At 36.0% G+C, this 288,358-nt stretch overlaps 1 protein-coding gene across 1 annotated transcript; it reads right to left on the bottom strand.

The window, feature by feature from the left end:
• Positions 1–138,240: 138,240 nt before the first annotated feature.
• ANTXR2 (ANTXR cell adhesion molecule 2) lies at positions 138,241–279,425 on the bottom strand. The gene is made up of 17 exons (XM_004470820.4): positions 278,532–279,425; positions 277,760–277,831; positions 275,601–275,672; positions 264,880–264,961; positions 264,306–264,413; positions 264,093–264,161; positions 263,198–263,278; positions 244,987–245,047; positions 243,035–243,133; positions 242,187–242,256; positions 225,949–226,027; positions 212,453–212,548; positions 198,634–198,678; positions 197,703–197,795; positions 192,439–192,606; positions 190,674–190,754; positions 138,241–140,167 (listed from the first exon to the last, which is right to left on the bottom strand). Exons 1-17 carry the CDS (start codon positions 278,678–278,680, stop codon positions 140,129–140,131), a joined length of 1,464 nt encoding a protein of 487 aa, XP_004470877.1. The 5' UTR covers positions 278,681–279,425; the 3' UTR covers positions 138,241–140,128.
• Positions 279,426–288,358: the final 8,933 nt, after the last annotated feature.

The following is a 288,358-nucleotide window of genomic DNA, read 5'->3' as shown; positions in this document are numbered from 1 at the left end:
TTATCCATTCATCAGTTGATGAACATATAGGTTGTTTCCATTTTGGGCTATTATGAATAATGCTGCTATAAATACTTGTGCACAGTTTTGTGTGGATTTAAGTTTTCATTTCTTTTGGGTATATATCTAGGAGTAGAATTACTAGGTCATATTTTGACACTATATTTAACTGCTTGAGAAACTGTTAAAATGTTTTCTAAAGTGTCTGCACCATTTTAAATTCCCAGCAGCTGTGTATTAGGGCACTGATTTCTCCATATCTTTACTAATACTCGTTAATATCTGATGTCTTAATTACAGCTTTCCTAGTGTATATGAAGTAGTATCTCATTGTGGTTTTGATTTGCATTTCACTGATGACATTGCTGTTGAGCATTTTTTCTTATGCTTATTGGCCATTTTGTTTATCTTCTTTGGAGAAATGGCTATTCTTTTTACTATTTAGTTATAAGAGATTTTTCATATATTCTGAATACTATTAATAGATCCTTCTCAGAAATATGATTTGCAAAAATTTTCTCATTCTGTGGGCAGTCTTTTCATTTTTTGACAGTGTCTTTTGAAGCACAAAAGTTTTAATTTTGGTGAAGTCCAATTTATCTATTTTTTTCTTTTGTTGCACTATTTTGGTGTTGCTTCTAACAATCCACTGAAAAATATGATGTTATGAGGATTTACCCCTATGTTTCCTTCTAAGAACTTTATAATTTTAGCTCTTGCATTTAAGTTTTTGATCCATTTTTAGTTAATTTTATGTATATGGTGTGAAATATGAAAGTTTCATTTTGTTTGCCTGTGGCAGTTCAGTTTCCCCAGCACTATTTGTTGAAAGGACTCTATTTCTCCCATGAAGAAATCAGTTGACCATAGACATATGGGTTTATTTCTGGGTTTTCAGTTCTTTTCCACTGATCTGTATCTGTCCTTCAGTGCAGCAGTCTTGATTACTGTTGCTTTGTATTGAATTGAAATCACGAAGCATGAGTCCTCCAAATTTGTTTCCTTTTTTTTTCGAGATTGTTTGACTATAATTGATACCTTGCAATTCCATATGAATTTTAGAAGCAGCTTGTCAATTTCTGCAAAGAAGCCTGGTGGGATATTGATAAGAGATTGCATTGAATCTATAGATCAATTTAGAAACTAATATCATCTTAACAATATTAATTCTTTCATGGTATGAACATGAGATGTTTTCCCATTCATTTAGATCTTTAATTTATTTCAACAATAGTTGGTAGATTTCAGAATATATGTTTTTTGCTTCTTGTGTTAAATTTATTCTAAGTATTTTTTAGAATTCTATTTATCAGGTTGCTGAAGTTCCATTCCATGCCCAGTTTGTTGAGCGTTTTGATCTGAAAGGGTGTTGGATTTTCTGAATTTACTGAGATAATCCTGTGGATCTTTGTTTTTTATTTTCTATATTTTCTTTATGCCCACAGTCATCCTGGGATGACAATGGTTTTGGCAGAGCTATCTTTAACTTTTCCTCTAACAGCACCTGTTAAACTCCCTAATTATCAGCTGATTGCACTATTGTTTTCAACAAAGCCAAGGGTACCCAATCAAATTAGGACTTCTATGAAGGGATAACTCCTGTGATCAATACTTGAGATCTGTTCTAGTCCCAGGAGGATGTCTCCCAGCTGTCTCTTTCTCTGGCTCTCTTTGGCAATCTAGCTGGTTTAGAGCTTTGCCTATAATCACCAATGAATCTGCTAATCTCCTCCCAGGTGATGCTTACCACAACCCCCACTGTTTTGAGAGCACTTTTTCATTCTAATTTCTCTACTCTACTCTGCAAATGAAGTCATTTCTTTGGGGGGAAAAAATGGAGCTCTCAGTTGTACAGCTTGCTTCTTCCCCCAGGCAAAAATCTCTGAACCGATGCTCTCAGGCTGGCGGTGGGGTCCATGGCACAGATATCTCTACTATTTTAGGAGCTGAGCAAAGTGTAATGGGAGACAGTAGCCTCAAATTTTCTCAGTTTATATCTCACAGCATGGAACCTCTGTACCTTATGAGCCAGGACAACAGAGCGTCATGTGCAAAGTAGAGCCTCCATCTCATGAGTAAGGGCTGGGTGCAAGAATGGAGCTGCCAGCTCTCAGTTGTACTCATCTGGAATGCACCATGTAGCTGGGGGACAGGATATAAAATGCTGATATATTGCCCCTCCCAAAAAAACAGCCCTCCAACATGAGCCCTGTATTTTTGGCTGCAACAGTTTGGAGTTTCTTTCTTACTGAGATGGGAGGGGAAAGGAAGGAATGAGTCTTTGTTCAAATATCCCAGACTATTGCTGACTAAATATTTTTATTTAAACCATTTTCCCCATGGTTACTGGGGAGTGGGTCCACAGAACTCCTTACACTGGCATGCTGGAAGTGGATCCTCTGCATTGTCTTACCTGATCTTTGAAACTTGGAAATCTTTTTTAAAAATATCTGTGAATTGAATATTTGTCCTTATTTTACAGATAAGAATTTATTTTATTCAAAGTTGTACAACACTGGTGAGAGAGAATTTGAACAGTTTTTTGTAAAAATATAGGCTTTAAAGATCCTTTTCTTACTGTAACCAGATTTTGTCTAGGTTCTTGACTATGCTGCAAAAATAATTTCAAAAGCATGTTAGGTTAGTTAGGCCAGTAATTTATTAAGGAATGGCAAGAAGAGAAATGGAAGAAAATAACAGATCATGGGTCCTGGGTAGAGAGGAAGGGGTTGAAATGTGATAAAGCAGGCTGATTTACAGTCTACATTTTCCATCTTGGGAGTAGTGAATGACACATGGACTTCTTGCCAGGTTCCCGACTATTTGATTCCCCATCTTACTAACCTGCTTCATTCCCCCCTCAGAGAGTTTACACCATTATTTTTAAAGGGTTGCTGAAGGGGGATGGTCATCCTTCTGTAGCTACTTCCTGCTGGTTAGGGGCAGTAGACCCTACCCGTCAAGGTGTAAAATCCTCTGGCTGTTCTATCACAGTTGGAGGAAGATGGATGCCTTTCAAGCCGAATATTGTTCCTTCCTGGAGAAGGGGCAGAAAGCTTCTTCTTCCTATTCTTACAAAGATCTTAAAAAAGAAAAAAGAAAAAGAAAAAAAAAGAAAGTTCTGAGACTTTCCTGTCTAGGAGTTTCCCAGTTAGACCAGCTATCAAAAGGCCACTAAGTGATTAGAGATCAGTTCTAGTTAACAAGCCTCGATTACCTCACTAGCAAATGCATTTTCATTTTCACAGTTTTTAAGACATTCCAAAGCATTTTAACACAAACCTGTAATGAGAAATTCAGTAGTAGGAAGCAGGAAGATAAAAATGTGGGTAAAGCTTAATAATGAAGGGCACCCTGTTCTGTAACCCCCTGGGAAAGAGAACTCCCATGGCATCCGTCTTTGGCTCTGCCCCCCACAGCCTTCCCACCCCATCCCAGACCAGGGAGCTGGGGGTGGTCGATAGAAAGGCAGATCTGCAAAGGTGTGGACCCATGGGGAACCCTAAGCCCTGGAGCTGAGTCATTGTCACTGCCACTGAGATGAGAGGATGGGAGAAGGCAATGGCAGCCAGGCCTGAGGGCAGAGCTGAATGCTGCTAAAAGGGCTTGAAAAAGTGGCTTCACTGGGCCAGGAGCTCAGCCAGGGAAACTCTGTCTTGGCCGGGCCCTTCTTTGAGCCCCTGCCCTGTGTCCCAGCCCTCCCAGCTAGGGTTAGATCTCAGAAGCCTGGGTGTGTGGTGTGGACACAGAGAGTTCCTGTGCCCTGGCCTCTTCCCTTCTGGGATTATGTCTTATGGGGGCTCTCAGGCAAACCTGTTGAAAATGGATACCCAAAAGAGGGCACTGAGCAGGCTGTAGGCCACAGTTTCACTCACCAATGACCTCCTGACTGGCTCTCCAAATATGTAACTAGATTTTGTCTAGGTTCTTGACTGTGCTGCAGAAATGAATTTCAAAAGCAACATTAGTTAAGTCAGTAATTTACTAAGGAATGGTGAGAAGAAAAATGGGAGAAGTTAACAGATCATGGGTCCCAGGTAGAGAGGAAGGAGCTGAAAAGTGATAAAGTGGGCTGATTTACAGACTGCCATTTCCCATTGTAGGTTATGAATCCCCAGGTTTACTTGCATGTTGATCCAGGCAGGGATGAAGAAGGCAAAGTAGGCATCCAAAGGTGAGAGAGAGCGAGTTCAGCCTTTGTGCTTTCTTTTTAAACCATTAATTACTCCACTCCTTTGCTTATGGCAAGGGAGGAGTCCCAACTATTTGAGGTTTTGATTGATTGCCCCATCCACCAATCCCCCAGGAGGGCCGAATAATAAGGCCTCTAGAGAATATCCCGGCCTTCTCCTGGCTTCCAGAGGATATGCCATTCTGAATGGCAGAATCTTTTTGGGGGTTACTGAATGATACGTGGACTTCTTGCCAAGTTCCAGATCTACTGATTCCCTATCTTACTAGCCTTCTTCATTACTATATTGTACCAGCTAGGGAAATAATAAAGAGAAATGGTTACTTCAGAAGAGCACCATATCAATTCTTATTACTGATAATCTTAAATAACATATTTGAGATTTTGAGATTGGAAGCCTTTTAGAAGAGGTGCCATAGATTGCAAGTGCCTTGTGTTATTCACTATGTTTTGAATAGAGAGAGTACCTAGTCGAGATTACTTAACATATTGTTTCTGAATTAATACAGAAATAAATTATTAATGGGGGAAATTTTAATGGCTTTGTCTTTTCCATGTTTATATAAGTTGATGACAATTTTGAGATAAGATTTGACTACTTTGTATATTATAAAAGAAAATTCTGTGAGGAAAAACTGGAGGTAAAAGTTCTGAAAGATTTGACTATATGGGTAAAGATAAATCAAGTCCAAGCTAAATTAAATCATTAAGAGCATTCATAGGTTTTTTTAATCAACCTCTGACACTTCAAAACGGTGGTGAGCACACAAATAAGGAAGGAACCAGCATGTGAGGGTTTAAGCCTTGGCTGCATTTTACCCTCTTCAAATTTTCATTCAAATTTAATTATACTAGATTACAAAATTAAACAATGATTATTGTTTTCTTTAATGTATACTTTATTATTTCTGTTATATATTCAAAGTAATTATGGTATTTTTTAATATTTTTGATATTTTGAAAATATATTATGATATATAATTATCATAAATATTATAAAGAAAACTTTTGGTGCCAAGATTGTTGTATTCCTTTAAACCTTTATTTAAGTGGTATTTTAAGTAACAATTCCTATTAGTTGTGATAAACATGTTTGCATTTACCTTAAGGGTTTAATTATTTTTTACTGGTATTTTTTAAACTTTAGGATATATATTTTTTAAATTTCTAATGTAATGGGCTACACCCATTTGGCATTTTATGGTAGGTGGCATCCTACAATCTGATGGCAATTACCAAAACTGCAGGTATAATATCTAGGAGAGTGTTTATCCAAATATGATATTCAGACTATCTGCAAAAAAAAAATTCCAAAAGATCTCCTTTAAAAATGCAGAACCCTAAGATCTACCCCACACCTATCCAATCAGAATCTTTGACAGTGTAGTCCAGGAATCAATAATTTTTAGCATGAATTCCCTAGATGATTGTTATACACACTGATATTTGAGAACTGTGAATCAAATGATTCAAATCCCTAAGCAACCCTGAACATCTGGCCTATTACCCAAATACTAAATATTATAAAGGGATAAAGCAAAGAACTTCTGAAGAAAATACGGGCAGAGAGATGAAGGGGTAATAAAGGATGAAAATTTTCTTTGTCAGTGTTGAGAATTGATATGTAAAAGTCAAGCAGAATGAAAATGAATAATATTTCTCAGTTGGTATAAATAAATTACAATCCACAAATACAGTTAGCACCAAAAAAATTTTAGATGTGTATGAATAAGCATAATCATAGTCCTTCAATCAGTCTTGGCATATGATTTAGTAGTTTAAGTTTGATATTTCTGTTTTGACAGCAGATCTATAAAAGGAATGAAAGGCAAAGAAAATGATTTCTTCTTTTTTATGTTAGGTTTAATGGGTAATGGCATATTGAAGAACTAGGACTTCATCAAAGGTCATTTAAAACAAAGCACTAAAATTATTCACTTTTTATAGATACTAATTATATTTTCACTCATGCTTTTCAGTCTTTCAAAATGAAATTGCCTTTCAATTTCATGCCAAAACATCTTTACAAAAGTTGTTACAGATTATTTCCAATACCTTTTGCTCAGCCATTTGGCATCATCATTATTCAGGCAACAATGTTCATATGGTAATAGTTAAATTTGTTTTTCAGTAGGGCCCTCAGCCAAATTTTTCATTTCCAGCCTGTACATAATGAACTCTAAAAAGTGTTTTAATTATTTTATTTGAAAAAGGATATTTCTAATTCAATCAATATCATATATATCACTGCACTTTTTGTTCACTGAAGATGGGCATTAGCCTACAAATTCCTTTTGATCTTCTCAGAATAAGGGTAGTCAGGCAGAACTGGATTTGAATTGCAACTCTGCTTCTTCATTCTTACATGAAATTGGAAGATTGTTAACCTCTTTGAATCTCACTTTATTCATCTGTAAAATGAAGATACCTTACTTCGTAGGGTTGTCAGGATAAAATGAGTTGACTGAAATAATGTGCAGAGCACAATACTTGGCACCTAGAAATTGGCTCCAGTTGTTATTGCTGCCTAACAAATTACACCTACACTATGGGGTAATATTTTAGGGTAACATTTTAATTTGCCCCCATTTTGTAGGTTAGAAACTTGGGAAGGCCTCAGCTGGGCCGTTTACTCCAAGGTTTTCTCACATGGTTGCAGTCAAATGTTGACTGAGATGGTAGTCATCTGAAGGCTCAAATGGGATGGATGTTCAAAGTCGTGTGCATGCCTGCTACACTTGATGTTATCTGTCATCAAGTGACTGACTATTCACTAGAATATCTACTTGCGTGCTCCATAGCATGGTGCTTTAAGGCTGATCAGACATATCATATCAGCTACATTCTGTTGATTACAAAAGAGTTACTAAAACCAGCCTAGATTAAAGGAGAGGGAAGTTTAGACTCCAGTTCTTGATGCTAAGAAGATTAAATAACTTCTTTGAAAACTACTATATAATCCTATGATTTGATATCTGTATAGTACCTGTGAGAAAAATTAATATGTGCTAGGAAACATAACTAAGCAAGTCCAATATACTTCTGGCATAACAAAAAAGTAGTTTAACTTATAGTCTGAAGCATGTAGATATTAGGAGAATTCATTTACAGTTGTTAAATATTAAAATGTATTATTAAATATAGGTATATCTTTTAAGGGATAATTATTTTACTTTAAAAATAAGGGCTTAGTTATAGGAAGACATAACTAGAAGATATTTTAAGATCTCTAGCAACCTTAAGGTTGTATGAATCTACATTACACAAAGATAAGTAATAAACAAATAAACTGCAATTATGACTCTATTCGGATATTGGTTTCTGAAAGAGGAAACTAAAAATACTATCTAAGCATTCCTATCACATATCGTGAATGTTATTTTTTTTCAATTATTTTATTGTGTCATCACTATGATGTATTTTCTTAGATGAGTAAGCATGTGTTAAATTTAACCTTTTGTTTGTGCTCTGGTGTTCTAATACCTTAGTACTCCAAGGAATGCTCCACAGAATTTGTATCAACAAACTACACAGATTAAAAGCAGTGATATGTAAGTTTCTTGAGGACAAGAACTTCAGCAATGTAATAAGTTTCTACATAGGAACTTATCTAAAAACACTTGTCTCCAATGAGTTATAAATATGGTCTCTTAGATATGGAGAATTTCTACCTAGTCTTGTGTGCTATAACTTTACTTGCTTAATTTTTTTAATTGATTATAACTGGCCCAATAGTTTTATGTTACAGTAAGATACGTGAATGGTGTGTGCAAAGATTTCACCCATCTTCACTGTAAATTGGTAATGATTCTCTTGTTAGGTGGAAGCATAGTACAAGTCAATATTTGCTAATGCTTTAGTGTGAAATTTCAGAATATTTAAGTCATTTATTCATGCATAAAAATGAGCACATCCTCAACAGAAGTTACTATTACTCAAACTATTGAATTTCATATTTTTTCATCTAATCAATTTTTAATTAAAATTATACACCTACCCTTCAAAGTAAAGGCATACTCTTTACTCTTATTCCATACTTTTTATATAGTATTTTTTTTCTATTGGAAAGCTTTTTTTTCCTACTTTTCTGACAAAGTATCTCCTAATTTGTTTCTATTTTTATTTCAAAATCTAATTACACATCACCTCCAAGTAAAACTATGAATTATTTTTGCAAATTCTTTACTATACTAGAAATGCCCTCAATATTTATATTCACACATTTAGATACAGGTATAATAAAATCTATATTATAATTTACTGGGCTGTAAGAGAATTTTTTACTGTTGCTGTTTTCAAAATCTATATTTTACCTTGATTATATCTAGATCAAATTGCTGATTTTAATTTTATGAAATAAAATTAATTTAAGCTAAGACTTCCAAGTTATAAAGAACTGCATAGATTTGTGGTTATATTAGGCACATCTTTTGAGCTCTTCATATCTTCTCAGTTCTACTCTTACTGCCTTGTTTGGAGCTGCACTGAGAATGTCTTTGCTAACACCAATTTTAGCATATGTGAAGTTCATAACTATGGGGTCCTTCCTTGACTCATGTTGGTCAGAAGCTGAAAGATAAATTTTCATCCTTCAGTAAGCTGTTCAGAGTCATGTTTCATAAAGCTTATCAAAAGGGGTCGTGTAGGATTAAGCACCACTTATTCATAGGAGTGATCAACTCAGTAATCCATCTTTGCATTTGTTTTCCTTTCACTCTCTGATTCAATTCCATCCCTAGGATCACTGCTTGAATAAACTACCTTTGCTTCAAGTTCTTTGGAAGGAAGCAGACAAGAAATATTTTTCTTGAAATAACCTTCAGGAAAGATTTCACAGCTGGTCAATCACTGGCTAGACAATAAAATAACCCCACTGCAGGTGGCAAAATCCTGACAGGCAGTGTCCTTACATTCCTGAGAGTTTCACTTTCAGTGGGGTTTATGAGGTACATGTAGAAGTGTTGGATTCTGTTGAAGCTGTGGCTTATCAGAAGTGTTGAAGATTGAATTTTGTACCCCACAGGAAAATACGTTCAAATCTTAATACATATTGAACCCATTTGTAAATAGGACCTTTTGAAGATGTCATTATTAATTAAAGGCATGGTCAACTGAATAGGGGTGAGTATTAATCCATAAGACTGGAAGCATTGTAAAGAGAAGCCAGAAGATGAGAAGCCAGAAGCCAGAAGTCAGTAAAATCAGCATGAAGAGACCAAGGACATTGCCATGTGATAGAAGACTACCATCACTAGAATACTACTGGCTCCAGGAGAAAGCACAGCTTTGCTGCTATCTTGGTTTTGGACTTCTAGCTAATAAAATCTTTATATATATATATGTGTATATATATATGTATATTAATATTTTTTGTTTTATTATATAAATATTTATTTTACTGGTGTATTTTATTTTATATATTTCATTTGGTTAATTATCTTTAACATTAAAACCATTCTAAACATAATATAGGTTTTTGTGTGTTCCAGTAAAACTTATTTACAAGAAAATAAACATGAGTGCCAACTCCTGTTGTAGATCTTTTCAATACTTTAAAACACATTATCTAAGGACGTAGATGTGGCTCAACTAATAGAGCATCTACCTACTGTATAGGAAGTCCAGGGTTCATACCCAGGGCCTCCTGGCCCATGTGGTGAGCTGGCCCACATGCAGTGCTGCTGCATGCAAGGAGTGCTATGCCATGCAGAGGTGCCCCATGCACGAGGAGTGCACCCTGCAAGGAGAGCCGCCCAGCACAAAAAAAATGCAACCCTCCCAGGAGTGGCACCACACACACTGAGAGCTGATGCAGCAAGATGTTGCAATAAAAAGAGACACAGATTCCCAGTGCCACCTGACAAGAATGCAAGTGGACACAGAAGAACACACAGCAAATGGACACAGAGAGCAGACAACGGGGGGTGGGGGGTAAGGAAGGGAGAGAAATAAATAAAATAAATCTTTAAAAAAATAAAATGCATTATCTAGCACTAGAAACCTAACAGTTTTTTTTCATTTTTTTAACTTTTTAAATTGAAGTTTGGGTGGCAGACTTGGCCCAGTGGTTAGGACGTCCATCTACCACGTGGGAGGTCCACGGTTCAGGATCCGGGCCTCCTTGACCCGTGTGGAGCTGGCCCACGTGCAGTGCTGATGCGCACAAGGAGTGCCGTGCCACACAGGGGTGTCCCCCACGTAGGGGAGCCCCACACACAAGCAGTGCGCCCCATAAAGAGAGCCACCCAGCACAAAAGAAAGTGCTGCCTGTCCAGGAATGGTGCTGCACACACAGAGAGCTGACACAACAAGATGACGCAACTAAAAGAAACACAGATTCCCGTGCTGCTGACGACAACAGAAGCAGACAAAGACGACGCAGCAAATAGACACAGAGAACAGACAACCGGGGTGGGGGGGAAGGGGAGAGAAATAAATAAGTAAATAATAAAAATCTTTAAAAAAATAAAAAAATAAAAAATAAATTGAAGTTTATCATTCATATGTGAATGAACATTCATAAACAATAAATGTATAGTATAAGTTGTGAACTTACAAAACAAACATTCATATCATAATATAAGGCTCCCATACATTACCCGACCCAGAAAAACTTACATTGTTGTGAAATAATTGTTGCAAACTATGAAAGAGCATCATCAAAACATTATTCCTAACTATAGCCAATATCTTACATTTAATGTATTTTTCCCCCAACCCATACAGTTAATGGAACCCTGTATTAGTATTAAATACTTGTTAAAGTTCATGAAAGAATGTTCTCATGTTTCTTCTGTTAAGCACAGTCCATCATCCACCACTGAATTCCCTGTGTTACACAACCCCATGCTTTGTACAACCCATTCAAAGTGTACATTCATCACAAAGTTGTGCTGTCATGACTTCAGTCAATCTTAGAACATTTTCAATACTCCAAAAGGAAAATCCCATTCCCCCTCATACTGCCCTGTTGTACTTAGAATTGACATAATATCTTCTTAGTTATCACTGCACAAACATTACAATATTACTGTTAACTATAATACATAAATTACATTCATTGTAAGTTTCCCATATATCACCTTGGGCTGAACACTTTGTAAAGAAAGAACATTCTTATACAATTAACCACAATCTTGATTCACCACCAAAATCACTGGTATTTAACCCCTACATTATTCTCTAACTTCTTTCAATTGACATTTACATCCACAGACTACCCTTTCCAGCCACAATCACATTTATAAATCAGCAGTATTAGTTATAGTCACTGTAATGTATTACCATCAACTCTATTCATTTTCACATATTTATAAGGAAACTTATTAGAAATTCTACATACATTAAGCATCAGCTCCCATTCTCAACCCCCATTCAATTTCCTAGTAACCTATATTTTGAGTATACCTCTGTGAGTTTATTCATCATTTTAGTTCATATTAGTGAACCTATGCAATATTTGTCCGTGTCTGACTTATTTCAGTCCACATAATATCCTCAAGTTTCATCCATGTTGTCATATGCATCCCGATTTCATTTCTTCTTATAGCTGAGTAGTATTCCACTGTACGTATATACCACATTTTGTTTATCCACTCATTTGTTGATGGACACTTGGGTTGTTTCCATATTTTAGCAATTACAAATAATGCTGCTATGAATATCATTGTGCAAATGTCAGTTTGCATCCTTGCATTCAGTTTTTCTCATAATATATTCCCAGGAACAGTACTGGTGGATCATACAGCAGTTCTAAATTTAGTTTCTTGAGGAACCACCAAACTGTGTTCTACAAAGGCTGCACCACTCTACATTCCCAAAAACAGTGAAGAAGTGTTCCTATTTCTCTACATACTCTTCAACTCTTACAGTTTGCTGTTTTTGTAATAATGGCTATTCTTTTTTTAAATATATATATATTTTTAAAAGAGTACTTAGATTACATAAATCTTCCCACATTTTCCCACATTAACAACATCCTTCATTAGTGTGGTACAGTCCTTACAATTGATGAACACATTTTGGAGCATTGCCACTAAGCATGAATTATAGTTTACATTGTAGTTTATACTCTCACACAATTTTGTAGGTTAGGGCAAGATACATAAAGAATAATGGCCATTCCATAAGGTATGAAATGATATCTCAGTGTAGTTTTGATCGGCATTTCCCTAATAGCTAACAATGTTGAATATCTTTTTCTTTTTCTTTTTTTTTTTTTTCTTTTTTTTTTTTTATTGACTTTGTAATAATATTACATCAAAAATATATATGTGAGGTCCCATTCAACCCCGCTCCCCCACCCCCCCTCTCCCCCCCCCCCCCCAACAACACTCGTTCCCATCATCATGACACATCCATTGGATTTGGTAAGTACATCTTTGGGCACCTCTGCACCTCATAGTCAATGGTCCACATCATGGCCCATACTCTCCTCCATTCCATCCAGTGGGCCCTGTGAGGTTTTACAATGTCCGGTGATTGCCTCTGAAGCACCATCCAGGGCAGCTCCATGTCCCAAAGACACCTCCACCTCTCATCTCTTCCTGCCTTTCCCCATACCCATCGTCCTCTTTTTTAATATACTTTCTGGTAGTTTGTATTTGCTCTTTGGAGAACAGTATATTTGTCTTTTACCCATATTTCAATCGGGTTGCTTGTCTTTTTATCATTTGGTTGTATGATCTCTTTAAATAACATGAATATCAAACCCTTATCAGATATGTGGTTTCCAAGTATTTTCAGCCATTGAGTAGGCACCCTTTTTCACTTTTTTGAAAAAGTCTTTTGAAACACAAAAGTGTTTAAGTTTGAGGAGGTCCCATTTATCTATTTTTTCTTTCATTGCTCATACTTTGGGTGTAAGATTTGAGAAACCACTGCCTGCCACAAGATCTTGAAGATGTTTTTCTACATTTTCTTCTAGGGGTTTTATAATTGTAACTTTTAAATTTAGGATTTTGAGTTAATTTTTTAATAAAGTGTTAAAATAGTGATCCATTTTGAGTTAAATTTTGTATAAAGTAAAAAGGGGATCTCCTTCTTTCTTTTGGATATGGATATCCAGTTCTTCCAGCACCATTTGTTGAGTGGACTGTTATGGCCCAGCTGGTGGATTTGACAGCTTTTTCAAAAATCACTTTGCCATAAATTTGAGGATCTATTTCTGAATACTCAATTCTATTTCCTTGGTCAACATTTCTATCTTTATGTCAGTATCATGCTATTTTTACCACTGTAGCTAAGTAGTACACTTTGAAGTCAGGAAGTGAAAGTCCTCCAACTTCATTCTTCTTTTTAAAGATATTTTTGGCTGTTCAGGAGCTATTACCCTTCCAAACAAATTTGATAATTGGATTTTTCATTTCTGAAAAAAAAAAAGGTGTTGGAAGTTTTATTGGGATTGCATTGAATCTGTAGATAAATTTGGGTAGAATAGGCATCTTCAAAATATTCAGTCTTCCAGTCCATGAATTTGGAAAGTTCTTCCATTTATTTAGGTCTTCTTTCATTTTTTTTAGCAATGTCTTATAGTTTTATGATTATAAGTACTTTCTGTCCTTGGTTAAGTTTATTCATAAATATTTGATTATTTTAGTCTCTATTATAAATGGGATTTTTCCCCTACTTTCTCCTCAGATTGCTCATTAGTATATTAGTAGATAGAAATGCTACTGATTTTTTCATATTAATCTTGTGTCCTGCCACTTTGCTGAACTTGTCTATTAGTTCTTGGAGTTTTGTTGTGGATTTTTTTGGATTTTCTTGATGTAGGGTCTTGTCATCATCAAATAGTTAAAGTTTTAATTCTTCCTTTCCTATTTAGATATCGTTTTTTTTGCTTTTATATTTATTTTTTATATTTTTATTATCTTTTTTAAAGATACATAAATCACACAAAATGTTATGTTAAAAAATATAAGACATTCCCATATACCCCACTCTCCACATCCCCCACTCCTCCCACATCAACTATTTCTTTCATTAGTGTGGTACAGTTATTGCATTTGATGAATGTATTTTAGACCACTACTACACAGCATGGATTATAGTTTAGGTTGTACTTTACACTCTCTCCAGTCCATTCAGTGGGTTATGTCAGGATATATAATGTCCTGCATCTGTCCCTGCAATATTATTCAGGACAACTCCAAGTCCCCAAAATGCCCTCATTATCACACCTCTTTTTCCCTCTCCCTGCCTTCTTATATTTCTCTTTCTTGCATAATTGCTCTAGCTAGGATATCTAGCACATAATTGAATAACAGTGGTGATACTGAGCATCCTTGTCTTATTGCCAATGTCAGGGGAAAGCTTTCAGTGTTTCTCTATTAAGTACAATATTAGCTGTGGATTTTTTCATATATGCTCTTTATTATGTTGAGAAAACTTTGCTTCTATTCCTATCTTTCAGGTATTTTCATCAAGAAAGTACATTGGATTGTGTCAAATGCCTTTTCTGTGTCAAATGAAATGATAATGTGATTTTTCCTTCTCAATTTAGCAATGTGATAGATTACATTGATTTATTTCCTTGTGCTGAGCCACCCTTGCAAATATGGGATAAAATCCACTTGAGCATGATGTATAATTCTTTTAATGTGCTATTGGACTTGATTAGCAAGTACTTTGTTGATGATTTTTGTATCTATATTCATCAGAGAAATTGTCCTATACTTTTCTTTCTTTTCTTTCTTTCTTTCCCTTTCTTTCTTTCTTTGTTTCTTTGTTTCTTTCTTTCTTTCTTTCTCTTTCTTTCTTTCTTTTTCTTTCTTTCCTTCTTTCTTTCTTACTATTTTTAAATTTTTGTAGTCAATGGTTTATTGAGAAAATCCAACAGGAAGGGGTCTGAAGATGGGTAGAGACTTCAGTCCACAGTTGAGAACTTTAGCTATGGGATTTCTACAACTCCGCGAGGGTTGAGAGGAAGGACTAAGTGTAAAGGGTTAGTGTTGGGGACCAATAGAACTTTAGTTTGGGGATGGTCTGAGGGTTATTTTTAGGGGGGGTGGTATATGGTTTTGGAAACAGGATCTTTGTCCGGGTTAGTAGGCTCCTTCTGAGTAAACACCTGGTCACACTTGCACAATCGGGCAGATTAATAATAAACTTGGAATTTTTGCAAGTCATGGCTGTTATCCAGGCCTGGACTAGGGATGGGGACTAGTGCTGTCATTCTCAGGTTTTGGTTATAATAAAAAATAAAAGTAGGCCTTAGAGTGGGCAGCCATACTTGCGCATGAAGGGTGGAGGAAAGGGGATGTCGACTCATTCTGGCTGCTTCCTGCTGTCAGGGGTTATAGGGGGGTTTCCTTCTCATGCAGCTCAGCTGGTGGGGTCTTGTATTCTGAGGTGGATATTGATTGTTGCTCTCATAACAAGAAGGCCGTATTTACATATTTTTGGGTGGTTGTCTGAATTACCCAGTGGATAAATCTGGTGAGGAGCTGTAGGAGACAGGGGCCACACATGAGAAGGAGAAAAATAATTATTAGTGGGGTTATTAGGGGTGTTAATATAGCTTTGAAAGGTGAAGAAAAATATGATAGGAAAGAGGAGAACCAGGATTGGCTTCTGTAATTTTCATCTCTTGCTCTAATTTCAATGTTTTCCTTTAGGACTTTTAGGTTTTATTCTACTTGTCCAGTCTTATTTTTGTAGAAACAACATATTCCATTAATGATAGCAAATGTGCCTCTGGCTACAGCAGTAAGAACATCAGGGCCTCTTTGATTTTGAATGACTACTGAAGCTAGGCTATTGATTTCCTTTGTCGACTATTAATTGCTTGCACTGTTGCATTCTCGGATAGTTGTAGTTGTAAGGAGATATTTAACATAGCTCATTCCAGGAGAGGAATTCCAGAGGACCAGAAAAGGCTCAGGAAGATAGTATGCCCTATTCTGGGTTTTTCTAGGGTTGGGTTATCATGGGCATGGTAACTAAACTCTGGGCCACCCAAAAATTATCTTTATCTGCATTTGCATTTTGGGCAGAGTGAGATTTCAAGGAAGGAGCCAAGATTGGGGATTAAGCTGGAGGTGGCCATGTCTTGTGGTTGGAGGATTCTAGCATTGAGAGTTATAGATACAAATGTACAGGTTCCTCTCCAGATGACTGACAAAACTAAGTATGCTGAGTTACCCCAAAGGGAGGAAAATTCTGTTCCCACCAGGGTTAAAGCAGTGGAGGAACTAGAAGGGATAAAGTAAGCCCTGGGAGAACTAGGGACCTGAAACATTTGGCTACCACCACATACCACATTAACACACAGTGGAGAATAGTATGATTTGGATGGGATGTAAGTGAAATTGGTTTGGCATAAAAGATTTCTGAATAGAAAGGTAAAGAGGTTTTTTGGATTCTTTTTAGCTTTTGACCAGACAGAGTCATCTAGTCATCTGGATTGAATACTAATTCAAAATAGTTCTTTCTTTTGGTTAGAGCTACTGAAACAAAAGATGTCCTCACTATAGGTTTTGTGTGTGTGTGTGTGTGTGTGTTTTTTTTTTTTTTGCTAAATTTAGGAAGTTTTGTTTGGTTAATACCGCTGTCATCCCATATTTGTGTAGAACTGAGGTGTTTTCTAGTGATTTTTTAATTGGTTTGCCAAGTTAAGGAGGTTTTATTGAAAATTATAGTGTGATTACAAGAGTGAGAAGATATGTATTCCAAGTTAGTTGCATAGGATTGAGATGAGAAGGATTTAAAGCATAAGAAGGGTTAATCCATGAAGTGTGATTATTCCAATAGAATGTAAATTGTCTTCCTTTTGTGAATAATTTAAAGCCTGTCAGAGAATGAGGATATCTTCATATTCAGGCAAATATGCAGAGGGAATAGTAACCCAGCAGCCTCCAAAACCAGTGTATTGAGGAAGGATGCATATTAGGGTTTCAAGACTAAGAGGGAACACTAATAGGGAGATGGTTTCAGCAAATCCAGCAATTGGAGTGGTTGGTAACTGAAGCTATAGATTGGATAGTATATGTTAGGGGATGGTACAGGGTGGTCTGTAAAGTGAATATGGTGAGGCAGTGTATGAGGAGGGAGTATAAAAGATTCATCATTGAGGGAAAAGGAGAATAGAAGTGATAAAGGAGTAGAGCATGATTTCTTCAGGCTGGAAGTCAGAAAAATCTATCTGCAGTCAGAGATCCCAGATAATATCCAAATATTGGTTAAGGGTAATGACTTCTGTATCATCCAAGTAAGAAAGATATTCCAACACAATTCTACAGACGGTTTCAGTGTCATGAGACATGACTGTTGGGTTTCTTTAGGAGGTTCACAGAAATACTTATCTGAAGAGTTCAGTTGGTCAGCTGGTTCACGACGTCAGGGCTGGGGGTGGAGGAATCCTACAGATGTGGCACTGGTTTCAACCTCTAACCTTGATGATAACCCTCGGTTCGGACTTATAGATGGAGATGCAGGGACTTTTCCAACCTGGGACCCATCAGTCTTCTGTTGTTATTCGACAAACCAGAATGGCAAGATGGAATCTTGGGAGATGCCTGTGGGCCTAGAAGGTGGAGCCAATTTTCTTTTATTTTTGATATCTTTATCTGATTTTTGTATTAGGTTCATGTTGGCTTCATAGAATGAGTTTGGTAGCATTCTCTCCTGTCTATTTTTTTTGGAAATGTTTGAACAAGATTGGTATTAATTCTTCTTTGAATGATTAGTAGAATTTACCTGTGAAACCATCTGTCCATGGGCTTTTCATATTTGTGAGATTTTTGATGACTATTTCAATTGCTTCATTTGTGATTGGTTTATTGAGGTCCTCTATTTCTTCTAGGGTGAGTATAGGTTGCACATGTATTTCTAGGAATTTTTCCATTTCATGTACATTGTCTAGTTTGTTGGCATACAGTTGTTCATAGTATCCTCTTATGATCTCTTTTATTACTGTGGGGCCAGTAGTAATGGCTCCCTCTTATTTCTGATTTTATTTATTTATATCTTCTCTCTTTTTTTGGTCAGTCTTGCTAAGGGTTTGTCCATTTTGTTGATTTTGCAAAGAAACAAGATTTGGTTTTGTTAATTTATTGCTTTTGTTGTTGTTCTCTATTTCATTTATTTCTGCTTTAATTTTTATTTCTTTCCTTCTGCTTACTTTGGGATTAGTTTGCTGTTATTTTTCCTGTTCCTGCAGGTGGTAATTAGGTCATTGATTTTAGCTCTTTCTTCTTTTTTTTTTTTAGCATTTTATTTTTTATTTTTTATCTTTCTTTTTTTTTAAAGGATACATAGGTCACACAAAATGTTGCATTAAAAAAATGAGGTTCCCATATACCCCACTACCCACACCCCCCACTCCTCCCATATCAACAGCTTTCATTAGTGTGGTACAGTCATTGCATTTGATGAATACATTTTGGAACACTGCTACACAGCATGTATTATAGTTCATATTGTACTTTACACTTTCTTCCAGTCCATTCAGTGGGTTATGGCAAGATATATAATGTCCTGCATCTGTTCCTGCAATATCATTCAGGACAACTCCAACTCCCAAAAATGCCCCCACATCACACCTCTTCTTCCCTCATTCTGCCTTCAGCAACTCCCATTACCACTATCTGCACATCAGTGATATAATTTCTTGACTGCTAGAATCACAATGATTCTATAGTAGAATACCAGTAAATCCACTTTAATTCATATTTTATTTCTCCATCCTGAGGATCCTGGGATGGCGATGCCCACTCCATCTCTAAATTGAGAGGGAACTTAGATCCCACATGGCTGGCTGATGGATGCAATTCTCCTGCCTGCAGTTGTAGACTCTCAGTTCTTGGTGTGGTGGTTGACCATCCTCACCTCCTTGTTAGCTGACCTGGGTAAGTCCAACAAACTGGAAAGTAGGTGTTGAAACTCTGATGAGGCTCAGGACCCAGGTGGCACATGGACAGTCCAGAGATTCAAGTCTTCTGGGCATATGCCAACCCCAGCACCAAGTACAGGTTCACTAAAAGTGACAGAAGAGGCATGTGTAGAGAAGCCACATCTGAGTCCAACTTCATCACACTCAGGAACACAAATTCCAAAGTAGGACCCACTGAAAAGGCACTGAACTCTAGAGCTATCTGCCATGACCATAGGACCTGGGTGTCTCCATAGCCCTCAGGAGCATCACTACCTAGGGTTGTATCTACTTTTCCTGTCTCTGAGATCCTGCTGAGATGTGCATAAGTGCAACCCCTCTGATGACCTCCCAACTAATTTCAAAGTCTCTTAGCCATATAAACTCATTTGCCTTTACCATTTCCCCCTTTTATTCAAGGCCTTTTTCTAGTTGCATCACCAACCAGTGCTTGGTAGTAATCCCTTGGCACCAGAGACGCTCATCCCCGGGATTCATGCCCCATGCTGGGGGGAAGGTAATGCATTTATATGCTTAGTTTGGCTTAGAAAGTGTCCACATTTGAGCAACATGGAGGCTCTCAGGAGGTAACTCTTAGGCACCCTGCATCTTTTTTCTCTTGCACTTTCTTTTTTGGCCCACTGATTTAAGAACATCTTGTTTAATCTCCATATATATTTTAGTTTTCCCTTTATTCACCTACTGTTGATTTCCAACTTCATTCCATTATGATCAGAAATAGTGCTTTGTATGATTACAATCATTTTAAATTTATTGAGATTTGTTTTGTGATTCAACATATGGTCTATCCTGGAGAAGGATCCATAAGCCCTTGAGAAGAATGCATATCCTGCTTTTGGGGGTACAATATTCTAATATGTCTGTGAAATCTACTTCATTTGTTTTATTCAAGTTCTCTGTTTCTTAATTGATCCTTTCCCAGTTTTTCAATCCAAAACTGAGCATGTTGTCTTGAATCATTCAATTATTAATATAGAGACATCTATTTCTCTCTTCAGTTTTGCAAGTGTATGTCTCATGTATTTTTGGGCACCCTGGTTAGATGCATAAATAATATTGTTATTACTTCGTGGTTAATTGCTCCTTTTACTAATATATAATGTCCTTCTTCATCTCCTATAGCAATTTTGTATTTAAAGTCTATTTTGTCTAATATTAGTATCACTTTTGCTTTCAATCTATTTGTGTCCTTGCATGTAAGGTTAGTCTCTTGTAGATAGCATATAGATGTTGAATATTTTTATCCATTCTGCCAATCTGTGTCTTTTGTCAATCCATTAATATTTAACATTATTACTGTAAAGGTATTAATTACTTCATCCATTATATCTTTTTTTTAAAGACTTATTTTTTATTTATTTCTCTCCCATCTCCCACCCCCAGTTGTCTGCTCTCTGTGTCTATTCACTGTGTGTTCTTCCATGACCGCTTCTACCCTTATCAGCGGCACCGGGAATCTGTGTTTCTTTTTGTTGCATCATCTTGTTGTGTCAGCTCTCTGTGTGTGCGGCACCATTCTTGGGCAGACTGCACTTCCTTTCACACTGGGTGGCTCTCCTTATGAGGTGCACTCCTTCCATGTGGGGCTCACCTACGTGGGGGACACCACTGAGTGGCATGGCACTCCTTGTGCACATCAGCACTGCACATGGGCCAGCTCCACATGGGTCAAGGAGGCCCTGGGTTTGAACCATGGACCTCCCATGTGGTAGGCGGACACCTTATCCATTGGGCCAAGCCCGCTTCCCCCATTATATCTTTTGACATTCCTTTTATCTGTCTTACTAATATCTGTCTTTTTACCTTTGAATCTACCCTTCCTAATAATCTTCAATTCTACACTCTTCACCAGGCCTCTCTCTCCTGTCTTTGCCTTTCAGGTTGCCACACTACCTTTAGTATCTCTTGTAGATCAGTCTTCTGGTGACATACTCTTAGTTTTTGCTTATCTGTGAAGACTTTAAACTCACCACAGATATGAAGAACATTTTTGTAGGATAAAGAATTCTTGGCTGGCAGTTTTTCTCTTTCAGAACCTTTCATATATATCATACCACTGCTTTCTCATCTCCATGGTTTCTGATGAGCAATCAGTACTTTTTGAGCATCCCTTGTATGTGATGGATTGTTTACCCCTTTCTGCTTTTAGAATTCTCTCTTTATCTCTGACATTTGACATTTCTGAATAGTAGGTGTCTTGGAGTAGGTTTGTTTGTATTTATTCTGTATGGGGGGTGTAGTCCTTCTTAGATATTGCTATTTATGTCTGTCATAAGGGTTGAGAAATTTTCAGTCATTAATTCCTCAGAAAAATATTTTTTTCTGTCCCTTTTCCATTCACTTCTCCTTCTGGGACACCTATAATATATACATACATTTTGCATTGTCATTCAATTATTTGAAACCCTGTTCCATTTTTCCATTCTTTTCTCTTTTTTGTTTTTCTGTCTTTTCAAATTCATATGCTCTGTCCTCCAACTCAATTATTCTGTCCTCAATCAATTCAAATCTGCTATTATATGCCTCAAATGTATTTTTAATCTTTTCCATTGTATCTTTCATTCACATAAGATCTGTTACTTTTCCTTGCAAATTTCCAAATTCTTCTTTGTGTTCAACCAGTGTCTGCTTAATATCCTTAATTTCTTATCTATCTCATTGAATTTATTAAGGACATTTATTTGGATATCTGTGATTAGTTGTCTCAATTCCTGTGCTTCATCTGAAGATTTAATTTATTCCTCTGGCTGGGCCATATCTTCCTGTTTCTTAGTATGGCTTGTAATTTTTGCTGGTATCTCAGCATGATTTTTTATGTGTTTTTCTGTGCTCAGTTTCTTTCTTTAGCCAATGACTATCTTATTCATTGGCTTTTTGTCAAAGCTTCCTCTGGTCCTCCTCCATGAATGTTACTCTGTTCTGTTTGTTTTTGTACTTTCCTCTCTATATTTTTAATGTTCCTTTTGTCTTCTCTCACTGCTATTTCCTGGAGGACTAATTTTGGAAGAAGTGTCCCCCTGAGGACAACCTTCCCAGCTCTGGTTTCCCTGTCAAAACAGGTTCAGGGGACATATGAAGGGAGTGTAGATCAATTCCAATGTGCTCTGGAGAAGTGACCATAAAAGCCTCCAATCCTCTCTTTAAAGTCTCCCCAATCTAGGCTTTTCTAAAGTACCCAGCAGATAGCAATCTTTACCCAGTTATTTCCTGCTGCCCTAACATAATTCTGTACCTTGATTCTTGGAAGACTTAGTTACTGGTGGGGGCATGGCTGAGACTGAGGTTGCCAGCCTACCTAGGATGCAACTGTTGCACAGCTCCCAGTCCCTGCAACTGAGTTCTCTAATCAACTGCCACCCCATGTGCTGACCCTGCTTCCTGGTGGTAGAGGTGACTCCACCAGCACCATCTTGAGCAGACTGCTCTTGGTTTCTCTCCTTCTTGGGGGACTTTGGGGATGAGACTGCAGCAGCTGTTCAAGGTGGGCAAGGTGTCTGCCCACACTTCCCATGAGAGAGTGTGTGCTTCCAGGAGTACAGAATATGCAGCAGCCCTTCATGGTAGATACAGTGAATCTGCCCACTAGAGAGTATGCATTTCCCCTCCTACCAGAATATTCAGGTCAGGAAGTAGGTTTGGTACTTCTCACCATCACACCCAGTAACTCACTTTCAGAAAGTATTATTTCTATCACCATCATGTTAGACCAGAATGGAGATCCTATTTCCCATGTTGGGAAGCTTCCATGAGTGCCCTCTGTAATGGCTCACTATTCTTGAACTACCACCTAGACTCATCATATTGGATTCATCATGCCAGAGAATCAGAAAGCAAAGAGTTAACTGTACGGAGTATTATAATTTACCTTAATTACTATAGGGAGTTAGATTTGCTCCACACATTAAAGTCAAGGAGGAATATATGTGGAAAAGTGAACACTCATTATAATGTCTTTTAGTGCTTCTACATTCAGTGACATCTAAGAATGGGGAGTTGCAGCAACCACAGCCCAAAAGGCAAGGCAACTAAGTGTTCATATCTCTCAAGCTAGAACTCTGGCTTCATCCCACCAGGCATGGAACTAAATCTGTTACTGGGCACATAAAAGGAAAATTGAAAATAGACAGTGGAGGAGAGAGCTTTGAGACTAACTGCAGCAATTTTCATTCAACAAATCCTCTTTCATTCAGCCCTTGTAAGTTTGGTCACTACCTGGAAAGGGATTTTGTATTAGATAGGAAGGAATCAAAAAAACTGGGATGCATAAAAGGTTAACTGTAGCAGATACCTCTTGGGCTCTACCTTAAATCCTCTCTGCAATCTTTAGGCACTGCCTGGTGACCAGATTTTTGAAGGCTTCAACCAGCTTCCCACAGTTGCAACCTGAGAGCTTTAGCTTTGGGCCAAGTAACTCAATTTATACCTGGGTTTTCAGGGTTTTTAAAAAAAAATTGTTTTGCTTTTAATGCTGCTGCATGGGAAGTCTGCAAAAATCCATTCATTATTCAGAAGTGCAAGGGAGTAAGTAACTTGACCAATGGGAAACAGAAACTAAATTATAGATGTCCCCTGCCTTTTGATACCCATTAGGCCAGTTTTGAAATACATATAAGACTCCTCAGAGAGATTCACAGAATTGTGTACTAGTTGCTTTTGGTCAACTCAATAATTCATCCTTATATTGGCTTGTAAATGATGGGGGACATTTTTTTTTTTTGCTCCCCATGATCATTTTATGAATAAACTCCCTATACAGAAGATTTTGTCTCAGAATATGCCTGCAGAGGAAATCTAAGACAGATGATTATTAGAGAATCTAAAGCTGTGGCAAGCTAGAATGAAGTAACATCTGGGACATGAAAATGTTAACCACTTAGAGGCATTATATTTCTACATAGGGACTTTGAAACTTTACTTGTTTATTAGATTAGGACATTCTCCAATTCTATTCTATGTGAAACTTTCAGAAAACTATCCTATGGGGGACATTAAATTTCCATTCCATCTGATTCTGAGCCTAGAAATTATCTTCATTTCTAGTTCTGAAAATTCCAGCACATGATGTATTCAAATCTGGAAGGATTTCAACTTTGACACTCCCATTTATGTCATTGGGATGTGTACATGAAGATCCAAAGGCAATGTTTGGCTAACCTTTAAACAAAAGGAACTGTCCATGTACTACACATAGCTATTGATGCATGTCTTTTCTGATTTCAGAACACTTTCCTCTCATCTCTGAATATTTCACAGTAAAGCTTATGAATCTTGTGCCCTAAAACCTAGTAAACAAGAGATGAATTTAGGGTTCACAAACATCATTTTCAACCTCCTCTTCTTGGACATTTTATAAGCCTTCTACATGGGTATACAAATATTTCCAGACTTTCTTTGAATAAGAAAATTTCAGACTATATGTTGATATTGTAGACTTAAAGGATAGGAATATCATATATGATATATATATATGTTCCTCATTTGATTATGAGCAAACTTAAATCATTGAGATAATCATATTTTTTCACAATTCAAACATTATCATACCTAAAAATTAAACCTGGACATGTTATATATTTGATGACTTTTATAAACTTTCCCCAGATATGCATGATTTCCTTACCATGCAAAGTTAGAAGGTGCTGAAAATTTTGTACATTTTCAAATTAGACAGTAGTAATAACTACATAAAGTTAATAATAGAAGTATATGCTATTTGTCAAACATAAAATTTATGATTTAAAAAATAGTGTATTCTTGGTCCACTCAAAGACACACAAATTTAAATGAATAATGATGAGTAAAAGATTATAGCTAGCACTTATTGAGCACTTTCTACGTCCCAAGCATTTTGCTAAGTATTTATATACATTATTTCATTTACTTCTCAAACAAATTATCAAGTAGGTTCTGATATTATCTCCATTTTGTAGCTGTAATCTCTCAGGCACAGAGAGATTAAAACTTCCACAAGAATACCCAGCTGGTAAATCATGAAACAACAATGAAATTCACTCAAAGAACCAAAATAATGGTTAGCTCTGAAATATGCATTAATGATAGTATCTTTCTATTTAGAGGAATGAGATAAGATAAAGTGATAAAAACTAATACTTTCTATCAACATTTCTAAAGAGTCACTTCAGAAACAGATTTTTTTTTGAAAATGAGTCATAATGTATGCAGTGACAATGAACAATTGAAAGGACCTTTAAAATATGTACTTCAATTATTTATATACAGTGCACATTTCTGTGGGACTTTATGCCCTGCTGTTGTATCAAGAGCATCTGTTTGTAGGCTTTAGTAAACATGTCTGTCATCATATTACAAAATGCCAAAAAATGTATGAAACTTTTAGCATTGTTACAGATGTTTTCTGCCCTTAATGGGGTCACACCAATCTTAACATGCTTTTTTCTCTCCCTCCTCACTCTGCCATTGTATTTAATAAAAGTACCCTAAACTCCTTAAGTTTATTAAATAAAGGGTATTTCTGGACACTCTGTAGAATCTTTGGGGATTTTGCAGTCATCCTTTCCCAGCTGTTCCTTCTCCACCTGGCTGTGTTCCGAGGAGATGATGCAAGGCTGTGAATTGGGGTTGTGTTTGGAATCCAGCTGAGGGGAAAGCATGCTGGAAAGGTCACAGCATCATATAAACAAAGCTGTGACTCAACTGCTCTCCTGTAACATCGTTTAAGGTTTTACTCCATAGAGGAAAGAACAAAGACAAACAGCTCTAAACATGTTCTGCCCCAGATATGCTTCCCCATCATTTATGGAACACTAGGAGGTACCTTTGACATTTTTTTCCCATTCTTCTTAAGTGGATTCCATGAGCCTTATTTAAAATTATTTCACCACATTATGGGTCTTATTCTACTACAATCAGGGCAGATGAGAATTGTCTACTGAAGCCTCTTCCCTTTTAATATTTTCAGTCATTATTGTCTTTTTTTCTTTTCATTGGCTTTTGAATATCCTTTAGCTGTATTCATCTGATGTTAAAGTCTCAAAGTTTGTGCCACACCTAATTCTGATCTCCCATGATGGCTTAATATTCTAAATCTTATCCTAACCAAATTTACTTGGCTCTGTCTTTCCTTCTTTCTCTATCACCTCAGAATCTGTGGACTTTAATTGGTATAAAATTTCTCAAAAAGATAATATATTTTACTTTTGAAAAGACTGTATAGAGATAAACTATTATGGCAAAAGCAAAGCTAACAGAAAGAATTTAAAGTCACGTTTGATACAGAGAGGACTGTATCTGTGAATATGTAGAGTTTCTGTTGCCCCTCAGTCATCATTGCCTTCTCCCCTTGCGGTTATGTAATTATCTATTTTCATCATTCCTGGAGAAGACTGAAAATTTTTTTAAAATTCTTATGATGTGTTATTCTCTTTATGATGCACAGTCATCCTGTCGATTGCTTACAGAGTCTGTGTTTTGGAGAAATTCCCAGTATTTTGTAATCCAAATCTTAGCCCTTCCAATCCATTCCCATTTGGTCTCTGTCTCCTTAATTCAACCCTAGGCATAAGACTTTCTCCTTTTCTCTCTTTACTTAGAAGAAAACTAAGTAAGGGTAGATAAGAATGAAGAAATCACTAAAAAAGAGAACTAAGTTCTATGCCTTTCAAAATTCTTTTCTTTACTAAAAGCAATATATTAATTAATAATCTGGCTTACTCTCAGGGTGCATTCTGTATTAGCCAGAAATGATCAGCCACTTTTCAAAAAAGAAAATTTTAATCTTAGGAAAAAAATGTGTAGAACCTGGTATCTGAAAAAAAGAATGTTCATTTCCCAACTCTGCCATGTTTAGCTATGTGAGTTTGATCAAGTTAGGTACCTCTCTGAGTCTCAATTTAAAAAATTAAATTCTATAACATAATATATATGTATGTGTATATATATAATTATAATATATGTGTGTATATGTATACCTTCTAGAATATACTCAATTAAGAAAAACAGAAATTTAAAAAAGCAAGAGAAATCAAGGAAGTAAAAAATAAGCAATAAATAAGCAGCTAGAAGCGAAAGATATAAGTCATTAACATTGTTGGTGATGAAAGGCATGACCCATAGTGTGCACCCCTAAAAGGGATATCTCTAGATATCCCTAGATATCTCTAGAAAAAGAAACAGGTCTGCTCTTCTCTTGCATAATGTACAAAACCTTCCACAATCTAGTCTCTAGTCTCTCCAGCCTCTTCTCCCAAGGTTTTATTCTTCTGCCCGAAAGATGCATCATACCAAACTGCCTTGACTCCTTGAATTCTCCTGCTATAACATGTCTCATTACTGCTCATGAGCCATTCCCCCCACCTAGAAAGTATTTTCCATACCTTAATCTCCTGGAGAAACTATGAAACAAATTCTTTGTGAAGCCTTCCTTCCCTCTGCAACACACAAAAGCACATGTGCACACAAACACTCACCTGCCCATTCTTTCATTTGTGCCCATGCTATATACCAAAAAGGTAGCAAAAACCATATTAAACCCTTCTCTCAGTTTGCCAGGGCTGCTATAAGAAGTAACACACACTAGTTGACTGGTGTATGGTATTAATTGTCTCGTGGTTTGAAGGGGCTAGAAATCCAAAATCAAGGTCTCAACAGGCCATGCGTCCTTCTGGAATCTGTGGCAATCTGTTGCTAGTTTGTCACAATCTGTGGGGTTTTTGGCTTGTCTGTCTGTCTCTGTCATAGAGCAATCTGTCTCTTTGGTCTCCTGCTATGGCTTTCTCTAACTTCTGGCTTCTTCTGACTGACTGACTGAGTCCAAATTTCTCTGCCTTATAAAGACTTTAGCCATATGGATTAAAACCTGGTTCAATTAATCCTCATCTAAATAGTACCTTGATCCTATTCACAAATGATTCTGTACCTTAACCAACAATAACATCTTCAAAAGTCTTATTTACAAATTGTGTTCACACCTACTGGAACATAGATTAAGACCTGACTATGTCTTTAGTAGGGGACACAATTCAAGCCTCAACAAACCTGTATGGATTTCCATGAAAAACCTTCAGGAAATTTTTAAAATTAAAAACAAAACAAAACAAAGCAAAAACCCTCTTGAAATCATATGCAGAATTTTGCTGCTTTGTGCCTTTGCATATTTTTTTTCCTAAAGCTATGGTTGCAGCATTTGGTCATATTCTCCAAAGTTCTTTATACAAAAGAATGTAAAAATATTGTTTCACCATTAGGAAATAAATCAACACTATATTGAATATTATTCATATTGATTTGGTCTTATTAATTTCTGTGTTACTAGGTGTGACAGTTTGAATTTGGTAAATCCAAACAAAAGAAAAGAATATGTTTTTGAACTAATCCATTCCTGCAGGTGTGGGACTCTTTGATTGCATTAGATTTGGTTAAGTGACTTTGATTAGATCACTTGTGATGGACTATGTCAGTGAGGCCTGACTAACTGGAGCCCTGCTCTCTTACATAGAGAGAAATAAGACACACAGTAAAGGGAGCTCTGCCATTTTGACCCAGCCATGTGAGAGAGAGGACTCAAGGATTGCTAGTAGCTGAAGCTGAGGCATGAAGACCCCAAGAAGCTGGGCCCATGGAGCAGCTCAAGGCTGAAGAGACAAACCATATGCCTGATTGCCCATAGCTGAGCTCCTGGAAATGATGAACCTTGAGAGGAAAGCAGGGACCTCAGCATAGATCAGCTGCCATCTTACCTCACCACATGGCAGGATGCCAGGACCACCAGTAGCTGACTTTGGTGAGAGAGCATCTCCAATGGTGCCTTGATTTGGACATTTTCACAGACTTGAAACTGTAAGCTTTTAGCCCCAGTAAATTTCCCATTATAAAAGCCACCCCATTTCTGGTATTTTGCATCAGCAGACTTGCAGCAAACTAAGATATTAGCCTTTTTTTTTTTTTTTTGGAGATTTATTAGCCTTTGACACATACTAAATGTTCAAAAGGTATTTGATGGATGAACTAATGGCATTTGTTAAAAAACATTCTCAGAAAGTGGATAATTATGATCATGACACTGTGCAAGAGACATTCTTGAAACCAAGAAGTCCATCCTTGCCCAACTGATATATGATAAAGCTTGGTTAATGCAGTTTACAATTTGCTAATAATTAGAGCTTTTCTGCATACAAAATTAATTATAGCATAATAAAATCCAATAGCATTTGTTCTTAATTCTCCTCTGATCTGCATTCTGTTGTTTATTCTCATTTGTTCTGATAAGGTCCGTTGTCTCTAATGTTGCTTCATAAAGGCTAAGAAATAAATCAATGGTATTTAGCTTTCCTAACCATCTGGTCTGGCAAACATCCCAAAACTAATGTTTAAATCTGGGTGCAGTTCATGTGTTTTGTCTTGTCTTCAGGAACATCCCTGATGATAGGAAATGAGGGATAGGAATTGCCCTCAAATCTCACTGAGAAATTTGATCTTTTTATTAATATTGCATTATAAATAGTGTAGATTTTCATTATATGCTATATAGTTCAGTTTTCCAGCAAGGGTCATGACTTGTCCTTGGAAGCTTCCACTTGGGATATTTAATTTAATATTTTAGGGCAGTAGTCAGCAAAATTTCTTGTAAAGGGCCATATAGTAAATATTTTAGGTTATGCAAGTCATAGTCTAATTATTGAATTCTGCCTCTGTAGCTCATAAACAGCCACTGACAATATGTTAAAAATGGGCGTGGCTATATTGCAATAAATTTTATTTTATAAAACAGGCAGCAAGTCAGATTTTGATGACCCTTCTTGCAGAACTATGATTTTGGCAAATCTGTTAATGATATCACACTAATTTTCAAGTTCCTATTCCCACTGTGGAAGTTTACTAGTTGTGTGACTTAAAGGGAGCTATTTAATGTCTTTAAGACTCAATATCCTCATCTATTCATACAAACACTACCTTGCAGTGTTATTTTGAAGTGTGGGGACCATTGTTTGTCTGCTTAGTATCCTTACTTGTACTAATAGATGATGATGATTACATTCCATTAGAGTCCCTCTACTTGAATCTACTTGACCTTACAGCTTATATGTACAAAGTACTTACTACAAGAAGAAGTAAATGCTTTATAGTGATCATCCCATGTAATCCTTACAACAACTCTATGAGGTAAGCACTACTCTATCTCCATATTCCAGAAAAAGAAACTGAGGCATAACTATATTACCTAACCTTTCTACAGTCAACGAGCAAGTAAATTGCAGTCAGAATTTAAAGTGCTCAAGGTATAAATCTTAATTAGGCACAAGTAATTAATTAAAAATCACTGGGACTAAAGATAAAAAGGTGAATGACTCTAATAAGCTTTCCTAAGTTATTGTGGGAGGAGCATTTTTAAAAAATAACCAAAAATTCTTTAACACTTCTCCCATTCAGAGATGCAGTCTCTGTCCCCTCCCCTTAAATCTAGGAGAGTTTGTAACTGATTTGACCGGTAGAGTAAGATGAAAGTGAGCCTCTGTGACTTCCCAGGCTCAGTAAGAAATGTCTGTGAAGCTCTTCCTAGTTCTCTTGGAATGTCTTGTCTGGGAATGTGTACCACCACATAAGAAGTAAGACAACCCTAGGATAGGCTGTTGTAAGTACTCCAGCCGACTGTCCTAGTTGAGATCCTAGTCATCAGCCAACATGTAGATGAGCCATCATCTAGGTCCATCCCAACTAGATCTTTAGGTGCTGTAGCTCCAGTTCACATCTGACTGCTGTTGTATCAGAGACTCCAAACAAGACTACCTGGCCAATTCCTTTCAAAACTCCTGACATAAAAATATATAATCATGTGTCATGTGGAGAGAGACTTTTAACACCATCTGCTATACCCACATTCAATTGCTGTCAATACTTATATCTACAATATCTTTTCATCAATTACTCTCCATATTCACTGTCACTACACTAATTCCAGCTATCATCTTTTTTTTGGACAGATGCATAGGACTTTCATTTTTATTCATACCTCTATTTCTCCCCAGCATCATTTAATTGGGAATTAATTCTCCTAAAGCATATGTATGATGCTAAGATTCACTTATTAAAAGAGCAGCGATGGTTCCCTGTACAATTAAGAATATTTCTCTTTAAACCACATTTCTGAGGCTACATCAGGAAAGATCACAGTTTCTCCCTGTTTCTCCTGGACACTCATTCTCGAGATGACTGTCACTATTTAAGAAGTTCATGGTTCCCTATATAATTAAGAATTATGTTTAGAACCTCCAGGTTCTGACCCAGGACTGCTTTTCTCACCTTATCCTGCATTATTCCCTCCAAGCATTATCAGTCCCAATACTTACTTCCTGTAGTGGTGACTGCTGAAAATGAAGAATGTGAGAACCAGTGCTTGATGATCTAGTATATATGGATAGTGAGAGAGAAAAAGATTCAAAATTGATTTTGAGATTCCAAAGACAGAATCTCCTTACATATCCTCCCACATCTTCACTTCAGTTATTGACCTTGTTTCCTATTTTGATAAATAGAAACAATGAGAAGACAACTTCCATAAGCTCACATCACCACATCTAACCATCTATCTGCATCCTTGCCCCATATATTCTTTCTACCTTCTTGTCCCTTTGTACAACTGTTTGTGTTCCTTTCTTTTTTTTAAAGACTTATTTAATTTTTTCTCTCCCCTTCCCCCCCATTGTCTGCTCTTTGTGTCCATTAGCTGTGTGTTCTTCTGTGTCCGCGTGCATTCTTGTCATGCAGGACTGGGAAACTGTGTCGCTTTTTTGTTGCATCATCTTGCTGTGTCAGCTCTCCGTGTATGCAGTGCTACTCCTGGACAGGCTGTGCTTTCTTCATGCGGGGTGGCTCTCCTTGCGAGGTGCACTCCTTGCACGTGGGGCTCCTCTATGGGGGGGCACCCCTGCATGGCACAGCTGTCCTTGTGTGTGTGGGCCAGCTCACTACATGGGTCGGGAGTCCCTGGGTATAGAACCCTGGACCCTCTATATGTTAGGCAGATGATCTATCAGTTGAGCCACAACTTCTTTCCTGTGTTCCTTTCTAAGGTCACTTTTACAAGGGATTACATGGTCTCTTACTATTTAAGTCTCTGGCAGTTTTTTCTTCTCTCTTGTATCACCAATTTTCACTCTCTACTGAATATTTCATAAGAGTTTATATGCATACCATTATCACTTCTATCTTAAAATAAAGAATCCTTCTCTTGACTCCATGAACACTTATAGCTCCTGCTCCACTCTGGTTATCCTTTACAAGTTGTTTGTATTCACTTTTAAAAATGTTTCCTCTCCCTTGGTCTCTTGAATTCTCTTGCCACTACTGCTCTACTGAAACTGTTCTTCAGGGTCACCAATTACCTCCACATTGCTAAGCTCAATGGCTAATTCTCAATCCTCATCTCACATACTTATTATCATCAGTGCTTAATATTATACTATTAAAACTCTTTCTTCATCTGGCTACCAAGATCTCAAATTCTCCTGTTATTATCTACTTGAAAGTCCACTCCTTAACTTCACAACCACTGAACATTGGAGTGACCCAGAGTTCAATCCTCTGATTCCTTCTCTTTTCTCAATACGCACCATACTCTGGTGAATTCATCCAGGCTTTTGACTTTAAATATCCTCTAAATGATGAAAACTCCCAAATTTACAACTCATTCCAGTCACCCTCCTATACCTAGGCTAATGCCTAGTTGACACATAGATACATATACCTAGGCTAACGCCTAGTTGACATTTCCACTTTGATGCCTAATAGATATCTCAAATTTCTATTCAAAATCTGTTCACCTTTGCAAATCTACCAACAGTCAAAGTCTTCCCAATCTCAGTTAATAACAACTTCCTTCCCATATTTCAGCTAAAACTTGGAAGTTATATTATACTCTTCTTTCTGATCTCACATATGTATTATAGTTTCCAAGGCTGCTGAAGCAAATACAATAAAATGGGTCAGCTTAAACAATGGGAATTTATTAGTTTATAGTTCTGAGTCCAGGAAAATTTGCAATTCAAGGTGATTTCTCATAAAACTAGCTACAGATTTGCCATATGGCCCAGCAATTCCACTGCTGGGTATATATCCAATAGAACTGAAAACAAGGACACAAGCAGATCTATGCACACTAGTGTTCATAGCAGCACTATTCACTATTGTCAAAAGATGGACTCAACCCAAATGCCCATCAACAGATGAATGGATAAATAAAATGTGGTATATACATACAATGGAATACTACTCAGCTATAACAAGGAATACAGTACAAACACATGTGTTAACATGGATGAATCCTGAGGACCTTATGTTGAGTGACGCAAGTCAGACATTGAAGGACAAATACTTCATGATCTGACTGATATGAAATAAGTAAACCAAGCTGTCTCAGAAAGGTATAGACTGGATGATAGGCTTAAAGGAACTTGGGGGTAGAGGAAGGTTGTGAGCTGACACCTACATGGGTGAAATCTATAATAAGCTGGAGGTAAGTATTTGTACAGGGAAGGGAAAAGATGGGGGCATAGGGATACCTTTGGGTGGGGCTTTGTGGGCTTGAGGGGGTCTAGGGATGAGAGGATGGGTCAGATAGCCCAAGAAATTGGGGGGAGGATTGGGGAACATTTGTACCCCAAGAAATTGGGGAGATTGTCAGGTATGTGGTTGCAACTATAATGTTGAGAAAACTCTTTAGAAAATATAATAAGGAAGGTTACCTGTTTAAGATGCTTAAAGGGGGGTGGGCATCTGACACAGGGCAGGCTTCTAGGGAGTGTGTGAGTGCTCATTTTTGTCATAGTGGGTTATATTATTGGGTGGAGACCCATAAAATGAGTGTGAATGTGTACCCACACCCTAGGAAGGACTGATGTTCTCAAACAGAGGGAATTGTGTCTCTTGAGAGAATTGGTGGCTCCCAATGGGTTAGGGCAGTCGAATATGTCAAGCCCTCAACATTGTTGCAAGTATCTGTGAATATAGTCCTTCAAGTAATGAAGATTGATCGTCACTGTGGGCCCTGAGGGGAGGGGAAGAGAGGTATTGAATAGATGGAATCAGTGTAACTGTGGGGCAATGGAAGTGTTCCACAAGATCATGCAATGATGGATATACGACATGTTAAATTACACCAAAAATGTATAAATGTCTATAGGCTAAAATGTAAACCATAATGTAAAATATAAGATAAATAAAAATTTAGAAAATTATATAGTCTAAAATATAAACCATAATGTAAACCAAAATTGAACCATGTTTGGATGCTATGTTTCATATCTGTACATCAACTGCAGCAAATATAATATGAACATGTAAAAAAGATCATCGCTGGTGAAGGTGCAAAGTGTTTGATGTTGGATATGTGGGAGTACCCTATATTGTATATGTGAATTACTATGATCTAAAACTTTTGTGAAGACAAACTTAATAAATAGAAAAAAAGAAAGAAAAGTTGTAGACACTGAAGAAGAAATGGAAGAAATTGCCTTGCCACTATACATACAGGGAAACACCTATTGCAGGGATGAAAGGCAAAACATCAAAAAGAAAACTTTTTCATTTTTTCATTTTTTTGATACCCCAATTTATTTTTACTTTATTCAGTTTTTCTAAATTAGTATGTATTCTATATCTAACCTTTAAACCCATCACTATATTCCATTTTACTATTAATGGAACTTGGCAATATATTAGTCTTCATTTTTGAAGAAGTTTTGGACCACAGAGAGGTTCAACTATTGCAGGGAAGGAACACTGGTGCGGGGTGTTATTGATGGGGGGTACATGGTTGAAGGGGAGTTCTCCAGGGTCTGTATACAGGGTACATAAAAATGTTTGGATATTTTCATAATAATTACAGTTAAAAATGACAACTGAGGGAGTACTGAGTTCCTAGCCAGGGGAGCTCTATCACGTTCCCCAATGAACAGCAACAATCCCCCAAGTGTAATGGCAAAGACCAATAAAGAAGGATGGTCCAACAATGAGCCCTTGATACTGATGACTATGCTTATGAGCCTGTGAGCCTGAAATATGAAGTAGGCCTAGAGCTGCAGGGTGCCTAAGAGTTACCTCCTGAGAGCCTCCATGTTGTTCAAATGTGGCCACTCTCTAAGCCAAACTCAACATTTAAATACATTACCTTCCCCCCAGCATGGGACATGACTCCCAGGGATGAGCCTCCCTGGTGCTGAGGGATTACTTCCAAGCACCAGCTGATGATGTAACTAGAAAAAGACCTTGAATAAAAGGGTTAACTCAAACCAGCAGAATATCTCAGCCTCCATGTAATATCAGGCATTAAAAACTGCTTTTTGACCTTGAATAAAAGGGGGAAATGGAAAGGACAAATGAGTTTATATGACTGTGAGTCTCCAAAATGAGTCAGGAGTTCATCAGAGGGGTCATGCTTACACACTCCTCAGCAGGGTCCCAGAGACAGTCAAAGTAGATATAACTTCAAGTACTGGTTCTCCTGAGAGTTACAGAGACCCACAAGTTCTTTGGTCATGGCAGATGGCTCTGGAGTTCAGTGCCATGTCAGTTGGACCTATTTTGGAGTTTATGTTCCTGAGTGTGATAGAGTTAGACTCAGCTGTGAGATTTCTACACATGCCTCTTCTGTCACTTTTACTGAACCTGTGTTTGGCACTGGGGTTGGTGTACACTCAGGACACTTGAATTGCTGGATTGTCCATGTGTCAGCCTGGCCCTGAGCCTCAGCAGACTTGCAACTCCTACCCTCTGGTTTATTGGACTTACCCCAGCCAGCTAACAAGGAGGTGAAGAAGGTCAATCACCACACAAGGGAGCCAAAAGTGCCTACAACTGCAAGCAGGAAAATTGCATCCATCATCCATGGGGAATCTAAGCCCCCTCTCAATACAGAGTTGGAGTAGACATAAACATTCCAGGACCCACAGGATGGAGGAATAGAGTATGGATTAGAGTGGATTTACTGATATTCTACTATGGAACTATTAAGATTAGTAATGAAAGAAATTGTTGCACTGATGTGGAGAAAGTGGCCATGGTAGCTGTTGAGGGTAGGGAGAGGGAAGAAGAGATATGATGTGGGGGTATTTTCAGGACTTGGAGTTGTCCTGTGTAGTACTGCAGGGACAGATGCTGGACATTGTATGTCCTGCCATGGCCCACTAGGTGGACTGGGGGAGAGTGTAAACTACAATGTAAACCATTATCCATGTGGTGCAGCAGTGCTCCAAAATGTATTCACCAAATGCAATGAATGTGCCACGATGATAAAAGAGGTTGTTGATGTGGGAGGAGTGGGGTGAGGGGGATGGGGGCTATATGGGGACTTCATATTTTTTAACATAACATTTAAAAAAAAATAAAAAGAGAGAAAAAAATGTGAATCAAAAAAAAAAGATCCATCCTGAATGAGTTGGGTCACACCTTAACTAAAGTAACCTCATCAAGCCATCCTACTTATATTGTGTTTAAACCCACTTAAATCTAATGGATTAGATTTAAGAAAATGTTCATCTGGGGAACATACAGATTTAAACCACCACAGTCTGTTAGCAAATCTTGTTGGTTCTGCCTTCTAAATATATCCATTATATCACTCGATCTTCCTGCATCCATCACTGTTACCCTTTACAATATCACTATTATCTCAGACTGGACTAGTACAATAGGTTCCTAACTGATATCTCTTCTTCCCCCATACTCTCCAGTCTATTTTCAACACGTTAGCCAAATCATGTTGTTTCTTCCCTCATAATTCTTTAACATCCCTTTAACATCAAAGCCAAAGGTCTATACGGCTCTCTACATCCTTGCACTGTTTTGGATTTTTTGTTTTTTTGTTTTATCTCACTTCATCTCCTGCTTTTCTGTCTCTTTGACTTGCTCTCTTCCAGGAATACTGGCATCCTTTAGTGTTCATGAATATAGTTACTCAGAGTTTTTCTTTTTCCTGTGCCTGGGATGCTTTCTCCCAGGACTATACAGCTCACTCTCTTAGCCTCTTCAGGCCTTTCTTGCAGTGCCATATTCTTAGTAATGTCTTCAGTGACTCCTTTTTTTATAACTGCAATTCACCTCTCTTCCCAATGGTTGGAATTAAAAAGTGGCCCAAGATGTGAGGCGGGGCATATAATGTGCCCATACTGATACCAATGGACATAACCATATCAAAAATTCAGCCTGGTTTTTACAACCTGTCCATTTAAAACACTGCTTTTCATGCCTGTGTATTAGTCAGAATTCTCTAGGGAAACGGAACCTATAGGAGATGTCTGTTGTAGTATAAGATTTTATAAAACTGTTTCACATGACTGTGGGGAGACACAAGCCCGAATTCTGCAGGGCAGACTGCAAACCAAGGGCACCTGAGGAAGGTCCTTGAGGAGTTTCCCAGGAGACTCTGGCTGACCAAAGTAGAAATGGGAATTCTCTCTCTGAATGCTGAAATAAATTTCCTTTTTAAGCCTTTCAACTGATTGAATGAGTCATCATTCATTGCTAATGGCAATCTCCTCAGTTGATTATAGATGTAACCAGCCATCTATACAATCAACTCTCTGATGATTAAAAGTCTATGACATGTCCTTGTATTACAATTAGCCCAGTGGTTGCTTGACTAAACAACTGGGCACTATTACCATCACAAGGATTAAGCAAATAGAGAAATAAAACCTGTTTTGAATCTGTTTTCACGTAATCACTTCAAAAAGAGTGTGATGGTTAGGCTAATGTATCAACTCAGCACGATAATTGTGCCCAGTTGTTTGGTCAAGCAAGCACTGGGCTAATTGTAATAGAAGGACATTTATGAACTTTAGTCACCAGTGAGTTTACTGCATAGACAGTTGATTACATCTACATCAATCAGGAAGATTACCATCAGCAATGAGTGATGCTTTATCCAATCAGCTGAATGCCTTAAAAGGGGAAGTGATTTCAGCATTCAGAGAGAATTTCCCAGCCATCTTTAGACAGCCATCGTCTTTCAGAAACTCAAAAAACGACCTTCATTGGACTTTCATTTGGAGCCCCCGGTTTGCAGCCTGTCTACAGAACCTGAACTTGTGCATCCACACAGTCATGTGAGAGACTCAAAATAGCATACTATTGACAGAGATTTCCTGTTGATTCTGTTTCCCTACATAACCCTAACTAATACAACCCTCTTATCCATCCCATTGATTTTCCATTGACCACTTACTAATTTTTAAAATTCATGATAACTTTACGTATCTTTAGTACATAAGTGAAAATATGCATTTGGCATTATTGATGTTTCCCTACATCCTAATGGACCAGTTTGTTATGCTTCTGGAAAGGTTACTTCCCTGTGAAGAAAAAAGGAAGAATTACTTTTGGTAGTATGTTTAATTAAGCCTTTGTTGGGATGTGTTAACAAATGAATTTTTTAACTATTTTAACAACTTGATACAACTAAACAATATGAAAAATATATCTCTTAATACGTGTATTTGCATATGTACATGTTTTCAAAAATAATGAGAAAATAAATAATGTTATGGAATGAGATATGACAATCATTTTCACAAGTTACAGATGTACTGATAACTCATAAGTGGTGATATTGTATAAGGTCATCTCTAATGAGTGAAAACATTTCTGATTTCACACTTCCCACATCTTCTACTCTGTTGATAAGAATTACATTGGATGATTTAAGATTTTTAGAAAAAATTAAATGTTAGTTTTTGTTCAACTATCAAAACTGTAATCTTTTCAAATAACTTAAATTTCTTATAACTCAGAGAATGTTTATACATTCTTTTAATTTGATTTCTAACCAACCACCTTACATTTTTCTTTCTCTGCTTTTTCAATTGAGGACTAAGCTGTGGCTACATAACATTTGTTGGCAAAGTCAAGTACATTTAAGAGTCATTTTTGAAAGAATGATAGTGGATTTATATTTCAGTCACATGTATTTTTATAAAGTCCATACTAACAGAACACTTTAAGCATTTTATATAGATTTCCTTTTTAATCCTCACAACAACCACATGTTGAAGATACTATGATTATCCTATTCTACAGATGTGGAAGATTAATAGGGGTTTTACATAAAAGGATCATAAAAGTTAAATAAACTTTCCAAGGCATATCTATGGAAAATGGGTTCAAAATTAGGTTTTGTATTGTATTATGACTCCTATATCTTACTTTATATATTGTAGATGAATTTAAATCTACAACTCAAAACCTTTACCTAAATAATGACCAATCATTAAGCACTAAAGAAGGACATAACGGATGTTTCTTTTTTTTTTTTTTTTGTCAAACCCCATTGGAACTACCCTAAAGAGATGTAAGATATCAGATTCATGCTTTAGACTGTCAATAATAGAAAGGGGAATTTAAGTCAATTTTTTTCAATAACACTGAAGAAAGAAAAGTACTACTTCGTTTAAGTGAAGAAATTAAAACAGTACTTACGTAGTGACAATAACACCATGCCCTAATTCTTTTCATAATACCTTTTCATTCTTCTATTCCTTCATTTTAAATTTCATTTTTTCCCCAGTTGTTCCACTAAATAATTTCAAGGAGAAATCAGAATTTTCCCTTAATATAGCATATCTAGGAGAGAAGATTTGGGCATACAATGTTTCGGGAATTCTTTTTTTCTGTTGAAAATTTGTTGGTAAGATTAACGTGCCTCATTTGGGAAATATCAGATCATATGAAATTGTACTACCTATTAAAATTATTGAAAATTGTGATTGATTTAAGATATTTAAGATCAATTTAAGATCAATTTTAAAACATTTTAAGAAAGTGAGTAGGTGTGGAGATCATGTATGAAATATTTTAGCTCTTATATGGCCACTTAAGGAATAAAAGACCAAATCTTCACTGGAATGAACTATTTTACTTAAAGTTTTTATACTAGAAATTATTTTATTTCACTGAAAGCTACATAATTGCCATAATTTATTTGGAAAAGTCAACTACCAACTCTCTGGCTTATAAATGTTGGCTCAAAAGAAAATTTTGTTCATACTCTCTCCATATTTTAATTCTAACAAGATGCTACCATCATGCAATGCTGACATAGAGAAACTGATTCACTATACCCAAGCAATATTTAGTTATTTAACAAATATTTATTGAGTACCTATCACATGCTAGGAGCTGAGTGAATAAATTATGACTAAAACAACTGATTCCTGTGATCATAGAACTTACAGCCATTACAGGAAGGCAGGGAAAAAAGATCAAATATACAAATAAATATATAATTAAAATATGATAATTAATATGAAGAAAAATAGTAAAGTGCTATGAGAACAAATAAAAGGAAAAGACTATTTGACCATGTGGCAATGTATTCTATGAGTTTAATGATATAATTGTTTTCTGAACAAAAAAAAAATTATTCTCAGAATGTAAAAGCTTTTTTAGGCCATTAAGACGGAGCTCAGCAATTATATTTTCCACTGCACTGAGAAATATTAAAGAAGCATAATCACTTCAGAAATATTTTTCCAGCTTGCAAAATTGCAAAATTCATTGAAAAATTATAATCCTAAACTCATAGCATTTAACCATGCCACCTTGCTTTTCCTATGTTTACTTTCAAAAAATATCTCTTACAACCAGCAAGATGGAGGTGGAGTAAGGAGCTCCTAGAGTCACCTTCTGCTACAGGGCAGTTAGCAAACACCCAGAGCTCTGAAGTATCTGTCCAGGGGCTCCAGGAGGCCAGAAGAGCATCATGCACATCGTTGAAGGAGTGGAAGGAGGAGACTGCCCATCTGCAGAGAAGACTCATAAGTAGAACACTCCATGCCGTGGAGGCCAGTGCCCATCCTCCACTGGAGGCACAAGCTGCCTCGGGAGCGGTTCTGCAGCAGGAATTGAAAGTTCCACTTCCCCAAAATGTGGGAGGAAGAGATGGTTGGGCACTAATTTCAGCTACTGATGAGTAAAATCAGTGGGCTCCAGTGTAATCTTGAGAACAGCTAAATTTTTTAGCCTGTCCAAGTCAGAAAGAGGCTAGGAGCTGCCATTCTAACTCTGCACCTGGCACAAGGGGAAGTGGAGTGGAATGAAAATCCCAGTGCCGGTTGCGATTGGCCTCTTCCCATCCAGATCAGATTGCAGGTCTAGCCTAGGCCCCAGTGCCACCTCCAGCAGGGAGGAAACTGCAGGGACACCTGCACCAGCTTCTCTGGGAAATTACCAGCCAACCCGTGGAGACACGAGCCGCCCCAGGAGCTGTTCTGTGATGGGAATTGGAGGCTCCATTTCCCAGAAACAGGGGAGGAGGGGACGGTTGGTTGCCCATTTCAGCTACTGATTGGGAAATTTGGCTGGCTAAGAGATAACCCTGGGAACTGCTGGGGTGAGAACCAGACCAAGTCAGAAAGAGGCCTGTAGCCACCATTGTGGCTCCATCCTCAACCTGAGGGTAAGCCCGGCTGACTGAAACTCTCAGTATCAGCAGGAACCAATTTCCTAAATGCAGATCAGTCGGCAGTCCCCCAAGGCTTCAGCCCCACCTCTGGTGGGGAGGAGGCTGAGGGCCCTGCACCAGTCTATACAGGCAACTGCAGGTAACTTTGGCTGGCACAGACTGAAAATCAGAAGTCTACCAGAGCAACTGTGGTCATCTTGGACCTGCACTGCATAGACTGCTGCCCACACCTGCAGCTCCATCCCCTGTGCCAGGCAGGAGAAAAAGGGATGTGAAGCTTCATCAGTCTGCCTGGGCAACAACAGTCTAGGCCTGCACATTGATTATTCCACATAGCTGTGTCTCTGTCCCTACCCCTGGCAAAGGAGAAAGTTAGAAGAAGCTTCATTGGTCTCTGGTGCAATGAGGGCAGCTTGAGCCTCCACAGCTTATGGCACCAACTACAAGCTTGGCTTCTACTGCACAACCAGCAAGGGAGAAATGATAGGAAGCCCTAAACAAAAGAGAAAAACCAGATGCAAAGACACCAACTAAAAATTACAGTCCACACGAAGAAACAGGAAGCTATGGCCAGTTAAAGGAACAAGATAAGCCTCCAGATGACATAAATGAGTTGAGACAATTAATCATAGATGTGCAAACAAATCTCCTTAATAAATTCAATGAGATGGCTAAAGAATTAAGGATATTAAGAAGACACTGGATGAGCACAAAGAAGATTTGAAAGCACACATAGAAAAATAGCAGATCTTATGGGAATGAAAGGTGCAGTCAATGGAATTTTTAAAACTTTGGAATCATATAATAGCAGATTTGAGGAGGAAGAAGAAAGGATTGGTGAGCTTGAAGAAATGGCCTCTGAAATTGAACATACAAAAGAACAGATGAAGAAAAGAATGGAAAAAAATTGAACAAGGTCTCAGGGAACTAAATGACAGCAAAAGGTGTGCAAACATACATGTCGTAGGTGTCGCAGAAGGAGAAGAGAAGGGAAAAGGGGCAGAAGGAATATTTAAAGAAATAATGGTAGAAAATTTCCCAACCCTATTGAAGGATATAGATATCCTGTCCAAGAAGCACAACATACTCCCACCTGAAAAAATCCGAATAGACCAACTCCAAGACACATACTCATCAGAATGTCAAAGGCCAAAGACAAAGAGAGAATGCTGAGAGCAGCAAGAGAAAAGCAGTGAATAACATATAAGGGATATCCAAGAAGACTAAGTGCTGATTTCTCACCAGAAACCACAGAGGCAAGAAGACGGTGGTCTGATATATTTAAAATACTACAAGAAAAAAAATTCCAGCCAAGAATCTTATATCCAGCAAGACTGTCTTTCAAAAAGGAGGGTGAAATTAGAATATTCACAGATAAACAGAAACTGAGAGAATTTCTAAGCAAGGGACCAGAATTTCAGGAAATACTAAAGGGTGTGCCAGAGACTGAAAAGAAAAGACAGGAGTGAGGGGCCTGGAAGAGTCTAGAAATGAAGATTATATCAATAAAAGTAACTAAAAGTGTCAAAAGAGTGGTGAAAATAAAATATGATGGATAAAATTCAGAGTCAGGAATAAACTTATCCAATGATGTAAAGCATTTGTATTCAGAAAACTGCAACTCAGTGTTAAAACAAATTTAAAAAGCCCTAAATAACTGGAAGAACACTCCATGCACATGGATTGGAAGACTAAATATCATTAAGATGTCAATTCTACTCAAATTGATTACAGATTTAATATAATCCTGATAAAAATTCCACCAGCATTAAAGAAAAAATTGAAACACAATCATTAAATTTATTTGGAAGCGTAAGGAGTCCTGAATAGCCAGAAACCTCATAAAAAGGAAAATTGAACCCTCATCTCCAGACTTTAAATCATAATACCTACCTATAGTGGTGAAAACAGCATGGTACTAGTCTAAAGACAGGCACAACAGACCAACAGAACCAAATTTATGGTTCAGAAACAGACCCTCACAGGTATGGTCAAGTGTTTTTTGACTAGCCTGTCAAACTCACACAGCTTAGGCAGAACAATCTATTCAACATATGGTGCTGAAAGAATTGGACACCCATAGCTGAAAGAAGGAAAGAGAACCCCTATCTCACATTTTATCCAAAAATTAACTCAAAATGGATTAAAAAAACTAAAAATAAAAGCAAAAACCATAAAACTTCTAGAATAATTCTTGGAAAATATCTTCAAGACTTGTGGTAGGTGGTGGATTCTTAAAGGAGATAAGAGAAGGACTGAGTGAACTACTGATGTTTAATGTATGTAGAAGTTTTAATTAGGTTTACTATAAAATTGTGGAAATGTATAGAGTGTGTGGTAACACACAATGAGTAACAGCTAGTTTATAAATGGGGATGTGACTGAAAAATGTTAGTCTAGTTATGTAAATGCCAATTGACAGAATGCTTGAGAATAATTTAGGAACTGGTTAGTACAGTAACTAAGAGGTGGGAGAAAATTGTGGTTGATGGTACAGATTCAAGAGCATCCTTTGTTAGCTAGAACAAATGTATATCACTACTGCAGGGTGTTGGGAATGCAGAGAAGCGTGGAAAAAATACAGCTGGAGTGACCTATGGACTGTGGTTAGTAGTAATAATATAACATTCTTGCATCTATGCAAAAGATGTCCTGTGTTGATACTGAGGCACTATGGAAAATGTGAGCTAAATGTACACTATGGACATGGTAATAATTAGATGATATTATTCTATCTGTAGCAAATGACATACCACATTGTGGTGTGTTGATGGAGGGGTGCTGTCTGGGAATTCTGCACATATGAATGATTGTTTTATACGCTTACAACTTCTGTCATAAAAAATATATTTAAAAAATAATAATAGGGTGGGTTGTGAGAAAAACATACCTAATTAAGATAAGGAATAATTAGCAGTAAGATTTTGACAGTGTTCTTTCATAGTTTGTAACAAATGTCTCATGACAATGCAAGGTGTTGGTGGAGGGTTCATGTATGGGGCCCTATATGATGTTATGCATGTTTGCTTTGTAAGTTCACAACTTTTACCATACACTTAATTGTTTATGTATGTTCATATATAAATGATGTAAAGATAATAACAATTGGATTCGTTAGAGGAGAATACTTTGTTTAGTAGTAATATTTTGACAATGCTCTTTAATCATTAGTTAAAAAGGTGTAAAAACAATGCAAATTGTTGGTGGTAGGGTGAGATGTTATATATGTTTGTTTTGTAAGTTCACAACTATTATACACTTATTGTTTATGTATGTTTATGTATGAGTGATTTATTTCAATAAATTAAAAAAAGATCTCTCATATAAGCATAAGAAAAGTAGGGAATTTACACTTGTTAAACAGTTTAGTATGTAACAAGTCTCATGTATTTCTCATAATAACTCCATGATATGTTTATTATTATTCCCACTTTATATATAACTGTTGGATTGCGTTTCAGGAAGGTTAAGATGCAGTTACTCTCCTTGTTACTCAAATGTGGGCTCTCTGGAAGGCAAATTCAGCAAATAAACCCAATGAGACTACCTGGCACTGAAGGATTATTACCAAGCAGCAGTGAGCTATGCATTTGGAAAAAGACCTTGACTAAAAGAGGAAATATGAAACAAAAAAAGAGTTTTTATGGCTAAGATATTGCCAAGTGAATCAGTAGGTCATTTCAGAGGTTACATTTATGCAGGTCTCAGGCTAATCTCACTAACTCCCACACCTAAACAAAGCTTCAAACAGGGGTGTGCCTAAGGTTTCTAGAAATATCTAGACACTATAGGCAACCACATGAAATCAGCACCCTATCCATGGTCCCTACCTCGTAATATATAATAATCTATTTCCCCAATGTAATAAAGTTAGACTCATTTATAATTTCCTACACATGATTCTTGTTGTGAGAAACTGGCTTACCTATTTGTTGCTTCCTGTTATTGTAGATGATGTTGCAATTGCTTCCTGTTATTGTAAATATTACCTTATTGTAGATGTTGCAGTTGCTTCTTGTTATTGTAGGTGACGTTGCAGTTCTGATAGCAAACAGCTACTCGTTAGTTTCTAAATAAATATGATGTGGAAACTAGGGTTGTATCTCTCAGTTCTAGAAGCTGTGAGTCCCCTGGTCCCATCTTTATCTCCTCTCTTGTGTCTCTCTCTGTTCTTTATTCCATAAAGTTCTCTATCACCTTCCTTTTGAGGCAACTGATTGCTGACTTAGCGCAGCAACTGTCACCTGAACAGGGACCCAAAGGGAAGAAGGACTGCCTTGAGCAAAACTAAACTTGGTGTGATGGTGCAGAGCCCTGAGGGGTTTGGAAATCCTTCAAAGTCCTCAAGGATTTGGTTGTGTTTCCCCAGGATATGGAGAATGTGCTTTGTGGGGGCCAGCTCAATGGATGGAGCCATGTTATGAATGCCAAGAGATGACAAAAGTTCCTGTGGAACCCAGAACCTCTGGTCGTACAAATGGAGAGACAGACACTGGAAACTGCATGGCTGGGTCTCATTCTGAAGACTAGAATGACTTTACATCAAAATAGCTAAGCTACAGAACTTGTTTAAGCATGGCATCATAAAACAACGATGACTTGGGGACAGAAAGAAATTAAGAAGAAAATTGAGGGGAGGAAAACTGGAAAAGAAATGTTGGATTATAAAGGAAACCTAGAAGAAGAGTTTACAAAAAGAATGTTCAAGGAAAGAAGGCAGAAGATAGAGAAGCTTAAGAACTTATAAAAAGTCAAATTAAAATCAATGAAGAAATTCAAAGTTAGTAGATTTGGAACTGATTTTATTTGTCTGCTCAGTGTCAATGTTTGTGTTGTAATAGTTTCAGCATGTGTTAAAAAGAAAAGGAGAAGGGTGGGTGCCCAGAGAAGGGCAAATGCTCAGAGAAGGGCAGGTGCCCAGAGAAGGGTGAGTGTACAGATAAGGGCGAGTGGCCAGAGCAGGGTGAGTGCCCAGAGCAGGGTGAGTGCCCAGAAAGAAAGAGAGAAAAAGGAAAGAAAAAAGAAAAAGAAAGTGAAAGAAAGAAAGAAAAAGGAAAAAAGAGAGAAAGGAAGGATAGCATGAAAGATGTGAAAGATAAGTGAATATTGGAAAAAGGTAAAAAGTTTGTGGGAATGTTAACTGAAATGTTATAAGGTATTTTGTCCTAAAATAAAATGGTTAGTTTTATAGTCAGAAAATGGAGATATGTGGGACAGAACTTGTACGCATATAGCAAGTTGTAAAAGTATTGTGGTAGCATTCAGTGAGTTCATGTGTTTTGTAAAAAGAAACAAACATGAATGAATACCAAAAGTACAAAAACTGTGTGAAAAGGTCAGCAATGGACTTTTGCCGTTCTTCCCCAAGGCTTTCTGCCCTGGCCTGATAGCAATGAATCTGGCTGCAGAGAAGAACCCTGTGGTAGTGACCCTACTAAGAAATATCAGAGACAATGGTATCTTAAGGGCCTGGAATAGGCAAACAATTGGGACAAGCTGTAAGGTCCCTACTACTCTATCACATTATTAAAATGTTGTTTGGTTGATAAAACAAAACTATATTCTCTGCTGTAATTGATAAAGTACAATGTTTTCTCAAGATTAATAGAATTTGTAATATTGTTGGAATACTAAAAATCGTTTATACCTCACTAAGTTGTGTTAACTAGGAAAGGTCCTTCATGGGAGTAGGAGGACCTCCAGCAGACTGCTTTAAAAAATAATAAAAGAGGGAGAAGGTGGATATTGACTTAGCCTGTGAATTGGATGTGGTCACAGGTCCAGTGAAGATGGTAAGAGCACTATACAAACTGGGAAAAATGAGGTCATTTTAAAATTTAGTACGGGCCCATATAGCCTTGCTGGTAGGAAAACTTAAGCCCATGAGAAATAAATCATCTGTTAGGGGAAGTTTGTATAATCTGCTGTAGTTATGGATTATGTATAAAATGCTGTTCTCTGATTTGACATTGTTACTTAAATGATAGGCATGTGATGAGCCCTTCAGGGTATGCAGCAATAAGAAACCACCTAATCTACCTTTGTTGCTTTTATAAAAACAAAAAGGGGGATATGTTGTGGGAAACTGGCTTACCTATTTGTTGCTTCCTATTATTGTAGATGATTTTGCAATTGCTTCCTGTTATTGTAAATGTTTCCTTACTGTAGGTGTTGCAGTTGCTTTCTGTTATTGTAGATGATATTGCAGTTCTGATAGCAAACAGCTGCTCATTAGTTTCCAAATAAATATGATATGGAAGCTAGGGTTGAGTCTCCAGTTCCAGAAGCTGTGAGTCCCCTGGTCTCATCTTTACCTCCTCTCTTGTGCCTTTCTTTCTGTCCTTTTATTTCTTCAGTTCTGTGTCACCTTCCCTTTGAGGCAATCAATTGCTGACTTAGCATAGCAGATTCTTCTACCCCTTTTATTTGAATCTATAATAACTACTATACCCATTAAATGTATGTCCCATTGACTTAAATCTTCAGTGTGCTCATATGCTGATTGAGCCCTGAATTCTCAGCAGAGCTGTGGCCAACACTTACTCTCCAGTTCATCGGAGTCACCCAGGACAACTAACAAAATGATGATAGGGGAGGGGGCAAGATGGCAGTAGAGTAAGAGTCAGCATACACTAGAGTGAATTTAGAAATCATCCAGAGATATCTAAAGCACTTGCTTGGGGCAGGAGGGGGAGGCAGGAGACCAGAAAAACATTCTACAACATCCTTGGAGGAATGGAAGGAGGAGAATGCCTTTATGCAGTAAAGATTCCTAAGTAGAGTACTTCATGCCACCATGAGGGCCAGTGCCCATTCCCTGCTGACAGCTCAAACTACCTAGGGAGCTATACCTTGGCTGGGGTTGGAAGGTCCATTTCCCAAAAAACAGGGAAGGAATAAACTGTCAGGCACAAATTTCAGCTATGGATTAGTAAATTTGGCTGGTTAAAGTCAAATCTAAGGACAGCTATATTTTGAACCTGTTCAAGCTGGAAAGAGAGTGGAAGTCTCCAGTTTAACTCCATTGATAGGATCAGGGGAAGTGGGAGTGACTAAAAATCACAGAGAAGGTAGGGGTCAACTTCTTTCTTCCCAGGAGGGATTGCAGCCCTAGCCTAGGCTCTAGCCCCACCTCCATCAAGGAGGAAGTGGGACCTGCACTTTCAATCTGCATAGGCTAGATTGGTGGACACACCTGTGGTTCCATTCCTGCTTTTGAATGTGTAGAAAGGATAGTGCTCCCTCAGCCTCTTCTGGTAACTATAGTCTCTTTCAGCTTTCACAAACTAGATTTTGGACAAATCTGTGGCTCCATCCCCACACCAGATGGGAGGGCAGTGGGGTTTCCCCAGCCTCCCTGGGCAAGTATAGTTTGTTTTGACCCACATGGAATACATTGGTGGGAAACCCTGTGGATACATCTCTGCCCTAATAGATTTGAAGGGGGGGCAATGTTTCCTCAAACTCTACGGACCTACATGGTCTACTGTGTTGGGCACTCCTGTGGTTCCAGTTCTACCTCTAACAGGGCAGAAGGGACAATGGCCCCTCAGCCTCTCTGGCAACTACAGCTACTTTCAGGCTGCATGAACTAGTTGTTGGACACATATCTACCTCTATTCCTGCCCCTGACAGGGCAGAAGAAGGGACAGCACCTCTCCAGTCCCCATCTTTAGCCTCTTCAGATAACTAAAGCCACTTTTGGTCTTCAAAAAATAGACAACTGGAAATATCTGTGGCTCTATCCTCACCCCTAAGTGATTAGGAGGAGGGAAAATGCTTCCTTACCCTCTCCAAGTAACTGCAGTAACTTTCTTTTGCACACACTAGATTGATGGGCACACCAGAAACTCCAATTTCCACCCTAGGCAGGGGAATTGGGGGACTGGTGCTTCATCAGCCTACTTGGGCAAATGCAGTCCGTTTTACCTCACATGGCTTAGTTTCTGCCCACATCTGTGGCTCCATCCCTGCCCTAGGCAGGGGAGGAAGCAGCATGTAGCTTCCTCAGTCTCTCCAGGCAACTATGGATAGACTTGGCCTGCATGGCTTGGATTACTGTACATAGCTATGGCTCCATCCTTACCCATGTCAAGGGAGAAACTTGAAAGAAGCCTTACTGGTTCCTGGGGCAATGCAGGCAGCTTCAACCTCCATAGCTTACAGTACTGACTCCATCTTACTCTGAATCCATAACCAGAAAGGGAAAAGGGGCAAGAAACAGATGAAAAGGAGCTGAAAAAATTCAAATTGGCTAAACACAAGCCACTATAAAGCTCCAAATTAAGTTGAACCAAGTATGAAAGAACTGATATAGTACAAAGCCAATCAAATAGAAAGACCTATGCTAAAAAGAGACACCAAACTCAGAATAAGTACATCTAGTAAATCAGATGCCAAGACACCAACCAAAAATTAACAATCCATACCAAGAAAAGAAAGCTATGTCCCAGTAAAAGGAACAAACTAAGCCTCCAGGTGACATAATAGAGAGTTGAGAAATGTAATCATAGATGTTCAAACAAATCTCCTTAATAAATTCAATGAGATGCCTAAAGGATTAAGTTTATTAAGAAGACACTGAGCAGCAGCAAAGAAGAATTTGAAAGCATATATAGAAAAATAGCAGATCTTGGGTATGAAAGTCACAAAAAATGAAATTAAAAATACACTGGAGGGAAGCGGACTTGGCCCAATGGATAGGGCATCTGCCTACCACATGGGAGGTCTGTGGTTCAAACCCCAGACCTCCTTGACCCCTGTGGTGCTGGCCCATGTGCAGTGCTGATGCGCGCAAGAATTGCCTTGCCACGCAGGTGTGTTCCCCGCATAGGGGAGCCCCACGCACAAGGAGTGCACGTAAGGAGAGCCGCCCAGTGCAAAAGAAAGTGCAGTCTGCCCAGGAATGGCACCGCACACATGGAGAGCTGACACAACAAAAAGAAACATTGATTCCTGGTGCCGGTGATAAGGATAGAAGTGGTCACCGAAGAACACACTGCAAATGGACACAGAGAGCAGACAACACGGGGGTTGGGGGGGGGGAAGGGGAGAGAAATAAAAAAGATACACTGGAGGCATATAGAAGTAGATCTGAAGAGGCAAAAGAAAAGATCCATAAAGCTGAATATAGGGCTTTTTGAAAGTGAACACACAAAAGACCATATAAAGAAGAGATTGGAAAAAAATTGAGCAGGGTACCAGGGAAGTAAATCATGGCAAGAGACATGCAAACGTACACATCCTGAATGTTCAAGAAAGAGAAGAGAAGGGAAAAGTGGCAGAAGGAATATCTGAAGAAATAATAGTAGAAAATTTTCCAACCCTATTGAAGGACATAAATAGCTATCTCTATGGAGCACAACATACCCCTTTCCAAATATATCAGAATAGACGTACTCTGAAACTCATACTAATCAGAATATCAAAAGCCAAAGATAAAGAGAGTCTCCTGAAAGCAGCAAGAGAACAGCAATTCATCACATACAGGGATGCCCAATTAGATTAAGTGCAAACTTCTCATCAGAAACCATAGAGGCAAGAAGGCAGTGGTATGATATATTTAAGATATTAGAAGAGAAAAACTGCCAGCCAGAATATTATCACCAGCAAGGTTGTCTTTCAAAATGAGAATGAGTTTAGACTACTCACAGATAAACAGAAACTGGGAAAATTGTAACAAAGAGATCAGCTTTATAGGAAATACTAAAGGGAGTGCTACAGTTTGAAAAGAGAAGACAAGAGAGAGAGACTTAAAAGAAAGTCTAGAAATGAAGGTTATATCACTAAAAGGAACTGAAAATTTAAAAAGTGCTGAATCCCTCTCAACATAGAAGTAGAGTGGACATCACCAACCCAGGGTCCAAAGGATAAAGAAATAAAATATGGATTAGAGTGAACATACTGGTATTCTACTATAGAAACAGTAATGTAAGAAGCTGTAGCAATGATGTGGAGAAAGTGGCCATGGTAGTTGCTGAGGGCAGGGAGAGGGAAAAAGAGATGAGGTGTGGGGGCATTTTTGGGACTTGGAGTTCTCCTAAATGATATTGCAGGGACAGATGCTGGACATTATATCTCCTGCCATAACCTACTGAATGGTCTGGGGGAGAGTGTAAAATACAATGTAAACTGTAATCCATGCAGTGCAGCAGTGCTCCAAAATGTATTCACCAAAGGCAATGAATGTGCCACAATGATGAAAGAAGTTGTTGATGTGGGAGAAGGGGAGGTGGGGATGGGGTAGGGGGAATGTGGGAACCTCTTACATTCTTTAATGTAAAATTTTTTTGTGATCTATGTGTCTTTTTTTTAAAAGGACAATTTAATTTTTAAAAAAGCATGGTGAAAATAAGATATGGCAGATAAAACCCAAAGATAAAAATTGGTGAAGTAAGAACTGCTTTACAGAAATAACATGGAATGTTAATGGATTAAACTCCCCAATCAAAGAATGGATAAGAAAATATAAACCATCTATATGCTGACTAGTAGAGACTCACCTTAGACTCAAGGATATCAATAAATTGAAAGTGAAAGGCTGGAAAAAGATATTCTGTGCATGCAGTAACCAAAAGAAAAAAGAAAAAGACAAAGCTGGAGTAGCTATACTTATATCAGGTGAAATAGACTTTGAAAGCAAAGCTGTTATCAGAGATGAGGAAGATCATTATATACTAATAAAAGGAGCAATTCTCCAGGAGGAAATAACAATCGTAAATGTATATGCACTTAACCAGGATGTCCCATATTATATAAAGCAAACACTGGCAAAACTGAAGGGAGAAATAGATTTCTCTAGATAATTGTTGGAGACTTTGCTACATCACTCTCAGCATTGGATAGCCATTGGGGCAAAGGATCAGAAAAGAAACAGAGTGATTGAATAACATGATACATGATCTAAACCTAATGGACATATACAGAACATTGCACAACAAAACAGCAGGATATACATTCTCCTCAAGAGCTTATCTTTCTCCAGAATAGTCCAAATGTTAGGATGCAAAGCTATCTTAGTAAATTTAAAAGATCTAAATTATAGAAAGCAGCTTCTCTGATTATAATGGAATATAGCTGGAAATCAACAACAGGCAGCAAAAGGAGAAATTCACAAAAATATGCAGATTAAACAACACAATATCAAATAATCAGTGGATCAAAGAAGAAATTGCAAGAGTAATCAATAAATATCTGAGACAAATGAAAACAAGAACACGACATATCACAGCCTATGGGATGCAGCAAAAACAGAGCTGAGAGGGAAATATATAGTTCTCAATGTTTGCATTAAAAAAGAAGAAAGTTATAAAATCAATAACCTAAATACACAGCTGGAGGAACTAGAAAAAGAACAGAAAACTATGTCCAAAGCATGCAGAATGAATGAAATAATAAATTTAAAAGCAGTAATAAAGTTGAAAACAAAAAAATAAATAACAGATAGAATTATCAAAACTAAAAGTTGGTTCTTCAAGATCAAAATTGACAAACCCTTAGCTAGACAGACAAAGAAAAAAAAGAAAGAAGATGCAAATAAATGAAATCAGAAATGAAAATGGTAACATTACTACTGACCCCACAGAAATAAAAGAGATCATAAGAGGATACAATGAACAACTGTATGCCAGCAAACTGGACAATGTACATGACATGAAAAAATTCCTAGGAATATATAAACAAGCTAAATTGACACTAGAAGAAATATAAGACCCCCCAAAAAAAAATTATAAGCAAAGAGATTGAAACATAAATCAAACAACTCCGCAAAGATGAAAAGCCTAAGATCAGATGGCTTCACAGTAGAATTCTACCAAGCATTGAAAGAAGATTTAATACCAACCTAATTCAAACTCTTCCAAAAAATTGAACAGGAAGGAACACTACTGAATTCATTCTATAAAGTCAATATCACCCTACTACCAAAGCCAGATAAAGATTTACAAATAAAGAAAATTATAGGCCCATTTCCCTAATGAATGCAGATGCAAAAATCCTCAATAAATACTTGCAAATCAAATCCAGAAACACATTAAAAGAATTATTCATCATGATAAAGTGGGTTTTATCCTAGGAATGCAAGGGTGGTTCAACACAAAAAAAAATCAATCATCATAATGCACCACTTTAAAATATCAAAGAGGAAATATCACATGATCATCTCGAGTAATGCAGAAAAGGCATATGACAAAATCCACTCATTTCTTGAAAAAATGTTCCAAAAGACACGAATTGAAGGAAACTCTCTGACAATGATAAAGGGTATATATGAAAAACATATAGCTAACATTTTACTCAATGGTGGACGACTGAAAGTTTTCCCATGAGATCATGAATAAGACAAGGATATAATCTGTCATGACTGTTGATCAATATAAAGCTAGGTATTCTAAGCTAGAGCAATCAGGCAAGAAAAATAAATAAAAGGCATTCAAATTGGAAAGAAAGAATTAAAGCTTTCCCTATTCAGAGATGATATGTTACTATACCTAGAAAACCCCAAAAATTCTACAGCAAAGCTAGAGCTAATTAATGAGTTCAGCAGATTGCCAAGATAAAAAATTAACACACAAAAATCAGTAGTGTTTCTATATGCTAGTAATGAGCAATGTGAGGGGGAAGTTAGGGAAAAAATTCCATTTACAATAGTGACAAAGAAGAATCAATTATTTAGGAATAAACTTAACCAAAGATGTAAAGCATTTGTATTAAGAATACTACAATGCTTTGCGATACAAAATCAAAGAAGACCTAAATAAATAGAAGAACATTCCATGTTCATGTATGGAAAAACTAAATATTGTTAATACCCAAACTGATATACATATTTAATGCAATCTCAATTAAAATGACTATAGCTTTTTTTTTAAAGAAATGAAAAACTCAATTATCAAATTTATTTGGAAAGGTAATGTGCCCCCTATAGCCAGAAATATCTTAAAATGGAAGAACAAAATTTGAGGACTCACACTTTAGGACTTTTCCTCTTATTACCCAGCTACAGAGAAAAAAACACATGGTATTAGCATAAAGCAGCATGTAGACCAATGGGACAAAACAGATGGTTCAGAAGCAGACCACCACTTTTATGGTCAAGTGATTTTTGACAAGGCTATCAAATTTACCCAGCTGTGTTAGAACAGTCTATTCAATAAATGGTGCTTTGGGTACTAGATATCCATATCCAAAAGAAAGAAAAAGAACCCTTACTTCATAACTTAAATAAAAAATTAGCTCGAAATGAATAAAAGACTTAAATATAAAAAAAAGAACCATAAAATTCCTAGAAAAAAATGTAGGAAAACATCTTCAAGACCTACTGGTAAGTGATGGTTTCTTAAACCTTATAATGAAAGTATGAGCAACAAAATAAAAAATGGACAAATGGGTTGTTTTCAAACTCAAACACTTCTGTGTTCAAAGGACTTTGTCAAGAAGGTGAAAAGTCAACCCACTTAATGAGTGAAAATATTTGTAAACCACCTCTGATAAGGGTCTGATTTTGATACTATATAAAGAGATCATACAACTCAACAATAAAAGAGCAAGCAACCCAATTAAAAATTGGGTAAAATTCTTAAAAAGACATTTCTTCCAAAAGGAAATACAAATGGCAAAAAAGCACATGAAAAAATGCCCCATATCACTAGCTATTAGGGAAATACAAATCAAAACTACAATTAGATACCATCTTACACCTCATAGAATGGCCATTATTTAAAAAACAAAAAGTGTAGGAGAGGATGTGGAGAAATAGGAACATTCCTTCATTCTGGGAATATAGAATAATTTCTGAGGAAAACAGTTTAGCAGTTCCTCAGGAAGCTAAATATAGAAATGCTGCATAATCCAGAAATCCCTCTACTAGGAATATATCCAGGAGAACTTAAAACTGATGCGAACAGACGTTTAAAGTGGCATTATTCAAAATTGCCAAAACAGAAACAACCCAAGTGTCCATCAACCAATGAATGGATAAGCAAAACGTGGTATATAAATATAATAAAGACTATCCTGCTGTAAGAAGAAATGAAATTGAAGCACATATAATAACATGGATGAACCTTGAGGACATTACATTATATGAAATAAGCCATACACAAAAGGACAAATATTGGATGGTCTTGTTAATATAATCTAAATATAAAGAATAAACATATGGAGTTAAAACCTAGACTAACTAGTAGCTAGGATAAGGTCTGAGAAGGGGTACTGATGTTTAATGAATGTAGAATTTTCAATTAGCTTGACTATAAAAATTTGGAAATTATTAGAGTTGCTGGTAACACATTATAGTGAGTAACATTAACATGACTTGTTTATAAAAGGGATTTATTTTGTGGCTGAAAGGGGTAGTCTCGGGATGTAAATGTGAATTGAAAAAAAGCTAGAGAATAATCTAGGGGCTTAATAACATAGTGAACACAGAAGTGGATGAGGATTCTGGTTAATAGTACAAATTCAAGAGCATTCCTCTAAGAACATGCATCACATAGTGACAAACAAATGTGTGTCACTATTAAAAGGAGGTAAGAAAATAGTGATGCATGGGAAAAATATAATTAATGTAACTTATGGACTATAGTTAACAGGAAAATTGTAATATTCTTGCATCAACATCAAAACAGGTACTACATCTATGTTAAGGGTGAGTAATAGTGGGGTATGGAATTTTTTTCTTTTTGACTAAGTGAAGTGTTCAATAGTTTACTGGGGCAATGACTACACAACAACTCTGTGATGAAAGTGATAACCATTCAGTGTACCCTTTGGACTGTATGTACAAGACATAGGATTGTATAACACAGTGAAGCACGTGATGGAGATGGACTGTGACTACCAGTACAAATATGAAAGTATTCTCTCATGAACTATAACAAATTTATAGTACTATTACATAGTGCTAATAATAAGGGGTGTATGGAAAAATATATACCAAGTGTACACTATGGATTATATTAGTGGTAATAGTCTGATCATTTTCCTTCTTAACCTTACCAAACATTCCACAACAATGTAAGGTGTTAGTGCCAGGGGTGATGTACGGGGATTCTGTACATTACGCATGATTTTTTTGTAAGTTTACAGCTTCTCAACTTAAAAAATGTTGATGATGGGCAACCTCCATCCCAAAAAGCATGGAGTATCTCCAACTGCAAGAACAATTACTTCCATCTGTCCCATAAGATCTAACCACCCTCTCAATCTGAAGCAGAGTGGGCATCACCATCTCCAAATTCTCAAGATTGAGGAATAAATAAACATAAAGGAAAGAACACAGCCATGGACCAAAGTAGACATACTATTTTAGTAACAGAAGGACTTGTGACATTGGTATAATGATAGTGGTTGCCAGAGGTTCTGAGGGATGGGGAGTGAAGAATAGGTGGGTTATAGGGCATATGTAGGGCATTGAAATTGTTTTGCATAATATTGCAATGATGGATACAGGTCATTATACATTTTGTCAAAACCTATAAAACTGTACAGTGCAAAGTTTAAACCACAATGCAAACTATAGGCCTTGGTTAGTAAAAAATTAAATTAAATTTAGAAAAGACACAGTTAATGGTTTTAGATAAGGATTACGCTAAAAAAGAAAGATAAAGAAAAGCTAAATCCCAATTTCTTAAGACTGCTGTAATGGGCAGAATGCCAAGGCAGCAATTGGGACATCTAGTTGGGAATGAAAAAGAAAAAGGGGGATAGAGAGAACAGATGGAAACCCAGGGGCTGGAGCCTAAGTACAAAGTAGGGTATGCAACTCTGGCCAGACTAATCCTGGTATGGATGACTTGGCCTGAACATATCTCCTGACCATGGTCAACAGTTCAGGGCCCTATATGTGCTTCCCAGATCCTTGGAGTTTTTAAACAGTGGCTTGAAGGAAGTATTTCATTCTTCTAGGGTCACTGATTGGGATAATATGAACTCAAACCTACTTATCATCATGCCCCTTATGACATGGAGACAATTTATCTGGAATAAGAGGGAATGAGACCAACTAAGAGATCCAGAGAAATGTTTTAGTTACACTGTTTGAATTCTACTAGTTATGTCCCTTAGTCCTGCTTCTGCCAAAAGAAACTAATCCCTTACTTCCTCATGGTAGTTGGAGTTAGGTTTGTGTCACATTCATTTAAAAGAAATTTGACTAAGTAACAAGGTAAGAAGTTGGTGAATGAATAAATGTGTGATAAAGAACTCTGTACCACTAGAATTTGAGTTCCTTTTTATAGTGTGATTCCAGGCCTCCTAAATTAATCATATTTCAAACTTAACCAAAAAAAGAATAAGGAAATTCACAGGAGAACATGATTCCTTTCTGACTATTGGGAAGTGGCCTTTAGCCATTAACTGAATGAATAACTGTCCTCTATTTGTATGATTTATATTACACACATATACGGGTATTGGCTGGCTGTTAATATTGTGATAAAGATGTTGGGTTCATAAATGACACCACCATTTCCTGTATAAACAGAGTGGGGTTTTCTAATGAAAGATAAGGTCATTTATAAGAAGAGCCATCACTACTGTCAAATTCCTGAGGCTAGATAGAGGAGCAGCTCTGAGACAAGTATTTGAAGGATTGCCATGGGGAAAAAAGAAATTTAAATTATTCTATGAGTTCTTAAAGGCAGAACTAGTTAAAATTAATCAAAGTTGCAGGAAGGAAAACTCAAATTCAATAAAAAGAATAACTCTTATCATTCCACATCACTGGGAATGTTCAAACGAAGCATGTCAGGAACATTTAGAGATGATCTCTACATCAGCCTACATGGCTTATGCAATGCTTCCAACTCTAAGTTTCCATTATTCCATCCTTCTAAATCCATGCATAAATGTAATATGTAAATTACCTTATATAATAGAGTAAGACATCTCATAATCAGCATTTGTTTTATTATTTTATATTTGTATATTTACAACACTCAGCATGTTGGAGAACTAGTATATTTCAAAGATGAAATGTTTTATTGTTTAATCTTTAAAGAAACATAGCCAAGGATTGTTATCAAGCAAATAGGTTGCAAGATGTGAGAGGTAAATCACAAAGATTTCCCTATTTGGAGTAAGTTTCATTTCCAATAGAAAGGAGAAGAGAGAGTATGGGAGTGTTTCTCAGAACCATTTTTTTTCTCTAAAGGTGCCATTTAAAATTTTAATAATTTAATCAGCTAATTCTGATTTCAAGTCAAGACTCCTATAGGTTCATTTCATTATAAACAGAACAATGCAAAGTCATTCAAATATTGAGTGTTAGAGAATTAGATCTATGAATAGAATTCACCACTAAGTATGCTGAGCAGAAAGCAATACCAGGTAAGGAAGAAAGATGCTTTATTTCACCTATCAATTTAAATTTTTTTCCCAAAATAATTTATAGCTAAACGTGGAGAAATATTTCCTACTTTTGCACATAAAAACTCCATTCCATCCCTTGAGTAATTTGCTATCTCTGAAACTTGGTTTCTGTCTAAGAGTCTAAATTAAGACTTTATTTAGAATGAAATGCGTTTTTGTAGACGCTGATGTGATCCAGGGCTTTGGGTTATCAATTACCTTATTTAAGAGAATAAGGGTGATTATGTACAAGGGTTGGGAGGAGAGCATGCCCTGCTGCTGTTACTCTGTTCACAGTGAGGTTTGAGCCATTCTAATCCCTTTGGATTTTTTATTTACCAAAACAGCTTGGACCCATCAGCAAATTGCAGTGGCATATGGTCCAGGTTTATGAGTAATCTGGCACATGATTAAGGCAAGGGGAATATCATCCTTCAGCAAAGTCTGAAAATATTATAGAAGAAATTGGTGGGGTTTTAAAACGTCAAATGAATAAAATGATAATTACTAAATACTTCAAAAATCAAGAATTTTAATTTTGTCAAATTAAAATTTTCTTTAGATATACAGAATTACCATTAAAAAAAGATCAATGCCCAAAGTGCTAGGAGGAATCAGACCCGTTTCTTCACTTGAGAAGCAGTAGCTTGTACCTTTACTTTGGGGATCATATGGAGCTACCTACATGTTAGGCCTGTGTCTCAGTGAAGACCATATTTCTTCCCTGGCAATTACTTTACCTTTGTACGTATAGCTGTTCTAAGGTTCTAGTAGCAAAGGAAATATTTTGTGCATTTCAATGAAAGGTATGATAAAGTACTATGATAGTGTCAAATATAACTCTATAAGTATTTCTCTCACTAGAGTAAGTATCCTGCTATAGCAGCAGATCTCACCCCTGGATAGACAAAATATCATCTAGGGAGATTTTTGAAACTATTGATGCTAAGAATATATTCCCAGATTGTAATAGTTTGAATCTTTTGTGGACCCTAGGAAATTATGTTTTTAAATTAATCTATTCCTGTGGTTGTGAACCTATTAAAGGTAGGACCCTTTGATTTGATTAGACTTGGTTCCGGGCCATTTGATTAGAATAATTCAGAAAGTTGTAGCCCAGGGTGAGTAATCCTCTTACTAGAGTCCTTTAAAAACTGGAATCAGCAAGACTGCTGAAACAGAGAGAAACCCCCAGAAGCTGAAAGAGAAGACCCTGGCAGCCTGAGATTAAAATCAAAGGAGCACAGAAGCTGAGAGGAAGTCACTGAAGCCAAAACCTGCAAGCAGTGGGGCCCAAAGGAAAAAGGAGAGACAAGTGGATGCCACCATATGCCATGCCATGTGCCATGTCATATGCAAGAGGAATCCAGGACCACCATTTTTTCCTTGGGAAGAAAAGCATCACCTGATGAAGCCTTGATCTGGACATTTTCACAGCCTCAGAACTGTACGGTTATGTTAGTAAATTCTCATTATAAAAGCCAACCCATTTCTGGTATATTGTCTTGGCAGCGTTTAGCAAACTAAAACACACATATTCAGATTAAACTAGTCACGGGTGAGGCCTCAGCACTGGCATTTTTTAAAAGTTATCCTGGTGATTCTACTGTGCAGTCAGAGTTAGAATCCACTGAACTAGGGAAACACTTTGCTGAACTAGGTGCTACACAAAACTGTAAGATAGAACCTGAATACATTTTTCTGGAAAATCCATCTAACTGAATGATTTTGGGGGTGGATCTTTTCAATTTTTATGGTTCCTTTTAAGAGGTTATCTAAGTGTAGAAATGTTTTATACTAAGATAGACATTTGATACAGCAAAGTAAAAAATTCACATGAGGTTTTCAGACAAAACTGTGCTTCAGTACCCTAAAAGGAAAGCATTTATTCATTCATTTCTTCCCTTATTCATCAGACATTTTTGAAGAACTAGTTAATACATGTAAGATATTACATTTTCAGTAAGCCTACTTTCATATCTACCATAATCTCTCCCTAAAGTTAATAAAAAGCATAGAAGAAACTAGCTGTCTCATATAAGCCCTTAGACTGCATATAGCCTCCATTGCTAATGTGGTGTTGCAAAATCATAGAGCAGTACAGGACAGCATTTGAAACATACAAGATCAAACCCATCAACTTCAGAAGGATGTACCCTAGAGGCTCTGGACATTTCTTACTCCCATGGTCCAGTATGTCATGGCTGGCCCTCTTTTGAGGGCTGCTTACCACCATCTTCTTTATCCTTTCAGTGGGCCATGCATCTTCAAAGTTCTAACTAAGTTTATTTCTTCCAGAATCAACATCTTCCAGAACAAGGTATTAATCATGTGGAGATTTCATCCAGTTATAGCCATGGTGCCATACCCACCTTCCCTCAACCTCAATACACTAGTCACAGAGTTTCACACCCTATCAGGCATGGACTACTGCCCCTAACCAGCAAGAAGCAGCTACAGAAGAATGACCACTGCCCCTCAGCTCCCCCTTAAGAATAAGGCTGTAAACTCTCTGAAGGGGTCATTGAGGCAGGTTAGTATAGGGAAAGAGGGCAGACTGAGTCAGAGCTGGGACCCAGCTGAAAACATGATCCTGAGACCTTAACCAGACCCTCCAAGGGAAGGCCAATACTAAAACCAAAAATAGAAAGACCCTACAAATACCCTAGGATTAAGAGAAAGTCCCGATAACCCCAAACTGGCCTCCCCATTAGTCCCAGATAACTCTAAACGAAAGTCCTCATCATTGGTCCCCTGAGAGCTAACAGGTGGATATCATAAGGCAACAAATCGGAACAGCAAACAGCTGGGACCCCTCCCCACATTAGGATATGGGAAGAGGAAAGACCTTAAAAAGGAATAACCTGGGCCCTCATATGCACATTTCACCATGTAGCAAGCCTGCACCCATGTTGGTGGTGTGTATTTTTTTTTCCTTTTCTCTCATTTCTCAATAAAAATCTTTATTCCTCTGCAAAACCTAAAAAATAAAAGTACTTATTTGCAATTGGCGTTTACGTTTCAGGAAAAAAAAAAAGCTTTCAGGATTTCTATTGGGATTGCTTGAATTTGTAAATAATTTTAGGTAGAATTGGCATCTTAATGATATTTAATCTTCCAATCTATGAGCATGGAATGTCCTTCAATTTATTTCTTTCTTTCTAAGTTTCTTTTACTGATATTTTGTAGTTTTCTGAATACAGGTCCTTTATGTCCTTGGTTAAGTTTATTCTTAAATATTTGATTCTTTTAGTCACTATAATAAATGGAATTTTTATCCTCTTCAGATTGCATGCCAATAGTGCACATCTTTTTTTGCATATTAATCTTCCATTCTATCACTTTGGTGAACTTGTCTATTAGTTCCAGTAGCTTTCTTATGGATTGTTCAGGATTTTCTAGATACAGGATCATATCATTAGTGAATAGTGAAAGTTTTACTTCTTCCTTTCCTTTTTGGGGGGTGCCTTTTATTTCTTTAAATATCCTAATTGCTCTTGCTATAACTTCTAGCACAATATTGAATAGCAATGGTGATAGTGGGCATCCTTGTCTTGTTCCTGGTCTCAGCAGGAAAACTTTCACTCTTTCACCATTGAGTACAATGCTAGCTGTAGGTTTTTCATATATATGCTTTACCATATTGAGAAAGTATCCTTTTATTCCTATCTTTTGTAGTGTTTATATCAAGAAAGGGCATTGTATTTTGTCAGATGCATTTTCTGCATCAATTGTGAGGATTATGTGATTTTTCTTCTTCAATTTATCCATGTTTATTACACTGATTGATTTTCTTGTGTGGAGCAACCCTTACACACCTGGGATAAAACCTGCTTGATTGTGGTGTATAATGGTTTTAATGTGCTTTTGGATACAGTTTGGAAGTATTTTGTTGAGAATTTTTGCTTCTGTATTCCTTAGAGATAGTGTGTGTTATTACTTATTTTTCATACTATCTTTATCTGGTTTGGGTATGAAGGTGATGTTGGCTTCATAGAATGAGTTTGGTAGCATTCTTTCCTGTGCAATTTTTTGGAAGAGCTTGAGCAAGATTGGTATTTGATTGTCTTTGAATGATTGGTAGAATTGACCTGTGAAGCCATCTGGTTCTAAGCTTTTCATCTTTTGGAGATTTTTGATGACTGTTTCAATCTCTTCACTTACGACTGGTTTGTTGAGGTCTTCTATTTCTTCTATGGTGGTTGTAGGTGGTTCATGTGTCTCTAAGAATTTGACCATCTCTTATATATTGCCCAATTTTTTGACATACAGTTGTTCAAAGTATCCTCTTATGATCTCTTTTATTTCTGTGGGGTCAGTGGTAATGTGCCCCCTCTTGTTCCTGTTTTTTGTCTGTTTGTGTCTTTTCTCTTTTTTTCTTTGTCAGTATAGCTAAGGGTTTGTTGATTTTGTTGATCTTCTCAAAGAACCAATTATGTTTTTGTTGATTCTCTCTATTTTTTTGTTCTTGATTTCATTCCAGAACAGTCTAGTCAATGAATGGTGATGGGAGAACTGGATAACCATATACAAAAGATAGAAGGATGATCCCTATCTCATACCTTATGCAAAAATAAAGTAAATGAATCAAGGATCTAAATATAAAAGTGGCAACCTTAAAATTCCTAGAAGAAAATGTGGGAAAACATCTTCAAGATTTTGTGGTAGGTGGTAGTTTCTTAACCCTTACACCCAAAGCATGAGCAACAAAAGAACAAAAATAGATAAATGAGACTTTCTCAAAATTAATCACTTTTGCAACTCAAAGGACTTTGTCAAAAGGGTGAAAAGGCAGCCAAGTCAATTGGAGAAAATATTTGGCAATCACGTATCCAATAAAGGTTTAATACCGCAGTATAGAAAGAGATCATACAACTCAACAATAAAAAGACAAACTACCCAATTAAAAAATGGGCAAAAGACAATTGTCCAAAGAAGAAATACAAATGGCAAAGAAACACATGAAAAAGTATTGAGCATCACTAGCAATTAGGGAAATGCAAGTCAAAACTACAATGAGATACCATTTCACATCTATTAGACTGGCCACTATTAAAAAGTTAGAAAGCTGTAAATGTTGGAGAGGATGTGGAGAGGTAGGAATGCTTATTCACTCTTGGTGAGAAGGTAGAATTTTATAGCCACTTTGGAGGACTGTGTGCATGTTCCTAAGGAAATTTAATATAGACTTGCCATGTGACCCAGCAATACCATTTCCAGGTATATACTCAGAAGAACTGAGAGCAGTGACACAAGCAGACATCTGCCCACTGATGTTCATAGCAGTTATTCACAATTTCCCAAAGTTGGAGACAACCCATGTGTTCATTGTTTTGGGTATTGCAAGGAGTCCTGTAGAATGACAGCTACCTGCCAAACTGAGAGGGATATATCATACCAACGAAAGATTCAGACAAGTCCAGTTTGGCAAGCAAAAGATCATATAATAGGGGCCTAATGGGGGAAGCTTGTCAAACAATGGTGTGTCCAAATCTGGTCATGGCCTAAATCTTCTCTATGATAGAGGGTGGAGACCCTGGCACTTCCGAGGTTCAATACACACTTGCCACAAAGCAAAAGGAATCTTGTATACCACATGGCCTCATGTGGATGGGAAGGACATGTGAGGGGAGAGCACGATTAAAAAGTGCAATGCTCCATACAGATAATCAAGGACAGGACATTCACCGTGTTTCCCAGAAGGGCGGAAGTTACACTTCCATAACAGTTATGTAAAACAAGCATTTACAATGTTTTGTCAGTAAGGTTGGAAGTTACATCGTTCTATTGATATGAAGAGGATTAAACAGCTCACAGAACAGATTATTCTGGGATTTTCTTGGGAGAGGATTCTAAGCATATTTTATCAGTCACTAGATCACAAACAGTTATTTCTCAAGGCTTGCTGTGTAACTATTAAAAAATTGAAATGCTGACTAAAAGGGGAAAGGACTGGAAGGATTGTGGGAAAAATTGCAAAGCCATACATATATGATACACCATCAACTGATGAATGGATAAACAAATTGTGCTGTATAAAACATGATGTAATATTATGCAGCGGTAAGAAGAAATGAAGTCATGAAGTGTATGACAACATGGATGAACCTGGACAACATTATGTTGAGTGGAGCAAACCAGACACAAAAGGACAAATACTGTATGTTTGTGCTATTATGGACTAAATATGTTATGTAAACACATGGAATTAATACTTAGACTATAGATCACCAGAAAATAGAATGAGGGTAGAGATTAGAAAATCAATCTGTTGATATTGGATAGAAATCTGTGCAGAATTGGTAAAAAGGTTGTTTGTAATCTTTGGAAATGAATGTAAATGGTGAAAACACATTATAGTGTGTGTAACTAGCAAAGCTATTATATGGGTATGACAGTGATTGAAAGGGTAAGTCTAAAGTCATGTATATTAGTAGAAGGAAAGCTAAAAAATGTAACATGAGATGAATACGTGTGATATTGTATATATAAGACTGTTTTTACAAAATATAAATAAACTAGAGAGACAGAAACAGAATAGCAGTATGTACTGCAGCAGAAGCATAGAGACATTGACAGGTGATGATTTCTATTTGTTTTCTTTGTTATTATTATTATGGGAATAATGAATGCTCTATAAAAATGATTGAAGTGATGAATGTATAACTATATGATTATAACAACTACCATTGATTATACACTTTGGATGTATTTATTCTTTATTAATAGGTATCAATAAAATTGATTTGCTATTGATCTAGCTTTTCTGCAGCTTCCAGGGGAAAAACAAAAAGGAACTTTATTTTACTCTCACCAAAGTAATTTTGCAAAAACTCCTATTGAGTAAACCAACCAGGGACCACTAGGCCAGCTGTAGAACCACCAAAGAAACATAGTTGTCTCATCATGTCAAGACCCTAGCACCGTCTGATTTTAGGCAGGGCTACTACACCTAGGGGTACAAAGCAACACAGAGGAACAGACACATGATATTCATGGGTATGACTCTGTTACATAAAGTAACGCAAGCCTTAATTTAATATATTCATGTTTATTTTATATTATATTATTTTGAAAGCACCACAACCATAAATGGAGGTGTCACAGGAAGGATGGACTAGATTCTTGGAATTGGAGAAAAATTTTGAGGAGTAGCTTCAAAAGTTCATTGATAGGTAGGAGAAAATGAGAGAGAAATAGTCACATCAAGGTGGTTTCCAACAGTGAAAGGATTCAAGTTACTTCCCCCATTTCGCAAGTTCAGAGTAGATTTTGATGACTTTCATGGAAAGCTGTCTAGGTGGCAAGAGATGTTTTTCAATCTGTTGATTTTGATTTAAAATTAAAAAGAGCAAAGTCTGAGGAAACTGGGCTGAGCTAGCATCAGCAGTAAAAAGATCAGAGGTGATTTTCCTGGCTGCCCAGGAGTCATTACATACATTCTAAAGGCATTGGAATGAGTCTTGGGGTAAGGAGTGAGCAACCTACTCCCAACAAAGATGTTAGGACTAAGAAAAAATTACTGCTGAAGTATAAAGTCAAGTAAAGTAGAGGCAACAAAGATGCAAGATGCCAAGCACAATCCGAAAAAACGAAATATCAGGTGTTAGGGCAACCACAGACACCTGCTAGGTAGCATACCCACATGTCATCTGTCCCCAGTTCCTTCTCTGGGGAAGTTATAAACACATGCTAAGCAGCCATCCTACGGCCTTCCAGTCTTTACACCCAGAAACCGGGAATAAGAAGTCTCAGATGTTTATTAGAACAGGAATTCTCAGTGTCTGCCCCTACCACAGATGAATAAAACACACAGTCAATGAGTATCAATTTGTCTCTCTTCTTTGTGAAGAGCGGCCTGTGGAATTGCCCTCTCTGGAGCCTGACCTGCAGCAATTTTCCACCCCAGCGATAAGACTTCTTCCCGTGCTCTTTTGGACTATTTGTGCTGTGTAAATTAAAAGGAGATTATTTGCCATTTCTGGACTCTTTATTCTGTACAAGTAATAAAGTGACCAATTGCTGTAAGTTTCTGTTGTACCCTGAACCTATGTTCCTACAATGTATCATTATATCAACTTCTTCCACATCAGTCAGGTTCAGAGAATAATTGGGTTTGCTGATAGAGCTCAAATTCTCAGTGTACATGTTTAATATAGCACTTCCTTTTAGTTAGATGACTTAAAATAATTTTGAGTTAAGATTTCTTATTCACGATTCAGGTGTACCCAGAGAACAATAGAAAGTTAATTGTCCATGGAACTCCTGAGTTTACAAAATCAAAGAAAATGCAGGTAAAGTTCCAGTGAACTAGAAACCACAGCTACACTCTCCCTCAATATTTTACTTAGATAAATATTGAGGTAAATAATATTTAGGGTAAGGCATATTTAAAACAGGGAAAGCAGCTATTCACAGGATAGAAAAGTATAGCATATCATTGTCCTTCTGCCCATGGAATCCAAAGTTTAACCAGGTAGTTGGTTTCCATAAAAGCATTTGTTTAGAGTAAATACATGGACATTTTGTAATTGGTATTAAAATACAAGGAAGGCATTCTCTCTTTCTAATGATTTAACTAATTCTGAACCTGGTACATCCCATCTAGGATTTCTTAACAATATTCTGTTTTAAATCTAAGGAAAAAACATACTGCTAGCTTCAAATTATTCTATACCAGATGTTTTCCTAACAACATAAAACAGTTAAAAGTAATCCTGGCAGCAATAGCTGCCATATATTGAGTGCCAACTAGATGCCAGGTGCTTCCAGAAACTTGGAGGTATAGTTGTTAAAATTATATCTATTTTATAGGTGAAAACTTGAAGTTTAAAGAAAGTTAAGCAACTTGCCCAAGGTTCTTCTGCCACATCCTGACTCAGGTCAGGGCTCTCTGACTCAAAAACTCATGTGCCTAACCACTGCCCATACTGTCTCGCTTTATAGGATTCATTTCTCCTTCAACAAATATTTATGGCCTATTCATTAGGTGCCAAGGACTGCTTCTGATATAGCAGTGAACAAAACATCACAAATTCCTGCCTTCTTGGAGACTGCATTCCATATTTAACTCATCTATATCAGGTGCTATTAAGCTATGAAGAAGAATAGAGCAGAATAGAAGGATAGATAGATCTTCCTTTCATCCTTGCCCACCTCCCAAAATGCAGAAAGACCTCTTAGGTGTACTTTTCTCTTTTCTATTCCTGTGTCCAAGCTGGTCTTTTCTTTGTTTCCCCTAACCAGTCCTCTTACTCATGCCAAACCTTCTACTCTCCACTTTGCAAAATGTTTTCTGGGTTTCATTGTTTTTGTGAAAATCTGACTCTGATGATATCATACTACTTCGAGTCCTCTCAAGAACTTGGCTGAAAGACAGAATTTATAGTTCCAACTCCACATGGGTAAAACAAAACTTTGGTTTTCCAAGTTACTGTAAAACTATGTCTAGCTATTAAAACCTGCATATTCTCCATATTTTTGTCAACCTCATTAATCTAATTTAGTTTTTCCTTTAAAGTTTGCCTCGCTACTTTAAGTTTTATAATAATTCTTGGTGCATTCCAGATTCACATAGGCTGTATCAGCCAACATCAACTCCAGAAAGTGTCTTCTCTCTATTTCAAACACTCACCCATGACCACAGCCAGGACTTTACCTTCACACATATCTAAAATGTCTTTGAAATCTCAAAGACCTATATCCACTATCTGACCACAGTTTTCTATTCTAGCTCACTAATTCACATTGTACTGTGAATTTCAATAAGGATTTGTTTCTAAGCCTCAATACGGCTTGAAATTTATTGATTGTTCCATTTTTACCTATCAATCAACTTCTTCTTGTCTTCTTTTCCCATGTGGAAAATAACTTTTTGATAGTGTCTCAACTCCTTTGCCTCCTTTTGCTTGCCAACTCATCTGCCCACCATCACATCAATGTGACCATTACCACAATCCCCACTATCTGAAATGGATAGGGGAAATAAAACATAAAACTGTGTAGATCTGCACATGCAATGGTACCTCCTCCGCCAGAGGCAAAATTTCTACTAGATCTACAAGAAAACAGTTTTCATTTGGCCCTTTTCCTGGAACCCCACTCAGCATCCACCTTGTGGTACATAATCATAGGTTTGATTCTTAGAAAGGCAGGCATTTTTAAGGAATTAATAATTAGTTATACAGTCATATCCCACTGCTTTTTATCACTGAAGTGACCAGCACAGGCTCTCCTCTTGACACATATTTTTGCAGTTTGCAGTTCCAAGTATTTGCTGTGCTCCTCACCCCTGTTCACTTCTGGTTCCATCACTCCAGAGTCACTGATACAAGCCCCCATCAAAGAACTGCCTGCTTTTCATTAACACAGTTGCCTTAGTCTTTCTTATACTGACCGGAGGAAGCACATGCCTTTAGGATTTTACCCACAGCAGGAGAAACTTTGAGATGTACACTTCACTAATAAGGAGGGTTTCCAGCTAGCAACGTGTAAAAATCATTAATATACATTTTGGTTCCTTCCAATATCCACTGAGTTAGCATTACTCTCACAGCCTTTCACTGCCAAGAGCCAAGGAAGGAAAAAAACCCCACAAGTTCCAAAACTCACTGCCACACAAAAGTCCTGAGAACACAATATCAGTTTAATAATCTTTTGAAAGAATGCACAACTAAAAAGACGGTTCACAATATTGCAATGAAACATTTTTAATTTTATCTAAATTTGTCCAGCTCTTGAGAGGTTTTTGCAGCTGTGGTAATTTGCCTTTTGGTAAATATGTAGAGATGGCAGCATTTTTAGGCTTCCATCTAGATTTTCTCTTAAGGTATGGGAAGCAACCATAGCTAAAAGTCCCTTCTAAAAATTTCATGATGAAGTTTGTTTTCAGGAAATTATAAGTAAATTAGAATTGTATGAACAGCTATGAAGAACGTCAGTGAGATCAGGATGGAAACCTTTCCCAAGTATAACTAGGAATATAATTTAAACAATGGGTCTCATGCCTCCAAACACAATAAGTTACCCTTTCATCTCTGTAAGGTCCAGACCTATGCTATACGTCATGTTCCTCCCTAATTACAAATATTAGCAGTCCGCTCCTGGGGATATGATTCATGTCAGTCAACATGGCAGCTACAAGGAGGTCAAAGTGACCACTTGTTTTCTGAAGTCTGGTACCATCTGATGAATTCCTGGGAATTCAGGAACATTCTGTTTCACTAAGGGAGGCTAGACCACACTAACCACTCACAGGAGTTTAACAAGAAAAGCAAATCTATGCCCAAGCAGGGCAAATGCCAGAACTAAAATAGCCTACCTCACCCAAGGAAACTACCGTTATGCCTTTGGAGTGGTTCCATGCTCATAATTATTTAAAAGATTCAAACAACTTAGCACGATATAAAAGTGAATTGTTTCCTGTGGCAGTTTTTGATTATTTTATGAATCCCAAAAAGAGAACGATTATGTTTGTAAACTAATCTATTCCTCTGGGTGTGATACTCTTTGATTGCATTAATTTCAGCTGAGGGGCCTTTGATTAGATAACCTGATGAGATTTCTTTAGGGCTTTTGAATGCACTACATCAGTGAGGTATGACTCAGGTAAAGTCTCTGCCCCTTTGCTAGGTCTGATATAAATGGACTCACAGGGACAGACACAGAGGAAAAAGAGAATTGCCATGTTTGATCCTGCTGTGTAAGACGAGGCTGCTTAAGCATGAAGCCCCAAGAGGCTGGGCCCACAGAGCAGCTCAAGAGGAGACCAGCCCTGCTATATGCCTGATAGTTTGCAGCTGAACCTGGGAAGAGGGTAGGCCAGCTGACAGCTAAGACTGATATTGGATGCCCAGAAAGAGACAAGCCCTATGCCAGCTTGCTGCTGAACTTAGGAAGAAAGCAGAAAAGCTGAGCCTGAGAGAGGAAGCTCAGAGGGAAAGGAGAGAAAAGGTAAAGATCACCTACCATCTTGCTTCAACATTTGGCAGCTAACCTTGGTGAGAAAGCCCTTTTATGGTGCCTTGAGTTGAACTTTTCATGGCTTGTAACAATAAGCTTTTACCCCCAAATAAATACTCTTTCACTAGCCAACACATTTCTGGTACTTTGCATTGGCAGCCCTTTGGCAAATTAAAATATTTTCCAATTAACATTCACCGAAGTAGCTTTCTCTATCAAAATAGTCCTTAGTGCTGCTGATAAAAATGACATTATAGGGAAAACGGATTTTGGCCCAGTGGTTAGGGCGTCCGTCTACCACATGGGAGGTCCGCGGTTCAAGCCCCGGGCCTCCTTGACCCGTGTGGAGCTGGCCGTGCGCAGTGCTGATGCGAGCAAGGAGTGCCGTGCCACGCAGGGGTGTCCCCCGCGTAGGGGAGCCCCACGCGCAAGGAGTGCACCCATAAGGAGAGCCGCCCAGCGCGAAGGAGGGAGCAGCCTGCCCAGGAATGGCGCCGCCCACACTTCCCGTGCCGCTGACTACAACAGAAGCGGACAAAGAAACAAGAAGCAGCAAATAGACACAGAAAACAGACAACAGGGTGAGGGGAGGGGAATTAAATAAATAAAAATAAATCTTTAAAAAAAAAAAAAAAAAAATGACATTATAACAAGATCATTGCTAAAAAAACATATAGCTATATTGAGAGATGCCTTACCTTACCAATCACAGAGGAAAAAGCAAGAATGGAAGAATGAAAGTCCAAACAATTTGATGATTGTTTTGCAAAGAGATATTCATATGAATCAGAGACCAGAAGAAAATTCTCAAACTGACTATTAACTTGCCATGGTTCATGGAAAAAGAAATTGGGACCACAACTAGCCCAGAGGTGAAATTTTTTTCAGAAAATATCAGGAATAAAAGGAAAATATGACTAATCACTTGATTTTTAACCATGATTTTGTATTGATTTATCTTTTTTGAGTTTAAGGGATGGAAAGGTAAATTGCTCAGAAGAAACTATTCTCATAAAATATTCCAAAGATAATGCTGTGCTAATCATGTTTTGACATTTTAAGTACTTCACAAAAGTATTGCAGCAAGAAAGTAGTATTGGGTCTCTAATGAATCATGTTATGTTTGTGCTGAGCCCACAATCTTCTTTAAGTTGTTTCTGAATCCCCCACCTAGCATCAAGCACGTGTTTATTCAATGAGTGAGTGAATAAATAAGGCTATTGTGGCCTTTAATTATACTTTAGCCATGAGTAATTACATAGATTCTCCTGTCTTAATTCAACCATTTCAACCCCAGGAGGTTAGAGTTAGAATAAGATGGCAGTTAACAATTCTAGCAATGCTAGATTAGGGCACAATTCTATGAAAATTCTCACTTGTTTCATCTCTGAAGAAGAATGGACCTAAGATCAAGGGCAAATCTGAGACATGACAAATTTTCTGAAATCTATAAGCGATTCTCTCATTCTAATTTACAAATTCACTGGCACCTGCAACTAACAGTTTGCTATAAAGCAAAATTCAGCATAAGGCAGGTCCATCTTGAATCCAATCCAAAGGGGTTTAATTACTGAATCACCAAAAAAATCTTGTTATAAAATGGATTTACCCAAAAGGCGCCAGATGGCCTGCTTCCAATGCAGTAGTGAAGATAAAAAGAACGGCAAGCATGTTGTTTTACCTCAAGATGTTTGTTGTGTTGCTGAGAGGAGTCAAAACCCAGGTACCAGGAAGAACCTGCTGCCTGGGAAAGGAGAGGAAATCAGCCTATGACACCCCCTGATATTGAACAGAATCCCTTAACTGAGGTCTCAATAGGTATAATGGGAAGAAAGTCCCTCTGGACCAAAATCGATGTTTCCAAACTCTGTGGGTGCTACTGCCACCATAAGCAACTGTATCTTAGGAACAGAAATTTTAATTGACTGAAGCCCACTGTGTGGAACTTAGAATGGAAATTGGGTTCTCCACCTCCGCAGCACCTTTATTTTGGGCTATGAAGTTTTGGAAGGACAGCAGGGCTTATTAACTGGCTATTGGTTGTCTCCTGTATTATTCATTTAGGTACAGAAAACACACACAATAAAACACTTCCTGGTTCTTAGGCAATTGCACAAAAGGTAAGAGCACTGCTGAAGAGCAGATGTTCTGACAACCCATAAGGTAAACAGACCTTTTATGCTTTTTTGTAATCTTTCACCTCTGGGAAATTTGTTAGTTGCAAGAATTTTATTAGCTTTTTTTTATAGCTTAATTCTATGTACAGATCTCTTAGAAGGCAGGACTATGTCTTATAAATCTTCCTCAACCTAAAGCCAACACAGAGCCTGGCACTTAGTAAGTTTCATATTTCTGTATATCTCCAAGACTCAAAATATATAGGCACAGCACATTGTAACAGAGAAAATATAAAGTATTTTACAGAAAATGATTTTAGAAATGAATTTAAAGATGAGGGAAATGAGGCCTAGGAAAATTTAGAATACTATATGGACTAGAAGAGAAAGCAATTAGACCTTAAGGTTTTGGGGGAATTAAAAAAAAAAGTCCAGGTCTGTGCAAGGTTTATCTTTATATTCCTGAATCTTCCTAACACAGCTCTAGGCTTTCAATCAGCTATCTTGCCCTAAATGATTTTAATTTGTTTTGTTTTGATTTTGAAATTAGAGCTAGTATTCAACTGCTCTGACCTTCTGCACATGCTTAAAATTAACAAATAAAAGCATAAAAAAATTCCTCCCCACCCTTTCCATAGAGACTAACACTGACCCGCCCTTCCCTTAATAATGAGGGTAAACAGATGAGACTTGCCCTGTGTCCTGGAGGTCAGTACTCTCAGGCTGCAAGAGAATAACAACAGAAATGAAATCCAAAATTGAAGATTCTCCACCCTTGTAGCAGAGTCCAAACTTTGGGCTTGACCAAAGCAGTGGATTCTCCTGATGGGAGTACTCATGCCTCATTATAAATTTCAATCTGTCTGCTTCTTAATATCACAATACCCTGTATTAGGGTATTTGTTTGGACCTAAAACGTAGGTAGCAAAGGAAGAAGTATCCTGCCTTTGAGCTGGGTCCATGCCCCTGGTAATGTGAAACACTATTTTCAGGTGAGTCTAATTCTTCATGTCTAGGCCCAAGGTGAGTTAAAATGAGTCAAATTGAATCGCAGACTTCACTCCTGCTCCTTTACATTTCAGTCAGATTCTGAGGCATAAATTATTCGCTTTCCTGAATTTCTCTTTTTTTCCTTATCACATATTACTAGCGAATTTAGTTTCCTTTTAGGGTTACATTGTACATATAGTAAAATGTGCAGATTTTAAGTGTAGACCTTAATGAATTTTGACAAATGACATTGATGTAACCATCACCCAATAGAACATTTCTTTTACCACTGAAATTTCAATAGCAATGTTCCAACTCTCATCCTTCCCAGAACTTTTTTGTTTGTTTGTTTCTATCACTACAGATTAGTTTTGCTTGTTCTTGAACTTCCTATAAATGGAATCATACTGTATGAACTCTTTTGGGTCTGGTTTCTTTTGCTCAGCTTAATGTCTTTTGATCCATCCATGATATTGAATGTCAGAAGTTTTATTACTATTTTTTTTATCAAATGAATATAACACTGCTCTCCTGTTGATGGACATTTGATTGTTACTAGTTATTGCCTGAAAGCTGCTCTGAGCATTCCGGTAAATGTGTTTAGTGGACACATGCTTTTATTTACCTTGGATAAATACCTAGGAGTGGAATTATTGGGTTATAGAGTAGGTATATGTTTACCTTTATTAGGATCTGATAAAAATGGTTATACCGGAGAGGGGGCAAGATGGCGGCTGAGTGAACATCCCTGTTAGGGTCTTCTGCAGGGAATCGGCTGGGCGGCGTTGGAGACTCTTTGGGACCGGATTGTTTCGGGATTTTTGCTGGTCCGGAGGTGTCTGGACATCGATTTGGAGGGAAGGTAACAGAGAGGATTCGTCTGTGAAATATACACGGAGATCCCAGCTACCTGTAGAGGATTCCCTCCTTGGGTAGGCGGAGACGAGGCATCTAGCCCCGCTCGGTGGGGCTGAGCCAGGCCGGGCCGCAGCGGCGGACGCCGGAGCCGGGCCGGGCTGCGCCGGCAGCGAGCGGGGTCAGGCGGGGCCGAGTCAGGCCGAGCCGGGCCGCGGTACCGTTTGGAGCCGGGCGGGGCCGGTCCAGGCCCCGGCTGCGGGCCGCGGTAGCGTTTGGAGCCGGGCGGGGCCGGGTCAGGCCGCGGCGGGTACGGAGCCGGGCAGGGCCGGTCCGGGCCGCGGTGGCGGGAGGTGGACGCCGGAGCCGGCTGGGCCGCTGTAGCGAGCGGAGCTGGGCGGAGCCAGGCCAGGCCAAGGCGGCGTGAGGAGCCGGGCAGAGCCAGTCCAAGCCTCCGCGGCGGGCGGAGCCAGGCCTGCGGAGGGGTTTCTGGTTTTTTGTTTTTGTTTTTGTTTTTGTTTTTGTTTTTTGTTTTTTTTTTTTTTATTTATTTTACTTAATTTTTTTTTTTTTTTTTTTTTTTTTGAGCATCTGCAGTACTGGGGAGTTCGTGGGCCCTGGGCGGCCTATTGGGGGTTTGTGGGAAGGGAGGTGCTTGCAGACCCATTTGGGCAGACAGACGGGGTTTTTAGGGCAAAGCGGGGGGAAGTTGTTGTTTTAGATAGTGTTGCAATTGTGACACGTGTGTACCTGTATCTCTCTTCTCCCTATCCGTTCCCCACCGTTTGCCCATCCTCTTTATCTTTCTTCCTTTCTTCTTGCCTTTCTTTTTTCTTTATTATAATTAGTTTTTTTTTTTTCGGTTTTCTCTTTCCCTCTTGTCCCTCATCTTCCACTTATTTTTACTTTAATTCAAGTATACAATAGGTGCTACAGGGAACACCTCACATTTGCTGGGTTTTCCCATCCTCCACTGCCTCATTTCTGTGTGAACTGATTTAGGCTACCTACACTATCCCCCTTCCCCTGCATCTTGATATCCACTATCATCTACTGTCTCTCCTATATTCCACCCCCCACCTCCCGTTCTTTGATCCACAAAGTGTCTAACTCTTAATTTCTAATACCTTTGTTCTGTTTTCTGTCTATTATCCACTCTTGAAACTATTACCTTTCTTTTCTTTTTCCCTCTCTCATGAAAACAATAGCTGTGTAGTTCATACCATATTCCTCCCAAATTCAGTCATCTACTTCATAAAAGGTACTCTACCTACAGCTATAACTCTATACAATCTACATGAATCTAACCTCCATCCTTCCAGATCTCATATTCTTGCTTTATTAACATACATCACCAATACAACTTTACACTTTTCCCTTGCTTACACAATTGCCTTTCCCCAACACTAATACTTTCCTCTAAAGTGAACTTAACCAACAACAAGTAACTAGAATAAGAAGAAAAAAGTGACAAAGAGAAGATATAACACCTGTGCAAAAATAACAACTAATTAACCTCCAAGAGCAGACAAAGAAGCTAAGGAACTGATTAAATTCGTCAAAATAAAGAGATGACCAGAAAGCAACAAAAATCTACGAACCAAACCAATAATCAGGAAAACATGGCTGAATCCAATCAACAAACCAATAATCACGAAGGGGAGCAAAACTTGGCACAAGCAATGAAAGATCTCAGAACATTTATCACCGACAAATTTGATGCAGTAATGAAAGAGGTTAACAACATGAAGACATCACTTGGAGGGGAAATTGCAGACATACGCAAAAACATAACAGATATGATGGGAATGAACACCACAGTTCAAGAAATCAAAAATACACTTGCAGCAAATATCAGCAGACTAGAAGAGACAGAGCAGAGAATTAGTGATGTGGAAGACAGTACATCAGAAATCAAACAGATAGTAGAAGGGGTCAATAAGAAGATAGAAAAAATCCAATTAGGATTTAGGGACCTGAATGACAATGCAAAACGCTCAAACATACGTATTATAGGCATTCCAGAAGGTGAAGAGAAGGGAAAGGGGTCAGAAAGAGTGTTGCAGGAAATAATGGCTGAAAACTTCCCAAATCTACTGAAAGAGACAGATGTACATATCCAAGGAGCACAGCGCACTCCACAAGTCATAAACCCCAACAGGCCCACCCCAAGACATATACTTGTCAAATTATCCAATGCTCAAGACAAAGAGAAAATCCTAAAAGCAGCAAGAGAAAAGAAAACCATCACATACAAGGGAAGCTCAATTAGATTAAGTGCTGATTTCTCTTCTGAAACCATGGAGGCAAGAAAACAGTGGTATGATATAGTCAAGGTACTAAGGGAAAGAAATTTCCAACCAAGAATACTTTATCCAGCTAAACTAGCATTCAAATATGATGGAGAGTTCAAAATATTTGCAGACAAACAGAAACTGAAAGAGTATACCAACAAGAAACCTCCCCTTCAAGAAATTCTAAAGGGAGTGCTGCAGGAAGAAAGGAAAAAACAGGAAAGGCAAAGTTGGAGGAGAGTATAAGACGAACAACAACAACAAAAAAGACAAAAAAAAATATACAAACAAAATATGACAAACACAAATCCAATCAAAGTATGGCTAACACAAATAATTCCTTGATAGTAATAACACTGAATGTCAATGGATTAAACTCACCTATCAAAAGATTCAGACTGGGACATTGGATAAGGAAATATGACCCATCCATATGCTGTCTACAAGAGACACATCTTAGACCCAGAGACGCATGGAGATTGAAAGTGAATGGCTGGAAAACAATCATACAAGCTAACAATAACCAAAAAAAGGCAGGAGTAGCTATATTAATATCAGACAAAATAGACTTTAAATGTGAAACAATTGTGAGAGACAAAGAAGGATACTACATTTTAGTCCAAGGGAAAATCTGTCAAGAAGATCGAACAATCATAAATATCTATGCCCCTAACAAGGGTGCCTCTAAATACGTCAGGCAAACGCTGGAAAAACTAAGTGAAAGAATAGATACATCTACAATTATAGTGGGGGATTTTAATACACCACTATCAACTCTGGACAGAACATCTCAAAAGAGAATCACCAAAGAAACAAAACATCTGAATAGTATATTAGAGGAGCTCGATCTAATAGATATATATAGATCGCTACACCCAAACACAGCAGGATATACATTTTTCTCAAGCGCACATGGATCATTCTCCAAGATAGATCATATGCTAGGCCACAAAGAAAGGCTGAACGAATTCAGAAAGATTGAAATCATACAAAACATTATCTCTGACCACAGTGGAGTCAAGCTGGAGATTTGCAAGGGAAAGAAGCCCAGATTTCACACCACGATTTGGAAATTAAACAACACACTCTTAGAAAAACAGTGGATCAAAGAGGAAATCTCAAAAGAAATCAATGACTACCTTGAAACAAATGATAATGATAACACAACATACCAAAATTTATGGGATGCAGCAAAAGCAGTACTGAGAGGGAAGTTTATAGCCATAAATTCATATATCAAAAAAGAAGAAAGAGCAAAAATTGAAGAACTAACTGCACATTTGAAGGAATTAGAAAAACAACAACAAAGTAACCCAACAGGAAGAAGAAGGAAGGAAATAACAAAGATAAGAGCAGAACTAAACGAAATAGAAAATAAGAAAGCACTTGAACAGATAAACAAGACCAAGAGCTGGTTTTTTGAGAAGATTAACAAAATTGACAAACCTTTAGCAACACTAACAAAGAAAAAAAGAGAGAAGATGCAAATACACAAAATAAGAAATGAGAAAGGCGATATCACCACTGACCCCACAGAAATAAAGACTATCATAAGAGGATATTTTGAAAAACTATATTCCAACAAAAATGACAATCTAGAGGAAATGGACAAATTCCTAGAAACACATAAACAGCCCATATTGACAAAAGAAGAAATTGATGATCTTAACAAACCAATCACAAGCAGAGAGATAGAATCAGTTATTAAAAATCTCCCAACTAAGAAGAGCCCAGGGCCAGATGGCTTCACAGGTGAATTCTACAAAACATTCCGGAAAGAACTGACACCAATCCTGCTGAAACTATTCCAAACCATCGAAACAGAAAGAACATTACCCAACTCCTTCTATGATGCCAACATTACCCTAGTACCAAAGCCAAACAAAGACATCACAAGAAAGGAAAATTACAGACCAATTTCTCTAATGAACCTAGACGCAAAAATACTTAACAAAATACTTGCTAATCGTATTCAACAACACATTAAACGAATTATACACCACGACCAAGTGGGATTCATCCCAGGTATGCAAGGATGGTTCAACATAAGAAAATCAATCAACGTAATACACCATATAAACAGATTGAAGGAAAAAAATCACATGATTATATCTATTGATGCAGAAAAAGCATTTGACAAAATACAGCACCCTTTCTTGATAAAAACACTCCAAATGATTGGAATACAAGGAAATTTTTTGAACATGATAAAGAGTATATATGAAAAACCTAAAGCCAATATTGTTTACAATGGAGAAATCCTAGACTCCTTCCCTCTAAACTCAGGAACAAGACAAGGATGCCCACTGTCGCCGCTCCTATTTAACATTGTCTTAGAAGTACTTGCTCGAGCACTGAGGCAAGAACCAGAAATAAAAGGCATTCAAATTGGAAAGGAAGAAGTCAAAATTTCATTATTTGCAGATGACATGATCCTATACATAGAAAACCCTGAGAGATCTACAACGAAGATTCTAGAACTCATAAATGAGTTTAGTAAAGTCGCAGGTTATAAGATCAATGCGCAAAAATCAGTAGCATTTCTGTACACCAATAATGAGCAAGATCAGGAGGAAATCAAGAAACAAATACCATTCACAATAGTAAATAAAAAAATCAAATACTTAGGAATAAATTTAACTAAAGAGGTAAAGAACTTATACACTGAGAACTATACAAGATTGTTCAAGGAAATCAAAGAAGACCTAAATAAATGGAAGACTATTCCTTGTTCATGGATAGGAAGACTGAACATTATTAAGATGTCTATCCTACCAAAATTGATCTACACATTCAATGCAATCCCAATAAAAATCAATGCAGCCTTCTTTAAGGAACTAGAAAAACTAACTATGAAATTTATTTGGAAAGGAAAGAGACCCCGAATAGCCAAAGACATACTGAAAAAGAAAAACGAAATTGGAGGAATCACACTACCTGACTTCAAAACATACTATAAAGCTACGGTGGTGAAAACAGCATGGTATTGGCATAAGGAGAGACATATAGACCAATGGAATCGAATTGAAAGCTCTGATATAGAACCTCACATATACAACCACATAATATTCGATAAAGCCACCAAACCCTCTCAACTGGGAGAGAGTGGCCTATTCAACAAATGGTGTCTGGAGAACTGGATAGCCATATGTAGAAGAATGAAAGAGGATTACCATCTCACACCTTATACAAAGATTAACTCAAGATGGATCAAAGACCTAAATATAAGAGCCAAGACCATAAAAACCTTAGAAAGCAGTGTAGGGAAACATCTACAGGACCTTGTAATAGGTAATGGATTTATGAATATCTCACCAAAAGCACGAGCAGCAAAAGAACTAATAGATAAATGGGACTTCCTCAAAATTAAAGCCTTCTGCACCTCAAAGGAGTTTGTCAAGAAAGTAAAAAGGGAGCCCACACAGTGGGAGAAAATATTTGGCAATCATATAACTGATAAGAAACTTATAACTTGCATATATAAAGAACTCCTATATCTTGAAAATAAAAAGATAAACAACCCATTTAAAAAATGGGAAAAAGACTTAAACAGACACTTCTCTGAAGAAGAAATACAAATGGCAAGAAAGCACATGAAAAAATGTTCCAAATCTCTAGCTATCAGGGAAATGCAAATCAAAACCACAATGAGATACCATCTTACACCCATAAGATTGGCAGCTATGAAAAAAACAGAAGAATACAAGTGCTGGAGAGGATGTGAAGGAAGGGGAACACTCATCCACTGCTGGTGGGAATGCAGAAGGATCCAACCATTCTGGAGAACAGTATGGCGGTTTCTCAAAAAACTAGCCATAGATTTGCCATATGACCCAGCAATACCACTGCTGGGAATATACCCAGCAGAACTGAAAACAAGAACACAAACCAATATATGTACACCAATGTTCATAGCAGCATTGTTCACTATTGCCAAAAGTTGGAATCAACCCAAATGCCCATCAACAGACGAGTGGATCAATAAAATGTGGTATATACACACAATGGAATACTACTCGGCTGTAAGAACAAACACACTACAAACACATGTGATAACATGGATGAATCTTGAGAACCTTATGTTGAGTGAAGCAACCCAGACATTGAAGGACAAATACTACATGACCTCAATGATATGAAATAAACAAGCTGCCCTAGATAGCAAGAGACTGAATGATAGGCTTGCAGGAAATCGGAGGGTGGAGGAAGGATATGAGCCGATGTCTGCAGGGGTGGAATTTAAGACGAGATGGTGGTAAGTATGAACACAAAGAAGAGATAAAAGGGGGGTAAGGGGTTGCCTTTGCTTGGGGCTTTGCGGGTTTGAGGGTGGCTGGGGAGGGACGGATGGGTAACGTTGCCCAAAAGTGGGGGGAGGGAGGGGTAGCATACGAACCAGGAGAGGGTCAGGTGTTGGTGGAGAGTAAAATGCCGAGAATATCATATCAAAATATAATAAAGAGGGTTACCTGTTTAGAATGCTCGGAGGGGAGGGTCTGATGCAGGACGGGCTCCTGGGGAATGTCTAAATGCTCATTCTGCCAGAGTGGGTGACACCATGGGGTAGAAACCCAAGTAGTGAGAGTGGGGGTGGACCCACATCCTGGGGAGGACTAATGCCATCCAATAGAGGGAACTGTATCCCTCGAGAGAAAGGGTGGCTCCCAGGGCATTGGGGCAGTTGAGCAAGTTAGGCCCTGAACACTATTCCATCTATCTCTGGAAGTGGCTCCTCAGGAAACGGAGGTTGGCTATCACTGAGGGCACCAAGGTGGAAGGGAAAATGGACGTTAAATGTGTGGAACCAAAGTAAATGGGGGGTAAGAGAGGAGTTTCTTGAGAGTACACAAAGATGGATATAAAACATGTAATATTACACCATAACATATAGGAGATGACAGACTGATAATGTAAACCATAATGTAAAACATAGGATAACTAAAAATGTAAAGAACTGTGTATCCTAAAGTATGCACCATAATGTAAGCACAGATGTCACCTTGTTAGAAAGCTAATGTCTCAGACTCTGTACATCACTTTAAGTAAATATGATATGAATAGGGCGTAAGAGTATCACTGTGGAAGGGAAAAGGTTTTCTGGTGGATGTGTGGGAGTGCTGTATATTATATATATACATTGCTGTGGTCTAGGACTCCTGTGAAGAAAAGCTGAATAATTGGGGGGGGGGGGGGGGGGAAAGAAAGAAATAGGATGTGGAATTTTTTCAAGTCAACATTCTTTATCTAAGTTCTTTATCTAACTTTATCCAAGTTCTTTATCTATCCTTTAAACTCATCGCTATATGCCATTCCCTAGTAAGGGACCATGACATTATATTGGGCTTCAAATTTCGGGGAGTTCTGGATCACAGAGTGTTTCAACAATGGCAACGGAGGGATACTGGTATGGGATACCAATGACAGGTGATATATGACTGACAGGGAGCTGTACAGAACATATGTCCAGGGTGCATGGTAATGTTTGGATATACTCATAGTGGCAACAATTAAAAACCACAGTAGGGGGGGGTACTGGGTTCCTGGCCAGTGGTGCTCTGTCGGGGTCCCTAGGGGAGCAGCGACAGTCTCCCAGGTACAGTGGTGGGGACCGGGAGGGAGTGAGGGTTCAACAGTGAGCCCCAGATGCTAATGACTATGCTTGTGAGCTGATAAACCCAAAATAAGAACAAGGCCTAGAGCAACTTTGTGCCTGGGAATTTCCTTCTGTCAGCCTTCATGTTACTCAAATGTGGCCAGTCTCGAAGCCAAACTCAGCATGTAAATGCAATGCCTTCCCCCCAGCGCGGGACATGACACCCGGGGATGAGCCTCCCTGGCAACTAGGGACCACTATCAACTACCAACTGATGATGCAACTGGAAAATGACCTTATACGGAAGGTTCAATGCGGATCAGCAGAATATCCATGTCTACATAAAATACCATGACTTTAAAATGCTGTTTGACCTAAAGTAAGGGGGAAATGGAAAGGAGAAATGAGTTTATATGGCTACGAGTTTCTAAAAAAGAGTCTGGAGGCTGGCAGAAGGTTTGCCCTCATGCACAACTGAGCAGAGTCAGAGAGACAGATAAAGCAGATACAACCCCCAGATATTGGTTCCTTTGAGGGCTAAAGAGACCCATGGGAGTTATGGTCATGGCCGATGGGGTTAACTACCAGGGCAGATGGCCCCTCTTTGGAAATGGTGTTTATGTGTGATGAATCTGGACTCAGATGGGATCTCCCTTCATAAGACTTTCATGCTAATGTGCTGGAGGTGCAGTTAATGTTGGGGTTTAAGATATATTTAGGGGATTTGAATCTCTGGACTGACAATGTGATAGCCAGATCCTGAGCCTCAACAGACTCCAGCACCTACAATCTGATTTATTGGACTTACCACACTCAGCTAAGATGGAGTTGAAGAAGGACAACCACCACACCATGGAGCCTAGAGTGATTACAACTGAAAATGGGAGGATTGCATCCAGCATCCAGGTGGAATCTGACCCTCCTCTTGACATAGAGGTGCAATGGACACAACCAATCCAATGTCCACATAGAAGAGGTGGCATTGGATTGGGAAAAGTGGACATAATGGACAAAGGGTATGGGGAAAGGCAGGAAGAGATGAGAGGTGGAGGCGTCTTCGGGACATGGAGCTGCCCTGGATGGTGCTTCAGAGGTAACCACCGGACATTGTAAATCTTCACAGGGCCCACTTGATGGAATAGAGGAGAGTATGGGCCATGATGTGAACCAATGTATATGAGGTGCAGAGGTGCCCAAAGATGTACTTACCAAATCCAATGGATGTGTCATGATGATGGGAACGAGTGTTGTTGGGGGGGGGGAGAGGGGGGGTGGGGGGGTGGGGTTGAATAGGACCTCACATATATATTTTTAATGTAATATTATTACAAAGTCAATAAAAAATAAAAAAATTTTAAAAAAAAATGGTTATACCATTTTATGATTCCACTAGAAATGTGTGAGAGCTGACTTGCTCTACATCCTCACCAACACCTGGTTTTTTTTTTTTTAAAGATTTATTTTTATTTATTTAATTCCCCTCCCCTCCCCCGGTTGTCTGTTTTCTGTGTCTTTTTGCTGCGTTTTGTTTCTTTGTCCGCTTCTGTCATCAGCGGCACGGGAAGTGTGGGCGGCGCCAATCCTCGGCAGGCTGCTCCCTCCTTCGCGCTGGGCGGCTCTCCTTATGGGTGCACTCCTTGCGTGTGGGGCTCCCCTACGTGGGGGACACCCCTACGTGGGGGACACCCCTGCGTGGCAGGGCACTCCTTGTGCGCATCAGCACTGCGCGTGGGCCAGCTCCACACGGGTCAAAGAGGCCCGGGGCTTGAACTGCGGACCTCCCATGTGGTAGGCGGACGCCCTAACCACTGGGCCAAAGTCAGTTTCCCAACACTTGGTTTTAACATTCTTTATTTTAGCAATTCCAGTGCCGGTGTAATGGTGTCTCATTCTGGGTCTTTTTTTGGCTTTTTTTTTTTTTTTTCATTTTTTTTTTAAAGATACATAGATCACACAAAATGTTACACTAAAAAATGTAAGAGGTTCCCATATACCCCACTCCCCGTATCCCCACTCCTCCCACATCGACAACTTCTTTCATTAGTGTGGTACATTCATTGCATTTGATGAATACATTTTGGAGCATTGCTGCACAGCATGGATTATAGTTTATGCTGTAGTTTACACTCTCTCCCAGTTCATTCAGTGGATTATGGCAGGATATATAATGTCCTGCATCTGTCCCTGCATATCATTGAGGACAACTCCAAGTCCTGAAAATGTCCCAATATCACACCTCTTTTCCCCTCTCCCTGCCTTTAGCAACTCATTCTGGTTTTCAATTGCATTGCCTTGATTCTTAAGGCTCTGTGGGCCCAGCTTTTTCTTATCTGAGCTGTAGGCAGGAGGGCTTGTTTTTTTCTGGGCTCAGCTGCTCTGGTCTCATCATGAGATCAGCAGTAAATATCAGGTAGATGTTTCATCTCTCTCTGCGGCCCCAGGATCAAGTTTTCTCCTCTTCTGTGTCTGTGGAGCTCTATCTATTCCCATGTATCTGCTTCTGTCTCCTTTAATGAGTGTGCTTATATAGCCCACCAAGGGGGTGAGGACTCAACCCTGCACACCTTAGTGACTTGGTAGAATCAAAGCCCTAATCTTAACATGATTTAATCAAAAACATCTCAGTTGTATCTATTACAATCAAAGGATATCACACTCAGAGGAACAGACGAGTTTACAAACATAATATCTCTTTTTGGAACTCATAAATAATATCACCCTGCCACAGCAGATGAGTTTAAGAAGCTTCCTGATAGATGGACCATAAGGCATTTTTAGGGTATAAGAATTGTTCTCCATGATCTCATAATAATGGATACAGGTCATTTTAAATTTTGTCAAAACCTATAGAAGAGTATGACACAAAATATAAACCATAATGTAAACCATTGACCACGGTTAGTAGCAATGCTTCAGTATGTGTATATTAATTGTAACAAATCTACCATCTGCATGTAAAATGCTATTAATAGGGGAGAATGGAAAAGGAGGAGGGCAGTGGGTATATGGAAATCCCCTGTATTTCCTATGTGACTTCTTGGTAACCTAAAGCTTCTTTGAAGATAAAATGAAAATCATAAGACATTGGGTGAACATACGGGAGAAATTGTCACTGTACCTATAAGATAACAGATCTTACAGTAAGGCACAGTGTATAAAAATTTTTATTTTATTCCAATTTTTTATTTTTGTATTAATTTGTTATTTTTTAAATTATTTTATTTTCTTAATTTTATTTGTTTTCAACTGTGACAGAGGAGGATCACTTGGTTCAGAGTGTGGGTGATGGGGAGGTGTGTGAGGAAGAGTGCACTTGGGGCAAACCTCTAAGGCATACGAATATGTTCAAGTATTCATGGGGCCTTGTCTAGGTGGGTGAAGACCCACACAGTAACTGAAAGAATATTGAATTCCCACCCAGGGAGTCCTGCTGCATTCTCTAATAGAACGGCAAAGATCCCCTGAGTACATGGGCAGTGCCTAGTGAAGGAAGACCGGCCTTTACACCAGGCCCTTGATATTGATGATTGTATTTCTGAACCTTTCCTTGTGAAATTGAAGCTTAGCCTAGTATTATTTGTTGCCTAAGAGCTACATCCTGAGGGTCTCCTTGTTGCTCAAATGTGGCCTCTCTCTATGCCAAACACAGCATATAAATATACTACCTTCCCCCACCCATACCCCCTGCATGACTCCCAGAAATGAGTCTCCCTGGCACCAAGGGATTATTACTAAGCGCCAGTTCACAATGCATCTAGAGAAAGATCTTGACCAAAAGAGGAAAATATTAAATACAAATTATTTTTTTATGGCTAAAAGATTTCAAAATTAGTCGGGAGGTCTTTTCCAGAGGTTATGCTAATGCATATATCTCAGCAAGATCTCACTTGACTGCCACGGTAAACTGTGCCTCAAACAGCAGGGCTCCCTAGGTCTCTAGAGACATAAAGACGCTATAAGCAGGGAAGACAAGTGCAGGAATATGGCACCCTGTCAGTGGACCTTTTTTTTGGAATTTATGCTCCCCAGTGTAACAGTTAGACTTATTTATATTTTCCCCGCACATGGCCCTTCTGCCCCTTTTATTTGAACCTATAATTAGCACTATACTTGTTAAATATATATTCCACAGACTTAAATCTTTGGTCTGTTCGTGTGCCAGTTGAGCCCTGAATCTCAGCAGAGCTGTGCCACCTACTCTCCAGTTCATCAGACTCACCCAGGACAACTAACAAGGAGATAACAATGGATAGCACAAGTCCCAAGGAAAAGGAATGAGTGTCTGCAACTTCAAGCAAGATAGTTCCATCCATCTGTCCCATGGGATCTGAACACCCTCTCAACTTGAAAACAGAGTGGGCATAATCATTGCCCCAAATCCTCAAGATTGGGGAATGAACAATGGACTAAAATAGACATTATTCTATTATAGACTTATTATTATTTTAGCAATGGAAGAGCTTTTATCATTGATATAAAGGCAGTAGCCACTGGAGCTTCGAGGGCAGGGAGAGGGAAGAATAGGTGTAACATGGGGGCATTTTCAGGACATGGGAATAGTTCTTCATGACATTGCAATGACAGATACAGGCCATTATACATTTTATCAAAACCTATACAATTGTGCAGGACAGAGTATAAATTATAATGCCAACGATAATCCAGTTAGTAGCAATGCTAAAATATGTGTTCATCAATTATAATAAATGTACCATACTAATGAAAGATTTCGTTAATGTGGGAAATTGTGGGAGGGGGATGAGGTGGGGCATATGGGAATCCCTTATATTTTTTATGTAGCATTTATGTAATCTAATGCTGTTTTAAAAAATTTTTTAATTAAAATAAAAAGAAGCTTCCTGGAGGATGAGATGTTTGAAATATCTCTTTAAAGAGATCAGTCAGGGAAAGGATACATGAATTTCAGAGGAGCGAAAGAGAACACATTCCAGGGAGAGAGGCCCCAGACATAGGGTTAGCACATCCGGCATGTGAGTTTCTAAATTTGGAGATTAATGGGCATCATACCTCAAACACTTATTTTCAGTTAATTTTGCTAACTGGGGGGAAGTAAGGATGCACAAATATATAATATATAGCCTCTATTTTTTTTTTTTTTTTTTTTAGTTCAGGCAGCCCACGACAGCTATTCTGAGTCAGTAGGCCTGGGGTAGGCCAAGGTAATTTACATTTTTTAATTGTCTTTTTTTTTAAAGATACATAGATCTCAAAAAAATGTTACATTTTATATTTTTTAATATAAGAGTTCCCTATATATCCCATCCCCCAACCCTCCATAAACCTCCGACATCAACAGCCTCTTTCATCATTGTGGCACATTCATTGCATTTGGTGAATACATTTTGGAACACTGCTGTACTGCATGGATTATAGTTTACATTGTAGTTTACACTCTCCTCCAGTACATTCAATGGGTTATGGCAGCATATATAATATCCAGCATTTGTCCCTTCAATATAATTCAGGACCACTCCAATTCCCGAAAATGCCGCCACATAACATCTCTTCTTCCCTCTCCCTGCCCTCAGCAACTCCCATGGCTACTATCTCCATGTCAATGATACAATTTCTTCCATTGCTAGAGTCACAATAGTTCTATAGTAGAATACCAGTAAGCCCACTCTAATCCATATTTTATTCCTCCATCCTGTGGACCCTGGGATGATGATGTCCACTCCACTTCTAAATCAAGAGGGGGCTTAGATCCCACTTGGCTGATGAATGCGATTCTCCTGCTTGCAATTGTAGGCACTCTCGATTTCCTGGTGTGGTGGTTGACCATCTTCACCTCCCTGTTAGCTAGCATGGGTAAGTCCAACAAACCAGAGAGTAGGATTTGCAAGTCTGCTGAGGCTCAGGGCCCAGTTGGCACATGGCCAGTCCAGAGATTCAAGTCTCCTGGGTATACACCAACCCCAGAACCAACCACAGGTTCAGTAAAAGTGGCAGAAGTGGCATGTGTACAAAGGTCACATCTGAGTCCAACTCCATCACACTCAGGAACACAAATTCCAAAGTAGGGCCCACTGGCAAGGCACTGAACCCCAAGCTATCTGCCATGACTGTAGAACCATGTGTCTCCATTGCCCTCAGTAACACCAGTACCTGGGGTTGTATCTACTTTGGCTGTCTCTGGGATCCTGCTGAGACATGCATAAGTGTTACCCCTCTGATGACCTCCTGACTCATTTTGCCATATAAACTCTACGTTGCATAGGAAAGATAGGACATTCAAAAAGAATCTAACATGCAGATCCAGTGAATACAGCATAATTGTCAAAAGGTGTTGAAGAGTTTTCTGCACTTGTATCCAAGGAAGTATTCATAGAAGAGGTGCCAAATGGACTGTACTTTAAAAAATGAGTAAAATTTGAGTAAATATAGATGAGTTCAGTTGAAAGTAATAGAGGATGGAATACAGGGGCAGGTTCATGAAGATGTGGATGGTCCAGGTGAATTGAGACAAAGTTCATATATGGAAGAACTTGGAGGAATCTGGAACTATAGGCCTGGGGTACAGTGGCTAAAAATACACAATACCTGCCCTTACATTTGATAAGTAACCGGGGATCTCAGTGCAGTATGGTAGGTTCTGTAACAAGAGAAGCCCAAGTGCTTTGGAAACATGTAAGGAGCAGTCACCCAGCCAAGCTTTGAGGGCCAGCAAAGGCTATTTTTGTGAGATGATATATGACATAAGAGAGATGAGTAGTGATTAGGCAGACAAAGGATGGGACCATAGTATTCAAGAAAAGGCAATATTTAAAAATATGCAAAGATCCCAAAAGTTTCAGTTAGTTTGGGACTTGGATTTAAAGTAGGAGATTATGTACTGGGGAGGAAAGGAAGAAACAGTTTATCAGAGCCACTGTAATCCATTTTCAATTGTCAAGACTTGGAAAATAGTTAAAGATGTCGATCAAGGATGTATTTAAATCAGATTTTCACCGAGTTTCTCTTTCCCTTTCTGTTTCCCACCGCCGAATGTATATAGATTCAAGAGATACAAGGAGACAAGGAGAGGCCAGCTAGGAGGTTATTACAGCATATTTGCAAGTTAGGTAAAGGTGTCTGAATGCAGGAAGTGATCATGGGACAGAGAGAAGTGACATGGAATCAAGTGATAATTAAATATTAGATTGACAGGACTTATTTGTTTTATTGCATTTAGAGTTTGAAGGGAAGAGCATTTCCCTTGTTTTCTCACTTGGGCAAAATATGCTGGATTCAGTTTTGGCCATGGTGAGCATGAGATGCCTGTAAACCATCCCAATGATTAGTTCAGGAACAATTAGATGCACTAGTCTAAAGGTAAGGAAAGAAACCGTGCCGGAATTGAAGATTTAAACTCTTTAGCATATATGTGATATTTTAAGTGTATTTAGGGAGTGGTTTAAGTGTTTTAAAAATATTTTTCTATACTTCCTAACTGAATTAGTTTTCTGAAGACATATCAACCCAGTTTTCTTAAAATTGTGACAATTGCCATGTCATTGCTTGAGACAGTTGCTTTTATTTCTTGTTATTTAACTCCTCCATATAGAAAAGAAACTAGAATGTTTTACGTGAAAAATCTAGAAATGGCTAGCCCAATCTCATAAGTCAGTCCTGCTCATTTAACTCTCTATCTACAGATTTTCATAGAAACCTGATGTTATTTCAATATTGAAGGAACTTGATCTTAGTTTTGTGAAATGACCAGGCTTAAAATTGAGGGGGAGAGATATTGATAAAGACTTACTCTTTGAAATAATCTTTTAAAATATTCTGTTGTGTGATTTAAACTATTTTCAAGTGTGCAAAAAATTTTTGACAACATGGAATGGTACTTTTGCTTCAAATTAGAATACCATACAGTTATGTTGTAATATGCATTCATATACTAGTACATCTACTGCATGAATAGAAAAAAGTACAAGTAGACATTATAAAATAATAACATTAATGAATCTAAGATTATGAGAAGCTTCCTCTCGACATTTTTGTGCTTTTATAACCTATAAACATTATTTATAATAGGAATGTAATTATTATTGATACAGTGGTTTTAAAATCATATTTTATTTGTACAAAATAATACTAGCATTGGTTTTGGTTTTAATGCTTTATTGTATTATACAACATTCCTTAAAATGTCTTTACTACCCACAAACTTATTTTAATTTTATTGTAATAAAATGTAGTGCAGGCACAGATGGTTTAAAGATAACTTAATAAACAGTGAACAAATCTTTCAGTAATCTGGCTCTATATCTATCATGAGACTGTGCCATTAAAATGGTCTTTTCTCATACAGATAGTGTTGAGAGGCTCCTTGGCTTTACAAGCCACCAGTAAATTGCAGAAACAAAAGTAAAACTACTTATTTGCACTAAGAGCTGTGAAAAATTATCATTTTATATATTTTAAAAAGTGAACTCAATTGACCTTCCTATTTCCCGTCTTAGTATAACTGGCAAATCAATATTATCAAGAGTAATTAAAACTGACAACAATATGAAAAAAAAAGCAGTCTGATATATTGTATACAGTTAAACTCTAATTAAATTGGTTTTCCAAATTTTTCACAAATGAAGGAAATAAAGGTGGGAACAGCATTTTTTTAAATTGTAACATGCTCTACACTGGTAAAAATCGAAACAAACTGAGAACTCTTCTTTTTTCTTTCCCCAATAACAAGTCATTGTATTTGCCATTAATGAAGAATTAAGACTAAGCATCCCTACATACTTAGTACTTTATGGAAGTTGTTGTTTTTCTTTTTTTTTAAGAGTAGAAGAACAGATAGAATGATATGTTCTATAACCTAGCCAGGAAAGTCAGGAATAATAGTGATAAAGAAAATATATCTTATTTTTAAAAATAATTGCAGGACTGTTAATTATTTTGGGCATTAATCAAGTTAAATCTTTTATAGACATTATCTAATAGTTGTAGAGAGACCAAAAAAAATCTGATTGCCAAAGGGCATGTAATGCATTTACTTTTAATAATTCTTTAGTGAAATAATTTACCCATGATTCTGTTTATGCACTAAAACAGTGGGAAGTAATGGTGTCATTACATTTACTAAAGCAATTTAATTTATATCATATCATTCATGCTAACCTAGATTGTTTCGTTTTGTGCTTTAATGTAATACTGCATTAAATAACGTAATTTCTTGTCTATTTGTCATAGCCTCCTATTTTCCCACATAAAACGTTGGTGGTCAGATGCATAGCCTGCTCAACTGGTTGTTAGTATTTTGTCTTGGAATACTTCAGAGGCAGATGTGTTGGCTGCTTTTCAGTTAACTAGTATTTTCTTAAGGGGAAAACCTATTCATTTTGAAAATGAATTAGAAGCATTACATCATGACAAAAGTAAAAATCATCTTTGTTTGGAAAATTAAAATTTCAAATACATTTCCAACTTTAAGTGCATGTAGTCATGAAGATTAATTTTTGAATATACAAATGAATGTATTGTCCCTTTAATTTTATCTCCCTCTTTCTAAAATGTGACTTACAAATACATTTTTCTCATAAGATATTTAATCCTTAGCATTTTTTGGTTCATTTCAGCATTACTCAGATAAGTAAAACTCAGATTAGAACTTGAAGAGTTATTGAGAAGAGTGATTATAGAAATCCCTGAGGGGAAAGGGAAACATTTAAGCCTTCTATTAAGACGTCCTTTCTGACGAGCACATGAGATAAAATACTTTGGTACTATTGTTTCCTCTTGAGCAAGTGAATAATGTTGTTAGTAGAAAGACATGATCACAACATGTAGCTCAGCAACTCAGTCTACTATACCAGATTTATGAAGCCTGGATCAGTATAAATTGTTGCAGAGAGCTCACAACCTTGTAATTCACTGGGGAACAATGATTGAAATGAAAACATGGCCTTTGTATTGTCTTTTTTATCTTCAGTGATGGCTCAGGCATTAGAAGCAAAGGTGAGTTTTACAAAGGCAGAGTGGTCTCTTTATTTCATTAGGGAACTCATCAACCAATTTCTCTGGTAGAATTAAAGGATTTATTTTGTGCTTTTACACTTTGAGTAAGAGAATCCTTTGAAAACTTATACACATTGGGAAGATATTGCAAATATGAAAACCATACCTTTTAAAAGTACATAATTCAACTACCCAACATAAGACAACCAGTCCTCTGACTTCAAAGTTTATTTTAATGTCAAATGGAAACAACCATCCACATATTATCCCCATATAATACATATTCACCTAGATGATTAAAGGACCTTCCAGACCTTTGGGTTAAATGACAAAATAACTCATAAGCATGGCATCAAGTGCTTAGTATTCCCCCCGTTGTCTTCTAAAAGGCTCTATCTTTTATTACATTTATCTTTTATATTACCCTCCTTGAAAGAAAAGCTTTCACACGTTAGCAAAATTGTGTTCTTCAGTAAAGCATTGTCTGAACTATATGGTTCTTTGAATGTGGTGTTCACTTTTTTAAGTTGCTCTATGGAGCCAACTTAGAAGGTCAGGCACTCATTAGTTTTTCTGAGTGGCACATACTGAATCTTGAATTAAATGAACAGTATTTAATTTCAATTGCAGTTATGGAATAGAAAGGGACAGATAAGTAGAAGTCTCAGATGAGACTTCCAACTGAAAAATCAAACTGGAAATTCAACAGATGACTGCGGACATAACTTGCATTGGTTTACAACATTTCATATGTTTTAAATGTACTTCTTTGTTTATCAAAATAACTTCTAAGGGATTTTCTTTTTGTTTTTTGGTTGTTGTTTATTTTTGTCCTTTTTAGTAAGACATGTCTACAACCTAAAATTAAAGTAAAAAATACAAAAGCCACCATCTTGAGTTATTTGATCTGTTTGATAGAAAGCTAGACATCTGGAAACAAATGACTGGGCGATACTTGCCATTATGCTACAAAAGTAGCAAGAGTATGTAAATGTACTATAATTCAAACAGCACCAAAAGGATCCCTGTCTAATTGCATTTCCAACACATTTATGTCTGGAGTTCACACTATCAATTCTTTTTTCAGAAGAAAGCATAAAATATTCTTGCTAAAGTAAGGAAAGCAATTTATTGAGCTACTAGCATCTCATTGCAAAATAATTTATGAGATTGGTTAAAACAGTAATCTCTTAGTAATAATATTGACAAACACCTATGGTATTAACTCTGAAACAAACATGGAGCTAAGAGCTTTATGTATATAAACGTATATGATCATCCCAACACCGCTCTGAGGTAAGTTATTATCTCCATTTTACAGGTAAGGATATACAGTTAAGCAGTTTGTCCAAAGTGATACAGGTAGCAAGTGAAAGTGCTGGGGTTTGAAACACAGGGAGTATGGATCCAGAGGCTGTGCTCTTAATCACCATGTTACAGTCCTAAAGAAAAATAACATGGGATAAGAACATTATCATAGTGGAGTATATGGGGCACAGAAAATCTGGGACACAAATAGGACATCATAGTGTTGATCATAGTATAACATGGAAGGGATATTTCCCTCACCCAAAAAAGAAAAAGATTAAAGAGTTCAAGATAAATGTGATGCCTCACAGACTTGTCAATATCTGTAATATATATAACATATATATGCACACATACACATGCATATATATACAAACATATATATATAAAATACATATTATTTAAATGTATGTGAGTACATTTGAGACATTGGTGACAACATGAGCCAAAAGAACAAGAGTGTCCTAAAATCTAACTCAAATTCATAGAGCTCAAGTTCTAAGTACATCTTCCATAAAAATGGCACTTTTCTTCAAATTTTGCTGTTCTTTTTAGTCATTTCATTGTCATTAATTATTTGCTGAGTAAATACATGAGTCTACATTAAGTGACTGGATTAATTATTCTTTATTGAGTGCCCACAATATGCCAGGGACACAATCCTCACCCTTGAAAAATTGACCAGATAGATAAAACAGAAGTATTCAACCTTAGCCTGTTAATGAAGTTATTGTTTTCATGCATTCAACCTTAGCCTTTAAATGAAGTTATTGGTTTTTATGTTGCACTGAGCGGATGCTTGTGTGTGTATGTATGTGCAAGTGCATGCATGCATGTGTGGGTACAGTAAACCAAAAAGCATGTGAATGCCTTAACTGTTTCACCTGGTCTCCAATCCATGGAGAAATTTGAAATTAAAGTCATGTATTAGCTTGAACATTAATTAACATCATTGATCTCATGTAATTAGGAAGGGGTCCCTGGTGGTCATTTTTTTTTATCATTAAGTATGTACACTATAAAACATACAGCAGAAAAAGAAAACAGTACAACAGACACCTGTGTATACACCAACAAGTGTAAAAATATGATAAGTTGCCATATTTGCTTCGTAGAAACTCCCACCCATTCCCATTCTGTGCCTTCCAGAGGTATTCAAGTTGATGTGTATCATTCTCATAGATGTTTTTATACTTTAATTCTATTAATTTGTATCCAAATATAATATATAATATATAATGTATTCAAGTTGATATGCGTCATTCTCATAGATGTTTTTATACTTTTATTCTCTTAATTTTTAATCAAATATAATATATACTTTTTATCCTTATATAATATGTAATGATAGTGTATATTACAACTTTACAAAAGTTGTAAATTTGTACCTATCTACTGGCAGCTCGCTTTCTTCACTCAACATTACACATTTAAAATATATCCAAATTGATACATTATTTTAATCTATAAGAATAATCCACGGCCTAGTCAGCCAACAACAAATAAGAAATCATTAGATGGTTCCCACTTTTCACATCACAAAAAGTGTTTTAACTTGTCTTTCTACATATCTTTTTTAATGCACATGTTTCAAAATATCTCCAAAATTGAATATCTCTAGAATCTCTATCCTTTCCCTCATTTTATCCATTATGTACCTTGCAATATCAAATTGCCCTTTAAAGTACTTTTAGTAATTCACACACTTCCAGCAGTTATATGGAATTTCCCCTACAAAAATAACAAGATTTAGTATTATAATACATTGACCATATTAATATCATTGACCACTTTAGTTTTAATCCCCATGAAATGCTTTTTCACATCATCACACCTTTTTGGTTGGGCTTGTAGAAATTCTTTATGAATCCTGTATTGTATCCTTTAATTACTTACATACTCATCTGCTGTTTATCTTTCTATTTTGTTTTATAGTATTTTTGGCACTTATTTTAAGTTTGAAGGTAGTCAAATTTATTATCTTATTCTTTGAAGTTAATGTTTTTCAAGTTTAAGAAATTTGATAAAAACAAAAAATGTAAATATACCAGATCTCAAAACACTAGAGTAATATTCTCTATTCCAACGACTTACCGACTGTGGCCATTTGATATTATTTATAAATTACAAAGAGATATTTAGTATTAGCCTGTTCCTCTGGGCATGATACCCTTTGATTGTATTAAATCAAAAGGTTATGTTTACTTGATTAAATTAAGATTAGGCTACATCAGTAAGGCATTGAGACCCTGCCCCCTTGATGGGAGGACAATCAAAGAGTAAAAGACATGGCAAAGGAAGAGAGAGAGTTCATTAGGCACAGCAGAGACCCCAGGAAGAGAGATGAGCATGATAGCCTACAGCTGGCCTTTTGAAGAGAATGGAGAAGCTGAGCCCAGAAGAAAAAGAGCCCAGGGGAGAGAGACAAGCTTCATGCCAGCCTACAGCTGAGACTGGAAAAAGCTGGGACTACAAAGTTTTAAGAGAAAAGAGGAAGGCTGAACCCTCACAGACATTACCTGCCAACACGTGGCAACAGACTTTGACTGAGAAAGTATCTCTTACAGTACCTTGAGTCAGACTCTTTAGGGCCTTGTGACTGTAAGTTTCTACCCCAAATAAATGCCTTTTATGAAAGCCAACAAATTTCTGTTACTTTGCATCAGCACCCCTTTGGCTGACTAATATAACAAGTAATAAGTTAATGATCGTTTTTAGAAAAATAGAAATGTTTTGAAATAAAGTAAGTCCAACAAATTCTGTGGTATTTATATTATCATTTTTAAAAATTATTATTTAATTTTAACTCACATAGTTGTCTTTGCTCATTTTAATTGATATACCTGTGACAGCTTAATTTCTGATTCCTAGAAGCATATATGAAACTTTTCATTATTCCTGTCAAGCTCCTGACCTCTTCTCATCCTTATCTCTAGCAGAAAATGACCTCCTTCTTTAGGGAGACTCCCTCACTTTCCTCCTGTGACAGCTATACAATTACTTATATTTTCACCTGTTCACCTTTTCTTCTCTAACAGACAAAAAGAAAGAGAAAGGTCCATGTCTTTTTATGATAGGTCATCCATTACCTCTCTGGATCGTTTCCTGCTCCTTTGAGGATTTTACTCTAGTATTACCTGCTTCCTTTCTCTATAAGAAAATTTTATATCTCAGTCTATAAATTAGCTTGTCCCCCATGTTTTAAAATGTAGTAGCAACAAAAAAGTATACTTCCTCTGACCCTCCAAACTCCTATTTCTGCCCTTCCCAGCCAAACTTCTTATTAACTAAAAGCTAACTGCTATAACAGATAATCCCCAGTGTTTAATGGCTTAGCAAAGTAAAAGTTAACATGCCACAGTTTCTGTTTCCTACAAACAACCTCACATGGTGGAAATGGAAACAGAAATGGTCTAGATGTTAATTGTTTCAGACATGCTTCTTTATTTTCTATATTAATGTATGGTATCACCAGTCTCTTGCTTGCCAAATTTGCCAGAATCAATAAACTATAAAATATCTGATTCCCTGCTTCTCTTCACCTTATACAGGCAATCATCAAGTCTTGTTGATTCTGCTCCACATATAATTTTCCAATCCATTTCACTTTTTCCATTTCCACCTCATTTCTCTTTTTCTTTTTTTTTCTTTTTTCTCTTCCCTTCCCTGCCCCCCACAGTTGTCTGCTCTCTGTGTCCATTTGCTGTGTGTTCCTTTGTGTCCACTTGTATTCTTGTCAGCAGCATCCAGAATCTGTGTCTCTTTTTGTTGCGTCATCTTGCTGCATCAGCTCTTTGTGTGTGTTGCACCATTCCTGGGTAGGCTGCACTTCTTTTGCACTGGGCGGGTCTCCTTAGGGGTCACACTCCTTGCGTGTGGGGCTCCCCTATGCGGGGGACACTCCTGCGTGGCACGGCACTCCTTGCACGCATCAACCTGCACGTGGGCCAGCTCATCACATGGGTCAGGAGGCCCTGGATTTGAACCCTGGACCTCCTATGTGGTAGGAAGACACTCTATCAGTTGAGCCAAATCTGCTTTCCTTTGTAGTATGTTTTGAAGTCAGGTAGTGTGATTCCTCCAATTTCATTTTTCTTTTTCAATATGTCTTGGCTATTCAGAGTCTCTTTCCTTTCCAAATAAATTTCATAGTTAGCTTTTCTAGTTCATTAAAAAATGCCATGTTGATTTTTGTTGGTATTGCATTGAATCTGTGGATCAATTTTTGTAGGATAGACATCTTAATAATATTTAGTCTTCCTATCCATGAACAGGGAATATTCTTCCATTTATTTAAGTTTTCTTTGATTTCCTTGAACAGTGTTGTGTAGTTTTCTCTGTATAAGTCTTCTACATCTTCAGTAAAATTTATTCCTAGGTAATTGATTTTTTAATTTACTATTGTAAATAGTGTTTGTTTCTTGATTTCCTCCTCAGATTGCTCATTATTGGTGTACAGAAATGCTATTGATTTTTGCACATTGATCTTATAACCTGTGACTTTACTGAACTCATTTATAAGTTCTAGAGGCTTTGTTGTAGACTTTTCAGGGCTTTCTATGTATAGGATCATATCATCTGCAAATAGTGAAATTTTTACTTCTTCCTTTCCAATTTGGATACTTTTTATATCTGGTTCTTGCCTCAGTGCTTGAGCAAGTACTTCTAACACAATGTTAAATAGAATGGGGGATAGTGGGCATCCTTATCTTGTTCCTGATCTTAGAGGGAAAGATTTTAGGATTTCACCATTGTAAATGATGTTAGCTGTGGGTTTTTCATATATACCCTTTATCATGTTCAGAAAATTTCATTCTATTCCTATCTTTTGCGGTGTTTTTATCAAGAAAGGGTGCTGTATTTTCTCAAGTGCTTTTTCTGTATCTATAGATATGATCATGTAATTTTTTTCCTTTGATCTGTTTATGTGATGTATTACATTAATTGATTTTCTTATGTTGAACCATCCTTGCATACCAGGAATTAAACCCTCCTGAGACCCTCCATGTTGCTCAAATGTGGCCACTCTCTAACCCAAACTCAACATGTAAATGCATTACTTTCCCCCCACTGTGGGACATGACTCCCGGGTATGAGAATCCCTGGCACCAAGGGATTACTACCAATCACTAACTGGTGATGCAACTAGAAAAAGACCTTGAATAAAGGGGGGGAATGGTAGAGACAAATGAGTTTATATGGTTAAGAGTCTTCAAAAAAGAGTTGGGAGGTCATCAAGCTTACAAATGCCTCAGCAGGATCACAGAGACAGCCAAAGTAGATACAACCCCAGGTATTGGTGCTCCTGAGGGCTACAGAGACACACAGGTTCTATGATCATGGCAGTTGGCTCTGGAGTTTGGTGCCTTGTCAATGGGCCCTACTTTGGAATTTGTGTTCCTGAGTGTGATGGAGTTGGACCCATTTGTGAACTTTCTACACATGCCTCTTCAGCCACTTTTACTGAACCTGTGGTTAGTTCTGGGGTTGGTGTATACCCAGGAGACTTGAATCTCTGTACTGGCCATGTGCCTGCTGGGCTCTGAGCCTCAGCAGAGTTACAACTCCTACTCACCAGTTTGTTGGACTTGCACAGGTCAGCTAACAATGAGGTGAAGATGGTCAACCACCACACCAGGGAACTGAGAGTGCCTACAGCTCCAAGCAGAAGAATTGCATCCATCAACTATGTGGGATCCAAACACCCTCTCAAAATAGAGGTGGAGTGGACATCACCAACCCAGTGTCCACAGAATGGAGGAATAAAATAGGGACTTACTGGTATTCTACTATAGAACTATTGTGACTAGTAATGGAAGAAACTGTAGCATTGATCTGGAGAAAGTGACCATGGGAGTTGCTGAGGGCAGGGAGAGGGAAGAGGAGATGAGATGTGCGGGCATTTTCAGGACTTGAAGTTGTCCTAAATGATATTGCAGAGACAGATGCTGGACATTTTATATCCTGCCATAATCCAGTGAATGAACTGAGGAAGAGTGTAAACTACAGTGTGAACTATAATACATGTGGTGCAGCAGTGCTTCAAAATGTATTCACCAAATGCAATGAATGTGCTACAAAGATGAAAGAGGTTGTTGATGAGGGAGGAGTGGGGGATGGGGGGCAGGTTTTGGGGGAACCTCTTACATTTTTTAATGTAACAAGTTTTGTGATCTATGTATCTTTTAAAAAAAAGACACTTAAATAAATAAATAAGACCTGAGGATGGATGTTGCATTCTTAAATCATACACCGAAAGCACAAGCAATGAAAGAAAATGTGGATAAATGGAACCTCCTGAAACATAAATACTTGGTGATTCAAAGGATTTTATCAAAAAGTTGAAAAGTCATCCCACTCAATGGGAGAAAATATTTGGAAACCACATACATGATAAGGGTTTGATTTCCATTCTATATAAGGAAATCAAACAACTCAACAGTAAAAGAGCAAGAAATCCAAATTAAAAATGTGCCAAAGACTTAAATAGACATTTCTTCAAAGAAGAAATACAAATAGCAAAGAAACACATGAAAAAAATGTCAATGTTACTAACTATTATGGAAATGCAAATCAAAACTACAATGAGACATCATCTTGCATTGCATAGAATGGTCATTATTTAAAAAAAAACAGAAAACAATAAGTGCTGAAGTGAATGTGGACAAATAGGAGTACTCCTTCACTGTTAGTGGGATTGTAAAATGGAGTAGCCTCTGTGGAAGAGAGTTTGGTGGTTCCTCAGGAAGCCAAATATAGAACTGCCATATGACCCAGCAATTCCTTTACCAGGAATATATCCAGAAGAACTGAAAACTGTGGCATGAACAGGTATTTGCACACCTCTGTTCATAGTGGCATTATTCGCAATTGCCAAAAGGTGGAAACAACCCTAGTTTCCATCAACCAATGAATGGATAAACAACTTGCTGCATATACATATGATAGAATACTATACTGCAGTAATAAGAAATAAAATTGGGACACATGATAACATGGATGAATCTTGAAGACATTATGCTAAGTGAAGTAAGCCAAACACAAAAGGACAAATGTTGCATGTTCTCGCGAATATGAACTAAATGCATGGAGTTGAAACCTAAAAGTATAGGTTATTGGGGAATAAGAGAAGGGCTGTGAAGGAGTGCTGATGCATGATGTGTGTAGACATTTTAATTAACTTGACTGTAAATGTGTGGAAATTAATAGAGTTGATGGTAGCACATTATAGTGAGTAGCACTGGTTTATAAATGGGATTGTGGATGAAAAGGTAGTCTGGGGGGTGTGAATATTAATTGAAAGAAAGCTAGAGAATAATCTAGAGATTGAATAATACAGTAAACTCAGAGGTGGATGAGAATTGTGGATAGTAATACAAATGCAAGAATGACTTGTCAACTAGAACAGATGTACATCAGTATTGCAGGTCATGAGAAAGTGGAGAAGAATAGGAAAAATACAATTAATGTAAACTAAGGACTATAGTTAACAGCAATACTGTAATATTCTTATATCAATGCCAAAGATGTACTGTATTAATAATAGGGGGGTATGGAAAAATATGCTAAATGTATGCTATGGCCATAATTAGTAGTAATGGTATGATGATTATATCTCATAATTATAACAAATGTTCCCCAGAGGAGTGGTGAAGGGTTGTTGTATAGGAGTTCTGCAAATGTGCATGATTATTTTGTAAGTTACAACTTCTGTAATAAAAGTAAAATATATATATATAATTAAAAGTATATTTAAAAAAAAACAAGAGAGGTTATTCATTGCTGTTTTTCAATATGAGATGTTTCTCTACTGAATATTTCTGAAGTATTTTCTCCCATCCCTGCCTTTATAGCATGGGACATTTCTTCATAAATTGCTTTTGTTGTTCAAATAAATATATTTATTTGTTTACAGAAGTTGTGAGTTTACAAAACAATTGTGCATAATATACAGAATTGCCACATGTCACCCTCCACAAACACCTTTACATTGTTCTGAAAAATTTGTTACAGGTTATGAAAAAACATCATCAGATGTTCACTAACTATGGACTATAGCTTACATTTGGTATAGTTTTCCCTTATACACCCTATTATTAGCATCACATATTAGTATTGTATATGTGCTAGACTTCATGAGAGAACACACTCATATTTGTCCTGTTACCCACAGTCCACCTTCCACCACATGGCTCACAGCGTTCTACAGTCCCATGCCTTCTACATCAGTCCAAAGTGCATACTCCTCTGTTGATGCCTTGATTTGGCCTTGAAACTATAAGCTTTTACCCCTAAATAAATACCAATTATAAAAGCCAAAAAAAAAAAAAACCCAACAAATTATATACTCAGTGGCTATCACTCTTATAAGAGATTTGTTTTGCAGTCCTCACTCCAGTAAACCTTTGAACATTTTCCTTGGTCCAAAAGAAAAAATCTTATACCCCTCTATTACTGACCCTTAGTATTTATGTTGTACTTTCTTTGACATTGAAGCAATAATATTACAATTTTACTGTTAACTGTAGTTCATAAGTTACATTAATTGTATTTTTCCCATGTATCACTATATACTTATCACCTTGTAATAGTGATGTACATTTGTTCTCATTCATAGAAGAATATTCTTGTATTTTTACTATTAATTACAATCCCCGTCCACCTCTGGGTTCACTATGTTTTTCTGTCCCTAGATTATTCTTTAGCTTTCTTTCAATTGACATTTACACTCCAAGACTACCCCTTTCAGTCCCAATCCCTTTTTTTTTTATACTCACTATAAAGTATTACCAGCAACTCTAATCATTTCCACACTTTCACAGTAAAACTAATTGAAAATTTGGCATATATTATCAATACCCCATTCTCAGGCCTCATCCTATCTTCTAGTAACCTATAATCTAGGTTTTAACATGTGTTTATTCTTTATATTTAGATCATATTAGCAAGACCATCCAATATTTGTCCTTTTGGGTATGGGTATTTCATTTAGTGTAATGTCCTCAAGATTCATCCATGTTATCATATGTGTCCCAATTTCATTTCTTCTTACAGCAGGATAGTCTTCTATTGTCTGTATATACCACATTTTGTTTATCCATTCATCAGTTAATGGATACTTGGGTTGTTTCCACTTTTTGGCAATTTTGAATAATGCCACTTTGATCATCAATGTGTAAATGTCTGTTCACATCACTGTTTTAAGTTCGCCTGGATATATTCCTAGCAGATGGATTGCCAGATCATATGGCAGTTTTATGTTTAGCTTCATGAGGAACAGCCAAACTGTCTTACACAGAGACTGCACTATTGTATATTCCCAAAGTGAAGGAATGAATCTTCCTATTTCTCCACATCCTGTCCAGGACTTGCTGTTTTGTGTTTTTTAAATAATGGTCATTCTATGAGTTGTGAGATGATATCTCATTGTGGTTTTGATTTGCATTTCCCTAGTAGCTAGTAATATGGTACGTTTCTTCATGTGCTTTTTCACCAGTTGTTTATCCTCTTGAGAAAATGCCTGTTCTAGTTTTTTACCCATCTTTTAATTGAATTGCTTGCTCTTTTATTTTTGTGCTGTCTGATCTCTTTATATAGCATGGAAATCAAACCCTTATCAGATATGTGGTCCCCAAATATTTTCTCCCATTGAGTGGGTTGCCTTTTCACCTTCTTGACAAATTCCTTTGAAGCCCAAGAGTGCTTTACTTTGAGGAGGTCCCATAAATCCATTTATTCTCTCATTTCTAATGCTTTGAGTATAAAGCTTAAGAAACCACCACCTACCACCAGGGTGTGAAGATGTTTCCATACATTTCTTTCTAGGAATTTCATGGTTCTAACTTTTAGATTTAGGTCTTTGATTCATTGTTAGATAATTTTTGCATAAGGTGTGTGATAGGGATCTTCTTCCTTTCTTTTGGAAATAGCTATTGAGTTCTCCCATCACCATCTGTTGATGGGACTTTATGCCCTAGCTGGGTGGATTTGACAGCCTTGTCAAAACTCATATGACCACAGATATGAGGGTCTGTTTCTCAACCATCAATCTGTCTTTTGATCTATATGTCTATCTTTATGCCAGTACATTTCTGTATTTACCCCTTTTGCTAGATAATATGATTATAAGTCTGGAAGTGTAAGTCCTTACATTTTGTTCTTTTTAAAGATGATTCTGGCTATTTCGGGCCTCTTACCCTTCAAATGAATTTGATAACTGGGTTTTCCATTTCTATTTTTAAAAACTATTGGAATTTTTATTGGAATTGCATTGAATTTGTATATCAATTTGAATAGAATTGACATCATAATGATATTTAGTCTTCCAATCCATGAACACAGATTGTTCTTCCATTTATTTAGGTCTTTTTAAATTTCTTTTAGCTATGCTTTGTAGTTTCCTGAATACAAATGTTTTCTATCCTTGGATAAGTTTATCCCTAAATATTTTATTCTTTTAGACTGAATAATAAACTTTATGGTAGTTGGAGGGTAGAAGAAGGTTGTGAGCTAACAACTACTTGGGTGAAATCTATGATAAGCTGGAGGTAAGTATTTGTAGAGGGAAGGGATAAAATGGAGACATAGGGATAACTGTGGGTGGGGCTGCATGGGCTTTTGGTGTGCTAGGGATGGGAGGATGGGTCAGATTGCCCAAGAAATTGGGGAGAGGGTGAGGGGGACATTTGATCATGGGAGATTGTCAGGTATGTGGTTGAAATCGTGGTGCAGAGAAAACTCTTTAGAGAATATAATATGGAAGGTTGCCTGTTTGGGATGCTTAAGGGGCAGCATCTGACACAAGGCAAGTTTCTAGGGAGTGTGTGAGTGCTCATTTTGTCATAGTGGATTGTATCATTGGTGGAGCCCCATACGATGACAGTGAAAGTATACCCACATCCTGGGGAGGACTGATGTTCTCAAACAGAGGGAATTGTATCTCTTGAGAGAATCAGTGGCTCCCAATGGGTTAAGGCAGTCAAGTATATGAAGCCCTCAACATTTTTGCAAGTATCTCTGAATATGATCCCTCAGGTAATAAAAATTGATTGTCATGGTGGGCTCTGTGGGGAAGGGGGAAAGGGGTGTTGAATACATGGAACCAGGGTAACTGTGGGGCAATGGAAATGTTCTACAAGACATGCCATGATGGTTATAGGTTATGTTACATTACACCAAAAATGTATAAAAATCTATAGGCTAAAATGTAAACCATAATGTAAAAAATAACTAAAAATTTAGAAAATTGTATAGTCTAAAATATAAACCTTAATGTAAACCCAAATGGAACCATGTTTGAAAGCTATCATTTCAATATCTGTACATTAGCTGCAGCAAATATAATATGAACATGTAAAAAGATCACTGTTGGGGAAGGGACAAAGAGTTAGATGTTGGATATGTAAGAGTACCATATATTGTATATGTGAATTACTGTGACCTAAAACTTATGTCAAGGGAAACTTAATAATCAGGAAAACAAAAGAAAGAAAGGAGGTTGACACTGAGGAAGAAATGGAAGAAGTTGCCTTGCCACTGTACATACAGGGCAACACCTGTAGCAGTGATGAAAGGCAAAATGTCAAAAACAAAGCTTTTTCATTTTTCCATTTCTTTGATACCCCAATTTACTTTTCCTTTATTTAATTTTTCCAAATTTCTATGTATTCTATATCTAACCTTTAAACCCATCACTATATTCCATTTTTCTATTAAGGAAACCTGGCAATATATTGGGCTTCCTTTTTGAAGAAGTTTTGGGCTACAGAGAGGCAGGGAAGGAGCACTTGTGTGGGGTGTCATTGGTGGGCTGCACACAGTTGGGAGGGAGTTCTCCAGAGCATATATACAGGGTATATAGAAAGGTGTGGATATTTTCAAGTCATTTCAGTTTGAAACGACAGAGGAGAGAGTGCTGAATTCCTGACCAGGGGAGCTCTATCACATTCCCCGATGGAACAACAACAATCCCCCAAGTGCCATGGCAAAGACCAATAAAGATGGATGGTCCAGCAATGAACCCTTGATACTGATGGCTCTAACCATAAGCCTGTGTGCCTGAAATAGGACTATAGCTGTGTGCCTGAATAGGACTATAGCTGTGGCATGCCTAAGAGTTACCTACCTCCTGAAAGCCTCCATGTTGCTAAAATGTGACCACTCTCTAAGCCAAACTCAGCATATAGATGCATTGCCTTTCCCCCAGCATGGGACATGACTCCCAGGGATGAGCCTCCCTGGCACTGAGGGATTACTACCAAGCTGATGATGTAACTACAAAAAGACCATGAACAAAGAGGTCAACTCAGACTGGAAGAATATCTCAGCCTACATATAATATCAGGCGTTAAAAACTGCTTTTTGACTTTGCATAAAAAGGGGGAAATGGAAAGGACAAGTGAGTTTATATGGCTAAGAGTCTCCAAAAAAGAGTCAGGAGGTCATCAGGGGGTGATGCTTATGCATGCCTCAGCAGGGTACCAGAGGTAGATGGAAACCCAGGTGCTGGTTCTCCTGAGGCCTGCAGTGACCCACAGGTTCTATGGTCAAGGCAGATGGCTCTGGAGTTCAGGGCCATGCCAGTTGGCCCTACTTTGGAGTTTGTGTTCCTGAGTGTGATGGAGTTGAACTCAGATATAACCTTTCTACACATGCTTCTTCTGTCACTTTTACTGGGCCTGTGGTTGGCGTTTGGGTTGGTATATACTCAGGAGACCTGAATCTCTGAACTGTCCATGTGATGGCCAGGCCCTGGGTCTTAGCAGACTTGCAGTTCCTACCCTCTGGTTTCTTGGACTTACCCTGGCCAGCTGAAAGAAAGGTGAAGAGGGTCAACCACCACACCAGGAAGCCAAGAGTGCCTACAGCTGCAAGCAGGAGAATTGCATCCATCGTCCATGTGGAATCTAAACCCCCTCTTGATGTAGAGGGGGACTGGACATAGCCATCACAGGGCCACAAGATGGAGGAATAGAGTATGGATTAGAGTGGACTTACTGGTGTTCTGCTGGGGAACTATTGTGATTAGTAAGGGAAGAAATTGTAGTAGTGATGCGGAGTGGTTGGCCACGGTGGCTGCTGATGGTCGGGAGAGGGAAGAAGAGATATGGTTCGGGGGCATTTTCAGGATTTGGAGTTGTCTAGATGGTGCTGCAGGGACGAATGCTGGATGTTGTGTGTCCTGTCATGGCCCACTGGGTGGGCTGAGGAAGATCGTGGACTACAATGTGGACCAGTGTCCATGTGCTGTAGCGGTTTTTCAGAATGTATTTGCTGGGTGCAATGGATGTGCCGCAGTGATGGAGGAGTTTGTTGATGTGGGAGGGGTGGTGTGGGTGGTCTGGGAGGTATATGGGGACCTCATATTTTTTTAATGTAACATTTAAAAGAAAATAAAGAAGAAAAAAGAAGAGAAAAATAAATACCATATATAATAGCATTAAATAGGGAATAAGATTAATCTTACAAAAGAAGTTCAAGACCTATCCACTGAAAACTACAAAACATTGCTGAAAAAAGTTGAAGAAATCCTAAGCAAATCGTTCTTAGATGAAAAACTCAAAATTTTCATATTTCAGTTTTCTTGAAATTCATCAATAGTTTCAGTTCAAACACAATCAAAATTCCAGAAGGATATTTTTGTAGAGAATAACAAGCTGTTCCTAATACTCATACAGAATCAAGAGTCCTAGTATAGGCCAAACAACTTTGATAAACAACATATTTGGAGTATAAAAGTACTTCACTTCAAGACTTATTTAAAAGCTACATACAATACTGTATTAAATACAATATTGGCATCTAGATATCAAATAGATCAATGGAACAAAATAAAGTACAGAAATATACCATACATATATAGACAATTGAGTTGTTTTTTATTTTAAAGATTTATTTTATTTATTTCCCCCCCCCCCCCCATTGTTTGTGATCACTGTCTGCTCTCTGTGTCCATTTGCTGTGTGCTCTTTGTGTCTACTCATCTTATCTTTAGGAAGCACCAGGAACTGAACCAGGGCCTCACATATGGGAAGAAACCACCTTGTTCCCTGACAAGTGAGTTTGCCGAAGGTGCAAAGGCAATTGAGTGGAGAGAGGAAAGTCTTTTCAACAACATATTATATTGGAACAATTGGATATCCATAGACAAATAAATACCTTAAAATACATGCAAAAACGAATTCAAAATATAGACCATAGACTCAATATAAATGATAAAATTTCTAGAGGGAAACATAGGATAAAATATTTTTGATTTGTGGATTTGCTGATGTATTTTATGTAAAACATCAAAAGCATGGTCCACTTTAAAAAATGGATAAATTTGGCTTCATCAAAAATGAAATTTTAATCTTTGAAAGAAACTGTCAATAGAATGAAAAACAGTCACAGACAGAGAGAAAATATTTGCAAATTTTATATGTGATGATTCACTTATACCCAGAATTTATAAAGTACCTTCAACTCAATCACAGGAAAACAAAGAATGCCCCCTCCATTCTTAGTAAAATGACCATACATTTTACTAAGAAGATATTTGGATAGCAAATAAGCACATGAAAATTTGCTCAGCATTAGCAAAATGCAAGTTAAAAACCACAAGATTCTACTACAAACTTACTAGAACAGCTAAAATTAAAAAGACTGACCATAACATGTTTTGGTGATAATGTGAAGAAACTGAACTCTCCTCTTCTACTGATGGAAATGAAAAATGCTACAACCATTTTGGAGAACAGAATGACAGTCTCCTTAAAAGTTAAATATATACCTATCATATGACCCATTTTTAAGTATTTACCCAAGAAAGTTGCATATGTTCAAACCACATATAGATAAAAACATTTGTATGCAAACATTCATAGCAGCTTTATATATAATATATTAAAATTGGAAACAATCCAAATCCAGGTGAATGGATAAACAAATTTGGTATATCCATACAATGAAATACTACTCAGCAATAAAAAGAAATGCACTGTTTATACATGGATGTGTCTGCAGGGAGTTGGGCTGAGTGAAAGAAGCCAGTCTCATATAGTTACATACTACATTATTCTATTTGTATTACATTTCCAAAAAGCTAAACTATAATATTGATGAACAAATAATTATTTGTCAGAATTTAGGTTAGAGTGGAAAAAAAGTCATATCATGAGGGAGTCTTTTTAGGCAATGGAACAGTTTTGTATCCTGACTCTGGTAGTATTTACATGAATCTATTCATGTATTAAAATTCCCAGAACACACACACACCAAAGAGTCAGAATTACAATATAATAGTCTTTTTTAAAGATTTCTTTATTTATTTCTCCCCCCTCCCTCCATTGTCTGCTCTCTCTGTCCATTTGCTGTGTGTTCTGTGTCTGCTTGTATTCTCATTAGGGAGAATCCTGGGACCTTCTGGAGTGGGAAGTAGGCGATCATTCTCTTGCACCACCCCAGCTCCCTGGTCTGCTCCATCTCTTATCTCTGCTCTGTGTTTTTTTGTTGCATCATCCTGCTGCATCAGCTCCCCGCATCAGCTGGCAATCCTGCACAGCGTGGCACTCCTGTGCGAGGTGGCACTCTGCATGGGCCAGCTAGCCACGTGGGTCAGCGTGCCTTCACCAGGAGGTCCTGGGCATCGAACCCTGAACCTCCTATATGTAGACTGGAGCCCAATTGCTTGAGCCACATCTGCTTCGCCAATATAATAATTTTCAAATAAAATTTGTAAAGAAGGCAGAAAGGTATAATATAAAAGTCATCTAATAAAGTTTAATCTTCTTTCCAAGTAAAACATATTAAAAACTTATTAATGAACATTTATTTAAATCACAAAAAAGTCATTTTTGAGATTTTTAGAAATTAAGCTTTTTATTTTGAGATGATTGTAAATCAGTTTTAAGAAATAATAGAGAGATCTCATGTTCCCTATACCCAGTTTCCCCAAAATCTTGCAAAACTATAGTACAACATCATAACCAGAGTATTAACACTAATACAGTTAAGATGCATAACAGTTTCACTGCCGCAAGGATGCTTCTTGCAGTCTTTTCATAGTCATACCACCTCCCTCCCTTTATCCAGTCCCTGACCCCTTGCAACTATTTTTCCATTTCTGTAACTTTGGCATAAAGTATATAATACCTTGGAATTGCCTTTTTTCACTCAGCCAATTTCCTGGAGAATTCATTCAAGATATGACATGTATGGATAAGTTTGTTCCTTTTTGTTGCTGAGGAGTAAACCATGGTGGGTGTACCATCTTTATTCAACCATCCACCAATTGAAGAACATCTGGGTTGTTTCCAGATTTTGTCCATTACAAATAAAACTGCTATGCATATTTGTTTTTCATTCTCTGGTGTAATTACCTAAGAGTGAAACTTTTGGGTCCTATGGTAATTGCGTGTTTAGTTTTATAAAAAACTGCCAAAATGTTTTCCAGAGTTGCTGTACCATTTTACATTAGCACCAGAAAGGTATGAGTGAACTTGTTCTTCCACATCCTCACCAGCATTTGGTGGTGTTACTATTTTTTAATTCAGCCACCCAAATAGGTTGGTAGTGACATCTCATTACACTTCTAATTTTCATTCCCTTAATGGTTAATGATGTTGAACATCTTTTCATGTGTTGATTTGCCATCTGTATAGCCTCTCCACTGACATGTCTGCTTTGTCATTTGCCCATCTTCTAAATGAATTATTTCTTTCCTACAGTTTTTTTTTTTTTAATTCCATTCCCCTCCCCAGATGGCTCCCTCATCTATCTGCTTATCATCTTTAGGAGGCACAGGGAACTGAATCCGGGACCTCCCATGTGGGAGGCGAATGCCTAACTGCTTGAGACACTTCTGCTCCCTGCTGTTGTGGTGTCCTGCTGCATCTTCCTTAGGAGACTGGGAACCAAACCAGGACTTCCCATGTGGGAGGTGGGTGCCCAATTGCTCGAGCCACATCTGCTCCCCATTGTTCAATTTCGAGAATTCTTTATATATTCTATACTAGTTCTTTGTGTCAGATATGTGGCTTGAAAATATATTCTCACAATCTGTATTTGTCTTTTCATCCTTCCTCCTGAAAAAGTCTATTTCTCCAGCATATTTATTGAAAAGAATATCCTTCCTTCATTGAATTGTTTTTGACTTTTGTGAAAAAACAGTTGTGCGTCTTTCGACAGGTCTATTTCTGGGTTCTCTATTTTGTTCCATTGATTTATGTTTTTATCTCTCTGATGATAGCCACTATCTTGTTCACTGTAGCTATATGGGTGGTCTTAATAATGGGTAGAAAGAATTGCTCACTTTATTCTTATTTTTCAGGATTATTTTAGTTATTTTCTAACCTGTGTCTTGCCATTTAACTTTACAATAAGAATTTCTATGTCTACAAGAAATTTTCTTAGATTTTAATAGGCATTGCATTAAACCTATAGATGAATTTGGGAAAAATTGATATCTTTACTACGTGCTGTCTTCCAATGTAAGAACAGGATCTGTCTCTTCAATCGTTTAAGTCTTTTGTTTAATTTATTTTCAAAGAATTTTAAATTTTCTATATACATATTCTGTGCATGTTTTGTTAATTTTATTAAGTTTATGCCCTTGACTTGGGATGAATGTAAATCATATAGTGTTTTTAATTTTAGCTGGATTTTTATGTGTTGCTGGATTTGATTTGCAAGTATTTTATTGAAAACTTCAGGATCTAAATTTGTGAGAGAATATGGTCTGTATTTTCTTTCTCTTGTTTATCTAAGCAACATTGTTTTTTACCTGCTTTGTACAAGTCACTTAGTAAAATGGAGGGAAATATTGATATCAGAATAGAATAAATACCTGGAATGGCATGATTATCACAAGGTAAGTGAGCAAAATATAAATCTAGTTGTTCAGTATTCCATTGTGAAGGGTCACTTCACCATATGATCCTTAGAAATTAAAACCAATGCTCTGAATTAATTATCTTTTTACCATTTTACGTTTCCTCTCCTTTCTTGTTCAACATTAACTGTCTTTGAAATTATGTCAAAGCAATGAGCTCTATCATAATGTCCTTTAGCCGGCCCTGAAAAATAATTTCCTCCAGAAACCTCTCATTTTCCTAGGAATCAGTTCAACCTTGTTACCGTCATCATTTTTATGGTAGTTTGTTTGTTTTGATTTTTCTTTCTCATAAGGAATATCACATTTTTATATTGCTCAACTTATCTGCAAGTTAGACCAAAGTAATGTTTTGCAACAAATAGCATGATTTAAAAGCATTTTGCTTCTCAGTAAGGGCTGTTAATATACACTGAAATTTGTGTGGCAGCAAAATGAGATACTTTTATGAGGACAGAGTTTATCTAGGGTTGCCCATATAAAATAGGCCTCATTTAGCATTAAATCTCATTTTATGTGATCAGGGTTTATTTTTAAATGGGCTACTCATGATTCATGCTTTAAGACTTCTTTTATTGAGTATCATGAGAAGGCCATCTCCTCCACCATCCGCCAGTACTCTCATACCATAATTTAACATTAAATGTACCTAGGTTTTGGCCAAATTAGTATTGTATGCATAATGTATATCCAATACATAGTTATTAAATAAAAACAATGAGAAATAAATGTAAAAGCACTTCACAAAACTATATAATAGATAAAAATGCAAGTTAATATTATCAGAGTATTTGTCTAATTTTCTTAAACATATTCAAAAATAATTTTTTTAAATTGTCAAATAGTTTAATAATAATCAGTGACATCATTAAAATTGTGAGTCACCTATTATTTTCAAGTATAAATGTACTTCTTTGACAGGGATATGTAGCTATATCAAATTTGAAAAAGTATTATTTACCTGAAAATTTTTTCTATTGCATTTATAGAATTTAATAATTTGTTACTAAGAAGTCAATGTCCATTGAATCATGATGTTTTATTTTAGGGGAAACCTCTATGGAAAATCTTATTCCTTTTATTTCTATCATTTTACTATCAATTTCACTGATGTCTTGCAAAAAGATTATGTTTATGCAAAACTTAAAGTAAATGTCAGTTCTTTTGACTTTAACATCATTCTTCTTTCTCTCAAAAATATTTTTTATTCCAAGGAAACCCAAATAACAGATGTAGATAGCTTTCTGTTTAAGATCTGTATATAATTATCTTAAATCCATTAAAGAGTTTAAGAATGTCCAATCTTCAATATTTCTGATAATTTTCATGGAGGTTTATTTTTTATATTAATTAATTTTAGGGAACGTTTCACCATCCCTTGAATGGTTTTCCTAAGCTCAGCTCAGTTCCTTAATTAACACAAAAACTGAGTTAGCAGCAAACTGAAATTATGGAAATATGAAAAATTTACATTGCAGGAATGAAAGCAATTTAAAATGGAATACTAGGCATATCCATTCTTAGAAACACAAAACCTTCTTCTGACATTTCTTCAATTTATGCTCCAACTTCCCAAAATGTTTCACAGTCCTCCTCTTTCTCTACTTTATTCTCCGTTATATTTCCCTTCTTTTTTGTGGGGGGTGGGATGGGGGAATGATAGCTTTCTAAATTTTTTGTTGTTTTTTTTTCAATGCACAGACATTCAGGGATTTTTTAAAAGCATTTTAATTGAGATATATCCACATACTTTGCAATCCATCAAACATGTATAGTAAATGGCATTTAGTATTATCTCAGTTGTGTATTCATCAATACAGTCAATTTTAGAACATTTTCGTTATTCAAAAAAAAAAAAACACCAAAAACTCTTATCAGGTACTTCTCAGTCATTTTATCGTTCCCTAGCCCTATATAACACTAATCTATTTCTGTCTCTACAGAATTATTCATATCTACATTTTATATAAATGGAATCAAATAATATATAGTACTTTGTGTCTTATTTCATTTGTCATAATGAGTTTTTTAAATTATTATTTTTTAATTATAGAAGTTATAGGTTTACCAGAAAGACATGTGAAAATACATCATTCCCATTTATCCCCCATTGGTGACACATTGCTTTAGGGTGGTACCTTTGTTACAGTTGATGAAAGAACACTAAAATGGCACTATTAGCTCATAGTTTAATTAGGTGTATTTTCTGATATACCACCTAATATTAACAACCTATATTAGTGTCATACATTTTTTATAGTTAATGAAACAATATCCTTATACCACAGGCCATCACCACAACAAAAGTTCGCTGTGTTATACAGTCTCAAGTTTTATCTTCTAAATTTCATTCTAGTAACTATGATCTAAAACTTCCTCTTTCAACCACATTCACATACATAATTCAGCACTGATAATCACACTCACATATAAATGTGCTGCCATCATCACAATCCATTTCCAAACCTTTACAATCAACCGAAATAGAAATTCTGCATAAATTAAGCATCAGCTCTACATTCCCGTCCCAAAATCTATCCTGATGTCCTAGATTCTAACTCTATGAGTTTGCTTCTTATAATTAATTCATATCAGGGAGGTCATGCAAAATTTTCCTTGGGTGCCTGTCTTATTTCACTTAGCATAATGTTCTCAAGGTTTGTCCATGTTTTCATATGCATCAGGACTTCATTCCTTTTTACAGGTGACTAATATTCCATCATACATATAGATCATGTTTTGTTTATCCACTCATCAATTGATGGACACTTGGGTTGCTTACATCTTTTGGCAATTGTGAATAATGCTGCTACAAACATTGGTGTGCAAATATCTGTTCGAGTCCCTGCTTTCAATTATTCTTGGGATATGGCTAGTAGCGGGATTGCCAGGTCTTATGGTAATTCTATATTTAGATTCCTAAAAACTGCAAAACTGTCACCCACAGTGGCTACACTGTTTTATAATGCATTCCAATCAGCAATGAATGAGTATTCCTATTTCTCCACATCCTCTCCAACACTTGTAATTTTCTGTTTGTTTTTTTTTAATAGTAGCCATTAGGTAGGTATGAAATAATACCTCATTGGGATTTTAATGTGTTTTTCCCTAACAGCTAGTGAGGGCAGGCAATTGCTGCCTGGACTCTCAGGGCTTTCTATATTGTACATCTTTTCATGTGCTTTTTAGCCATTTGAACATCGGTTTTGGAGAAATGCCTATTTAAAACTTTTGCCCACTTTTTTGGGTTGTTTGTCTTTTTATTGTTGAGTTGTAGAGTTTCTTTATATATTCTGGATATTAAACCCCTGTGCATATGTAGTTTCCAAACATTTCCTCGCATTGAGTGGGTTGTCTTTTCACTTTCATGACAAAGTCCTTTGATGCAGAAAAGTTTTTAACTTTGAGGTGGTATCATTTATTTTTTCTTTCTTTCATTGGTTGTGCTTTGGGTGTAAAGTCTAGGAAACCATTGTCTAACCCAAGAACCTAAAGATGCTTCTCTATATTTTCATCTAGGAGTTTTATACTCCTGGTTCTTATATTTAGATCTTTGATCCATTTTGACTGAATTTTTATATGTGGTGTGAGATAGGGTCCTATTTCATTCTTTTGCATATGGATATCCAGTTCTCCCAGCACTATCTGTGGATGAGTCTATTCTTTCACAATTGAGTAGACTTGGCAGCCTTATCAGAAAGCAAATGACCATCAGTGTAAGGGTCTATTATTAATTCTCAATATGATTTCATTGGTCAATTAGTCTATTCTTGTGCTAGTACCATGCTGTTTTGACCATTTAACCTTTGTAATATGCTTTAAAGTCCGGAAGTATGAATCTTCCAACTTCATTGTTCTTTTTCAAGATGTTTTTGGCTGTTCAGGGTCACTTACCCTGTCAAATAGATTTGATAATAGGCTTTTCCATTTCTGCAGAGTAGGTTGTTGGAATTTTGACTCTTATTGCATTGAACCAGTAAATCATTTTGGGTAGAACTGACAACTCTTATTAGTCAGCCAAAGGAGTGCTGATGCTGATGCAAACTACCAGAAATTTGTTGGCTTTCATAAAAGGTACTTATTTGGGGTAAGAGCTTACAGTTGGAAGACCCTAAGGAGTCCAACTCAAGGCTGCTTTCTCAGCAATGTCAGTTGCCTTGTGTTGAAGCAAGATGGCAGGCAATAGCTGCCTGGACTCTCAGGGTTTTCTGTATTAGTCTCTAGCATAGGGCTTCTTTCTTTCTGGGCCTTCTCAGTTACTCAGCTTCTCTGTTTTCTTCAGCTGAAATTTATTAGTTGAATGGCTCATCTCTTCCCCAAAGTCTCAGGATCAAACATGACAGAGCTCTCTCCTCTTCCCCATGTGTCTTTATTGAGTGTCCATTTATATCAGCATACCATAGGAGGCAGAGACTCAATCTGAGTCATGCCCTTCTGATGTGGTAGAATCAAAGCCCTAATCTTAACTAGTAATTTAATCAAGACATGTCAGCTGAATCTAATGCATTCAAAGAGTATCAGACCCAGAGGAATAATTTAGTTTAAAAGAGTCTTTCTCTTTTTGGGATGCATTAACTATATAAAATTTCCACAACAACTTAACAATATTTAGTCTTTAATCCAGAAATATGGAATGACCTTCCATTTATTTAGGTCTTCTTTGATTTCTTTTAGCAATGTTTTGTGGTTTTCTGTGTACACATCCTTTATATCATTGGTTAAATGTATTCCTAGATATTTGATTATTTTAGTTGCTACTGTAAAAGGAATTTTTTCTTGATCTCTTCCTCAGCTTGTTTATTACTAGTGTATAGAAATACTATTGATTTTTGCATGTTGATCTTGTACACCACCACTTAATGATTTCATTTATTAACTCTAGTAGCACTGTTGTTTAATTTTCAGGACTTTCTAAATACAGGATCATGTCATCTGAAAATAGTGAATGTTTTACTTCTTCCTTCCCAATTTGGATGCCTTTTATTTCTTTTTCTTGCCTAATTGCTCTGGCTAGAACTTCCAGTACACTGTTAAATAACAGTGGTGACAGTGGGAATCCTTGCCTTGTTCAAGACCTTAGAGGGAAAGTTTTCAGTCTTTCACTATTGAATATCATGTTAATCTGGATTTTTCATAAATGCCCTTTACCATGTTGAGGAAGTTTCCTTCTGTTCCTATTTTTCCAAGTGTTTTCATCAAGAAATGGTATTGAATTTAGTCAAATGCATTTTCTGCATCAAATGAGATGATCATGTGGTTTTTTACCTTCATTTCATTGATGAATTACATTGATTTTCTTATGTTGAACCACCCTTAGATAACTGGAATAAAACCACCTTAATCATTGTATATAATTCTTTTGATATGCTATTGGAGTCAATTTGCATGTATTTGTCAAGGATTTTTCCATCTACATTATTACAACCCAACTCCTGAAGGACACAAGTTGTTGTAGCCAAAAGACCAAAGAACACACCTGGCATTTAGTTAGGCAAAAGCTTTATTGGGACTTACTGACAGAAGAGAATCTTTGATGGTGGCTAGCCAAAGAATGAATGAGGTTAGCACTCCACAAAGAGATGAGAAAATGAGGGATGATAAATAGGAGTTTTAGAACAAGGACATTCCATAGGGTATGAGAACAGAATTCCTGCTAGGATCACATGAAGTATATACATGGAGTGTGGTGATGTTTTCACAATGCTGGTAGGAAGGATATTTACCAAGAATGTTTACCGCTTTGGGAAGATAATAGTTTATGATAGCATCTATACATCCTCTTCCTTCTGGGGAGGGTTGCTAACCTTTAACTTATGCCTAGGTCATTCAGGCAGCTATGTGCTGAAGACTGGGTCCCCATGTATATTTTTTTGTTGTTGTCTGTTTGTTTTTTGGTTTTGTTTTGTTTTTTTATCTCTTTATTTTTTCAATGTTACATTCAAAAAATATAAGAGGTCCCCACATACTCACCACCCCCCCACTCCTCCCACATCAACAACCCCCCCATCATCATCATGGGACACTCACTGCACTTGGTGAACACAACTTGAAGCACCACTGCATCACATGGATAATGATCTACACTGTAGTCTACACTCTCCCCCAGTCCACCCAGCAGACCACAGCAGGACATACAACATCCAGCATCTTTCCCTGCACTACCACCCAGGACAACTCCAAGTCCTGAAAATGCCCCCACATCATATCTCTTCTTCTCTTTCCCTACCCCCAGCAGCCACTGTGGCCACTGTCTCCACATCAATGCTACAATCCTCTCCATTACCAATCACAACAGTTCCACAGTAGAATATCAGTAAGTCTACTCTAATCCATACTCTATTCCTCCATCCTGTGGACACTGGGATGGTTATGTCCACTCCACCTCTCTATTAAGAGGGGGCTTAGATTCCACATCGATGATGGATGCAATTCTTCTGCTTGCAGCTGTAGGCACTCTTGGCTCCCTGGTGTGGTGGTTGTCTTTCTTTACCTCCCTGTTAGCTGGCTGGGGTAAGTCCAATAAACCAGAGGGTAGGAGTTGCAAGTCTGCTGAGGCTCAGGGCCTAGCCATCATATGGACTGTCCAGAGATTCAGGTCTCCTCAGCAGGGTCCTAGAGATAGTCAAAGTATATACAACCCTAGGTACTGGTGCTCCTGAGGGCTACAGAGATCCACAGATTCTATGGTCATGGCAGATGGCTCTGGAGTTCAGTGCCATGTCAGTTGGCCCTCTTTGAAGTTTGTGCTCCTGAGTGTGATGGAGTTGGACTCAGATGTGACCTTTCTACACAGCCTCTTCTGTCACTTTTACTGGACCTGTGGTTGGCACTGGGGTTGGTGTATACTCAGGAGACCTATGTATATTGATAAGAGGAATTGCCATTAATTTTCTTTTCTTGTAGTATTTCTGTTTGACTTTGTTATTAGGGTAATTTTGGCCTTATAAAATGAGTTAGGTGGTGCTCCCTCCTCTTCAATTTTTTGGAAGAGTTTGAACAGAATTGTATTAATTCTTCTTGGAATGATTGGTATACTTCACCTGGTATAAGCTATCTGGCCCTTGACTTTCCTTTTTTGTGAAATTTTTCATAACTGATTCAATCTCTTTCCTTGTAATTTGTTGTGGTCCTCTATTTTTTCATAGCGTCACTGTAGGTTGTTAAGAAATTTCCCATTCATCTAGGTTGTCTAATTTGTTGGCGTACAGTTGTGCATGTTACAATCTTATGATTCTTTTTTACTTCTGCTCACTCAGTAGTAATGCCCCCCTCTTATTTCTGATTTTATGTATTTACATCTTTTTTTCCTTTGTCAGTCTAGCTGTTTGTCAATTTTATTGATCTTTTGGTGTCATTAATTCTCTTTTGTTTTTTATTCTCAATTTCATTTGTTTCTGCTCTGATATTTGTTGTTTCTTTCCTTCTGCTTGCTTGCTTGCTTTGGAGTTAGTTTCTTTCTCATCATTGTCCTCACTGCACCCCATAAGATTTGTATGTTGTGTCCTCATTTTCATTTATTTTAAGGTATTTATTGATTTCCCTTGCAATTTTTTATTTGACCTACAGATTAAGAAAGTGTTGCTTAACTGAATTTTCAGGGTTTTCACCTGTTATTTCTTTCTATCTTTAATCCCTATGTTCCGAGAAAATGCTTTGTGTTATTTCAATTTTTCTAAATTTATTGAGACCGGTTTTGTGACTCAATGTGTGGTTTATCCTGGAGAATGAGCCATGGCACTTGAGAAGAATGTATATCCTGTAACATTCTGTATATATCTGTTAGTTCTAGTTCATTTATCATTCTATTCAAGTTCTTTTCCTGTTAGTCTTCCATCTAGATGCTCTATCAATTGATGAAATTGGTATATCAAAGTCTCCAACTCTTATTGAAGAGGTGTCTATTTCTACCTTTAGTTTTACCAATGTTTGTCTCATGTATTTTCAGGCACTGTGGTTAGGTACATAAATATTTATGGTCATTATTCCTTCTTAATGAATTGTTCCTTTTATTATTAGTGTCCTTTTTATCTTTAAGCTTTTGACTCAAATATTATTTTGTCAAACATTAGAATAGCTACTTCAGCTCCTTTTTGGTTTCTATTTTCATGGGATATCTTTTTCATCCTTTCACTTTCATCTATTCTTATCTTTGGATCTAAGATGAATCACTTGTGAACAACATATAGTTGGATCATGCTTTTCTATCCATTCTGCCAACCTGTGTCCTTTGATTGGGGAGTTTAATCTATTAATATTCAGTGTTATTACTATAAAGCCAGTACTTACTCCGGTAATTTTGCCTTTGGTTTTTATACAGCATATCTTTTTCTTGCCTCTCTTTTCCTTTATTGTTGATTTTTTGTGATGTATCTGACTGAACACATTCTCCTTTCTTTTCTGTATCTATTTTAACCATGTTCTTTGTGGTTACCCTGTGGTTTATGTTACAAAATGTACATCTACAATCTACTAATTTGAAAAGACACTACCTCAGCTTCAATAGCATACATGTTCTCTACTCCTGTGTCCCTCTGTTTTCCCTTTTTATGTTATTTTGTTGCATTTTACCACTTTATGTTATGCATATCAGTTATCAAGAAATAGACTTTTTTCTTGCTAAATTGTATACTAACTCACTTAGGAATCAGAGTAGAGTTGTATGTGGAAGATACAGTACTATCAGGTTTTGCATTTATTCTTTTAGTTACCCTTAATGATGACCTTCATTTCTTTACATTACTCCAAGCCACTCTCTCCTGTCTTTCCCCATCAACCTGTAGAACTCCCTTTAGTAATTCTTGTAGGGCAGTTCTCTTGTTCATGAAAGGTTTTAGTTTCTGTTTATCTGTGAATATATTAAACTCTCCTTTACTTTGGAAGGACCGTTCGTCTGGATAAAGAATTTTTGACTGATAGTTTTTCTGTTTTGGTACTTTAAATATTATATATCATACTATTACCTTCTTGCCTCCATGTTGGCCAGTGAGAAATTGACACTTAGTCTTATTGAGGATCCCTTTTATGTGACAATTGCTTTTCTCTTGCTGCTTTCAGAATTCCCTCTTTTTTGGCATTTAACATTTTTATTAGTATGTGTTTCAGAGTAGGTCTATTAGTATTTATTCCATTTGGAGTACATTATGCTTCTTGGACATATATATTTATATCTTTCATAAGAGTTGGGAAGTTTTCAGCCATCCTTTCTTCAAATATTCTTTCTGACCCTTTCCCTTCTCTTCTCCTTCTGGGACACCCATGACATGTATGTTTGTGTCTGTCATGCTGTCACTCATATCCCTGAGATACTGCTCAATTTTTTCTCTTCTTTTCTCTTTGTGTTCTTCTGACTGGATGATTTCAATTTTCTTGTCTGCTAGTTTGCTCATTCTTTCTTCTGCCTGTTCAAATATGCTCTTGTATGCCTCTAGTGTATTTTTATGTATGTACCAATAACAAGAGTTTACTAAGAAACAAGGAAAAGGAAAAGTATACACACAAGACATGGTTGCAGGGGTGCTACAGGATGAGACAGAATGCATGAGACCCTGGAGTAGGTGTTTTTAAAGACTTTCCTCCTCCCCCTCCTCATATTAAGAAGGTATCTCAGCTTTTGCTGTCCTGATTCACTGCCTTTCTACCTTCACCTGTTAGCTTTCAAGGAACCAGTAGGAGGCCTTTCTGTTTGCTATTATCTGGGAGTTCATTTGGGCTTGATAATTTCAAATGGGACCTCATGACCAAGGTCTTGGTGGGCCTTTTGACTGTAAGGTTATGGCTTTGTTCTCAAGTAGCTGCCTCCAATCAAGGGAATTCTAGGAGTCATATCATGCCTATGTTCTGGCCAGGGGTGTCTGTAGCTGTTTGGTATTATTTATGAATTCCAAAAACAGATTTTGGATTATATTTGTAAATCAGTTCTGTCCCTCTGGGTACATTAGATTGTATTGGGTTCAGAGCTTTCACTCTTACTTGATTAAATTATGATCAAGGCTTTGATTGGGCCACATCAGTAGGATGCTGAGTCCCTGCCTCAGTGTTGGATGGATGGGGTCTCACAGAGAAAATGACATGGCAGAGGAAACAGTTGTCGAGTTTTTGGCTTCTGGAGCTCCAGGAAATAAACACACAGAAGAAGAACATAGAGGAATAGAGATAGCTCTATGGACATGGCAGAGACCCTAGGAAGCGAAAGAGCCTGATAATCTACAGCTGGCCTTGTGGAGAGACCAGAGCAGCTGAGCCCAGAAAGAAATGAGCCCCAGGAGAAAGACAAGAATTACCCCAGCCAGAATGGCAGGAAGAGACGATATGTGGAGGTGTCTTAGAGACTTGGAGCTGCCCTGGATGGTGCTTCAGGGGCAATCACCGGACATTATAAATCCTCACAGGGCCCACTGGATGGAATGGGGGAGAGTATGGGCCATGATGTGGACCATTGACCATGAGGTGAAGAGGTGCCCAGAGACGTACTTACCAAATGCAATGGATGTGTCATGATGATGTGTTGCTGGGGGGGGAGTGGTGGGGTGGGGGTGGTGGGGTTGAAGGGGTCCTCATATATTTTTTTGTAATGTAATATTTTTACAAAATCAATTAAAAAAAAAAAAAAAGAATTACTCCAGCCAATAGCTGATATTGGAAGAAGCTGGGACCAGGGAGTATTAAGAGAAAGAGGAAGGCTGAACCCTGGCTGAGACTGGCAGCCATCTTGCTCTAACATGTGGCAACAAACATTGGTGAGGGAAGTAATTTACACTTTATGGCCTGTCAGGTAACTGTAAGCTTCTACCACAAATAAATACCATTTATAAAAGCCAACAGATTTCTTGTACTTTGCATCAGCACCCCTTTGGCAGACTAATACAATGTCCAAGCTGTCAAGGCTTTATTCTGACCAGCATCCCTCATTTGCTATACTAACCTGCCTCAACAACCTGATCAGAGAGTTTACATCTTTATTCTTAAAGGAGAGCTGAAAGGCAGTGGTCATTCTTGTGGAATTGCTTCCTGCTGGTTAGGGGCAATAGTCCCTGCTGATGGGATGTGAAACTCTCTGGATAGTCTATTGAGGTTGAGGAAAGTGGAGTCTAGCACCATGGTTAGAACTGGATGAGATCCTCATGTGAATAATACCTTATTCTGGGAGGCATTGATTATGGGGGAAATAAACTTAGTTAGAATTTTGAAGATTTGTGATCCTACTGAAAGGATAAAGGAGATGGTGGCAAGCATCCCCCCAAAAAGGGTCAGCCATGACATACTGGACCATGAGAGTAAAAAAGTCCAGGCACCTCCAGAGGCTACATCCTCCTGAAGTTGATGGGCTTGATCTTATAGGTTTCATATTCTGTCTAGGGCTGTTCTGGAACAATTTATATAGAAACAGCATTCCTCCTTGAGGAACAGGCAGGTTTCTCCTATGCCAGTGTTAACATGTTTAAGGCTCTGTGATTTTGTAGTGCTACAGGGCAAAGGAGTCTATTTGTTGTCTAAGGGCTTCTAAGGCACAGTTAGTTTCTTCCATGCTGTTGGTTAACTTTAGGGAGAGATTATGGTAGACCTGCTGAGGTTGGTATAAACTACTAACCCAATTTCCCAAAGGGTGGTTATTCCTAGGACAGCTAGGAGGGGTACAAGAAGATGCACTGCCCTAGACACAAACTCACAAACACAATATAGGCAACAAGACACATATGGCAAGCAAAATAAAGATAGTACTTAAGAGAGTCATTCTTTTATCTTATAGGCATGTTCATTAATTACTTAGAAAATGAAATATTTGTTAAGACTTTTAACATGTTCAATATCCTTATGCATATGGTCTAGAATAGAAGAGATATATTCATTAGGTATATAGGTACAGCACTTAATACTAATCAATGCACTAATCAATGCAAAAGTTCCTCTTTGAGCTGTAGTTAATAGATATAAGCACCAGGTTTGCTATACCTTACATATTGTCTCTCTGTGGGACCAAGCCTTAATGCCAATTGTGTTTCTTTGGGTTCTACTCACATTACCCTGGTAATTATTGCTCCACTTGATATGTCATTCACACAGCCAGCATGCTGCAGAACCATTGGTTCTGAGAAGAGGTTCCAGTGTTTCACAAGCCTGGTGCATAACACCCTTCAGTACTATGAAATGGAACCAGTCTGGAGGTTATGTCCACTGTAAATTTGGCCAGATCAAGCCATCAGAGGCTGCCACAGGAGTCTAAGACTGCACCATACTTTCCATCCACTTCAGGAGTATGTCCAGAGATGTGGTAGATACCTTTATTGTTTTAAGGGTCTTAGTGACCAATCTAGCCAATAACTGAAATGGAGAGGCACCATGCAGGATACTGGGGGCCCGGTTTGTATACACAAGAGTTTGAAAATACTGAAGTCTATTTCTTTTAATTTTTATCACTTTCTAAATACTTCAATGCAGTTTATAACATATAAAATGAACATAACTATTTTTAGGACTTCACATTTTACTTTAGCACTTTTATCGTGTTATACTTTAGTAGTATAGGGGAAAAAACACCCTCTTCATTATTTTATGAAAACTTAAGATTCCATTGAGAATCTTAAGATTATCTTTCCCCTACCACCACTTTACTATGCAGATTGAGCTGGCCTCTGATAGGTTTCTCTGTTATAAAGTTAGTTACTTTTGTTGTTAATACCATCAGTTTAGGTTTCTAATTAATAATGGCTTCCTGGAATCAGCCATTTAAATATTTCATTTTAGAAAATGCTTTTGCAACTTCCTATACTCAATGATAACCACATAGACTAGCTACTTTTACTTTTAAATAAGCTTATTAAATTACAGTTGCAACCAATGAAATTTACTGATCGATTTAAGTTTTGTCTTATATTCCTCATTCTGTTTTGCAAAAACTAGTCATTTCATTTTAGGACAAGGCTATATTTTCTTTTTCTTTAACTTAATCTCATTAAAACTGAACTTAAAATTTTCATCATCTTAAAGATTTAATACATATAAAGTTAATTTATTTCATCAGCATCCTATAAGCCTAGGGAGAGTATACCCAAGCCAAATAAAATTGAAATCATTAGTGCATTCAAGAAATGTTCTTATTCCTTTCTTCACAGGAGGCTAAAACCTCTTTTTTTTTTCCTTCAATAAAATTTTAAAATTGTGAATTATCTTAAAAACACACTGACTGCTAGATTCTGGAATATATTATACTTGTTTATTTTAATTATAATCTAGAAAAATATTTCCACATCTTTCAAGGACTTTTTCTTTACTTACTGAAATTTGGTAATTGGATTATTAATTACCCTCATTTTAAGGCTGTTAAAATGTTTAAATTGGGAAATTATAGGACGAATTATGATTCTTAATTCCCTGAACCAGAAGGTAGAATTTTAAGCTTAAAAGTTTTTCCTAAGCTCCTTGACCTACCCAGCCCCCACCCCCAGGGCCTCCTTCTCTTTGCAAGAGCTATGGGGGGTGGCGGACTTGGCCCAGTAGTTAGGGCGTCCGTCTACCACATGGGAGGTCCTCGGTTCAAGCCCCGGGCCTCCTTGACCCATGTGGAGCTGGTCCATGCACAGTGCTGATGCGCGCAAGGAGTGCCCTGCCACGCAGGGATGTCCCCATGTAGGGGAGACCCACACGCAAGGAGTGTACCCCGTAAAGAGAGCCACCCAGCACGAAAGAAAGTGCAGCCTGCCCAGGAATGGTGCTGCACACATGGAGAGCTGACACAACAAGATGATGCAACTAAAAGAAACACGGATTCCCGTGCCACTCAAAACAACAGAAGCAGACAAAGAAAACACAGCAAATAGACACAGAGAGCAGACAACTGTGGGGGGGGGGGGGTGGACGGGAGAGAAATAAATCTTGAAAAAAAAAAAAGAGCTATGGGGGAAGGGCTAGGTGGTTTGACAAGATAGGGAGATATAATTCTAGTGTATTTTTTATTCTGTACTCTTGTGCCTTTCATCCCCATAAATTCTTTTATGTTTCTTTATATTTTTACAAATTCTTTATGCTCACACATTGTATTCTTTATGCTCACACATTGTATTCTTAATATCCTTTAGCTCTCCATGCATATTTTCCTTATCTCCTAGAACTGATTTAAGAGATATGTTTGAACATCTTTGATTACTTTTTCCAACATCTGAGTCTCTTCTGAAATTTTTATTTGCTCCCTTACCTGAGCAATTACCTTTCTGTCTCAGTATGACTTGTAATTTTTTGCTGATCTTAGGCATTTGATTATCTTGATGACTTAACTCTGAATGTCCATTTCTACCTCTGGTCTATGGTTTTATTTTTGGTTGGCTTTGTGTAAGGATCTTCTTTTGTGTTTGAAATAACTTATTCTAGACTTTTAGAATAGCCCATGTTTAACTGTTTATATTTCCTCAGCTCTTCTTCATTTGATTCTTGCCATGGATATACAGTGCTATTTTTAAGATTGCATTTTTTGTGCAATTGTTTCACCTTCAGAAATGAGCTATCTTTCTTTTGTTCTTTCTCCAGGAATCTTGATATGTTCTGATTGTTTTTGAGCAGATTTTTCTCTCCAGCTCCTATGAATTGTTTAAATTCTCTCCCTCACCTGGTGCCCTGTTTTCTTTACACTTTTCAGTTCTGGGACCAATCCTATTTTACAGCAATTCAGTTTAAATGCCCTTCCCGCTGCTTTTTTTTTTTTTTCTCTGAGACTTTTCTGCCTCTGATTTCTTCCCCATTAGGTTATCCTGCCCCCAGGATCCAAGTTGGGTCAATCCAGAAAAATGGATTATTTTAGAAAAATATATTTGCTTTTGGGTAGTCCAACTAATTGAAAGTGGTTTGAGTGAGGGCATGATAGTTCTCACCAGTCTTTCTATCTCAATCTCTCTCTCTCCCACCCCCAGGGGCTTATCTGTATGCAGCAAACTTAGTCAGCTTGTGTTCCATCCTGGGTCTCTGCAGACTTTGGTCCCTGTGCCCGTTTAGGCATGGAGTCGTAACTCGCTACTGTCAGTTATGCTACAATCTGTGTCTGTGGTGAGAGGGGCCCAGGCCATGCTGCCTCTATGTGACTCCCAAGCTGCAAAGAATGGAGTAAGGGAAAGGAGAGTGTGATCCAGCCAGTAGTCCAGGATGGAATTCTCTTACCTGAGATTTTTCAGTTTCTTTGATTCAGCAGGTAGAGTTCTTCTTCAGTCTTTACCATCTTCCAGAGTTCTGTGCAAGTGGAATTTACCATCTTCCAGAGTTCTGTGCAAGTGGAATTTGTTCTTTTATTCATTAAATCTCTGGGAGAGCTTTTTCAGGGTATGTTCTACATAACCACATTGATGACATCACCTGTAAACATTTTCTGATTTCAGTTTTGAGCTAGGAGAAGTTCAAAATTGAGGTGTAGGCAAGCTGATGTTTTCTCCCAAAAGCCTATAACAGTTTGGTGCTTGTTATCTTCAAGGATTCTTGGCTTGTACCTCTAGAAATTGTTTCATTCTGCCACTATTTTAGAACTCAGGTCTGGTGTTCTCATCACTTGCAAGAGCTCAGCTGAAGCTTGTAAGAGCCTCTCCCCATTAATTTCTTAGTCCAAGGCTGTCACGCTCCTTTGTAAACTGCAAATATGAGAGGAGAAGCAGTTTATTTTTCCAGTGACCTAAGAACATTAAAATTAGATAAGATATTTTCCCTGTCCTGGGATTTCTTTTGATATCCTTAAAATCAACTTGAAATATAGTTCATTGATATCAATCACTATTCTTCAAAAATATGCAAATGATCTTATACTTTCAAATAATTTTTAAGGGTAGAGATTCTTCCAGTACTTCACACTCAAGTGATAGAGTATTACTTTTGATCCAGAAATCTTCCAGTGTCCAAATATGCTCTGCTTAAAAACTGGAATTATCTGGAAACTGCATGTACTTTTCTTTTCTGTAAATGATACTAAAATGCATTAAACATGTATCTGTTTCTATGAAATATTCAGGATCACCAACCAAGCAAAACGCTACAAAGTACTTTTTTTTTCTAGTTGTGTTATCATTAAATGTAGCCAAAACAAATATCTAAGGGTTATAGACACATTCTGGATTCCTGAGAATGAGGCTCATAATTTTAATGAGCCTCAATGATAATATTCTTCTGCCCCTAGCTCATGCAATTATGCTAATGTCTTCATAGAATATGGCAAACCTCTTTTGAGGACCATCCATAACTTGTATTCTTGGTCAAATTGAACTCTTATGAGTTAGTCTTGAGTTGCAATATTATGTGCCACTGGGCAATGTGTTAATAAAATTTCCCAAGATTACACAAAGTAGACTAATCTCTCTCTTCACTGGATTGAATATTGTACCATAGGTATTTTTATTTTGTCAGATATCAATATCCTTGAAATAGCAACAGTGTCATCAGTCCACTAGAACACCCCTCCGATGAGGTGTGAATACCATATGGTATTCAGATATTCTGAGCAAATTATCATTTATAAAATCTATGTTTGAACTGAAGCTAACAAAATCTCGAACACCTATTTTAAAGTTTTTGTGAGATTTTTGCACAATGGAGAAATTTTTTACCTGTTTTCTGTAAAAAGAATATTTGATAAAAAACTAACTTTATCAAAAAAATCTTGAAAAGTCTAATTATTTAAGAATAATTTTAGATAACTAAGTTGTTCCACTAAAACCACTTTATAAATAGGTGCTTTATATTTGACATCTTAAGAGCATATCTGTCTGGCAGTCGCCCTTAGAAACTGAAGATCCAGTCTCATGTTACTGTGAGAGCTGAGATATTTTTCTTACACAATTCTTACATGATTCTATTTTCTTATTGACATTTTATTGTCTAAAAATGTTCTACTGAAATAGGTTGGACTAATGAGTTCTTTCCTCCAAAAATTTTTTAAAGACAGATTGAGAGGTCAACAACCCTACTCTAGTGGTATACATTTTAAGAGTAAACCTTGGGGCTTTTGGTAATCTTTTTGTACCACATTACTATCCAATCCCATTTCTTTTATAGGGGGCCCCTAGTCTTTTAACCTCCAGATTCCAGAGTGCTGTGGGATTCAATACTCAGCTCTTGTCTCTCCTACATCAACACTCACACCTTGGTTACCTCATTCCATTTTTTAGCTTTAAATAGTATTAAATGGCATGAAGCCCAAACCTCTCTCATGAGTTCCAGATTCATATATCCTAAGGCCTACTCTATATCAGCACTTTGATGTCTAATAGTTATCCCTAAATTAACATTCAAAACAAAATTTCTTATTCTACCCGTGGAGCCAGTCTACCCAGAAATCTTCTTCTAAATAACTAATACCACCACTTATTTACTCAGGGCAAAAATCCAAGAGACATATTTGATTATTATGTTTTCTATACCTTGTCAATAAGTTCTATAAGTTGTGACTTCAAAACATATCTAGACCTGATCTTTTCCACCCTTTTACACAGCTGTTAGTCTAGATTAAGCCAGTAATGTCTTTTGCTTAGGCTCCTCCAACAGTTTCCAAATAGTTCACTCTGCTTCCATTTTTGCCACCTAAATTTTGCTCTTCAACCAAAAGGTAGTCTTTATTTTTTCAAGTATAAATCACAACATATCAATATCCTGCGCACTACTTCTAGGACAGGAGTTTTTAACAAGGGCTCTGTGAGTTTGACTTGAAATTCAAAAAAGCATTCTTTGGGGTCATGTTTGTGTGGGTGTGATATATTGATTAAGTAACACACAGTATAGTGTGGACTTAGTAAGGGATCCTTGGTTTCCACCTGACTGGCAAAGGGGTCTGTGGGACAAAAAAGGTTAAGAACCTTGGTCTAAGAGCTGTATTCCTATCACAGTTACAATATAATCTTATCTCCTTACATAGCCTTCAAATCTCTGCATGCTCTGGCTCCCGCTTCCTCACCTTCTTCTCTCACACTCTCACAGTTTCTCTAGCTCCACTGGCCTTCTTCATTCAACGTCTTGCTCTGACCAAGCTCATTTCTGCCTGAGGTCCTTAGAATGTGTTCACTCTGCCTGGAATTCTGACTCCCTCAGAGAGGCCTTCCCTGACTACCCCAATTATAAATCCTTTTCTACTCAGTCCTGATCTTCTCCTAATATATTTCCTTCTTAGTACATATCACATATCTTATATACTACATGTGACACTTTACAGGAGTGTCTCCCTGGGAGTTCCATTGTTTATTTTATGGTTACCCACTAGAATGAAAATTCCATGAAGGTAGAAATTTTGTCCCTCTTCACTACTATTTCCCCAGCCTCCAGAATGGTGCCACTTTAATAAATTGTAACATAACATTAAAAGAGGAGTCCCTCTGTCTCAGTTGCAGTGGGAACACAACAAATCATTCAATAGAAATCATTTAATAGAATGACATCCTGACATTCATTACCAGCCATTCTGAGCAGGACATGGTAGTACTTGCATTAATAGATCAGCTCCACCTAGTATAAGGTGAAAGTTGAAGAATTTAGAGAGGTAACTAGAGACTTGGATAAATGTAAGGACCGCAGAAACCCAACACAGGTGAGAGAAGTAGATGGAACAGGTGGGAGGGGCTGGTATTACAGGCCAAATTATTCAAAATGGTACTCCATCTAAATCTTTAAAAGTAACAACAACAACAACAAAACCTACAGTGTGAAGCAATACAGATTAGTTCTAAATTTAAACAGATAACATGTTTAAAAATTAGGAGGATATAACTTAATTGATGCAGTGTAAATACTTCCAAAATTCAAAGGATATGACAACCTTAGAAATATAATATCCAAATATTGCACAATGATGTGAGATTTGAGGAGGATATTGTCTTAACTATGCTATATTCTTTCATTTTTGGTCTCTTTTCTGACCCAGCTTTTCTCTAATCTATGATTGCTTCAAAATGTCAACTTAATACTGTTACTTTCTCACCCATACTTTCATTTGTTGAAGACTTATTTTTGCCTTCAATAGACCAAAATAGTTAACATGGCCCAACACATTCTGGTCCCTTCCTAACTATCCTGATTCATCTTTTTTCCACTCTCCATGGATCCCTAATGCCACACATAATTCACATCTCTCATTCTTCAAAGATAGCCTCAAATTCTAATTCTAGGACAGGCTTTCCCTCAGCCAACAGAGTTCTTCTTTCCCTCTCCTCTTCGTAAATTTATCTTTCAAACTTCTCACCCCTCTCAGTTAAATCTGATTGCTATATGCAACCTCAGCACTTACACATTCAAATTACTCATCATTCTTAATAACTATTTATGGTACTCCTCCTCCCCTAAATTGAAAGTTGGGTAGGGTTCGTGTCAGTCTTATTCAATAACATTTCCCCAATGACCTACACATTGCCTGGCTCCAGCAAGTATTCAATAATTACTTGTTGAATTTGCTGTTTTAGAAAGAATGTTCTGGAATTAGAACATCATGTATAGAAACTGACAGTAGGAACAAGGTTATGTAACTTCAATTATGGATGGTAAGATTGGAATCAATAACCTGTGAATAGAGTGTATGCTTGTGTGAATGACAACCAGACTGTGGAATAAAGTTGCCTTGTATATTCATTAGAAATGATATCCAAGCTATTCTCTCTCAAGACCTTGCATGATTTTTGATAAAAGAGCTTGTAGAATAATTTATGAAGTATTTATTACTTCTTTAAATGTCTGGTGCTGGTGTTAGTATTAGAGTATAAATTTATGTTGATCTTTTCTCCATGGTGATAGTTCAGTCTCTTCTAACTAGACTTTCAGTATTACAGCAGAACATTATAACAGGTACAAAAGCTATACTAACTCCTGGGCTTATGCACATAGGCCAGGTAAATGCTCCAGTGGCAACAGAAAGCTACCCATATGCTTCTTGGCCTTGTACAGGTTTATTTTTTTGTCTTTATTTATTTATTTTTAATGTTACATTAAAAAATATGAGGTCCCCATATGCCCCCCACCGCCTCACCACTCCTCCCATAACGACAACCTCCTCCATCATCATGGGATGTTCATTGCACTTGGTGAATACATCTCTGAGCACTGCTACACATGGTCAATGGTCCACATTATAGTTTACACTCTTTCCCAGTCCACCCAGTGGGCCATGGCAAGACATACAATGTCCAGTAACTGTCCCTGCAGTACCACCCAAGGACAACTCCAAGTCCTGAAAATGCCCCCACATCACATTTCTTCCCACTCCCTACCCTCAGCAGCTACCGTGGCCATTTTCTCCACATCAATGCTACATTTACTTCCATTACTAATCATAATAGTTCCAGAATAGAATATCAGTAAGTCCACTCTGATCCATACTCTATTCCTCCATTCTGTGGACCCTGGGATGGTTATGTCCTTCCCACCTCTATATCGAGAGGGTGCTTAGATTCTACTTGGATGATGGATGCAGTTCTCCTGCTTGCAGTTGTAGGCACTCTTGGCTCCCTGGTGTGGTGGTTGATCTTCACCTCCCTGTTAGCTGGTCAGGGTAAGTCCAATAAACCAGAAGGTAGGAGTTGCAAGTCTGTTGAGGCTCAGAGCCTAGCTATCACACGGACAGTACAGAGATTCAGGTCCTCTGAGTACACACTAAAACCCCAGTGCCAACCACAGTCCTGTAAAAGTAACAGGAGAGGCTTGTGAATAAAGATCACATCTGAGTCCAACTCCATCACACTCAAGAACACAAACTCCAAAGTAGGGCCAACTGACATGGCACTGAACTCCATCTGCCATGACCATAGAACCTGTGGGTCTCTGTAGCCCTCAGAAGAATCAATATCTGGGGTTGTATCTACTTTAGCTGTCTCTGGGACTCTGCTGAGGTGTGCATAAGGGTGACCCCTCTGATCACCTCCCAGCTCTTTTTTGGAGACTGATAACCATATAAACTCATTTGTCCTTTTCATTTCCCCCTTTTATTCAAGGTCAAAGCATTTTTAACTTTTTAACTATGTGATATTACACGTAGGCTGAGATATTCTGCTGGTCTGAGTTGACCCTTTTATTCAAGGTCATTTTCTAATTACATCATCAGCTGGTACTTGGTAGTAATTCCTCAGTGCCAGGGAGGCTAATCCCCAGGAGTCATGTCCCACACTGGGGGGAAGGCATTGCATTTACATGCTGAGTTTGACTTCAAGACTGGCCACATTTGAGCAACATGGAGGCTCTCAGGAGGTAACTCTTAGTCACCCTGCAGTTCTAGGCCTAGTTCTTATTTCAGGCACACAGGCTAACAAGCATAGTCATTAGTATCAATGGCTCATTGTGGGACATCCTTCTTTAGGGTTTTTAATCTGGCAAAACTCTTCCAAGAATTACCACCTGTTATTTTTCTTTTCAAATTCAGCATGAAGCAGTAGAATGGAGGCAAATGGAGTTCCTTCAATAACAAAATCATTGATGATAATATTCAAGGAAATTGAGCAGAGAGGGATCTAAAGTAGAAAGATAAACTCAACTTGTATATTTTCTGATGGCATCAGATACAAGGAAAATATGGAATGCAAGGAAAATTATTATAAACTTTTTGTTAATATGAATAATGGCCCCCAAATTTGCCTATCTCCTAATCCCCCAGAATCTATGAATTTTATCTTATATAAAAAAGTGACTAACCTATGAATTTTACTGTACATGGCAAAGGGACTTGGCAGGTGTGATTAAGTTATAAAATTGAAATGAGAAAATGATTACAGATTAAGCAGGTGGAGCCAATGTAATCCCAGTGATCCTTATAAGAGGAAGGCAGGAGATCAGAGGAGAAGGCAATGTGATGACTGAAGCAGAGACTGGAATGATAAAATGTGAAGATGGAGGAAGGGCCCTGAAGCATAGGAATGCTGGAAAAGGCATTTTTCAATGCCTCTAGAAGGAACCTCCAGAAGGAACTAGACCTGACAAAACTTCACTTTGGCTCAATGAAATGAATTTTGACTTGGGATGTCCAGAATTGTAAAAGAATAAATTCACATTGTTTTAAGCCATTAGATTTGTGGTAATTTGTTACAGCAGCAATAGGAAACTAATACAAGTCCTCTATACACGATTTAATTGATTTTAGAAGTGTTTTTTCAAAGTCGTAAATTATAAACATGCAATAATGACCTTGGGTTTTGATTTATTGGGCAGATTTTTAAAGAGTTGAGAGAAATATTTTTAAACAAAAGTATAGCTTCTTTTTTACTCATAATTTAAAAGGAATAATTTGAGGAGGAAACTATTTTTGCTTTACTAGCTCAACAACTCAATCTTGAAATAACTTACGAATACGCCCTTATTATTTGAATTATAATTTTTTTAGTCATTGGTACAGATATATACTAAGTCAGTGTTTTTTTTGTGTGGTGAAAGGAATAAAGAAATGCTGAACTATTGATACAATCTAATTTTTTTTTACCTTTTTGGTGTTATGCTATGCTATTCTAATCATATCAATATCCCTCAAAATGAAAAAAGTACAATGAAAATTCCAGGTCATAGTTGAGTCTTCAAAATCCATTTTTAAAAACTATTTTAAATCCTTTCAAACTTTCTGGAGTATCCAACTCTTTCTATAAAGGCTCTCAAGATGTTAATTACAGAAGTCCTGGAACATCACCCATTTTTTTAAACATTAAGAATTTGTTGAAGATTTTTTACACTTGAACATATTGTTTAAAATATAATCTTTCTTCCCATGTGACAGCCTCACACAAACAAAGTATTTAAAGAAGATGAAGATCTGTCATTGCTCTGTTTAATTAACAGAGACTTCTAGAATTGGAGGATGTTAAAAAAAGAGCTCACAAGAAACTTTAGTGTGATAATGATAATCATCTCATTTCACATCGCAATTTCAACTAGTAAAATCTTCTATTTACAGGTATCATCTGCTAGAACTAGTCAATCTTGTTTTATATTGTGAGTTTTCCTTCCCTCAATTACTTATACAAAATCAGATGGTTGGAATACAAAAGCATGCCAAGAAGTTTAGATTTGCTTCTAATATAGCTCATGATGTAACGATTTCCTTTTTATCAACTACGACTTTGGACATTCTCAGTTCTTTTGTTTTGCATCTAAATTGTTTAAAGTCAACTTTCCTTTTACTTAACAAAGGCAATACATCTTTTTTAATATTCTGCTTTCTAGAACATTAATTGTTCGTGACATTTCTAGTCAAATTGAAATTTTCCTATATGTATACTTTAATAGCTTTTACAATTTATTTTGGGTTACCCATTGAGATTAATAGTCTTTCAAGTATAATTCATCTAAGATACAAGTAACTTTATAGTAATTAGGATACAATGTTAGGGTATATATTTTTTATTTCAAATCTTTACTTTCACAGTTTCCTCCTACATTAAGACAATGGTAACTCTGTGAAAGATTAACCAGTCTAACATGCTATGTGTTTTGGGCAGTGTTCAAATTACACAATAAAATATTTTCCATTGAATACTTGCTTCAGGCAACAAGGGCATAATTATTATTAAGATTTCTTTCCCCAATTTTGACTAAAAAAAGAGTTTAATCATTTAGCTTTCTATAGGGTACAAAGTATGCCAATCATTAAAAGTGGCTGTATAAATATCTATTAACAATTTCTGTGTATCTTTATATATGCCTTTTAGACACTTGTACAGTAAAATCAGAGTGAAATACATGGATATGCTTTCCAATATTTAAGTCATCTTTTGAGATGTTTCATCAGAAAAAAAAAAAACTATACTATCAGTTGCCTCTGACAAATTCTCATTATAAGAAATTATTCTGGTTAATTATCAAATTATATACTGTGGTTTAATGTCATTTCTGTAACTGTCAGTTTGCAATGTTAATATTACCAAGGTCTACAAATAAAACCAATCATTAAAAATATGAGATATATGAATCCTAAAACTTCCATTATGACTAAATTCATATAAATGTTGTCAGAGCTGGAATGAACTTCAGTCGATCTCCAGTCTGTGGTTGAGAACTTTATCTGCTCAGTGTCTGCAAGCTAGGTGGTTTGATCTATGATCTAGGACTTCAATCTCCTGGCTCTCAAAGCAAGACTCCTGGTAGCATGTAATTCTGTCTCTGTCTATCTCAATCTCTCTCTCACTCTATCATAATTTACCTTAGGATAGTTCTTGCAGAACAATGTGAAAATGCAAATTTTTGTATAAATTTATGTTAGGCTCTCTCTGCCTAGAGGGGCCTACACCAAATCTTGGTGTGTATTTCCATCTTTCTCTCCCTTTTCTCAGCAAGCTCTTTCCCCCATGTCCTAAATTAATTCTTTTTACTGGCTTAACTAAAAAAATATATATATGTTATACTGGGCACTTTCTTTATCATCATTTTCCTTCAGCAGAAGAGCAGAAAAATAAGGTACCTAAAGAAACCTAGCTCAGTAACTGCTACATCGTGGGTTTTCAGAAAAAGATTTTTTTAATCCAACTGACTGAATTAGATTCTAACTGGTGTAAAAGTATATTAAAAGTAGAGTGTTATCAGAATTATGACATAGAAATTTGTTTTTAAAAAATAGCAATTTAACTCCAAGCCTAGACTTCGTGGCTGCCATCACTTCATTACCTGAAAAGACATGTTCTAACCTCTCCTGTTTCTTTCCTTAAATATTTAACAGATGTTTCAGGGTTATTCTACATTTCTAGATCATATATTTCCTTTCATATTAAAATAGAAAATGCATATACTTATCTCCAGTGCACACATACCCACCATAATTCTCCAGTAGTAATAAAACACTAATAAATTTCCTAAAGTAAAGTGATGCTGTACAAAATCTAGTAAAAGTTAACTACAAAGGGTTGCAGTACAGACATGGAGGAAGAAGCTGCAATGATTTGTAAATTTTGTAAATGTGACCTAATTATATTTTGCCCTCTTACAATTCAAAAACAATATATTTCAGCTGATCCATCGAAAAGCATTCTGAACACTTTATCATAATATAGATTGTGTTCTAATTTTAAGAATAAAAAATGTTACCTCTGCATATTAAACCATGGGCAGTGATAATTAGATAACAAATACATTATGTTAACAGACACCCAGATCTTACATCCAGTAAGGATTTATTATAAAAACAAATTTTAGAATAAGTTATGATATAAAATTGTTAGAATAATGTTCAAGGTAAAGTAAAAGCAAGACATTTTTTTCTGTAACATTTTCAAATGTAGCGGGCCTAAATCTTATATATTTTTGTCAAAATAGTAATTATCCATAGATGACAGATGCTGCTCCCTACTTAATGGAAGGTCTCAAATTTTACTGTGCATCTCATTGGAAAGGAAATATAATTTTTAAAAATAGAATTCGCTTGGAGAAAGGCATCAGTGCTGCAACTCTTAGCACCAAATGTTTTTTCTTGGAGCACCAAATGCTTTAAGGAAAACATTCCAAGTATCAAAGTTTTCAGATAGATAAATATTTATGGATCAAATCCATAAAGAACAGACATTGTTATGAAATATATATAGATGCCTTCAAAACTTTCTTTCTAGGCAGAGTAGACACATAAGTTAGGAGTCATTTCCCACTTAATTGTTTTTGCAACCTTATGTAACACAAACGGGTTATGGATAAGATATTCATTTATACCCAGAAAGGAGACCTTTGCCGACATCATGTCCAGAAAATTAAACAGGACCTATTGCTCTATATAAAATAAAAATCCTATTAAATTTATAGAAATGCCCTTATTCTATTCTTTTATTTGTTGTAGCAGTATTTGATCTAGTCCTTTGGTAAGGAAACAGTACTCCTTAAAAGAAATTCTTCTCATAATCAAAGAAAATCATAATATAAATCTGGCTCATATCTTTAAGTGCAATGAAATCCCATCCTTTTTTGAATTTTATAAGTTGATTTTTTTTTTTTTTTTAGTCTTCATTGTCTCTCCCTCTTCCTTGAGAGCTCTTCATATTGGTATTAGAACTGGAAATACATTTGGGTTACAATCTACAAAAGGCTATTGTGCCTTCCAATGTTAGAAGATCTATTTAATTTGCTCATGCAGCAAAATAAAAGTATGCTGTATGGTATGAGACAAATTTAAAATAACTACTAAGACATAACCTTAGCTTCTATAGTATTCTTGATGCTATTAAAATAGCATTTACAGACATGCACTGATCAGAAATAAAGTGCCCATTTACCATAAGAGCAATGGGTTATGTCTCAACCACAAATGTACAAAAAAAGATCTACTAGGACTCATTGCAGAAAACAAAATCAAGCTTCCAGGTCACACTTTCATATATGGATAACTACCATAAATAGTATCATCTGTGAACATAGGGAGCATTTTGGAACTATACACAATTTTGGTCATAAAACAACTCATGACAATTATATATTCAACCAAATACCAAATAAGACATGAGCTTTAGATGGGCTTAAAGAAAATGCTAACAGAGGCACAGATAAAAATTTTATTCATGAATAGGTGGACACATGACTTTGGATCCAGCCAGCCAGTGATATAAATAAACTTGAGCAAAAGATTCAAGCTAGAGAATATACGTGTGTGTGTGTGTGTGTGTGTGTGCATATATATATATATACTTGTGTGTGTGTAAGGCTTTTTGGAGCTGTGCCACAAATCTGGACACCAACCAACAGAATCACTCCTGTTCTTTGAAATTTCCATTAAGAGCACAATGGGGGTAATTATACCAGAATGCTCCAAATCGCTCTTTCCATCTTATGCACACATATGTCTGCCAAACACGAAATGTTCGCCTTCTCCTTTCCAATGTGATGGTTGTTGAACTTATTTTTAGTGTCATTTGATAAGACTTTGTGCGTGCAGAGAGACATCCCACTGACCCAGCCACTGGTCATTGTCTATACCAGTTCACATCAAAACAGGCGTACTTTGTCAGGTTTCGAGTCGAATATCCATTTCGCATCTGAAGTACAGTATCGAAAGTGACTAGATCATTTGAGCTTTTTTCTTCAACTGCTGCCTTTTTCCTCCCCCACAGTGTTTCTGCTCATGCTAACATCATTTGACATCATGGACGTACGTGACACAAAGGTGTTTTTTTCTTAAAAAATTATAGTACATACATAGTCAATGTTTTGGGATGGCATATCCTCCTGAAAATTTAATTATAAATTGATGAAAGGAGGTCTTTTTCTTCTACTGAATCACAAGCAAGGTAGAGTGCTCCTCAAAATCCAAGCAATGCGCATACAGTAATAGGTCATTCAATGTCAAAAGGCATAAAAAAGATGAGCGAAATCTTCACAGGCTGCTGCTTGCTGTTGCCTTTAATTATATTAATTAAACTTTGAAATTTTCATGCAAAGAGAGTTGCTGGCTTGTGACGCTGAAGAGCCCTTGGAGACTTGGAGGAAGAAAAACCCTGAGTGGAAGCTTTGTCACTACTGCTTCCTTTAAATTAAAACAAAACAAACTCCTAGGTATGTTTACAGATATTAATACTTTATGCACTACTAAACCCTAAATATAGAAAAAGGGAGAAGTCTACCAAACACAGGGACATGATCTCAAATCATAAGTTTCTTAAACTCCACTCAAGATTTCTGGTTAGAGGCTGTCTTCTTATAGAATAACGCTCCATTAATTTTCTTCTTCTTCCAAGTGCATAATGAAAGAAAGGTGTCTTCAAAAATTAAAGGGCAATATCTTGCTTGCTACCAATACCTTGAGGCATCCTGTCTACATTTTGTCATGCATATGCACTTTTCAGTGTTAGAATGACAAGATTTTCCAGTCAGAAGCTTCCCGTAAGGCAAACTGTGAGAAGGGACTTGGAAGAATATTGAGATCTGACATAGCTATAAGGCAACAGAATCCTTTATTTGCTTAGCCTGTGGCTAACAATATTGCCATGTAAAAACACAAGTTCCATGCTTCCATGTAGGAAAACTCCTCTCTCCATCAAAGAACTATCATGGCTAGTTGCTATTCCGTTCTTATTTTGATATCATCTTCATACTAAAGGAGATACTGACTTTTGTTTTGTTTTTTGTCTTCTACACCATGAAGCTGAATTTCTTGTATAAACCATGGCATGCAGATTAATGTTCCTCTTTAATTTCAATGTCATGCTCATGAATTACCTCTGGGTTTCATGAACTTCTGTCTGGACAGCAGAACAAGAAATGTTTGATGCAAGCAAAGCAGAAGGCAGAGAAAACATTTCCTGACTGAGAGGATTTAAACTGGTCTTCCACAAACTTCTGAATTGCTCTTGATTTTTGTTTTCATTTGGTTGGAAATCAGCGGAGTGAAGATGTGCCATCTTTGTACCTTCTTGGTCTTCCTGCTTTCCTATTACTGAGACTGGACACGGGAGAAGTTTATGCACCGACCCTGAGAAGAGAAACGAGTCCTTAATGAAATCTTAAAGCAATTATGAAAAATCATAAAAACATCTAGATTTACTACCATGGTATTATAAAGGATTACCCAAAGAAAGGCAAATGATAAGATGAGACATGAAGTCATAACTTTTCCTTAGGTCAAAACATGATGGTTTGCTCAGATATTTTCCACAGAAAGTTCACCCACACAGTGGTATGGTAGAATTGGAAAAAACACTACATTCATTGTAACTATCCTAGCAGTAAATATATCAAAGCCACAATTAATATGCAACTTTGTATAAAAATTAAAATGAAGGTATTCCCTTATGCAATCTGGTACTTCTGAAACTGATATAAAACTGTTGTTTTTAAAACTGTATACATGAGGAGCTCATTTAAGATTTACTAAGACATTGAAGATAGGGGACAGAAAGAAAGGAAAGAGATGTCATTCCATTTTATAAAGGTTTTTGCAATAGTCTTTTTGTTAGTGATCTTGTCCACTGTCATTCACCATTTCTGACAATCTTATAACACTGTGACATGTTCTTTCCAACGAGTGACTATATTTATTTGTATTTCACATTTTAAAAGAGATTTTACCATACCAGTTTTTCAGCAGTTCAGTAAAGGCTGCATGGACACATTGTTCCATGCAGAATTGTAAATAATCCAAGAACTAATTAAAAACAAAGTTTCCAGTTAGGGATAAAGCTTCCCCTCCTTCCTTCCCCTTGGTATAACACGAAGTACAGCTGATGCACTGTACTACAGAAATCATGTCTAGATTCCTCAACAGGCCTAAAGATAGCACACTGACTTGTAGTGTGGGGTCAGGATCCTCATCCTATTGAGATTTTATATTCTCATAGTTACCTGCCCTTGTTTCATTTCAGATTTATATATTCTCTCTTCCTCTCTTCTGCATATGAATAACAAGTTTAATTATCTTATACATCATTTCTGATGTTCTAAAGTAAAATTTGAAAAAGATAAAGCTATGGTTGGAGAATAAGTCTTGAAATATTAAAAAACATAAGTGTCCATTTTCCTCCCCAAAATGACTATTCAATCAATTTGGAAATTTCAGAAATTAATGAAAAAAGCAAACAAACAGAAAAGCCTAAATGCAAAATAGAGTGAGGAACTTCCATTAGCTTTTGCTTCTAAATAATTTTGTCTTCTAAATAATTCTGGATGCAATATTAGTATAACTGGCAATTTATTGCTTACTTAGTGCCTAATGTCTTAAATAAATATTTCTGCAAAAGCATGTGGGGAAAAAGCAGAGAAATGACCACCTTAGAGTAAGGTCAAATTGCTTGGTAATGTCATAATCATAGGACATGTATTCAGACTGTAGTTTTGTATTATCTAGAACCTTCAAACAAGGTTTTCAGAATGAGTATTAAGTGAAGAGATGCTATCACAAGATTAGCTAGAAGTACTAAATATACCCATCCCACCAAAGTTAAGAAAATGTTGTTTGAATGACACATTATTTTCCTAAACTTTTTTAGGGGGTCTAACAAGCAGGGAAATGACATAATAAATAAATGTTTGAGCAAAGCAATAAAGCAAAAAGTAGCTGTGTTTCCAAACCACCACAATGTAACTTTTATGAAATGAGAAATAGATTTGAAATATGCACATTAGAACACTGATGAACACTAAAAATATTATTTTTGAAGATTTTCAAGAATCACATATATGAGGAGAGATATATAAAAATAAAGATATTAGTTAATGATAAATATTTATCTGTATTATGGACTGACAAAGTACAGTTTTCAGGCTTCTGTGCACTTTTGAAAATAATTTGTAATAAAGCTCTACTTCTCCTTTAGTTTCATTGCTTATTAACTGGATATAGACATAAAGTTCATTTTCTGACCACTTCTGCCCTACACACTAGATTAATCTTCCTAAATATAACACTAATGCATTTATTTTAAGCAATTGGACAGCTTAGCAAATGAATTTGCAACATCAGTTCCACAGTTAACTACTTCAGACCTAGATTATTTCATATTTCATTGGTGTGGTTTAATTAAACCCACAGAAACTTGAATGGAAAAAAACTATTTTGACCCTAAGGTCTTTACTACAACTCTTCCAAAGCTTCAGTTTAAGTAGCAACCACTAGCTGCCAAATGTCAACCAAAAAGACATACTAAAGGCAGTATACCCCTGTGTATTTAACATATACCCATTAATAAAACAACAAAATGTTCTTCTCCCCTCACGATCATTGAATAGGTGCTTTGTACTTTTACTGATAGTTCACTATCTCTAGGTATCTATTTTACAGAAAGTTGAAGTTGGTAATTTGGAGTTCTGTTCAAGCATTGTATATTCCAGTTCTCCCAGTCACAGAGCTCCTTCCCCCAAGGATCCCAATGCATCTTCACTAGAACTATACCATATTGTACCATAAATTTTTTCGCTACAATCTAAAAGGAAAGATAAGACAGTGGTTAAATTTGAGGGCTTGAGAGCCTCAGTATGTATCTAAACTCTGCCACAAACTAATTGCATGACCATTGGCAATTCATTTAACTACTGTATATCTCAATTTCTTCTTCAGTAAAATGAGGATTAAGAACTGGACTTATTCTAGGACTGTTATAAATATCAAATCTATAAATATATATAAAGCACTTAATACTTTCAATAAAAATTAGATATTACTAACCATCTCCACTTTATAATATTTTTTCAGTGTCTAAGAGAGAGCAGGCTCTTAATAAATACTCATAAACAAATGACTGGGTGAATGAATGAATAAATAATGGCACAGACCTTCATTTGAGAGGAACCAGACCTCAAAAATAATGGGAAGACAGAATAAGTATATTTAAGAAAGAGTAAAAGAGGATTACAAAGGAAAGAAATGTAACAGTGGAAAAAGAGGAGAAAATAAAGGAGAAAAAGAAAGAATAGCCCTAATGAGGAAATGGTAGAAATGGGATAAACAAGAGAAAAAAACGATAAACTATAGGCACGAAGGAACTTTTACTTGGTGTTCAAGCAGGGATCTTAGTCCCAAGGGAATATTACATGCTAGCTTTTACTATCCACTTATCAAAATATTCTAAAGTTAAGACCACATATCCTGGTTATAAGAGAACTATAATTACAATTAGGTGGCCATGGTCCTTTGAATAGGGTTCAATACTATCTTATAAAAGACATTAGCAGTGATATTAATTATGTTTGAGCTCAGGGATGTTTGGGCTGTGTTTGATATCATGGCAAGCAGTCTATGCCAAGACACTACAGAGCAATTTTTATTTGCAGGAAATGAGATGTGACATGGCTTATAGGTCTGTTGTATACCCATGCTTATAAAGCTTACACACCAAAATATGTTATTAACAGGTAACAAGCAAAGCACTATAAAATAGCTTGAACACGCAACTCTTCAAATAGTTACACCAAGTTGAAAGTAGTTTTATTTAATGGTGATTTTTTTCTCCCTAGGAAAAATTTCTTTATATTTCACTTTAATGACAAATAATACAATTGCTAAAAATAATTAAATTTAACTAAAAGCTTTATAAGAAACTAGTCAACAAAAGTAAATATAGAGAAATATGTGTATTGACATATATATTTATAATTCATAATCTCTTACTACCTATTTAAGGTTAATACTATTATCAAATGATAGAACTATATAGTCTCTAAGATAAAACACCTAAAATTATAATATGCTAAAATAAATGAACACAAGACTTCTGTTACAAAGAGTTAAGAGATATGTGCAATATTATGTCTACCTGTTATAGTTTATAAACTAATCTAAGCAATTTGAATCAGATGGCACAAAATGTGATAGTAAATTATAAACTGTAATTATATGACTTGGAGTGGTGCATGAGGAGGGAGCAAGCGGGAAAAACTCCAGTTCTCACAATTGTGATTTGACCCAAGCAGCTAGACTCTCATGTAGTTTTTAAAATTGAAATTTAGCATAAGTCTTTTTTTTTTTTTTACTAAAACTGTAGTTCAATAACTAGTATACGAGAATTTTTCATGCCTATATTTAGTCAGATCACTGGAAAACTCTATGTGGGAACTTGGTTTCTTTGATAATCTTTAGAATTACCTTCAAAGATCTATGACATTACAGCATTATCCCTTTAACTTCAAGTAGAATGAAGAGCATTTTTCCATTTTGGAAAATTGCTACTGAGACACCACTCGCTTAAGGGATCATTTCTTGTCGGAGTTAAAATGTACAAAAGTTTATCTCTCCTGGTAAGTTCATATTCTTTGTTGCTTAACTCTCATCTTTATCAATCATAAAGAATTCAAACTCATTTTAACATTGAAAACCCTCCCACAGATGTGTTATTTCAATCCCTACCTTATAGAAAAGACCATCACTATCATATTATCATATCATCTCCACTTCCCTTCTATGTTCCCTTGCCCTATTCTGGTAGGACTTAATTGTGCTTTCTGCAGATACTTGATGTTAAGTGATGATTATTTTGAACTTTACCTGAATTAAGTTAACATAGATAATTGATATGAACTTAAGAACTGTACTATTCTTCAGATAATCTCAAAAGTTCTACAGGCAATAAGTCCCCTATATCTAAAGTTAGCTTAACTTCATTTTCTTTGTGTGCTACAAAAAAAAATCTGAATCTTTATACATTAGAAATTTATTTACATTCTCAATCTCTTCCCTAGAACAGAGCTCTTTGTAGAAGCTCTTCCTCTATTACCAACTTTCTCTCAGTATAAGAGAACAGAATGTATCAATGGTACATTAAAACAAAACCCTGGCTGTAACAAAAGCTAAGCTCACAATCAGAATCTGTCAGCTTTAACATGGCTAGGGTGATTTTTAGCAAGAATCAGTACTATTAAAATAAGAAGCTTATTGACAGTTCTTTGGAAAACATTGTTGACAATACCTTCTCTTGGGCCTCAAAATAATTGGTAATGGGAATTAGATGCCCAAAGCATAATGACTGATGCTATGTTGCTGCTCTGCAGTTAACTAAACCAGGAGATTAAACAGGACAACAATAGGGGTTAACATATTTATTGCTGGTCAACTACAAAGTCTCCAACTTTGTTTTAATATTTGAAAACTGATTTGACTCATTTGTTTTCACTGTGGCCAGTAAAAGCAGCCTTAACTAGAGCAAGTGACATGTTTCTCATCTCTCAAGAATTAAAATTCCACTGGCATTAGTATTCGAGAGCTCCTTTACTAGCTATCTGCACAGGATGTATTTCACTGCTATAACTGTTATAGTATTATGCTCACCTCATAAATATCCATTGACAAGCTGAAGCATACAACTGCACTTTAGTTTAGACTTCTCAAACACAGATAGCTGATTTATTTATATCTCCACTTCTAAAAAGAGGTTACTAAACCTTCATGCTCCATGCAACCGTAAACACAGTTTCAAGTTTTAAATTGTATACAAAGTGCAGACCACATACACACAGAGACACATCAAGAGGTTCAGAAAACCACCACTATCAAGAGAGAATGTCCACTTGAGAACACGGTAGGTTCTTTGAGTGGAGATTTTCCATAGACAACTGGAGGTACAAGAATGAAAAGAGGGTACATACTACCTTTTATCTATCTACCAATCTATCTACCTTTCTGTCTATCTATCTATCTATCTATCTATCTATCTATCTATCTATCTATCTATCTATCTGGGAGAGAACGTGTGCTTGCACATACTCCAAATAAAACTGCAAGATTTTGAGCTGAAGAAATTAATTCCACATAATCTTTTCTAATAGAAGCCTAACCTGTAAATTTCCCATTTCACAGTAGGGACCATACACCATATGGATACTCAGGAGATGTCACGAAGGGAATTGCTAAGGTTGCCTGACAAATTTATCTTTAAATACTTTTTCAGTCTCTTCATTCCGTTATGGCACCTGCAAATTTGAAGGGCTCTATACATACTATTAATATTAATTTTGCAAAAATCCATGTCCCATTTTGTTTCCTAGGACTCAGACATATAGACAGTAGTTAATGAAGCAAGTAACCCTACCCTCATGATATTGAGATATGAAATTGATATCTCTACATACTATTACTTGCAAGTATAAAATTATACACATATATAAACACATACAAATGAAATCAGAACAGAAATCTGCAAACCTTTGCAGTTGGCTAATATTTCTTTCCTTGGGTATATATCATGGTAGGGTAGGAATTATTTTCCTCTTATTCTCAAATAGAGTACTAATTATGCCTTAGATCTTAAACTAAAACTAAAAAATACGTATTTAGAAACAAAGGTTTAAAGCAATAGAAAGACAGAAGATGACTTATGCATATTGTAGCATTAATGGTATAAAAAAAAAGAAAACTATCAAAATCTTGGAACATAGCAGAAAAGTAGAGAGAGAGGTACCCTAGCATTACAGAAGACTTTCCTTGAGAACAATGAAGTAATCAGTTGAAGGCTAAGAAAAAGGCAGGAGGGTAGAGGAATATTTCCCTCTTCAAAGGCACACAGGGCCTTCTCCAAGGAAAAAAGAAGCAGTCCACTAAAGACTTGGGGCAGGGCAAGCTGAATAAAAAAAATAACCCTAAGGGATCCTACTCCTCCCCCAGTCCAATGCTGAATGAAAGCTGAAAGGTAAGGGCAAATGAGCTGAATGAGATCTCTCCAAGGGGCATTCAATAGTGCAAGGCATTAGCCAGTCAAAAGCTGCAGGTAGGGAAGCAATATGGAGATGAGTCTCCAAGGTTCAGAAAGTAGGGCTAGGTGGGAGGGTGCTGTAGTTGGAGAGCAAAGAAAATCCTCCACAAAGTCAAATGCCCTCAGCTAGGCTGTAAAGGAAAGAGATAAATAAAGAAAGAGAGAAAAGGAGGGAGAGAGGCAGGGAGGGGGAGGAAAGAGAGAGGGAGAGAGAGGGATAGAGAGATATGCTAAAGGCAAAATCCATATTCTCCCCTCAAAATATCTGAAACCAGTAGTAAATTCAAAGTAACTAGGATTGTAACAGAATCCATACCCAGCTCACCTAAAATTAGCAACATGACAAAGGAAGGGGTAAATATTCTCTACTTTACCCTTTATGCTTTTTTTATAAACAATATTCAACATACAATCACAAATTATAATTTTCACAAAGAAACAGGGAAATCAAATCCAAAATCAAGAGAAAACATAGTCAATAGAAGCAAGTCGATAGATATTCTAGATGTTACAGTTAGTAGACAAGGACTTCAAAATAACTATTGATCTAGTGAGAGAGGTGGATGGTGTGCATAAAGATATGTGAAATTTCAGCAGAAATAATCAAACTATAAATAAAAACCAAATGGAAATGTTAGTGGATAAAATGCAATATCAGAAATAAATATATTTAATTGGTATAAAAACAGACTGGACACCACAAAAGAAAGAATATAAATTTTCCAAATGTGAAAACAATAAAGGGAATCCAAACTCTGTGAGACAATATCTAATGTTCTATCACATGAGTAAACTGGTGTCACAGAAGGAGAGGACAGAGAATGAAGCAGAAGAAATATTTGAAAAAATAATGGCTGACAACGTCCTTAAATGACCAAAAAAAATATAACTTATTGAACCCCTAGCAGGATAAATAAAAAGAAAGCCACACCAGGAACATACAGTAAACTTTTAAAACCAGAGGAAATTGCAAAGACATAGCCAATATGCTTTCCCCCACCCAAAAGAAAAACCACACACACACACACACACACAAAGAAACATTTGCAGAGGAAACAACAATATGCATTAATGTGGGCATTTTGCCAGAAAAATAATGGAGGGCATAAGACAAGAAAACATCTCTACAATGCTAAATAGGAAAAAAAAAATTAACCAGAATTCCATAACCTTCAAAAATGTAGGCAAAGTGAAAGCATTTACAGACGTTCAAAACCTGAGATAATTTATTTGCAAAAGTCTTGTACAACAACAAATGCTGAAAGAAGCTCTTCAGACTGAAAGAAAAGACACTAAATGGAAGTCCAGATCTGCAGGAAAACAGTAATCTTCTCCAGATTCATATGACTTTGTCTAACATCTTCCTTGACTGGGCTGCCACTGTGGCAAGAATCCATAATCAATTGTACTGTTGGGTGTGTGGATACATACCAGCATACAGCAGCTCTGTTCTCCACTGGAATATCCTTCCCTTTAATGAATTGGAGTAATTGTCTAAAGACTGCAAATAAGAGCTGCCCTTCTAGGTGGAATGCCCAGAGCCCATGAACTCCTGTAATTGCTTGTCTTATTACTGTTATATTGTAGCTGTGGCCTTATATCAAAGTACCACTATTTATAGCCACTCCCCCTCCCCCAGTCCATGCTCAGGGCTTCATTCAGAAAAGGCAGCAGGAAGATTGTAAGCGATGTCAGATAGGGTGGATTATGACATATATGATTTCACATTTTCTCTCCCAACCCTTCCAGTTCTTTCCATTTCCAGTCATAGCAGTATTCCATTCCTACATAGATAAAAGACAAGCATTGGGTACTGATTGTGAATTGGTGACTGATCAGTAAGTCTTGTAACCCTGCATTCTTTAGAAGTCCTGCTGCCCCTCACTTGCCTTCCCCATCTGCACAGAGACATGCATTATAAGAGACCCTTCTTGTTTTGCAGTGAGCATGGAAGATAGAGCTCAGAAAATGCTGTCTCTCCTCCCACAGTCAAGGATCAGGACCTCCATGTAAGACCCCTAAATAAATGCTCATTACTCACCAAAAAAAGAAAAGACAAGACACAGAACATTTAATATATAAATACATAGTTGCTGGGAATTGAATCATGTTCCCCACAAAAGGCATATTCAGGTCTCAACCCCAGGTCCTGTGGGTGTGAACCCATTTGTAAACAGAACCTCAGAAGATGTTATTAGTTAAGGTGTTCCCAAACTGAATGAAGATGGGTCTCAATCCATATGGCTGAGGTCCTTAAAAGCAAAGGGAATTGGACATGGAAGGGAGAAATCACAGCAAGAAGCTGGATATCAGTGGAACCAGAAGAGAAAAGAAAATGCTGCCACATGCATTGCCATGTGACAGAATAATCAAGGACCAAGGATTCCCGACAACCAGTCCTAGAATGCCCTAGTCGTAAGGGAGTTGATTTTGGACTTCTCCTAACCTCACAATCATAAGCATATAAATCCCACTATTTGAGCAAAACCACTGTATGGTATATGTTTTAGCATCTAGGAAATTAATGCAATAATAAAGGAACATTAATATATAAAATAAATATACATTTATTGAAAGAACTATTAATTATTTAAAGCAAAAATAATATTATATTACTGGCATCATAGCATATACAGAAGCAAAATATATGAGAACAAGAGCACACAGAGGAGGAAGGGGGAAATTGGAATTACACTCCTGAATGATCTATATATTGTTCTTAAACTAGCACGTTATTATTTTATGGTAGAATGTGAAAAGTTACAGAAATATGGTATCATCTATTGAACCATTGAAACAATGACACAGAGATCTAACTAAAATGATAATAGAGAAGAGAGAATGGATTATCGAAATATTACTATATTAACACAAAGAGGGCAGAAAAAGAGAAAGCAGAGGTCCTATAATTCAAAGCAGTATAATAGTAACTGTTTTAAATCCTCTTTTATTTAAAAAACAGTTATAAATTACACTATGTTAATATCTGTATCCTTCCTCTTTTACAGCAAACTTTGCTACGATGTTAAGTGATTAACGTCCTAATAGTCTCAAGATTCTCATGTACAAAAAAAAATTCACACTCAACAGACAATATCAGACTAAAGAACCCCAAACTCCAACCATTATCTCAAATAATGGTTCATTGAAAACTTAATCCATATTTGATTTATGCATTTAAGAAAATGTTAGAATAATCCAAATAAAAGTCACATTATCCCACCACTGCTTAGTCAGGAGAGAAACAGAATAAATTAATTTACTCAATGTGGAATAATACTAGCATAAAAATACTAAACATGTTCACTAGAGTATTTCCAGACTTAAAATTGTAACCTCAATTATTAACACCACAGAGCAAAAAAGAAATTTACATTCAGTTTCAGGTTTGTTTGATTGATCTAGAAAAACAGACACTAAGATAATTCATTGTTTTGTCAGGATGCTACTGAACACTTCTCTGATCTAGCAAGAGAGGACAAGAATGCTACACACTTTGGGGATACTTTGCTGATACTTTGACCTTGGTCTTCTAGCCTTCCAAACCACATGCCAATAAATTCCTGTTGTTGAGGCAACCCATTGTGTAGTATTTGTCATAGCAGCCTGGTAAACTAAGATAGTTTTTGGTACTGGAAAGTGAGGTGCTGCTATAACAAATGCCTAGTGGTATGGAAATGGCTTTGGAATTGGGTTAACAGGGTAGAGACTGGAAGAATTCTGAGGCATTTGGTGTGATGATTAACTCTTACTAAAACAATTGGTAGAAAAAAAGCCTAGATTTCTTTGAAGAAACTGTTAGTAAAGACATGGATATTGAAGGATTTCTGGCGAGGGCTTGGAACTAAGCAAAGGGCTGCAGGGAAAGTTTCTATCATCTTAGAGAATATATATTTCATCATAAGTAGAATATTTGTTGAAATATGGACATTAAAGGTACGTCTGGTGAGGCCTTAGAAGGAAATAATAATTGTGTCATTGGAATATATAGGAAACATGATCCTTGTTATAAGTGATGAGGACTTGGCAAAACTGTACACTGATGTCAGAAGAAAGACAGAACTTGTAAGCAATGAAATTGGATAGGTAGCTGAGGAGAATTACAGATTAAATCTGGAAGGTGCTGCTTGGTTTCTCTTTGATACTTACAGTAAAATGTGAGAGGAGATAGATAAACTGAAGGCTGAAATCTTAAACACAAAAGAACCACAATTGATAATTAGGAAAATTCTCAGCCTATCTAGGCAGCGTGATCTGAGACTAGGGCCAGAAGATTCTGTCATAGTCCTCTTGAGTTTCCAGGTGGTGAGCCCCCAAAGAACAGGGCCCTATATGACAATGTAGCTGAACCAACTTTGCTAAGTAGATTAAGCATATGACTCAGATCCAGTCAGCCATCTCAGAAGAAGTCAAGATCTGAAATGCATTTGTCCAGCATGGATATGTGAAAAATCCTTGTCTGATGATTTGGATAGAGGAAGAGATGAGATGTGGAGGCATTTTTGGGACTTGGAGTTGTCGTGGGTGATGCTCCAGGGACAACTGCCGGACATTGTATGTCTTCCCATGGCCCACTGGATGGAACGTGGGAGAGTGTGGGCTATGATATGCACCATTGACCATGAGGTGCAGCGATGCCCAGAGAGGTACTTACCAGACGCAATGGATGTGTCATGATGATGGGGGAGAGTGTTACTGTGGGGGTAGTGGTGGGGTGGGGGTGGTGGGGGTGAATGGGGTCCTCATATTTTTTGAATGTAATATTTTTTTTAAAAATGAATAAATTGAGTAGAATTTGAAAAAAAAAAAAAAACTGACAAGGTTTTTGAGAATTTTGTATTAGCAGCCTGAACTGAAAGGGATGGAGATGAGATGAAATGCAGGAAAAAGACATATTGGGCAGAATGATGGAAGTAAACATTTGGACTGAAGAGATCACCTGGGACTTAGAGAGGGGGGTTTCAGTCCATGCCTTTGAGTAGGGAAGGGTCTTCCCCCCAGTACCTGACAGGGGAGGGTCTTCCTCCCTGATGCTCAATGTCCAGGGATATCATGACTGCTGCCCCAGTGCCCTGTGGACAAGGCATCAATGCACAGTTGACTCTCAGACCTTGAAATCTAGTGGAAATTGCCCTGCCGCATTTCAGACTTACTCAGGACCTGTGCCCCTGCTTTCCTTCCAATTTCTCCCTTCTAGAATGGAAATGTCTGTCCTATGCTTGTCCCATCATTGCATTTTGGAAATAGATAACTCATTTTCTGGGTTTCACAGATACACAGACAGAGAAGAATTTTGTCCCGGGTCAGGTCATGCTTATAACTGAATTTACCTTGGACTTAGAGTCACTACTAAAATGACTTAAGGCTTCAGGATTGTTGGGATGGGGTGAATATATTTTGCATGTGGGAAGAATAGTCTTTTATAGATTGAATTACAAACCCCCAAAAAAGGCATGCTCTTAATTTTAATCTGCATTCCTGTGGGTGTGCACCCATTGTAAACATTATCTTTTGAAGGTTTTACTGTTGGTAAAAGTACGACCCAATTAAATCAAGGCAGACATTAATCTGTATTACTCAAGCTCTTTAAAAACAGAAGAAATTTGTGCACAGTCAGTCATAAAAGGTCACAGGGAGAAAGCAGAAGTCAATGGAAACTGGGAAAGCAGACACAAGGAGAGAAGTCACCATATGATGGGAGGCAGAGATGTAAGCCAAGGAACCCTAAGGAATGCAGCAAGTCAGCACCAGAATGTTCCAGACTTTGGGGAGAAAGCATAGCCTTGCAGACACCTTGATTTTGGACTTACAGCCTTCCAAACCATCAATCAATAAATTCATGTTGTTAAGCCAATCACTGTTTGGTATTTGTCACAGAAGCCTGTAAAACTAAGACAACATGCTAGGATTCAGTACTAATAGAAGATTATATTCACTCTATGGACCGCAAATATATTTTTTAGATATTTTTATCACATATGGGAAAAAACATTTTAAACAATCACAAAAGTCATTTTCACATCTAATGAAAAGGTATCCAAACCCCAAAAGTCAAGAGTTAATTTTGAATATTTACTACAGACTAATATTTAGATATATGTTACGAAGTGATGTATGATTTTCTATAGTATATAGGTAATGTGGTAGTATAGTATATAGTAGATAGAATTAAAACCCTTCACATTATAATTCTACATTCTTACCTGCTAGAGTAGCAGTCAAATGACGACATTTATTGCTAACTTTATATGTGTAGATGTAAATCTAAACAAACCTTTCATATACAGCACAGGATTCATATTGCAAAGGTAAATACCACTTTGATCCAGATGCCAATTCACTGATCAATAAAGATACAATGATAGTTAATTGCTCACAATCTGAAAACAAACTTAACATGCATTAATTTTCTCCCTTAACCAATGCTGACTTTCCGAGTCCAAATAACTTATATCAACTAGCAAAACTGAGCCTAAAATAATTGTGACAATATTAATCCATCTCTAGAGATATAGTTAATCTACAAAATGGGAAGTATAGACTTCCAAAGTTAAACATTTTCTGCACACACCAGCATACAGATACATTCAAAGAAGTAGAGACATGATTATGATGTTTCAAAATATTAACTGACTGAAAGCTAATGTTCGGTTTTCCGCTATGTACAAATGACAGTTTGCTTCTTGGTTCAAAGGGCTCAAAAATGCTAAAGGCACACACATTTCGGAGTCAAATAACAAAAAGTGATTGGCTTTGATTATTTACTCTCCCCTTGATGATGTTATAATGTCTTATGAAAGTATCCAACATAAATCCCAGCAACAGAAGCTGGAGTCTATATCTATCTACAAGTCAAGCATTAGGTCTACTGCTAGTGCAAAATAGGTAATAGCTAGAAATAGATTAGATGATACGTAGGTAGGTAGATAGGTAGAGCAAGCAGAAATATAGACATACAGATGTGAATATAGAGTCAACTTTCAGTTAACTTAGAGAAACAAATTCTGATATTGTCAGCCAAGCTGATTTTCTACATGAAAAAAGACTATATTAAACCTATTCTTTTATTCTAATACAAATAATATAATAGATTCTGGACAGTAGCAGTTTGTTCAGCATTATAACAACGCTTCCAAATATTTTTAAACAAACAAATATAAATATTTGTTTAAAGTCAGATTTTTCTCTAGACTAAGTTATATAATGAGGTTTTAAGCTATTTCAATAATGCCTAGGACAGAGTTCAACTTAGACTTTGAGTGTCTAACAAATATTTGCTAGTGAATGATAGCTACTGGGTTTGAAATAACTAAATTCAATTTATGCCGCTAAAATCTATCTGAAAAAGCTTAACTGATATTGATATAAATATTTTTAAAATTTTAATCCAATAACACCATTATCAGCAAGCTATGGCAGAAAACATATTGTTGACTAGTCTGAAAATACAAACACAAGACTACATTTGAGTGTTTGCTAATTGGCTTGAACTTAAATAATAGTGGCAACCATTCTGTAGGAAAAAGTGTAGAAACAAGTCTTCTTGGTTTACTTTGTCACATGAATATTCAAACAGGCTAGATATCCTGCTTCCTGTAAGTATGGCCCAGTGGCTTGGCATAACAGGAAACTGGCTGAACTGCAAGGTGAAAGTGGACTAAGCAGAGAAACAAGTAGGCATCAGAGAGAAGGTGAACTTGATGTCAGTCCTACATGCAGAGCAGATGGTAGGAAGTGGGGTCAGTTTCCTGCTTGAAGCCACCAACAGGCAGAGAAGATAGAAATTGTAGTATATATTCCATTTCCATTATGAATCATAGACTTAAATGAAAAACGTTTTGACAAGCAGGAAATGGGTATTATGAGAAACCTAAACACATGTACACCTATCATGAAGTACTGAAAATAATAAATCAGTTCTCAGTTAATATTTTCACAGGCATTTATTTTCCTTTATGCCTATTATTCCCTGTCAAAGAAACACAAAAAAGATATTTGAAAGAAAATCCACAGATATTGGAAAAAACATGATTTTTCTTTCACACACGATGACATAGCAGTAGACATCTCTATGTGTATCAATAAAGTTTCATAGGCAAAGTTATGCATCAAGAAGGAGCCATTCTATATTAATTGACTATCAACATCATTACACTTGGAAAAAATAAAGCATAAATCATGGAGATTCCCCAAAACATGTGTTTAAAAAAATAATCTTAAAATTGGTGGCATTTTCTGGCGAAAGTTAGAGTTCAAGATTTAGTTGATACTGAACTCTTCATCAGCAAATAAAAATTTGGAATTTTAAAAAGAAAGAAAACATTCTTAAAAAATGAAATATAAGTTAATTTCAATTACATGTTAATTAAAATGAATTTTAAAAGCCCTTCATTTACAATGAGTTGTAAGATTCGTTGTTGATTTACAGAAGCATTATTAGAAAAAGTAATTCTTTTACTTTTTCAGAGTCAGGAACAGGAAGGGACAGGAAAGTTTTTTTCAGTTTAAAAAATCTAATGCTCATAATGCTTGTTTTCCTTAAAAGTCAATCTCTGAATACTTTTCAAGCAAGACAATGAAAATTCAATTTCAAAACCTTGTCACTTAGAAACTTTCTTTGCTGATTCAAGCAAAGTCCTAGTAGTCGTGCATCAGTACAATGCCATACGAAAAGCTGTACGGAGCTGTCATAGTCTAACCTAGCATCCTATCATCACAGATAGAAGAGTGATGCAAGATGACAACCTAATGTGTTGTTTGAATGGCATCCCTAGAAAAATCCAATTGCAACAGCATGTTTATAGATGGAAATGTGAATGATTGGTCATTCTAAATATATATCATTGTAATTTCTCATCAAACCCAACACCTATCTTTGGAACTTAGAGAAGGCTGAATGAATAAAATATTCTTGTTTTGGCAAATCCCAAACCTGGACAATTGTATCATCATTTTTATTCAGTCTCCTCTGACAACATCAATATACCCTGCAAAAAGAAAGCCAGGTGTTCATTCTCTTTTGTGCTATTAAAACTCTGTTTTACAGACCTAAATTGCATTCACTGTTGTTGTTTTTTTAAATGATGATGGCATTGAAACCTTTGATAATGAAGAAACATATTTTTATGTGGTTTTTTTGGTACTTTTAGTTTTAAATATACAACTTAACATATGTTTAAAACAGAACATATGGAAATAAGAAAAAGCAATCTGAATTCCAGGCACAAATATTGGTTCAAAAGCTGACACCATATAAATGTATTACTTTTTTTTTTTTTTTTTATTTGAGCATTGTGAAAATATACTTTTTATTTTTTTTTATTTTTATTTTTTTTAATTTTTTTATTTTTTATTGACTTTGTAATAATATTACATTAAAAATATATATGTGAGGTCCCATTCAACCCCACCCCCCCACCCCCCCTCTTCCCCCCCCCCCAACAACACTCGTTCCCATCATCATGACACATCCATTGGATTTGGTAAGTACATCTTTGGGCACCTCTGCACCTCATATACATTGGTTCACATCATGGCCCATACTCTCCTCTATTCCATCATGTAGGCCCTGTGAGGATTTACAATGTCCGGTGATTACCTCTGAAGCACCATCCAGGGCAGTAATGCAGGTTATTGAGACTCAAAACTAATGGAAACATAACCTGTTTGCTACTGACTTTCAGATTTAAAATTTCCAATGTTGAGATCTCATTGCTCAGGTTTTACAACACTTTATTCACAGATTTAAAAAGGATTATGTCAAAGTGTCCTCTTTTTGTGACTGGGGTTATTTCTGATTGAACAATATTAAAAACAATACCTGTACAAAACAAAGAAAAAATTAACTAGTGGAACCAGTAAGTATTATTAGTATTAACAACTTTCATCTGTCCACCCAACTACATAATCACAAACCCGGGATTCATGAAAAGAAAGTCCTGAGCAGCTAAAGTCTAGTAAAGAAAAGTTTAACTTCATTCAGCTATTCCCCAGACAAAAAAAAAAAAATATTTTAAACAAAGTTCTCTGTGTTGCTTTTCACTTTTATGGAAAAAGACAAATTAATTACTAGCAAAATGGACTTAGAAAATGACTACCCACAATGACTAGGTCCTTAATGACTTCAAAGTCCTATGCTCTTTACCTTGGTAAGACTGTATAGTAAGACTTGATATTTGAAATGTGAGAAACTTTCAAGATACCAAGGGTCTTATGAAGTAATAGTGATTAATCTGTGTTCAATGACTCAACAAATGTTCTGAATGAGAATTTGTATCCAATGTCTTAAAAATTAAGATCATTTAATTATTACTTTTTAAATTAATTTATTCAAGTATATCACTCATACATAAACAATTATTGTATAATAATAGTTGTGAACTTACAAAACATTAATAACGACATACAGGACTCTCATAACTCATCCTACCACCAATAATTTGCATTGTTGTTAAACATTTTTAATGATTAAAGAGCATTGTCAAAATATTACTACTAACCAAAGCAGTTTTCCCTCAACCAACCCTATTATTATCTTTATATCATTTATATATGAACATATGTAAACAATTAAGTGTATAGTAAAAGTTGTGAGCTTACAAAGCAAACATACATAACAGCATACAGGGGTCCCACACATCAACCCTCCACCAACACCCTGCATTGTCTTAAGATGTTTGTCACAAATTATGAAAGAATATTGTCAAAATCTTACTACTAATCATAGTCCTTATCTAAAATTTGGTGTGTTTTTCCCCCAACCCACCCAGTTATTATTTTTAAAATATATATTTTTACGACAGAAGTGGTAAACTTATAAAGCAATCATACACATGTGCAGAATTCCCAAACAATACCCCTCCATCAACACACCACGCTGTGGTGAAACATTTGCTACAGATAAGATGTATCATCTGATTATTACCTTGTCCATAGTGTACATTTGGCTCACATTTTCCATACTGTCTCATTATCAATACAGAATATCTCTTGCATAGATGCAAGAATATTATATTATTATTGCTAACCATAGTCCATAGGTCACTCCAGCTCTATTTTTCCCATGCTTCTCCACATTCCCAACACCCTGCAGTAATGATGTACATTTGCTCTAGCTCACAAAGGACACTCTTGCATCTGTACCATCAACCACAATTCTCATCAACCTCTTGATTTACTGCGCTATTCAGTTCCTAGATTATTCCCTAGCATTCTGTCAATTGGCATTTAAATAACTAGACTACCATTTTCAGGCACATCCCCATTTATAAACTAGCTGTTACTCACTACGTGCTACCATCCACTCTATACATTTCCACACTTTTACAGTAAAGCTAATTAAAACTTCTACATACATTAAACATCAGTAGTCCATCTCAGTCCTCCTCTTATCTCCTTTAAGAATTCACCACCTACCACTGGGTCTTGAAGATATATTCCCACAATTTCTTCTAGAAGTTTATGGTTCTTGCTTTTATTTTTAGGTTTTTGATCCATTCTGAGTTAATTTTTGGATAAGGTGTGAGATAGGGGTCCTCTCTCCTTCTTTTAGCTTTGGATATCCAATTCTTTCAGCACCATTTGGTGAATGGACTGTTCTGCCAGAGCTGTGTGAGTTTGACAGGGTAGTCAAAAATCATTTGACCATACATGTGAGGGTCTGTTTCTGAACCATAAATATATTTGTATAGATCACATAAAACCACATTAGAGATAATGAAAAATTATTGGATAGGGAATACAGGAATAAATACCTACTTTTATGAAACCTAGGCTGAGAACACACATTAAATACATTATAAATTAAGTCTGAAGAGTATTACAAAAACAATATAAAATACATTAGGGGAACATGTATGAGGGAATGCCTTACTAATTTGAGAAGATAGAAAGTGAACTCAGAATCTCTAGAACTTAAAGCACAACATAAACTGGTACACAAGGATAACAGTGGGTTAACTACATGAAGACTTAATGCTTTATATTTTTTCAATTTTGTATGGAACTCTTCAAGAATGCATTATGCACATGTCCAATTCCTAAACTGAGTTGTCTGTACATGTTCTTATATTGATGACAAAGCATTGTAATTGCCAATATTGGTTATTTTAACAGGATTTAGTCTGGTCGTGTCCTCAGGGCATATTGGGGTATAATGAAGCTATTTTGTCTTACATTTACTGATCTTGAATTGCGCTCCTTGCAGAGTCTTGTGTCAATTTATGAATTCTATCATTCTCTTCCTTGCTATCAACTGTCACCTCTCACTACAGTATTGTGTCCATCTTTAGTAACTATTCTGCCTCATTTCCATTATATTGTTTCCAGTTTGCTAAGGGTCTGGAAGCCATATAATCAAGACACTAAAAGTAGGTATAAAATAAAAATAGATATAGTGTAAATGAACTGGAACTTTTCGACATCTATTTTTACTATCAGAGGGTCATTTATTAATTTATTTCCACTGACAGCTCCAGGGTGGATTGTAGATACAGAGTTGCCAATTTATTTTGCAATACTACACAGTTCAAAATAATTTATAAATTCAGTATCCTGATTATATATTGAATATAGAGTCTGCTGTTTTAAGTCTGCTATTTTAACTTCATTTACAAAAATAGAGTCCAATTCAAGTGGACTCAAATCTCAGCAACTAAACCTCAGCAAACAAACAAAAATAACACCAACTAAACCAAACCATGCATCATGTATATTCACTGTCACATAAGAAATGTGTACATTTTCAATTGTACATACTTTTTCTCAAATTGAAAGTCTTGTACATGCATTTTATTGTATTTCATTATTGAAATGCTTGGTTTTAACTTGTTTTGCATATCACAGGATAAAAATAAATAGGTATTATATTTTGTTTTTTTAAGAGGAAGCAAACGAATAGAGCTAGCTTTATAAGGGTTGAAATCAGGGACACCAGCTGCAAATATTTTATGCTCACCGATGTGTCTCCTTTCCTCAATTCCACTTACGCCAACAGCAAGTAAAATGCTCTAGGATTTCCCCCTCCCCTCCCACCTCTCTCACTCTTCCTCTGTCTCTCTGCACTTCCAGATAAATGCCAGTCATTTGGCCAGGGCTAACTCACAGAAGGTACAGCAGGCACAGATGGTACTAATGCATAAATGTAATCTAGCAAAAGAATGCCAATGCCAACCCAGAAAAGGTTCCAAATAACTGCAGTGCACTTACAGGAAGTCTGTGATTGGCAAGGTTAAAGCTGCAACTGTGAGAGCTCGCTGTTTGTTCCCAGATCAACAATAGAAATTCTCGAAAGAATGGGCATATTTATTTTATTTGCCACGAATATATTAATTTAGATGGTATTTAGATAAATGTTATATCCTTATAAATAATTCTAGATGAAGGTAATCTAATGTGTGCCACTGTCTAAACACATTCAGGTATTCATGTATACCTGAGTATGTGCAGAATTTGCTTGACACACACCCCCCCCATTTTCTGTTTCCTTACCTTGTTTCTTTTAATTTTTAGCACTTGTACTTAACTGAAATGATCATTATTTGTCTATTTATATACCAAAATATGCCTACCTAAAGTTATTTCCATTCCTATCCCATCTTTCTTCATATGACTTCAATCTATATATTTTGATTATTTGTTTACTGTCAGGTAAACTCCATGAGAAAAGGGACTTGCTCTGTCTTGTTCACTGATATCTCTCTGTTCCTGGAAATAAATTGTTGATTAAATGCATGTTAAAGAAAAATGAAGGAATTAATATAGGCACCCATATGTAACATATTAAATAATGCTACTTTGATGCACATTTGAATATATTGTAAACAACTCTTATTTTTTTAAATCCAGTGGTATACCATGCTGTAAATTAGGACTGCCCACCAAATACCCATTTTATAGGGAAGTACACATAAGTCCTTTAACATTCATATTGTTAAGCTTTAAATATAAACAAAATATTAATAAAATAAGCTTTGTTTACAGTAATGTTGCCTGTACCTACCCTGAAATTTAAGTTTGCTTCCTGAAGAACACTCCAAGAAGAGAAAAATGTTAAAAGTTTAATGACCTTTTCAGAGTAGAGAAGGAAGGTTAGTGAAGTAGAATTTCTAGAAGGGAACCCATAGCAGTGCAGGGAGGATTCCCTTGCATTAAATTATTTAAATGGCTCACAGCAACTCAATGAATTTCAGAAGTGATGCATTTCCCTTGAACAGTCCTTCCTAATTCTTCATTATGAACATATTTCCTTTCTCCTCAAAAGTACCCAACTCAGAATAAAAGTAGCCATTGTTGCATGAGTTATAACTAATCCTACCCTACCCCTAACCCTCCGGCCAATTAGAAAAAGCATCACCCCTTCCACCAGACTGACCCACCTTGGCCAGCACAGAGTGAAGCCTCCAACTCGGTACCCTCTTGGCTTCACAATCCACAGGGTACAATCTGCTCAACTATAAATTATATATAACCTGTGGTGGTATATCATGAGTCACAAGTGGGAAACTGAAGTAATAACAAAGTAAATAACAGTTGGGGGCACATTGTCTAAAGAGATATATCAAATATAAGAAAGAGAAGCTCAACAGCCAGCTGGACTAGATAAAAGAGGACCTAAAACTGGGGAAAATCCTAGAAGGAACAATAGCTTGGGTGAAGCCTAGATCAAAACACTAGTATGAGGAAGTGAAGTAGAACAGAAGTGCAAGAAAGTACATTTATTTATAATTACATGGTTAAGGTTATGTGAGATAAATTATAAAGAAAGTCTTATTTATTTTGGATATAGATATGATAATGTGGAGAAATTTTAAGACATTTTTATAATTCAATCAAAGGACTTTGGATCTAAGATGTATTAGTTATGGGTATGCAATACCACTTGTGCGTTGGTCAGCTACTTGCTTTTGGAAGAAACATTTGCTATTTCACATTCACAGCAATAATTTGTAATACATTTCTAAAACAGGCACTATGGTCCCATTCTAATGTTGAAAGAAAATGTAATTAATTAGGATTTGACATATATGTAAGCTGATTTGAGATTATAGATTATGATTTTGACATGTTAGTCATGATTCTAAATGCAGGAAAGAACTATGCATCATTCCCAGTATCATTATGATGTTGCTCTTTAAAGGGGTTCAGATGTCTCATTCATCACTATTAAACAAATACTATTATTTAGATATAGGGACATTCTTTTTGGCTAAATTTTTCCTAAATCTTTATTGAGATAATTTTTTAAATGACACAATGCAATTTAACTGTGTTATTTTCATATTACCTGTAATTAGAACTTGGCTGCTCTCTTTCAAAACTATGAGCATTCATTCTCTTTCTTAAGTCAGCATGACACCTAGTAGTACTACTTTTGAACACTACCTAGATGCCTCCCATTAAAGAAAACTCCCCTTAATTTCACATCTGAAACCTAAGTGAACAACCAAAATGTTCCTACATTTTTCTAATTCTATAAAAGCTTCTCATCATTTTTAGATAATTTATTTTCCCATAAAAGTTCAGGTATAATTGTTGATGGAAGGAAACAGTGAAATATTTCACTGGTATCCAGCTTGGTCTCAGGGACTGGAGAATGACCCAAAAGAAATAAAAACCCTTCATTAAATATAAAATATAGGGAAGGAGAAAAAACTAATACATAAAGTAATTAGAAAGCAATTAATTTGAAAATTATTGCATAAGATTTAAAACAATTCACTTTAAGATCTCGTTATTTATTGCTTTATAGATCATAATAACCTTTGCACTTATAATCACTCCTATCCAGAACTATAAAAGGGGAAGAACTATACTTATACTTTCTATTTTTTGTACACCTAGCACAATGATGGGCACAAAGTTAGCAAGCAATGCATAATTTGATAATGCTTTCAATCATATGAAAGCATTTCTCATTTTAATCTTTATTACGAAGAAGGAAAAATGAATTGATAAGTTTCCTGTTACTCTTAAGAAAATTAATAAATTAATTAGTTCTAATTTTATACAGTTAAAAAACACCCATAAACTTAATTAAGCTTTTAATTTGGTTATAAAGAATAAGAATTAATCACCATAGCCTCAAAAGTAGCATTAAGAAAACAAGGTACCCATTTCAGTTTCCTAATGAGGCAATTACTAGTAATAGGAAATCCTCAAAAGATTCAGAGATTTGGCTCAATTAAGTACTTTGAAAACCAAATCTCATGTAACCATCCAAAGCAGCACAAAATCATGCAAAAGAAGAAATTCTCTGCAAGAGTATTTGCAAAATCCATAAAAAGTTAGGCTAGCGTGGCTGGTTTGATTATCTGCATTTGACATATCTTCATGGCAAATTCTTTTTGTAGCCCATTCACAAAAAACCTGTCTATTTGCAAGTGACTTTTCCAGCCACTCAGGATTCAGGCCTTTTATTCAAACTCTGATTTGCAACTTCTATCTATTCTGATAGAGATGCTGCCTTGATGGTGCCATTCTCAAGAAAGAGATTTGTTTCATTATCTAACCTACAAATAAATAAATCATGACATGCTCCTGAGCTTAAAGTAACAACCTGAGAAACCAGGTATATATTGAGGCAAGTATGTACTGAGCATCAATCATGTACTGAGCACTGTGCTGGTATGCTTAACACACTCCCCATCCCCCCCACCCCCCCAAAACAGTAATGAATATGTCATAGCTTTTAATGTAAAAACAAAAAACGGTATTTTTATTTCTGGTCACTGTTTTATTCTAATTTTAAATAATAAATTACTTTCTCATTCCTAGGAATTTGTTGTTTCCTAGGAAAAGCTGTCATGGGGTTGATTATAAACATTATCATTGCCCATGTAGACAGATATGGTCAAAAGGAAATGAGAACACTGAACAAAAAGGCAAGTTCTATTGCTAAGTCTAAAAGCAGAGTGTCATTCATTTCAGAGTGTGAGTCAAGCTAATTAAAACCTGCCAGAGACTTTGCAAAACCTCACATCACTGGTTGTGCTACTCATACAAATTACAAAATATTTTACTCTAGAGGATATCTTTGTGAAACACAGTACAGGGTTGGAAAGGCAGGGAAGGGGAGAGGGCTCTAGAATTCAAGCCCATTAAATGTACTCAAAATGCTTCTGCATTTGTCATGCCAAGCTCTCTATGGCCAATTCAGTCCCCACAGAAAAATCAAAATAATGCTGAAAAAGTAGTACATTACCTAAAGTATTGCTACTTTGTTATCTATGGTGACCAATATGTTGAATTATGTATCTTTTAAAAATTACTACTGTTATACTATTAAAAACTATTAAATCACAAGACCATTTTAAACTGCTGCAGTAGGAGAAAAATGTCCACATTTTTACAGTATCATAATCTGATACCACACCAGAAAATGATATACTACACTGCTTGGGGGAAAAATGTAAACATGAGTTCTTCTTGTTATATATAGATTTCTAATTTGTGTGACAAATAAAAGGTACTTTTTCAGATTCAACAGAAAAAAAAGGCCTACTCTATACCTGTCATAATATAAAGGCAAGATATTCGTCCAAGCTCTAGCACATACGATTGTTGTACATACATTTGTGAGTTTGGTACAACATGCTTTGTGATGGCAATTTTAATTTCAATAGCCCATTAATCTTTTAAATACATTAAGCATGTCCACCACTGCTGGCAAACTCTCCTGCCCCTTTGATTATCCTTCTTTCTAGCCCAGAGTTTTCTCCTGAGATTTTGAGGTTTCAGCATACAGAGTGTGACTCCTGCCAACAGGAAAATAAATTCAATTAAAGTTACAGAGTTCTCATTTTGTAATTGCCTAATGACACCACAATGATCATTCTTAATCTTTCTAAAATCAAGGATAAAGACTTTTTAAAACAGCAAATTCTTAGATCTTAAAACATTACCTGAACTATTTAACTTGTCAACCTACTCTTAATTTTAAGCAGCTTTATGAGAGACAGACTCTTCTACATTAGATCTACCTAATTGGTAAGCGTGAGGTCTCTCACTGCTGCTACATTTCTCCTACAGAGAATTGCACATTGAAGGTAATAATGAGAAAGCAAGTATGTAGAGATTTTTTTACCCACTTAGACCTCTTCATAAGTTAAGCAATTTGTACAGAAGTCCAATTTAGGGCTCTCTTTTTTAGGACTATGCCCCCAAGTTTCTTTAACAGTAGTTTATATAACTGTGGGCTAAATAATCTTATTCCCCAAAACTCCCATTACAATTTCAGCTTCTAGAGTTTTTTGTCAACCATAATCACATCATCTTCTTGAAATGAATGCACCGATTGCCACTGTTTTTTTTTAATTAGTGGCTAAAATACTAGTTCACATTTATTGAGCATTTTGTTTACGACAGGCAATGTTCTAAGTGTTTTACATGTATCAATTTGTTTAATCCTGACACTGATAAAGAGGGTCTTTGTATGATGTAAAGTAAGAGGAGGAATTTTATATTTTCTGCCTTAATAAATCTACTCTCTGATGATTTGAGGTCCTCAATACAAGTTTTCTTTGGTTTGGGTTAAAAATCTTTTTGTCATAAAATAAAATAAATTCAGATTGTTTGGTAGTGTTTATTGGCACTCCTCCAGAAGATTTATCCATGCCACCTCTGACATGATGAGAATGGATAAAGGAACCTCATGCAGTCAAAATGGTCTGAGTTACACCAACTAGAACCTAAACTAAAATTTATTTTGGTCATCAAAAATAGATCTTAATTTAATATATCTGCTCTTACCCATAACTATTTACACAAGATATTTCTACTACCTAATCTCCTAGAAATTAAATTTAAAATTTTAAAAGTTGAAAATATAGAAAGTAAGTTCTTAAAAAGTAGAATGGTAAAATGTAGCCTGAGTATGAAATTGAGAAACAGAGATGACCTAATTTTGGAGGTATACTAATAAATATGATAAAAAATAATAGTAGTATTCTTTATTTATTAAGAACTTTCTAAATTTCAGACATTGAGTTATGAGCTTTACTACCTCATTTAATCTTCAAACAGACCTGTAAGGTAAGCACTATTAAATAACAATTCTCATTTTAAAGATTTAAAAGGAAAAAAAAAAAGAATTCCAGTGAGATTAAGAGCTTGCGTAGTGGCACAGAATTAGAAAATAGTGAAAACAGGATTAGAACCCAGGTATGGCAAGACAACAACACAGGTTTGGTTAGATGCCCTGGTATGGCAAGACAACAACACAGGATTGGTTAGACTCTAAGACAGAAACTTCATTGAGAAAGGCTTATTGGAGAGTACTCTCAGAAAAACACCTGTTTTTCTTAGGGAAGTAGGACTAGGCAAAGGGAGGCTTTATCATGTGATACAGTCATTAGAGGCACAACCATGGGAAACTCTGAAGTGGGAATGACTCTTCACATTACTCTGAAAGGAGGTAGGCAGCCAAGCCTTTGCACCTCCACATTAGTCAGACACTGACTGTGGGCTGCCCCAGGGGGAAGGGCTTAATTTTTGGCTGAAGGGAATTCCTGGAGAGGGATTCTGCTGTGAACTGTCGGTGGCCAACACCCCTGCTGGAAAAATGAGGGTCTCTACCCTAAAGGGGGATCTGGGTAGGACATCACAGGATCTACAATTATTTTATCTCAGTTTGGCAAAATTATAACTTGAATCCTTAACATTTTTGTAGAATATCAAAACCACCACAGGGGACAGATATACAAAAATATTCTATCTACTCTGTGGATGTTGCATGTCAGAAGAAATGTAGCTTTCTTACCATTCTCATAAATTTGCCTCAACAATGGTTTGAAAAAGTAATCCTGGGAGGTGGAAGTGGCTCAACCAGTTGGGCACCTGCCTACCTCATGGGAGGTCCTGGTTCAGGTCCCGGTGCCTCCTAAAGAAGGAACAGATGCCACACCCACTGCAGTGAGTTAGACACTGCAACATAAGCAACTAGATAGGTGCCGCCCCCACCAGAGCGAGCAGATGCCTAAAATGAGCAGATGCCACAAGCCAGCAGATGCTGCAACCAGCAGGGAGCTGGCTGTTGGGCACTTACCTCCCATGTAGGAGGTCCCAGTTTGGTTCCGGGTGCCTCCTGGTGAAGGCAAGCAAAACAATGAGCAGACAGATGAGAGAACCATCTGGGGGAGTAGGGGATTGAAAAAAAAAGTAATCTCACACAGACTGAAAGCTAGCAAAAAAAAAAGAATGAGAATGATTAATCACAAAATGATCTCTATGTTTTGTTTTTTAATTGGAGACATTTGTTTCAGATAGTTAGTGCTACCTGAATTTAGAGAAAAAAATATACTAGAAAGTTTACATCCTATAAACTAAAAGCACAATCCTAAAACCCTAGGATCTGGATACCATACAAAATAGAAGGTACATAATACATTATCTCTTTTCTTATTAAACTAAGATTTCTATACTCAGAGATAATATTCCAAATTGCTATGAATCTCTTCTATATGTAAACTTCCTGCTTCTTCCGGCCAGAAGCAAAGAGGAACCAACTACAACAACTAAATCATAATCCTTATTTCTCGCTAGATGCAGCTCTTTTGAGACCACTGAGAGTAGGTACTCCAAAGTCTGAAGTTCTTTCTGTTAGGATTTTTCTCCTTCCTTCAAATTTCTGGGTCAAATGGATCATCCTATTTTAAAGTAGATCACATAGATTCTAGCAATGGAAGAAAGTGTATCACTGATGTGGAGACAGTGCCCCTGGAGGTGCTGAAGTCAGGGAGAGGAAAAAAGAGGTGTAACATGGGGACATTTTCAGGACTTGGAATGGTCTTGAACAACATTGCAACAACAGATGCAGGACATTATATATCCTGATAATGATAGGCTAGATAATGAGTGGGAGAAAGTGTAAACTACAAGGTAAACTATAATCCATGCTGTGTGGCAATGTTCCAAAATATGTTCATCAATTGCAATGAATGTACCACACTAATGAAAGAAGTTGTTAATGTGGGGAGGGGTGGGAGGTGTGGGGAGTGGGGCATATGGAATCCCTTATATTTTTTATATAACATTTTATGTAATCTAAGTATCTTTTAAAAATAAATTTAAAATATAATTTAAAAAAGTAGATCACAGGGAATACAATTTTCAGTAAGCCAAATAAGAAACTGGAAGAAAAAATAACTGTTGCTTTGTATTGCTACCTCCTCTCATAACCAAATCTGCTCTTGCATATTTGTTCAATAAGGTGGATCTGATTATTTGGGTGGCAAGGTCCTATTTATAATGAGGATTGGTTTGGCATGACCATTAGTCATATTTTAAGTGCTACAAAGCGTAAACAGCAAGACAAGCTTATAATGCAAACAATATCATTAAAAAGTTTATTATTTCCTTTGAGCAGAACATTTTCTAACCTACAGTTTCCAATCACCCTTTACTGTGGGTGATGTCAAAAACAGTTACTGCACAAGCAGAGATCTGTGTTTCTTTTGCCACAGACAATAAATCTTTGGTGTCTTCTCCTGATACGCATCACTCCACTTGCTCTCAAGAGGCACTATATGTCTCTCTTGCCTTCTCCCTCAGCTAACAAGGTCACTTTTGAGTGATGATGATACAACTTATTCCAAAAACGTATAGGCATGCACAATAATCATTATCTAATGTTAAGTACCTTCACAGTAAATATTTCTGAACTTGAAAAGAGGTTTCTTCACAAATGCAACATAACATATCCATAAACTTGATTTCACAAATACAGATTTGAATAAACCCATCTCCAAACAGATCTCTGTCCACTCAATTATTATTATAAGATTATACTTTATCCAGAAGGTACAGATATGAGATATTAATTTTAGCTTCAAAGAAATCTTTTTTTCACTGAGTAATAAACTGGAAATTAATAATAAATTGCTAGTTGATTGTACTCACCTTCAATTTGCAAAAACAAAACTTTTCTCAGTTAATGAGAAAATTGGTAGCAAAAGATGTAAAGTGGAAAATTGATTTATTCCCATTAGCCTTTGTCAACCAGAGTTCCATGTGGACATTAAGACCTGATGCCCTAAGGCACCTTTGTATATGATTAACTTTTTCTCTCAAGTGTTATACTAATTATGTAGCATCCTTGGGAGAATTTGGAAAATAGTGCCCCAAATAATTTTCTCTACTCTGCAATTCAGATGAAGAACCCCAGTTGAAAAAAAGGTGTTTGTAAAACAAAGGCTCAGAGAGTTTATATAACTTGTTCAAAGCCAATCAGCTGGTAAGAAATTTCAAACTGGACTTGTGACAACAAAGCCAAGGTAAGGACAGAGTGAATGCAAGTCACATACTGAATATGAAGCATGTGTGATTCCAAATTTCAAGCATGATTTATTTTGTTTTCTTAAAGTGTCAAATTAAGATACACAGAAATTCAGAAGCACATTTTAGATTAACTCTCCTAAGTAAAATAAACCATAACAGATGCCTGTGAATAGGCTCTTAACCAAAACAAAGATTATACAAGTCTAAAAAATTCTCAGTCTTCACTCTCTGGGATAAAGGAATTTGTAAACCCATTCAATAAATATGCAACAATATTATGCTGACTTCAATTCATGCTTAATATAAGTCTCTTCCATTTAGTGAATCCCATCTTTTTCTCAAACTAACTGCAAAAAAAAATGTCATTGGAAGTAAGCCAAACCTTTGAATTAAAAAAAAAAATCTGCACATATCTACCCCTTGAATCTGGTCATCAACTGCTCCTTGAGCCAGCATTCCTATTCCTTTCCATGATTTTCTCTTTAGCTCTCCAATGTGTTTAGCAGGATGAATAGAGGCTCTCAACCCATTGGTCATGCTTTATGTTCAGAAAATATTACCCGTTAATAAATGACTGGCTATTATTTAAAAACCAAGAAGAATTCCTTCAATATGAGTAACACAATGACAACCCCTAAGTTTAAGTATAAAATGTCTTTGAACTTTGTGAGAAAAAAAAGAAAACAGAAGGCACAGGCACCAGCAAACAGGATGAGAACGCATGAGCCAACACTGGTTTGTTAACGTGATCATACTATGCTTACATAGCCAATATGACTAAGAGGAGCTGCCTGTTAAATAGAGAATGACAAATAGCAATTATACTAATGCACTACATTGTACACAAAACAAGGGTGGCTGGGATAAAGTGTCAAGGGCAGGTCATTAATGATGACAAGGGCTGGATTCAGCTGTAGCAGGTGTCACCGTCCCAGGTGGATGACCTTACTGCCATAATCCTCATCTGCACAGAGGGCTTCCTCGGAGTGTGGAAGCCAATACAGCAGGTACAAAAAAGTGTAAGTAATAATAATTATTGTAAACAGAAAGACACATAAAACCTCAGTGTCCTCAATGCCCCAGAATTTACTTCTTAGAAGGTTTATCTTTCAAAGTCACTGATGAGCATGATGTAAGTGGCTCTGTTGTCAGGAAACTCTAAATTTAAATTTTACCACTTACTAGGTGTTTGGTCTTTGCTAATCTCCCAAATGCAGAATGGAGAACCTTCCTTTAGTGAGGACTAAATAAGAAAATAAATGTAACATAGTTGGCACTTGGAAGGTATGGAATAAATTTTAATTTTCTCCTAAACCACTAAACAAGTTGGTCAAATCTAGACTGAAATCGCTTTGTTTTAGTGATCACGTGTCACTCTTACAAAATTTTGCTGAAAATGTATCAATTTACAAATGCTATAATGTAGGAAATATAGTCCAATATTTGAAAAAAATAAGGCACACAAGTGATGACTATATTCAAAATTTTATAATTGAGAAGAGACTAGAACAGTTATTACATGCTATCAAATCAGTACTTTAATACATATGGTTCCAAATAAATCCACGAACTACCAGAAAGCTTCCATTCTTAAGATAAAGTATGGTATAAAAATACCATTCAATAATCACTATTTTGCTCAATATCTGTTCACATTCTTTGTACCAAAACAGTCACTTTAAGACTCTTCATTGAGTCATCAATCTTGGAAGTAGTTACAGAAATAGAGCCAAAAATTCCTCAATGATTTCTACATTCACACACTTCCTTAGTCTATTTAAAACTTTAATAGTTACTATTTGCACCATTCCTCTCTAAAAATGTGAAATGTTATTATGCACATTATTTTTAACACTTTCTCTTCTTGGCTTACAATGATATGCAGACCCTCATCTCTCAGTTATTACCCTTATCAATTTATGAAACACACACTGCTTTAGAAAATAAAAAGGCCACATCACCAGTTGCTACAAACCTACATCTCTTGTCTGAAGTTGTTGAAACTACCTGTATCATGTAAACAGCTTCAGAATTTTACAAAACAAAGACATTTCTTCTTTCCTCAGTCTCCCTCTATCCCAATCTCTTCTTTTTCTCTCCCTCTCTCTCTCTCAATGCTCCTATTATGGATTATTCAGATACTTCAGTCTTCCAATCTTTGAATATTTCATGCTATCCAATATGGCCAAAAAAGGGGCAAATAAAACATTGTTACAAGGAGAGGTTTAGGTGCTATTTTTACTTAAAAAAAAAAAGTGCTGATTTCACCCCACAAGAGAGAAACTGTCTGATATTTAGGACAAAATGGATTCCCTGTTGTTTAAACACTCCGACAGGTTCCCTTTTCTAAAGAGTCTCTTCAGTCTGCATGACCAGGCCTGACCTTTCTGCCAAGTCCAATCCTTCTAACTTATTACTGATCAGTTTTAACCTTTTTATTTTTTTCTTTTAAGTTCAATTCCACGGTACACATGCTCAAATCCTTCTTCTACTCCCGATCCTTGCTGTTCCATACCTAGATCCACTTAGTAACCAAGTTCTATCAGGGCCCCCTTCTCCATGCATTCTGATGGAATCCCATTGTCCCAGTTAGGGGCCCTAAATTGTGGTTCTGCATTAGCCCAGACTCCTGCTGCTCATTCTTTCAATCTATCTTCAAACACACTACTTGTCACCAAGTTAATAAAGAAATAAAACTATTTTCATGAGGTCCTAGCACAGAATTAATAAAACAAATTAAACTTTTTTTTTTTGAGAAACACTGCAGTAAGCATGTTCTTCTCGTTGATTGTTAAACATCAGTCTTACATACAAGGTCCACCAGAGCGGGATATAACCTGGATTTATTGCTTATTACTTCCCCACATAGAGCATGGAAGTTACCAAAGAAAGTAGTTGAACCACTAACCTAGAACATTCACATCATGAATGTTCTTACTTTCTCTGCCTGTGCAAATCCTTCAAGGTTAACTCAATTCTCTCTTCTGCAAAGTTTCACCATACCTCCTGGTCTGTAGTGTTCTGATAATTCAAATAGCAATTAATGGCCATGCCATTTATTTGGAAATTAGGTAGGTAGGCAACACTTTTGGGACATATCTTCTCTTACTGTCCTGAACTAGCATTGAAATATTTCATTATTTTACTTTCTAAATGTTTATTTTCAATCCTTTGAGTAGATTACAAACTCATTAAGTTTATACTGTATTGAGGTCTGTAGTTTGGGATTATCTGTAATACAATACACTTGTGTATATACTAATAATTTATAAAAAGAAAAATTATTTTAATTCTTCAAAATAGAGTATCACTAGCAGCACTATATTAGATTTTGAGGTCATAAAATAATGGAAAATTATATTAGGAATTAAAATTAGTCTAGATTATGCAATTGACTTAATTTTTTTATTTTGTTTGTTAATTTAATTTTGTTTGTTCTGCTTTGGATTATGATTATTAAGCTTGACTTTATACCTTGCCCCTACCTAGATTATAAATTCATAGAAGATAGGCATTATATCTAGTCATCATTAATTTTTTTTTTTATTCTTACTTTTATATAAGATAAGAGTCTACTGGCAAGATTGTAGCTCATTTTCTTTTCGGTCTAATTTTACCAACAACAAAAAAAAATGTTTTAACCAAATATTTAGGAAAACAAAAATCAGAAAGTACCAAAGAGAAAAATTTTAGCATCAATAATTTTAAAATTCAAATGAGTATTATCTGTGATCTCATAGTTCACCATATATCTTCATTCATATCATTAATAATAATTTTAGTATTTTACCTATTATTCCTAAAATGATTAGAAAAACAATTTACTAAAAACGCTACAACAACCTTTAAAATATAATGAAAATGGGCATTTTTCTTATGCCTTTGGTTATGTAAATTGCCTTATCATTACTATTAATACTCGTATTATTATATAAGAGGGAGTGCACAGAATGATACCCTGGGAATAAGGAAGATATACTATTTCTTACAATGTGTTAAAGAAGTTTTCTCAGAAAAATATATTAATGGTAATGATGATGATGTGGCATGAAAGTCATTCTAGATGCCTCATCAGGTTCCAAGGCCTCTTCATGTGATATGTAACCTCATGTGGGTACACCTCGTAGCACAGTGCTGATGGCAGATAGCAAAGGAAGCAGAACTTCAGATGTGCAACCTCTTTCAGTTGCCCATTATTGACACACTAGAGAGTTGTCTTAAAACGGATAGCTGGCAATCTGTTTGCCTTAATTTTCAGTAATGTACCTGAAGAGATACTTTAAAAACCATTTCAGGATAGTATTTTTGTAGGATGGTTTGGGGCACATTATATTCAGCCACATCAAGGGATAAATTTGACAAGTGATCAAAATAAGAGATCAAGCAAGAGAAAATGATGTGAAAAATAAATAGTAAATTCAATATAAATTTAACTGAATTTATGACAAAAAATTCTAAAAACTAGATTTCAAGAAGGCTTATAGACAATAAATTACATGACTGTGCCAAATGTCTCACACTAAAAATTATGGATTTTCTCTAGTGAATTTAAGAGCTTTGAAAGGAGGAACATTTGGACAATACAATTTGGGATTGTGCTATAATCTTAGCCTCTAGATAGAACTCTTCCTCTAGGTTTGATTTTATAGATTAGCGACAATGATCAATTTTTAAAGTCTAAAATAAACCTATTGTTTTATTTTCTACCACTAATTATATTTCATTCTTTTTTTTTTAAAGAAAATACATATTTTTATTATTGTTTCCAAGTCTTCGTCCCTGTACAATATTTGTAGGTGCCCCAAATTCAATCCACAAATAATCTTCTGACTCCAATATTTACAATATAACTTATTAAAATACTTTAATATTTAAATTGAGGGAAGTTTATATTTAATTAGTTCATTATTGATTCCTTATTTAAATAATTTAGTACTTCTCATTTTTGGCTGGCATTTTCAATTTAATTTTTGAAATAATTTTCTTAATTCATTGCATGGGTTATAAATCCAACTAAAACTCTGAATTCTAAACTGTTGTACATTTTCTATATAATTCCCCAATTACCTTTGAAGCATAAATTAAAGCAGAATTTATTTAAATGGTAAACTCAATTTTTCAATGTTGTTTTTAAAGATCAAACGGGCTTAATTCTACTCACTCATTACATTCATGACCCTGGCAACTTACCTGACCTTTCTGAGCCTCAATTTCCTTATCTATTAAATGAGAATTTGAGTAACATAAGTAAGGTCACTACTAGTAAAGCATCTGTCCCATAGCTGCTGCTTTATAGATAATGCTGTGGTTTATGAATTATTGTTGTGGATATATTAATAATGATGGTGATGCATGTTGATTTTCTTAGAACTATTAATATATTCCTAAATAATTTTTTGTTTAAGTGTATTCTCCAACTTTTGGCTTCTCATCTGGACTTCACATTTTTGGATACTGACACTGCCTCAACATCAGCATAATTGCATTGCAAATATCTAAGGTGTATATTACATTAGAGTATTTCCTGATTTTTTTATCTTTTATTTCCCCATCTTAAAAATGAAACTAAATGGGAGGCAGACGTGGCTCAAGCGATTGAGCTCCCATCTACCATATAGGATGTCTAGGGTTTGATTCCTGGGGTCTCCTGGTGAAGGCAAGCTTTCACGTGGTGAGCTGGCCCTCATGGAGTGCTGGCCTGCATGAAGTACTGGCCCACGTAGAGTGCTGGCCTACACAGAGAGCTGGAGCAGCAAGATGATGCAACAAAAAGAGACACACGGGATAAACAATAGGAGATGCAGCAGATCAAGTAGCTAAGGTGGTGCAGGAGACTGAGTGCCTCTCTCCCAATTCAGAAGGTTGCAGAACTGGTTCCCGGTGCCAACTAAAGAGAACACAAGCAGACACAGAAGAACACACAGCGAATGGACATAGAAAGCAGACAGCAAGCACAAAAAAACAACAAAGGAGCAGGGAGAAATAAATAAATAAATAAATAAATAAAGCTGAAGGTTGTAGTATTTCCATGCCTTGGTAGATGCTTGTATTTCCCAGTAACACTTTGCTACTTCCGTCTATATTACATTCTTAAATAAATGAAATATTTGATATGTGTTTAAAATATTAAGGGTCTAAGAATTTGATTAAAATAATATTAAGTCAGGATTTTGTCTATTTATAAATAATACAGAAAATATATTTATGTAATTGACCAAAAGTAAGCTAATTCTAAAATAAGAATAAAATTATGATCAAATTATGCCCTTTGAGGTTTATGTTAAAAGCATTTAGAGGCAAGGGGTCAGCACAAGTGTTGTCATCCAGTTTAGTTGAGGGAAAAAGAACACTTAATAAAAGGAGTGTATTTAACTGATTTAAATCAAAAGAGTTGATTTTCATTGAACATTTGTCCACTAGAGTTAGCCCAGGTTGGAAAATAAATTTTTGAGTGACCCAATGGGAGAACAGTTCCATGTAGAAAAATATCCATTATGGATTTATAATCATGTTATTGTTTTGGTCATTCAAATGTTTCAGAATATTGTAAAAATATATGCCATTTTCTTCTTATTAGCAACTTGTGAAATGTTTATGTATAATTATTGATGGTTGATGGCCTCATGAAATGCCTAATTACCAAAAGCGCAAGAATTAATTTAATCAGATTTGTAAACAATAAGCTAGACTTTATGTGTGAAGTAATTTTTTCATTCATTAAAGATTGTTGGAGCCTCCTCTCTGAGAGACAATGCACAAGATCCTGGGGATACCTGGTCTGGTCTTCACAGAACTGGCTTGGGTGGAATTAGATAAAAGACAACATGGCTAGAATTCAAAGGTATCCCTGAGATCATTTATTTCCCTATATGTAAATGAGAAAACTAAGGACAAGAGACACTGGGAAATCCATGCCTGCTTTCAAGCTGATCAATAGCAGTATAGGGATTCCCAAGTCTCCTGACTCCCAATGCAGGATTTCTTCCATTACATCACAAAGGGCTTTAGGACTTGTCTTAATCATGCCTTCCTCCCCCAACTTCCCCAATTCCCAATCTCTTGCTCCAGCCTACAAAAACATTCCTGGAATATATAACCTATTTCAACCCTCCTATGCTTCTGAACATGCTCCTCCTTCTGGGTGACAGAACTGAAGTGTAGAGGTTGCAGTATAGGAAAGTGGTAGAATTACCCAATTTGTAAGGTCCCTTATGAGACAAAAATTCCTTATTCCATGAAGCATATGCACTTTCTGTGGAATTTACTGACACTTCTAAATATAAAATTTTATTTATTGGTAAATTCAAAATTAAACGTACATCATATATACATACTTATAAACATATATACAGGCAAGTCACTTAACATCTCTGGGTCTCATACTCCTCACTTGTAAAATGGGAATATTATGATACTTAATTTTCCATTGTTAAGGAAAAAATGAGATAGCATAATTTAATATGTGCAAGACACAGTAGGTATACAATAATCATTAGCTGAATTTGAATTCTAAATCTTCCCTATAAGAATGTGTCCTTCCCTTTCCTAAACATCTAAGTGCCCTCAACACTTATCACAACTTGCTGCCCCCGTTAAACATACACACACTTGTATTAGAAGGCCCAAGCTGCAGATATTACTGAATTTTACTTCTCTGAATATTACTCAGAGAAGACCCTGATAAATCAAGAAAAGTATTGAATGCCATGAATCCTTGAAAATTTTTGAACTGGTTAATCTTAGTTGTCTTAAAAAAATACAGTATGGAATATCTACTAGGAAAAATTCTTATTTTATCCAAGAAACTGACCACTTTACAATCTATTACACCTGCCTCATCATAATTTTTATGTGATGCCTCTTTTGTTCTAAGATGAAAGACTATATGCAAAGATTGGAGGAGACATTGATGAAGTGCTAAACTTTACAGAAAAGCATGTATAATCTCAACTCTGATCTCAAAATATTTATTTGAGAACCTTTCAAACACCTAATTCTAATTTCCTTTTGATCATGTTACACCCTGGCTCAAAACCTTTAATGGCTCTCGACTGTCTATAAATTTAAATCCAAAGTCCTGACACTTGCAAATTTTTACCATGTCTCTCCAATAACTAGTTATTATATGCAAAAATAAATACCTGGATCATAAAAGGAATACCAATTTGGTTTTTTTCCCCTTACTTATGTTTAAAGCTAATCATAAAAAGAAGAAAACATCACTTACAAGAATGCAAGTGGACACAGAGAGCAGACAATGGGGAGAGAAGTAAATAAAAAATAAATCTTAAGAAAAAGAAATAAAATCTTCTTTTTAAAAAAAGAAATATAATAATATAATGTATTTCAAAGTCAAATTTGTAATTTTAAATTTGATGATAATTTAATATCCAAACCACTGACTATACCTTGTTACTTAAATTTAGTACACAGTCATCAGAATTAAGCTACATGTGTAAAAATAAATTAATTTAGTATATGTACTTTCATTAGAGACTTTTTCATTTTGTCTAAATGTATGGAATACATGAGCTATATTTCTGAAATCCCATTTCTGAAGTTTTGAGCCATATCTGTTTCATAAAAATTTCTCTTCATTTTTATGAAATGGCTATACAAGCCAATTTTGCTAGCCAAAATACTAATAATTAAAATAATTAGTTCCTATTTCAACTTGAAAAGTATCACAGGATAATCGAAGAGATTAAATAATGATGGGAGATTAACCTGACAAACATGAGTGGAACAGTACTGGGGGAGAAAGAAAAGAGGTTTTAAGAAAAGACTGCTTAGTGAAGATTTAACCTGCTTAATTCCAAAAGATTAAGTATCCAATAGTGGAATATGCAACCTTACAAACTTATACTTTGTATTTGATTATTTAAATAAACACTTAATTTTCCTATTTCTTCCAAGTTTCTCAGAAAATATATCTCTTCTCCTTTCTTCCTTTTTCCTTTTTCCTCCCTTCTTTTCCTCCTTCTATTTCCTGACACCCCCTCCTTCTATTTAACCTCATAATCTGACATTACCTCTCCAATGAAGTACTTTGTATGCATGAAACACGTAATATTATTCAGATTTACTGCTATGGCCATATCTAGGAAAATCATTTGGATTTAATGTTACTTGTCTATCATTCCTAACCACCCTATGTAACCATCAAAAGGTAAAGGACTGGATATTGACCCAAGGAAATGTTTAAAAGATGTAAAGGAAAATATTTATGTAATATATACATACACATACTGACTCACTCTCTTCTCTCCTCCTAAATCTTTAAACTCATAAAACAAGCATCTGATGCCAAAGCATGAACCACATATTAAGGATTTAACCTCATTATTAATAACTCAGACTTAAAACTCTTGACAATTAATTAAGATTAATGACCGAAGTCATTCTCTTTTCCCCAATGTAACACTTCCTCACATTGCTTCAATTCCCCACTCCATCGACCCTTCTATACTCATTTCAACCTGTTAAAACCTGTGGTCCTGAAACCTTGATCTGTTATCTGCTGCATTTTGTATATGATATCAATGAAGCAGATGCTAGCAAATTTACAGCCAACAGCTCAGACAGCTGTCCTACTTTAAACAGGTAATGAAAAAGGAGCTAATCTAGTTAAGAGCACAGGACTAGTTCATAAATCTGGGTTCAGAGGACAGCTACAGCCCTTATACCTTTTCTGGAGAGTAGGAACTGAATTAAATTGTCAGCACCCTTCTCACTGTTAGTTGAGAAAAGCCAGCATTTCTATACACTGGACTAATGAGATACTCAGAGCTAACATAGGTCTGCTCAGTATATGATAACTATGTGATATTATCAACAGTATCAGGTATGATGTGGCTGGAAAAAAAAACCAGATCACAAGAATGTAAATCACTTTGTTAATTTAATTTCTTTTCTTGGATCAAATAGAAAACAAAGAAAGATCAAATACACTTCAGAAAAAAATTAGAAGAATTCAACTGCAAGCAACACAATAATAAACATATGCTGATGGAACAAAAATTAATAAAAAATACAAGTCTTCTATTCAGAATTCAACCTAAAGGAAAATGATTATGTCATGTTTTTATAACTCAGAAAATGTTTAATAGATTTAATTATAAATTAAAAATTAAGCATCAATCAAAAATGGTAAATTTTACCTCCATATAAATAACATTTTTACATATCAGCATCCTCAGTCACATCTTTATAAAAAATAATGAAATTTGTCATATTTCAGAACTGTTCTAATGCCTTAATTTTCTCAATATCTTAGTTTCAGGGGAGAATCATGATGGTAAAAGCATAAAGTGTGACAACAGAAATTTGTCAAATCTATAAGGACTAAATTAAATCTTTTAAGAATCAATGTTTTGATGCATATATTCATTAGTGGTTCTTTTTTAATCTTGATCAATTTTAATAAAATTAAGAGATACAGTAATTCACACAGTTCCGTTTATTGCATCAATAACTTGTGTATATTGCAGGGAATTATGTTGAAGTGTTGGCAAAAGACATCATGCTCAGAATTAGAAAGTTAAAGGCTTGGTGATAATTCAGTGAGTGTGCTTAGGTCAGCTATGCCTGTGCTTGGATACAGCTGGTGAAGAAAAGAGTGAGTGATGGAGAGAAGAGTGATGGTAACTAAAGTTTGTAAGCCAGGCATAGGGAAAAGGATAAATCCAGTTAAAGATAGATTATATGGTGACAACAGAATATTCAAGTGGAAAATTCAGATAAGCTGTGGAGAGGCATGCAAGAGGAATTCTGGAGGTAGGATAGAACTGTTTATGAGTGATGTGCCTGATGATGACAGTAAAGCAGCGAAAGCCGATGGGGTCTCTAGACAAAAGTGAAATATGAGCAGAACAGAAAATCAACCATTAAAACTTAGGAATTAACCAGTGTTAGGAGGTAGGAGAAGTGAGAGAAATGAAAAATGAAGAAAGATAATCCCTCTTCACTGTAGAACTTTTCTCTGTAGGCTGTCCATAAATATGCTATTCAATTTTTTAATTGAAATGTATGTTTTAGAGACTTACTAACTCTAATAGGCAAACAAAATATATATGCATGTATAAAACTGTGTATGTGTGTATATATGTATATATATATGATTGTAAGTCTATATAATCCTATATTTAACATATATGTGTTTATATGTATGTGTGTGCATGTATGTATGAAATCCTTAGTAGGTAGGCCTTCATGGTGCTTTAATAAAATATACTGAATTCGTAATAAACTGTTAAGAAATCATTAGTGTCAGTATTGACAAGAGTAAGTTGAAAACCTCTAATTTTGAGCCAAAACAAAACTGTGCTTAATACTGGACAAGAGTATAAAAAAATATACCTAATGTGTTTTAGCTTTCATATAATAATCTGCTTATTAAGATGTACTATGGGAATCTATAATCTAGGAAATTGTAAAGCATCTTTTCCCCCAATTTTCCATGTGAAAAGCTATGTTAAGAAGGAGACATGATGTCTATTAGAGAATAAAACTTTTTAAAATGGGAAACAATTTGTAAAAACAATTTCTACCTCATTAATTTTTTAAGAAAAGCACAAGGAGAAGAAAAAGGAAATTTTGTGTAACTCTTTGAAATAAGAGTTCATTTGTAATCCAAAATAAGAAAAACTAAAATGAGAAACAAATGAACATCCACCGATATTTTTAGACATAATTTCTTGCAATAAATTAGATGAAATTTCCTGACATAAAAATAATTTTTAGTTCATGATATATATATATAAATGATATACATATATATATCAGTTCCAAATTTCTCAAATACTAGAGGTTGCAATTAGATTCAGAGCAGAATTTGTGGAAAATGTAAATGAAGATTATGTGTACTGAGGAGCAATATTGAAGAGGTCATTATTTAGAGACTATAAGTGCATGATTTTAAAATCCTTGTGTTTTAGTTAGAAATATGAAAAGAAATCAAAGATCTTCAGCAAACTAAGAAGTGAAAGTTTTCTTAAACTAAAATTGTGGGTGTTGTGAATATAAAGCCACCATTACAAGGTACTCTGCTTAAATAGTAAACTGTTTACCAAAAATCCATTTTATTCTCCTTTGGACTTGGTCATATGAGTTATAAATTGAAAACTGAATATTTAGCACATACAGAATCACACAGATTTTTGTAAGTTATTAGAAACTGTAAGCTCAAAGATTTATTTAAATAAATATATATTTTGTATTTTATATATATTTTAAATAAATATATCCCCTATAATTAAAGTTATAGAAAAGCTATATATAAGTAAATTTTCAAAAGCAGAAAAAAGTATTTAAAAATTGTATCTGTGTAGAGATTTCTGCTCCCAGTTGGATGATTTTATTAATGGCTACATTCTTCAAGATATTCTACATCAAAAGGGAACATTGGGCCTAAGAAAATAATGCATTTAAGCCCTGAATAACTAACGTTAACTCTTGATATTTTAAAGTATTCTTTTAGTGGGTCAAAGCTCTCAGAAGGAAAAAAGTGTAATATTTCTAAAATCAGTGCTTAAATTCAGAGAGTTTTTACACTAATATAATTTTTGCTTTTTGAGTCTCAAAAAGCAGCTAATCAATTTTAGCCAAGACACATCTCCACCTAAACTTATGTGTTAACACACAAAATGTATGTATTGCCAACTAATAGCAAATAATGATTTGGATCGGGGGGAAAAAAGAGCCAATCAAATACCAAGTTCTATTTATACTTACTTTGAAAAAATATATTTTTTGATGATTAAATAATTCAATCTCATCTATTCTGCATTTCCCTTCAGAGAACAAGACCAAGTCAATACTTTCACTTGCTTATACATGTAATTAAAAGATAGCTTTATCTAAGCTAAAAACTGGTATCAAAAATTCACTCTATTCCATGACTTTATTTTTCATGAATAAGACAGTTGATGACATAGACACTGAGAAAATATGTTTTATGGGAATATTTATATATATAATTTTATATTATACATATACACATACATATATACATATATACATTAATAAATCAGTCATTGCGATTGGAGTAATAATGGCATATATATGAGGTAGGTTATTCTAGAAAATTTTTACCTTTCAAATAGGTATAAAAATTTAACTACTTCTACTAAATTTAAACAGGATATGATGATATTTTAAGGATGCCTTGAAATATAAAGATAAGAGATAATAAGAGTGAAAGATGTTAGTAGTAACAAAAAGGGCAGAAAAATCTACATTTTACCAGTGTTGCCACATCATAATTGGCTTAAAGAAACATATCAAATTTCAGATCTTACAGAAATAAAAGGTAAAAAAATCAAGTTTACAGTTTTAAAACATTTTGAAAATTTTCTCAACTCTTTCACTTTAGTATGAAAAAATGTAAGAATATACCATGGATATTTTGTGTAAAGTAGGACTAACTCAGGCTAAAATAAAGGGTTTTATTACAGCCTCCAAAATCTATAACAAAGTTCATGAATATGATGCAACTATTTAAATGGAATCTAAAAACAATTAGTTTAAGAATGTAGTCCTTAGCAGCATAATCCCAAGCCCAGTAAACATCTGAAATACTAAATCCCTTGAGTGAAAGTTTCAACCTGCTCTGAAACACCCACAAATGGTTTGCACTTTAAAAGTGTGACAAACAGAGAACCTAAAGGCGATGTGAGATATCTATCTCTGCTATCAAGTTGCTGAGTTCAAACAAACTGAAGATGAAGCGGTTTATCGGCACAGAATACTGGGTGATTTGTAAGCATAAGGGACTTCCGTATGCTATTTAGGAGTGTTGGAAAGATTAAAGAAGTCTCCATTGAAGAAGATGAGGTCAGTTTGTTTTAAGCATGAGAATTCAGAAGCAGGACTGAGAGAGGAGAGAACATAAATCTAGAACTAGTGATGTAAGGAAAAGACCTTGCTAGCATCCCTTGCTATTGAAGTTATCAGGCACCAGGCTTCTCTGATGCGATTTCAGTGAATCTATGTACTCAGATATTTTTTTAATATTGCTGTAGACTTTCAAAATTCAGAGTACTGACATTGAGTTCTGTCAAGAATGGACATTTTTTTTCAAAAGCAGCTACTATCAATCATTTCAAAACATGAAAATTAACAAAAGTGGAAGTGGATGTGGCTCAAGCAATTGAACTCCCGCCTACCACATGGGATGCCCTCAGTTCGGTTCCCAGTGCCTCCTGAAGAAGATGAGCAAGACAGTGAGCTGACTCAATGGGTTGGCATGTCAAGCTGACACAAGAAGATGATGCAACAAGAGACACAAGAGGGAAAAACATAATGAGAGACACAACAAAGCAGGGAGCAGAGGTTGCTCAAGGAATTAGATGCCTCCCTCCCACATGGGAGGCCCCAGTTTCAGTTCCTGGTGCTTCCTAACAGGAAGACAAGCATACAATGAACGGACAGTGAAAGCCAACAATGAGGGGGTGGGGAGAAATAAATAAATCTTTTAAAAAATTAGCAAAAGTCCTCTCAATATAGTAAATTTAGCTTAATTGAAAACTCACTGTTATTTATTTCACCACTGACCAATGAAAACTGCCAAACACTAGATTTTCTCCCAGCTATAGCTTTCTAACTACCACTGTCCCAAAGGACACCTCTGACACGGCATCCTTCCTTTATCTCTCAGTGGTAGTACAGTTATCCCATCAAGTGAGGGAGTCTAAATTTTATGAATGACAATAGTTTACATCATTGAAGTAAATTTTTTATCTTACCAGACCATGGAGCTCGTACTCACCATGCTAATGTTTTAATCAATTCTATTATTTCATATTTATGTTTGCAATATTCCCAGTAAAATTAAACATATGCTTGAATTTTGTTTTCTGACTGAATCTAGTGGTAGATGGAGGAAATAAGAATTTTCAATATAAGAAAATTACTTGATTTAATGTATTTCTTACTTTTTGACTTAAAATTTTATTTAATACCTAATTGTAGGTATGAAGCTTTTAAAATCAGGAAGAAAATTAAATTCAATGCAATGTTCCAAATTTTGTTTTACTAAAAATTGCATTCCTCTTCAAAGATCTAATTCCATTTTCTCCTCTAGATCATAAGAAACCCTATGATATAACTAAGTTTAAAAACATACCGATAGTAGATGTACTCTGTGGGTGCAACTCAGATTCTTCTGTTACAGTATATAAATCTACGCCTGCTTACTGGTAAATGTGGGAATGTGGTCTGAAGGTTAACATAACCTCGAGCACAGCCAAGAAGCTCCTTGGAGATTTAATTGGTTTGTGGAACAACTCCAAAACTAGCGCTGTGCTTTCTTCTTTCTTTGTCTTTCTGATTCTTTAACTCTCTCTTTTCAAATAAAAAAAGGAGAACGCATGGTAATGCATCATTTATAAATTACCTTGTTATTGTAAACACAAAACACTGCTTTGAAAACCAAACAAATTCCTGCTGCGGACTCCTGCACGTTTGATGGAAGCCCTTCAAAAGAGTCCACGGCTTAGTGGAGGCTGTTTATGTGGAGACTTCGATCTGTACCTGCTGTCCCCTGTCACTCCCTGGAAACTTGGCGGCAGATGTTGCCGCGTTAAGTTGTCTCTGAAGTAGCGTTCCGTCCTCGTCTCGCCACCGCAACGGAGTCAAACTACATTAGATCTCTCTATTTGTGCCTAAGGCAAGTTTGGGAGCGCAGCTGTGCCCACCCCCACTCCTGCCTTTGGTGTTTCAGGCCTGCAGGCAGAGTGTGAGACCAAAACGGGTCTGCCGCTCTCAGCTACCTCCGCCGACAATCCGGCCGCTCGCTGCGGGCTGAGGAGGCCGCTGCGGGCTGAGGAGGCCGCTGCCGCCGCAGCAAACAGATGTCAGCGACAACCTGCTAGCGTACACCTGGACGCGCAGCCCTGCCCCGCGCGCCGCGCGCTGAAACATTCATGACTCGGAGGAGTTCTAGCCTCAATCAAAGCGAGTGCCCGGTCTGTGAGCAGCCCGCGGACCCGGCCCCGCGGCGGGGGCCGGCGGCCGCAAAGGTGGCGGGAGCTAGGGACGAGCGAGAGATGCTCGCGCTGCTTTGATACTTTATTGCCTGAACTTCAATTACTTGATCAAGGACTTCAGTTCAGCAGTGGATTCTGCAAATGAGCACGGTGAGGCCTCTGGGCCATGAAAGGAAAGTATTTGGCTTGAAATTCAACTTGACAGGACTGGCAGGGTAAATGTGCGTGATTCCGGGTTTAGGTATATGTATTCTAATTTTTTTATTATTAAACTAAATTCTCCAGAGGCAGAATCTGCAGTAAACAGCTTATAAATAAATGATAAGATTGTTTTCCAAGGTAGAAAACATGCTGTTGCCTAGACTAGAACCATCGACCACAGTAAGTTTGTTCTGCCTTTTTGTTTTCAGAAGAATAACTAATACTTCCTTTAAAATTCACATATGAATAAGAATTCTTGTTTATTTCTTGACAATATTAAACAAACCACATCCATTTTCAACAACCAGAAAAATTTTACTAATTTCCATAATGTACGATTTGCTTTATAGTACACACACACCCCTATCTCTTATTCCTGTATACAAATACTTCTTAAGAAGTGTAATTATCAGTAAATATATATATGCACAGGAAAATAACAAAATCATTTGCTAAACATGTTCAGCAATTTATATGTTAAGAAAGTTTTTTTAAAAAAGATTTAGCCTTCAATAGCCAATAACATTTGTGCCAATGAATTATTTGCTATGCATAGACAAGCCTTTTTCAAGGGAATCAATGTACCTAATCTAAGTTGATGCAGTACCATTTATAAATTTCCTAAGGTTTAATGAGAAAATAATTTGTTGATATAAAAGTGATAAATTAAGCAGTTTCAAAGGACAATGGACATCTCTACTATATATATATATCATATATATATAAGCGCACACTTATACATACGAAATTTTTCATTAGTTAGGCTGAATTCAATGTTTAACTTAGTATTTGATTGGTTTCAGGGGAGTAAGGATGCCAATGACAACATCTTACTCTTATGTTGTGGAGCCCAGTCACAGAGGAGTGTGATTATTTAGAACTACCAAAGAACTCCAGAATTACCTTTTCTCATCCAATGATTACACTCCAGCATATCGTGAAAATTAAACACAGGTACCATGGACAGGCACACACAATGCACATACAAGCACACACACACAACTTTGAGGACAATTCATTTTACCCTGTCTTCAAGCAAAAAAATAATAACATAACTAATGGATGTTATATATAAATAACCTTTATGCTGCCTTGAGAACCCATCCATCTTGGAGGTGCAAATCATGCATGATTTGCCATTGGAGTAGAGCATACTGCCACTTGGACATCCTAATTTCCCTAAATTTAAATGTTCCCTACTCCATTTAACCTAATGAGACAAATCACATCTCTACAGATTAAATTTTTGAAAATCATAGAATTCAGTCAGTTAAATTTTTGAGAGCTTAGACAACTAGCCACATTAAGTAGGAGGTGTGAGCCAGGGTCGTCTTCTCATGCATAGATAAGACATTACCAAAGAAGACCACCCCATTTTAATGCCAGGTATTAATATTACTGTGCCATATATCCTCTAAACCCCTGAGCTTCTTTCTGCCTCTGGGTTCTTGTTTTCTTTCTAAGTATATTACTTTAAGTTTCTTAAATGAGAGTACACTTACTGGTATTCTACTATAGACTTATTGTGATTCTAGCAGTGGAAGAATTCTTATCTTTGATGTGGAGGCAGTGGCCACTGGAGGTGGTTCTACAGGGAGGGAGAGGGAAAAATAGTTATAATATGGGGCATTTTCAGGACCTGGGAATTGTCCTGAATCATGCAATGACAGATACAGGTCGTTATATATCTTGTCATAACTTACAAAATTGTGCAGGAGAGTGTGTAAACTACAATGTAAACTATAATCCATGCTTAGTGGCAGTGCTCCATGTGTTCAGCAACTGTAACAAATGTACCACAGTAATGAAGGATGCTGTTAGCATGGAAGAATGTGGGAGGGGTAGGGAATGGGGCATATGGGAATCTCCTATATTTTTTACACACCGTTATGTAATCTAAGTATCTTTAAAAAAATAAAATAAAAAAGTAGATCTACATTAAAATAAATAAGCTGGGCACTAAGAAATGTTTCATGCTCTTTTTTTTCCTAAAAGAGAAGTAAGATTTGTAGGATATTAGAGGCTTAGTACAGACTACATCACTGCAGTATGCAAGCATTAGTTTATTAAAACAAGTAATTAAATATTACGTTTTTGGATTATAATATTTGGCATGTTTCAGTCTTTGTAAAGACTTAAATAAAATCCACCAAAATATTTACCTATGTTTAAGTGTCCTTTGTTATAGATTCATTTTGGTGTTAAGTAACACAGAGTCACATAGTATGCCTTTGTCAATAAAGATATTTACAGTGTTTGTGAAGTTAAGAATAGGGCAATTGAAAGTCTTCATTAATTCAAAAGAAGCTTATTTGATAGAAACAAAAACTAGCATAGTATATAAGAAATGTATAAACTGGTATAGGAAATTGGTAAACTGAAAGTAAAGGCATAGTGAGAATGTGTTGAAGAAGAAACAGAGGGAAAAAGGAGGATGGATGAATGGAAGGAAGGAAAGAAAGAAGGAAGAAAAGCATTCCAGAGACCATACAAACAGAATAATATGATATGAACATACAGAAGTACTAGAACCTTTCAGTTGTCTTAATAATAAATAGAAAGATTAATTCTACCAATGTATTACCATAATTCTTGGTGTGTATCCATAATTCAATCTTCGGAAAAATACAGGTTATATATGTTTGCGTTTGACAAAAGGAGTTTATGCTAGGAATTAATTCTAGCAAGAAAGGAAGCCCTGATTGGAGATGTGAATTGAAAGAAATACAGACATTCTTATAATCTTCATGAAAACATGGAAAATGGAGAGATGGCAAACAAAAGAAAAAGGCAAAGATTCTCAAGTTGTCTGAAGGTTATACACTGATAACTACAGACTTGATATCAAACCCAGTCTAAACTGATTATATATATTATAAAAAGCAGGAGCACTAAGAAGAAACACAGGTATAAAAGAGCAAATTATGTCAAGCTTACCTATTTTCTTCAATCAAGTAATTTTGTGTGATTGTTTTGTTTGAATGGAGGAATACATAAAAATACTTACACCTTAAATTCATTAAAGGATTTAACTGAGGTTGTACTGTTGGATGAGCACCTACCTTTACCATAATACTATTGTTTCAATTAACTCTGGTGGCTTGAAATAATTGACATAAAACTGCAGGTAATAAAACATTAAAAACTAAAAAGAATAGGTATAGGTATTATGATGAAAGAGTAAATCAGACAGTGTCAGGAACACAAAGTGAATCATAATATATATTTGATGGAAAAACACATCAATTGACTGACCCAATAATTGGCATATACCGAGCTTAGTGTAAAGTTCTGCATTTAAATAAAAACAAAATAGGAAAACATAAATAGTAAAGGTGTAGAGTGGAAAAACTGGGGTTTTAACTAATCAGACATAATCAAGATTTTACTATACCTCTGAAATCTAAAATTTTTGAAAACTGTAAATTTTGTCCTAAGTTTGGCACCAAGATTCATTTGAAAGCAAAACCTGGCCTGCACTAACTTGAAACTATCTATAGTCTATATTTGTCCACTTTTCATTACTATTTCTCTTCAAAATGTCTGAATAATGTAATGAGATGCTGCTTTATATGACATTCCTAAGAATGTGGAAAAATCTGAATTTTGAAACAATATGTACCCACCCCTCAGTAGTGCTTAATGCCTTTACTTGTATATATTTATAACCTAAAAAATATTTAATTGAATTAAAATTAGTAGGAACAATGAAAGGCTAAAAGTAAATTTAATCATGATAGTTAAAAGAGTCTATAAAGTATTGGGAGGAAAGCTGGGCCCTTTGTCTCTTTTCTGTCTAATGAATGCATTTTGAGTGCCAGCACAATACTCAGCACTTATTGAGGTGAAAATTACTGAACAAATGAAACAGCATTTAACATGGGGAAAGAACACTAAGGGGATACTTGAAAACAATTTTAAAATATGGTAAGTTAAAGTCTAGCATGTTGAAGATGAAATAAGCTTGTTATATATTGTTCCAGCAGCAGAACACCAGATCAGACGTTAATTTAAACAAAGGCCAAATTTAATTGAACAGAATAATTTCGATTAACCACAGTGGTAATTAAAGAGCTGCTTCATAAGCCATTTAGTTCTCTCTACCTATCACCGAGCAAAGGGTAAAAGATGATTTATTAGGAATATTGCAGGAAGATTTTCTTAAGTTGGTTTTCCTAAATAGTTGAACTCCAGTTTTTAAAATTTTCTTCATCTCATGGAAGTAGAACTTTGGGATTTAAACCCTTTTGCATTTTGAACACCAAACTAGAACCTTGTAACACTAAATATAACTTAGTTTGCCACCATATGATAAATATTAGTATAACCAATCAGTCCACCCTTAATAAAATAGCCTGTTAGACCTGAGTGAATCTTAAGACCTCTGGAGCTGAATAAGGGGTTTCACTCCTTGTTAAGACAGAATGTGATCTTTTGACACAATGAGATGATCCCTAATGTCATGAATGGTATTGCTGTCTCTGAACCAAAATCACCCATTACTATATAAGAAAATGTTTTAAAATAATTTTTCTTAGGTTGCTATAATAGGAATAGTGCAATATGTTAAGGAAACTATAAAACTAGAATCATTCTAATCAAATTTCTAAAAATAAGCCTCAAATAGGCTTCCTTGGCAAGAAAATCAATACATATATAGATCACTGGCAGATTTCTGTAATGCTTTATATTAAAGGCATTCTCATGTAATCAAGAAAATGGATTACATTTGGAGGCAAGGAAATACATATTTAAACCTAAGGAGACTGAGGCTCTAGAGCATTTGCCCTGGACCTCATTGCTAGTAAATAGTCAAGAAAAACTCCAGCTACTAATTTCCAATCTGTCATTCCCATTGGGTAAACCCTCAGAATTTGGTGTCTTTAAAGCCAAAGGCTGAAGCAGTGAGTGGACTTATAATGGGGTAGTGGTTTGATATGGTTATGAATCCCAAAATAGATATAGGATTATGTTTGTAAGCTGGTCTATTACTGGGTGTGATTGAGTTATGATTAGGGCTTTGATTGGGCCACAACATTAGGGCATCGCGTCTCCACACCTTGGTGGGTGGGAACTCACAGATAAAAGGCATGGCAAAGGACAGAGTTGGAGCTTTTGATGCAAGGGCTTTTGATGTTGGAGTTTTGCTCCAGCACATGATAATGGACTTTGGTGAAGGAAGTAACTTATGCTTTATGGCCTGGTATCTATCTGTAAGCACCTACCCAAATATATACCCTTTATAAAAACCAACCAATTTCTGGTATTTTGCATCAGCACCCCTTTGGCTGACTAATACAAATGGCATGTGTACAAATAACCACAACTGGAATATATTACAAACCTCATCTCCTTCCTGAGGTCGCATTAAGGAAACCCTGTCATATTGCCGCCGCAACAACGCCCAGAGTGCATCAAGACGACCCTAAAAGGAAATATGATTTGTAAATGTCCAGGGAATGTATTCAATCTGTTTCCTGAATAAATGAAGAGTAAAAATGATGAAGTAAAGTCTTATTCTCTACCCTTGTTTCTTTCACAAATTAAACTAACAAAAAAAAAACCAAGTTGGAGGTTTTTATTGCTGAGAAAGTATTCAGTTCTTTGACTCTAAGATGAACATCTGCCATTTGATCTATCTTCACTTTTATTCAATTGTATTTTCCATACTTTTTGTCTCTGTGGACTTTTTTCCCCTTGCTGGTAATTATCTTCTGTTAGGAAATTTTCTTTAAGTAGAGATGATAATGGGTGAAAGTAAAACAAGTACTTTTGAACACCTCAGCTGAAAATGCAAACTGGTGTAAGACATTTGGGGAGCAATTTGACGATATCTATCAAGAGCTTTAAAAATGTTCACGTCTCTTGGGCTCTTAGAATCTAGCCCAACATGCAATTACTAATTTACAATCTTGACTTTCTGGAATCCAAACCTCAGCCACGTCTTGTTTTAAAAAATTATAATTATGGATGTTTACTCAGTCTTCCCATTTCTCTACATTCTAAGTCTTCTAATATCAAGTAAATCAGAGATTTGTTGGTTCCATTTGGCTCCCTGTGAAATTATTTTATTAAAATGTGTTTTGGCATGTTGCCACTAAGGTATTAAACTTGTATATACATTGAGGTATTAAACTTACATATATAAGGTAAAAAGATTGCTGGAGGGAGGTTATCTTTCTTAGGTCCCCAGAAGGAATTCCCCTCTAATCTCAGTTTCAAGAAAAACTGTGCCTCATAGAACCAATTTTGAAGTATGTTTTATCTCATGAAACCATGAATCTTAAAATTGATACTATGCTTCCCACTTTGTGATTGTGATATCATTAATTATTTATTTTTATATTTCCGTATTTATGTTATAAATTGTATTTATAGATAAGTTACCTCAAATGTTTTATAAAAAGAGTTAGTATAAATCCTTTTTTAAGGCATAAATAAAATATTTATAAAAACGGTATGACCTGAAATGTTATCAGTAAAAGGCCTAATACTGGAAATTTTATGTCCAAAAATAAATAAATAACATATGACCATGCAATTGAATATTACACATCTATGTATAGTAAGGACAAATAGCAGTTTATATTAATATGGATAAATGCTTGTTATATAAAAAAAAAACAGAGAAAAAGAGTTCTATACAAAGTATAGCCTCAACTCTGTAGAATACTCTTTTAAACAACTAGAAGAAAATATTCACTTCATGGTTAGAGGATGTGTAAACATTTTTCTTTCTTCCTGAATAAATATAAATATTTTAACTATTACATTAAATGCATGTAATGGAACAATCAGCTCCAAGACTTGTTTTATATTGTCATATTAAAAAATAAAAATCTTATTATTCTATAACTATAAAGTGATAAAGACTACCAAGAACTCAATAAAGCACAAATAACAAATATCAATTCAAATAATACCCAATCCAAAATGACTCCTTGATTTAAATGTGATTCTAAACCTCTAATCAAATTCTTTAGACACCTACTCTTCTCAGTTAATAATTTGGTCCTACTTTAGAGAGTTGGGTGTAGGCAGGGGTAGCTAAAGAAGCGATAGTTTCTCCACAAGGTTTAAGTTAAATTATACCGAATTTGGGCAATCACCTTAATTGGTGTGTACCACTTTGTCTGAGGAGGCTGGTGTGTGGGTTTGGCTCGAGGTGGTCTAGGCCTGACGGGTTCCTCTGGTTCATCAGGAATCGTCACCACAGCATTTTTGGCTTTCTCTAGCCTTGCACCTTCTTCAGTTGATCCTTTATCTCCCCAGCGAACCTTTAAAACATAGGTGAAATACTAATATCAGCCATATGGTGTTCTAGAGAAACAAGTTCATGTTTAGCCTATGGTCCTTGGTCCAGGATTTCTGAGGAAAAGAAGATGATTAGGTACACTGGCTCCAACCTACTCCTCCCCTGAGATTTAATGTGTCTCACCACTCCTTACGTATTTAATATTGAGATCCTAGACAAAAACCCTTTGTAAATATCTGGAATCAATTAAATTTAAACCAATTGTATCTCCATAGTTTCAAATAGAAAGTCATTTCCTGGTTTCCATATGAGAAACGTGTGACAGTTCGTAACTCTGTTCTCCAATTAGGCATGTTTCCCTACGAGTTAAACATAGATCCAGGTATACTGATAACACTCCCTGAGGGAAACCAGTGATGGTGGCAGTGATGATGATGATAATTAACATTTATTGAGTGATTACCATTTGCCAGTCCCTCATTTAATCCAATCAACAAGGCAATGAGATAGATATTATATTTGTTTCTTTCCAGATGAGGGAGCCAAGATACAAAGGGGTTTAGTGACATGCCAAAGCTGCCCAGATAATAAGTGGCAGGGCAGATTTGAACCTAGGAAGTCTGAAAAGTTTCAAAAAGTCTTATATTTTATAAATGTATTCCCCAAAAGGAGTTAATTGTTTCTTCCAAACTTTTCATTAAGTCTGATCTAGGCTAAAAAAAAAAAAAAAAAAAGTCTGATTTAAACATTTAGTATTTGGAAGTAAAATAATTATATGTGATTTTTCTTTATTTTTTATGTAAAGTAGCTTTCAGAATTCAGTTCCTATGCTCATCTGAATATAGTTATTTGACATACAGAGTTTTCACAGAGGAAGACAAATTTGTCAGGGTGACCAGGGACTTCCACAAATTTTGGGGAATTTCCTCCTCTGAAAACTCCTGAAATTGAAAAACCACAAGGTCAAGTGATTATTTTCATTTTACATTAAAGTAATTAAGGGTCAACTTTAAACCAAACGTTTTCATAAGTTGGCATGTAAATAAGATGTGTCCCCTGGACAAGGGTTTTGTCCAAGCAGGGGCAGTGAGAAATCCTATAAAAACCAAGGACATTACTAGCGACCACAGAGATAAGACACATGCAGCTCTAAATAGAAATACAAAGGCCTATCCAGAGCACATAATGATACACCATAGTTAAATGATATCTACAAAAGAAAATAAATTAAATATTTTTAAAGCATTTTAATGACCTGAGTGAGTGGGTAGGAATACAGATGATTACGGTTCATAGAAAGAACTATTCACAGCTCTTTGATAAAGCTTACTTAGATGTTTTTACCTTTTTTACTACAATTTTAGAATGGGCTTTCAATTTCAAGTGGACCCTGCTGAGTCATTAAAATGTATCTGTATCTTTCAGTGTGATCAATGGTACTAGAATGTTCTTTATGAGGTTGTTAAAATTGTTTTAAACACTATTAAACCTTTAGAGCTAGATAGTTGGCTTTATTTCCAGAGAAATGACCTTCTCTTTCAAATCACAGTGCCTTCACCTAGATAAACCAAAACTTATAAAATCTTTAGATATAGTTAAATTCAATTAAAAACTCTAAAACCAGGATACTCAATTTTAAGGAAAAAAAAAAAAAAGGAGAAACAGTGAATTTCATAACTCAGAGAAGTAATTCAGGTTAGAGATATATGTAGATAAAATTCGCATGTATTCAGAAATTATAGATTTTAACAAATACTGTACCCTAACCTAGGCTTCACTGCTGATATCACAGAGGTAATGGTAATTATATCCTTCCTCCAACTATCACTGGCACCATTCTCAGATAAAGAACACTAAGACAGATGATCTAGAGTCCCACCCAATGTGGCATTTCTAGGGACTCAACCATCAAAAGGACAATAATTCTGAAATATAGTTGCTGAGGATTTAAAGATAATCATTAAACTCACTAATGTTAGTTCATGAGGTAGCTTTATCATTACCACTATCAACAAACAATTCTCATTCAATCTACAAATTTAATACTAGAATCTTTTTATAGTTTTCATAAAATTCTTAAAATGAATTAAATCTATCTACACCTATATGTATGTATTTTAATATGTTTTTAAGTAGACCTTATTGTGATTGTTAAAAAGGGTGAAAGGGTAAAAAGAATATATTGCTAAAGGGAGCCTTAGCAGAATTAATATCTCTGCGTTTTTTATTATAGAAAAAATTAAGTGCAAGCTTGATAGCTAAATTCTTCCAACTCTACTTGGCTATCATTAGAAAAATGAAATTCCATAATTTCCAAAGCATTTTTGGATGACTAGGAGGTTGTATCATAGAGGAGCAATTTCAGGATAGAGAAAAGAAAACAAAAACAGTTTCACATAATTGGTAGAAACACACATTTGAAGTCATTAGGTATTGTGGCTGAGTTGTGCTAAAAGCTGTTATTAACATCAGCTCTGTTTCAGCTTTCTGAAAATTGCCATTACCATAGTGTTTAATATTTAATTTAAAGGAGGAGTAAGAAAATATTCTGGGTAAAATCCCTATCCTGTCTGTAAATAATCTTAGTTATGAAGATTTGTTCCTCAATGTGGATGGGCTCAACTTTCCCCCCAGTTTAAACTGTGTGTGTGTGGGGGGGTGTGTTTTAAGAATATACTTTACAGATGTGAACAGGCATACTTTTCAAGCAGATTTTTCTTCCTATTTTCCTACTCTAAGTTTAAACATGTTCATGTTTGAAAAAGTTTAATGACACTAAATTCTCAATTTCAGAGAATATATTTAAACCTGATAGAATAACTCAGCCATATTTGAGATATTTAAGAAACTTCTGTTAAAATAAAAAAGGAGATTTTTAAGTTCTGTTTTTCCCCTTTATAGTACCCACATTTGCTTTCCCATTTTTTTTTTTCTCATTCATATAAATTGATGGGATACTCCACAGAAGCTAGCCAAAATTTGCCAGGGCTAACATAGGCCCAGATTCACGAAAAGTGGCTGACTTCTTTTCACAAATTTTCCTCAACGGAAAAGGACAAGTGATATAATTTCGCATATTAAAAGTCAATAGTTGTTCAAAGTGGAAATGTGGGTTACTCCAGGAAGTGTGTGAGCATTTGGCACTCTTGGGCATAAATCAATAATGTTCTTTTTAAATCAGGACCCATTCAGGCACTCATGAATATTCATTCCTTTACTTTAGAAAGAAGTCAGTCTCTGGAACACTGAAAATGGGGCTAACAATAAGCTCACACATATTCCTCATGTTTTCAGATGAAACATTATTCATTTGAGACTCGTGGTACTTTGCACATGTAAATTGCAAAATGGATTTAAATGTATTATTCTGAATATAAAAGTAGCGCAGCTCAAGTGGTTGAGAGTCTGCTTCCCATGTACGAGGTCCTGGGTTCGATCCCTGGTACCTTCTAAAAAACAAACACACGAAAAAAATACCCACTCTCATTGGGGAGCAGATGTAGCTCAGTGATTGAGCACCTGTTTCCCATGTACATGGTCCTGGGTTCAATCACCAGTACCTCCTAAAAAAAAAAAGTAGTGCACACTTATTGTAAAATAAATTAGAAAGCAATAGAGAAATATAGAGCACAAAATGAAAATCAGTCATTCAAAATCTGCTAAACATTTCGTTATTCTGTCAAAACTTTTCCCCCTTACATATATCTTTTTACTCATGTATTTGGAATGAAGCTGAATAAACCAAAATTAAATTGTGACAGATCATATTTAAATGTCTGTATTAACCAATTTTATTTACAAGTTTACTTTTGTTTCTGATACACATAGGAACATCCAATCCACTCTTTGCCCACTTCTCCATGTCTAGAATGATATAACAAAAGCAACTGGAAGGAAAATGGCCTTCCCTCTCTGTCAAACAGCTAGAGGTAGGCTAATAACAGCACCATGGTCTTTTGTACTTACACCATGTGAACACATATGTAATATAGCTTCTAGCACTTCCTTCTACAATGGCTTATTGGTGATGAGGTACCAGCCTAAGAGAGTATTTCAGCAATAATGTGGCAACCAGCTGGGGAAAATATATATTATTTTAAAATCTAATGTGGTCAGGAAAGTGAGACTCACTGTCAGATGATTTGAATAAACACTTTGGTAATAACAACCATGTTAAGTAGGTCTGGGCCTCTTTGAAGAACACTGAAATTTATACTAAAAAAGGGAAGGTCTCTTTGGAAATCCAAATTTTATTGGTAAGTATAAAAAGAGAACATTTCAGCAGTTAAAGAATTGGTAATTAATTCATTGATTTTTGCTGGCAGTAATGGGAGAAAGTGGATATACCTGTAGAGCCATGGAAAATTATTGTAAAACACATTAAAATTCCTTCTTGTGAGGAAATAAAATTAAGGATAACTAGTAAGGAGAAAATGCCAGAATTTTTGTTTAAATAATCAAGTCAACATATCAATGAGAAAATTCCTCCCATTGTCCTGTGGGATGGGATATTGACATATTTGTACTGTTGTCAAGGGTTTGGTACTGGCAATGATTTCTTATTATAAAATAACCCATTACTTTAAAAAAAATATTTTCCTAGTGATGAGATTTTTAAGATTTAATATTAGAGTTCAATCTGAATCTATACTTTGAGCCAGTCTAAAAGAACTATTGAAGAAAAATGATCTTTTCTATTAATTATGATAGTCTGAATGTGGTAACTGAAAGACATTAAAACATGCTTCCTCTACATTTGTGATTAGGTCATATCCATAACATAGTCTCCACAAATAGTACATAGCTATCAGATTTTATCAAAGATGAGCACTGTTGCAGCTTCAAGTGTCTCAAAGTTAATGTTCCATGCTGTCATTTTTTCCAAAATACTAAGAAAAGCCCTAGCTTTGTTTTGAATTCCGAGGTCTTATCAATGGAATTCTTTGACTAATGAAGCCAGTCCTTGAACAGCTTTGAAATGACTAAGATGATGCTGTAGGGAAAAAAATTTCCAGAAAAGACCCAGTGTTAAGTAAAAATGGATGATACTGCAATACTTAAGAGTCCCAGCAAAACATGTTACAGATTAGCAACATATATTTTTTTAATGTTACTGACCTCCATTCTTTTAATTCCTCCAACTCCTCGACCACCATAATAGGAAGCATCCACAGTTGGCCATTTCTTGGTAGGCAGTGGTTCTTCTTCTTCCTATATAGATGCAATTTTTAAAATATGGATTTAATTAATTTCTTAAGGTGTTGTTTAGTAAGAACTGGCTCACATTTATACATTTTTTGAATGCCATAGGAAAAGATTCATGTAGTAGAAATTATATATAGGGCATATAGTGTATTTTTGCTTTCAGGCACAAATTTAAGTGGATTTTTAAGGCTATGAGGGCTTCTCCCTTCTTCAAATTTTAGAAATCTCCTTTAATACACAACTAGGTGGCAAGGAGTTACTCCTTAACTATAAGCATTGTTTTTTTATTTTGAATTGATTCATCACTTCATACTTTAAAATATAAAACAGATCAGTAATTATTTAAAGCATCAACATATGTATAAGTTTGAACACTGAAATTTATATGAAAAAGACAGTCGAGAAGGTTTGAAAATGCACAAGACTAGTACACTATTTCATATTGTCAACACTATATTGGCAAGTATACAGAGTATTAGAAAAACAATACTCATTTTTAAAAAGTCATAACATTCTTAAATTGTCAGATTAGATCTTTCCACTTTTTTGTAAATAAGGCACATCAGAACTACTGGTATATTACTATAAAATTATACTGAACTTCTATGTATCCCTATGGCCACCTCTACCAATGTGTAAAGTTCCCATTCCCCTAGCACATGAAAGAACACATAAAAAGAAAAATACCGATTAAATTTCATACGTCCTAATGTCAATATATAGCTATCACAACTGTCTAAAACCAAATGTAATCAAATTTGGGGATTTATATATTAAACCCAAGAAACACTTTTTCTTATCCCAGAAAAAGAAAAAAAGAACACATTTTCACACACTCATTTACCTCTTTTGGTGCAGGTGGTGGTGGTGGAGGAGGATCCTTGATAACCTGGCCAAAGAAAAACAAATTCAAACATAAATATGTGAGGTGCACAAAGAGAAGTATGAAAGGATATGTAAACATAGATTAGTAAAATACAGTGATAGCTCCAAGATGTTCCATGATGGACCTGGCCTCCCAATATTTATGCCCTTCCCGTGGATTGTGGGCTGATGGGCACTAGCTTTCAACCAATAGAATGAGGCAGAAGTGGTGCCACATAACTTTGGAGACTAAGTCAAAAGAAACTCTTCAGCTTCTCCTGACACCCTTGGAACTTGCACTCTGGGGAAAGGCAGCAGTCATGTTCTACAAGAGCAGATGCTAAAAACTTGAATGAATTTGAGGCTGAAGGAACTGAGTATATTCACAAATGACCATAGTCAACATCCAGATTTGTAAGCAAAATGACTCAGATCATAAATGGATACAAAGATTGATAAATTTTCATGAAACTAAAATGTTGCTAGCTCCAAAGAAAATGATATATCAACTTTCCCTTGCAACCAGTAAAATCAGAAACCAATAAATTCAATGGCAGATTGGAAGACACAATATCATCCTAATTTTCTTCATCTAGGAAATAAATTGGATTCATTGTAGGTCCATTCCAACATGAAAATTCTAATAGAATGAAAAATACACCTCACAATATTTCTATCAGGTTCTCTGCTTTTAAGCCTTTCCAATAAATATGTTCCAATGTCTATATATATTTGTATTTACATATTTCCAGAAAAGAACATTAGAGTTTACTTTTCTAACAAAGTGTGATTAATCTTATGTATGACTAAATGTGTGACATATATAAATTTTAAATGATTTTGAAATCCTGGCATGTGTATTTTCTGCATTATTAATGATGGAAACAAAGCCTTAAAACTGTACCAAGAATCTAAGGACCAAGAAAGCAGTGTAAGAAGTTCCAGGGTGCTATTCCCTTACATAATCTTAAAAACACACAGCAAAAACTGTCAGGGCTATTTCCCTCAAAACTCCAGAAAAAACTTCCTTATGAATAAAAATGAAAAACACCTTCAACAAGATATTAGTAAACTGAATCCAAAAGCACAATACAATGATCAAGTGGGATTATTGCAGGTAGGCAAGAGTGCTTCATCATAGAAAAATCAATTAATATAATAGATCACATTAATAGAACAAAAGGAAAAAACACATGATCATATTAATTGATGCAGAAAAGGCAGTTGAGAAACTCCAGCACAATTTCTTGATATAAACACCTTGAAAATTAGAAATAGAAGGAAACTTTCTCAAAATGATAATGAGTATTTATATATTTTAAAAACACAAGAAGGAGGGAAGCAGCTGTAGCTCAATCAGTTGGGCTCCTGTCTACCATATGGGAGGCTCTGAGTTCACATCCCAGGGCCTCCTTGTGAAGGCAAAGCTCACCCGTGCACTGCAGAGAGCTGATGGCCCATGTGCTGCAGAGAGCTGGCACAGCAAGATGACACAACAAAAGGGAGACAAGCAGATACAGAAAAAATGTGCAGCAAATGGGCACAGAAAAGAGACAGCGAAAAGAAAAGGGAACAAGCCGCAAGGGGGTGGGGTGTGTAAATAAATAAATAAATAAAAATCTTAAAAAAAACACACACAGGAGGCAGATGTGGCTCTAGTAAAAGAGCTTCCACCTACTTTACAGGAGGACCTGGGTTCGATCTCTGGCGAAAAAGAAGAGAAAGTGTGCTGGCATGGCAAGCCAGTGCCTGTGTGAGTGCCGGGATCGTGAACCACTGCCCCGTGCAAGTGAGTCATGAAGCAAGATGATGACTCATCAAAAGAGAGATAAGGGGAAAGCCAAGTTGAAGCACAGAGAAACCAGTAACTGAGGTGGTACAATTAACAGGAAACCTCTCTCCCCATCAGAGGTCTCTAGGATCCAATCCCAGTGAATCCTAGAAGAGAGAAAATGAGAAGAGAAGACAACACAGACAGCAAAAACTACAAGGTGGGAGGAGGGGAAGGGGGTAAATAAATAAATAAATCTTAAAAAAAAAAAATAGCTAGCATCCTACTTGATAGTGAAAAACTAAAAGATTTCCCCCTAAGATCAATGACAAGACATGGATGCCCATTATCACATTATTCAACATTGCTCTGGAAGTTCTACCAGAGCAATTAAGCAAGAAAAAAATAAAAATAAAAGGCATCCAAATTGGAAAGGAAGAAGTTAAACATTCCCTCTTTGTGGATGACAAAAAAAAATTATCTTATATAAAGAAGATCCTGAAAAATCCACAAAAGAACAAAGCTATTAGAGCTAATAAATTCAGATAAGTGTTGGGGTACAAGATACATACCCCAAAATCAATATTGTTTCTATATACTAGTAATGAACAATATAAAGAGAAATCCAAGAAAATAATTCCATTTACAATAACAACCAAAAGAATCAAATGAATTTAACCAAGGTTGTAAGGGACTTATATGTAGAAAACCACAAGATATTGCTAAAAGAAATCAAAGAAGAACTAAATAAATTGAAGGACCTTCTGTGTTCATGCATTAAAAGACTATATAATGAGATGTGAATTCTACTCAGAGTGATTTACAGACTCAATGTAACCCAATCAAAATTCCATCAGCAATCTTTGCAGTATTGGAAAAGCCAATCATCAAATTTATATGGAAGGGCAAGATGCTCTGAACAACATTCCATCTTAAACAAGAAGAACAGAGTTGGAGGATTCACATTTCATGAACTTAAAACTTATTACAAATTCATGGTAATTGAAAAAGCACGGTACTGGCACAAGGACAAAAATACAGACCAATGGAATCAAATGGAGGGTTCAGAAATCAACTCTCACCATTTATAGCCAACTTATTTTAGATGAGGGTTCTAAGTCTACTCAATCAGAAAAGAATAGTCTCTTGAACAAATGGTGCTGAGAAAACTGGATATACAGGTGCAAACAAAAGAAGATGGATCCCTAACCTCACACCATAAACAAAAATTAACTCAACATTTATGAAAGACCTAAATATAAGAACTAAATTATAAGATTCCTATAAGGAAACAAAGGGAAACATCTTCATGACCTTCTGTTACATAGAGGTGTCAGACTTCACACCCAAATCATGTACAACAAAAGAAAAAATAGATAAATGGGAATTCATCAAAATTAAAAACTTTTGTGCAACAAAAGACTTTATCATGAATGTAGAAAGACAACCTACACAATGGGAGAAAATATTTGGTAACAACATGTCCAATAACGGTATAATATCCAGAATGTCTAATGAAATCCTACAACTAACTACAAAAAACAAAGAACCCAATTTTAAAATGGGCAAAAGACATGCATACAAAAAAAGAATACAAATGGCCAAAAAGCATATGGAAAATTTTTTTTAATATTATTAGCTATTAGGAAAATGCAAATAAAAACCACAATGAGATATCATTTTATACTCACCAGAACTGCTACTATTAAAATTTTTGGGAAAAAAAAAAGTGTTGGAGAGGATACGGAGAAAATGGGAAACACTCATTCATTGTTGGTGGAAATGTCAAATGGTGCAGCCACTCCGGAAAACAATTTGGAGTTTCCTCAGAAAATTACGCCTAGAATTACCATATGACCTGCAATTCCTCTTCAAAATATACAGCCAAAAGCATTGAAAGCAGGAATTCAAAAATATATATCTGCTCACTAATATTAGGGACAGCATTATTCACAATTGCTGAAAGGTGGAAGTAACCCACATGTGTATCAGCAGATGAATGGATTAAAAAATGTGGTATATATATACAAAGGAAAATTATTCATCCATAAAAAGGAATGGCATTCTGATACATGCAACAACATGGATGAACCTGGAAGACATCACATTGTGTAAAATAAGCCAGATACAAAAGAATAAATACTGTATGATCTCACCGATATGAAATAATCATAAGTACATTTGTGGTGTCAGAAACTGGATCACAGATTACCAGGGACAGGGGGTGGGGGCAAGGAATCAAGAGTTAATTCTTAATTGTTACAGAGTTCTATTTAGGACTATAGCAAAGCTTTGTTGATGGTAACACAATATTGAAATGTAATTAACACCACTAAAGTACATATTTAAATGTGATTAAAAGGGGAAATTTTAGGTTATACATATGTTACTAGATTAACATTTTTTAAAAAACCACATAAGGCTACTGTACAACATACAGAGTGGACCCCAATGTAAAATATGGACCATAGGTAATAGTACAATTATAATAATTTGTTTCCTCAATTTAGCAAAGGTACCACATTAACGCAAAGTGTTAATAATAGTGAAAAGTGTGTGCATGAGGCGGGTTTATGGGAAATCTATTTTCTGCATGATTTTTCTGTAAACCTACAACTTTTCCAATAAAAAATAATATCAATGTAAAGAAAAAACTGTACCAAAGTCAAATTTTGATCTAGCAAATTAAGAGACACGACCACCAGCACAACGGACAACAGGACCTTCAGAAATGGAACCAGAGCTAATGCACATCTGTATGTTATTATTACCAGTAACAATCACTACCTGTTATAGCTGCTGCCATATGTCACATGCTCCAGATCTTCTCTCATTCTCATATGTGATTACTATACTTATACCCTTTTAAATATAAGGAAAGAAAGACTCTTACTTTAATAACTTGCCCAAAGATAGACAAACTATAAGCATCAGAGTTAGAATTAAAACCCAGAACCAGGTTCATCTTCCTCCAAACTCTGAATTCCAACTTCTTCTGACACATGACATTCTTTTAAAATTTTCTCTGTACCCTCCCTACAAAGAAAATGACTAAGATTTGTTAAGTGGTTGTTGCTTGTTTAGATGGATGGATGAATAGATAGATATACAGATAGATACATAGATACAGATAAAAATTTCATTTAAGCCTCACGGCAATTCTGTAATATAGAGATTTAGAGATTATATTCCCTATTTTGTAAAGACAAACATGTTAATCAACATGCTGAACATCTCTCACCTAGAAATGTTGGAGCAGGAAAAAAAAATTGCATGAATTTTCAAATGTACCCGCTCTCCACTCTACCGCAGTTGCTCATAAGTAACAAAGGAGGGTGAAAATAATCTGAAGCCATTCGGCCCAAAAACCAAGAATGACAAAAATCAATGTCCAACTGACATTCTTACACTGCAGTAAAACCAGGGTAGGAAAAAAGGAAATTTTACTGTTAGTCCTGTTACATTAAAAATAACATTCATGTGAATCCCATTCTTACATTAAATAGTGCAGGAGCATATTCATTTCAGAAAAGCATGTATTCATATGCACCATATTTTATGAGAATTTGCAGATTTTAAAAGGCATAATATTGCCTAGTTGCCAGAATTTTTTTCCATTTAGCATCCTTCAGCTCTGTATTGAATATTCTGGAAAACACTTTCACCACTTTATGAACCATATGCAGAGTTTGAATCATCTCCAAATTTTTTTTTCATTTGTTAGTATCATCATCAGGGAGGATCACATCTCATCTACTTAGCTGCTAGAATAAAGATTTCAGTTTGGAGAAGAGCCGATGTCTTTAAAAAAAATTTTTTTAGCTGCTTCAGGCAACAGTCCTTTTGATCTGCTCATTAACACTTTTCAAATGTTCGAGTGATGTGGGCATTCTTTGCGCTAGAAAATGTCAGCACTGGAGCCTGCAGGCAGCTTGATGCAATCATATGTTCCGATATTCAGAAAAGAGTGAAAAGAACTGTCAACAGTGAACTGCGGTGGTTTAAAAAAAAAAAAAAAAAAGATACTCTACGATTGTAGATAAATAGTATTTCAGAATTGATTTCATGCCAGCGACTAAAAGAAATGCCCAATTCATCAGCAATACCATCTAAATGCCTAGAGCCCAGAGACAATAGGGATACCATTCTTATTGCTCACAGAAATGTGTTCAAATTATATGTGGGTCTTCCGTTCATTCTCCCTTTTCTTTTGATAAGATCTGAGATCTAGTATAGCGTCTTTCCTCTGAAGTACGTAAACACAAAATTCTCTTAACATAAGTAGTTGGGAAGTTCTTTTTCTGAATCCCACAATATTAGATGCTTTCACAACTAGACCAAAATATGGCCTGAGTTATCTCATCCTCCCTTTCCTTTCCTCCCTCACAGACGCATCAATGTTCAAAGAATCTCACTTTGAGCAAATAAATAACTGGCCAAAAATCTGGACATAAATATAATTTAAAATGTCAAATGGAGAGGAATAGTGTGAGATTGTGTTCTGCCAGGAGTTAAGTAAAGGTGCTGCTGTCAAAGCAAATAAACTGGGACCAGGAAGAGTTTGATAGCCTGTTCCATAAATGAATCTCTTTTGGAAAACATCACCATGGAAGCAATAAGTCCTAACATCACACTCTAGTTCAAGGAGACAACCAAACATAAATCATCATAATTAATGGTGCAAGGAAAGCATATTAAAATTTAAATTACTTCTGTTTTATTGTGCATTCCAAACAAACAAACAAAAAAAAGCAAACAAAAAATGGGCTACTCTAAAAGAAACTCAATAAAGGCACCAGGAGCCCTCCTCAACAATAAAAACCAAGTGCAATGTGGAAGGATTATTACTATTTAGAAAGAACAGCACAGCTGCTGCTGGCTAAGAAAATGACTCTACAGAGCTCCAGTCGGATATATCCTTGTCATGAAAGCTCAACTACTTATAAGCAAATTGGGCTTTAAAAAGATAACTTTTTTAATGGCTTCTTAAATTAAGATTTATGAGATCTTTATGTAATGTCTTAAAGGCGCTAAGGAAAAATGAGTTCGCAATTTTCCCTTGAGGATGGAGAACTTTGGCCAAGGACACTAGCGCAAAGTGAACATTTATCATTTCCAGCATATTCAGATATTTATTTGCAGCTGTATAACACACTCTAATTGACAACACTCCAGAAAGCCTTTGTTTGCCACCTCATTAGACTTACATCTGTAATTCTGTGGAGTGTCTGGTTATCCCAAATGATGCGACTATAGGACTGTCATTTCTGCCATCCTGATTAGTAAAACAAATCTGCCATAAACTCGACATGTTCTCCAAGCTAAACAATGATGAAAACATCCATATTTTCTGATATCTCACTCATGATTCAATACATACTAAGTTTTATTTTAATGTCCCTGCCCCTCTCCCTTTTTTTTAAGTCTAAGGAAGAAAGGAAGGCTGCTGCTGATGTCTTTGTTAAAGACAAGCAATTGTAGAGGATGGATACGAGGATACTGAATGAGCAGGATACAACTCTAAACAGAGGGCAAGAAATGAGAACTTTTCCTCTTATGGAATAGTTTGCAAACTCAACACAATTTATAATTCACTAATGGTATTGCCTAAAAATTCAACTTTGCTTGAGAGCTCTTGTATTGTAATTATCACTAGATAAAGTTATCAGAACATTATTGGCTTAGATTTCTATTTTTGTGTAGAAAGGCCAGGCACACAGAGGACACTATGCCACAATGTTTTAAATAACATTTTACTCTCTTTCATCCTAGAAAATATTCATTAACATGAACTGAAATATTTAAAAATTCTAAAATAGTCTCATATTAAATGTATCTTGATTGGCTAAATATTCTGTAGCTGGGATAATTCCTTAATCTTTTTGTTCTATGGTCTCTGTGATACCCTGGTACACCTGTGGACTCCTCAGAATAATAGCTCTAAAAGCATAAATTAAAACATACAACATCTAAAGGACCCCATTATATTGAAATACAATTCATCAAACCTGTAAAACAATTAATCTGTGATTTTAAAAAAATATATGCTTCTTTATTGACTCAATGAATAATGAGATCTACATGCAGGTCTAATAACAATTATGAATTTTGAAGTAGTGATGCCTGTAAAAATATTTCAAAAATATCTGGACACTATAAATGTGAAATTCCTCTGATTACTATTGGTACTGTCTTCAGGACTGCTAATATGTAGGCAGGCAATAGGCTATATTCATAAATGAAAAAATTATGAATTTCATTTGAAGGCAAAAATTAAAATGCATTTTTTAATCCAAGTTCACAATTGTCAGGTTTGCAGTCTCTGTGGGGTACATGTAGCAGAAACTAGGCAAAAGTTAAATTGCTTCTACTTCAGAGTTGTATTACAATTAATAAATTCTCATATAATTGCATCTTAGTTTCTACTGTATGGAATTACAAAGGTCACATTTCCTATTGTATATATACATTATAAAGGGCACATTTCAAATGAAGTCAAGGAAAATCACACAAAGACCTAAGATTATACCACAGAAATCCCTTTGTCCTTAATATTTCTCCATGCTTGACAGAATATGGACTATGGCTAGCAAGAGGGTTGTGAGTTTTGAAGCAGTCTTCCGGGCAAAGAGAAATCAAGTATATCCACTTTAAGAACTGGGATAGTTCAAGAAAATACATTTAATAACAATTATTGAAGGCCAGGTTTACAGTGATGAGTAAGAGACACACAGTACCTGCCTCATGAAGTTATAAGTCCATAAGTGGAAGGAGATTTTAAACAATTACATAAATAATTATTTAGTTAAAATTTTAAATACCACAAAAAGTACCATTTTCTCAACTGGCAGTTTCAGTGATTTTTTTTAAGATTTAAAATACTCTATTAAAATATTCTAGGGGGAATGTTTCTGCTTTTGATGTGTTTCTTGTTTCCTGGTATCAATAAAAGTGGTAAAGCTAACAAGTTCTATGTTATAGTTTCACAGATGCAATATTTAGTTTAAAGCTCAATTTCTTTGCTTTTCCATGCAGAGTTAAAAGGTTTATTTCTTATTTTCAAAGGAATGCTTCAATTTCTGAATACGGATGAAATGGTACTAGCTCCTTCTAGCAAATAAGCACCCTGAGAAAGCTGTCCATGATCCCTGTCGCCAAACAGTCCTAATAACATACATGCCTTGGACAATTGTGAAAATTGCAAACATGCTTCTTCCAAAATTTTTTTCTTTATCTGTGGCAGAAAGTAAATTTTTCTCCATGGATGAAACAGTATGCATATTTACTTTAAAATTCCCCAAAACAAAGCCAAATGATGATCCTAATTTTAAAGACTATATATTGGTTTAATTAGCCTTGGCATCATTGCTGACATTTTGAAGAATTTTAATTGTATTCCATCTTATAGCCTCCTGTACTCTATGAGCAGTTTTTGTAAGGAGGTGATCTGAATTCCCCAAATTGCAATATTGATAGAGCCCTAAGCAGTGATTCCCTAATTTAGGGATTATCAGAATCATTTGGGAGTATAAGAGCTTCACGTTGCTTCTTAACAAATTACCACAGCTTTATTGGTTTAAACACTGAAACTTATTCTCTGAGAGTTCTAGAGTACAAAAGTCTGAACTAAGTCTTACGGGGCTAAAATCAGGGTGTCAGCAGGGCTGGTTCCTACTGGAAACTCTAGGGGAGAATCCTCTCCTTGCGCTTCCATTTTTTGTTGGTGACTGGCCGCCTTAGCTTTGGACTGCACCTCTCCAATCTCAGCCTCTGTAGTCACCTTACTTTCTGCCTTTTGTAGTCTCACTTCCCTCTGCTCGCCTCTAATAAGTACAATTGTGATTACATTTAAGGCCCACCCAGATAATCCTGCATAATCTTCCCATGTCAAGATCCTTAATTTAATCATATCCGAAAAGTCACTTTTGCTATATAAGGTAGTCCCAGTTTACAGGGATTAGGGAGGGCCGTTATTCAGTCTACCACAGGAGGCTTTTTCAGGCTGCACTGTCTCTGGAGATGGCTCACCCCACCCTACTCCTTTCCTTCAAAAAGAATCCACCACCATTGGAAACCTGGTAGTAACTGCCTGGTCTGAGAGCCTTCAAGTCATTCAAGGAGGAAAACAAAAACTGAGAATCACTGCTTATTGTATAAGTAATATTCCCATCACAGATCAGATATCAGTGAAATTTTACTCTCTGAACAATGATTGATTTGATCATTTCATAAAACATGAAATGACTGAATGAAGAATACGACAGCACGAGGGTTGCTGTTCAGGGCTTCTTTTTCAAGGCTTTTTATCTTGGTAGGTGTTCCTAAACCATGATCCCCAAAGAGGCGGATAGCCAACATAATCTTACATGTGTCTGAGAACAGACACTTTAAGCTCTTTGGTCATGTTTCAGTTGAAAGATTAGACTTAACTAACTTCTTGCCATTAGTACTTAAAACACACTCAAACAAAAAGACATTTGAACAACACCAAACTGAATGCACATATTTCATTCTCCATTAGCAAATTATATTACTTAACTAACACATCTAATTCCAGAATCTCAGAAATATATTCTCTAAAAGGGACAAAAGAAAATAAATACTCTGCAATTGTACTACAACACCCTCATTTCACCAGGCTCTGGTTCTCCCTTATGCCTTCTCTTCATGCCAGCTCTTCATTTTTCTTTAGTCCACCTAGCTTCCAACTTAGATCACAACTATCAATGCTTTGTTGGAAATGCTTTGCTACAGTCAAATCCAAAGTGTTCTATCTGTCCACTGGTTTTCCATTTCAGTGGTTGATGGAATCCAGTTGGATACCATCCTAAACAATCCTGGTCCTTACTCCACCTCAGCCACACTGCTTCTTTCAGGTGAGGGAAGGATACTCATCAAACTCTCCAGGGGCATCTCATCATCCAAGAGTTTGGAGTTCCCAAAAGGCATATGAGGTGTTCTCTAATGGGTTTCTTGGCTAAATCCTAAACCTTTTTTCACTACTTCTTTTTGCTGGCTCACTAGGCCTTAGCCTACCACTTCCCAAAACAGGTTAAAATAACTCAAAATTTCACATACACATCATCTGGAATGTCTCTCAACAACTGCCCAATTCATCATTCAAAATTCAGTTTGGGGTCATTTACTCATATTTCTCTGGACAATCCCTTTGTCAAGTTCCACCTGTTTTGTTCTTACTGTCCTTTATTCACGCTGCTACTGGGGTACTCCTGGTTCTCCATTTATGCTTATTTCCCTACATCTTTGCATCTTCACATTAAATTGTAAGTTTTACAAGGACAAGTCTATATACTATCATAATCATTTTTGTATCCCAGACCATAGTTCAATATAGCCAATGCATTTTAGAAACTTATTAAATATTTGTCAATGGCTAAATACAGAATTTTGCCTCGAGCTTTCCCTGCTACTTTAAGGAAGCATTTGCTATGATTCCTTTACACTTAGGTATAAATTTAATTCATTCCCAGGACTAGCAACTTTTTAAATCTATATTTCAAATTGTAAATAAAGGTTTTCCCCTCTAATAAATGAGTTCCAGAAATTATTAAGCATCACAGCCGTTCCTGGGGCTAGAAAGCCACTCGGCAATCCTGAAATTTCACCATTAACGGGCCCCTCTATGCCTTGTGTAAAGATAGTACTCTGTGATTCAAGGGTTCAAATGAATCTAGTCTCACCACCTGAAGGATTCCCGCTAGAATATTTTGGATATTCTGTATTTGAGTAAATCTAGCTGTAAGAAAATTCCTATCTCCCAAAGAAGACTATTTCAGTTTTTGCATGTGTGGTTGTTTTATTTTTTAAATCATACACTTTGACACGTTTGAGCTGTCTTGTCAATAATAAATGAAATTTCAATGCAATGAAGAAAGGAATTCCTCCACAGCCTAGTTTAAATTAAAAAGCCAAGTAGCACAAATCATATTAGGACAAGTTTTTGCTTTTTAATTTGAGACACAAGAATGCTAGCCACCCTAAACTAGCCGTATCTAGGATAATCATGAAGATTGTAACAGGAAACCGTTTGAACATAAATTGTTACAGCAGGAAACTGATTAGTTCAGCAAAGAGACAGGATGCTTCTTTTCTATACTGTTATCTGAGTCAATTCTGGGTCTCCTCTATGGGCCAAATACTCTGAGATAAAGAGCTGTAACATTCTTTCATGAAAGCACACTGACCAACAATTAATAATCAATGCAAGAGAAATACAAAGAAAGCACTTCTTGAATTTACAAGGAAGTTGAAATTAATCAACAAAATTTTTTTAAAATGGCAGTTTAGTAATATTATCTTAAACACTACAGTGATCTCTAAACTTCTCTATAATGTGCTGATAATAAAAGGAATATTAAAAATAAGGAATAGACATAATTTGAAGGAACACTTCTGCAGCAGCATCTTTTCTATGAAGGATCTATGAATGCTGAATCCAAATTGGATTGTGTGAAACATGATGAAATTTATTGATCAACATTCCACCTTGTGCCAAGCCCTAAAGATGTTCACATCCTAATTCCTGGGACCTGTGAATACGTTATCTTACATGGCAAAAGGGGCTTTGCAACAGGGTGCAATGATTGGGTGGGGTGGGCGAAAAATACACCCAATGTAAGATATTGTCTGTATTTAGTGGTAATACTTTGACGATGCTCCTTCATAATTTGTAACAGATATTTCACAACAATGCAAGGTGTTGGTGGTGGGGTGATGTATGTGAGAATTGTATGAGAACATGCATGTGTGTTTTATAAGCTCACAACTTTTACTATATACTTACTGTTTAAGTATATGCATGTATGAATGATATACAAATTAAAAAAACATTCAGCAATTATGCTTTCCCCTTTCCCTGGGGACAAAAAGTTCTTTTCAGCTTCTCTAAACTCTCCTTTTACTTCTGAGCAAGAAAGCTATATAAACTTTCAAGGCAATTCAAGTCTTCCTAATGGTTAAGACCCTGTGCAGCAGGTCTGGAAGCACCTATCTAACTCCCACACTGCTGATACCATGGCATCATAAGCTCAAAAAAAGGGACTCTTTGCAGATGTTACCAAGGTTAAGGACCTTGAGATGGGGAGACTACCCTGGATTCTTTTGGTGGGTCTAACAATCACTTGGTTCCTTAAAATTGTAGGACATTTTCAGCTGAATACAAAGTCAGAGGAAGATGTGACTACAGAAGAATAGTCAGAAAGTCTCTGAAGATGGAGGAATGGAGTCATGAGCCAAGGAATGTGAACAGTCTCCGGCACTGGAAAAGTCAAGGCAATGACTCTTCCCTAGAGCCTTCAGAAAGGACTGTAGCACTCTCTATACCTTCTAGCCCCACTTAGCTTAGTGAAACCTATGTCAGACCTTTGATTACAGAACTGTAAGAGAATAAATTTCTGTTGCTTTAAGTCACCAAGTGTGCAACAATTTGCTGCAGCAGCAGTGAAAAATTAATGCACCCATATTCTTTTACAGGATTTACATAAATACTGAGAATGACATAACTGAAACCACCTGTCATAACTTCAAAGTAAATGCTTAACTGACACCCTAAAATTTGCACATGACATATTTCTAAGATGTTTTTCAGAAAGGCAAACAGTGAACTCCTGAAATAGTATATTCTTTAAAGAGGAAATGAAAGTTTCAATAAGAACTGAAAAAAACTGACAAATTATCAAGTTCTCCCAATGAATCCAGCGGGGGAAAAAAATCATTTTACTATATTTTTTCTGATAATTGAGTGGAAAGACATTTTATCTTAATACCTTACCTCCCTTCCTTTCCCCTTCTTTCCCCATCTTGATTTTGAAATGCTTTTCAGATGAAGCTTTATAATAAAATATTTATTGGCATGCATGTTTCCTAGAATTTATCAAAGTTATAAAAACAATTAAAATGCAATTTGCTAATTGAAATTTTGATCCTGGTTAACAGTGTGGCATTTAATCATATTTCAGAATTTACTTTACATATCACTGAAGCAGAACTGCAAGTCCTTCTTACTTACCACTTTGCAACAAAGGGGCCAAAACCACCACATCAAACCGATACCCAAGAGTAGCAGTAACACCAAAATAGCAATGATGGCTGCAATCCCATTGGACTAAAGTGGGCAAAAGACAAAAAATAAGGTAATCAGCAAAGCTAAGGGTCAAATTCCAAACACATATATATATATTTAAAGAAACATTAAAACAAAACAGAAGGCATAATATCAAACCAGATTTCTACTGTATTTCTTTGAATTCCTTAAATTCTATAATTTTTTAAATATTCTATTTCATATATATTATGTTAAGATGGGCTACAATTAAATAAAAATTTTCCAAGGTGCTGTAGACTGTTTCATAATATGTCTTCAGAGAATGTCAGAAAAATTACTATATGGGGTAATATGAATGGTTCATATGATCATTATCTTTTGTCTCTGGGAAAGGATTATTTTGGTTGTAAGAATCATTACTTTTAGGCAGAATTCCCTCAGGTTTTTTGACATGGAACACTGTTTACTTTATATATTTACATGGTGAGAAAGATGAATATCAAAAAATCACCAAGTAGATAGCAAACCACCAATGATTCTATTTACAAATGGCATATACTCATCGATGCAAGAAAGCAATTTCGTGCATTCATTTATCAGAGGAGTTCCCATCACAGCTTAAGCACTCCCTGTACCACACTGGCCTTCTTTCACTTCCTAGCTCTTCCAGCTGGAAGTCACCTGCTCTGGGTTCTGCCTCCAAGTCCCTTCATTCAACAACCAGCTACACCCTGAAGGGTTCAAACAAAGTTATTTCCTCAGGACAGCCTTCCTTGTCCTCCTAGATGAAAATGCCCTTTCTTATCATATAACTCATGGTTCTCTTTAACAATTTAGCAATTATCACAATGCAATTAATCACTTAATTTATGATTAACTTTGTGATTACTTAATTTCTCTTTTCTCCCACAATTCATTGTGAAGCTCTAGATAGCAAAAGGCTATCCAAACTACTTAGGGCCAAAAACTCCACACCTGGTATTTAAAACCTATGTACTCAATGGAAGTGTTCTGCATGATCTTGCAATGAAGGATATAATTTTATACAAAAATTTATAAAAGTATATGTTCTAGAGTATAGACCATAATATAAAACATTGATCATGGTTAGTGGCTATGCTTCAATATTTGCACATCAGTTGAAACAAATGTACATCCACATATAAAAAGGTTATTGATATAGGAAGGGGAAAAAGGGGTGGATGTTGGGTATATGGGAATCCTCTGTGTTCTGTGTGTGACTTTACTGTGACCTAAAACTTCTTTGTAGACAAAATGAAAAAAAGTAAGACACTGGGGAAGAAATGGAAGAAAATATCACTGTATATACAGGAAAACAGATATGACAGTGATGAAAGGCAAAACATCAAAAAAAGTTTTAACATTTTTCATGATTTTTTAAAATCCCAATTTTTTAATTTTTAGCTTTAGCTTTTCTGAATTATTATGCATTTTATTTCTTGTGTTTAAATCTATCATTATTTATTTTCCTATTAATTGTATTCAGTGATATTCTTGGCTTCATTTTTGAAGAAGTTTTGGACTACAGGGGACTATCACTGGTGTGCAATGTCAGTGATAGGGGATACATAGGAGGAAGTTCACCTGGGCATAATATAAGATATATAAATGTGTTCAAATGTTCATGGGGCATTGTCACGGTTGGTGGAGATTCACACAATAACTGAATATTGAATTCCCATCCTGGGGAACTCCACCACATTCTCTAATGGAATAGCAACAATCCCCCAAGTGCAAGGCAATGACTAGTGACAAAAGATGGTCTATTGATGGGCCCTTGATATTGACAATTATGCTTATGAGCCTTTGCTCTTGAAATTGCAACTTAGCCTAGTGCTGTAGGGTACCTAAAAGTTACCTCCTGAGAGCCTCATTGTTACTCAAATTTGATCTCTCACTAAGCCAAACTCAGAATATGAATGCATTACCTTTCCCCAGCATGGGACATGACTCCCAGGGATGAGTCTCCCTGGCACCCAGGGATTACTACCAAGCACCAACTAGTGGTGCAACTGGAAAAAAACCTTGAATAAAAGTAAGAAAAAGTAAAGACAAATGAGTTTATATGGCTAAGAGACTTCAAAGTAAGTCAGGAGATCATCCCAGAGGTAATGTTTACGCATATCTAAGCAGGATCTTATAGCCTTCCAAAGTAGATACAAATCCAAATAGTGGGGTTCCTGGGGGCTCTGGAGACACCCAGATCCTACAGTCATGGCAGATAGCTCCAGAGTGTGCTGCCTTGCCAGTGGGGCCTACTTGGGAGTTTGTGCTCCTGAGTGTGACAGAGTTGGACTCAGTTGTGACTTCTCTACATGTGCCTCTTCTGTCCCATCTATTTGAACCTATCTATAACAGTGCTGGAGTTGGTAGGTGTATATCCAAGACACTTGAATCTTCAGGCTTTCTATATGATAGATGGGCCCTGAGCCTCATCAGAGTTTCAACACCTACTCTCCAGTTCACTGGACTCACCTAGGATAACAAACAAGGAGGTGAGGATGGACAACCCCCACATCAAGGATCTGAGGGAATCTATAACTGCAAGCAAGAGTCCCATCTATTAGCTGTATGGGATCAAGGCCCCTGTCTCAATTAGAGGTGCAGTGGGCATCACCATCCCAGAATCTTCAGGATTGGGGAATAAAACATAGAGCGGACTTGCTGGTATTCTACTATAGACTTACTGTGATTCTAGCAATTGAAGAAATTATATCATTGATGTGGAGACAGTGGCCACTGGAGGTGCGGAAGGCAGGGAGAGGGAAAAAAGAGGTGTAAGATGGGGGCATTTTTGGGATTTGGAATTGTCTTGAATGACATTGCATCAACAGATATAGGTCATTATATATATCCTCCCATAACCTACAGAATTGAGTGGGAGAGAGTGAAAACTACAATGCAAACTATAATCCATGCTTAAGGGCAATGCTCCAAATGTGCTCATCAATTGCAATGAATGTACCACACTAATGAAAGAAGTTGTTAATGTGGGGAAGGGTGGGAGGTATGAGGAGTGGGGCATATGGGAATCCCTTATTTTGTGTGTATGTAACATTTTGTGTAATTTAAGTATTTAAAAAATAAAATAATATATTTTAAAAATTAAAAAATATAAAATAAAATTTAAAAATAAATCCTATGTATTGGAAAGGGGCTGTCGCTCAATCAGTTGGGCTCCCGTCTACCATATGAGAGGCCCTGGGTTCATATCCCAGGGCCTCCTTGTGAAGGCAGAGAGTCACCGGCCCACTAGCGCTGTGGAATGCCACCCAGCAAGCAAGTGCTGCAGAGAGCCGACTCAGCAAGGTGACCCAACAGAAAGGGAGACAAGCAAAAATGCAGAAGAACGCACAGCAAATGGACACCGAAAACAGACAGCAAACAAGCCACGGGGGGGAGAAATAAATAAAAATAAATACAGACACAGAAGAACACACAGCGAATGGACACAGAGAGCAGGCAGCACACAAAAAACCACAGGGAGAGGAGGGGGATTAAAAAAAAACAAACCTATATACTAAGAGAATGAACCCCCAAAGATATAAGACTGAACACTTCAGGGATACCAAAAAAAAAAAAAAAAGGGTTTATTGAATTTATCGAGTAGAGTTAAAGTGTGCAAGGGAATAAGATATCTCTCTCTCTAAGCCCCACAATTACTATGGGGCCCTAGTAATTGTTTTGTTTTGTGTTTTTACTTTTATTTTGTTTTTAAAGGGTAAGAATTTAGAGAAGGAAAAAAAGTTGTAAATAAATAAATATGTCGTCCAGGTAGAAGTGTGGGACTTTATAACTTAGCTTTTCAGACATATCATTTCCTATCATTCAAAACAATTGAAAAATATAAGTCCAGAGATCAGGGTAAGAGCTAAAAGTCAGGAGAGTGGGTGGGGGGCATGAGGAGGGGAAAGGAAGAGAAACAAACCACTAGTATCCACCCATCTTAAAATGTCATTGTATTAAAGGTATTAGTCTTGAAGCCTAATTTTAAACAAGTCGTTCAAATTTTCTGGGCCAACGTTTTCTAATCCACAAAATAAGAAAGCCAAACATTCCCAAAGCATTAAACCCTTTGCAGAAAAACCATTATTATAACTTTTGCATCTCTCATTTTTTTAAAATCGCCGTGCAAAAAATAAAAAATGAAAAAAAACTCTGAATGGACTTTAGGTCAAGAAGTCCAATGTTTTGCAGCGAACTATATTTTACTCATAATATTTTCAATAACCTGTAAAGCTAAGATTTTCTAGAACGTACTTTGGGAAATGTGGGGATAGATCAAAGCTAAGAGGCTTTCCAGTGTTTAAGTGGCAACGGTAGTAATATTTAATAAAAACAGTTTATAATGGAATTTGAAGTGTAATACACAATGATCCATGCAACAAAAGAGATGATAATCCTTATGTAAACAGTCATTTGTAAATAACTGAAAAGGGAAGGGAAAGCAATTTTCAAAAGTATTGGCACGGAAGTGCTAGCAAAATAGTTTTGGTTTAGCTAATCAGAAAAATCTTGAAATGTGTTTCTTTACCCTATGTCACCTCTTACTATCACACTGAGGAAAAAAAGAAAAAAATATTGCCAGTTAGTGGCTTGGATACAATCTCAAAACAAATCAATTTTCAAATGGATTTATTAATAGTAACCTTTCATATTTTAAACTAATCCATTTTAATTAAAAAGTAATCTTTAAAATAATTCTCAGCATAGCACAATGAACCATAAAACATTCTTAATTTCAGACATTTTCAGGAAAAGAATTAAGAATCAACTACACATGAGCAAATAAAACTATCCTTTTGATTTCTAATTTTGTATCTAGAGGTAAGAAGTAATAGCTAAAATATAAAATATTAATGTGGTTGATGTTAGGTTTCAAATTAACCAAAACCGGCAGCACCAAAGCATCATACAGAATCCCTGATCATTTCATTTCATTTATATTTTATAAGAAGCAAACAAAAAGCACTACAGAAATTTCACACACATACACACAAAATATACTTTTATATTTAAAACCTACTGTTTGAGGTCTTAAGACACTAGAAGATGTTATTTTGTAATATTTACTATAAAGAATTAATTCATTTGTCTTGTAAATTAAAACATTAGAATTAAAATGCATGCACATATCCAGCAACTTTTTGACTTGGGGTTTGGTAGAATGAAAAAGAGAGGGAGGAAGGGAAAGAAGGAGGAAAGGGGTGGAAGCGAGAGGGAGGGAAAATGAAAGGAAATAAATATTTATAGAAATTTTCCAGGCAAATATCTAAGTGCTCTGTTCTTGAAGCTAAAAAAAAATCATAGCTTACATCAGACTGCTTAGGAAATACTCCAGGTCATTTTACTACACAGAATTCTAAACACTGATGAACAAATCATGTGACTACACAGGCCTGATTACACTAAGCTCAAAAATCAAGGCAAATGGTAATATAAGAAAAGATTATCGTAGAAAACCACGATATCCTATGAGATAAATGCCAAAAGTTTATCCATTATGCCACATCCAATCATAAGTTCCTATGAAGGATACCCCCATCCATGACTCTGTGACTGTGCAAGTAAAGAATGAAGACAACATTCTCCAGTAGACATTTCCCCCATGAGGATCTAGTGAGAACACCTGTGGAAAGGCTCACCATTTAGCTGTGCTATACAGCTTTCAAAAATGCTCTATGAATGTTTGGTTTCCCCTTTTCTTAGAATCCACACTGTGTGTTCAGAAAGAAGGACATAGAACCTGAGGGTATGAATCTACTAAAAGTTCAGTGGTTAGTTTGTTCCTTTTTATGCATGTGCTGTAAGCAGGAAATTCAGAAAATTGTGCTATGTTTCTCTCAGTTAGAATAGAAAGTAAATGTACTGGCCGTAAAAATGACATAAAATTTTTGATTTCCCCTAAAAAAAAAAAAAAAAAAAAAAATAGAGGCTTCAATTAGTAGCACTGGTAAAATGCCATGGACCTCCACGTGCAAATACTCATTTATTATGATGGCATAATCATCTCAGTAGTAATCAAAGATTTGTCTTAAAATTGAGACAAATAATTTATAAAAACACAAACTTTCTAAAGCTTCACATCAGAAACATTAAATACCAACTTTGTCTCATACTGAAGCTAAGCATGATGGAAAAAAGAGTCAAAGGATTAAAGAATCTAGTGCAGCCCCACTATGGCAAGAAATTATGGGACAGACTTTAGTGCAGTTAATTGGACACAAACTCAGGCATTCACATTTCCTTTGTTTTGATTTACAGGAGCCATTATCAGAGTAGGGAAGATTTCAGCCATGAAAGGAAAATACTTTCATTGTTCATATAACTTTATGAACAAATTAAGGAAAATAGACCCCATGCTGCATACTGCGAATTTAAGGATCATATGATGAGCAATATGAAACTAAATAGGCTTACACATAGATGCGTATTATAGGCAGAACCTAGGAGCCTCCCTCTTTCAGTTGGCATGCATCTCTTTAAACATGTCAAAAAAAAAATCATTTAAAAATGTTCAACACTGGAATGCCATTTTTCTTAAACTAAGTGGAATAAATAAATATTAATGCCTACAAACCAAGAATATTTGATGAACACCAACTGCATGTTAGGCACTTAAATAGGCACCCAGGATAAAATGTGGAACAAGCTCATGAAGCCCACAGACTAGGTAGAAAGACAATCCTTGAATAAACATAAACACAAATGTGAGAAGTACGGTTGGAGAGTGTGATACAAGTGTGTAAAAGTGGGTACTAACCTAGCCCAGAGTACTGAGAAGACCTCCTGAGGAAGTATAAGAAAACTCGAGGAGATTTGGGAGTGGGTGGGGAGCAAAATTAGTGGTTTCCTGCAAGAACAAGACAAAGTCCACTCTGCAAAGGCATAGAGTGGGAGGAGACTGGCATCTGAAAATGATGATGAAAAGTTAACAAACACAATTTTTGAAAAGCTGTAATTCTCTTTATTACAAAGAGAATTGGCCACTTGTTGGATGGCCTTCCAACTGGCCATTTCTTGGATTAATCCTTCCTAACTACAGGCCTAAAAACCAAGTAGCATTTTCAATTGTCTGTGTAAACTCAGGTACGAAAGTTAACTGAAGAGCCTAGTCTGAGATTCACTACCCAGATGATGGTCAAGGTCGTGAAATTAAAACTCTTTAAAGGGTTAAACTGGGAACCTACCAGAATCTTGAGTTTGATGTTAGGTTAGGAGGTGTAGCAGTTTGATATTATTGATGAATTCCAAAAAGAAATATTGGATTATGTTTGTAAATTGGTCTTTTCCTCTGGGCATATGAGAGTATATTGGATTCAGAGTGTCAGTAGGGTGTTGAGCCCCTGCCCTTTGGTGGGTGGGGACTTGCAGACAAAAGGCATTACAAAAGACAGAGTTGGAGGGTCTTTGATGTTGGAGTTTGATGCTGAAGTCTTAAGCTGGAGCCCCAGGAAGTAAGTACACAGATGAAAGAGAAGCAAGCCCCAGGAAGAGAGGAACCTTGAGCCCAGAAAGAAGCAAACCCTAGGAAGAGAGGAACCCAGGAAGCCTGAATCCTGGCAGATGTTGGCAGCCATCTTGCTCCAATATGTGGAAATAGACTTTGGTAAGGGAAGTAATTTATGCTTTATGACCTGGTATCTGTAAGCTCCTACCCCAAATAAATGCCCCTTATAAAAACCAACTGATTGCTGGTATTTTGCATCAGCACCCCTTTGGCTGACTAATATAGGAGGTTTATGTTTTTTAGTCATCCTCAAAACACTGTTTTTGAAGCCTAGCTACATCTAATTTTCTTATCTTCTTATAAAAGCAAACTATAATAATCAAAATTTTATTCTGCCAAATATGACTGAATTAGAGCTAAGAGAATCATAGAATTGTAAAAACAAATCAGAGTCACTCTTGTACTTGCAAATAAACTATGGAAAAGAGGAATCACTTAAAAGTTTCAAAACTGCACTAAATAAGATGTTATAATCTATCTAGAAAATAATCACAGCAACTACATTAGAATAAAATAGTCAGAGAAAAGGGGAAATGGGTCTCTACTTTGTTTCAGAATTTTAAGTCACAGAATCAGTGACGATTGCATTAACTGGATACTTTGGAATCTTCTGAATTAGGAATCAGAAAACTGTGACCCAAATCTACCTCATCTTTTTTTGTTTGTTTTTGTTTGGTTTGGTTTTTTTTAACTTTTTGTTTTCATCTCTTTTGTGTTTTTGGGTTTTTTTTTTTACATTTTCACATAGCTGAAAAAATTCAAATGGAGAATATTTCACATGAAAATCAAATTTCAGTTTACAAAGTTGTACTGAACACAGTGACACCCCTTTGTTGACACAGCATCTATAGCCATTTTAAACTACAATGGCATGTTTGAATAAATGAGACAGACCGTATAGCCCTCAAAGCCTGAATTAGTCATTATCATTATCTGGCCCTTTACAGATAAAAAACGTGACCCTGTTCTATAATAAATCAGTTTAGGATTTGGGTATAAATGGCAGATTGTGCAAGTGTTAAGGCTAAGAGAAAGACAGATGTGGGTTCAATTCTCAGTTCTATGATTTACTAGACTCTGAAACTGAGCAAGTGACTCAACCTGTCAGGCCCCAAGCCCACTTCCCCAGGAGCGAGTTGGGGCTGGAATCAGTCTAAGCTCTGCTCGTCAAGCCACGCACCCTGTTGAGGCTGGCTCCACCTAATGTGTTTTCACAAACATGCAAAAGATTAGAGGTGGCCCTCTGTTCCTCAGTTTTCTCATCTGTTAAAATTAGCATTTAGTAGTAATAGCCTCCTCTTGAGTGTGATATTTAAAAGATAATAAAATGCTTAGCACATATAAAGTATTTAGCACAGGGCCTGGCATTTAATATGTGCTCAGAAAACATGTTACCAAGAGAGTCAGCAGAAAAGCAGTAGTTCCAAGAAAAAAAGACACCTTTTTTATTGCAGTTTTAGGCAGAGATTCATTTATTTAAGAGGTATTCTGAGACGAGACTTAAGACAAAGGACTACTGTCTTACATCTGAACTTTGGATTCCCCACTAATAAACTAAATACACACCTACTTTCATTCATACATTTCCCAAATGGTTTGAAAGGCCTGCACTGTGCACAGGACTAGACGCTGGGCAGGCAGCAAGAGCAAGGAGCCCGCCCAACCACAACGTTTCACACTGGAGAGAAAGACCCACAGGTAAACAGGAAATTATAGCTCAGTGGGATAAGTGTTATCACAGGGTGATAACAGCACTGAGCCTGGAACCTCTTGTAGCACTTGTACAGGGGCTTTCTTTATTTGTGGCAGTTTCACAAGAATTAATCAATTACCAGACTCACAGTGTTTTATTTTGTTTTGCTTTCAAATGCTCATGAAAGACAAAAGCAGTGCTAGTGATGAGGCATATCACTAACTACATCTCAACTACACACCACACCCAAATATGTCTGAAAGACTGATCATCTTCAGTACGACACCCCAGTACTGTCACGAGACTACCCACTATTCTCTTCTATTTTTGTACAGAAATTTAACACACAAATTAGCAGGCACAGCTCATCAGCTCCTGTCTCACTCTTCATATCTACAAAATGGTAATATTACTACCACATGCTAGGTAATTGAGGTTAAATACAAAATAATGGTTAAATCTAACAAAAAAAGAATTATCATGATTATCATCATAACGATACAATTAATTATGGCATTTATTATTCTATATTAATTAGAATAATAAAATTCACACAGAAGAGAGGACTTCAGATCAACTTGGGCTGAAGCATCAAGGTCACTGGTGAGCTCAGAAGCCTTGTCTCAGCCTGCGTTCTCCCTGACCTCTCTGAGGCACTGGTGCTGCCTCCTTGTCATGCTGGAACTCCATCTTCCTTTGACTTCTTTATTTGGTAAGTGCCCTGGTTTGCCCCTGTCTTCAGCTGTTCCTTCTCTTATTCACTCTTGTATTCCTCCCACTTCAATATGCCATAAATACTAAATGCTTCCAGCTTCCCTTTCCTACAGCTTCAATGAAAGTGAAACGTTAAGTTTTTGTTTCCAGTCCTGACCCCTCTCTGAAATTTGAGGCTACATCTACATTTACCCGTTTGACATCCCCAAGCTCACTAACTCAGCACTTCTACAGTGGAAATTCTCTTCATCTCCAGATTCAGCTCTATTTTCAGATGATTCCAATGGTAGTGTCATTCTTTCAAACCACAAGGTTCAATATTTTGAAATCAGCCATTCCTTCCACAAGTAGTCACTTTATAGTATATTTCTTCATAAACAACACATCTACTATGTCTCTAATGCTGTTTCTACTACCATTAGTCAATTCTGAAACTAAAGCATTTTGCCTAGATCCCAGCATTTGTCTTCTAACAGCTTTCCTTGCCCTGTTTTTCTTTCTCTGTCCTAATTCTTACACAGTACCTCTACACTAATTTTCCTAAAATAGTACATTGCACCATCACACTCATGCTCTAAACCCATTAAAAGCACCCTATTATTTACTGCAGACTTCATAATTTCTCAAACCAGTGAAACCTCAAAAAAATAATTGGAGCTTCTCAGACAGTTTTGCTGGCTAATCATTCTGCCAAATAACAATATAGATGGAGAAAGAAGAAAGGAAGGAGAAATGAGGAATAAGGAAAGAGAGGGAGGGAGGGAGGCAGAGTGAGAGGAAGAAATGACAATTTAGTCAACCTTCCCTAAATCAAAGGCTATTTTAATATTGAAATAGCAGCGAAACAATTCAGAATAAAGAATTCTTTCAGGTTAAATAAATCTAGTATTATGAACAATGCCACGTATTTTTCTATTTTTATTTATTTTACTTTTTATCTTTCAACCCTTACATTTAGGTGTAGTAGTTTGGGAACCACAGGCCTGTTGTATCAATTGTAAAATCTATCTGTTGTTTTAGGCTAGTGATAATCTAATCTAAAGTTTATATTCCAAATTTCTTTTTTATTATATCTACCAACTATTCTCATGATTTTCTCAGCACTCCATACACATTCCCACCATACTTGCTATGTATCTGTAACATGCTGACCCCACTTCTCACCTTTTTTAAATCCCACCTTCTCTCCAAGGCCCATTTAGTCTAGATTCCTACATAATTGCAAAACCTTTCTCTGGTTCTTTCCTTTCTTGCTCTAATCTCCTGAAAGCCACTTTTTCAGTAAAAATAATGTGGAATTTGGTCAAGAACATCATTCCATCCATATATTAACAATTCCAAAATTTGTACCTTCATTGCAGGCTGCTCTCAAGAACTCCATAATTGCATATTCAACTGTCTCACATTTCCCATGACATGTTTAATAAACATCTCTAACTCAACATATCCAAAACCAAGTTCCTGATCTTCCAAAAACTGCTCTATCCTTAGCCTTCCCAATTTAGTTGATAACACTCATCCTTCTAGTTGCTCAGGCCATACCCTGCATTTAATCTGTCAGGACATCTCATGGGCTCCACCTTTAAATACATTCTAATCCAACCCCTTCTCACCATCACCACTGCTATCACCCTAGTGGAGCCATCATCCCACTCTCCTGGTGTATGGAAATAGTCACATAATTGGTCCCCATATTTCCACTTTTGCCCCTGCTGCCAAAGTTTATTTCCACACAGCAGCCAGAAAGCTCCTTTTAAAGCATCAAGTTAAATCATGTGTAACCCTCCAGTGGCTCCCTCTTTCACTTAAATGAGAAGCTCAAAACCTTACGATGACCAAGACCCTAAGTGATTTGTCCACCTCCCCCTACTCTCTCTCATCTTCTATTCTGCCATCTATTTCCACTCCAGCACACGGGGTTCTTCTCCTTAAACTTGCCAGATATAATGCCACCTTCAGGCTTGGTTCCAGCTGCATCCCTCAGAGAGTTTTCAGGCCAACTCCCTCACCTTCTTCCAGTCTTTGCCCAAATCTCACCTTTTTCAATGACATCTACCTTGAATCCTTATTTAATATTGCAACTTACCCCTGTACTCTCTCCACATCTCTGACACAACCGATGTCCCTTACTCTTACTTAAATTCACATTACCCTTTCCTGAGAACTAGAAAGACTTCCTTATAGTCCAAAACCTATATACAGTCAGATGCCATTTAACTTCAGCATCCCTGCCCATTGAAATTGTGTATAGGATAGAGACAAAGGTCAATTTTCCTGCTTGTGTGGAGGAGAGGTGAAGGGAGATGGCTGGAGGTGCAAAATAAGAAGGATGGAGAAAGAACAACATTCCAATATGTTAAACTTTGAGAAACTATATGCCACAAATGTTTGTACTGTCAACAGCTTCCTGAGGGACCAGAAAATCTCCAAATTGCAACATTCACAAAACCTACAAATTGCAACATGCATCACAGATGAAAAGAAAAGAAAAGAAAAAAAAAAAAAACCCTAGCTATTTTCAAAATAGGAACGGGTGTTGTCAGAGGGAGTTTTATACTGACCTAGGGGCCATATGGATGCTTCTTTCCCCTGCAATGCTTTCTTGGATTGAGAAACACAACTACCTCTCTGCAAATAACATTGAGTTATTTTGTTTTGTTTTGTTCTGTTTTCTGGAGTGAGGATATCTCCTGTATTGTGAGATCAAATTTAAAACTGAAAGTCATGAAAAAATATTTAGGTTTAATATTTTCATCTTTTTGAGGGCAGGTATTGCTTTTCAATTTGATTTATATATTTTTCACAAAGAAAATATACTAACAAAACAACAGCCATGTGGCAAATCCCTTTTAGTCCTTCCTATTTTCATGTTCAACAATCTAAGGTCAAAACTCTCTATAAGTCCACAAAATCAACACCAAGTAAAAATTGTCTCAAGAATGAAGTGTAAACGTGAAATTCCACATCTTTGACAGTGTAAGTCAATCATCTCAAATAAATACAGTTTCAATATAGTTTCAAACTAAGATATTATCAGGTTCTCAAAATCAAATTCCTCACTCATCTAGAAAGCACCAACATTTAATGAAGTCACCCATTTAGCTGCACTAATAATTTTTTTAATGATATATGTCTTACATCTATCATTTTTAACATTTTTAACATTACATCTATCATTATCTAACATTTTTAACAGAAAATATTATTTCATTTGAATATATAATGTTTCAAGGAAAGTGCTTCATTTAGAAATCCTTATCCCACCTTGTTTTTATTTTAAATATGACTTTGGAATTTTATAAATATCAAAATATTATATATATTATCTTAAAAATCCTTTAACAAGTGGCTAAAGGAAAAAAATCCACACTAAAATCTATATGTATTTTTCTTTTTATTATTCTCCAATGTTATTGTTTTAACCTTCTTTATTATTGTAAGCAACAGCACTAAGGCTACATATATTATTTCTGGATAGAACTATTTTTAAAATGTAACTTCTATGCAAACTTATTTACTTACACATTCTGTGGCTGTGATTATTAATGAGCTTGACAAGACAGATTTTCCTCCATTAAAGCTCACTGACACATCAAGAGTACTGAAATGAAATGAAGAAACAACAATTAAAAACTAGAGGATTATAGCTATTTATTTACTTATATAATTCAAAACTGTCCCAAAAGGCTACTTAAAGATTAAAGGTCAAAGTTTTTGGTCAGTGATGCCAGCTGTTTTCTTCCTTCCTTCCTTAGTTTGCACAATTGCCAAAAGAAAATCCTTAGGGGATCTAATTGTCCCTAAAAGAAGCTTTATTGTTAATTTGGACCACTAAGAAATTCTTTAATCCAGAGAATTGTTGAGATTGTTTCAGATTCAGAAAAAAACAAAAAGTGGGAAAAAAAATTCTTAGATATAATTTAGCTTATTTTCCCCTCTAGGTATTAATCTCATCATAAGATCTCTGTTCAAGAATATAAAATTGAAAATAATAAGTCATTCAAAGATAAAATATAAAGACAACCATAAAGAAAGAGAAAGAGCAAAGGAAAAAAAGAGATTCCTTGTAGGCATGTGTTATAGATAGTCCCAGGATGTTTAGAATATCCTACAAAAGGTAGAAAAAAAGAAAGGATAATTTTTATCCATGGCTAAGTAATATCATAAGTAAATGTAATCTTGTTTTGAAAATAAGATCTCAAATTATAAAGTAATTAATAATTATTAAAATTTCATTTATTCAAATTCTAGTAATTCATTATTTAGGATCATTTAGCCAGGAGTTGGGATGAAGTTTGTTTTGGTAATTGTTTTTTTTTCATTGATTATAATAAGATCACAAGGGGGGGGGAACTGTAAGGAGATTTAAAAATGTGTAAGGAAACAGCTTTTTCCAAATATTTTACAAAATATATCATTTTATAAAAATTTGTATATCAACAAATCCATGCTCTTCATTTATTAAAGCACAGATTAATAGGTGCCATTTACCATGCTTTTTAAATTATTAGCCCCCAATGCTCATAAAATATTCTAAAATCCAAGCATTAATAACCCAAAACTTTGCCTTAATAATTGAATTGGTAGAATTCTGTAGTATTTATAAAATTTCTTTTCTACACCATAAATTGAGTGCCAAGTACTACTATTTGTGGGCTGTTAAGATAAAACAGAAGCAGGGTGCAGATGTAGCTCAAGTGGTTGGGTGCCTGTTTCCCATGTATAAGGACCTGGGTTCAGTCCCTGGTATTTCCTAAAAACAAATGAAAAAAACAGCTCTTATTGGATAATGTAGCTCAGTGATTCAGCACCTGCTTCCTATGTATGAGGTCCTGAGTTCAATCCCTGGTACCTCCATTTAAAAAAAAAAGCAATCTCAAACCATTGACAAAATTTTCAACAAAGATGTCAGAGAAGAGAGATAAGAATTATCATTTAGTCCCTGCTTGGTGCAAGACACTATCCTGGGTTTTTTATGGCCATTAGGTCATTTATCCTCACATTCGTCCTTGAAGTAAGTACTTTAGTAGTTTTGTAATTATATAGATGGAGTAATAGAAGTCCAGAAATGCTAACTACCTTGCCCATGGTGGTAAGGCTAAGATTTTAACTAGTTCTGAATTCTTTACACTATACCACAGAGGCTTGATGAAAGGAATGTTCTTCATGTGTTTCTTTTCTTAATGCATTATCTATAATTTGCATTTATCCAGGAATAGAACCGTCAGAAAATATATCACTAATGAAGTTCTACCTTCGTTTTAACACTTCTTCAAAATTCACAAATACTTCTCTTTTTTAAAAAAAAAATTTCTCATAAAATATTCACTTCAAAAACATTTTGTTTCTTAAAAAAATTAGTAAAATCTGAAAAAAATGAGAATGGGGGTGTTTACATCAACTTAACAGAACTTCTGGACTGTTTCAACAGAGAATGCCAATGGCTTGTTTGAGAAAGTAAACTTAAATCTGATTGCTCATTCTTTTGTTTGTTTTCTTTTAACAACTAAGCATAATTGAGTCCAAGAATATCTTTGGTAGTTCTCTATTCCTCTACTTTAAAGCATGTTCCAGGAAGCATATGACATGGTAGGCATGGTTTGATTTGGGGGGGGAAGACTATTTTGATTAAGAATAATGTGTGATTGTTGAAAGTAATCTTATTGAACTTTTAAAGCACTTAGAACTGACCAGAAATGAACTAGTTCACTAATTAATGAAAGGAACATTCAAAATTGTCAGTGTTTATACAAAAGCAATATAAACAGATGTATTTTTACAACAAAGTTCACTCTCTCCTGTAGCAAAAATGAATACTGGTTGAGATCTTGCAACTAGCCAAAATAACTGTACTTTATCCCTAATCTCAGCCTAATGTAATGTACTGGAAAGTGCCAAATAAAGTCTCCAAAGACACTGATGATTTTTTCACATACAGACTTACTTGAAAACCATATAAATCTTCCTGATTTATATAGTTTAGCATGATAAAAGTATCGCCATCAACACCAATAAAGTCTGCCATTTTTGCTTAAGCCAAACACATTATACTCATCTTCTCATTCTCATAGTAACCATTAAGGTAAGCATTAGTATTATCTTCATTTTCCAGAAAAGGAAATGGAAGCTTAAAAAGTGTTTAAAATCTACACCATACTACCTGAATGCCCTAAAAATATTGTAAGGCCTTATATTTAAGTATCTCTCATGAGCAAAAGCTTAGTATCAATTTATTACATATTTGCATATGCTTCAGTGATTAAATAGAATGATAGTTACTGTATCCTAAGATATTATTTGTGGATATAAACATTCATGAATATTATAAACACAAATTCATAGATAGATTGATAGAAGATGATAGATGATAGATGATAGACTGATAGGTAATTTGAAATTTGCTGGGGAAATTTTTCAGAAGGGTTACAAACATTAAAAACGCTGTGAAAGTTTTTTCTCCAATTAAATGTTGTTATTTCCTTAGGGAAAAAAAAAAAAGTTTGAAGTTCTAGGAACAAAATTGGCACTGCTGTGACCCTGGTACCTCTGCCCAAGGCCATATTGACACATAGATCGATAGAGCCACCCTGTTCTCTAACCCAAACCCAGCTTCTTGACCTGTCTTTGCCCCAAGACTCTGATATGTATATATAATGTTTTCTGTAATATCTAATGTCATTTCTGTTTGTATCTATGGATTGTTCCTTTCTATTCTTATACCACTTTAGTTCTGCTAGTATATTTGGAAGCTACACTCTTAGTTACCAAGTTTTAGTAAGGACAAAATGTATTAAAGCATGTCATAATTATCTCATTGCAAGCATTAAGGGTGGGGAAAGGAGTTCATCTTATTTGTCCCAAAGGCCAAATGAAATTAAAAGAGAGTCTGGAAAAAATAAATAAATAAAATAAAAAAACTAACAAAGAGGGGCTAGATTCAGTCCCCCTGTGGGGGTAAACTGAAGACCTGGGTTTGAACCCTCTCATTCATTCATTCCTCAATTTGCACAATGAGGAAAACTGCACCTATTTCAGAGTTGTTTGGGAAAGAGCTTGATAAAATAATATAAGTAAAATGTTCAACACAGTGCCTGAACACAGCAGATACTCAAAATTACTGTATCACCTTACAATTTGTCTACCAGATTACTCAAAATATCAGGGTGCTCTTACACAGACCTTTCTAGATCCACGCAAAAAACAACATAAAGTATACAAAAGAATTTACAGCAGAAGTGAAATAGGTACATGACACTTTTTCATTTAAATTAAAGAATTCTTATTCCCCCTAGAGCCATTAAAAAAATACAGAGAACTAAATTGTTCAAAAAATGTCTAGTATGTAAAGTCAGGCAGGTTCGTGTAAAGAAATTTTTCAATGTCATTTCCTTCCTGTTAAGAAACATTATCTTGATTAAACCCAACATTACAACTATGTGAGCTGTGTGTTCAAACCTCAAACAGAAAACGGTACTCCAAACTGTTTTATGAATATTTGACAATATGTATGCAATCACTAAATCATTTTATTAGTAGTTAATTAAACAAACATTTATTAACTGCTTTCAATGAGTCAAGCTAGCCTGCGTTTGGTAAAAGGGTTTCAATAACATATTAAAAAACACAGCTTACAGTATAACTGAAAGGAAGTCACATAAACAATGAGTATGACATTTACTAAAATAGGTATATGTCCAGGTATACTAGAGTACCATGTGGGAGACAAAATCAATTCAGCCTTGGCAAGGAGACATCAGCAAAGCTTTTTTTACAAGAATCCCCAATGTAGGACTTAAAGAACAATCAGGAGTTAGCCAGGAAAAGAGATTAGAAAGGGATCCAAGAAGTTGGAGCACTTTTGACAGGCTGGAAGGCAAGAAAGGAATAGAAAAATCAAAAGTCATTCCATATGCCAACAACTTAAGTGTGAGAGTAAGAAAATATGGCTTGAGACAGAAAAGAAGAGTAATGGAAGATCATAAAGAACCCAGCATGCCATCTTTAGGCACTTGGAATTAGTCTACGTAGAAATATGATCAGAATTGTATTTTACAAATATCACACATACCTCATGAGGTTGAGGGAATGGATTGGAAGAGGAAATTTCTAGAGTAGGAAGAACAGGTAAGAAGCTCTTATTTTATTTTAAATAAATTAATTTGAATAGAAGAACTAAAATAATGGCAATGAGGGTGGCATGAAAGTGAGAGAAGAGAGGTATTAAAAAGTTAGGGTTAATTAAGCAAAAGAAAACAAACAAACAAAAGTTAGGGTTAGGATAGGCTTTGAGCATTGACTGGATGACAGAGCATGGAAGAAGGAAGAGTTAAAGATTATTCAAAGTTTCTGCCAAGGGCAAGTATGTGGGTAGACTGACATAAGGAAAACAGGAGAAGGAGAAAAATTGAATAGAAGTACAATGAGTCTTCTTGGAGTCACCAGTTTAAGGACTCTATGGGCAATCCAAATAGTTTAGTATGTATTTGAAAGATGAGCTTTTGGAAAATGGTTTAGAACTAAGGAACAGATCTTGGCTAGAGATTTGGAGGTCATCAACAGAAAAGGGAGCCATGGAGAAGATGACTTTATATGAGTCAGCAATCCAACCCAGGATGTAAACTGACAGCTGAGGGACTGTCAGAAGAAGAAGTGCCTGAGGTGACATCTAAGAAGAAACAGCCAGGAATATGAGAGAAAAAAAAATAATGAAAGACAAAGGAGTGGCCAATAGTATGGATGCTGTAAGGATGTCAAGAGGGATAAGGCTGAGAACAGACAACTCTTTCAAATTCCTTTTCTATGAACTCGTTCTGCAATGTTTAGAATTGCTTACAATTATCTTAATCCATTCTTTGTTCCATCTTCAGATTATTTTTTTCAAAGCAGAACAACAGAAGAAAGCTTAATAGATTAAATTTTAAAAAGATAGCTTGAAATGCATTTTAATATCAATCAATGCTCAATTAATAGTGATAAAACTAAATTCAAGTACCCTATATGGATTTCACACAAGAAATTATTAACTAGTTCTATGATATATAAGTAAGCAAATAAAATTTAAAAAGTCCTAATGGTCACAGTACGTTTATTTTATGTCTAAAGATCTACCACTGTTCCAAAAGAGAATGGCTCAGTGCAATATGTCAGAGCTAGTCTGATCTGAGAAATTTCGTACTCCATGAAATATGGCTGACATTTCAATCCACAGTAACTTATTTGCCAAGTATTCGTTTATTCCTGACTTTATGAGTATCCAATAAAAGATTGCCATTTTATGATCCATTAAAAAAGATGAAAAAATTAAATAAAATTGTGAAAGACATTTGCTGGAAGTAATAATTTACTTCCAATTTTCACATACTGAAAATTAAACTGACAACTACTCAAAAAGTTATTAAAATTATGGTGACTTAAGATATTTTGAAATCAAGTGCTAGTATTTAATACTCTGCAAAGATTTTCTAAAGTTATCTTTATGCATAATGTAGATTATATGTTGAAAAATAAGATTTCATATTTGACTAGTCTAATGTTCCACCACTTCTTGTTATGAGTAAACATGTAAATTAATGTTTGTCTAATGATACTTTTTTCCAAAGTGGCTGAAGCATTCTTAGATCAAATAATTTCCTTTAGGATATCTCAATATATGTAACTTAAAACAAATATTACAGACAGGAAGATGACTAGATTAAAAATAAAAAGCTATAATTAAAGATGTACTGGACAGCACATCTAAAGTAGCATTGTAAATGTTTTCAGTATTATACTAAAAATAACCCTTTTTTAATGGCTTTGCACATTTTAATAAAATTGTAAAAAGGTGTTAGAAATAATCACCCAACTTCTTAGAGCATTTCATCCAAAAATGTCAAATGTATCAGTAATAATAAAACTTCTATAAGATTTAGAAACATATACATATGACTATATATGTGAGAATATTTAAGTGAATATTTAAGAGTTTGAACACTTTTAGTATAAAAGAAAAATAGGGTGGGTTGGTGGGAAAATACACCAAATGTAAGATAAGGACGATAGTAGTAACATTTTGACAAAACTCTTGCAGTTTGTAACAAATGTTATCACAACAATGCAAGGTATTGGTTGAGGGGTGATGTATGGGACCACTGTATGATGCTATGCATGTTTATTTTGTAAGTTCACAACTTTAACTATACACTTACTGCTTACATATGTTCATGTATGAGTGATATACTTCAATAAAAAGATTTTAAAAACTCACTAAATCTGATTAGAAAGACATCCTTATACTGAGCTGAAATATGCTTCCCCTTACGGTTCACCATTTATTTTTCCTTTCTGGGGAGTTTATAAAAAATAAGTCAAAAGCTCACAACACACCTTCCATTGTTTGAAAAGTTAATGTGTCATATATGAATCAATTCTTTTTCAGTATTTTATATTTTATCCTATTGAACATTTCCATATTTGTCAGCATCTTATTGGCCACCCCTAGATGTACTCAAATTAACTAATATTCCTCTTAACAGACGACATCCATAACTGAAAGTAATATAGATGAACAAGTAGAACAGTGCGGATTAGGTAACCTATTACCTTTATAGATTTACTCAAAAAGCAAGATACCATATGAAAAAAGAGATAAATTTTTCCCCAATCAGGCAAGTAGAAGGCAGAGAGATAAACTGAGAGAGTTCTTAGGTTTAATCCATCTCATGAAGATTCCAATGTATATATTATAAAAATGGCATAACTAATGGCATGACATCCATGATTTTTAAAAATCAATCTCATTTTTCAAGAAATAGAAGAAATAATAAAGTTGTGGTTGTATTATCTGCTACTAGAGAGTGAAATTAGGATTTGTGTAGATATATATACATATATATATACACATACATATACACAGGTATATTATTTGAGAAGTATTTATTTGAAAAGCTGTGCTAAAGGTAGAATTTACCTGACCAATAAAGAAAGACAGGATTAATTTTTTTCCAAGCAAAATGGATAGGCTTATTATTGAGAAAATAGCAATGTTAGGGAAAATAAAAAGATTCTATTCCCAATTCAGTCCCTAATTTCAAATTTGATCCTTCATTATCAGATGCTTGAAATTGTTCCCCTATACTGATTTCCCACCACTTCTTACTCAAAACACCATCATGTCTTCCCACAGTGCCTCTTAAGAGAACTAATACTATCTTTTTCATCTAATTTAGATATTTATTTCATATTTGCCAGAAGATCCTGGCCAATGTTTTTGAAATCACATTTAACTATACCATATGCCTCCTTAAATCATCTCTATCAAACAAGCTGTAGGATAAGGCTCTGGTTCATTCTGTTCTGTTTTTCTATCTTCACAATGTGTTTATGTATATTTACCCAATTTGCTCTGTTATTCTTGCCAAATTACAGGTTTGAGATCTCAAGTATAGCAGAGCAACTTTCCTATTGTTGAAGTCTCACAAAACAATGACCAGAGAATAAGTCCATATCCCAAGTACCAGTGATACCTGGCAAGTATTGGCAATACATGCACATTAAACTGGGAGACTATTGATCTGGAATAAGGAAATTTTAAAGAACTTCAAGAGTTCATCCTTTTCAATTTTTCGTTTTCTTTGTTAGAGAGGATTTACAGAACAATCACATATAAAACACAGATTCTCATATAACACCTTATACCAAAAACCTGCATTGGTGTGGCATATCTATCACAATTAATGACAGCACATTTTTATAATTGTACCACCAACTACAGATGATGGCTTATTAACCCAGGGTTCATTGTGTAGTGTAGTTCCATGGACTTTTAAAAAGTTTTTAGTCTGTCACCACATATACAACCTAACACCTCCCCTTTCGATCACACTCAGACATATATTTCAGTGCAGTTCACTGAGTATTCAGCGTTGTGCTACACCATCTATTCAAATTTAAAAGGGCATTTTTTGCAACTGAATCACTGGCAGAAATGAACTCCTAAAGATTTACATGTAAAGATTTAATGTGTTTAATTATATGCAATTTTTTAAAGTAAATTGTGCCCAATGAAAGAATAGAAAACAGCTACATTACTGTTAACACCTTTAAATCCTTTCCGTTTTAATAGTACTTGCTGTAGTTTATCCTAAAACTCTATAGCAAGTAAAGAAATTCAGTAAATAGGGATCCTTCTCAAAGAAAGGTCTTCAAAAACTCATTCCAACAAGGCTCAACAATGATAAACCTGGACAGGGTTTATCCAGATAACTTTTGTTTATATCATAGCATCAATTTCCAAATACCCACCTATGCCCTAGCTATTGGGTGCTCTGTTAGTCCCCATCTCCAAGGAAACATCTTCACGTTTACCCTCTTTTAAACCAAAATCCACAAGCCCTAAGTTTTTAAGGGAATAATCCACAAAGAAAATGTAATTCAGGGAAAAAAAGAAAACGTAATGATGAGAAAGAACTGACAGAGCAGGCTAATGAGATGATGCACATGACCACGGATCCAGCTCTGAGACTCTGCATCTGGCTTTGAGGCTGTCTTTCTAGGGTTACTTTACCAGTGTGTTGTTAATTATTTAAGTGAAGGAACAGGGGGAACCATTGCCACATCTGTCACCCTCATACAAAAAAAACCTTCATTCATTGTTGGACCAGATGTGTTTATTTGAAACATAGACTAACTAGCTACTTAATGGGTTTGAATCCTTAGCCAAAAGCTAATTAGGCAAACATTAAGCATCAGCCACCTTACAAGGCAGAATTGTTTAAGTTGTGTTGATTTTAATACAATCTCATAAGAGAGCTCATCACTTACAAAAGTATCTGAAAGAAATTCCAAGGCAAAAGAAGGTTCCAAATTGCTTAAAACATACAAAGTAGAAAAAAATAATGAAGTCCCCACATACCCAATAAATTAATAAATAAAATTTCCTCAAGCTTTTGCCTTAGTGTTATTATATACATGATACAAAAAAAGGAGAAAGCAATCATTGATTGTATACTTTAGTTGAATTATATGAATAAAGCTGCTTTTTAAAAAAGATACACACATACACACAAAGCTAATTCTCTTAGACAGGTCTACTTTCCCAAATATTCTTAGTATGCTTAAAGGAGAAATATTAACATCAAGAACCAGACAAATGATGATTTCTCATGTTTGCTATTTGTTATTCTATGTGTAATTTCTAAAAAATCACATCTCTGGAATACTTACCCCATCTTTAGATCACTGAAAAAAATCAGCACCCTCTATGGTATTCTATTCAAAAGGAGACTGTGCGCAAAAGCAAATTCTAGAGAAAACAACTTCAGTTCCTAGAATACACCAGGCCTAATATTTTATAACTACAATGGAGAAGAACATAGCTGTCCTCCTGACGTAGTCACCATTATCAAAAAGCCAAGGTAGTTTTCTGTTGTTTTAAATGGCATATTCCCCAAAATATGATCCTGATCCTTTTTCTCCAGACTGAAATAGGCTGCTGTCCCAAGAGTAAAATGTCCTCTTTTAACTCTTTATATTGACTGGTAAACCAAAATATTGAAGAAAATTTTTCTCATCCTTTCATTCAACAAATATTTAATAATCTATTAATGCCAAGTGCAGTTTTAGGTGCTAGGGTTACAGCAAGGACCAAGACATCCAAAATTCATTCCAGCAGGCAAAATACACACAATAACAAACAAGTGGAGAAACATTAAAACATGGAAGGAGAAGAGAAAGGACCAGATCCAAATGAGGGAAGGCAAGTGACCAGGGAAGGACTTACTGAGAAGCTGATGTCTGAATGAGATTAGAAGGAGATGAGAGGAAGAACACTTTATAGCAAGAGTAAAAGCATTGAAGTGGGAGTGAACTGATACAGTTAAAGAATAGCAAAGAGGCCAGCATGTCTACAGCAGAGTGGGGAAAGAGAGGGGAGAAGATGAAGTCTGAGAAGTAGTGAGGGGCCAGATCTCGTAGGGTCTTGTTGGTCTTGTAGTCTTTTATTCTGAATAGAACAGGGAAATCATTACAGAGGATTTTAAGTGGAGGAAGGACATAAACAGATCTATTTGAACAGAAGCAGAAAATCCAGGTGGTAGCCAATACTCAAAGCAAGAGATGATGGTAGTCTAAATGGATGCAGTGGAGGTAGTGAGGAGGGGTTGGAGTCTAGACATATATTGAAATTAGAGCTGAGATTTGCTGGACTGGGTGTAAAACAAAGAGAAATGAATGATCATTCAAAGGACTTTGACCTGAACAACAAAAACGATGGAGCTGCTCATGACTAAAATAGAGAAGACAAGTTGGGAGGCAGGTTTAGGGGAATCATCATGAGGACTAATGTGGAATTACAGATTCAATGGCATAATACAAACTTCAAGTCAATAGATTTATAATGGCTAATACATGACTACTCAGAAAACCACTGAGTTCCACCATGCACTTGGTGATAAGATGACTTCATACAAAATTGGACTGACTCAAATTCCAGCCCTAGACCAATTTAACCATAAGCATGTTTTCAATAACATTAGATTTTGACACAAAAAAGAATACTTTTTAATAGAAAGGAAAAAGATCCTGGCATATTATGAAATCTCCTTTCAACCAATTTAAAAGAGAAAGCTGATACACACACAATTTACTGAAATGTCCAGAAGTGATGTCCAATAGATATCTTAAATTATTTAACCACACTCAGGAGTGCTCAATTCAACTGAAAACTCGTAAAATGCTTCTCTTGAGTTCATGCAGGGAAACATAATCTCTACTCTCTGAATACTAAAGCAGTGTTAGGATTGTGGCCTTGTTTACTTAATTTGTCCAGTGGTGGGTAAAAAATAAGCATGAAAAGATCATAGAAAACTATATTCTATGCACTATACTAAACATACGCATCCACTGCTGTTGGGCTGGAAACTTGAAATGTGCATTTGCTACATTATAGAAAGAGTGGATAAAATCACACAGAGAAATACTAAATTATTAGCAAAATTACCTATGTATAGATAATTCAAATAAAGGCATGTTTCCAAACTGAAATATTACTTATTTTACCCTTTTATCATGATTTATCATCACACCAAAGAACATGATAGTATTGACAAAAATAGGACAGGGACACAAATTAAATCACAGAGTGATACAAATGTACAAATGTTTCCTGGTCCAAGGTGTGCCATATTGACATATGTTTCCATTGCTCAATAATTACAATATTTACAAAATACTATAGTACTTAATCAAAATCTCACATTAGAACTGTGTGTGTATGTGTGTGTGTTTGTAAATTCAATACCCTAAATTTCAAAATAATTGTTGTGGCCCTGATTTTTTTATAGGCTCAAATAGTTCTCAAACACATCCATAGAGAGGATTGTGGGAATATGGCAGAGTAAGGAGCTCCAAGACTCAGTCCTTCACCAAAACTACCATTAAACAGGGAAGAAATGCATGAAAAAAAAAACTGTTTTGAAACTCCAGAGGCCAGAAGAATACTGTACAGCATCCAAGAAAGAAGAGGAGGAAGAGGCTGATAAAATACGGTAAATAACTGTAAATTACCTTCTCTGCTCTGTGGCTACTGGCACCCATTCTGCCAACCCCAATTTCACCACAGGCTGCTGTGGAGTACAGTTCCTCACTAGATGCTGGTAACAGAAAGGTTCATAAAAATCCTCTTCCCCAAGAACAGAGGTGGGCACGGTGATTACTGATTGTGCATTTTGATTATCAAATTTGGATCACTGAGTTGAGCCTCTAACCTCAGATTTTGTTTCAACCTACCCTGACAAGGGTAGTAGCAGACATTGTTTCAACCCACCCTGGACAGGGGCAGTAGCAGTGGCAACATAAAGACACTGAACTTCCTCAATGTGGCATGGAACAGTTAACTGAAGGGCTGCATTTCCTGGGCAGGCCAGGAAAGTACAGCTTTGGGGAGCCATCAGAAACAATTCAGGTGCCCTTCTTGGTCCCCTCCCCAGAGAAATTTGGAGCTGGTCTGTGTCCTTTTCATGGGTCCCTGGCAAAGAAGGTCATGATAAGCTGATGAAGGTAAAAATTACACAAGAAGATTTAACAATTATAAATGTATATGCACCTAGCAGCAGAGCCCCCAAATATATGAAACAAATACTGACAGATTTTAAGGGTGGACTAGATGACTTCACAGGGAAGTTCTACCAAATATTCCAGGAACACTTAATTCCAATTCTGCTGAAATTCTTCCAAAAATTTTTAGAAGAAAGAACACTCCCTAATTCATGCTATGAGGACAACATCAACCACACACCAATGACTGATAAAGATACCACAAGAAAAGAAAGCTAAAGTCTAATTAATATCTATTACAAATACAGATATAAAAATTCTTTAAAAAATACTGGCAAATCAAATAAAAAGCATATTAAAAGAATTATACAACATGATCAAGTGGGATATTTCCCTGGTACACAAGGTTGAGTCAACTTAAAAAAATCAATTAATGGAATAAAGCACATTAACAGAATGAGGGGGGGAAAAATAACATGGTCATCTCAATTGATATAGAAAAGGCATTTGACAAAATCCAGCACCCTTCATGATAAAAAACAATTACAATGCTGGGAATAGAAGGAAACTTCCTCAACATGATAACAGGTATATATAAAAAGTCCACAGTTAATAGCCTACTAAATGGTGAAAGGCTGAAAGCTTTCCCTCTAAGATCAAAAACAAGAGAAGGATGCCAACTCTCATCACTCTTATTCAGTTTGTATTAGAAGTTCAGACCAGAGCAATAAGGCTAGAAATAAAAGGCATACAAATTGGAAAGGAAGAGGCTAAACTTTCCATGTTTGCATATGATACACAAAATCCTGAAAAATCCATAACAAAGCTCATAGAGCTAATAAACAAATTCAGCAAAGTGGTGGGGTACAAGATCAATACCCCAAATCAGTAGTGTTCCCATACATAAGCAATGAATAATTGGAAGAAAAAATCAAGAAAAAAAGTCCATTCACATTAGCAACTAAAAGAATCAAATATCTAGGGATAAATCTAACCAAAGATGTAAAGGACTTGTATACAGAAAACTATAAAATATTGGTGAAAAAATCAAAGAAGATCTAAATAAATGTGGGACATTCTGGGTTTATGGACTGGAAGACTGAATACCATTAAGATGTCAACACTGCCCAAAGCAACTTATAGATTGAAAGCAATTCCAATCAAAATTCTAACAATGTTCTTTGCAGAAATGGAAAACCCAAGCCATCTTGGAAAAGAAGAATGGAATTGGAAGACTCATGCTTCCTTACCTTAAAACTTATTAAAAAGCCACAGTGCTACAAAGATGACTTGTGGGACTGAAACCAGGAGCTCTTGACACTATGACCAAAAATTGATGTTCTCCATAGGATGACACAGACAATAGTATTTTGTTTTCTTCCTGAGGGCAATACAAGGTGTAACCAATTCACTGACACAACTCATACATAATCCATGATGTGGATAAATAAATAAATGGCTCAAAATTAAAAAAAAAAAAAAACAACCAAAAAGCCACAGTACGGCACAGTACTGGCATGAGGACAGAGACACAAACCAATGGAATTCAATTGAGAACTCATATATCAATCCTCACATTTATGGCCAATTGATTTTGAAAAGGAGTAAAAAACTACTCAATTGGGAAAGAAAAATCTCTTCAACAAATTATGCTAGGAAAACTGTATCTCCATTTGCAAAAAAAAAAAAAAAAAATTGATGAGGACCCCTACCTCACATCGTAGGCAAAAATCAACTCAAAATATATCAATGACCTAAATATAATAGAGCTGTCAAACTCCTAGAAAAAAGCATGGAGAAGCATCTTTTGGACCTTGATTTAGGCAATTGTTTCTTACACCTAACACCCAAAGAAAAGAAAAAATAGACAAATAAGACCTCATCAAAATTTAAAACTTTTGTTTAAAAAAAATAAAGGCCTCAAAGGACATTATCATTAAAGTAAAATGACATCCTACACAAAGAGAGAAAATATTTGGGAACCACATATCTGATAAAGGTTTAATAGATAGATAGATAGATAGATAGATAGATAGATAGATAGATAGATAGAGAAATCCATAAACTTAACAAAAAGATTTTTTAATTTAAAAAAATGTGCAAAAGACTTGAATATATAACTCTTCAAAGAAGATATACAAATGGCCAGAAAGTACATGAAAAGATGTTCAACATCATTAGGCTTCAGGGAAATGCAAATGAAAACCACAGAGATACCATTTCACACTGATTAGAACAGCTGCTACGAAAAAAACAAAATAGTCACTTCTACTCTCCAGTTCTTCAGGATTTCCCTGGACAACTAACAAAATAATGATGGTAGACCAGTCCCATTCCAAAAGCAAGGAGTATCTTCCACTGCAAGCAAAACAATTCCATTCCTCTGCCCCATAATATCTAAGTCCCTTCTCAGGCTGAAGAGGTCAGAGTGGACATTATCCCAAATCTCTCAAGATTGTGGAATGAACAAAAATAAGGGGGAAACACGACTGCTGATTAAAGGAAATTTATTGTTATTGCAGTTGTTATCTTGTGTTAACTGAGTAACTTGTAACATTGCTATTTTTAATAAAGCTTTAATTTAAAAAAAAACAGAAAATAAGTGTTGGAGAGGATGTGAAAATTGAAATACTCATTACATTGCTGGTGACAATGCAAAATGGCCCAGCTGCTGTGGAAGACAGATTGGCTATTTTTCATAAAGCTAAGTAAAGAATTCCCATATATCTACCAATCCCATTACTGAGTATATACCCCAAAGAATTGAAAGCAGGGACTCCATTATTTGCAAACTAATGTTCATGGCAGCATTATTAACAATTGCCAAAAGAGGGAAGCACCCCAAGTGTCCATCAGCAAATGAATGGATAAATAAAATGTGATATATACTTACAATGGAATATTATTCAGGAGTAAAAAGGAATGAAATTCTGACATATGCAACAACATGCATGAACCTTGAAGACATCATGTTGAATGAAATAAGTCAGACACAAAAGGACAAATATTTTATGAACTCACTGATTTGAAACAATTAGAAGAAGCAAACTCATAGAGTCAGAATCTAGAATAAAGGTTACCAGAGGACAGGGTGGGGATAGGGAATGGGAAGTTAAGGCTTAAAATATATAGGATTCTTATTTGGAATGATGGAAATGTTTAGGTAATGGATGGTGATGATGGCAGTACAACATTGTGAACCCAATTAACAGCACTGATTATTTATCTGAATATGATTAAAAGGGAAAATGTTAGATTGTATATATGGTAAAAGAATAAAAATGGGGGAAAAATCCATGGAACTACATTATACAAACAGGGAGCTCTAATTTCAACCTTGGACTTTAATTAATATTACAATTATAAAAATGTGTTATCATCAATTGTAACAAATGTTCCACACCATGCAAGGTGTTGGTGGTGAGATGGTGTATGGGAATCCTATATTTTTTACATGACTGTACTTTAAACTCACAACTTTTCTAATAAAAAAAAACACATCCAGATAAATATTTACAGAGCAATAATTAGACAATATTTAAGAAACAAGATAAAACAGATTTTACCATTAGTATAGTTGAAATACTAACTAGTTTCCCCACAACTACTGCTTTATGCTCATTCAGTACATCAAAAACTGACCAAAAACTGACCAATGCATATTTTTCACCATTTTCTAAAAATGTGTAGCCAAAACATTTAAAAATTGTTTTTAATGAAGTACTTACTCTCCAGCTTTATTCAAGGTAGGTGCAGGACAAAGCATATAATTAAGTTGTACATTTACTGGTATTACACCTAGAGATAAAATAACATTGAATTAATAAAGTACCATTTGTATCTTGCACAATTTCATTAGTGATATGAGTAACATGCTGAAATCAGAGATCAAGTGTAGAAAATAATATTTATTAGCATAAAAAACAAAAATGATTCATCTAACAAAAGCAAAGGAAAGTGAAAATAGAAATTATATACTTAATAGTATTGTTAAATCATAAATTATGATTTTCTGACAAATGAAGGTCATGTACAATTACAAATACTATAAGTTATACTTTTCCCTTCTATTTTATAAGTATCATATTTTTAAGTATAAATGGATATATATTTTTAAAGCAAAATTTATAAATTATGGAGAAAAGAAGAATATCTCAAGGGAAAATGAACTTACTTGAAGAGTTTAATAAAATAGTTGTGTCTACAGTAAATAATATATCTTACAAATGTGGGTGATTAAATTCCTCTCATAGTTTTGATAATATATAAGAAAAATGACCTAGACATAGAAATATTACAAATAGCTACATGGTCAAATGGACAATTCAAGAATGTAAATGATGGAAACACAATTTTGAGGCTACTCAGGACAGCATTTATGTAGCTATGAACAAATATCATCATTCTGTCACTATTAAATAATTACTATTATTGCATTATCATCAGGATTTAATTTCTTTTCTCTTTGACTACAAAATATAATATAGTCGGGTCTAGTTGGCAAAAAGAGAAAAACACTTGATTCTGATATGCTGTGCAGGTATGAAAGCAACATTGAGGTTGTGAGACCACTTACTCATTGTGTGTGTTTCATTGACAGTGTAAGTGCAGAGCACGCTGCCGTTCCGACTGCCCAACATGAATCCTCTTCCCGTCAAAACTACTTGAAATTCCTCTAGAAGAAAAAGGAAGAGTAAACATTTTATTAACTGTTTTCCAAAAAACTGGCAACTTGAAACTAAAGTATTAAGGTTCAGAGAATGAATTTCTTCATACTAATCAGCCAACTAATAACAATGAAGACAGCTCTATTTCCAAATACACTTTGCATTTTCTAGAACTTCTAGGGAAAAGCAGTGAAGATGCCAGTTGCTGCCACAGAGGGATACATTATTTAATTGTTTAAAGAGTGATCAAGGTATTAGAATTGAAGCATAACACTTATTCCCAGCCAGATACCATACAAATGTCCCCAAATTCTATGCATAAGAAAGGTATCAACAGAAAAGAAATCCCATTGCTTTTTTCTTTCTTCAGTTATTGAAATAATCAAATATTTGGGGATTCCTCTATTTTCAGGTATTAATTAGTCATTTTCTTTGCTTCTTAGGGCAGTTCTGGGTAGTTTTTTTTCTTTAAAAGCTCCTCCTCCCAGCAGAGGTCATATATCTTGTACCACTAATAATCTATGCCAGTCATCAAAAGAAGCTATTTAACTTATTGTACCCTATCTATATAAGTAGGAACAGTTACAAAATATTAGAGAGTAAATGATTAGAAAAATATGCTAGAACAGGAGCAAACTGATCAGATATGTTAATAGGATGCTAAATCCTTGATGCTTAGCTACAAGATGGTATATTAACAATTTTAACAGTAAGTCTCAATCCTCTCAACACTACCTGAGTTGAGTAACACACATATTACTATGGAAGAAATATTCTACTATGCTACTCTCTATTAAATGTGTTATGAAAGGAATTTAACTTAAGCTAAGACAGAATGCAGAAAAACTTAAAATGGGATTTAGTCAAAGAGCATGGGCTTAATTTAGCATGGAGCATGTAGAAGATCTAAATGGTCAATTACTAATGGCAAATACTGAACCTATCCCCATCTCAGTTTTCTATCTGTAAACTAGGGATTATAAAACTGTCAAACAAGGTTGTTAGAAGGATTAGGTGATATTATAAATGCAAAGTTATATATACCCAGCATGTGACAGGAGTTTAATAAATATCACCTTAATATTATTTTTACGTATTTTTTCCTTTGTTACTTCCAGAAATATATTAATCTATGATCTTAGATAAAATGATCCTGCTCTCAGATGTTCAAATACACTATTTCTCTTAAACATCTCAATAATCATTAATTAAGAGGCTGGACCATTTCCAGTAGATTGGGAGGTTCTGTGACAAATTAGACAACACATCTCCTTCTTCCATAAAATGCAATATTTTCTTTTTCTAAACAATGACAGATTAAAGTGAACTCCAAATCAGACTTGAAGAAGAAATAATATAGGGAAGAAAAGATCACAACTTAAGTGCTTGTGGTCACGTCTTAGTACCAGCTGATGAAGCCACCTACTTCCTTCCTCTAATATGCCCATAAGTCATTTCCTTATGCACTCTGATATACTTGTGCACATCCTGTCCTTTGGCTAGGTCATGAGAGAACAGGGCTCAAAGTCTACAGGTATGTGAGTATTTGTACAAAAAACTAAAAGGAAGACTTCCTATTTTATTTTACTTCCCATAAGAAAGGTCCCAAATGGGTATTAAATATACAGAAGATTTTAAAAGCCTATCATACAATATGCTCATTATTTAAAATAACACTCCAAACTTAAAAATTTGAATTTAAAATAGAAATATTTCAAGGAATTATTTTAAAATTCTTACAGAAAAAGATGCCAAAAAGTTAATTTTGTTATGCTCTTTCCAGCATGTGTTTCAAATCATACGTTTTAGCAAAGAAAAAATAAAATTTCTTATTTGGCATTTTAAAATTCTGAATACTTACGCCCCACACAGACACTTGATGGCGACAAATGCAGGATTTCAGTGCATGACTGAGCTAATATCTAGAATTGAAAAACAAAAGAGCAAGATTTAAAACAAAGTTGTAAAAACCTAAAGAATATTGAATTCCCACCCGGGGAAGCCCTGTTACATTCTGTAATAGGACAGCAAGAATTCCCTGAGTGCAAGGGCAATATCTAGTGAAGGAAGACAGACCATTATGCTAGGCTCTTTTCATTGATGATTGTACTTATGAACCTTTTCTTGTGAAATTGAAACTTAATCTAGTATTATATACTACCTAAGAGTTACTTCCTGAAAGCCTCCTTGTAGCTCAAATGGGGACTCTTTCTAACCCAAATTCAGCATATACATAAATCTTCCTGCTCCCCCTACACACACACCAGCATGGGACATAACACCCAGGGATGAGCCTCCCTGGAACTGAGGGATTTTTATTACCAAGCCAACTAGCAATGCATTTGGAAAAAGACCTCGACCAAAAGGGGGAAATGGTAAATACAAATGAGTTTGTATAGCTAAGAGATTTCAAAGTGAATTGGGAGGTCATTCCAGAGGTTATGCTTATGCAAGTGTCAGTGAGATCTCATTGACTGCCACAGTAAACAGTGTCTCAACTAGCTGGGCTCCTGAGGGCTCTAGAGATATCCAGAAACTATAAGCAGTGAAGACAGTTCAGGAATTCTGAACCCTGTCAGTGGACCTTACTTTGGAATTTATGCTCCTCAGTGTAACAGAGCTAGACTCAGTTATATGTTCTCTACTCATGACTCTTCTGAACCCATATTTTTTTTGAACCCATATTTAGCACTATACTTGATAAATACACATCCCAGAGACTTAAATCTTTGGTCCATCCATGTGCCAGTTAAACGCTGAATTTCAACAGAATTGTAACACCTTCTCTCCAGTTCATTGGACTGATCCAGGACAACTAACAAGGAGATAATGATGGTCAACACCCATCCCAAGGATCAGAGTGTCTGCAACTACAAGCAAGATAGTTCCATCCATCTGCCCCATGGTATCTAAGCCCTCTGTCTATTAGAAGCAGACTGGGCATCACCATCCCCAAATCCTCAAGATTGGAGAATGAACAATGAACTAAAGTAGACATTATTATTATTGTACTTTAGACTTATTATTCTTCTAGCAATGGAAGAACTCTTATCATTGATTTAAGGCAGTAGCCACCATAGGTTCTGAGGGATGGGAGAGGGAAGAACAGGTGTAGTATGGGGGCCTTTTTAGGACATTGGAGTTGTTCTGCATGACACTGCAGTGATGGATACAGGCCATTGTATATTTTGTCATAACTTACATAATTGTCCTGGACAAAGTGTAAACTATAATGTACACAGTAGCCCATGGTTAGTAGCAATGCTTCATCATTGTAACAAATGTACCACAGTAATGAAGGATGCTGTTAATGTGGGAAAATGTGGGAGGGGGAGAGAGGGGGGCATATGGCAATCCCTTATATTTTTTAAGTAATATTATGTAATCTAAAGCTTCTTTAAAAATAAAAATAATTATTTTTTAAAAATAAATTGTAACATATGAAGTGAATTATAAGGTTACTAATAATCCTAAGGCTCTTCCCTTACCCCTTAAATTCAATAGATTGCCAGAGAAACTCTATTAATGATAACATATACAGCTACCAAGTTCTTAGGAAACTTCTGTTTGTCTTTCAGAATATAGTCAAAGATAGCATAGTGAAGAAATCCTCAATTGATAAAAATATATCCAGAAAAGCACAAGTAAAATGAATATTACATCAAAGTCTGGTATGTTTGGGTACAAAATGATAGGTCAATGTTTTCCTGATAACTATAAAATCAGTAATGACCTTCAGGCAAATAGAAGATAGCAAATCAGAATTTAATAATGCTAATTTAATATGTTACTCTCAAGTTCAATATAATACCAATAAATAAACATTTCTTCACTTAACTGGAGCATTTCTATTCCATTTCCCAGAACTCAATTCCCATGGATGATAATCCTCCTTATGTGCATCAAACATTCTCTTGCAGAACACAGGCTACTTGTGTGAGCAAAATATTATTCTCAAAAAAACCCAGACTCTCTACTCAAGCATCCCCAGAGCACAGGAACAGAATGGCTCTTCTTAGCTTGTTCTGAGAAACTGAAATCCCCATACAAGGCACAAGGCTAAAACTGAAAAACAACAATGATGAAATAAGCTGCTGGAAATGGGCACAACAATCCTGTCTTTATTTTTAGAACTGCTCTGCACTACATTATCAAAGTCAGACAAGTTCCAGATGATTTCTGAACAACATTCCATTCTTGAGGGAAGTTGAAGGCAGATGATGTATGTGGTTTCTAGCACCTTTTGCACATAACAAAAGAGATAGGAAGGACTATTGCAGATATTGATTATGCTTTCCATCTTTTTTTTTTTAAATAAAGGTGGAAACATAAATTTTCTGTCTGTAAAATCAACTGTGTCAAATCATGGAATTCTTTCTGCTCAATATGCATCTCTTAAAAAGGTTCATCATTTGTACTTTTTATATAACAGCCAATGAATCTACTTTTCACAACTGTGATTGAGTCTTTGGTAATTAGGGAACAAATCTAGTCAGATTTTATGTCTGAGAAATTTCAGGTGGGTTCTATTTAAACTCAGAGATGATTAAAGAGATTCTATAGGCATTCACAAACCTTTCTGCCCCCAAACACCTGCTCTTGGTCTGCTACTTTGTCTATTAGAAACAATGCTTACTCCTGTGTACACAAAATTGTACACCATAGTTAAAGTCAGTTTTAAGGCTCAAAACAGGGGTATAAAAGAGGATATGGGATTTTCCTTTTGGAGTAATGAAAACATTCTAAAATTGACTGAGGTGATGACAGTATAACTCAGTGATGAAAACGAGAGCCACTGAGTGTACAATTTGACTGGATTGTACAAAGAACGGGGCTGTATAACACAGGGACTCCAGTGGTGGATGGTGGACTATGGCTGACAGGACAAACAGGAGAACATATTCTCATGAACAGTAACAAATATATAACACTAATACAAGGTGGACTGGGGAAAAAACACACCAAATGCAAGATATGGACTATAGTTAGTAGTAGTAATTTGATGATGTTCTTTCATCACTATTAACAAATGTTTCACAACAATGCCAGGCATTGGTGGTGGAGTGATGTATAGAGCAAAAAGGTTCCAAATAACAAAAAGGGCAGTGTAGTTGTAGCTTTGACCAATCTGATACGAAGTGGAAGAAAGTGGAGCACAAAACAAAAAGTCAAAGGGAAAAAAAGACCCTCCAGAAAAATCAGTTTTGTCTGCAAACGGTTCTGAAGGACTTTATTTTAAAACAGATCCTATTCATTAAAGAGACTGCATCTTTCAGATTGCCATCACATCACTACCTAATTTAACCACACATCTATCAGCATTACTGAAAAACGTTTCAAGCGCCAACGTAAAATAAGAAAAGTTTAAACATTGCATATATTGAAAGAAGAAATCTTTTTTTCCAAATGCCTTAGAAGAAGCTTAACCAAGAAAATACAAAGAGATTTTCTAAAGGCCATGACAAAGACCATAAGACCATATATCCTGTACTGACCTCTGTGAATGTGTGAAATTTTGTTTATTTTTCTTTCACCAGTATTGACCATAACTAAATCAGATCTCAATATTCAAGGCAAATGTGCATGTTGACTTCCTCTTTTAATTTGATGAGAAGAATGAAAACATTTTTCAATTGTTCTAAATAAATGATAGTTCCAGTAGTAGGACTCAGTTAACACAGTCATTGAAAGGCAAGCAGTTCAGGCCACAAATCATAAAATTGGCATTGCCATCTGATGCAATCCAGTTAAATTCCCACTGAACAATACAGGCCTTTTCTAAATTTTACTTTGTTTTTATCTCTTTGGGTCTTAGATTATATTACATTATTAGAGTGTACAACTTTCCTTCTCTGTGAGAAGGCAAACTGGTTGGGGACAGAAACAGGATCATATTATACTGTACGGCCTTTCAGTGCCTGGCAAATTGTTTTGTACATGCAGAACAACCGATAAATGCTTAGGGAATAAAGACTGAATGCCTGAATTAATGAGAATATTTTAAAATGTCTATCTAATTAGCAAATCAACACTTAGATTGGGACTCAGATAAGTCAGAATAAGTTAATTTATGTGAAAAAGCATCTAACCCTTCAGTTAATTATGAATGTTGGAAATCCGGAAACCCACAATTTGAAGCAAAGTTTCCAAATCATTCACACATGAAAAATAATCAGAAAAAGACAAGGGAAGGAGGAGAAGAAGTCTAAGCATTTCTAGAAAAGCAAAATTTTTTCTAAACTTGGCTCTTCCACTTAGAACCTACCACATTCTTAGATTTCAAAAGTAACAAATAGACTCAAAATAATTTAATGTTTGTATGCAAACAAAAAAATAGGTCAAATATCAATTAATTGAATAGGCTCATTTTATTCCATTTACATCATTAATTTTTTATCAAAATAATTTACAATCCATTCTCACCATGTAAGTGCAAAAGTTCAAGTGTTCAAGATATCTAAATGCACCTATTACTTTTAAACTGTCATCACTAAAACATAATTGCCAGAGAGGACAAATGTATTACACACACTAATTTTCACCAAATTAAATGAGTTATTGATTGAACATTGGATCAGGTGTACCATCTACAATAATTGATGCATTATCTTTCATACTCTGTACTTCCATTATTTGTACAACAGAGGAACTTCTAAGGATGTTCCTTCAAATACATATTGCCATCTGTCTTCATTATATCTCATTGGAAACAAAATGGTTTCCACTAAAGATCAGTCTTAGTTAACATCAGAGGAAGCTAATAAAACCATAGAGCAAATTTAAAAACAAGCCAAATACTATTAATAAAACCAGGGCACTTTAAGGAATACACACTCTGGATATAAGCTGCTTCATTTGAGATTTTGGTATCCATTTATGCATCTAAAAAATTGGCAAAGAACTTGATGCCCACCATAAAAAAGTATAATACCGAAGCATCCATTTACTCAAAAAGTAATATTAAGAAATAGTGATAAATGAAAAATAATAAGTACATTATCTAATGTTAAATTCTCAAACATTAATATGGCTGACAAAAGGTCAAACTTTCTAAATTAAATACAAAAATCAGTAGTCAAAAATTCAAAAGAATTACTAACAGAATTTATCAGAATTTCCTCAGTTAATTCTCACAAATCTTATGAATAAATACTATTTTTTAAGCCTGTTTATTAGATGAGGAAACTGGATCTTAGAGAAACTTTAAAAATTGCCCTTGAATAATCAGTTCTTAAGTATAAAGCTGACCTCCCCAGTCTGACTGAGACAGAATCTTGTTCTTCTCACTTCTACCACCTTCCAGGTATGTTATAGACAGTCTTACCATTACAAAACCTGGCAATAACAAATGTGAAACTCATCTGCCTGTTTTATAGGGATTCCTTTTATACTGTCAAAACAATCTAAAAACTGGCTTATTTCTTATATTTGAAAGTATGTCACTAACCTCTTATTTTTCTCTTATTTATTGAAGCTCTTATAGGTTTGTTTTAAAATTCCAAATACCATTGTCTTAGAATAAATTTAAATTGTAGATTATCCTTTGAATGTGTAATTTATAGGATTCCCAAGAGCTCAGGGCCCTCTCTTTTTATTTGTTTATTTCTCAATTGTCCTACTTTATCACTGCTTTCTATCTCAGATTTGTTTTGTACAGAAAAAGCACTTGTGTTTTGTACATCATCATCTGGAGTCTAAAAGACTGGAGCAGCCAGACTAGAACAACAAGCTACCAGAGGTCCTTGTTTGGGAGAACAGAACACACTGAAAAAATGAGAAAAAAGCTGTTTAGAAAACTTGAATTAGTTATTTGATCTTAGAACATTTGTCTTTTCCTAAAAGTAATGATGAGAATGGTATTTTGGTTTTGTAGTTCTACAACTCTAGAACGATCCTGAGTCCTGGGAACAGAAGAGCATTCAGAGCCAGGAGGCAAAAGAAATTTTCTTTATTTTTTCTTGAAGCAGAACAGAATTTGGGGAAATCATTATCTTGCTTGGTCACTAGATACACATTAATTCCTGCTTATAAATACAATCATTATGCAGGTTTGTCCTACTTCCCAGAATATTCTATCCTCTACTTCCATCAGCCTACTCAGTATCTCAATGTAGCTACTCTCATTTCATGAGCATACTCATACTAATATGTGAATAATTGATGACCCGTCAAATGACCTACATAGACTTAGAGCCTCCAGAAGAGTCTGTTAAACCATGAAAATCCGTACACATAGAACTTCAGTAAGTATAATAATGTAAAGCAGTAAATGCAATCAGCATGAAGGAAAATGTTTTCTAAGATGGGGCCACACAACATTAGAAAATCAGTTCTATGTGTTTCCGTGACCTGATCCCTTATTCTTCTTTTTTCCTTTTCCAGTTTCTTTCCTTCCTTTACTTGTGAACCACTTGACTTCTAAAACCTTTTTAATCTCCAGGGGCTCCCAAAGAGCACAAGGAGGATGGAATACAAAGGTGTGACCTTCCAGGAGGAAGGGGTCTAGGCAAAATAGCTCTTGCTATACACCAGACCATTTGTAAGACTTGTGCTTACAAATCAGTGAAAATCTACAATACAAAAAATTAAAATATATAGAGTTCTAAATTCAAGTACTTTGTGTGAAAATGCTAAATATTCCGGCACACTGTCCCAAACTGTGAACAAAATGACTAATGAGCAATTAACATATTTAATCTCAACAGCAGTTATTGTCCTTTCTCATAATCGAAACTTTCTGTCCTATTTAAAATGTATTTTTCCTGACCTTTAAAATACATAGTAAAAAGCCTGCCACGTACTAACATAAGAAATTCAAAATCCAAATGTTTTCCCTCTTCTGAGTTGCTGGAGATAAAACTGCTGGTGAAACAATAGCATTCACCCCCTTTTAAATTATAATACTTTCTGTTGCTTCTAATTGGTTGTATAAAATTATTTGTTTAATTCTGATCATCAGAATACCATCAAGAGTTCTGTAGACACTGCAAACTCTATTTTGTGGAATTTCCCTATTTGGCAAGGAAGGGGGAATGGAATAAGAGAAGGTTGTTTTTGCCTCCCTCTATGTTAGTTTTTGGTTAGCAGAAAGCCCGGATGCAGTCTCAGAAGCCAGCTGTGACAGAACTGCCTGATGGCCTCCTTTGAGAATACAGATGTTTGGCAGGAGATGAAAGCGGATCCCATTGTGCTGTCCCTTCTCTGCAGCTCAACTTGAATAAAGTATCAGAATGATATTTTGCCCTGCATATTCCAAACATGTTCCAAATTAATTTGTATTGAGTATTCATCCAGTACATACAGGATTTCATTGTATGCCAAATTTCCATACTAGGTAACAAGTGGCAGACAGGCTCTCTGGAACAAGTATTAGCAAGGTTTAGAGAGGTTTGAGAACCACTAATAACTCAAAGACACAACTATTCCAAGAGCCCATTGTTTACAAAGAGGTTTCTTATCTTGTTTATCTAGAAGCTTACAATTAGGTCTTCACAGTTACTGAATAAGGATCAAGTAAAATGAAGGTATTTTTAAGGAACCAACTACTGCAGGAATAACCAGATAGTACCTGAAGGTTTGAGTTTTGTGAGAACCCTGATTTGATGTCTTCTTTCTTAGAGATGTTAAACTACACATGGAGCCATATTTTGATTGAGATATTATAAATCTCTGAACATATATACATAAAGGTAACATCCCATAAGAACAAATAATGAGCATGCAAGAAGCAGTAGAAGCCATAGTTATGACCTGAAAATGAATAAAATGGATAAAACTGTGGACTTTTTCTTCTGTCATTTAAGATGAAATGGGATTAATTAGTGAAAGGTTGTATTTGGGTTATGTCCAAGACAAAATTTGGCATGGAATAAATTCAGATAAGTAGATGAACACAAAATATTATTTAGGATCTATGGTGTGTTTAAGTTTATGTTGAATTTGGGAGAAATATCTAGGAGCTGTGTTTTATGACTTGAAGATCAAGCATCCACTTAAAAAATTTTTCCTACAAATGATATAAGCCAAGACAAATTTAAAAGTTCAGATATTCTACAATTTCCAAATAAAATGGGAAGACTACTATTTGGAAAATGTGATAGAACCCATTCCAGAAGAAACTAAATAAATATATTTTAAGAATACTATATATTCAAAATCCAGTCTAATAGAAAAAAGTGTATAGCATAATAGATTATAAATAGCATATGGTCAATTAATGTTTATTGAAATTAAAATATAGAGTCTAATCAAGGGTTACTTGAATTAGTCAAATCACATCTTGAGTAACACCTATTTTAATGAATTTACATTGTCGAAATCAATGGTACCCATAAAGCATTGGGCCAGCTTGTAAAAAATAAAATCAAAAAACATAAAATAAATATAAATATAGCATGTATTTTCTTTTTTCAAAAAAAGAAGGGCTGATTATAGGTATGATGTATGTAAAGAGCAAAACAATATTAAATTACACTCAATGGTTTCTTCTGTGATCTCATTTTATAAAGATCAATTCTAGGTAATAAGGCTTTTTTGAAATAGATTATCACATTAAACTTAAATTCACTTATGCTACCCAAACATCTCCAACACTTCTACAACTCTATTAAAAATATTAAGTATCCACCTTAGCAATACTTTTTTAAAACTGACTTAAGGAAATAATATTACTGGCAAGAAAGCATTAGAGATACCTTACTGGCATCCTAGGTACAATCCTTAACAGACAGAGACTCCTAATTTCCAAGACATACAGCATATCAGAAAATATCACTAAGGGGAACAATGAAATCTTAAAAAGCAAGCTTTTTTTTTTTTTTTTCCTGATTCACTGTGAAGCTTTAACCACTACAGGAGTTCATCCCAAGTATTAACGATTCAGAATTTATATCTTATACTGAAAATTCTTTGAACAGCATTAGTCCTAAAAGTCCCATCAAAATGTAGCTTTATTTTTTATTTATTTATTTTTTTGGGTGAGAGAGTACCTCTTTTTTTCTGTCATTATTTTTTTTTAATGTTACATTAAAAAAATATGGGATCCCTATATACCCCCCACCCCCTCACCCCACTCCTCCCCCCATAACAACAACCTCCTCAATCATCATGAGACATTCATTGCATTTGATGAATACAATTCTGAGCAGTACCTCATGGTCAATGGTCCACACCATAGCCTACACTCTCCCACAGTCGACCCAGTGGGCCATGGGAGGACATACAGTGTCCGGTAACTGCCCCTGCAGCACCACCCAGGACAACTCCAAGTCCCGAAAACGCCACCACATCACAACTCTTCCTCTCACTCCCTACCCCCAGCAGCCAATATGGCCACTTTCTCCATACCAATGCCACATTTTCTTCAATTACCAATCACAATGGTTCATGAATAGATCAGTGAAAAAATGTAGCTTTAATTGTTAGCCACCTATAATTGTTAGCCACCTATGTGGATGAAATAAGCAGGCCACAACATTGAAATTATGTTTTTCAAGATCTTTTCTTGTTTGCCTTCCACCATTTAATACTTAGATACGTGATTTTATTTTTCTTCCTAGCTACCAAATATTCAACCCAATATATATTTCTCCTAGGGGCAATATTTCAATTAAAACATTTATAATTTGTAATCATGTGTTTTGATTGAGTTTGCTCTTTAGAAATGCTTGGAACTTCAAAATACCAGTTGCTCAATACTTCTTGCACCACACTGACCCATTTCTAAACACAAATTCTCTCTCCTTTTGCAAATAAGCAAGTAGTATAACAAATTAGTAAACAAATTTTTACTCTAAGAAATCAAGGGAGTAAATTCATAATCATTGCCTTTTACTCTTCTCAGCTCAAAACAAAATAGATACATAAAATGATGACACTATTAGTGAAAACATCCTATAATACAAATCTTGAAACAAAAAAGCCAAAAATGACATCTAAATTGCTCGGCACATCATCATTACAATTAAGTTATTACAGATCATCCTAGCAGGTTTGCTTTTCAGCATAACATAGAAAAATGTCAAAAATGAATTGCGATTTGAAACAAAAGTTTATCTGTCTCTGCTTTTTTTTTTCCTTCTTTTGTTTTGGTCAGGACCACCTCAGAACAATCATTTAATACTTTCTTAAAGGATGGATAGGCTTTATATAAAAGGCACTCAGAAAATGGGATAAAGGAACAATAAATGTTAAGATATGTTTCAGAACCTAAAATAATTTAGTTTCAACCTATTTTTTGCCCTGATGCATTTATTATTTCATGTTTGATTTTCCCACTCTCTTGTTTTCACTAAAACATGAAATGGATCTGCCAGTCTAAGTCTACATTTGTTCCATTTGATTTTTCACAAATCCAGAGTGACAAAATGTTTCCCTATACAACAGGAATAGAAAAAAAGAATTATTAATTCTGATATTAATTTTCCCATCAAACATATGTGCCTAAAACTGTTCTCAGAACAGCCACAGATATCATATGCGTATTTGTTACCTAGTACCCAGAAAAGTGTCTTGAATATAGTAAGTACTCGATAAATGTTTTTTTAATAAACTAGGAATTCATATATAAGAAAACAATGGTATTTAACTGAGCAATCATGCATTTCCCCCAAGAGAATTTAATGTAATGGTACATTTGGTCATAAAGCTTGGCCACTTCACCCCTTTTTCACTGTCCTTTGCATATTCTTACAAAAGGCAGTGAAGTCTAAAATCATCTCCTTCTGTAGCCCAACAGGTTAATATTGGAGGTTTTAAGAAATAAAAATTTAGTTTCCTCACAAAATATCACAAAGCTGTAGTTATTTATTCAAAGTGGATTTGATTTCTTTAAACTAACTCCCGACCAAATAAAGAAAAAGAAAATGTTACTATTAAGTAAGTTTATCATGAAAAGACAAATAGAATAGTGAGCAATGAATGTTAAGAAAAGGTTAAAGATCGGTTAATGAATAACTTAAAGCAAATTTTCCATGTTTCAATTTTTATTTTACTGGAATTTACAAGGAATGGGGAGCTTTATCAGAATATATATTTAAAAATTTGAAATATATTTGAATATAGTGAATTGTGATAGCCACTATTTTTTACCCAAAGAATACTTCATCCTCGAACTTCTACCAATGGCATCCCCTTTATGTTTGAGAAATATTTATTTTCTCATTGTTATCCTTGTGAGGCTATAAATTACAGTTCTTCCTGCCTTCTCCCTCTTCACTTTGCTCCCACCATGCTTTGGTCATGTAATATAGGCTACTCCAAACCATACTGACAAGTAATTGGTACAGGGATGAGTGCATGACCCAGCTAAGCCAAACAGAGTCCTTAACTAGGATTTATATTCTGAGGCTTAGAGAGAATAACTCTCTGTTTCAAATGGTCTTACTAAACTAAGTCTATATAAGTCTGAAGACTTTGGCCATTAAATTTCCATGCCACTCAACTTAAGGAAAAACTAAGGCAAAGAGAATCACCGACAAAATTTACTGAGAAAGAAAACACTGCGTACGTGGATAGATAGCCTGGATCTAGCAGTATTGAGGCAATTTCACCCTCTGGACCTTCTGGTTATATAAGCCAAAGACTTTCTTTTTTGCCTTATGCTGGTATGAATTGGGTTTCTGTCACATAGAGTCAAAGAGTCCTAAATACAGATGATCTTAAACAACACGCACAAGGAGTGCGCCCCATAAGGAGAGCCGCCCAGCACGAAAGAAAGTACAGCCTGCCCAGGAGTGGTGCCTGCCGCTCACACGGAGAGCTGACACAACAAGATGACTCAACAAAAAGAAACACAGATTCCCGTGCTGCTGACAACAACAGAAGCGGACAAAGAAGACGCAGCAAATAGACACAGAGAACAGACAACTGGGGCGGGGAGTGGGGGGGGTGGGGGGGGAGAGGGGGGAGAAATAAACAGATAAATAAATCTTTTTTTAAAAAGCCAATTCAATTCAGTTGTTTTCATACAAAAAGGAGTTGAATTTTTTAATGGTCAAATACATCATAACTATATTATAAAAATATTTTCAACGACTGGCATGGATCTTACTTTTTCAATCATTGATAAACAAAATAAGCAGTGACTACTTACCTAATACTGTATCAGACATAAAAAAGGGGGGAAATATAGTCCCAACCCTCTTACTATTAATGTGAAAGATGTTATAATGAGATACCTGAATTGAATTCAGTATTAAACACCTCTGGATAGAACAGAAGCCCAGTTTAATGTGATTTAAGAGTGATCCTCACATTATAGTCAGTCCTTTTAACAAAAGTCCTGAAAATCTATTTCCTAATTTTGAGTAAGTTCTACCAGTTTTTGGCTTTTTGCTATGAAAAAAAGCTCAAGCTTTTGGTTTTTCATTCAATAATGTGTTTAAAATTAAAGGTTTCTACACCTAAGTATTCAACATTCCTAACCCAGCCTGCTAAAAATCACTTAAACTAAGGGTTTACCAGGCTGTCTATTAGGTACCCTCTTCACCGAGGAAAATGATTTGCCTGTAGAGAAAGTAAGTTCACAGTATCTTCTCAGTCCATTAACACAGCTTTAAACATTGCTCTTAGATATGTTTCAAATAAAGATCAAGAGGCATTACTGGGAAAATCAATTTGGCTCAAAGTCAAACGAATCTTATATTACTAGCAACTATGAACGGAGCTACTTTTTGAAATATATATATCACTTATTTTTTCTCCTTCAGAAACAACCTATGCCATTTAATTTAGATTTCCTACATATATAGGTGTTCATTTCCTTCCTATTTATGCTTCTATACTCTTCAATTACTTAAAAACCTTGGAGTTAGCTGCCATCAGCTTGGTCTCGGACACCAAGGTTATTTAGAAAACCAGCTTTACAACGAATTCATCTCTTTCTGCTTAACGTTTTTCGAGGTACTCTATTTTTTAAAATTGTGAAAATATTTCCAAACAGTAAAAAGCATTCCATGGTCTTCTTCTTCAGACAAAAAAAAAAAAAAGATGGGCAGGTAATTTCCACAGTGTGATTTGAGTTTTATTCTTTCCATATTATTCACCAGTCTGTGGTTTTGTTTTATTTTTAATGTTTTCTTCCACAGTGCTGGTTCATGAAACATTGCTTAAGAACACAACGGTATTCACCTGTCAGTTGGAACTAAACTTGTTCAAATTAAAATTTCATTTTTCAAGCAAAATCCTACATTCAACTTCCCCAGAAACCAAAATGACTTTTTTTTTTACATTTCAAGATTTTAGCGATAATCTAAAGTGAAAAATTATACTCTTGTGTTTGTGGGCAATGGGAGGAATAATGACAATTCTAATGTTTTTCTAACCTTAATATTTCTCTGGACCACCACTTCCCTAAGGGATATACCTACCCACTGGGATCTCCCAGGCTCACTTCAACTTCTTCTCTGCCCTTCTGCCACTGTCACTTTGTTCAGTAATACTTCTGCCCCCTCCATTAGAACTGCTTTTACTCCTTACTCTAACTGCTCCTAGCTATCCATATTAGGTGCAAAATATGCAAGTTATATCTGAACCCTTCTCTGTCCCTTTCTTACTTTATCCAGGGAGTGCCCAGATTCTTCTCATTTTTTAATGCTTTCCAAATCTACCCTTTTATTTCGTTTCATCGCCATCACAATAATAACAACAGCAGCTAGTAATAGCTAGGTGGTCCTCAGAGCCTTGATCAGCAAAAGATAGAGGGGCTTTGATTTCTTTTATCAGAAGTTCAGCCCCATCCTGTCTCCTGGCATGCTTCTGAGGAGAGCAGAGAATTACTAGGTGCTTCCCACTTCAGATCCTTGACCTAGTTAACCCTGCAAAAAACCCAGAAACCCAGTGCCTAAAAGAAGCCCTATGGAACTAGGATGTGTTGGGGATGCTGTTTTCCCCTTAACAACTGGGGAAAACAGAAATTGTGGCTCTTTTCTAAAAGTGGGGCCTTGAAATATTACATAGCTCTTTGCAAGGAAATGCTAAATCTTATTTCCTTGGCTGATGATGGGGATGTCTAACTAGGACACAGACAAATATTTGACTTTGGGTAGCTCCACCTCCAGAAATTTTCTATATGCCCTACCTTGACTCAAACCTCTCACATACAATACCATCCCTTTTGAACCTTAGCCATGATGTATTTTGATTGATGGCCCTCTCCTTCGGCAGCCCACCCTACAGGTGGACAAATGGCCTCGTACTACTTGGTACTACTTGGTCCTAACTTTCTGCCATTCCTAGCTTCCTATAAAAAATTTTAAAAGCCCATCCCTGCAGAGTTAGATCACTCTTATTCACTACCTCTTTTAATTCACAAAATAACCCAAAAAAATAGAAATCACTGTCCCCTTTCGCCTGATGAGAACTTTAAATTTCAGAAAGATTCTGTTACAGGACATACCTAAAATCATATCTAGGAAGCAGCAGAGTTGGAACTCATGCCCCAGTCTTCCTGTTCTCAATCTCTAATTGGCTCTGCTTTATTAGACTTCCTTTGATCATGCCTCTCAAGGATTATTACAAGAAATTCAGAGCACAGCTGTCTTCTAAATCATCATATGCATTGCCGTAGAGTACTCATCCTAGACCTTTACTGATGTCATATAAATCCCACATTCTAAGTTAAAAACCTTCCATGGGTCTTCAGTTATTCATGAAATCAGTGCTAATTCCTCATCTGAGCATTTGAGGGTCTCCATAATTTAGATCTGGCCTACCTGTCAATGTTTGCCTCCTATAACCCTCCATAATCAAGCCAGATCCCACACCCTATCCTGTCCTTAGCCTCGCCCACTTAGCCCAGGCTCTTCCTCAATTTCCGTCTTCCTTGTTTCTATTTAAACACATTCTAATTGTAAGGGTCCAGTTCAAATCCCACCACAAAAAGCCTTCCATGACTTCACATACCTAAACTGACCCTGGCATTATAGCAACTGAGACTACAACAGGGACTTTAACACAAGTTATGTTATATGATTTTTTTTTTTAATAATCCTCCTCATTGAAATTTTCCTCCTACAAATCCCCATAAAACTTTATATGTCTTGCAGGGAACTTACCACATTCTGAACCTTGAGCCATCATTATGTTTAAGCTCTCTTAGAAGAGGCAATTTGTCTTATTAAAGTTTCTGTCCATATCATGTTTGCCTGGAAAGTAATCTAAAAAATTGTTGAACCAATACATTTTCACCCCAAATTAAAATAGAAAACTTATATGGTTTGCTGAAGCAAATATATTTTAAACAAGATAATTAAATTGTTATCATACAAGATGTTCATGACAAAAGTCTTTTGGATTCCCTTGCTTTTTTACTTATTGACATCAAAACTACTACAGTGTTTCTTTTTTTTAACTACCTTGAAGAAAGTCTCCAAAATGAAACTCCAACCTCTTGTTGATTAAAAAATTGATTCTGGGCAAACTATGACAACAATATATGATATCTTATACATTAAGGGAATCAGACTAAGCTACAAGATTTTAGGGAAAGGGGCAAGAAAACTACATTATCAATTTTTCTCAAAGATTAACTTCAAAGAAATTAAAGTACTGAAAATTAATAAGGCAAGATATATTTTAAAACAGCTAATTGAAAAATTATCAATTAGCAAATAGTTTGCCTGTGTAGTGCAAAACATCTGAAAGACTTAAATTTTCTGATTTCTCTCACTTGTTTAGCTTTGTGTATATATATTCCACAGTATAATTTCATCCATGAATTTAGAAAATCATAGAGAAATAATATCTTCTATATGCCTTTACCCTGGTATGGATTTAGCATATTTGTTTTAAAGATCTGATATAATTTTTTAAAGCAATATAATATTTTGTAGCTAAGAAGCACAATTCAAATTTTATTCAGTATTGTAGGTTTTATATATTATTAGCAGTGGTATGGAAACAATCTCAACCCTTGAGAAGAAAAGAAGTGTTTGATTTACCTTAAATTTCTGTAAAGTTGGCAAAAATCTCAAACTCTAATTATGTTGATGAAAATATCAACCATAAATGAAATCAAGTTTGGTTTTAATGATTACCTTTCTCCATCTGCCAGATCTGTTTGGGTTTCCCTAGTATTGGCTTCCCTGAGGATCATTTATTCCTCCTTTTATGACAAAACAGCTAAAGTTTAACTATATTGTGATGAAAGATGTACAGAGGCTTTTTTGGCAATTTGTAGCTAAAATAACAAGTCTTTCTAATTTCATGCTAAATCTTTCAACATAACATACTCAAGCTAAATATTGTCCATCAATATTCTCAGACAAGATAAGCTGTCTTTGAAGGCCATTATATTCAAAAGTTTTCCTTACAAGTAGAAAAATGAAACTGAAGAAATAAATATAATAAAGCGACAACATTATCTCATCTGATAGTTAACTACTAATTTCTCGAAGGGGAAATCTGTAGTTAAAAATCCACAAGAAGAGAGTTTTGAAAGGCAGAGTTATGAATTAAAGTTTTTTATAGAGAGAAAAAAATTTTTAATTAACCCAGGCAACTATTTTCTACTTTCCAGCATAATCAAACAATACTTGGAAATCCCCAAGTACAATAAAATTCTATTTAAATATAATGCATTGATTTGTTTATTTGGTGGCTAAAACTATACACCCTTTTTCATTGTTCATCCCTTTTCCTATATTTTAAAACTAAAATCACAGTTGTAAAGTACTTATCCCAAATCCAGTTATAAATTTTTTTATTATTTTTACATTGCAATTTTCCACTAAAAAATTAACATGATAATACATAAAAATTCATAATATACTCTAACCTTTACTCCATTCTAACTTTATATCTGGCCTATGCACTAAAGTATTGATATGTGATAGAACCAGAATACATGTTTTCTCTGAAAGGCTCCCTTAACCAAAAACAAAAAAGCCTATATACTACTAAAAACAAATTCACTAAATCTCACTGAGTTTTTGAACGATATGATGTTTAAAGAAAATTTTTTCAATGTCAGAACTAATGTCAAACAAACTACGTTTTTAGTTTATTGCTATATTTTGTTTTGTTTCATTTTGCTTTACACCTTCAGTAAATACCTAAAGATTAAAGGAAAGCTTTGGCTTAGAAAATATATATTATTCAATTCCATTTTAGGATGGTGTTTACCAAAATATCGTAAATACTTAATAGCGACTGTTGCTAGTGCTTCCAGCAAAAGGCAGTAAAATGAAGCATAAACCTCAGCTGTGAAAACTCAGTTTTGCTTTGCATTTCATCACTCCCTTTCTCCAGACCTTGTTCAGAGTAGCCCAGATTCTAATGATCATCAGAGACGGCTCAACTGAATTCCAAACAGAAATATTATGAGCTCCAGCAAAACTATTAATCATAAAAGTGGTGAGAACAACAACAGCAATCAAATATTCAGCCACTGGTTCAAGGTGCCATACTGATAACTAAGACATACCATATTTGGAGGAGGGAGTAATCATACATTCCAATCCAAATTTTTATTTTACATTTCCTCTAAAAGCCTATAAAACTTTCAAGATATCAACACAGTTAGAAATTCCATGCCCAAAGGGAGGATGAGTCTCAGAATGTTTATGAAAATCTTAAATTCTACACATTTTGTCAAATCCTATAAAACTGTACAGTCAAGTGTAAACCATAACATCAACTATAGACCTTAGTTAGTAGTAATGATTCAGTATTTGTTCATCAAGTGTAAAAAATGTACCACAATGATGTATGGTGTTATTAATAGGGGAAAATGTGGGAGTGGGAGGGGGTTAGAGCATATGGGAATCCCCTATATTTTTTTTGTAAATTTTATGCAATCTAAAATGTCTCTATAAATAAAGTTCATTATATGGGGGAGTAATATCACAAATCCAGGCTCACTGAGCCCATTTTTCAAGAATTAATACCAAATATTATTTACAAACAAAAGCCGATCTTTACAATTAAACTGTATCAGCAATGTCAAACAAAATTCCTTCTTAATCTCTTTCTTCAAGACAATGGCTACCTGCACTGAATGCCAAGATCACTTGTTAGAGTTTAAAAATGTACCTAAAATTATGAGCCTTTCTTGCCCTCAGAGAAATACTCACAGAATTAATTATTCCTTTAAGAGCTTGAAATCCACCTTTGACAGGGAAAACTTGTTCTTTGGAATCAGCAATTCTTTCAAGCTTTAGAAAAAGGAAAAAATAATAATAATAAGGTGTGGTTGAGACATACAACACTTTGAAAACGTCATTAAATTTTCAATTATGTCCATATGAAAAAATTACACCACAGGATTGATCCACCAGTATGACCTGTGTTAAAAGTCAGGCATTGAGATAATGACAATTGTATTATTCTAACGCTATCACCACCAAATGAACTGAGCTCAGTCACAACTCCTTTGCATTGGCTTCAAGATGCAATACCACAGGAGTACAGAAGCTCTAATATCCGTAAACACCATGAATTGCAGGAGTCTTAACCACGCTCAACAAAACATTTACATGTAACATCGATCATTTGAGTGAAAAAATCATTTTTAATATATCTGTACCCTCAAAACTTCATAGAAAAAAATTTTCTAAGAAAGCTTGAGAAAAATTATTAGCCTTCTCCTAAATGGACTTTCCAAAGCTCTTTACACCTCTGAGTAAAGTTTTAAATCAAACTAAAATCCTAAATAATACTGTCTTAATAACCATGTCTGTTGATTTAAGAGGAGTAATCATATTCAAAAGAAATGTTTCTCTAATATTCATCCCACAAAGAAAATAAATATGAAAAATGAAATATTAAAGAATTTCATTTTCAGTAATTAATTCTATCATAATTCTCTAGTTATTAGTGTAAAGCTCAAGACACAGCCAAGAAGATATTTTTATAGAAAATCTTTAAGTTGATTAATGTTATCATAAGTCATCAGTGAAAGGAATTTAATAAAATATTATTAAGCAAGTATGTGATTTAGATCAAAGTTCACAGATATGTTGTACTCACCTGAGCTTGTTCAAAATCTAGGACACCAACACAATAAACTCTAGCCCCAAGTGACCTGGATATCTTTGCCTATCTCAAAAAAAGAGAGAGAGAGAGAGAGAGAGAGAGAGAGAGAGAGAGAATGAGAATTACTCATATATTAGGTTATATATGCAGAGACACACAAAACAAAGTACAGCAGGGTGTAAAGAACAGTTTCAGTTCAATACTCACCTCTTTCTCTGCATATTGTGGCACCAGACCGTCCAACTTACCATCTGTTAGAGCAATTATAATACTAGCAGTTTTTAAGCCTCCTGCTTTCTGAATTTGTTCATTCGCCTGAAAATGAAGAATAATTTTTGAACTCACAATTTATTTTAACATTTAACCAGCATGGCTCCATCAAAACAAATTTGTAAATTTAACAAAGACAAAATACTATTCACTGACTTTTAAAGTAGGGTCTTTTGTATTAACTATTTTATTTGAAATATGCATATATTCACAGAATAGAGTAGCTAATACAGGGTTTAAATGACATACACTTTTAGATGTGGTCAACTAGTCTGAAAGTAACCACCAAGAAAATGGAAAATTCCTTAAAAGGCAAAATGTCATCCAAACTTTCCTTATCACCACTGTAATTTTTTCTATCAGTATCATCCCTAGAACAATGAAAAACATTTTTAAAATTGTAAGATAAATATGAAATGAATTTTTTGAGCTTTAATAGAGAGTTAAAATGTATTTTATTACAAAATGAGGAAGCATTCTTTCCCATATATATAAATGTAAAAGAACTTACTAGCTTTAGTCCTTCATGGATATATGTCTCTCCTACTGGACTAACTTGTTTTAAATCCTCCAAGCCTTTGCTGATTTTGCCTCTGAAAATAGTATATTATAATATTAAACAAAATGAACAAAAATCTCAAAATAACTTCTCAAAAAGATAGCAAAATTGCAGCTAAGGTTTCTTCAGTAAAGTAAAGGACATGGGCTTTGAAGGTAAATATAGCTCCTCTCGCCATTTTTTCATTTTAATAAACATTTAGTTACTCCTGTATTTTAACTATAAAAATTAAAAGTACCAATCATGCAAAATGTCTTGAAAAATCTAACCATATTCTGGCCATGTTGAGCTGAAAGAGGATATCTTCAATCATATTTGTTTTACTAAATGCTAAGTAATAAATCATTTTTCCCTTATTTACAAAAATACAAGAATTTACTAGCTCAATTTCAGTGGAAAAGCATTTATGAAACATCCACACCACCTCCCTGCAAATAGGACATTTTCTTTGATATCTCCAAATTCCTAAAGCACATTACTTAATCCTTACTTATGGAAATTTACATTTTCTACTTTTGTCTTCCAGAAACTTATCTCATGATTTAGTCATTTTTGGGGCACCTTCCCATTCATCCAGAGACCAACACATTCTCTTGAATATAGTAGGTATGTAATACATATTTGGTGAATGAATGAAAGAAAAGATGTATGTATAAATGGACTGGTGGATGGATGGATGGATGGATAAGATGATAATAGATTCTTGGGAGAAGCAATATGAATGAAAAGGATGAAAAGACACAAACCTTTTTAATCTTGACTAATTAGTCGCCTTAATAGGGGATGTCTAAATGGGATAAGATTTCAATATTATTAAGAATAGCTTTGTGTGTATAACTACGAAAAGACCCAATTTTTAGAGTTTTTATGTCGTTCCAAAGATCCCTTTAAAAATAACTATAACCACAAGATTCTTAAGACATAAATAAAATATTGAAAAAATCCAAAAGTTTCCAAAGTTATTTTAAAAGTTTTCATTTGAAAAGATCAGAAGAGACATCCTCAAGATATTGTTTTGATAATTTTAGATTTTCAAAAGAAGCAAAGAAAAAGTCTTTGTAAATAGAAAAGTCATGAGTGGCAAACTAAAAACTATAATGCCTTAAATGAAGCATGAAGAGATGCCATACTTCAGAGGAAGACAGATGAAAGTAGATTAATTATAAAAAGAATATTGCCTGAACATCATGGAAACTTACTGGTGTCACACACATCATACTCCATTATAACACATGTCAAAAATGTTCAGAATTTATTTTGTCATGCTACAATGTTTTTCTCAATTACTTAAAATAAAGGAGGCATTCACCATAGCTTACACATCTTATAAAAGTAACTTTTGATTACATTTTGATATTTTTAAGAAAATTATCAAACTAATTCTCCATCTCAAGAGTTTTCCAGAAAACACAAGACAACTACAAAGTATGAGTCTTCTCCTCCTCCAGGGAGGCTTAGTTGTCTCCACCAACTCTCAGTGACTGTCTCTTTAAATACCTAGTCCAAAATCTACTTATTCTGTGAACCTTTCTCTATCTTCATTATATTACTTTTTCTGGAATGTCTTTCTATCCACACCTAAATTAAACTTCTGCTACAATGAATAATTTTGTCTATTAAAAGCATTCTATTTGAAAATAATTTAATTCAATGTCATTTAACTTTTTCACTTCTCAACTATACTGAAAGTTTACAGTAAGAACAGTGGGCCATCATCACTGTTTTTTATTTATATACTATAATGGAGCCTCCAACCCTATATTTTTTGCTTCTTTTAATGCCTTTTGCAAAGTGTTCAATAAATTTTTCAGTCTACAATTAAAAAATAATTCAAAAGATGATGGAGTAAATTATATTGAGTATAAGCTTGTTTTATCTAAATATTTATGTTCAATATCTACAGAAACAACTTGAAATTGATTCTGTCTGAATGAGGATATAAACCAAATATTTTGTGCATCCCAGAAATGACTGGCAGTGTGTCCTCAAGCACTAATATTTGCTGCCAAAAGGAAAGTGAAAAAGACAACTGAAATTCAAGTTTATGCAAACAGATTTTGCATGGTAAAAATAGCCTTCACACCAGACCCAGCTCACTGTTAGTTTTAACAACTAGACAATACCAGCATTTTAAGGTGTACCCTCTACAGAAGACCTTAAATTGAAGGTATTTTCCAAACGGATTGAGAATATTTTGTGAAGGTAGGTCTCTGTAGCTTATTTCTCTAGAAGAGACAGATGGAGGCACCTCTTGGTTTTCTATCCATACCCACAGCTACCTCCATAATATTATGAGTTGCACTGAATCCCATCACTACTTTTGCAACTGCATAGTCACAGGAGGACAGTATGCCTTGCCTGGAGCCAAGACATCAACACACATAAGTCCTAGCTGTGTACTTCTTCCAGGAAAACTACAGCCTTTCAGCATCTCCTCAATCAACATGGTGTCACTCTGGAGAAAATGAAAGCCAAAAAATGACAGGGCAGATCTCAAGACTTCGAAGGATCATGAGCAATTAGAAAAACGTGCTAAGTACCTCTATTAGTAAATAGTTAAGTGGGGAGAAGCAAAATGCAGTAGGTTAAAAACAAAACTCACTAATCTATACTATGACCTTAAAGAAAATTTAAAGGAAAGCAAAAGGGGAAATGATAAAAACAAAAGAAGAAAAAAACATAAGTTAATAAGATCAGCTAAAATCCAATACTGTCTTAGAAGATCAGCTTTACTGAGTTTGGTTTTAGTCCTTCATCTTCAACCACAAGAAACAGTAATACTGAAACCACTTTTGTATTTATTATGAAGCTGTTGTCAAGGAGACCGCTTGATCCAATGTTCCCTATAAGGTTTCAGGGCAGAAGTTTCTTTGTCACCCCTGAGTACTTGCTATATACTTCCTCCTTTCTGCTAATTACAATTATGTAAACTATGTTTACTTCTTGCCCTGGCTTCTGAGAAGACTAAATAAGAGAATAAGTCTTATTCTCTTAGAAGAATAAATGTCTTATTCTCTTGCCTTCCCTATGGGGAAGTCCACACTGAATTCCTTATAGATTTACAAAATTCGGCCACATTCCTATGATTATCATATTGCTTCATACTCTTTTCCATGGTCTTAATTTGTCTTTTGATATTTCTTTAAATTTTTTGCAATATTTTTACATTCTCTTCAGCCTCAAATACTTTTAGGCAAGAGGCAGGATTTAAACAAATACAATGGTATATTAAAACTCTGAATTTCTATTGAGAATCAGGAGCCAGACTCTATACTTAACTCATCCTCCTTTATTTTAGAATTAGATTGATTGAAAAGAGAGAGAGACAGAGACAGAGACAGAGAGACGCAGATAAGGAGGGAAGGATAGAAGGAAGGAGGGCGAGAGAGGGAGGGAGGAAGGAGGGGAGAGAGAAGAGTAGGAGGAAAACAGACACTGCTTCGTTTTTCTTTCATCTATGAAGGGTAGGGAAGGGAAAGGAAGGATTATGCCATATCAGTAATTTTTCTCTATCCACAGAACATTCTGGATTGTGGAACATGTGCATCATTTCTTAACTAAAGCAAAGGTATACTGAAATAGTGGCATAAATAAAATGATTAGTAGTGAATTCTGACTTGTCATATAACACAGTAAAGGCATAATTTTAAGTATCTTCTAGATCTTAAGAATGATGCACATTTATACAATGTATCTATATAGTACTTGACCTTTCCAACTTACATCACCTTTACTTTTCAGATTTCAAATCTCTTTCCAGATTTCAGTCAATCTACACACATCTGTCGAACACAGTAAATATTGTAATGTCACCAAATCTCTACTTATCTCTACAAATGCAGCAGAGTTATCCACCATGGCTGTACACTGGAATCACCCGAGATGATTCTTAAAAACATCTCTCTGGGCTCTGCTAAATCCAATACTGTCTTAAAGTGTTTTCATTCACTCTTTAGATACTTATTAAGTGCCCACTGCAATATTTATAACACAATTGCATTTGGCAGTTTTGGGCATTCAGAAGGTTGTGAGTGCCTGGATAGAAAGGGTGATAAGAGAGAGGAAAGAGGAGTAAGAGAGTGGTAGTGTCCAAAACAAACCCTCTTCATTATTGCTTTTCCTTTAGACTGTTCTGTTGCTCTTCTAGAAAACCTATAAATGGTAGCAGGCTGGATTTAATATAACAGTACAGCATAATGGCTAAGATCCCAGACTCTGGAGCCAGACTGCATGGAGTCAAAATCCAGCTCTTCCACTTACCAGGTGTGTAAACCTGCACAAGCTACCTAATCCCTGTGTCTTTCAGCTGCCTCATCCATAAATAAAGTAAATAAGAATACCATTCCTTAGGGTTGTTGTGAAGATCAAATGAGTTAACACCAATAAAATGTCTCGTACAAAGTGAATGTTCCATAGACATTAGTTCTTATTCTTAGTAATGTCACAAGGTGTGTCAAGGACTGAGCAAGGTCCCCTGCCAGTTAACCCTCAAATCTTTCTTTAGGCCACTCTGCATCAAACAATGACCACAACAGATGGGTCGAGAATGGCGGCTGGGCCTCAAGTCCCAGCTCTAGTACTTACTAGTCTTGTGACTTTGATAAAGTTATTTAACCTCTCTTGATCTTCATTTCTCCCATATGAAAAACAGAATAAGAAGAGTGCTCACTATCTCTAGTAATAGAGTTGTTATAAAAATTGAAGGTGCTGTTATATGTAAAACACTGTATTGTGTGTCACCTAAATATTCAGTAAACATTACCAACTATTATAGCTGTTCACTGTACTCCTGTCTCTTTATATTCATAAAAGAGAACTAAAGTATGAACTATCAGCCTTGTTAGTCAGAGTTTGCAAACCTCTTTTGATAATCATTCTTTTATCATCCCTCATAAAACACAGAGAATTTTTAAACTTTATATGAAGTGATACAAACTATAAATCATAAGCACAATGTATTTCACCTTAGCTCTTGAACGCATAGTTGAATATGAACAATCTCAAAATGTACTTCTTTTAAGTACAAAATTTTAAATTATTTTAGGAACTTTGTAGTCCAGAGGACAGATCAATGAATTCAAGGTAGCAGTACCAGATACAAAAATATCTGCTTACAAAGTGTCCTGCACAATCTGAGTTCTGTGGGAGTCTTTATTCAATTTATAGTTTGCATTTACCAAAGTGTGGCACATGGATCATACCTTAAATTCATAACTGCTTCGTTTAGCATATTTTTACTTCAGCTTAACTGCTCACTGCCAGAATGAGCCCTCCATATTACTCCCAGGCACAAGTTATAGAGTACCTAATTTTCTAGAACATGGACACAAACACATGTGGGACTTCATTAAAGTAACTATTAATATATCCATCATTAGAATCTGACCTACCATACCCAGACCTCTCCCCTGTTAGCACAATGTGTGGCCCAAGCAAAATTCCAGAAATAATCACTTCTCTAAAAATAAATAAATAAATAACCAATCCAGTTACAGTCACTTCCTCTAATGACCTCACTGATTGGAAGACTAGAATAAATTTAGAAGATGAATATGTTTTTGACTTCTGACAAATTCTGACAAATTCTGAAAACTGGAGAAAGAGGAACACAGAGAATTTAAGAGAGTTCAGCACAGTGCTTGAATGCTCACACTTGGTAGTGGACCTGAATTTGAATCCTGGCTTTAACACTTTCCTGTGTCACTTTAAGCAAAGCTATTTGACTTCTTTAAACCTCTGTTAAAATCCTGGCACATCATGATGACAGTGAACTCTAGTAACCTCCAAATCCCTTTTCACCTTAGTCCCCCTTCTACCCAAACATGAACAAAAATAAAAGGGAAAAAAAAAACTTGAAGAAATACAAATGAAAAAAGTTAGAAGAAAAGTAGTTAAAGTGGAGCAGAAGAAGAAAGAAAAATGAATTCATGTCACAAACATTTATTCTGCATACAATACATGTCATATTCTTAACTAAACTTTCTTGTGCCTTATATGCATTTAATCTTCTTAACAGTGCTGTGCGGTGGGAATGTTTAGCAACTTCCAAATTGTCAAGGGAATTGGACAGTAATATGCTAAGTAGTTGTCCACGCCCAGAAAACTTGTATGGTGTATCCATGAATATTTGACTCCAAGATTCAATCCTGGTCTTTTCACTCAAACAAGAAGGTGTCAAGAGTTAATGTAATGGTTAGATAGGGTTTATTCCTGAATGTTTTTCTTTCCAAACCTTAAATTCCATGCTGATTCCAAGATAGCTATCTCTGGCTACATAAGAAGTCAGAACATCTTTTATTTAATCATTTTTAAAATTTATTATAAATAATAATTCTTGTTGAAATATTCTAATAATCTAGATGTATAAACATTGAAATACAATGGCTTTCCCTTCCTTCAATCTCACTCCTAACAATTGAAGGTTTTTTGAGGTGTTTTTTTTCAAAAATAAAATCACATAGAATGTTCTGCAACTTGCATTTTTCCCTAATGTTCTTAGATATATTTTCATGTCAGTATATATGAATTTTCCAGTGCTTTTAATGGTTAAAGAGTATCCCATTCTATGCATAAAATATAATTTAATTATAGTGTTATCCATTGATAAGTATTTAGATTTAATGCAGTTTTTCACTAAAATGAGCAATGCTAGAGTGACTAATTTTACACAAATATCTATCTCTGCATACTAGGTGCCAGTTTTTCAATAGGACATAGCCCTAAAATGTAGAATTGCTGGTAAGAATCTTCTAACTTTTACAGATACTGTCAAATTTCCCTTCAAAATTTATGAACCAATTCATAAGTTATCAGCTGTATATAAAAGACTATTTTCCCACAAAAGTGTATTTTAGCTTTTGAGGAATTAGAAAAAAAAATTCTCTTAGATAATAGAAAAGTTTATATTATGGAAACTTAATTAAATGACTTCTCTATAATTTCCTACAAGTTTGCTTAACGGAATTTTTTTCCCTACGTGATTATTGTACTCAGGTCAGGCTTTTTCCAAACTTTGGGTCATTTGAGGGTTTTTTTTTTAGCAAGTATATTGAAAAGGGCGTTGGAAATGTTCTCATCTGAAATAGAAGAGTAGGAATGAGAAAAGTAGCATTTTCTTATGTGGTATAATTACAAAGTGAGACAATATTTCAAAGCAGTTAATGACCTGGATTCTGAAGTCAGACCAACTCATTCATTTAATTCATTTCAACAAGGATGTAAGTGAGCATCTACTATGTGCCATACTTTGTCCTAGGCTTTAGGATATATGGTGACCAAGACAAAGAACACCCTGTTCTTATGCAGTTTATATTAGGATCACGGAGATAAAAATTAATTGATTAATCAGCAAAATAATTTCAAAAAGGAATACAAAATAGATATTGTGAAAGATTACTGCTGAAGAGTAATGAATGCTTTGGATTTGGTGGTCAAGAAAGAGCTATCAAAAAAAGGTGACTCATGAGATGAGGTTTGAATGACAAAATGCAAACAGCCAGGGACATAGAAGAAGAAAAGAGAAAAGCTTGGAAACAAGTTTTGTTGTATTCAGGAAATAGAAAAGCCAGTTGGTCCAGACTGTGGCAAGTGATGTTGCTGCAGAATACTGGGTGGGTTGATCAGGTAGGGCTTTTAGGTGGTGGAGAGAAGTCTGCTTTCTATTCTAAGCCACTAGATTGCTTTACACTATAAAATATCATTCTGGTTAATATACTGCTCACCACTTATTAATTATGCATCCTTTAACAAGCTACTTCGCCTCCCTTAGCTTTAATTTCCTTATTTGTAAAATTCAAATAATAATAGAATCTACAACACAGGGCTGACCAAGATTAAATGAGGTAATGCATGGAAAGCACTTTGCATAATGCCTGAGACATAATAAGTGTTTGGTAAATGTTTTCAATTAAATCACTATTACAGCATTAATTAATATCACATTAAATAGAACAGAGAATAGTCCACAATCCCCAATTATACAACATAACAACTAAAATATTTCTTAAAACTAGTCCTGTCTCCATATACTTTCATATTGAATCAACACAGCCTGGGCTAATTATGTGCATGGGCACACCCCTTTCTCTCCTCCCATACTAGATTATTTATCTTTGTGTTAGTCCCAGAGCCCACAGTTCTCAGTATATCATAGACAAGGGAGGCAGGTACCAAGGTAGGTAAAATGGATGGACTAAAAGATATATGGTGGACAAAAATCATAGGAGCAAAAGAAAAGAAGGAAATGTTTCAAAATGAAGTATTTGAAAGAAAAAAGTTTTTAAATGATGAGGGTATAAAATCTGTAACTAATATTTACTTGTCCTTGCTTATTTAACTAGTGATGGATGCCATGCTGAAACAGTAAAAGAAGACATGGTCATACGGTAAGGACTGCCTTCCAATCTTGCCTCACCTCTACTGAAAATCTTTAGCAATGCTCAGAGAAACATGAAAGAGCTACTTCTCCTATTTACCAACGCACTAAAGAATTATGAGTAATAGAACTAAAATTGTGAAACCTGTCATACCTTACACTACTTTTCTTTGCCTAACCTTTGCTCTTCTCATGCACTCAAATCTATTTGTAAGTTTATATATACAAGCCCAAATTCTAGACTTTGAAACAAAGATCCACAATTGCTTTGTAAACATTTGTTCACTGTTCTTGTATGTAAATATGCAAGCTGTTTCTAAACACTTAAAAGTAGTGGAGGAAAAGTAACCCAATATCCAAATATGGAACCATAGAAATTTGAGAAGTTACTGATTCAATTAAATAAAATTAATAAAAATACAATAAAGGGGAAGAAAATAATATTCTTTATTGGATATTGTTCTATATCATAGAAGGTGCTTTTCTATACACTGTTTTATTATTTTGATCTTCACAACAACTCTCTTAAGAAAACATGGTTGATTTTATGTATGCATTTTATAGACATAAAAACTGACAACTGAGTAGATGTTTAACCCAGAGTCTTGAAGTCACTAAGTGGCAAAACTGGAACTCTAACCCAGGACTTATTGTTGCAATGTCTGCCTCTAGAAACCAATTTAAAATGTCACAAATAGCAAAATTCTTTAAAACTGAAAGCATTTCTATTTAGAAAGAGTACCAAGGAGCTAACTATGCATAAAGTAAGTGAGTTGCAAAAAGCATTATTAAAATTGCCCCTGGAATGTTATAAATTCTTTGAACCAGAACAATATTCCTTATACATATCTAATTTTTCTCTAATCATTAAAATATTGCATATTCCCTAACTCCAGATAATAATAAAAACAAAGCATTTATCTATTGGATCTCATATGCCAGGATCTGTCCTATGTTCTCCACATTCATTAACTTCAGACTTTAAATTAACCTTTTGAGTTAAGAATTGTTATCATCCTCACCATCTTCATTATATAGATTTTTTTTTAAACTGAGGGAACAAGAGGTTGTATAACTTGCCCATGACCATTTAGCTAGTAAATTGTAGAGCCAGGATTTAGATCCAGATAGACTTGATGGCTCTTAACTGAAACATTATGCTGCCTCATGAAAGAAAAGCCTCTTCTTTATCCTATTCCAGTCTCTCCTCTATTAGATTCAACCAAGAAAAAGGAAGGAATCACTAACTTAGATTAAGGATTTAAACCCTTTCCAAGTACATGAATTACAAATAAGACCTCCTCAGGTCTTCCTGAGTCTATCTGAATGTCATGCTTCCTTGGTATTTTTAAGGGGGAAATCCATTTATAAAAAAAGTTTCATTCACATGCAACTTCTCAGAAATCTACTTATTATGAAAAACAAAGTATGCCAGCCTCCATTGCTAAAACTACAATTTGGAGAAATTTGATTTCAACATACAGTAACTCATTCATTCAAAAAAAATTTATTGAGCAAGTAATATTTTACACACACTGTGTTAGATGAAATTGATATAAAAATGAAGAAACTTGCCCTTTTCACTGGGAAACTCATAGGCTAGTGACCAAAGCTGATCCCATGGAAAGCATCCATCCTTTAAAATATGCCAACAACCAATTCTAACTTGCTACAATAGATTCAAATGACATAGAAATGATCATTTGAAATACTGTGACAATGACTTGAGAAAAGCTACACTTTTTAAAAGAACTAAGGATAGATGATGATAGATAGATAATAGACAGAAAAAATATATACACATATCTAACTATCTATGGCAAGTTCCTTTTGAATTACTATGTAAAAGAAAATGTGTTCAGGATCAGTGGATCTCAGAGTAAGACTAGAAATAGAGGATGTCTCTTTTGAATCTAGTAAATGATTTAAATAGGCCCATATCTTTCTACTCTCCTGCATTCTTCAAGTTCCTGGTTGATTAATATATCTAAAAAACAAAGATACAGAACTACTAACAGTAATAGAGAGAGGGAAAGATTGGAAGTTCAGAATGCACAGCTAAGGCAGGAATCTGGATTCATTGTACATTACAGAGCCAATGTAAATGATATTGATTTTGGGATTGTCTGCTCTTTTTTATTACTTGTAACTCCTTTTCCCTCTATTAGTGAAGAGAACTGAGTTGTCTGATCATTTGCTTGATTCCACTGAGAGGCCTGAATCACCACATGGAAATATCAATCATTCCTCTAAGATTAGTCTCTGCTAAAAGCCTGCAGTGAAATGATAATGCACTAACCTGTCTCCAGTTAATGGCAAAATAATGGTTGCTTGAGAAGAAAACACAATGAAAGATAATTTCATTTGAGGGCTGCAAAATAAAAAAAGAGACAGTTAAACATTTTTTAAAGAAATAATGATACAATACAGATGTATAGTTAGGGAGTCTCATTTAAAATTGGTCTTGCTGACTGGTCCAGGCTTCTTTTAAATGGGCCTCTCTAAGTAGATATTCTAACTCTGCTTAACACCACTGTATATGTTATCTGGGACTTAGTCAATGCCTCTCGGCATTCAAGCACTCTTCCATGACCCATAGAGACTGGCATTTCGGAAGGAACTAGCTAGAAAGACAAATTCTAGACCAGTATAAAATTCTTTTGTAGGAAATGGTTCTATTTTCAGTATCTCCTTAAAGGAGGCCAGAACCTTCAGAGGGATTATCTTTAGCAATATTTAGGGTTAGAGAGCAGAGTGTCTGGCATAATTACCAGAACTATGACATGAGTCCATACAAAAGTTACCTAAAGTAGGAAATTTTAAAGAGTGTCATGAAAAATGTGAAAGAAATTAACAAATCACATCTTAATTAGGCACTTTCAATTTTCCAGGTCTCAAAGACCATACTTCCAATTGACACTTACTCTAATCAGCTACATTTCTCAAGCTTTGGACATATATCTCAAAGGATGGTTCTTGTTTGTTTGATACTTTATGTGATTATGACTAAGAGCTGAAAGTGAAGATATGAAACTAATATCTAAAAATTGAAAATCAGCATTATTTCAAAGGCTTACACAAATTTTAAAAATCACTACCTTTAGTAATCACCTCTTTACCTCTTTTTCACTTTCTACAACATGTTGTTAGTTAGTAACTGAGCAATTAGGCTTGAGCCTGGGAACTCTATATTCCAAAGAATTCCAACTTTCAAACCAGACGAAATAAGTAAGGATCAGGATTCTTTAAAATGTTATACTGAAATGATCTGTTGCTTATAATTAAATTCTACGTAAAACTTTCTACACACTCTTAGATTTAACCAAAAATTTTCTAAACAACTGTCCCTTCTGCCATGGACATTTATGAATATAGGGACTTGCTTATTTTCCTTTCCTAGAGAGTTTTACCTCAGACTCTGTCCAGAATGAGAACATTATACTTGGCTTCTTAAGAAGGGGACGTATGACTGAACATGGACAAGCATACATTTTTTTATAGGGATAAGTTTTCTGCTGCCAATAACTGAAAGCAAGGATTGCCTAGGCCTCTACAGATTGTTTGAAGTTACTTGCAACATGACTTTCAAAATGTTTTGATCATCCAAGCCTGTTTTACAGAAAACATTTGGGCTAACAAGACTGAAGGAAGCAATATTTAATGATACAGCTCCTATTCATGTCCTTTCCATTATCTTGATAAACTTGGATTTTCTCATTGCATTTTTTTTCCTTAAAAAAGGGGGGGAGTGGGGTGGGGAAGAGAATGAGAGAGAAAAAACAGTTCAAAAGCCTGAAATCCTGCGGTTATTTTTAACTGGGAGATGCCACTAATTTCTAGTTACCTCTAAATAAGAGACTAAGCTGGATTTCATAATAGTTATCCTTTTTATAGGAGGAAAAAACAGCCTTTCCTAGTGAGGCTTATTGCATATATAGAACAGTTAAATTTTAAACCAGCCACACACCCACACATTGTGTAAACACAAGTCTTTCTTTAAGCACCACACAAGTGCCTTTTCTGGTAGTGGGTTATTAACACATGTTCATTTGAAGTTTTCCAACACTTTTTTTTTATGTGGACCTCTACAATGCTAAGAATTGTGTGGAAAGGAAAATATATTATGGATACTATTAGCATAAAATTTATTTTTAATGTGATAAATTATGAGGAAGTGTAACTGAAATTCAAAACAGATGAAAAGTCAGAAAGGAATAGACATTTGGAATAGTATTTGAAGATGCGTCCCAGAGCCTGAGCCAAGTTTCTGGGATCAGATGAAAGAAGCCCACAAAGACTGAAGGGCTATCCTAATAACAGCATGTGTGCAATTATGACTTTTAGGCACTTAAAAACCAACATTTGGGGGGGGGGGGGGAATTCCCTGCATATTCCCTACAGTTTCATCTACTCCCTCTCCACCTCCCACACTTCTGCATAAAAAAGTGGAGAAAATACCTCACAAATTTCTCTGTAAGTTGTTGGACAAAATTGTAAATTTCAATCCAGTTATTCGCCACACTGCCAGACCTGAAAAATGAAATTGAACTGATTAGAAAAAATAAAACAAGGAACTGATGTGTAAACATTTCAGAGGGGTTGCTTGATACCAGGAAGATGGGTGTAACCTGGCGTCTCTTCATGCAAAGTAATGGTGTCTACAGCTTGAAACTGTGGCTGCTACAAAAGTCAACCGGCCCGTCTTCTAGGACAACCTGCCTACTGATTTGTTAGAGTAAATTCCAAGATAAACACAATAACCTTCCTTAGCAGGAAATGCAAACCACCCGGGGCATGCTAGCCCTCAGTTTTTCCCGACTCCAAAAGTGCTGTGATCAGGATAAAACCAGGCAAACTTCAGCCAGCCTAGGGGGAAGGGGAGAAAGGGCAGAGGCCGGGTGCCGGGGTATAGGAAGAACCCGGGGTTGGTTCGTAGGATGTAGAATGCTAGCCCTGGCAGCTGCACTCCCATTTCCCAGGAGGCCCCATACTTGGCAAACAATGAATAGCCCACCTCCCCCAGGGAGCCAAGTGGCCCGGAGCTCTTTCTAGCATCCGGTCCCCAGTCCGCAAAGAGCTGAAAGTTCTCGCCTCGAAGATAGCAACAGGGTACACACAGCAGCGGGTTTCCAACACGTCTCTCCAGAGCCCACGCGCCCGTCCTTAGCATCCCCAGCCACAGTTGAGCCAGTAGCGCCCTCACCAAGAGACCCTGAACTCCAGCACTCACTTGTCCAGGACGAAGTAGAGATCAAAGGCTCCTCTGCAGGGCTGCTCCTGGGCGCGCAGCAGCCCCCAGTGACCGCTGAGCGCCAGCAGCCACAGCCCGGGGACCAGCCAGCTGCCCGGGCCGCGGGCCGCGCACAGCCGCGCCACCATGGTGCGGCCAGGGGCCTGCGCCGTCAGCGCTCGCAACCCTTCGGCGCGGTTCGGAGGGGGCGCGGAGGGAGCGAGATCAACCGCGACCGGCGCCGGGAGGTGGGTGGTGGCGAAGGGCCGCAGCGCCGGCGCCTGGGGCAGCGGGACCCAAGGACTGACAGGAGGGCGAGAGGGAAGGAGGGAGGTCCTAGGAGGACAAAGGGAGTCTCCGCAACCGCTGCAGCTGCCGCCGGAACTCTTGACGAATCCCACTGGAAGCGCGATCCAGTCCTCCCCCTCTCGATTCCGGAGAGTTCCTGCACACAATGAGGGCCCAAGGCGACAGCTCGGGAGAGAAGTTCCTCCTCCGCCCGCAGCAGAGTCGTTAGCGCCGTCCTGGACCCGGGACCCCGAGTCCCATTCCTCCCGGGGGTGGGGCAATGGGGCAGCTCAAGTCCCGCAGGAGCCTCCCCGGACGCCGCGACTGACGCACAAACTTGGAGTGGAGACCCCTCTCTTCTGGTTGCCTTCCTCCTGCGGCCTGAACAATTGCTCTTCCCGACTCTTCTCGGAAGTCCAAAACTTTCTTCCTAGCGCTGGCTTCTGGCTCGGCGCAGTCCGGCCGCCCCTTTACTTTAGGGGAGGAGGCTGAGCGGCCCCGGGGCTTAAAGGCTGGAGAAAAGCAAAGCCAAGTCCAGGGGTGCGCCCTGGCGGGTTCGCCGAAATGTGTCAGTGAGAGCCTAAGGGCGAGGGCGGGGCGTGATCTGACGACTGCTGAGCCACACACGCACTTGTGGGTTCGTGACGAGCTGAAGATTATTTACACTTGCCAGACTTCTGAAGAGGAGAAAAAGTTTGGACAAACAAATGTCCTCTAGAAATTAAACATACCCTTACATCCTGCAGGCCTGGCCTATTTCAGCAGCTTTAAAGAACAGCCCTCTGTGTGGTTTGGGAACCAAAAACTAGTGATTCCGTGGCAGATGGTGTTCTCCTCATTCTGCCTCATTCCCACTGCCACAAGCACACCCATTTTATGTGCCCCGCCACACCGCTCCCTAAGGAAGGAGACTCCTTTTTTTCCTTTTTTTTTTTTTTAATAAAGCTACTTGTAGCTTCATACTTACAGGTTCACCACTAAGCCAGGAAAGAAAAGGTAGAGGTGGGGGGCGAGGGTGTGTGAGGACAGGTTGGATGAGAGGAAGTCTGGAGGGACCTCATTTGGAGTCTATAGCTACAGTGGATAGTGGTGACTCAAGACGCCATCCTACTGTCATTCCAAGTTCCAGGTCTAGGGGAAGTTAAGCTGCTCTGGCCAAAATTGTGCAGGAACTGATGTTTGAGTCCTTACTCATTTTTGCACACCCCTCTTCCCCTCTCCTCCCCACCACCTCTACCTATGATTCCACCCTCCTTACTCATTTTTGCACACCCCTCTTCCCCTCTCCTCCCCACCACCTCTACCTATGATTCCACCCTCCTCTGTCCAAATTGGCTTTTAGAATTTACAAGCTCACTGGGATGTCAATGATTGATAATGATATAAAGTTCCTCCTTTCCTCTTTAACAATATCAATGCTTTATGATAAAAGTTCATTAAGCACTTAATCATATATGGTCTTTCAACATCTCTTCTGTGGTTTGTTGTCATGTGTATTTAATTATTCATTTACATTATTTTTGCCACACAACCAGATTTGTAAGCTCTTTGAGGGTAAGAACCAGTCACTTTAAGAGCTATTGGTATCCTATTATGTATCAGACACTGTTCTAGGAGTTACAGTTAATGCATAGAACATAATAACAGGTCCCTGCTTTCATGAAACTTGCCATCTGGTTAAGGAGGAAAAAGACTTTCATAAAGAACTAGATAGAGGAAAACGGACTTTGGCCCAGTGGTTAGGGCGTCCGTCTACCACGTCCACATGGGAGGCCCACGGTTCAAGCCCCGGGCCTCCTTGTCCCGTGTGGAGCTGGCCCATTAGCAGTGCTGATGCGCGCAAGGAGTGCCGTGCCACACAGGGGTGTCCCCCGTGTAGGGGAGCCCCACGCGCAAGGAGTGCACCCATAAGGAGAGCCGCCCAGCGCGAAGGAGGGAGCAGCGTGCGGAGGAATGGCGCCGCCCACACTTCCCGTGCTGCTGACCGCAACAGAAGCGGACAAAGAAACAAGACACAGCAAAAAGACACAGAAAACAGACAACCGGGGGAGAGGAGGGGAATTAAATAAATAAAAATAAATCTTTAAAAAAAAAAAAAGAAAAAAAGAACTAGATAGATAGTTGGGGGGGGCGGGGGGGAGGATGGAGAGGTGACTGATAATGGAAGGTACTTTGCAGAGATTTAAAATGTGGTATAATGATAGAGAATGACTGGCTAGATAACTAACAAAAAGTAGCCAGCCATTCCGAGAGCTAGTAGAAGAAACGTTCCAAGCTATTGCAACTGTCCAAAGGCAACAATTAGGTTAGCGCATTTAAGAAACAAAGAGAAAAGCAATTTGGATGGAGCATTGTGGGTAAAATGAAATAAGCCATAAGCAGGAGCCAGATAATGCAAACCATAATAAAATTCAGATTTTAAGTGTAATAAGATTCCATTAGAGGAGTTTAAGCATGGAGGTCGGGGAATGGTAGTGGTTGATATGATCTATATTTTTAAAAGATCATTCTGGCTGCTATGAGATGATGGATTTGGAGGCAGCAAGAAAGATAACAGAGAGACCAGTTAGGAGACTATTGCATTATTGAGGCAACATATAACAGTAACTCAAAATGTCATCTATATAGCAGCTAAACTGAGAGACATGCATGGATGAGAAATGAGAGCATCAAAATATAAGGGAGAAACTCTCTTCGAGAGCATCTGTACTACTATTGCCAAAGATTGAATAGAGGGCAGTCAGCATCCTTTTCTCATTCTTTGGCAACGAGCCATTTGAGAACAGAATTCCACTGGATTTGCCGTGTCTTACTGATGGTGCAGGTGGCTGATTGAATGGAAGATAACTTTCACTCTTGTTAGAAAGAAAGACAATCCGTCCAATATTTTCAAGTAATTGAGCTCTGGAAGAATGCCCAAGGGAGATAGATGGCTAGATGAGCACCCCAATTCCAATGTCATTTGACTCACCTTTTCTTGAGGTTCCCAAATTCTGATTCCTCTCTGCAGCGATCATGTTGTGACCAGGAAAATGTTGCCATCTCTCATTGCACAGTTGAGCCCAACAGTGGATAGATAAACTCCCCTTCATTTCTCACAGCAAGCTGAAACAGACTGACATTTTCAATACATTTAAATCAACAGCTTCTTAAATTTCTTAAGAATTTTTTATTTACTACTTTTTTTTAAAGATTTATTTTTTATTTATTTCTCTCCCCTTCCCCTCCACCCCCTCCCCCACCCCAGTTGTCTGTTCTCTGTGTCCATTTGCTGCGTGTTCTTCTTTTTGTTGGTTTCTGTTACTGTCAACCACACAGGAATCTGTGTTTCTTTTTTTGTTGTTGTTGCATCATCTTGCTGCGTCAGCTCTCCGAGTGCAGCACCATTCCTGGGCAGGCTGCACTTTCTTTCGCGCTGGGTGGCTCTCCTTACGGGGCACACTCCTTGCTTGTGGGGCTCCCCTACACGGGGGACACCCCTGCGTGGCAGGGCACTCCTTGTGCGCATCAGCACTGCGCATGGGCCAGCTCCACACGGGTCAAGGAGGCCCGGGGTTTGAACTGCGGACCTCCCATGTGGTAGACGGACACCCTAACCACTGGGCCAAGTCCACTTCTTTATTTACTGCATTTTGAAATGAGCCTCTGTTTTCAACTTCTGGTTTAATCAAGACAGAGTCAAAGATATCATGTACCTTTAGCAATTAATACCATTTATCAGTATCTGACAGAATAAAATCTGAGAAACCACATGTCAAAAAGTGGTTTCAAACTAGAAAGGGGACAGAAGATGAAGAAATATGAAATATGATGCTAACCATGCACTTTTTCCTCATGATGAAGTATTTTTAACTCACATTTATTAGGGTCTTTTTTCTTTAGCTTCCTGACTCAATCTCTGAGACTCCAAAAACTGGCTAAGAATCAATCTAGTTGTAGGCCCAAAGCAAAGCAAAAATGCCTTGAATTTAAAACTTGTTCTTCCTCAAACTTCCCAGTTCCTCTTAATGTCCTCCCACTTAGTTCTTCTTTCCTACGAGGCGGAGGCCAGCAGAGATGACTGACATCATAAAGCATATTACCTTTTCTGTTTATTTGTTGTTTGGGTAATTAATTCAGCCCAGTTCTAGAGTTTTTTGCATTTCATTCACTTGCCCAGATGAGATCTACAGCAATGTAGGAAATGGGCTCACCTAGCACAGATCAATAATTAACCAAAACATTTTCATTTATAAAAATTAGAAGGAAGGTCATTAATTACAGGGGTGACAAACCACATTTATTTGTCTGGAGTTGAGGGGTGTTCCAGGTACACAGGACTTTCAGTGCTAAAATTGGGGCAATTCCTGGGGCAGGCCTGGGCAAACAAGACTATTGGTCATTCTATTCTCAAGCAATAATAAGGGAAGTGAAAGCAAGGGCAGGCAAGGAAATCTCATCAAGCCATGAAAATAGATAACTACAGCAACATCCTTTACTTCTACAGTAAACATCCTTTATCTCTACCAGGTGAGAGGACTTAAGCATTGTGAGTCAGCAAGAGATTAGACAGGTAAAGCTTCAAACTGACTTTAGTGGTGATATAAACATTCTGGGATTCCTATTTTACTTTCTGTTTTAAATCAAGAATGGGAGAAACAATACAGATTTTTAAGCTGAGAGAGAGGGACTTTAGACTGCTTTTTAAGAAAAATAAGTCTAAAATATTTCCCTCTTATCAAATTATCTGACTATCCAATGAAGTATTTTGCATCACGATTCACACACACCCCAATCTAAAAGTTGTTCTTTATATTCAAACCAAACTTCAAATTCAATTTTAGAATTTATCACTTTATAACATAAAGCGTGCTAATAAATCCAAATTTTATACTCAGTTAAATGTAATTAGAAGAGCTTAACTGATATTTGATGCTTAGAGGTCTTCACCAGGCTCCCTCTCTTTCTCTATCTCTTCTACATGCAGAGCTCCTATGGACTTCATGATAAAATTTATTTAATTATTTATTTAACTGTGTTTTGTTTAAGAAATATTTACTAACACCTAAAATATGTCTCTATTCTCTAAGCACAAAGTTATATTCCCTGCACTCCAGAGTGCACTTTTCCAATCTCCTACCACCAACTTCTCTACCCTCACTCAAAAGAACAAGCAAAAGAGGCAAACCAGCAATAACAACAATAAGTAGGAAAAGAAAATAAAATTCATTCTTTAAACCATGAGTAAGGAAAATCATACAACCTATGTTACTTACAAGTGGATATCTCTGTATTACATCTACTATGACACACATAACTCCTGGAAGTAAAGCACGAATAGTCACTATACTGGAAGTGATTCATATTCACATTATATGTGGAGTGATTCATTATATCTACAGTGATTCAGAGGAAGAAAATAAATCTTCAGCCCCTATAGGTGACAAAGCTTATTTAAACTTTTATAAGGTGTAGTCATTAAAGAACTAGATTTTCCCAGTGTCTGAACTAGTTCCTAGCAGTGAACAAAATGCTTTTGGAAGGTGGAATTACTTCTAAACTTAACACCTTAGTATATGACAACAGAGTATGTCAGCCCATGACAAAGAATAATCACATTCTCTGAGAAACCCAGCTTCCTGGAGGAAGATAGAAGACTGAGATTTTCATGCAGGAGTTTTATTAAGGTTTCCTCTCAGGAGCAATAACTACAAGAGGTGAGGGTGCAAGAGACCTCAGCTGACCCCAAAGATAGCTCTGGAGCTGAGATGGGCTTTCAGAGTTGTTTGGAATTGAGTGAGGAAAGGCGGCCAGGATTTTGTGGCCCCTCATGGGTCAGTCACACCAGGGAGCCAAGAGTGCCTACAACTGCAAGTAGGAGAATTGCATCCATCATCCATGTGGAATCTAAGCTCCCTCTCAATGTAGAGGTGGAGTGGACATAACCATCCCAGGGTCCACAGGACTGAGGAATAGAGTATGGATTAGAGTGGACTTACTGATATTCTACTATGGAACTATTATGATTAGTAATGGAAGAAATTGTAGCATTGATGTGGAGAAAGGAGCCATGGTAGCTGCTGCGTGTAGGGAGAAGGAAGAAGAGATATGATGTGGGGGCATTTTCAGGACTTGGAGTTGTCCTGTGTAGTACTGCAGGGACAGATGCTGGACGTTGTACATCCTCCCATGGCCCACTAGGTGTACTGGGGAGAAGGGTAAACTACAATGTAAACCATTATCCATGTGGGGCAGCAGTGCCCCAAAATGTATTCACCAAAAGCAATGAATGTGCCACAATGATGAAAGAGGTTGTTGATGTGGGAGGAGTGGGGTGAGGGGGTGCGGGGTATATGGGGACCTCTTATATTTTTTGAATGTAACAATTGAAAAAAATAAAAGGAGAAAAAAAAAGTGGATGGCCTTCGAGAGGGGGCATCACCTTGGGCAAGGCTGCTTCCTTTGGCTTAGGGCAATTATCAGGAGGGGCTTGGTTATGAGCTGTCAGCAGCCAAACTCCTCCCTGGGGGAAATAAGTGTCTTGGTCCTGAAGGAACAATCTAGGTGATTCAAGCACAATATCCACAACAAAAAAACAAGCTATCTGGCAGCTTATTTAATGAAAATCCTATCTTATGTGCCATGTAATATATAATTTTGGACAGGGGTAGTTTGCTATAAACTTTATTGGGACAGTTTGAAAAATTTGGATGAAGTCTGAAGATTTGATGTTAATTTTTTATTTTGATGGTTGTATGATGGCTATGGAGAGAGTATCATTGTTTGAGGAAACAACCACTAAAATTTCGGTGTGATGGGTCATCATATCAACAACTCACTCTCAAATTGTTCAAGAAAAGCAGTTCTTTGTACCATACTTCAAACTTTTCTTTAAGCTTACTTTAAAATTTGTATAGGAGGAGGAGAATGAGGAGACATGGCAAAGAAATCCATTATGGATTTGATCCTGGATTTGAACCTGGAATAGAAAGGATATGTATTAGTCAGGGTTCTCTAGGGAAATAGAATCTACAGGAGATGTCTGTAAATAGTATGAGAATTTATAGGAGTCTCTCATGTGACCATGGATGTGCACAAGTCCAGATTCTGCAGGTAGGCTGCAAACCAGGGCTCCAATGAAAGTTTAATGAAGGTCCTTGATGAGTTTCCGGGAGACGTTGCCTGTCCAAAGACGAACTGGGAAATTCTCACTGAATCTGATATCAATTCCCCTTTTAAGGCCTTCAACTGATTGGATAAAGCGCCATTCATTGCTGATGGCAATCTCCCTGACTGATGTAACTGTAATCAGCTATCCATGATTTACCACTGCAGTAAAGTCAATGGTGACTAAAGTCCATAAATGTCCTTGTATTACAATTAGCCCAGTGCTGACTTGACGGAACAACTGGGCACAATTACCTGGCCAAGTTAACACATTAACCTAACCGTCACAAGATATTAATTGGAAAATTGTTGAAATTTGAATAAAGTGGCTTAGTTAATAGTATCAAATAGTAATATTATTAGCACTACCATGTGGTACCAATGTTAATTTCTTAGTTGTAGTAAATATAGCATTTATACAAGATGTTAATGGGAGAAGGTATGCAGGAACTCTCTGTAGCATATTTGCAACTTTTAAAGAATATTTATTACTAAATAAAAAGTTTTTTTAAACTTAATTTTGAAGAAGTTTTAGATTACAGAAAAGTTTCATTGAAAATATAGGGGACTCCTATATACCCCAACCCTTTCCCCTCTCACATTTTTCCCTATTAATAACATCTTATATTAGTGCAGGTTATTTTTTACAATTGATGAACAAATATTGAAGCGTTATTACTATCCATGGTCTATAGTTTATGATTTACAATTTCCATCATACAATTTTAGAGGTTTTGGCAAAATATGTAATGGCTTGTATCCATCATTGCAATATAATTCAGAAAAATTTCAATTCCCCAAAAATGCCCCATGTTCCAATTATTCTTCCCTCCCACTCTCCTCAGAACCTCTGATAACCATTATCTTTATATCAATGTTACAGGTCCTTCCATTACTACAGTTTACTATAATAATAATCAGTCTACTTTGGCCCATGATCGCATTTCCTCCTTCTGTTTATTCATTACTCAGTCTTGATGACTTTGGGGTTGTGATGCCCACTTTGCTTCAGATTGAGAAGGGGCTGAGATCTTATGGGACAGATGGAAGGAATTGTCTTGCATGCAAAAAAATTCTGTTTTTTTAGATGGGCCCTGCCATATTTGCCAAAAGAACATTCCCACAATTGCATTTTCAACCACAGACCTCCATCTCTCCAGAGTTCACCTGTTCCTTCCTCCAGCCCTCCCCCCAGTTCCATGGATAGTCCAACCCATCCCAGCCCTGCTCACCTTCATACTCCAACACCATCGACCCCACTCACATCCCTGCATCACCATCAAACCATCCACTGCCAAACCACTCCCTTCCACCTTTTTGTAGGTTCTGCCCAGTTTGAGAATCAGTCACCACTGTCTACCTGCTTTCTGTCTCCTGATATCCTATCTTCTAGACATTAGTTCTGTGAGTCAGCTCAATATACTTACATGTCAGTGAGGTCATGCAGTCTGCCCTTCAGTGACTGGCTTACTTCACTCCAACATAATGTCTTCAAGATTCTTCATATAGTCAACATGTGTCAATACTTTATTCCTTCTTACAGCTGAGTAATATTCGTTGTATGTATATATTACTTGTGTTGCAGCCAACTTTGGACGATAGTGAATAATGCTGCTGTGAACACGGGTGTGCTTATATCTGTTTGTGTTTCTGCTTTCAATTCTTCTGGATATATACCTAGTACTGGGATTGCTGGATCACATGGCAATTCTGTAGTTAGCTTCCTGAGGAACTGCCAAACCATCCTCCACAATGGCTGCACCATTCTACATTCTACCAGCAGTGGATGAGTATTCCTATTCCTTCACATCCTCTTCAACATTTGTAGTGCCCTTTTTTTTTTTTTTTAATAGCGGTTTGTCTAATAGGTGATATTTACCAGGCACCAACTAGCAATGCAACAGGAAAAAGACCCTGACCCAAAGGAGGAAATATTAAATACAAATAAGTTTTTATGGCTGAAAGATGTTGAAGTGAGTTAAAAGGTCAGTCAAGAGGTGATGCTTATGCACATCTCAACAGGATCTCATTGACTGCCACAGTAAACAGTGCCTCAAACAGCAGGGCTCCTGAGGGCTCTAGAGACAGCTAGACACTATACACAGGGTAGACGAGCCCAGGAATTCAGCACCCTGTTAATGGGCCTTACTTTGAAATTTATGCTCGCCAGTGTAACAAATTTAGACTCATTTATAGTTTCCCTACACATGGCTCTTCTGCCCCTTTTATTTGAACCTACAATTAACACTGTACTTGTTAAAATACATGTCCCAGAGACTTAAATGTTTGGGTTGCCCATGTGCCAGCTGGGCCCTGAATCTCAACAAAGTTGCAACACCTACTCTCCAGTTCATTGGACTCACCCAGGACAACTAGCAAGGAGATGATAATGG

The sequence above is a fragment of the Dasypus novemcinctus genome, chromosome 1 (genome assembly GCF_030445035.2).
Source record: "Dasypus novemcinctus isolate mDasNov1 chromosome 1, mDasNov1.1.hap2, whole genome shotgun sequence".
Classification (NCBI taxonomy): Eukaryota; Metazoa; Chordata; class Mammalia; order Cingulata; family Dasypodidae; genus Dasypus; species Dasypus novemcinctus.
The sequence above is the reverse complement of the archived record's forward strand: the minus strand, read 5'-3'. Positions and strand labels throughout refer to the sequence as shown.

Coding starts and splice junctions, on each gene's coding strand:
- ANTXR2 (XM_004470820.4), bottom strand. CDS start 278,680: ATGGTGGCGCGGCTGTGCGCGGCCCGCGGCCCGGGCAGCTGGCTGGTC. Junction 264,162..264,305: donor CACAATATGCAGAGAAAGAG/GTGAGTATTGAA, acceptor TTTTTGAGATAG/GCAAAGATATCCAGGTCACT. Junction 263,279..264,092: donor TAGATTTTGAACAAGCTCAG/GTGAGTACAACA, acceptor CTTTTTCTAAAG/CTTGAAAGAATTGCTGATTC.